The following is a 270,679-nucleotide window of genomic DNA, read 5'->3' as shown; positions in this document are numbered from 1 at the left end:
ACATGCCACTCAGGAAGAGGGTTCTCTTGAAGAACAAGAATTGGGCTCTAGCACTCCTAGACAGCGCGGCAGAGGTCACAATAATTCGCCGGAATCTTCTAGAGCATCTGGAGGTGAAAGCAACTGATGACTTCATACTAGTAGAAACAGCAGACATGCGTGTCTCCGAACCTGATAGGGTGTATAGAGTAACTCTACAATTGGAAGGAGACATTGAACCATACACGCGATCTTTTGGGTTAAAATATATGACATTTTGTTGGCCGAACAAGATTGGCCGCCTGATTTTGTCCGCACCTGCCCAGCTGGGGAGGAGGTTATTAAACCTTCCTTCTCGCCCCTTGTTCCAGAGGAACTCGCTGAGTCCTATTCTATAGAATGGGCTCTCGACACAGGCACCTGCGTTATAATGAAATCACGTAGGGTGGGATAGGGATTCTCCATACCATGTAATTCCCATTAAAGGTGAACCTCAGCCACAACCGCAGTATCTCATAAAACATGAAGCAAGGGCACCGGTGAGAGAAATACTTACACAATTAGAATACCAGGGGGTGATCGAACCCTGTGTCTCGCCAATGAATAATCCCTTATTCCCTGTAGCTAAACTGGACCATTCGCAATGTTGTAGGGTTTTCCGAAGTCGGCTACAAATTCAATTTCAAAAAATCAAAAATTGCCTTCCTCGGCGTCCTGTTCCTGGGATATGAGCTGCCAAATGAAGGAAAGAGCCTAGCGCCACCATTTTTAGAAAAGTGTGCACAATTGCAACCACCGAATACAATTAAGAAACTCCAATCATTGTTGGGCTTTCTAAATTTTGGCAGAACATACATTCCTGATTATGCTACACGCATAAAACCTTTATATGAATTAATACACAATGAAAAAGGGTAGTGGCGGTCAAGGTGCCGCACCTCCGTAACGTTACAGTTTGTATTGGACATCAAAGTCAAAGATACGAGAAACTGGTGCCATGTTGGTCGAGTGCCCAACTACCCAATGGGCACTGAAAGTTGTGTACCCAGATACACAATGATAAGTGCTACAAATTGACCAGGCACTCAGAGGAGTACAGTCCAGTAAGATAAATGGGAAAATGTATCCCTGGTAATGTAGGTCCAGAAGCGGAGAAGAAAGCACTGATTCCAAGTTGGTGTTGATCGAAAAGAACGCGTTTTCGAACAACAGACGAACCGAGCACTGACAACAAGGAACTCGGTTGGAGGCTTATCAGGGCTTCCTCGCCTCCTTCCTCGGCTACTGGATGAACATACTTTCAACTTGCCAGATCCAGCACATTCCTTCAACCTACCTACATACCATTTTACGGTCGTACTTTCCTTGGCCGGACTGGCCCAGCCTTGATAAAGTCACTTGTGTGACGAAACACGTGTTGGCTGTTTCTCTGCAAAAACGAAAACTCACCTATGACAAACGCTGTCTAAGAATTAAAGACTTTGATCAACACCAACTTGGAATCAGTGCTTTCTTCTCCGCTTCTGGACCTACATTACCAGGGATACATTTTCCCATTTATCTTACTGGACTGTACTCCTCTGAGTGCCTGGTCAATTTGTAGCCATATGAATTAATACGTCCTGATTTTTCAAGCAAATTCTGGACAGTTGAACATACAAATACTCTTCGGGAGTTACAAGCAGATATGCTAGCAGCAAAACATCTACACACACGGGACAATAAGACACATTTGGTCATCAGGGTGATAGCTGGGGCCATTGGGTTTACTTATTAATGAAGGTGAGACAGTCCCGATTGCATACAAGTCACACTTGTATTCCGCTGCTGAACCCAGTGGAAACGCATTAGAGTCGTTTCTCCTATTCCGGCCCTTGAAGCTGTTACAAAAGCTAGCGTCCCGAACGCAAAAGCACTCCACCCACGATGGATACAATGGGCTACGTCTTTAACAGCCACTGATGTAGACTACATTTTATATCCAGTTCCCGCTGACACGTTCCCTATTGATCAATATCAGGTAGTCATGTACACCGATGACTCTGCGCAACCAGCGATTGGAACGAAACATCAATATTCTGCTGCATGTGCGGTTGTGAGTGGCTATATGAAGGGGGAGAAATTCTGTCCCCAACATACCCATACACAGACCTTAGGGGATTGTACAGCACAATTGGCTGAGCTAAAAGCTCTACTAATGGCACTAGAACAGTGGCTCCCAACCTGTGGTCCGGGGACCCCTGGGGGTCCGCGAAGCATCCTCAGGGGGTCCGCGACTGCTTAGACAATTATATAATATCAACAGATTAGGTCCCCAGCTTTCAGTAATGACTCATTGGGGGGGTCCCCTGGATTCCAATAAGACGTCAGTGGGGGTCCCCGGGTTCCAGTAATGATAAAGTGGGGGTCCACAGAAGTCAAAAGGTTGGGAACCACTGCACTAGAACATACAGATCCGACACAGTTCACGCTGATTGTTTGTGATTCATATTATTGAGTCCAGGCCTTTAATGAATACCTGCATTACTGGCGCTTGAATGGGTTCAGAGATTCGAAAGGCAACACCATAAAACACAGACTACTGTGGGGGAAGGTAGCGGACCTGAAAGAGACGATACTCAAAGTCCATGTTGTGCATACACTTGGGCACCAGCGCGTTGGAATACACGTTGCTGGCAATACCTTGGCTGATGAAGCCGCAAAGTCGGCAGTGGCAGTTGCCACTGTAGCTGCAGTGACTCGTTCGAGTGCCAAACCAGACATAGACATTATGGCTGCCATAAAAGCTACGGTTGATGGCTCGCCTTATCCTAAAGGATTTCCTAATAAATACCAATACTTTATGGGAAGTATGCGGAACACTGAAGTTAAAATTCCAAGCGTAGGCGTACGCGACATCCCCAATAAAGATGTAAGGCCACAATTGATTAAAGCAGCGCATGAGGGAGTGGCATCTGCACATGCTGGCGTGGCAGCTACAATTTCGCTATTGCAGGCCCGTTATTGGTGGCCTGGTCTCTATAAAGAGACTAAACAGTATGTCCTTTGTTGCAACATTTGTCAGCAAATTAAAGTTTCAACAGCTAAGCGCCCGCCGCAGACACCCCTCTTAATATCAAACAGACCATTACAATGTGTGTACTTGGATCATTACAGTCCACTAACACCGGATAGTGTATAAAAATATATACTAGTCGCTGTAGATTCTTGCTCCAGATTTGTGTGGGTGTGGCCACAACGCTCGGCTGATGCTCGGACTGTTATTAAAGATTTGCAAGTCTTTGTCGGTCTCCATTTCATCCGGAGGGAAATTCTGTTGTGGAGCGATTAAACTGCGATTTAGAGCAATCCTTAACAGCCAGAGTCTTAGGTACGGGTCGTAGTTGGCTAACCCACCTGTATGGAGTTCAGAGAGCACTAAATAACCTGCCTCGAAGGTCCCTGGGGGGGTCGTACTTCATATGAGTGCCTGTTCGGAACACAAATGTTTGTTCCGGATCTTGATGGTCCTGGTGTGGAGGAGGCGGAGACACCTTTTAACATAAATGATCGTGTCACTGTTTTACAGGAATTACCGAAGTTCCGTGAAGATAACTCTTCTAAAAGTGCTGCCTCCACAGGAATAAAGGATGTGCCACTAACACCTACCAGCTGGATTCCCAGTGTTGGGGATCTTGTGCGTGAAAAGGTCGCAGTGAAAAAATAATTTGGCCCTTCTTATCGTGCCCCAGTCCCTGTGTTGGGGATACACGGAACCAGAACTGTTATCCTACCCCTGCTGCCAGGTGCCAAAGAAAATCGCTTTGTTTCTATTGACAATGTCAAGTTACAACATGTGGCCGATTCTACACAGCCGACCAAGAGGAACATCCAATAGTTCCCGAATCCCTCTCACTACTGGAGAAGAAGTTCCGCTTCAAGTTGTCTATACCAACACTGTTGACTCTCCGAGCTTGGGGAGGGTGGATGATGATCTCGCATTAGTTCCACTAACAACGACCAACTTAGAAACATTTGATCAAGTCACCATGACTACAAACGTGACAGATGGTGCTGTCTACAGTGTACCACCACGAGAAACACCAACTCCTCCATTGACAACTGCAACGCCTTTTGCACGAACTGCCTCTGGTTACTTTGCCAACAACAACGATGGTCTATCGGACTCGTTTGCCTCTTCGACTGCTGACCTGTCAAGTCCACGTAATCTGATACATTGGCTCAAAGATACGTATTTTGTTTTTCCATGGAACTATCTGTGGCTTTTATTGACTATGCTAGCATTTTTTCTTTGGATTGGGTTTGTCATTACCTTTTTTCTGTTAATACATGGTCATTTTCTTCCCGAGACATCAGTGGTTGAACAGGTGGAGGAGGTGTTGAAACCAAATTTTTCATCACATAAGGTTCGAAGAGACTTGTCCTTTGTGAACATTTCTGCAGTGTCAATTCCAGATGGGATTGTGTGGGATAAAGTAATGTTTGATATATACGGTCCCACTGAAATAATTCAAATACCGTATGTGCTAAAGTTATCTATGAATGATATAGTAATACCAGGCATTGTATCTGGTGATTGAGATGTGAAGACAGTTGACTCAATGATGACAGAATTGCAATATTATACTGTCTATGAAAATGAGGATGTTTACCAGTTTAAAGACAATTATGGTGACATGTTTTGCTATAATTATTATGGGCACCATTTCATACATAAAGCGAGTAGTCCAAAAAAGATATTTGACTATACGCAATGGGAACACTGCCCAACTCCCCCGCAAAGGAGTTCAAAAACTTATTTTGATAAATTTACCTATTTTTCTGGGCATCATCAAAAGAATGCTGAGTCATATTATTTTAAGATAACTCCGACTAGCAAACAAGGAGTAGAGAAACATTGTTTAGAGCATATCTCATTCACGTTCAAATTATTTTTTTAAACAAAACAGTGTAACAGACCAATTGCTTAGGCTTAGCTACAATCAGAGAATTAAACATGCCCAGTACACATGCCCCTGCAAAATGTAATAACTGGCAAAAGCACACAAATGCAACTTTTAGTGAGCTTAGTGAATGGGTCCAGAGTGGTACATTTAACACTTCACTGACACATCCAGGCGGGTGGTTATTGTGGCCAATAGATACCAACGGGTGTCATCAACGTTGTTTCACCTCCTCTTGGGGTTTCCGAACGAGTAGGTCAGACCCTCGCTATATATCACCAGAACATGCTGAAATAATTACAACATATAGTGTAGGAAAATTGTGCCAGCACGGCTAAAATCATCCTCGCTAGATGCAGTTAAGACACATCTCACTCTCCTGTCTAATAACACTGACTTACAAGATTTTTTGTCATGCCCGAAGATACCACATAGGAAGCGTTTCTTGTATGAAGTCTACAATGAAATATGGAAACTTTCTCAACAAGAGGCTGCAGCCCGGCTAAGGCAGATAGATCAGGAAAATATGAAAAAGGCATTAGCTGTTGTGGATAATGGAATTCACACCTTGTCCGACCAAATATATACAATTAACAACATTGTTTCTTCTGCTATAGACATTATACGATCTGATATGTCTTCTTTATATCATGGACAGAGTCAGACCAGGTCCATTATGCAGTTGGGTTGGACGGTTCAGACATTGAAGGCGGGTCGCATTCCGTGGCAGCACATCAATGCCAGGGAAATATTTTTTTCCTTTAATTTGACGCAACAACCACAACTAATGGCTAAGAAAGAAGCAACTTATGTCATGCTCAACACTGAAAAGTTAGAAAGATTGCCTTTTACCGTGACTGAGATTCCCTCAGCAGAGTGGTTGATACATGGGGTTATTAATCTGCCTATTTCAACATTACAGTTCACCTCTTGTTTGAAACATGTTCCGGTAGGCAGATATGAAAAGTTGGGAGATAGTTACATCCATGAGGTGTGGGAGCTTCCCTTCTCGTACAAATGCCTCAATGGCATGAAAGAGGTCTTTCTTAGCGGTAGTGAATGTGAGACTTCAGTCAACCATTCGATGATTTGTAAGCAGCTGTCCTTGCATGGGGCGTGTAATGCCTCGGTTGCGAACTTGGCTTGCTATCTGAAGGGAGCTCCAGTCCCCTTGATTAGACGCACGTTCCAGGTGCTTTCAAACGGCAGCTACGTCCTCCTCAGTAGTGAAGACTGTTGTGGCATGCGGGCCGGAATAGTTTACTTTGTTTCGGTCTCTAAGGTTGTTACATGCTGTGGGAACGTGTTGTTTCCCCCCACTAGAATTAGGGAGGTAGCAGATATTTGGCCTCACATTGCTACTTCCAAGGTGAATTTTGACAAGTTAAGTAGACTGAAGGCTTTATTGTTTCAGAAGCATGTGGCCCTTACATCAGCACACGGGACCTACGCACTTCAGGTGGCAAGGTCATCGGCAGAAATACAGTCCCTGTTAAATAAGAACTTTCTGAGACACTTTGGTGAACTTGTGGGACGTATATTTAATGCGTCCAGCACGGCTGGATTAGCATATTTTTTCAAAGCTGTTGGTATTGGTTTCATTCACACCTTTTCTTCCATATTCGGTTTAATACCTTTGGCTATTCATTCAATTTTCAGAAGCATTTTTGGGGGATTTCCGATAACTTTGGCTTTATTAGCCGGCATTTTGCTGTTGCTGTTGTTTTTCCGCAATGGCTGTCCCACCGCAACAAGGACGCATGTGGGTGCTCCCATCAGCGCAGCTGTGTCGTGAACGCATATTGCAGCACTTTGGAGCGACACTCCTGGAACATTTGGAGTGTGACTGGTCTCTGTCATTCAGACCGGTTTTGGATTGTGTGCAGCCCGTGTTTCGATGCCGTTGGTGCTCTTTTGAACATGCACTGGACGTTTGTCTCTCACAGCAACACCCCCCAGTGGTTGATGCTGATCTGTTGATGTTCTCGATGAGGGTTCATCACCAGACATGCGCGCTGTGTTTGCTTAGAGAAGCTGATTACGAGATACCCTTCCTGGAGGAAGTTGATATTAACTCATTCATAGGCACTGCACGGGATGCCGCCTTGGTTGGCACTGGGGCTCTAGAACACACCTGCTGAGTGATAGTATTTGGCATGGATTTTCCAGTTTTGTCATCTACCAAGGTGGAGAATCTCCTGCTTTCCATGACCGATGCTTGATTTGGACTTATTCTAAATTTACATTATCCTTTGAATTCGGCATTTGGCCGCATGCTCATTTTTAAATTGCAAATTACTATGCTTGTGTGTCCTCTTAACTTGTTAAAATTGAATAGGATGTTAATTATATTTTAGCTTAGGGCATTTTAGCTTCAGCTTAAACCACTTTCTACCGACAAGGGGAGGGTGTAGTGTAGCCATTTTTTATATAGCTTCATGCACGTCAGTTTAACATACTAGGCCACTGTGCACTTTGCCCTAGATACATTTTATTCAGCCTCACACTGTTATTTTACAATAACCAGTTTTACGGTCTTGTTTTTATTTCCTCCTATCACACTGTTTAGCTTAGTTCAGCACTGTGTTCTCAAACAATGCATTCTAGATCGCCCTGTGCTTCAGTCAAGGCTACAGTCTGGTACATTGCCGGTAAACGTGGTAGAAGTTTAGTCTCTAGTATTCGTAGAAAATACACATCCTTACGTAGGGACATTTTCTTAGAACATCTGCATGTTAGTTATAAAAACACTTTCTAGTCCTAATACACGTCAGCGGGAGATTCCGACCAGGAACCTACAACTAGATGCTGACTGCCCCGTTGCAGATGCTGATGCAGATTACAGGCCTTTGCTCAGGTATGAGGGTTGATGTCCTCCCGGGGAAACCTTAAAGGCAGGCTTAGAGCTTCACATGCTGTGCTCAGAATATAACTTAGAGAGAACATAATCTAGTTGCACTATGATAGCCTTATTCTTGTGCTTCACTCTCATCGTTACTATTTCAATCCTATTGTGTTGTGTAGTTCTGGTTATTGCAGCTCACGCTTTGCTATCTAAAATGCAGTTGTTTTATTAAACCAATCTTTAAAACTTAAGCTGCCTTTGTCATTTCTATATGAGACCATACTGTGTATGAGAGAACCGGTTGTGACCTGAGTGACCACGACTTCCCTGGGAAGTACTAAAGATATCATGCGCTCGGCTGCCCAATTGTCTCTTCCCTTTAGGAGAGATGAGGCGCTGCTAGATAGCCAGAGCAAAACCCGGATTTAGAGTGACAAGGGTCCTTCACCGTGGGTCGGACTTAGTCCCCCACACTGCGAACGATCTTGCCGCCCAAAATCCAGTAGTCTCATTAGGATAATGAGAGCCTACGCAACATGTGCATCAGCATCATCTGGCGAAGGAGAAGGGGCACTGGCGAGTGGGGAAGCTGCAGCCTACTCGACCCAGGAGGCTGATACCATAGGAGCCAAGGGGACCAATGGGACAGAGAGCGAGGAGAGTGCCATGGGGGAGACGGATCGACCACAACATTTTTGTATTCCTCCTCCGATTGTGGCTCCCTCGCAGTGGCCATCTGGGCCCATGCCTGCGTCATCCTTGTCCGCCACCCCCCTTACCAACACCGCGCCCTCCCTGTAGCTCCCCACCCATTTGCCCGTGCCCACTCACCCAGGAGGATGGGCATCTCTATCGCCGCAGGCACCTCTGCCCCTGCCCCAGTCAGCCCTGCTGCCCTCAATGAGGAGGCAATTACCTCCTGAAGTCCATCTTTGTGGGGCAGACAACCATCATGAATACCATCTAGAGACTGCCATCCCATTTGCAGCAGTCAAATGCCTACCTGAAAGGCATTCATGGTGCCCTGTCTGCCCTGCAGAGATCGTTTCAGGCTCTGGCCTCCACATTGACAGCAGTCAGTGTACCTTCTCCTTCCCTCCCCCCTCCAACCACCTAGTCCCACTCGCACACCCCTCTCCCATCACCCACCCAAGGCACACCTTCATACTACCATGCATCCACATCAGCAGAACCAGATCACAAGGACAAACACAAGCACCACAGAAGACACCACTGCCATGTACACACACAACAGATGCATGCAGACACAACAACATCCACTCCCTACACTGACTCTCCCCCCACCTTCCCCCTCACAGTCACATCACCACTCACACCTGCAGTCACCACCTCATCAGTCCCAGATTCTGCTCTCACTGCCACCATCACCACAATATCACACTCCCATACATGCACAACATACACCACATGCGCACGCACCACAAGAGTCAGCACAACCATATGCAACACATCCACCCTACCTGCAGACACCATCCCAACATTCACTCAGACATCCCCCGCCATCTCCCTGTGTTTCCTCCCCTCCTCCTCCCAGTACACCCACACTCACCCACCCAACAGTCACCCAGCACACAGGTCATCCACCCAAGCACTTGCACCCGAGGCACCACCACATACACACCTTTCAAACATTCCCGCTACCTCCACTCCCAAAAGCCTTTCCCATGACCTACCTTGTGCCCCTAAGAAATGTTTCCTTCAAGAGTTTTCCCTGTCTCCTCCCGCCCCCCCCCCCACTGGCCCAATCCCTGTTCCCCCCAAGCACCCTGTGTTACCCTTCCCAGACCCCTGCCTTCCACTTCCCAGTCCTCCTCTGGTCCCCACCATGCCCCTTCACCACCTGAGACCTCCACCCCTACAAAGTCTGCAGTTGCCCCTCCCAAATCCAAGCCAAAACCCACTCCCTCCACCTCGATGACTAAGTGAAGGCCCACCCCCCCTCCCACCTAAACCACCGCCTTCCAAAGGCAAGTCAAAGGAGCCCCCTCCAAATCCACCACCAAGGACCACCACTCCAAATTCAGAACAAAGGTACCCCCCTCCAAGACCACACAGCCCCCCCATCCCTGAGGTGCCTGCATGCCCCATTGATACCTAGGCCATGCGGAGATCAGCACATTGCAGTCAGGAGTCAAGTTGGGGCGTCATTCTGTGCCCAGTGTTCTTGGGGCACTAAGGGACATTTGGACTGGCTCTTGGGCCTATTGTACATAGTTTGATTTTTTTAACTTGTTCTACAATTACATCTGCACCACTGCAACGGTGGCAATGGTATCAACCTTGTCCTGGCTTTCCTTCTACATGTATGTGTGGGTGGATGTGTGATTTTGTGTGTGTGTTGTGTGTGTGCACTAATATCCTTCCCTCCAGCATGTGCTAGGGTGGTGTATTTATGGTTGGTGTCGGCGTCGCCGGTCCTGGAGGTCAATGGTCACCAGAAGCATTGGGATGAAGTGCAATTCCCGTGCCATGGCACCTACGGACGTGCCTGTGTTCCTGAAGGTGAGTGTTTCCTTTTATGTTGTTCGTTTCCGCCAGGCTTTTCGTGGTGGTGGGACCGCCCCGAAAATCCTGGCAGTGTGCAACCTCTTAATATGGTTGTGGGAAACAGCCTGACAGTCGGCCTGGAGATGCCTTCCGTCGGCCGCAGTGGTCCGTCCACAGTGGCGGTTCAGAAGGAAACTTGGTTGTGTTCTGCAAGTGCTTTCCCAGTACTCGTAATATGGCAGTCTTCACTGCCGGGCCCGCTGCGGTTCACCGGCTACCTCCAGTGGACTGCCAAACTCGTAATGAGGGCCTGAGTGCCACTCCTGCAGAATGCAGAGGGTCAGCATGCAGTAACTTACCTAGAAACATGGTCTTGCAGCATTGTCCTTTTCTCTGCACTTTCACTCTTCTTTTCCATTGAATGAGCACACTGAGTCCCAGTAGGGAGGCCCCGTCTTCCATCGATGCCACTCCCAGGACTCTTGCAGTCTACCTACTACACTGCAAGGATTGCAATTTCATCCAGAAGGAGGCACGAAAACTTGACAATCTGGTAGTGGACAACGCAAAAGTAATGATCTTTCCATATTACACACTAGGAGTGCAGCAACAAAGGATCTCTTTCCTTGCTGTCAAGCGCAGTTTCCAGGACTCTAACATCAAATATTCTCTCCTTGTTCTAGCAAGGCTCTAAGGCCTGACAGAGGGCACATTACAGTTCTTCACAGTCCTAAGAAGGCCTAGGGCTGGGCAGACTGATGTGGGCTCGGGGACTTCAGTTGGGGGCCAACGTTGGCAGCAGGGCCACCGGCTGATGCGGGCCTCACAGACGTTGCACTTGCCTGATCTGGACCAGGTTATCTGGGAGTGTCATCGGGTGCTGCAGGCGTCTGTGGCATTTCAGGTCCCTTCTCAGTCTTAGGACTTAGATGGAGACAGCACTAAATCCACAAGCGGAGAGGGCTCCTCAACATTTTGTCCTCTTTAGCTTGGCTCTGTCATGGTCGGTGGGCACCTCCCAAACAAGGCAACTGCAACCACGAGTCACCTATCCTCCTGTGATGTTCTCAGGATGATGCTTACATGATGCTCTTTGTGGGGTGACCCTTGCCTGGGCTTCAAACCTGCTGGGGACTGCCCAGACAGTTGACCCTTGGATTTATCTATCAGACCTGGCTATGATCCTGCCAGCGGCTTCCTACCTGAGGTTCTAAGTAATGCTATTTGGCCCCAGGCCTGACGTGATTTTCACTGAATGCAAACATGCCCACCTCCTGTTTGATTGAATGGGATGCCTTGAGAGTGGTGATCAGAGGACATTGCCAGGGTAGTGCCTTGAACATGGGCTGCCAGTTTGGTCAGGGCATCTCTCAGGTTGAGTAGGTGCTGTTGGGTATGAGATAAGGTGCGGTCCTCTGCGGAGGGCAGAAAGCACCTTGCTGAGGCGCACCATTAACACACTGCACTGTTGGAGAGACTGCAGCAGAACAGCCTGGTATACCCTGCCCTGGTGTCCCACAAAGCCCCCTTTAGGCTAAAACATTGTTAAATACTGCATTGGACTTCCCTCACCCCCAAATCAGATCAACCGCTACTTCCACCACAGATGCTTCCTGGCCTTACTGCCACTTGCCTGATGTTGACTTCATACGCATGTTCTGGGTATACCCCACCCTTGCCGAATACTGGCGGGGTGTCACTACCTATTTAGCAAGCTGCACAGGGAATTCCTCATTGCACACTGGGTGTGCCTGCTGGGAATGCTTCATCGGACCAAACAAAACAAGGTCACAACACAGTTCATCGACCTGGCTCTTCTGCTTGCCAAGAGCTTGATCACTCATAGATGAAAATCATTCACTCCCTCTGCAGTCTCTGCCTGGGCAAACCTCATGGGTGCCTGGGCCCAGGGTGAGAGCGTGGCCTTGCACAAAGAGGATATCATGGGCCTGCGTAAATACCCCATCTCTGCCGGATCGGACACTATGCTGGCTGAATTCCAGTCTGTTTTGTGGGATGATGACACCCCAACCACTGCCTAACTGTGGTCCTTCCCTCTGCTGACTAGCGCATTATACGCTGGACAAAGTTGCCTTTCCCTCTTCCAGACCACAGGATAAACATTTCCGTGCTCTTTTCCTGAGTTGTCTTTTTCTCGCATAATGTGTGGGTGCAGGCTAGTTCTATTGTTTCATGTTCTGTTTTGTGCACGTGTAATGGCATGCTGTTACATGCATAGTCACATTAACAAACGTATACCTACTTTTGGCTGATCAGCAAATCTCTGCCCTATTTGACCTGGCATCAAAGACAGTGATAAATGCGGTGACGCTGCCACCCGATTGATGTGTTCATTGACTGCAATTTACATTCTAAGTGGAAAAGTAAAATGTACAAAATTTTCAAAAACAAGATTTAAAAAACTGATACTACAACTGGTATGGTTCTGTCTTAAATCAAAATTAAGTAAAAAAATTGTGATTCAAAGCTTTTTTGTATTAAAAGATAGCAGACTACTAAAGCTTTGTAGTAACTTTATTTCTTCTAGTAGACTGCTACAGGACCACCAAGCGCCAACAAGGGCTTCCAGGAAAAACTGGCCAACCTAGAGTCTTCACCAAAACCACACCCCCACCTTCCATTCAACCATCTTAACACAATTCTATTTACCATATCTGGCTTTGTAGCTCTTCTGACATTTATCTCTTCCGATTGCACATTAGTGTTCTTCCACTTATCCCTCTTGGGCCTATCCAACTTCTGCATGACCAACCATACTGGATTAATTTCAGAACATGGAACTCTACCCTTCGACATCTGAAAATGTAATTTTATTGTGACTTAATTAGGGGTACTGCGATGTGCCCACAATGTTTCCCTCAACACTTCTCTAGCTGGAGTACTAATGCTCTCTGGGCACATGAATTGGCTATCATATTAATTTGCTCCTCAAGACAGGTGGCCGGTGCTAAAAAAAAGGGCTATGCTGTGATTTTGGATTGACATATTATCCAGAAATTCCCTCACTTCAGCTGAAGCAAACTGCACATCATTGTCTGTAACAATAACACCAGAAATACCTTCACACGCAAACTCATCTATAAGAAAATCAGTCGCCACTTGTGTATTCCCTGTGGTCACATACTTGGTTATCACTCACTTGGACCTTTAGTCACCCAACAATAACACATTTAGGTGGTCATTATGACCCTGGCGGTATTAGAACCGCAAGGCCAAAACAACGGGAGCACCGCCAACAGGCTGGCGGTGCCTCCTGGCGTATTTTGACCGCGGCGGTAGCGCCGCGGTCGCACCGCCGGGGCCGGAGGTTTACCGCCACAATGGCCCCGGCGGATGTAATCCGCCAGCCTGTTTCTGGCGGTTTGCAACGCCAGGAAGAGGCTGGCGGTAAGGGGTGTCCTGGGGCCCCTGCACTGCCCATGCATGGGCAGTGCAGGGCCCCCCTAACAGGGCCCCGGCCAGCTTTTCACTGTCTGCATAGCAGACAGTGAAAAGCGCGACGGGTGCAACTGCACCTGTCGCACGGCCGCAACACCGCCGGCTCCATTAGGAGCCGGCTCCTATGTTGCGGCCTCATTCCTGCTGGGCCAGCGGGCGCAAACTTGGTTTGCGCCTGCCGGCCCAGCGGGAATGTCATAAAGGGGGCGCGTGAGTGCGGCTGCATTGGCGGCCGCACAGCGGTTACCGCCTGGCGGGCGGCAGTAGCCGCCCACCAAGGTCGTAATGACCCCCAGAGTTCCTTACCGCGTTAACGGTGTTGTAAACTTTCTATTTTAGTTAGCATGATGAAGCAATTACACAATTAACAATTTATAATGTTTTTTTTAACAGGTCTCCAATTATAAAATGTAAATAAAATATTTTTTTTAATGATATTGTAAGAAATTGGATATTATTTGGGGTGGGTAACTACCCACTTCAATGAAAATTACAACCCTTCTCAATGTGAACTCTCAGAAGTCACTAAATAAACTTGAGCCCATCCCCCTGGTACCTACAGCACAGAGAAGACAGGCTTAACTTAGAGCAATGTGTAAAGCATTTATGCAGTACCAAAACAATAAAAATGCTGAAATGCAAAACAATAAAAAATCCCAAAACAAATTAGACTGAGTAAAATGAAGCTAACATAATCATACCAAAGTTGCACAAATCCAACAAAACAAACCAGAGATATGATTTTTTAAAGATTGTAGTGGGAATAGTGCCAAGAAGCTTGAAGTGCCAATGTTTGTCAGTGGTTGTCATAAATCGGGACATACGTGCAATAAGATGCTAACCGTAACGGATTGCTGGTCGGATACACCAAAAAGATTCATCCTGGTTAAAGATTTTACCTTCTGACTTTAATCCTTTAGGCTCCAATCCATTACAGCAGTACATTTTAAGGCCCTCTCAGACCTCAGAGGAAACACTTAAGGATTCACAGGGTGTCAGGCAGATGCCAAACAGCATGGACCAGACCAAGTTTTGTTCAAATGGTCAGCTGGACAGTTGCATGTAAAGTCCTGTGGTACCTTGTTGTGCCCATGTAGCTTTAACTGAAGAACATTCTTATGACCATTGGATTCTACTCCTTTGCCCTGAGTACAAGAAATATCAAGTCCAGTCCTTTTCAGGCTATTCTCAGGTCGCAGAGAGAAGGGTCAGCCCTTTCCTGATCTTCTACAGGGCCGGGGTATCCTGAAGTGGGTGTATGGAGATGCCACATTTATTCCTGGCACATGTTGGTGAGCCAGAATGGTTCCTGGGCATGCCCTAACCAATGGGGTAAAGCTTCTCAAGCCACCCATACCCATTTTGGGCATTTTCAAGACGGAATACGTTTTCTGCCACACTCAACTTGGGCTCTGAGGGTTGGGTGTGTGTGGGGGGAGTGTACTATGGTATGTCTAATGTCCTTCTATGTCTAATGCTAAAACGCAGTTTGGGGCAGTCACTGTACCCCTAGTACACCCAGAGATAAAAGTCTGGTAGAACAAAAAGCAGGATTTTGAGGAACCAGGGAGTAGATACACAAGAACTGCTTTGGTATTCTACCTTTGCCCTTTGAAGTGTTCCCCAGGTGTTACATATAAAACCCCAGGAGACCTGCCAAGCAGGATTTGACACTGTTATGTCAAAATGAGACCCATTGCAATTGAAGCCTGTCTGGCTGGGAGGATAAAGAAATTATATCTGCCCTGGTGTCAGCTATCATTTGCCTGTGACACAGGAAGCCTCTTTGAAGTGTGCCCCGCCTCCCCCCCCCCCAAGTGTTATATGTAAAACTGCAAAAGACCTGCATACTTCTTTGAAGAGTGCCCCGCCTCCCCCCCCCAAGTGTTATATGTAAAACTTCAAAAGACCTGCATACTAGGATTTGACATTCAAGCAGGATTTGACACGATAAGGTCAAAGAGGATGCACTCAGCCCTACCCTGAATAGTCTATCAGGTTCAAAGGGGTTATCTCAGCCCATTCATATCAGCCTATTGTTAGCTCCTGGGAGGCATTTCACATCCATTTGCACCTATAGGAATGCTAATTACTGCCTAGCAGAAATTAGAGAACAAGTGTAAATGGGCTGCTAGAGGCTCTAGGCAGGGAAAAGGTGACTTTCTAAAAGTACCCTTTCTTTAAACGTTATTAAAACTTGATTTCACCATTGAATTGGATTTTTATAAACTATTAAATATAGTTGTTTCATTATTTCACAGCTGTGTCCTAACCATAATAAATATTATTAAATGTAATAATGTAACTCAGCCAGTCACCAGTCTTGATACAGTGAAAATAGCTTTTGGGGCTTTTTCTCTGTAAGGATGTGTTTGACATTAAGGGCCAGATGTACAAAGCTTTTTTCTTGTCGCAAATGACCCGATTCGCAGAATCGGACGTTTGCTACAAGAAAAAAGTATTTCCCAATGTACAAACCCAATTCTGCGATTCAGTAATCTACTTACCGAATTGCCAAAAGGGTTTGCGAGTCTCAATTAGGAGCAGGCATGCCTTCCTAGTTGCGAGTCGCAGTGGTATGTTTGATTGTTTTTTTTTGTTGACCGTGAATGCAGTCCCAAAACAATCTCAGTGAACACCAATTTCAAAGTGGTGTTAACCCATTTGCAAATAGGAAGAGGTCCCAAAGGGACCGCTTTGTGAATGGAAGCAAAAATAATTTTTCACAGCAGGTAGTGGTCCCACAGGCCACTGCCTCCTCTGAAAAAATGAAAACCAAAGTTTTTTTTTGTTTGAAATGCATTCCGTTTTCCTTTATGGAAAATGGGCTGCATTAAAAAAAAAACTCCTTTATTTTAAAATCAGTCACAGGCATGGTGGTCTGCTGTCCCCAGCAGGCCACTCTCCCTGTGAGTGTGGCCATTCCCAATGGGGTCGCAAATTGCGACCTACCTTATGAATATTCATCTGGTAGGTAATTTGCGACCTCATTGGGAATCACAAACAGGGTACTTAACATTGTTGTACATTTTGTTTTGCGACTTGCAATTTGTGATTCCCAATCAGATCGCAAATTGCAAGTCGCACTGCAAAAGGTCGCACATCTGACCCTATATTCCTACACATTCTACTTTTAAATACCATGCACCCTGCCTTATAGGCAACAAGGCCTATATAGGGTGACTTATAAATATTTAAAAGAAAGTTTTACACCTGTCAAAAGAGTTTATTTTGACAGTTCGATTTAAACTTTTGTACCATATACTAGGACTTACATACAAGTTAAATACGCCAAGCATGGGTACGCCATTTTCACCAAGTTGATAAGGGGAACACAGTGACCTTATCACTGGTTAGCAGGGGTGAAGTATATAGAGTTCTACAGCCAGCAAAAATATAGGGTCCAGCTAAAGGTGAAAAATCCTGGATGATCCAGCAGAAAGGGCAAATTTCCAACATATATACTTGCTGTATTTCTACTCTGTATTATAAATTGAAACTAAGGGCCAGATGTATCATCCAGGCCCTTTGCGATTCGGAAATAGCGATTTTTAAGAAATCGCTATTTCCGACTCGCAAAGTGCCATGTATCACATTTGCGAATCGGTAATAGCGATTTCTTAAAAATCGCAAATGCTATTACCGAATCGCGGTCCCATTCGCAGCTATGGGCCTGTTGGCCCATATCTGCGAATTTTTTGCATTTCCAAAATTGCGATTTCTGAACCAGAAATCGCAATTTTGGAAATGCAAAACCCCAGGGTGCTGGGGGGCTAAGGCCCCCTCTTCTGCACCGCAAAAATGTTTTTGGGGACATGTAAGTTGCACACATACCAAAAGGGCATGTGTGCTTTACATGTACAATTTAAAAATGCATTTTAAATGCATTTTAAAATTTTGCACATGGTTACCACCAAGTTCATCTTGGTGGTAATTAGCGATTCCTGAATGCCAAAATCGCATTTAGGAATTGCTTCATACATGTGCTAAGGAATCGCAAATAAGGAATCCTTATTTGCGATTTCTTATTTAGAGAGTCGCAATTTGGACTCTCTAAACAGGGTCGCAATTTTAAGGAATCGCTATTTTAGCGATTCCTTAAAATTGCGTTCAGAATGTATTTAATACATTCTGAAATGGCATTTTGCATTCGCAAACGGGCATTCGCACCATTTGCGAATGCTAAATGCTTTCATACATCTGGCCCTAAATCTTTCTTCTGAGCTGCAATACAATTCAGGATGATATAGAACTGTGCATAAAAGTTTGGTTATAGTAGGTTTTTGCCAAAGAGAGCTACTGTCAGAAATCATTGGGGGCGATCCTTGAGAAAAGCAGAATAAAAAGACATTTTGATCTCCTGGGGTTAATGAATCAGTAAAAGAAAGCAGTGTGAGAAACACAATGAATGGACATTGTTGAAGGCAGAACAGTGGCAGTTGAGGCAGAGGAATTAGGCAATACTGCCACAGGTCCAATCAGAGCAATGTTTAGAGGGAAGGCGAGTACTTCTGGGGAAACATCAGTAGTGACAGTGGAAGTTTCTAGTTGCCTAACAAGTGCTTAGTTTTATGGTTCCTCAAGCTTTGGTTTGCCCACCATTTCTCTGTCCCTCACCTTTGTTTTTTCTTCTTTTCCTACAGTTACCACTGTGTTTGTGCTCTCCTATGCATTCTGAACTGAGCTGGTTCTTCGTGTACTATTTCCTGTAGCCTATATGTCTACTCGCACAACTTATTTGGTGTGCTTCTGCGTTGGCAATGTCCAACTCTACAGGGCCACGTTCTCAGAGTTGTGGGAGCGATTACCGTACTCTAGCACTTAACTCTAACTGTATACATTCCTTTACTGCTTTATTGAATCTTACCACAGTGCCATTACCTGCAGGATGGTACAAAGATAACTTCCCATGTCTTATCTCCTTTTTATCCAAACCCTCTTCCATTTCGCCTGGTAAAAACTGTGGTGTGTTTTCATGTCCAAAGCCACAGTCTCCCATGGTATGATAGGCATTTCTCTGCACTTCATAGGTGGTATTTCAACTTATAGACCTTCTCGCTTCTCACAGAATCTTGATATTCCCTGACCAATCTTTCAATCTGGACACCCATTCCAGGCCACCAGAAACTCAATCTAATCTTGGTCTTACTCATTTCTCGATGTCCTAGTTTCAGTATCTCCTCTCTGAGTTAGACAGGTCCAATCATCTGGTACCTCGTAACATTATGTCACAATCACAACTTGTATCATGTCTCACTTTCCAAAATAAATCTATTTCATAGGCTCCTTTTTCTGGACCTCATCCTTTCAGCAAAAAATCACTCACTTTTTGCAGCACTTTATCATCACAGAGAACAGACAACCACTCCTCCTGTGAAATTGGCCCTTCTGTTATGCTACAGACTTTATTTTGCTCATTATGGTCAAACTCTTTCTATTCCTCAACCATCAAACCAAGCCTGGAAAGACAAACAGCAACACTGTTGCTGGAACCAGGTACATAGCATTTACGTTCATGTATTCGTGTTGAACTACTATCCAACAAGTGCAACAGAATATAGATCATTTGTACTTAAAACTTCTAACTAAGGCTTATGGTCAGTAAAGACTGTGAACTTCCTTCCCCACAAAAGAGTTCTCAATTTCCTTATAGCACAGAAAACACTCAAAGCTTCCAGTTCAATAGTGGAGTAATTGATTGCTGCTCCATGTAGAGACTTAGAGATATGTGTTACAGTTCTATATTCTCCTTTTCCTTTCTGCAATAAAACAACACCTAGTCCCACACCACTAGCATCTCTCATTAAAACATATTGTCGCAAAGAATCAAACACTGCAAATTACCCACAGATTCTAGCTCTTTGTTACACTGGCAAACTTTTTTTTCCACACACATCAAATAAACTATTTTTTAAAGTAAACTTCTCCTACTGGTGGTTTTTGACACCGCATTATAAATTAATTTAGGATGAAACTCCAACATGCATAAGAACAACAATTGGTCTTCCTTCTTTGATGGATTTTCCACACAAATAACATTAGCAACTATGGGCCAGATGTAGCAAAGGGTTTTACCCATTCTGTGTCTATGTGAAAATGTGTTCGTACATATGGCCCTAAATCTCCCTTAGAACTAATCCTCACTCCAGCAATGCTATGTTCCAAATATTCAATTTCTTTTATTGCAAACATATATTAGCCAAGCTTGAGAGCTAAACCATTTCTCCTATGCACACCTAAAACTTGTCTCACTCTCAAATCAAGAACTTCTGGGATCTCCAAAAATGAAAATGTCATCCTGAAATTTTTTATTGCTTCCATTTTCTCAAACAGCTCAAACATTCTCTGGAATACTTCTGCAGCTAATACTGGAATAAAGGGCATGCTTGCAAAATGATAAGGACCCAAATGTGTAATAAAAGTGGTAAGATTTTCAGAGTAAAAAATATAGGGGGTCATTACGACCCTGGCGGCCGGCGGTAAGTTGGCGGTAACACCTCCAACAGGCTGGCGATGTTCTGCCAGCAATTATGACCGTGGGGGAAAAGCCACGGCCATACCGCCGGCCCCTCCACTTTCCCGCCAGGATTCCGCCTGGCGGTCATAATCCCCAGGGCAGCGGTGTATGCACCGCTGCCCTGGGGATTATGAGTCCCCGACCGCCAGCCTGTCCGTGGCGGTACACGCCGCCATTGAAAGGCTGGCGGTAAGGGGTCTTGGGGTGCACCTGGGGGCCCCTGCACTGCCCATGCACTTGGCATGGGCAATGCAGGGGCCCTCAGGCATAGCCCCGTCGCGCATTTCACTGCCCGAATTTCGCAGTGAAATGCGCGACAGGTGCTACTGCACCCGCTGCACATCAGCATTGCCGCCGGCTCTATTATGAGCCGGCAGCAATGTTGAAGTGACATTTCCGCTGGGCCTTTTGAAAAGACCACCAAGTTCGTAATGACCCCCATAGTGTTATTTGATGACACGCAGCTCTAAGAATAAGAATGGAAAATAGTTTTACCCCATGCAACATAGGAACTATTTTTGTAATGTTTGGTACAGGAAAATGATCAACTTCCACACATTTGTTTAAAGCTCTAAGATCCACACAGTTGAATTTCCCATTATTATTTGTGGGCCACAACAATCGGGACAACCCATTCAGAACGTTCAACAGTTTCAGTTATGCCATCCTCACACAACCAAGTTATCTCTTTTTCTACTGCCTCCGTCATCATGATGGAAATGGCTCTAACTTTACAAGCAACTGGTACACAATTATGTTTTAGTTTTATCTGGTGTACATCTCCTTTGAGACATCCCATTTTATCAACAAAAATTTATGGGAATTCATGCACAAGTTTACATTCCGTGCTGGTCTCAACCATTGGTAAATCTTGTACAATACTAACTTAGAGTTCATTGATATAGCCCTCCGTCAACCTGACAGGAGGGTTGGCATTAGGATCTAACAGAATTCCCAGATCCTTCTGGGGTGGTCAGATCAGGACGCTATCCAGTTTCACAGGGACATAAACTTTTTCATACGTCTTGTGTCCTCGAAACCTAATCTCATCTTAAAGAAACTCTGAATTTTATTGTTTTACTAGAACATTCACCCGGGATAACATGAGGATCTCTTCATTCTATTTTATCCTGAAATTCTTTATTAAAAAACTCATTGGAAATCTAAGTCAGCCATGCTGCAGACTCCTTCAAGCATCCATACACACGTCATTCATGAAAATAATATCTTTGGGAAATTTCTTCTTTCCAGTTTCTGTGGAAACTGATAAAATGCAATCTTCTACTACTGTGAAGCAACTTCACTAACCTTCATGTTGTTTTTACTTGAGCAGCAGCATTTAAGCAAATGTCCCTTTTTATTACACAACTTGCACACAATACTCAAAGCAGGACATTTCTTATAAGATGTCACATGTCCGATCACACCACACCCTTAACATGCCCCTTTAAACTTCAAAGCAAAAGATTTTGGTTTCTTGCTTTGAATTCTTAATCCTTCAGGTCAATCTTATTAACACAAGATTTGCTGTTCCTATCCAATTCCTCTACATAAGCAATTGAATGTTCAACATGCTTGGCAATGGTTAAGACTTCATTTTGTCATGGGAACCTCTTAGTTCCCACATTTTAGCTGCACTGCTTTTAGCAATCACATTTTACATGCATTTCTTGTATGATAATTTTCTAGGAATATGTGGCATGAGTTGCTTGTTGAGTTAGTCTTTGTACAACGTGTAATCAGTATGTTTTGTTTAAGGCTAGGAACACTTTACACAATATCCCAATTCTTGTGTTACCCATTCAGGAGGCAGCTTCTCCCACCTAGGCACGACATAGCATCAGTGTTGTGCTTCCAACACAGTATGGGTTTATTATATAAATAGTGCACTGACCCGGAAGGGGCAGAGGGCATTCCAGCCATGACCATTCTGGGACAAATGCTGTGTTCAACATGCAGCTCTGCAAGAACCACAGCGGACGTGGACTTGGTGGCTGAGGTGCTGGGCTGGGTTTTGGCCACCCTGGCCAGAGGGGAAGGGCGGGGGGGGGATGGGTAGGGAAGAGGTCTATGTTTGCCAGGAAAATCTTCTTAGGGACACTGGGGCGGGAAGAGGGAGAAGGTCTGGGAGTGGAAGAAGAGGGAGTGGTTGTAGGAGGTGTCTCTGCTGAGTTTGGGTGCAGGTGCATGGGCTGGAAGCTGTTGTGAGGTGGTTGGCTGTTGGGTGGGTGGGTGCTTGCATTTGTGTACTTTGGGAGGAGGGGTTGCAGACACAGTGGGAGAGGACACAGGGGACGTGTGCATGGATGTGGGGGTGGTGACTGCCAGTGAGGGGTGTGTAGTGATGGGCATGCTGGTGATAGAGGTAGTGGATGAGGATGTAGTGCATGCAGGTGTGAGTGGAGACGCTACTGGGAGGGAGGTGGACGACGAGGAGGAGGGAGCACAGTGGAGGCAGTGGATATCGGTGTGTCTGCATGGGGATGGTGCTTGTGTGAGTGCCTGTGAGATGACGTGTGGTGCTTGTGTTTGCCTGAGCCACTTCTGTGTGTTGATTTGGGTGAATGCTGGTCTGCAGGTGTGCTTGGGATAGGCTGGAGTTGAGGGGATTGGGACTGGGTAGAGGAAGTTGGAGGGGGAGGCTGGAGACAGGGACAATGCTGCCATCAGTGCGGAGGCCAGAGCCTGAAATGCTCTCTGTTGGGCTGCCACACCAGAGTGAATGCCCACTAGGTATGCATTTGTTTGTTGCAAATGCCTCTCGACACCCTGGATGGCATTCAGAATGGTTGACTGCCGAACAGTGAGGGATCTCAGGAGGACAATAGCCTCCTCACTGAGGGCAGCAGGGCTGACTGGGGCAGGGCCTGAGGTGCCTGGGGCGAAGGAGATGCCCACCCTCCTGGGTGAGCGGGCACGGGAAACACGCTGAGGGGCTGCTGGGAGGGCGGTGCTGGTAGGGGGGGTGGCAGCTGCACCTGTTGTTGGGGTGGGCACAGAGATGTCTGCCACTGCCAGGGAGCTTCCATCGGAGGAGGAGTTGCTGTCTGTGGTGTCCCCTCCTGTCCCCGTCGTGGTGCTCCCCTCGCCATCTGTCCCACTGGTGCCCTCACCGTTGGCGGATTCGGCCTCCAGGCCCTTGTGGGATGCAGCTCCCTCCGTCGCCGGTGCCTCTGCTCCTCCGTCAGATGATGCTAATGAGCACAAGGACAGGGTGACAAAGCAAAAGGGGGGGGCAGAGGATACGATTGGCCAATGCCAGCAACAACACTACCGTGGGCGTACACAACTCACAGGGAACAGCCCTATGCACTATTCCATGCACTACCAGTTACAACGCCAGTCACCATCCCATGGGGTAAAATGCCTAACACCATCAGCTGCACACCTGAAACAAACAGGGCCCTGACCAGTAGTAGATGCCCACTAACACTTGGGTTTGGAGTGCTTCAGAGCCTGCCCAACAAGGGACCTACCCTGCCGTGTTCGCCCTGGCCTAGGGGCACCCACAGTCCACATCCCCACCCAGGTAAAAGCTTAACATGCGCAAAGTACTGAATCCGAATTTGTACTCACCCCCTTGTGGCTGCTGTGATGCCCTCAAGCGCGCATCCAGCTCTGGATATGCCACTGCCAGGATGCAGAACATCAGGGGGGTCAGGGCACGACGGGCACCCATTCCTCGTTGGGAGGCCAGCCCCAGCTGGGCCTCTGCCGTCTTCCTTGCCCAGCAGGGCTGGTCCCCCCGCCGTTTGCGGCAGTGGGTGCACCACCTGTCAAAGACCCCCAGGGTCCACACCTCCTTGGCGATGGCATGCCAAATACCCTTTTTCTGATGGGCGCTGACCTGCAGGAAAAAGACAGCAGAAAAGGGAATTAGTTAACTGTCTGGACCGTCACACTCATGGCCCACCATATCCCTCCCATCCCCTGACGCACATTCATTGACCACCATACATGCAGCACTCTGGCCTGGACGCCTCAGCCCCCCCTATATGTGGCTTACATACACAGCACTCCATACATTCATGGCCCACGCATCATGCTCACAGTGTACTCACCTGTTTGTCTGGAGGACCATAGAGTAATGTGTACTGGGGTAGGACCCCATCTACCAGTCTCTCCAACTCTTCCGCATTGAAGGCAGGGGCCCTTTCCCCAGACACATGAGCCATTGTCGCTTCCAGACAGAGGTCACAGCAGCACTTGCAGTGTAGGTCCTCTCCTGTTGAAGGACAGGTAGCAAGAAAGTGAAGAGATAGAAAATGGCGGTCATGTCTGCGGCGGTGCGTACCGTCACCGCCGGCGTACATCGCCATTGGCTCCTGGAACCCATAGGGCCCAATGATAACCAATGCGAAGTTGTGCGGCGGTCATCGACCGCCTACCGCAACGGCGCACAACGCCAGCGGAATTACCTCATTTCCACTTGTCCCTCCTCACAGGGCAGGCAGCCACCATTTCATGGGGGCACAGGCCTTGGCACCTCACTGCGTCACAGCAGACACTGGCACAGCAACTGACTCTCGGATTCACATACGGGTTCTGTAAATGTAGAAATGCATCATTATTGCAATTGATGTGTGATGACCCTCTTCTCACCTTTTTCCTCCCTAGGCTTCAACCGCTGAGGATGAATATGAGATGGAGACATCCTCCTGTGTACAGACCCCTGGTGGACCTTGTGACAATGGAGGACAGACACATTATACTAACATACAGACTCGATCGGGCCACAACCCAAGAACTGTGTGCCCAATTGGAGCCAGACCTGATGTCAGCTATCTGCCAGCCCACAGGTATCCCCACTCTAGTGCAGGTCCTGTCAGTGCTCCGTTTTCTGGCAAGTGGTTCCTTCCAAACAACAGTGGCCATGGCATCAGGGATGTCTCAGCCAGTGTTCTCCAACGTGTTGACCAGAGTGTTGTCAGCCCTGCGTAAACAGAGGCGCAGCTACATTGTATTCCCCAAGGTGGAGGATCTGGCCACAGTGAAAGCTGACTTTTATGCCCTAGAACATATCCCCAACATCATTGGTACCATAGATGGTACACATGTAGCATTTGTCCCCCCCGGAGAAATGAACAAGTGTTCAGGAATAGAAAAAGCTATCGCTCTATGAATGTGCAGATGGTGTGTTTGGCGAACCAGTACATCTCCCATGTGAATGGCAAGTATCCTGGCTCTGTGCATGATGCCTTTATCTTGAGGAATAGCAGCATCCCGTATGTGATGGGCCAACTCCAGAGGCACCGGGTGTGGCTAATAGGTGAGCCCAAGGTCCCGACCCAGTATATGTTGGTGTCTGGGTATGGGGTTGTCCCTAAGGGTTAGTGTGTGTCTGACAGTTGTCCCTCGATATTTGCAGGTGACTCTGGTTACCCCAACCTCTCATGGCTACTGACCCCAGTGAGGAATGTCAGGACAAGGGCAGAGGAACGTTACAATGAGGCACATGGGCGAACAAGGAGGATAACTGAGAGGACCTTCGGCCTCCTGAAGGCCAGGTTCCAGTGCCTCCATCTGACAGGTGGATCCCTGTACTACTCACCCAAGAAGGTGTGCCAGATCATCATTGCATGTTGCATGTTGCACAACCTGGCCTTGAGACGCCAGGTGGCTTTTCTGCAGGAGGATGCGCCTGGAGATGGTCTTGTGGCAGCGGTGGAGCCTGTGGACATCGAGGAAGAGGAGGCAGAGGAATAAGATGTGGACAACAGAAGTAATATGATACTGCAGTACTTCCAGTGACACACAGGTAAGACACTGGCAGTTCAAGGTAGACAGGGTGACAGAGTGGGACAGAAGGGTGACAATCAGGAGAGTCCTATTTCCTGGTGGGGGTCTTGGCAATGTTCTATGGCTTCTGTCTGGATCGCACGGACCGTTTGCGGGGTGGTTCTCCTTCTGCAGGGGGTGGGATGTTGGTGGCCTGTTGGTCCTGTGGCAGGGCCTCCTGTCCACTAGCGCTGGCGGAGCTGGAGGGCTGTTCTTCGGTGTGGCTAATGTCAGGGGCCCGTTGTTGTGCCAATGCCTCCCTCATGGTGTTGTCCATGTCAGCCAGCACTCCTGCAATGGTGACCAGGATGGTGTAGATGTTTTGTAGGTCCTCCCTGATCCCCAGGTACTGTCCCTCCTGCAGCAGCTGGGTCTCCTGCAACTTGTACAGTCTCTGGCCCATCGTCTCCTGGGAATGGTGGTATGCTCCCAGGATGTTTGTGAGTGCCCCCTGGAGAGTCGGTTCCCTGGGCCTGTCCTCCCCTTATTGCACAGCAGTCCTCCCAGCTTCCCTGTTGTCCTGTGCCTTTGTCCCCTGAACTGTGTGCCCACTGCCAATGACCCCAGGTCCCTGATCGTCCTGTGTTTGTGGGATTGCCTGGGGTCCCTGTAGTGGTGGACACACTGCTGATTGATGTGTCCTGGGGACAGTGGCATGGGTCCGCTGGGTGGGTGCTGTGCTGGTGTTTCCTGAGGGGGGAGGGTCTGCGGTGGGTTGGGACTGTGGCAGGGTAACCGACTGTCCAGAGGTCCCTGATGGGCCAGGTTGGTCCTCGTAATCCAGGTGTGCAGAGCTGCTGTCATCACTGTGGGCCTCCTCTAGGGGGACTGGATGTTGCTGGCAACTCCTCTCTGGTGACGTTGTGTAGGGGTCCTGTGGGGATGAAAATACAGTGTTATTGTATCTGCATGTGCCATCTTGTGCATGGGTGTGTTTCCCTGTATGGTTGTGATTGCCCTGTCAGCTTTGTCTTGTGTGCGTGGTGATTTTGTGCGCTAGGTGACTCTCTCTAATAGGCATGCTGTGGTGATGGGTGTCCATGCAAGTCTGTAATTGGGGGTCCATGGATTGGTGTTACATGCAGAGCTTGGTATTGGGATGGGTGGGTTGTGATAGTGGGGTATATGTGTGGTGGTGGAGTGATGGGGGTGAGGGTAGGGGTAGGAGTTTGTGATGGCATGCAGGTACGGTGGGGGATATAGTAGTAAAGATATGACTTACCAGAGTCCAGTCCTCCTGCTACTCCTGCGAGGTCCTCATGATGCATTATTGCCAAGACTTGCTCCTCCCATGTTGTTAGTTGTGGGGGAGGAGGTAGGGGTCCACCGCCAGTCCTCTGTACAGCTACCTGGTGTCTTGCAGCCACGGAACGCACCTTCCCCTGTAGGTCGTTCCACCTCTTCCTGATGTCATCCCTTGTTCTGGGGTGCTGCCCCACTGCGTTGACCCTGTCCACGATTCTCCGCCATAGCTTCATCTTCCTGGCAATGGACGTCTGCTGCACCTGTGATCTGAATAGCTGTGGCTCTACCTGGATGATTTCCTCCACAATGACCCTAGCTCCTCCTTTGAAAACCTGGGTTGTCTTTAGGGTGCCAGGGATGTGGTGTGCGTGATATGTGTGGGGTGATGTGTTGTGGTGTGTGCTGTGAGGTGCGTGTATGGTGTATGGGTGTGTGGCTCAGATTGAGTGGGTGCACCTGGCTTGTGTCTCTCTCTGTTGGCAATCTTTTTTTCATTGAAAGGGTTGTGGGTAATGTGGGTGTGTTTTATAGTGGTCTGAGTGTGTGGTGTGTGTATGTGTGTCAGGTGTGTGTAGTTTGAATTGTCCAATGTGGTGGTGTTTTGTAAATGTGTGGGTATTTTGAGCGCGGCAGTGTGTACCGCCAATGGTTTACTGCGGTTGAAAGACCGCCATGGTGATTCGTGGGTCCTGAAACTGTGGCGGTATTCCTGTTGGCGTAACGGTGTGGGTTTTGGTAACGCCAATTTATCACTGACCTTTGGGCTGGCGGACTTGTGTTGGTGTCTGTATAGTGGTGGATTTCTCTGTGTCGGTCATAATACCCGTATCGGTATACCACCGCACTCACGGTATCTTGGTGGCCATCAGCGCGGCGGTAGGCGGCATTTACTGCCAGGGTTGTAATGAGGGCCTTAGTGCCTTATGTCAGTTATTTCCAGTAACCCCATTCAGTAGACAAATGGCCAGATGAGTCTACTACTACAGACTTTTATAATGGAATACCTTAATCAATTCATTCTTTCGGTAGAGGCACAACACAATCCAGAAGCACAGAGGTAGATAAGGACAAATAGTTACTTCCCATTGTACAGTAGAAAGTCCACAGAGATATGCGGAGCAGAACCTATAAAGATTGGTTCTGTAAGGAATCTCTTATCAGGAAAGAAAGAATAAAAATAAGAGAACGACTATGTTTGTATTGCGACAAGGAAGAGCATTTTGTATACAACTGTAGCTCATTACAGGGAAACTAGACTGCTTCACCATGACTGACAGACCCACCACAAGCTTACCTTCTTTTCAAGTGTTTGCCACCAATAGAGCTCATTTCAATATAAAAGTGATATTCAAACACTCCAAAGACCATTAATGACTTGGATAAACTGTGAAGCGCCTAGATGCTTTATTGATAAAAAAATCTGTAAAGAATATAACATCCTCCCTAGCGAAGAAGCCGCTGGTGGAGCCTATGTTGGGGATAGATGGAAACCTTTCTTATCAGGAGATGTATGAATTAGACTCACCCCCCTACTAGCAGCAAGGCAGACTGGGTACATTTATACTCTAAAATTGAATGTTATAATTTCTCCTACGTTTACTTTAACCTTTAGTATCATACGGTTACAAGCTCACAATCCATTGATCAATAGGAAAGACTAACACATTCTAATAGCATTTGAATATTTTTTAATGAAAATTCTGCTTGGGAACTCCTGTTCAGACCATATAACCTCTGTTTGTTTTGCCACTCAAATGCCACCAGAAGCATGCATCATGCAACCGGTCTTTAGAGAACTGGTAGATATATTTAGCAAAATAAAATTTGTTAAAGGGCTAGCATCTCATCATATTTAGAATTGTGCCCCTAAATTGAAACCACAGTTCGAGCTTCCTCTTGGTTGTTTATACACCCTAGAACTAAACGAGGATAAAGTTCTGAAAACATACTTGTAAGAAAGTGTGCTATTGATTGGGATGAATAGGGGGGGTTCACCACAATGAATAAGGCCACAAATTCTTAAGGAAAAACTCAGTTTCAATGTTTTAAATCTAGGCTCAAGCCCCTAGTAGCTATGGCACACTGCAGACAGTCTTAGCTTGAGAAAATCTGTAAATATTTAGCATTAACAAAACAGTTAAGACAAAACATAACACAAAAAAAGCTTCACAACCAATTTTGCAAAATGAAGAAAAATGTAATGATTAAAATGACACCACATTTCAGGCCAGTCGCAATGGAGGGCAGATTTGATACACCAAGCAGGCTCATTCCAGTCAAAAATGTTACCTTCTGACTTAGGACCTGATTTACATCTCAGCGCGTGGGTTATTCTGTCACAACAGTGACGGATATCCCGTTCACCAAAATCTAATTCCTATTCTATCCTATGGAATTTAGATTTCAGCGGACGGGATATCCGTCACTGTTATGTCCGAGTAACTCACCCATCAAGTTCCAAATCAGGCGCTCTGGGACAGATGTAGCAAACTTTTGCGAGTCGCAAATGGCCCGAATCGCTATTTGCGACCCCGCAAAATCGGAAATGGGATGCAAAAATCCAATTTCCGAATCGCAAAATGCGACGCGAGCCATTACCGACTCGCAAAAATAGCGACTCGCAAATAGGAAGATGCAATGTGCGAGTCGCAAACCATATGCAATAGCCACTCGCAAATTGCGACTAGTCGCAAAAAGCCCATTTTGCACTTCCTATTTACCATTAACTCAGAGCAGGTGGTAACCATAACCAAAGTATAAAAGGGGACACAGAAGGCACCTGGGTTACTCAAGATGGCGGAGATATATGTGATAGGAAGGAGGAGGAGAGCCCACGCCGCACAGCAGATGAGGAGGAGGAGCCAGAGACAGGAGAAGATATACAGAACCAGACAGACACTATTCCAACAAACTGAGGAGGAGATATATGATAAATACAGACTTAGCAGTGCAGCAATACTAGATTTAATAGATCTACTCAATCCGCAGCTTCAATGCCAGAATGTGCTCGGCAGCGCCATCCCCACACATGTGCAAGTGCTATGCTCACTGCACCTCTTGGCCTCGGGTGGCTATCAGGGGGTCATTGCCGTGGCAGGTGGGGTATCCCAAAGTGCACTCTCATGGTTCTTCAGAGCATTCCTAGATGCCATACTCACACACATGTCCAGATACATATACCTACCCAGGAATGAGGCAGAAATCAACAGCACCAAGTTGGAATTCTACAGTATTGCCAACTTCCCGCATGTAATAGGGTGTGTCGACGGGACACATATACAAATATGCCATCCTGCAAATCTGGAATATCTGTTCCGCAACCGGAAGTGTACCCACTCACTGAACATCCAGGTGGTATGTGACGCCCATTATGTTATCACTGACATGGTTGCCAAATTTCCAGGGAGTACACATGACTCCTACATTTTCAGGCACAGTGGGATACACCAACACCTAGAACGTGGGGAGTTTGGAGACGGATACCTCCTAGGTATAGCTGAATACACCTTGCAGACATACACACAGGTCAATGTGGAACCCATCTATGCCCAGCTAACATTGTACATTTTGTGCCAAACAGGTGACAGTGCATATGCACTACGACCATGGATACTTACCCCGTACTTAACACCCAGCAATGGGACAGAGAGGCGATACAACTGTGCACATAGGAGGACCCGAAATATTATAGAGAGGACCTTTGGACTGTTGATGGAAAGATTCAGATGCCTCCACAGAAGTGGAGGTGCCCTCCAGTATGCCCCAATAACAGCATTCAAGATCGTTGGCGCATGCGCTATACTGCACAACATTGCCACCAGACCTGGGCTACCTCTCACCCCAGAAGACCCAGATTCGGAGGATGAAGAGCAAGAGCTACCACATCGCCATCATGGGGATAGAAGCATTGCAAATCAAGGCAGACACAGACGGGACCACATTGCAAACCAATACTTTGGAAGGTACGTGCTAAATGTCACCACACACACAAATGTCACACACAAAGAGTCCAGGTGTGAAGTGGAACAAACAAGAACTTTAATGATGTGCACCAATAAACTATTTACTGAAACTACAGATCAGGGGCTGTAAAAGTCCACCTGCTATGAGGTCACATTAACCTCATGTGCCTCCAGTCTATGACAGTGTGTAGCTCACACCCTATGCCGTGCTCGTCCAGCATGGCTGGTTCCTGGTGTTTCTGCAGTGCCCTGCCGTGCGCTACCACTGCGCAACACCCTGGTGTCTGTGGCTGAGACACTGCTAATGGTAGAGCCCTCCTCACTGTCCTGCGGCGTGTCTGCCGCGCCCCTAGCCACCTGTCGTGCCTCCATCAGATCGACTGCGTGGCCAATGCATCCCAGCCCACATGCCACATTGCTGGCAAAGTGGCCCATGTCCACCTGGAGGCTGACTGTGCGCCGTGACAGCCCAGTGGTGTTAACAGCCAGCCGGACGATGGAGGCAGCCATACGGTCCAGGCGGTGGATGAGCTGCCGGTCACGGCGCCTTGCACCCTCTCTCTCGGTGACAAGTTCAGACACCAGTTGTCTTATTGAGAGCGCAAGGTCACCAACAGTGTTGTTGAGATGTTGCAGCTCAGTGTGGACCTGTTGCAGCCCTGTGGTCTGGTTGCGTTCCATACGCCGCATGGCCCCTGAAATAATTCATATTTCCCTTGTCTGCAGGCGCTGACCATGGAGGAGTGCAGCCTCGGCGGCGGACATGGAGGCGTCCCCTACTTCACCTTGTGGCACTTGAGGGACATTGAGACTTCGCCTCTGACACGGTGGTGGTTCCGTGTCCTGTACACTGGCACTGTGGGTGGGACCGGGTGCTGCCTCACTCTCCAGTATGGCCACTGGTGCATCAGGAGGGGACTGTGGTTGGGTGGTGCAGGTCCCTGTGGTGGCTGCTCCTGGGTCCTGTGCTGGCTTGTGGCTGACCTGTGGCCCCTGGACGCTGTGGCTGGAGGTGGTGTCGTGTGGGAGACCTGTGGGCCATAGGGAACACACTGTTAGTATCTACCATATGTTATCTGCTTCCTAATAAACTGTTGACTATCAGCTGCCTACTTGACTACATTGCCCATAATGCACCATGCAGGTGGTTGCTACTCTAAAATGGAACTATTTTGGTTGTGCATGCTGCTGTGTACTAGGTGTGTGGGGGTATGGCTGATATGGGTGTACATGCATGTCTCATGGTACTCACTGGTTGATGGTCCTGGCGCTGACATGTCCAGCTCTCCTATCCCGGACACTGCCACTGGCTCCAGGGTCTCCTCCACTCTTTCCTCCAAGGGTGTGGGTGGTGGTATCATGGATGGTCCCCCTCCAGTGCCCCTCATCTCCCGGAGCCGCTCTGCCACCCTCTCCTTGGTCCGCGAGTGCACGTCATACCACCGTTTCTTTAGTTCCTCAATACTCCGGTGGCTCACACCCATTGTGTTGACTTTGTCCGTGATTTCACTCCAAATCCGCCTTTTTTCCTGCTCTGACACTCTGAGGGCTGCTCTCCCAAAAAGTTGTTCGTGGTGCTGGCAGCATTCCTCCGTCAGCACCTCCAGTTCTTTCTCTGCAAATTTGAGCTTCCTCTTCCTGGGTGTTTCTGCCATTGTAGCTGCTGTTCCTCCTGTTGGCTGTTCAGCAGTTTAAAATGGGTGTGGTCCTCCCTCCTCCCAGGTGTATTAGTAAACTTCCTGGCTGTGATGTCATCATCAAGAGCCAGGAAGTGTTTTCCAGAGTGTTCTGCCGCACCTGCATTCAATTTGCGGCACAGTCGCAATTTGCGACACCCACTCGCAATTTGCGTGTTTGTTTTTAGCGTGGTCGCAAAAAGCGACCTCGCTAACAGCAGACTCGCAATCTGCGGTGCGACTTCATTTGCGAGTCGCAAAATGAAGTCGCTTTTTCTTCTTGGATACCATTTTGCGAGTCGGAAATTGCGAGTCGCAACGACTCGCAATTTCCAACTCGCGAATGTTTTGCTACCTACATCTGTCCCTAAGTCTTTTAAATGGAAATCTAAACCCACCAGTGGGGCAAGGTTGCAGCTTTATTTGCTGAAGTCCTTAGAAATCCGGATAGCCATCGGATGAGCTCCTGCTGAAGTTGATGGTTTTGGCAGGAAAAGCGCAGAGTGGGAAAATTCTATTTTGTTGGCCAACAAAGTGCTCACCTCAGCAAACACTTTTTGCTCCTTTGCCCAGTCAAGATTTCAAACTTCAGACTTAGGGCCAGATTTAGGCGGTCATTATGAACATGGCGGGAAAGACCGCCGACCGCCGTGGTGGCGGTGAACAGAATCCCACCGGCGGCGGCGAATGGAAACCCGCCATATAATGATAGAAAAACCCAACCCCGCCAAAAATTCCCACACTACCACTTCCGGCCAGGACCCTGTCGGTGGGAATCCCGGCCCACCCCACCCCACCACCGCCAAGCACACCCACATCCCGCCCTCCAAATAATGATGCACAAATCACCTCGGCGGACAGTGGAGGCCGGACGACCATTGGCGGGTGCGATCGCCACAGGCGGCAAGTGGGCCCAACAGCAACTAGTGCACACATTGGCTAGGCTTGGCACCCACACACCTGACATACATCCACAACACCATAAAACACCCCCAGACACACCCCACAATCCCTTGCAACGAAACCAGGACCAGAAGACGGAGAGCACCAGAGCCAGAGAGAGAGAGAACGCCAGCAGACATGACACGCATAGCGACCCACACAGGAGCACCCAAACCTTGTCCCCAGTCCCGACACCATCCACCACCCTCACCATGTCCCCCCAAAAATCCACACTTCACCAAAAGGGAGCTAAGGACCATGGTGGATGAGATCCTAAAGGTGGAGCCACAAACTTTCGGGTCTGAGGTACAGCACATACCCACTGCGCAGAAAATGGAGCTGTGGCAGACCATTGTTAACAGGGTGAATGCAGTGGGACACCATCCACGCACAAGGGACGACATCCGCAAGAGATGGAACGACCTGCGGGGGAAGGTCAGGACCATGGCATCCAGGCACCACATCGCAGTGCAGAAGACTGGGGGAGGACCGCCACCAACACCACCTGACTACACCGACAGGGAGGAGAAGGTACTCGCCATCCTGCACCCAGAGGGACTCACTGGACTCACTGGAGGAATGGACTCAGGTAAGTCATCTACAATTACCCCCTATACACCATACCTTAATGCATGCACCATCCCACCCCACCCAAACCCACCTAGACCCACACCCCACCCAGGCATTACCCACCAAATCTACCCCACCCTGCATCACCCACAACTCACTACCAGGCCCACATCACTCCCGCTGTGTACAGCCACCCACCCCTGCACGTACCCACAATGGAATAATAACCCCCACCATAATGTAACCCCACCACTGACACTAAATGCAATGACCACATCACAAAGGCACCCTGAAAGGCCACTGAAAGGCACACCAGCACTAAATTGCACAGGTCTGTACACCTCAAATCCTCATGCATATGTAACAGACATGTCTATGTCCCCCAACAGGCACCACCACTCATGCAACCCTAATGGAGGGGAAAAGGAGTGCCACAGCACTCCAGGGAGACAGAGGCACATCACAAGACATTGACGAAGGATCCCTGGACACTGATGAGCAGGCAGGCCCCTCATACAGCCCTAGATGCTCACCATGCAGCAGCCCCACCCAGGAAAACATTGTCACCCCTAACACCCAGTCAAGAACAGCAGGCCAGGGGAGGTGTACCCACACCAGTGGACCCAGGGCACAGACAGGTGGAACACAGCTACAGAGGCCACAGTCTCCCACTCCCAACATGCAGGAAGGCGAGGGCCCCAGTACAAGTGGCATGTCAAGACCTGCGCAGGGGACACAGGCACAGGGGGCCAGGGCAAGGTCAAGTGCCCCAGTGGGTCAGGGGGTAGGGCACCGGATGGATGCATCAGCCCAGGACGTCATTGCAGAGGTTTTGGGGGCCTACCAACATACCCAAGACAGGTTGGCACAGATTGTATCCACCTTGGAGCAAAGTCAGAGGATGCAGCTGGAACAACATCAACAGGCCATGGAGCAGTGGAAAGAACACAATGCCACAATGGCCATCATTGCTGGAGCACTGCTGCAGTTGGTCAACAAACAGTCAGACACACACACCGGACAAGAGGCACTCACAACAGCCCTGAACAACCAGCAACAGATGACCCAAGCATCACATACAGCACAGGAAATACCCTCCCAGGAATCACAAGGGCCAACCATGCTACCTCAAGGAGCTCCACATCAGGTGCCCAAATGTAGTCTTAGGCCAAGATATAGCACTGGAAACCCAGCTAAGAACAAGCCCCACTCCAACAATTGACACTGCCACTACTGCAAAGCAACCATCCTACAGATTCACCAACTACACTTAGCCGAGGGCCAAATAAAGTACTATACTACAAATAGGACCCACCTATGACATCCAACAGGGCTATCACCAAGTCTGTTTTGAGGACACCCAACCCTTACAACATCCATCACTGTACTCGACCAATAAACAACATTTCTCACCTGTAACACTGTCCCCTTTCTTCAATGTTGAACAAAGTGGAGTATGGATGCAACTGGCAGGGAACTACTTTATTGTCAATTTGTGCTTGGTGGTGGTAATGTGTGTTTCAAATTATGCAAGGAGGTAATGCATATATTGTCTGTCAGTACCATGCTGAAGAGGTCCATGTCTCGCCTATCATGACCAATTCCCCCTATATGACATGGCACACTTACAGTATCAGTCAGTAACCCCAATGACAGGCAGTTATTGGAAGTAGAGTTGTATCAGTTGGTTCCTGGAATTGACATCTTCCCCTTCCTCATCCTCACCATCACTATCCTCACTTCTCGGAGGTAACTGATCAGGACCTATAGCACCCTCCACCTCCAAAAGGGTAATCGAATGTCTCACAGCCACGTTGTGCAGCATGCAGCAGGCCACCACAATTCTACACACCTTATCAGGCCCATAGGCCAGGGAACCCCCAAAGATATGTAGGCACTGGAATCTAGCCTTCAGGAGACCTATGGTACACTCTATCACCCTCCTAGTACGTCCATGGCCCTCATAGTATTTCCTCTCTGTATCTGTCCTGGGATTCCTCACTGGTGTCAGGAGCCACCACAAGTTTGGATAGCCAGAATCACCTAGGGAAATGGTCAATACAGAACCATCATTGTAATGTCCTTAGTCAGACAGGCTGGTGTTCTGCAATGCGTCAGTTAGTGACATGCAAACTTACCTATGAGCCACCCTCTGTTCCTCTTGTAGTTGTTCCATCTTCTGTGGCACACTACTGTTCCTCAAAACAAATGAATCATGGACAGAACCCAGAAACATGGTATTCACATGGGAAATGTACTGATCTGCAGTACAGACCAATTGGATGTTCATGGAATGAAAGTTCTTCCTGTTTCTGTACACCTGTTCACTCACTCTTGGGGGGATGATGGCACCTATCAAATGGGGAATGTTTGCAAAGGCATAGAAGTCAGACTTGATGGCAGGGAGGTCAGCACTTTGGGGGAATCGCACATAGGATTGTAGATGTTGTACAAATGCATTCAGAAATCTTGTCAGTACCTGGCTGAACATTGGCTGTGTGAAACCAGCACCCATGCCCACTGTCACTTGAAATGAGCCTGTGGCCAGGAAATGGAGTGCGGAGAGCACCTGCACCTCAGTTGGAATGGCATGCTGATTATGGTTTCCTGGAGTCAGTGCAGGATCCAGTAATGCACATAGGTCCTGAATAGTTGCACGTGTGAGTCTGTAGGTGATTATGATCTGACGCTCCACCATGGTCCCCATATCCACAAGTGCGCTGTACACAGAGGGTGCCCTTCCTTGCCACAAGGGTCGGTACCTATGAGGGTTAAGAAAAAGGAGTGATGAGCACACATACACTGGCAGATATGCTAAATACATGCAGTGCATTGTTCATAGTGGTGTCTGTACAATAACTGCAACCTGACAGATGTACATGTACATCACTAGGAGGGAACGAAGTAAATCATGCGTGATTATATACTCAATGGATAGAGGCCTAGGTGCTTCATATGGCTAGTAGGCCCAGCATTGTGAGTATCATGAAATTCTAGACGCGTAGGTGATGGCAAAATGTCTGCCCACTGTAGTTCTGCCCCTTCGTTGTGGAAGTGACCTAATACTGCTAGCTGTTGACGTCACAGCGTACAGCGGTGTTGACCACTGTTTGCACCCTCATGGGCTAACATGGATGCCAATGGAGAATCCTGGCGTATCATGATCGCTGCCGGTGGTGACGGTGCATACTGCTGCGGAACGTACGCGCGTTCATCATCATTTGATCACTTGACTCCCTGATCTTGTGCGGACAGGTACTCCACTCTGTGTACTGCTGTGGCCTGCCTCTGGCTATGGATTTGCCACGTGGTGCAGGGAAAAGAATCCCAGCCTTCACCAAGGAAGAACTGGAGAAACTGGTGGAAGGGGTCCTGCCCCTGTAAGCAGACTCTATGGCCGGCCAGAGGTACAGGTGAGTCCGGGTTTGGGGGGGCACTGCGTGAGTAATGGATGGAGCGGATTGCGCAGATGTGTGCTCCTGTGAGCCATGATGGGCCTTGGTGCATGGAATGCTGCGTGCCACTGTCCTGCATGTCTGGGAGTACTGTGTGTCCTATGTCTGACATTCTGCCAGATGTTGCCATCGTGCAGGTGCCTGACCTCTGTGTTCCATTTCTGTGTCCCCTACTAGGTCAGTGCCCACCAGAAGAGGGCACATTGGCATGCCATCACCAAGGAGGTACGGACCCTGGGGGTCTACAACCGGCAGAGCACCCACTGTCGAAAGAGGTGGGAGGACCTGCGGCGCTGGGTGCGGAAAATCGCTGAAGCCCAGCTGGGGAAGTCCTCCCAACGTTGAAGGGGTGCCCGTCAGGCACTAACCCCCCTCATGCGAAGGATCCTCGTGGTGGCGTACCTAGACCTGGATGGGCGCTTGAAGGCTGCACAGCATTCACAAGGGAGTGAGTAATCACAGCCCATACCTCAGCCTGGAAGGATGAGTCTGTGTGCAATAGGGATAATGGTGCTTAGAGCAGGGAATTTGACTGGTGTCAAGCTACTGTCTGCTCCACAAAGGGTGTAGCGGTGTCCCTGTCAGGTTTCACCTACCTCAACTCAAATACAATTTCAGGGGATGGGTGTAGGTCAGTATTCTGCTCAGTAGTTAGGGCCATGGCCATGGGCATGGTGCACAGTGCTGCCTGTTGGGTGTGTCTGCTGGGTAGGTGTATGTCTGGCCATTGTGTATCAGCATTCACCTACTTACAAGTGTCTCTCCTGGTTTGTCTCTCCATCCCTGTTCTCTCATGTTTGTCTGGTACAGCATCTACATCAGGCGAAGGAGCTGAGGCACCGGCAAGTGGGGAGGCAGCGGCCCACGGATCCTCCGAGACAGAGACAACGGACACCCAGGGGACCAGTGGTTGGGAGGGCGAGGGAACTTCCACGGGGGAGGCTACTACCACAGGAGGTAGTGACTCAGAGACCTCCTCTGATGGGGGTCCTCTGGCGGTGGGGGACCCTAGTGCACACACCACTACCGTAACATCTTCCACCACCCCCCATACCATCAGCACCCTCCCTTCTGCTCCCCACCCAGTTGCCTGTGCCCGCCCACCCAGAAAGGTGGGCGTCTCCTTCGCCCCAGGCACCTCCTCCCCTGCCCCAGTCAGCCCTGCTGCCCTCACAGAGGAGGCTATTGACCTCCTGAGAACCATCTCTGTAGGGCAGACAACCATTGTCAATGCCATTCAGGGTCTGGCTTCTGAGGTGCGGCAGACCAGTGCCTATCTGGATGGCATTCATGGTGCCATGTCTGCCCTACAGAGATCTTTTCAGACTCTGGCCTCCTCTTGGACGGCAGCCAGTTTCCCTGGCCATTCCGTCACCCCTCCAACCTCCTCTACCCCTTCCAGCACCCCACTCCCTTCAGCCGTCCAAAGCACACAATCAGACCCGCTTACAGGCACTTCATCACACAAGAAGCACACTTCCAAACACAAGCACCACACCTCCCACCACAAGCATTCACACAGCCAACAGACACCTGCACACACAACAACGTCCACTTCCCCCAGTATGCCCACCTCTTCCACCTCCCTGTCTGTCCCCTCTACATCCACACCCTCATGCACTGCACCTTCACTCACTATTACTGCTCTTCTTCCTGCACTCACCATGATACCAGACAGCCATACATGCACCCCATACACCACACCTGCACTCACCACCTCCACTGTAGTTGACACATGCAGCACACTCAGCAGACTTGCAGACACCCACCCAACATACATCCACACTAGCTGTCTGTCTTCTCCAACTGTGTCCATCCCCCCACCTCCCAAAACACTCAAACGCAGCAAGACACCCACCCATCAGACATCCACCACATCACAGCATACTGAGCAGTCACCTGCACCAACTAAACGCACACCTACACCCCATACAGCCACTCCCTCTGCTTCCACTCCCACGCCCTCATCCACGCCCACCCCAATTGCTCCAAAGAAACTTTTCATCTCCCGTTCAGACCTCTTCGAACCCACTGGCCCACCCCGTCTTGTCCCGAAACGTGCCCACATCCTTGCCCTTTCCGCTCCTTCCACAGAACAGCCCACCCCGGTCCAGCCTTCCCATTCCTGTGCCCCTTCTCCGGTGAAGAAGAAGGCCTGCTCGGATTCTAAGCCATCCAGCTCCACCCGAGCCAAACAGCCCCCACCCCCTTCAAAGGAGAAGCCCATCCCCCTTCCAACCTCCTCACGCAAGTCTAAGTCCCACCTCTGTCGTAAATGCCCCCCCACCTCCCTTCCGTGAGGTGCCTGGATCCCTATATGGTGCCCCGTTCAGTGGAGTACACAGCACTTGTGGGAGTCAGGTGTGGCCAGTTATGGCCAAGACTAAGGACTTTTTATGGACTGGCCATTGGCCCTGTTGGCACTGTTTTGCTCAGTGAGCTACATATTAAAGGTTCTGTGTGGCCCGTGTTTGGGCTGCATGCAGTTCCACCCTGGTGTTTGTTTTAATTATTTATGGGTGTGGGGCTATTGTATGTACTATGGCCAAGTTGCAGTGGCCTTCGGTCGGGTACGTCCCTCTTGGTGTGGGGTATCTGACTTGTGCTGCTGGGAAGGGTTGGGGGGCGTTGCAGAGTGGGTGGGTATGTGACTTTGCCCTTTCCTCCTTTGTGTCGTAGGTTGCGGTACTTACCGTCGTCGTCTTCGTCTGCGGTCTCAGTCGTGTAGAAATATGGCAAGGAGCAATGCTGGCATGATCTGCAGCTCTCTGTCCATGGCTACCTCTGCACGTTTTGTGGAACTCCGGTGAGTGTTTCCTTCTATGTGTTTCTTTTCCGCCTGGCTTTGTGTGGCGGTGGTTCCCGCCCTGGAACTGGCGGCGGAATGGTGGTTCATAATTTGATGGGCGGGTTGGGCCTTTCCGACGGCCTGTGGGCAGACTCTGCCGTCGTGAGTGGGACTCCTTTCCTGGCGGTGGGTGGTGCACGGGATGCGTGTGTCTCGTTTGCTTCATTATTTTGGTGGTCCGGACCGCTCCTCTGTTGGCGGTTTCTACCGCCAGCGGAGCGGTACGGACTGCCATGTTCATAACGAGGGCCTTAGATCTTCATGGTAATACTGCCATCCCTCTGCGGTGGCAGTTCTGACCGCCGTACTTAGATCTATGGTGGTTCAACTGCTGTCTGCATTGACAGAGTGTACTCTGTCTCGCTTGCTGTATTCTGCAGCAGACTCAAATGCTGGTAATTATTACTCTGTTACCGTCAGGACGGTGGCATTTTACCAACCATATTTAGATAGCACAGTTGTGCTTGCAGTGCATCAGCGACGGTCCCATGATGGCGGTAGTCTGTTGTGGGACCCATTCAGCATTGTACTATGGCTGTGGCTATTAGGTGGATGCTAGCAGCCCACACCTGATGTATATTGGACACTTGTGAACCCCTGCAAAACATGCTATAAAACGCTTATTTCCGAGTCTCAATTGGCCATGTAACAAAATTGCGATTCGGAATTAGCGATTTCTTAAAAATCGCTATTTGTGGTTTGCGAGGCCCATTTACCGAATCGCAATTTGCATTTTCGCAAATTGCGATTTTTTTGCGATTCGGTAAAAAATCGCAAATTGCGAGAAAGTTCGAGAAAGCACACCTGGAGGAGCCTGATGACATCACCAGCAGGAAATGAGCCATCCCAGGCAGTTTCAGGTGCCACACCCAAACCAGCATCCTGAGAAAGAGCAGCCCAGCCACACAGAGCAGCACTCAGAAGGAGCCAGCACACCTGAGCAAGGATGGACACCCCAGGCCAAGCACAGGAGAAGGGAGAAAGAAAGCGCAAGCTAAAATTCAGCGAGCAGGAACTTGAGGTGCTGACTGAGGAGGTGGTCAGGAGCCATGACCACCTTTTTGGAAAAAGCTCACTCCAGGTGCTTGAGAGTGAGAAGAGGAGACTATGGGCGGATATACAATCAAAAATCTGCGCCTGTCACAGCGCTCCGTTGAAGAAATCAAGAAGAGGTGGTATGACTTGCGGTCCCGTGCGAAGGAGAGGGTGGCAAGGAGACTACAGGAGGCGAGGGGCACAGGAGGCGGTCCACCCACAGAGGCACCATCCACAACATTGGAGGACCTAGTTGAGTCCACACTCCTCCCTGAAGCTGTGACAGGGGTCACAGAGATCGACACCTCCAGCACACCAAGTACCAGCCAAGTTAAGTGCAATATTGATTTGTAACTCCATATGTGTATGCACAAAGCCCCTTAGGAATTAGCAAGTAATGTAAAACATTGTGAGAAGTAGTCCAGTCCACATCTTAGAAGCAGCACAACAATGCATTATGGGAGTGGCGGTCCACAACCAAGAGCTAAAAGTAGCACATACAATGTATTTAAGTAGAGTGACACCCAGAGGAACACAACACCCACAACACAGTGTAGAGAAGTACCTGTACCTTTATTACCATTGTCTGACCGTAATTGTAACATACATAACTGACATGCTGCATATTGTCGTTGCAGGTGGGCCGGGCCCAGCAGCCACAGCATCAGCACGGGTAGGCGACACTGACACCCATCTGGCCTCCGATTCAAACACCAGTGGGTCCCTCAACATTGCGACTGTCCGATGCAGGCCCAGGGCACTGCCACTGCCAGAGCTCAGCAACGACTCAGATGAGCAGCAGGAAGGGCCAATTTCCCCATCAGCAACAGGCAGGCGCAGCCAGATGCAGGAGGTCAGGTGTCATCAGACCACAGCACCACGCAGGATGGCGACAGATTCCGGGGCACAGCAGAATGAGGCAGGTGAGGGTCCCTCCTTCTTTGGTGGGCTGGAAGCTGCTATGTTGCAGCAGCAGCGCCTACAAAATAAGAGGATCCTCGGATTAGACAAAAACGTGCGCAAACATAACCACAACATAGTGGGCCTGCATCGCCAACTTGACTCCCTCAATAACAACATTGTACAGCTGCGTGAGGGACAGGTGCAGGCATCACAGGACACCAGAGACCTCACAAGTGCTGTCCTTGAACTTTGCCAGGAGCTGCGCCATGAGAGAGTGAGCCAGCGCAGACAGGAGCGCAGATTTCGGAACATGTTTGGCAGCTTCTGCTGTTCGTCTAACAGGGTGGCAAATTCAACTGCACTGATTGCCCGTCGTGCAGTGGCTGCGCAAGTGGAGGCAGCACACAGCAGCAGGGACGTTGTGAATGGACTGGTGCAGATCACCAATGTGATTGAACACATTATGGGACCAAGGTCAGCCACTCCGAGTGAGCTTGCACTGGGGGACACTGAGGACAGTTCCAGCCTCAGCAGTGTAGCTGTACCAGCATTGGACACCAGACGGCGCAGTGCCAGGCACAGCACTGCCACTGAGGCTGACATTAGAGGTGCCAGTGATGTAACTGGGCACCCAAGTGGTGTGCGTGGGCGCAAAAAATGACTCTAGCTGCAAGTGGACTTCTGTTTTCACTATGAAGTAATAGTGCATTACTCAGATCCTTCATTGTTTTGTGTTTCTCACTTCACCTTTTTTTGTTATTCCTCACACGAACATTACCTGACTTAAGGTAATAAATTTATTTCACTACAGGTACAGTTGTCAGAGGATTAGTGTCATTTATACTCACGTCTGAAATGGTTGTGTGTGATGTCGGCATGCCTTTGCCTTCCCTCTGCTGCACTGGTCCTGTCTGCTGGCTGTAGGGGTGGTATGGGATCATCATCATCCTCATCAGATTCAGATTCACATATTTCTACAGGTATGCCCCTGGTGGTAGCTATACTGTGCAAGATAGCACAAGTAGCCACTATTCTACATGTCGTCTCTGGACTGTACTGTAGTGCCCCTCCACTTTTGTGGAGGCACCGGAAGCGACTCTTCAGCAGTCCAAATGTGCGCTCCACCACATTGCGGGTTGCCCTGTGTGCTGCATTGTATCTCCATTCAGCTGGTATTGCAGGATTGAGGTAGAGTGTCATCATGTAGGTGCGCACTGCGTATGCACTTTCTCCTGGAAGGGACAGAGGGTATGATAAGAAGTGGGCCATCTGACATCAGCACGCCATCAATGCGCCTTTGTATAGAGGGACAATACCTAGTAGATATCCTTCACCAAACTCCCCAGCTAGCAGTCATGTGTGAATCCCGCTGTGGCGAAAGATGCACGAATCATGTGTGCTCCCTGGGTACCTGGCCACGAGATCAGTAATGATGTAGGAGGCATTGCATATCACCTGTATATTCATTGAATGTTGGTATTTCCTGTTGCGGTACACATACTCTGTGGAGGATGGTGGACAGATTGCCACATGTGTCCCATCTATGGCACCTAGGACGTGGGGGAACTTTCCTATCTGGTAAAATTAAATTTTTGCCTGCTGTATTTCCTGTGGGGCGGGGGGAATCTGATGTACTGGTGTAGTTTGCTGAGCATGGCGTTGATAAATGCATTGAAAAATCTGGAGAGGGTACTCTGTGAGACACCTCCAGCTGCTGCTATGACCTCTTGATAGCTCCCTGAGGCGAGTAGGTGGAGGGAGCATAATACCTGCACATGGGTGGGTATGCTGTGAGTCCTTAGTGTTCTGCGCTGCAGTATGGGTTATAGCTCAGCTATCAGATGAAGTATCATGGCTGAGTTCAACCTATACCTCTCATATATTTGCTCCTCTGTCAGGTTAAAAAGTGTAATGCGCACTCTGAAAATGCGCTCCTGTCTCCTCCTCCCTCTCCTCAAACCTGCCAAGATCCTCATCCTCCTCACCATGACGTAGAGTGCAGCCATTGTGGAAAAGACTGAGGCATTCTGGGCCTCTTTATATAGGTTGCACCTGGTTACCACTTGGTTTCAGTTAGTGTTATTTTGCATGTGCGAAATGCCATTCTGCCAAAAATCGCAATTTGCGATTTTTTGATGCATCTCTTTGTGACTTGGATTTTGCGAGTCGCAATTTGCGCCTCACAATTTCCTACTGGAAATACCGGATCGCAAATTGCGACTCGCAAAACCAGGTCGCAACGAAAAAAATCGCAATTTTAGCGATTTCTTATTGTTGGTCTGCGAATGCCTTTCACGCATCGCAGACCACTTTTTTGCACTCGCAAACGGCAGAATTTTGCGATTCGCACCATTTGTGAGTGCAAAAAGTTTCATACATCTGGCCCCTTGATCCTTTGCCATTCCGCTACAGCAGAGCATTTTGATGCCGAATTTGCTGCATAAAAGTCAGATTATGTTAATTTATTTTTCTCCCTCAGATTTATTTTTTTACTTTTCTCACATTTGTTTTATTTTTCATTAACTTTTCGGGCACTAATTATTTTTTTTTAGACATTCACTAAGGCAGGGAGGGTGAATCCATGTTTTACAGAGGGAGACTTGTCAGTCATGGTGGATGAAATTATTAGAGCAGAGCCACAATTGTTTGGAGCACAAGTACAAAATACAACCATATCTCAGAAAAGGGAAATGTGGACCAGCATAGTGAACAGAGTGAATGCTATAGCTAACAATCTGCACACACAGGAGGAAATTACAAAGAGGTGTAATGACCCGTGAGGGAGAGTTTGCTCACTGGCTTCCAAGCATCCCCTGGAGTCCCAGAGGATTTGTGGTGGTTCTCCCAGCCCCCTATAACACCTCTTTCCCTGGAAGGAGAAGTTATTGCAGATCCTACATCCTTAAGGCTTGACAGAAGTTCCTGGGAGAGTGGGGACTGGTATGTTGAACTTTGTAATGGCTCACTGATTACAAATTAAATTTTTGCGCTTAAGTTAGCTGTTCAGAAGAACGAGTTACTTACCTTCGGTAACGACTTTTCTGGTGGATACATAAGCTACCTGTGGATTCCTCACCTAATGAATACTCCCATGGCGCCAGCATTCGACGGAAATCTTCTTCCTAGTCTCTGCACGTCGACGAGGACGTCACTCTAGCCCACGCGACGCCGTCTGATGTCATACAGGCAATAAGAGGTCCTCGCCGACGTCAGTACCAACATTTTTTACGTGCATGAGAACAACAACCCAATGCAATGAAAGAGCAAGGCAACATCCCATAACATTGTAAAATACACAACATTGCAGTAAAATGGCTGTAGATTTAATATAACTCTCTTTTTTTTTTTTTAAACCAACAAATATATGCAAATCATGTATATACACAAAGATATATACATATATATATACATATAAATATATACAAGTATCCATATATACAACATCTATTGCAACCTTGAAGACCAATAGGAGCGCACTCAAGGATTACTTGGTAAGACCAAAAAGGCAACGGGGAGGCGGGTGGGACCGTGAGGAATCCACAGGTAGCTAATGTATCCACCAGAAAAGTCGTTACCAAAGGTAAGTAACTCGTTCTTCTGATGGATACAACTACCTGTGGATTCCTCACCTAATGAATAGAGTCCCAAAGCAGTACCACTCCCGGTGGTGGGTGCCGAAATGGTCAAACCAAGAAATCCTGCAGCACTGACCGTGCAAAATGGCCGTCCCTTCTGACCTCAGAGTCCAAACAGTAATGTTTCGCAAAAGTGTGAAGGGACGACCAAGTTGCGGCCTTGCAGATGTCGACCACAGGAACACCCCTGGCCAAGGCCGAAGTGGCCGACTTAGCTCTGGTGGAATGAGCTCTAATGCCATCAGGAAGATCCTTCTTTGCCAAAGAGTAACAGATTTTAATGCAAAGAACAACCCACCTGGAGAGTGTTCTCTTGTGGACTGCCTTTCCTCTCCTCTTGCCCACGTATCCGATGAACAGCTGATCCTCCAGCCTGAAGTCCTTCGTTCTATCAATTTAGAAGCTTAACGCCCTCTTTGGGTCCAAGCGATGTAGTCTCTCTTCCTCCTTTGAAGGATGAGGCAGAGGATAGAACGTGGACAAAGTAATTGTCTGGGACAAATGGAAGGGTGAAACAACCTTCGGGAGGAAAGCAGCCTTGGTCCTCAACACCACCTTATCCCCATAAAAAGTTGTATAAGGGGGTTTTACTGATAAGGCCTGCAACTCACTTACTCTCCTTGCAGATGTTATAGCCACCAGGAAGACTGTTTTAATAACCAAATACCTTAAGGGGCAAGAATGCATAGGCTCAAAAGGGGACCCCATAAGGAAAGTGAGGACCAAGGACAAATCCCATTGAGGCATAACGAATGGTTTTGGAGGATATTTATTTAGAAGACCTTTCAAGAATCTGAGAACAATAGGGGATTTAAATAACGATGGTTGATCTGGAAGACAAATGAAGGCTGACAAAGCCGACAAATAACCCTTAATGGTAGCCACTGCACAACCCTTCTGCGCTAGAGACATAGCAAAAGACAAAACGTCCGACAGATGAGCATGTAAGGGATCAATCTGTCTCTCCCCACACCACATAACAAATTTAGACCACCTATTAGCGTAGATAGATTTAGTGGAGTGTCGCCTGGCCGCTAATATAACATCCACTACATCAGGCGGGAGAGAGAAGGAACTCAGGTTGCCCCGTTCAATCTCCAGGCATGTAGGTGTAGAATCTGGAGGTTGGGGTGTAAAACCTGCCCCTGCGACTGCGAGAGGAGGTCTGCCCTGAGAGGGAGACGGAGCGGAGGGCACAGTGAGAGTTGGAGAAGGTCGGAGTACCACACCCTCCTTGGCCAATCCGGAGCTATTAAGATGACTTGGGCCCGGTCTTGGCGAATCTTCCTCAACACTCGAGGAATCAAGGGTATGGGGGGAAACGCGTAAAGCAACTGGTCGCACCAGGTTATCAGAAACACGTCCCCCAATGCTCCCTGCACCGGATACTGGAGGCTGCAGAATAACAGACAATGCGCGTTCTCCCAAATGGCAAACAGATCTATCCGAGGAAACCCCCACATCTGGAAGATTAAACGGACTTGATCTGGATGGAGACGCCACTCGTGGTCGGCCGAGAATTGGTGACTGAGACTGTCCGCACGTACATTCAAGACCCCGGCCAAATGATTTGCTACCAAGCAAATCTGATGGTCCTTTGCCCAGGACCATAGTCAAAGAGCTTCTCTGCAGAGAAGGTACGACCCTACTCCTCCCTTTTTGTTTATGTACCACATCGTGGTAGTATTGTCCGTCAGGACCTGTACCGACTGACCACGAAGGGAAGGGAGGAAGGCCTTGAGAGCCAGACGTACAGCCCGTAACTCTAACAGATTGATATGAAACATCTGTTCCTCTGGAGACCAAAGTCCTTTGATCTCCAGATCCCCCAGATGAGCTCCCCACCCTAGAGTGGAAGCATCCGTTATGACCGTGGCCACTGGTGGCGACTGCGCGAACGGCTTTCCTTGCGAAAGATTGTTGCTCGCAATCCACCACTTCAAGTCCACAGCAGCATCTCTGGAGATCTTGACCGCACCTTCTAGATCTCCCTTGTGTTGAGACCACTGCCTTCGGAGGCACCACTGAAGAGCCCTCATGTGCCAGCGAGCATGCGTGACCAACAGTATGCAGGAGGCAAACAGACCGAGCAGACAAAGGACCTTGAGGACTGGAACTACCGCTCCATTTCGAAACATTGGAACCAATTCCTGAATATCTTGAACCCGCTGAGGCGGAGGAAAGGCTCGATTCAATGTTGTATCCAGTACTGCCCCTATGAACAGGAGGCGCTGAGAGGGCTCCAGGTGAGATTTGGGCACGTTCACCGAAAAGCCCAGGTCGAACAACAACTGGGTTGTTGACTGCAGATGATATGACACAAGCTCCGGGGACTTGGCTTTGATCAACCAGTCGTCCAAGTAAGGGAATACTGCTATCCCCTTCCTTCTGAGCTCTGCCGCAACCACTGACATCACCTTCGTGAAGACTCGAGGTGCTGAAGTAAGACCAAACGGAAGGACGCAAACTGATAGTGCTGCGACCCTACCACAAACCGGAGATACTTCCTGTGTGACTTGAGTATCAGAATATGAAAATAAGCATCCTGCAAGTCGACAGACACCATCCAATCTTCTTTGTTCAACGCCAAAAGCACCTGTGCTAGGGTCAGCATCTTGAACTTTTCCTGATTGAGGAACCAATTCAAGATCCTCAGATCCAGGATCGGTCTCAACCAACCATCCTTCTTGGGAATCAGGAAGTACCTTGAGTAACAACCTCGACCCCTTTCCTGCTCTGGAACCAACTCCACCGCGCCCTTTGAAAGGAGGACTTGAACCTCCTGTTCTAGCAACAGGAGGTGTTCTTCTGAACAATAAGATGGGCGGGGCGGGGCGGGAGGGGGGGCGGAAACTCCCGAAAGGGAAGGGTGTAGCCTTTTTCCACAATACTGATAACCCAAGTGTCCGTTGTAATAGTCTCCCACTTGTGGAGAAAATGCCGTAATCTTCCCCCTACAGGAGAGGAGTGAGTGGGAAATGGTGGAAGCCTAAGGCTGCTTTCCCTGCTGCACCCCTCCAGAGGACGAGGAAGAGGCAGAGTGCTGTTGAGAGGCTCGTCTGGTGCGGGCCCTACCTCTCCCTCTAAATGATCTATAGGGGTGAGAAGAGGCGGGTTGCTGGAACCTCCCCCGAAAGGAAGAGGAGGAAGAGCCACGCCCAAATCCACGAAACCTCCTGAAAAACCTGGAAGAGGCAGAGGAAGAAGGAGCTTGCAGCCCTAACGATTTGGCTGTGGCCCTGCTCTCTTTAAATTGCTCCAAGGCCGAATCTGCCTTTGCTCCAAACAGTTTGTCCCCATCAAACGGGAGGTCTAATAGGGTCGACTGCACGTCCGCAGAAAACCCTGAATTACGGAGCCAGGCCTGTCTCCTCGCCACCACAGCCGTGCCCATCGCCCTAGCCACCGAGTCGGTCGTGTCCAGCCCAGACTGGATAAACTGGGTTGCGGCAGCCTGGGCGTCCGAGACAACATCCAAGAGTCCCTGGGGAAGCTCCGTAAAAGAAGATGAAATATCATCCATAAGAGCATGGATATATCTCCCCAGAATGCAAGTTGCGTTGGTGGCCTTCAACGCCAAACTGCAAGTAGAAAATATTTTCTTGGATTGCGCATCCAGTTTTTTGGAGTCCCTGTCTCCAGGTACCGTCGGGAAAGATCCAGGCGCTGATTTCGATGAACAGGAGGCTTGCACCACCAAGCTCTCCGGCGTAGGGTGTCTTGAAAGAAAACCAGGGTCAGATGGTGCAGCCCGATATCTTCTGGCCACAGCCCTATGAACTGCCGAGGAAGATACAGGCTTCTTCCACACCTCCAACACCGGATCAAGCAAAGCCTCATTAAACGGCAAGAGAGGCTCCGCTGCAGCAGAGGCCGGATGCAGCACCTCCGTCAATACATTCTGCTTCGCCTCTGCCACCGGCAAAGGCAGGTCCAGAAAGTTAGCCGCCTTCCTCACCACCGCGTGAAAGGTAGCAGCCTCCTCCGTATACTCCCCTGGAGATGAAAGGTCCCACTCCGGGGAAGTATCCAGCCCACTGGCCGTATCCAGACCATGCAGTCCATCACCAGAGTCCTCAACCTCTCCTTCCTCCAGGACTCGCTGGTACTCCTGCTCTTCCAAAAGACGGAGAGCACGCCTCCTTGAATGTAGTCTCTGCTCAATACGCGGAGTCGACATGGCCTCTGCCGAAGTCGAAGATCGGCGCCGATCTCCAGAAGCATCCGACGCCGCATCCGGCGCCACAGGCAGCTTCGGCGCCGATGAAGGAGCAGGACGAAGAGAACTTGGAGCCGATGGACCCACCGGAGTCACAGGACGAAATCCCGACGTCGACGGGATGGAAACCTCTGGAGCCAATCCCTCTGAAGCCACCGGAGTGGCCACCGGCGCCTAGCCCACATTCCCAAAAGGGAGAAAGGGCATAAAGAGTGCCGGCCGAAGAGGCGCAGGATCACCCAATGAAAAGGCCAAAGGCCCCGAAGGACCAGCCGGAGCACCTCCTGGAGCCATCTGCTGAAAGATGGTATACATCGCATTCAGAAATGCGGTACTATCGGCTCCAGGGGCGGGAAAAGCTGGATACTGAGGTGCCTGGATCGAAGGCGACCCCGACGCCGGCCTCGACGTCCGCGACGCCGGAGACATCACAAGAGGCTGCATCACCTCAACCACAGACGCTTGTCCAGGCGAAGTCGGTGACGCCGGAGAGGGCAACGGCGTCGATGGATGCGGCGTGCCCGTGGGACTGACCTCCCAAGTCCTCCGACGCCGAGCCGAAGGCGACCTCGAACGAGTCTCCTTGCTGGAATGACGCCATGAATCTCTACGGCGCCGGGAGTCTCGATGACGCCGATGAGACCTTGGCGAGGAAGACTTTTTGTGATGTTTTTCCTTTCTCTTCGACTTCGCCAGCAATAGTTTAGCCTCACGTTCTTTGAGGGCCTTCGGATTCATGTGCTGACATGAATCGCAAGTCACGACGTCGTGGTCGGAGCTCAAACACCAGAGACAGTAGGAGTGAGGATCTGTAACAGACATCTTGCCCCCACACTCTCGACAGGGCTTGAAACCCGACTTTCTCTGAGACATTGTTACCGCAGAGAAGAACTACGCAGCAGAAAATACACTGTAACTACTAAAGTAACAGTAGCTCCCTCGAAGATAACCGTTTCGAATGCACAGAAAAAAGGGAACTGACGTCGGCACGTCGGCGAGGACCTCTTATTGCCTGTATGACGTCAGACGGCGTCGCGTGGGCTAGAGTGACGTCCTCGTCGACGTGCAGAGACTAGGAAGAAGATTTCCGTCGAATGCTGGCGCCATGGGAGTATTAATTAGGTGAGGAATCCACAGGTAGTTGTATCCATCAGAATGTGTCAATACCCTTATCAAAATATATGTATGTAAACTTCTCCAAAATAGCTTTTTTCATCTAAATTCCAAAATACATGGTTGTATCTCTCTCTCTCTCTCTTTAATAATGAGCAATGTGTTTTATCAGATGTGTGTTGTTTTCCATGTACCATCCCTTTGTATTTGCCTAGTCCCTTACTTTATCTCAATGTAGGTTGCTGTGCTCCGAAAAACAGGTCACAAACTCTATCTATTTGCACATGAAGGTATAGTGCTCGTAAGTGGTATTTTCACCTATTCACATTACACCCATATGTATGTGTAACCCACTTTTTACAAGTATTGTCAATGGTGTTACCAAATGACCACAACTATCATGATGTCTTGTTTTTGTCTCTGGAAAACAATAGTGCAATGTGATGTTGCTCAACCTCCCTTTTCTTCCATATATGCACTATGCACAAATGTCAAAATTTTATGTATTTATCATTCACCATTTCATGGTATGTATGAACATTTTATCTGCTGAATCGATCCAGTATGCTGTCACCTTCTTGTTACTCCAACTTGCTTGCATACATCATAGTTTGTTGATTCAAAGGTTTCCAATAATTTTTGTGGCATGCTGAATATACATAGTAGTGATACACAATTTACTTTGCAGTATTCATATGATGACCAATGCCATTAATGCTAATAAATTGTATCATAGTTTGTTTTTGAGGCTGCTAGGCCTTCAAATGGCTCAAATCTCCTTTCTACTGTGTTGAGTTGCATGTCTGGTACATGTAATATACACTTTCTAAATAACATTTTACATTTCAGGACAGCTCTCCATCATTATTAATGAAGATTTGCAACTGTGTAAATTAACCTGCATGTGTAAAAAGTTCAAAATCACACAAAGGCTTGATCATTCCATTAATTATAGCTTTCTTTTTAGTAGGCTGCTTCATTAATAGCTGAAGACACATTTAAGGTACAATACAGACCATTAATTAAATTTTGTCTGTAATTCCTCTTGGGTCCAACACCCAGGGCCAGTGGACCACTGTCTGCAACAGAAGACACCTCCACTCCAGACCAGGATCAAGCTTTCAGTGAGGACACCACTCCTGCAAGTCCGGAAATGTGGACATGCCTGGTCCAGCTGGTCTGTCTGAGCAGACAGCTCCAGGGAATCACACTCTGTCAACATCTACACCCCCGCCCCAGCTGCTGCAACAGCTCAGCTTCAGGATACCCCCACTTCCTATGTTCAAAGGAATATAACACCCATCTTGTGCCCCCCCAGTCCTGGCTACTCTTCAGCAACTATCATAACCACCTCCAGTTGGGCCAGGACCCAGTGGGATGGGCCACACTGCCTCAAGGGCACAGAGTAGTGGGGGTAGGGGTTATTAGAGGGAATATGTAGGCCAGCAAAGTGAGGCCACTGGGATAACTGTCACCCAGACCGCCATTAACTGAGTCTTGAGAGCACTACAGCAGTCCCAAAACCTGATGGACCAGGCCATAACAGAGATCAGGGAGATGAAGGAGGTGCAGAGGGAGCAGAGTGTAGAGATGCCAAATCTCAACTCTAATTTGTGCTCCCTAACTCGGGTGATGTATGATACGTACCACCACATTTGTATGGCTTTTCCCTACCATATACCCCATCTCTGGTCATTCATCATCTGGACAAGCTACACCAGCCACAGTCTGGGAGGCCCTGCCACAACAGGACACTGCTTCACCCACACCAGTCCCTGCAGCTGTGGATATCCTCACCCTCCCATCCCCCTCTCTGGGAGGGGACGTTCCTCCGTACCACCAGGAGAGGATGGCAAGACCTCCATCACCACCTCCAAGAGACGCTGAACCTAATTTCCTCCAGGGTGTGTCTATCATTCACTCCATTGACTATTTCATGAACACAATTACCTTTTTTGAGGATAGCTGTATTTTTTACATTGGACTCCAACCAAATTGTGCTCAACAAAATTAGTTTCATCCTCCATGATGGACTTTATTTATTTTTTCTTGTTCCTTTTATTCTGGTTTCAAAGGTATTTCACTCATTTTTGTTATCAAAATAAATGCACATAACACAAAGTCAAAGACTGGTGTAGTATTTATTGTGGTATTTCCTTTCGTAGGTCTTCCTTACACCATCATTTTTTAAACCTGTCAATCAATGGGATTTAAAAACAAATAAGAGATAACAACTTGGTCATGTGTTTCCCATTTTAAAAAGCTAGAATATGAAACCAAGAAATCTCAGTGTATTATACATACATTTGTAGCTAACAAGTCTTTGATAAAATCATAGATGATTTTCACAAACCAGTCTATGCCTTCTAGACGTTGACACTCCACGAACCTGACCCCCTGGAAGAAAGTGAAACATTCATAATACCAAATTAAATAGGCAAACTATTATTGATTCATGACCTCAGCTGAAGCCAGACATCCTGCCCTCACAATAGGATTTCTACATCAATAGCACCAATAGTCTTCATCATGGCAGTAACAAAGTTGGAGGCCACATGCCTATTCCAGTACACCATGAGGCATGTTACAAAAAGTTCTTTCAGCTATGAGGAAGCACATCAACAGCTTTATACATGGAACACAAATTGAAGATTTAGCCAATGTGAAGGGAGATCATTATGCTGTGGCTTGAGACATGCATGTGGTTAGAGCATGTTGAGCAGCACATATTGCCTTGGTGGCAACATCCAACAGAAAACAGGTCTGATACAATCTCAAGAACTTCCATTCAATCAAAGTGCAAGTTGTCCATGTACAAGATCTGTACCTCTAAAGTGGGTGTCTGTCCCAAGATCAACCCAAGTTCCCTTTCCAAAACCAACATATCACAGCAAATGTCACAACTTTGAAATGTCCAAACCAAGATGACACCGTAAAGGATCCTAAAACAGATTAACAAGGGAAAATGTATGATTTCACACAAGAAATTAGACTGAAATGATAAGTTAGGAGGACACATATACTTCGCACAAGCAAAGATAGTCTATGTCAATAAACACATTAGTCAATGTGTGGAAACTTGGATCAACAAACATCTTTGCCTTGGAATTTCCTGAACTGACCATTCCTACTAAATTACCATCACAGACTGATATGTTCAGTATGTCAGAAGTTGTTCTGACATTGGAGGTTAATATATGTAAAGGTACACTTACACCAAGGTGAAGAAGTGGACTATAACATCTTGACATACCTCAATTCCTTCCTCTTCACTACTGTCATCTTCATTAGGCATTTCAGTATCCTCACCCGGTGGCTCTTCACGGTCTCCATCCTCTGCAATGACTGGGATGCAGCAAGCAACCGGGATTTGGCACACCTTATTGGGTGAGTTGAGGAGGGCTCCACTGGTCTTGTCCAGACAGCGAAATTATGTCTTTAGGATCTAAAAAGTCTGCTCCAGTGGGCTCTCTGTTCTTCCATGGGCTTCAGTGACACGGAATTCCCCTGGCGTTGTTGGATTCCTCAGCGGTGGTAACAACCATGATCTGTTAGGATAAGCGGAGTCTCCTACATGGAAGCAATAAATAAATATATTTAAATCATATCAAGCTATTGTACATTCCTAAACTATGATTAAAGCAAATGATCCTCAAGTCATGTTGTACTTATCAACAAGCCAGGCCCTCTCAGGTCCAAACTGTGACATTTGTGAGGGTATGGTGCTGCTCCATAGTACAAGGGAATCATGTGTTGACCCTGGAAAGCAGGCACACACTTGAGATGTACAAATCAGTAAAGCAGACAACTTTCACATTGATGGAATGGAAGTTCTTCCATTTGTGGTAGAACGGTTCCCTGGCATGTGGAGGCACCAAGGCAATATGTGTGCCATCAATTGCTCCAACCACATGTGGTAGGCCACCCAAAACATAACTGGCCAAATCCTGATGTCTTTGAAACTGGATGAAGCTGATGATGTGTCTCATCATTCAAGCAAGGACTTCTTGTAGCACACCACTGAAAGTTAATTGTAACATGCCTCCAGATACTGTCACCATGTACTGGAAATGTCTTGTGTCCACAAAATGAAGTACTGCCACTACTGGTGTTATTGCTGTTGTACTCCTATTGTGAGACAGGAGATCTGGCTCCAGCTGGTGACTAAATCCAGTATAGTTTGCCTATTTAATCTGAATTTCTTTAAGGTGTCCCTTTCCTCCGGGCTGTCAAGGTCTGGAAATGGTCTGAAGACTTGAGGATGTCGTCTTCTACTCCTCTCTGAGTTCATATGTCTGCATTTAAAGGAAAACAATGACTTAAAATAGTCACACAATACATTGATAATTAACACACATCTTATATCTTAACTAGTAATCTTCTGGTGTCATATATGTACACATAATTTGTGCATAATGTTGCAACTTGAAACCTCAATTTTTAACATGTTTGACATTTGTAACAAATACTGTGTAAATAATATTTGCACAGTATTTATTTATTTATTTTTAAAATTATCGTCAATGGAAGTATAACATCCGCAGCGGCACTATTGGTGTTAAACACAGTAACAGTTCAGTTTTTAATGTGTCATATTTTTGCAAAAACAGTGCTGTATATATCTGACATTGTTAAACAAACTAGCTACCATTTTGAGTGGAGGTGATGCACAAACAATTTAAAAATACATTGCTTCGCATAAAATGGCGGCCACCTCACCTTGACTTCAGGACATTGGTTATCCAACGATCATCGGTGGAAGTTGACCGCATAGTAGGTGTAACACTCTTTAATGGACACATCCATAGGTTAACATGTGTGACGGTTAGGCATGAAAGCCAATGCCTGTGTCCATCTCTGTCGCAGATCACATACGATGTGTACTTGTATGCAGTGTCTGGAAAGAAGCTCACTTGCCTCCTAACACTGCAGCCAACAACACCTCCTCGACTTTTGCTGCTATTGCCGTCCTCTGGGAGTCAGGAGGCCTTGGAAAGCAGGCCTTCTCCCCTGAGGAGTTAGAATTCCTCACCAGAGAGGTCTTGTCTCTGTACAGCCAGCTGTATGGGAACTCAGAGAGAGGAACAGGTACATATTTGAGTGGGAAATGTATTGCTAAGTAACTTGTTCCTTCTTTATACACAGGATAATTTGTCTATTTTTAGTCACGAGGGATGTGGTGTGATTGGAGTGTAGTGAAATGAATAATTTAGCTGGGTACAGAATGTTGTTTGACAATGTTAGAAATGTCTGTACATGGAAATGAAAAGCCACCTGAAAGAATAATCTGAATTTTTGGTTCATGTTACTCACAACTACAGATTTCATTAGACAAACTGCAAGCCCCTTACTTCCAGTGGCCAGTAGACACTGTACTACTAGTATAAGTGAGAACATACCGAGATATGTAAAATGCATGAAGAAACGTTTAAGTTATGGAATTGTCTGATGCTCTTCTTTTAAGTTAAACTACAGCCAATATTTTGGAAGAAGAGTATCTGTATGCTTTCAACATGTCATGGTGCCACATATGGGGAAAGGTATTTCCTGTGCTGCAAGTCTAAATGACACAGGTTCTCAATCACCCATACTAGTATGTCCCATTACTACATACACTTGTTCATACATAACCAAAAAACGTGGTCTCACTGACACATGACAGTCCTTCCATACTGCCCTTATTTACTGTATGTGGCTCAAACCGTAGTATCAGACTCTTATAAGATTAGGTGTAAAGCCAATGTAGCTGTGCATGTGGGTATATGCAAATAATGTACAGGTTGTTTAACCTTGGTACCTCACAATAACTTCAACTAATCAAGAGTGGTTCTCACTACAGGAAAGGTTTCATAGCCCAGGCCTAGATGATGTTTGTAGCCTAGATTGGTAAAATGAGGAGATAGAAAGTTACAGACAAGCAAAATCACTCAAACATCTTTTGTTTTTATGTTTTCTCAACTATACAGGTCAACGCCATCAAAAGCACGAAATTTGGGAGGCCATCGCCAAGAAGGTGCAGACCCTGGGGGTCCAAAACTAGCACAGCCTGCATTGCGGAAAGAGGTTGGAGGACAAACAACGCTGGACCAGAAAGTCAGACGAAGTCCAGCTCAGCCTGTACTCCCAATGAGGCAAGGGCGTGTGCCGCAGCCTGGCCCCCCTAATGGTCTGCATCCTTGAAGGGGCCTAACTGGAACTTTATGGGCATTTAAGGGCCCAACAGCAGCATCAAGGGGGCAAGTTATTGTTTGTAGCTATTCTTGTTATTTAACCTTTTTATTTACAGCAATGATGTATGACATCATTATGACGGTTTACACACATCAAACATGCACACAAGGATTTCTGGAAGTGTAAGTGTTTCAGAAAGTGTCTGGTACTGTGTTTGGTGTATTTATTCGTGCTAAAGGTTGCCAGTAGATTCCTCATCACAGGCCAAGTACTGTTTTGAGCAGACACATGGCTGCATAAGAAAAAAGAGGTACCTGCATTTTTTAGATGTTATGATGGACAGTTGAACAAAACATGCCTAATTTGAGGATTGGGTCAGGTGTGATGCTCCATCAAAAATGTAAGTAGGTAATATAGACCCTATCACAGGTGGCATGGCATACTGATCACTTACGATACAGCTGATGTTTCAGACTTTACATTGGTAAGTTGGTACAATGAACAAATGATAATAGACATCTAGTCTAAAAGGTCTGGAAACCTGAGTACAATGGCATCATTCCTTATCAAAAACATAATATATTATATCCAAAACAAAGGTTCTTATCTGTAATACCTGAATAATAATAATAATAGAGAGCACATAATAGCTCTAATTAGTTTCGCAACAGGATGCACAGGTAGACGGGCATCTCTCTCGTTCAGATGCAAGAAATAATCTTAACACTTTGAAGAAAATGTGAACCCATATGTTCATGTAAGGTGCATGTAAGGAAATGCCTCCTTGGCATGGTTACCCCCTGACTTTTTGCCTTTGCTGATGCTATGTTTTGATCTGAAAGTGTGCTGAGGCCTGCTAACCAGGCCCCAGCACCAGTGTTCTTTCCCTAACCTGTACTTTTGTTTTACACAATTGACACACCCTGGCATCCAGGTAAGTCCCTTGTAACTGGTACCCCTGGTACCAAGGGCCCTGATGCCAGGGAAGGTCTCTAAGGGCTGCAGCATAACTTATGCCACCCTGGGGACCCCTCACTCAGCACAGACACACTGCTTGCCAGCTTGTGTGTGCTGGTGAGAACAAAACGAGTAAGTCGACATGGCACTCCCCTCAGGGTGCCATGCCAACCTCACACTGCCTATGCAGTATAGATAAGTCACCCCTCTAGCAGGCCTTACAGCCCTAAGGCAGGGTGCACTATACCATAGGTGAGGGCACCAGTGCATGAGCACTGTGCCCCTACAGTGTCAAAGCAAAATTTTAGACATTGTAAGTGCAGGGTAGCCATAAGAGTATATGGTCTGGGAGTCTGTCAAACACGAACTCCACAGCACCATAATGGCTACACTGAAAACTGGGAAGTTTGGTATCAAACTTCTCAGCACAATAAATGCACACTGATGCCAGTGTACATTTTATTGTAAAATACACCCCAGAGGGCACCTTAGAGGTGCCCCCTGAAACCTTAACCAACTACCCGTGTAGGCTGACTGCTTCTAGCAGCCTGCCACACTCGAGACATGTTGCTGGCCACATGGGGAGAGTGCCTTTGTCACTCTGTAGCCTGTAACAAAGCCTGCACTGGGTGGAGATGCTATCACCTCCCCCAGGCAGGAGCTGTAACACCTGGCGGTGAGCCTCAAAGGCTTACCCCCTTTGTTCCAGCACCGCAGGGCACTCCAGCTAGTGGAGTTGCCCGCCCCTTCTGGCCACGGCCCCACTTTTGGCGGCAAGGCCGGAGGAGATAATGAGAATAACAAGGAGGAGTCACTGGCCAGTTAGGACAGCCCCTAAGGTGTCCTGAGCTGAAGTGACTCTAACTTTTAGAAATCCTCCATCTTGCAGATGGAGGATTCCCCCAATAGGGATAGGAATGTGACCCCCTCCCCTTGGGAGGAGGCACAAAGAGGGTGTACCCACCCTCAGGGCTAGTAGCCATTGGCTACTAACCCCCCAGACCTAAACACGCCCTTAAATTTAGTATTTAAGGGCTCCCCTGAACCTAAGAATTTAGATTCCTGCAACTTACCGAAGAAGAAGACTGCTGAGCTGAAAACCCCTGCAGAAGAAGAAAGAAGACACCAACTGCTTTGGCCCCAGTCCTACCGGCCTGTCTCCTGCCTTCTAAAGAAACCTGCTCCAGCAACGCTTTCTCAAGGACCAGCGACCTCTGAATCCTCAGAGGACTGCCCTGCTTCAAGAGGAACAAGAAACTCCAGAGGACAGCGGACCTGCTCCAAAAAGACTGCAACTTTGTTACAAAGGAGCAGATTTAAAGACCCCTGCAATCCCCGCAAGAAGCGTGAGACTTGCAACACTGCACCCGGCGACCCCGACTCGACTGGTGGAGAACCAACACCTCAGGGAGGACCCTCCGGCGACTCTGAGACTGTGAGTAACCAAAGTTGTCCCCCCTGAGCCCCCACAGCGACGCCTGCAGAGGGAATCCCCAGGCTCCCCCTGACCGCGACTGCCTGACTCTAAAATCCCGACGGCTGGAAAAGACCCTGCACCCGCAGCCCCCAGCACCTGAAGGATCGGAACTTCAGTGCAGGAGTGACCCGCAGGAGGCCCTCTCCCCTGCCCAGGTGGTGGCTACCCGAGGAGCCCCCCCCTTGCCTGCCTGCATCGCTGAAGAGACCCCTTGGTCTCCCATTGATTTACATTGGAAACCCGACGCTTGTTTCTACACTGCACCCGGCCGCCCCAGTGCCGCTGAGGGTGTACTTTTTGTGTGAACTTGTGTCCCCCCCGGTGCCCTACAAAACCCCCCTGGTCTGCCCTCCGAAGACGCGGGTACTTACCTGCTGGCAGACTGGAACCGGGGCACCCCCTTCTCTCCATTGAAGCCTATGCGTTTTGGGCACCGCTTTGAACTCTGCACCTGACCGGCCCTGAGCTGCTGGTGTGGTAACTTTGGGGTTGCTCTGAACCCCCAACGGTGGGCTACCTTGGACCCCAATCTTAACCCCGTAGGTAGTTTACTTACCTGCAAAACCTAACAATACTTTACCTCCCCCAGGAACTGTGAAAATTGCACTGTGTCCACTTTTAAAACAGCTATTTGTGTTTTATGTGAAAAGTATATATGCTACTGTAATTATTCAAAGTTCCTAAAGTATTTACCTGCAATACCTTTCAAATGAGATATTACATGTAGAATTTGAACCTATGATTCTTAAAATAAACTAAGAAAATATATTTTTCTATAACAAAACCTATTGGCCTGGAATTGTTTCTGAGTGTGTGTTCCTCATTTATTGCCTGTGTGTATGTACAACAAATGCTTAACACTACTCCTTTGATAAGCCTACTGCTCGACCACACTACCACAAAATAGAGCATTAGTATTATCTCTTTTTGCCACTATCTTACCTCTAAGGGGAACCCTTGGACTCTGTGCATACTATTCCTTACTTTGAAATAGTGCATACAGAGCCAACTTCCTACAGTGCATATACAAACACAAATTTAAATACAACCCAACACAATACTTGTCCTCTAAGGTATCTCAAAAAGATCCCACACCTCTGAACCTGTAGCATATAATGACATCCATATAAAATGAAAGACAGGTTTCAAATAATTGGCCTTACACGACTCATCATAAAGTATTGTCCATTTTTTGCCATAAATCACAAGGCAAATTTTTGACTTTGTTACGGCTTAGTCGGCGACGTTTCAACCCTCTAAGCAATGTGAAGTCTCATAAGGGCAAAGTAGATGTAAAAGGGCATCTTTCAAAAGTGTAAACCAATATTCACAAAGAGTATATCCAAAAGTGTCGAAAAATTCAAAATTAAAAATACAATTACTCACAAAGGGGAGCTATACACTGCTTCCCCCTTGAAATAATCTGAGTGGGCAATCATTGAGAATTAAGAATCTTGAAAAACTCCAAATATGCGCTCTTTCCATCAAAAAGCCTCCAAAATATTAGCAGGGTGTTGTATAACCCACAAACAAAAACTGGCCCGCTAAACAATAATCGCAAATTTTAACTCCACTGTATAAAGCATCTCACACCCAGCCACTTAGACCTGTGTCTCCCATCCCTGGTCAGTCAGGAGGAAAACTAGGGCCATCACGGCTGCATCGTCAATCTTCCTCCTGAAGTGGGCCCATAGGATCAGACGACAGTGCAGGTGGGAACCTCCACTCTTCAGCCCCACCTGCCAGCAACAGGGAGGGGACCTGCACATGCCCCAGAGTCCAGGCTCCTCACTGTGTCTCCCTCGCACCCTGATCAAGCCTCCATGGATCCTCCAGTCCTTTCCACGGCCCACCAATGTCTGGCCCAACGAGCTCTTCACCAGCTTTGGTGTGGGCGCCAGCAATCACCTTCCTTTGGGGGTGTGGGCTGCATTGACCTCGCCGTTACGTAGAGGTGAAACAGTGCAGGTATCAACATGGATTTTGGGGAATTAAATGGGCCGACCCATAAAGCTCGATTACCTTGCATCCGCCATCTTGGGTGGTTGGCTGTGCCCCCTCTGGATGCCACTACTTAAAGTGCTCCGAATTCCCAAATACAATTTGGATGGACCACAAGAATGTATGTTTTTTAGAGCAATCAAATGTGGTAATGCTAGCCATGCACTTTGGTCTTTCCTTTAACATTTTTACTACAACATCTCTTACCGACTTTAATGTAAACAGGAAAAAAACAGATGTGTTGTATCAGAAGAGAAAAAAGGAACTACCGACCATAATAACAACCCCTCAACTCTCCCCCAATAGTTTATGGATGGAAGTGCTACCCAAGCTATCTCAAGACAGTTTAAATAAGATCAGGACTAAGCAAGATCAGGACAAAGAAGATCAGGAGAACTGGTTAAAGACAGTCCCTCAACAACGGAAGGGATATGATGCACAAGATAGGTCATGGGGTTGTCTTCCTTTGTACATGTTCCTGGTATGATAAAAGAGTTCCATGCATGATTTCCACACAAACTGTCCTGTATGTTGGGGAGGGAGGGTTTTGACCCAGGGTGGAAAATTATTAGGAGAGATCCTTCAGAAAAGTAAGTTTAAAAGACACTTTGCTCTCCTGGGGTTTGAGATGCAGTAAAAAAACAACGAGAAGCACAGTGAATGGAAATGGTGAAAGGCAGACGCTGGCACCTGAGACAGAGGGGGATTAGGCAACACTTCTGTGTCAGATCAGCCTCAGGTCCAGTCAGAGCAAGGTGTACAGGGAAGGTGGGTGCTTCCGGAGAAACATAAGAAGTGACAGGGGAGGTTGCCATTTATCTCCCAAATGCTAAGTTGTTTGGTTCCTTGAACATTAGCCTGCCCCTTTGTTGTGTTTTCCCTTCCTTCCCTCTTTCCTTCCTTCCAGCAGTTATTGCTGCGTTCATGCTTAACTATGCACTCTGAAATGAGCTGGTTCTTCCTGTACTCTTTTCTGGTGCTTGAATGACTATTTTCAATACTCACTTGGCATGCTCTTGCTTTGGTGCCCTCCAACTCCATGTGGTCATCTCCTCAAGTCTTCCAGGTTCTCTGAGTTGCAGAAGGGATTCTGAATACTCATTCACCATATTATTTGCATTCCAGTATAAGTCCTGTCCTGGTAAATCCTGGACAGGAGTGTCCTGTATGACAGGTCATAGCTATTTATGTATTTTAATCATTCTTGTTTATCCTTTAGTAGGACTTCCATGCCATGTTTGGAGTGTGTAAATCCTGGGTTCATGAGATTTACAGGTTACTCCCACCTGTGTGAGATGCCTTAGCCACCCCAGAGAAAAAACGCTTCTTTTCTCTTTCAATCCCACATCCTATTTTCCCCTGTACAGAGCACTGATTTGAGTCTAATTTCAAACTTCTCGTCAATATCTTTTATTGGTATGGAATCTTGCAGATAACCATCAGGATCCTACACCTTCTTTCTTATAAACGAGCATGGTCCACACAGTTACCGTCAATATTTGGAAATTGCTCTTCACCTTTTTTTACATTCAAGTGATAGGTGGAGATCTGAAGCATGAAAGACATTCATTATTATTACATGTTTTGTTTATTCCTTGTTCATCAATATAAATATACTTGTATTGATATCAACATACCATATAACAATAGTTCTGTATCAATATAATTGCAATGGAGTTTATAACGAGAAATAGTTCTTAACCCACAGGCATAACTTCTTGTGGAATAACAAGTGCAATAGAGAACATAATCTCAATCTTCTAACAGATGACTCCTTATGAAATAAACAAGTGCAAATGTGTCTGTTTCTCAAATGGATGAGTCCTGATGAAAACAGATAAGTATTATAGGCTTTGTAATCCTAATAGGTGAATCCTTATGAAAAAACTATTACAAGTATATATCCAAGTGAGGCAATACACTTCTTTTGTTCGAAGATGTAATTTTTTGACTCAACAGATGTAAAGGATTCTGAAAAGAAAATCGCCACAGCAGCAACTATTTATCACAAATGCCTAGTGGGGCTCTATAGACCATGATGATTTAATAGTCTAGACATTCAAGGTGACCACTATCAGAGCAAGGTCTTCAGTTTCTTGCTGAATTCTAAATCTGAGGAGGAGGCTCCGATGTGCGGAGACAAGTTGTTCCAAGTCTTAGCAGAAAGGTATGAGAAGATACGACCACTGGATCTGGTCCTGCATATGTGGGGGAAGTGTGCGTAGGAAGTATCTCTTAGGGTTGTGGAAGTTTATGCTGTTTTTGAGGTACTTTAGGTCAATATTGTGTAAGGCTTTGTATATGTGCTTGAGGTGTTTGAAAAGTGCTTCTTTGTGGATTGGGGGCAAGTGGAACTTTTTGAAGTGCAAGTGAAATGACCGTGAGGTGGGAGATAGAGGGTGAGCCTGGCCTCCGAGTTTTGATTGGTCTGGAGCATTCTGGTCAGTTGAGCGTTGATTTCACCAGGAAAAGTCCATCTTACTGGTGATGAGGGCTTGGTGGGGAGCATCTTGAGTGCGTGAAATCAGGAAATGTAGACTGCGTTCACCTAGCCAGTCATGAAGAGTTGGTTGTTGATTATTATTGAACGGTTCTTTTCATGGGTTGCTGGGTTGGTTGTAGGTCCGAGTGTGGCTGGCCACCACGTAGAGTCCCAGGGCGGGGTGTCTTTGCCAAAGAATATTTCTTCTGTTTTGTCTGTTTTGAGCTTGAAGGGGTTGGTTTTCATCCATCTGGGCCTTTCGCTCACACTGGCTGGAGAGACAGGTTCGTATGTTTGATGTCTTGTCAGACAGTGAGAGTATGAGCTGGGTATCATCAATCCAGGATATCATGTTGATTCCAGAAGCGAGGATGATGCTGGGGAGTGGGGTCATATAGACGTTGAGCAGAGTGGGGCTGAGTGAGGATCCTTGAGAGACTCTCCAGGCGAGGTTGACAGCTTCTGAGGTGAAGGGGGTCAGGCAAGCCAAATGGGTGAGACCTGTTAGGAAGGAGCAAATCCAGTGAAATGAGGGACCTTGGATGCTGGCTTTGTGCACTCGTTGGATACTGATGGGGTGGGCGATGGTGTTGAAGGCTGCATAAAGGCCCAGTAGAATGAGGACAGCAATGTCACCTCTGCCCATGATCATCTGAAGTTCATGACGGTGATAAGGACGGACTTTATACTGTTGTATGAATCCAGATTGAGTGGTGCAGAGGAGGTAGTTGTCAGTAAGGTGGGTGGGTAGGTGTTTGGTTATCATCTTTTCATGATTTTGCCAGGTGATACACTGGTAGTTGGCTAGGCCTTTAAGTCAGCTGAGGGTTTCTTGAGGTGTGGGACACTGTAGTGTGTTTCCAGGTGCGTGGATAGGTGGCTGTGATGATTGACTTTTTCAGGATCGAGGTGGGCCTACGCTGATGGGGTCCAGTCCTTTGATGAAGACATTGAGAGGTCAGGGGTCTGAGGATGCTCTAGAGCATATGGACTGCATGGTTGTTGCAGTTTCCTGAGTGGTGATGGTATGATAGGTAGTCAGGGTGGTCCTCTGGGTTTTGGTAGCTATCTGCAGGAGGGCTGTGAAGGTGAAAGGGTCCAGTTGGGGCTTGAAGTTTTTTGTAGATGCTGGTGATCTTAATGCAGAAGAACAGGGACAGCTGGGTGCAGAGGTACAGAGAGGAGGTTATGCTGGTGGAGCTTGCTGCTGGAGATGTGAAATCTTTCACTACGGCAAAGATTTCCTTGGCGTAGCTGGTGCTGTTTTCGATACGGTTGGTGAGTATGGAGTAATTAGTGGCTTTGATTGCTGATTGTATCAACTGAAAAGGTGCTTTTGTTTTTGTTGTTCTAACTTTGTCTCCATCTGCATCCAAGTTGTTTGCAATGGCGTTTAATGAGCTTGAGCTCTTCTGTGTACCAGCTTGCTTGCGGTCTGGTTCTCGTGGCTTTGTTGACTATGAGAGGAGCCAGGGTATCTGTGCAGGCAGTGATCCAGGCATTGAAGTTGGATATAGACTCGGGAGGTTGTTTTGTTGAGGCCAGTTGTGTAGCAGTTCAGAAGACCATGATGCTTCTGAGATCTTTCTCCTGTCCCGTTCTGAAGATCTGGCGGTGGTGTGAGATAGGTTTGCTGAAGTGGATGAGGGTGTGGTCAGACAAGGTAATCGGTGTGGGCTTATCTACTGTGATGTTGACGAATCTGCTGAAGATGGGCTCCAGTAGGTAATGTCTGTGGGGCCTTCCACTCGCTGGATGAGTCCGAGGTTGGACAAGTCCTCCAGGAAGTTGGTTGTGTTGGGATCAGTGAGGTCCTCCAGGTAGTACTTGAGGTTGCTCAGCAGGATGACAGTACTGGATCCGAGGATCAGGGGTAACGAAGTACTCAATGATGCTGCCGACGTTGGTGTATGCTCCAGGAGGGCGGCAAACAAGGGTGTAGCTCAGGGTGTAGTTAGCAGTGTTCCATGTTGCAGATGAAGAATTGGATGGATTCTTTGAAGATGATAGTGATTCTGCCTCCAAGTCTGTTTGTCTTGTACTGTCTTGCAATCTTTTATCTGGGGGGATTGCTATGGCAATGATGGGGGCAAACAGGAGTCAGCCAGGATTTGGTCAGGGAGAACAGGTCCTTGAGCATTGTGTGGCAGAACCCTGGATTTCGTGGTGTTTTTCCTACAGGCTTGCCCACTATCTCTACTGATATAAGATTTTAACTCTTGCTGTTCACATTTTTATATTTATATTGATGGGTGCATTGATTATTAGCAGGAAAAATCTAACCACCACACCTTTCTTAAGTAAATAATAAGCACGAGCAACAGAGCATGCATTCAGGCTGACATACAGACAATAGACCATATGCAAATACCCAGCAACAAAGTGCTCATTCAAGCTTGTATACAGACTAGAGACCATAGCATTATATTCTCTATATTAACCAAAACACGTGTCTGGCCAGAGCATCATGGAATATTCAAGAAAAGTAATTCACTCTTATGCACAATCACGCAAGGTGTGTTTTTTGCGATGGTTATTGTATTACAGATGTAATGTATCCATATCATATGCACATCCTTGATGATCGTTTGTCTTCCCATCTACTGGCTATGCACGTCTTTGATGATTGTCTATCTCCTTGTCACTGCAAGTGTCAAGAACCACATTTCGTTTAGAATATTCAGAAAACTGACCAATGCTTCTTGAGAAAAAATAATAATATAAACCATGGGGAACTACCGTATGGAGTAATAATCCTGAAACATTGATCAACCATCCTCTAAACTGCACAGCTGTACCATTCAATAGAGTCTATTTTTTAAGTAAGTTTATTTTATTAATTACTTATTTTGCAAAGCGACAATAGTGGCTACCTTAATTATATTAGTTCTTTATTTTAAATAAGGACTTTTAGGTGGTATTAGTATACCTGGAAGGTAATTGTGATCAGAATTACCTACCAGGTCACAAATGTCTCCACCTCCACCAACATGTTTACTTAGTCCCAGAGAACCAGAAAGACCATGGGAGGTGTGGGTGGTTGTAGCTAAGGTTTACATGCTAGCATCGAGTGGGGGAGGGTATTAACTGATGACACAAAACAGGCTACTTTGTTACAATGTTTAGGTAAAGAAGGTCTTAGGGCTTCCCACACATTGCCACCCTTATAAAAACAAAGAGGAGGCTGTCTTTCATTCTATCCTAAAACACTGGAACAATTTTAAATGTATTTTGGTGCCAGGACCAACATTCTTTTTGGACGGTATAAATTATTTTCAGGATTACAGAGGGATAATGAGGTAATTGACTGTTATGTCACCAGTCTCAGGGCCCTTTTGGTAAAAGTTGATTTACAGTGAATCATTATGACTAAATAAGTGATCACTTAATGATGCACCCTTTCCCTAAAAGTATACAACAGAAATTAATAAATGCATGTAACCCGACACTGAGGGCCTCATTATGAGTTTGGCGGTCTTTTGGGAAGACCGTAGTGGTGACGCCTGCCAAAAGACCACCATGTTGGCAGTAATCTGACCGCCGTATTAAGAGTCACTCTGTGAAGACCGCCAAAAGTCAGCCAAAAATCCGAAACTGGAGGGCAGGAAAGAGGCACTCCCACCACCAGCCCGACAGAAATCTACCCACCAGATTGCAAGCCACAAATCACCCCAGCGGCTATTCCATGGCGGAAAGCCATTGGCGGTGTAAACTGCTGCAGTCAAAACTCACATCATTCAGAACACCACACTACTTTGGATAGTTTGAATACCCCACACCTGACACACATCCACACACCCAACACACCTTCTCACTGCACTATATAACACACCCCTACACAACCCAGAATCCTTTGCAACAAAAACGCTATTCATATAACTATAGAGGCACACATACACATCACAGTCAGCACACACCCACATCAGCACAACTAACTCAATATACACATAATCAATATACACATCACTAGCACACACAATTCGCAACAAACGTCTCACCTTCACAAAACAGCACGCACACCTCACCAATTACCCAACACCTCACCCTTACGCTCACAACACTTCACACGCCGTCACCACAACCACTACCATGTCCCCTCAAAAACACCCATGTTTCACTGATGAGGAGTTGAGGGTCATGGTGGATGAAATTGGAAATTGTCAGGGTAGAGCCACAACTGTTTGGAGCATAGGTCCAACAAACATCGATTGCCAGGAAAATGGAGTTAGTCGACAGGGTCAACTCAATAGGCAGCCATCCACACACAAGGGAGGACAGCAGGAGGAGGTGGAACGCTGCAGGGGAAGGTGCGTTACATGGCATCATGCCACCAAATAGCTGTGCAGAAGACTGGCGGTGGGCCCCCACCTCCTCCCCCACAGTTCACATCATGGGATGAGAAGGTCATACACATACTGCATCCTGAGGGCCTGACTGGAATACCTGGGGGACTGGAGTCTGGTAAGTACCTACAACAGTCATGTCACACATCTGTATTGGTCTGTATGCTTCCTCACCACCCAAATACTACCTAATTAACTAAATGTCCCACCACACCTCCCACCTAATCACCTAATGCCCCTCTCCTGCATGCCACCACTTCACTCAGCCCAACTGCCCTCACAGCTCTTGGCAATAGCACGTTAACTGCTGGCTAATCATATCACTACAACTCCCAGAATGCACTAACCCATTATTTAGAAAACCTGGAATGTGTGCAACACATCACATTTCATGCATGTACAACTAAAGTACTAGCTACAAAATCTAGATTGTTCTTGCTCAGTGGTTCCCAACCTGTGGGCCGGGGACCCCTGGGGGTCCGTGAAGCCTCCTCAGGGGGTCCGCGACTGCTTAGAAAATGTAATATTATTAGGTTCCAACTATCAGTAATGACTCAGTGGGGGTCCCCGGATTCCAATAATGATGCAGTGGGGGTCCCCGGGCTCCAGTATTGATAAAATGGGGGTCCACAGAAGTCAAAAGGTTAGGAACCACTGTTCTAGCTGGGCCAGTACATGGCAATAACAGCAATGCAATGGAACACTCACAATAGCAAACAAAACAAAATACAGCTTCAGCTGAGTGATCATTCCTAATGGCCACAAATCAAATATCCCAAGCCAGAAATAGACTGACCTGGGTTGGAAAGTAAGATGCACATGCACAACATCTAGATACAGGACTACTACCCTTGCATACTCACATACTGTGTTCCGACTAGGATATCGCTGTACATTGTGCAGCTTTAATGTGTGACATCTAGCAAGCCTGACCGTTCACTAGGTAACCGAGGTGAACAGTCATGTCAAATATCAGACAAAAACAGAACCCATCTGCAGTGCAATCTGTCCAACACTCCCAACATGGAGTATAGTAATCAAGTAACAGAGTAGTATGTACAACAAAGGTATGCTATGCAGCATCTGTCAATGTCATTGCAGGGAATCATGTAAAGCCACTGTCTGCATCTCACAAAGAGCTCTGTGTCTCACTCCCTCCACAGGTAACCCTGCCATTGCCACCATGGAGAGGATACTTGAGACTGCCAGTCCCCCTGAGGATGAAGGCCCAAGTGAGGACAACATGGCTGGATGTCTGGGCAACGACGAACAACATGGCCCATCTGGGACACCTGGTCAGTCAACTAATCCCTGCCTCACCCCACCCCTGGTGCATCCACATCACAAGCAACCATTTGCCCCAAACCTGTGTTCGAAGGACTGTTCAATCAATTGTGTGCCCCACAGCACAGGGACCTGAATCGAACCTTGACATCCCTGACGATGAAGACCCTGCTCCCACTGGGAGTGGGCACGCCATGCCGGGGCAGAGGCACATGGGGCTAGGGTGTGTGGGATGAATGCTGTAGGCCAGAGGAAGGTGCCTCAAAGGGACTCCGCTGACCAGGAAACCATCTCCCAAGCCCTGGGAGCATACCAAAGTTCCAAGGACAGGATGGACCAAATAATCACCATGTTGGGGGAGAATCAAAGGCTGCAAAGGGAATACCACCAGGATGTCATGCAGCAGTGGCAGGCTCATAATGCCACCATGGCTACCATTGTAGCTCGTCTTGTGCTGGATATTCCTTGGATGGCATCAAGTGAGAACCTCAGGCAGCTGTAGGGAAGTGTATTGCTATTAAAGCTCTCTGCCTCTCTTATAAGGTGTTACATTCCCAGGGCTGCAAATATCTTAGCTCCACTTTAAGGCTGTTTAAGATCAGCCAGCTTATACCTGGCCGTGGTCCCCGCTGCAGGAAATCTAAATGGGGTGACAAGGCCTTTTCGGTGGCAGCTGCTAAGCTGTGGAATACTCTTCTGATACATATCTGGAAATTAGAAGCCTTCCTGCCTTTTTTTCGGAAACAGCTCAAAATCTGGCTTTTTGCCCTATAATCTGCCCTGTCTTTTGAGGTGAAGCTGTTTTTTTTCTTTCTGCATTCTCACTTCATTTGTCTGCTCATCTTTCTGGCAGTGCTTCGGTGCTACGGCCAGAATGTGCTTTATAAATAAATGCAAATACAAATGGCTACCATTGCAGGGGTGCTGAGGGATATCAATACCACCCTCATTGGTTCCTCAACACACAATCAGGCCCCTTCCAATAGCAACGTAACATTTTCCCCATCTACATCTGTGGCAGCTAGTGGAATGGAGGCCCTGCCGGGGGAACCTCATGCCAAAGACACCCCTCCCTCTGCCGCTAAAGAACCCCCCCCCCACCACCACAAAAATGGACGTCCACCAACAGATCTGGCTGGAGCCGATGCCAAGACCAAACCCACTGCCAGTAAGTGAACCTCCCCTGATATGTCACCCTTGTGTGCCACTGAGACACCCTGTAGACTGTTCTAAGACATAACTCCATTTTCCCATGGTACAAGGACACTTTACCTGTGTATCCAACTGGTGTAGCTGCTACTCTGATGAATCCATCTACCATGACCTAACTCATCACCCTATTTTTCATTTAAGCACTTTGATTTTGACCTTTTGTATCCTGATATGCACAATACATCATCATTAAACACAGCTACTGTATATGTGTCTTTTATAATACATTAACAATTACCATGCTTGCCAACTGTGGTCTTGTCATGCCCCCCTGCATTGAACAGCCAATGTAATGGTCATCAGGCGGAGGCTCCCTCCGCAGGAGACACATGACAACAAAAATGTCACAAGACACATGTCAGAGAGGTTGAAATACAGGCCAACACCATAGTATAGTCAGTATTTCAATCTGCAAATAGACCATGATAGAGTACTATCAGGATGGAAGGCATGGTGGCATACAATGCACAAATACAGGTAATAGAAGTCATGCCCATGGTAACCCGCCTACAAAGCAGGGGCACCCGGATTGGAACTACATATCACCAGGTACAGATTCTTCACATATGAATACCATAGCTACATGATCACATATCCCATGAAACACACATAGAACACCACTGAGGTGTCCTGACAGTGTCCTTTCCTCGGGATCTGCACGTTGCTGAACAAAAGGCCCACCTCCCAGCGTCACCAACTCAGAAAGCTATTATAGCACAGAGTTATGATGAAGCCAGGCGGAGGGAAGGGAATTAGGGTAGGGAACTGCAGGGAGAGAGATCTGAAAAGAAAAGGTTAGAATAAATATGCATATACTCATTCATAGCAGTATAACTCACCAATAGACTCATGACTAAAGGTGCCTCAGTGATATCAAATTGCGACCTGTTTTGAAGTGAGGCCGAAGCCCCTTCTTTGAATCATGGAACAAGAACATACTGCAACCTCAGAACCAAGAGCTGGCAAGAGCTTTGGACTATGGTCATACTCTGAATATCAATCCTGTAACAACTATGCATTCATAACATAAACGTTTGATCACAGCCTAGAAATTCTCAAAAGACTTAAATATGCTTTTCACATATTATGCTTTCCAAAAAACAATGAAACTATAATTTGCTTAACTCCAAAAATGCTTTCACATTTACAACTATAGGCCTGTAAGTTTTACTCATTGAACTTGAAGCGCCTTATTCATTGGGCAGAAGCGCCTTATTTATTGTTGATGAAGCGCTTTGATTATTGTACATGAAGCGCTTTGTTCCTTATGCCAGAAAGCACTTTCACTTGTCTTATCTGAAGCGCTACGCTCGTTAAGCTAAGGAGCGCTTTACTCATGTGGCCTGAATCACTTCGATTGTTGTGCCAAGGGCTTTTTACGCATGTGGACTGAAGCGCTTTGATTGCTGTGCCAAGGGCGCTTTCCTCATGTGAACTGAAGCGCTTTGATTGCTGTCCCAAGGGCGCTTTCCTCATGTGGACTGAAGCGCTTTGATTGCCACGCCAAGGGCGCTTTACTCATGTGGACTGAAGCGCTTTGATTTCCGAGTAAGGGTGCTTTCCTCATGTGGACTGAAGCGTTGTGATTGTCGGGCCAAGGGCCCTTTACTTATGTGGACTGAAGCGCTTTGTTTGCCGTGCAAGGGCGCTTCACTCATGCGGACTGAAGCGCTTTCATTGCCGTGCCAAGGGCGCTTTCCTCATGTGGACTGAAGCGCTGTGATTGTCGTGCCGAGGGTGCTTTACTTATGTGGACTGAAGCGCTTTGATTGCCGTGCCAAGGGCGCTTTACTCATGTGGACTGAAGCGCTTAGATTTTTGTGCCAAAGGCGCTTTACATGTGTGCTCCGAAGCACTTTGATCGTCGCGCCAAGGCTGCTTTACTCTGAAAACTGAAAACGCTTTGCTTGTTGTGCTAAGGGGTGCTTTTCCTTTTGGAAGTAACAACTCCTTTCAAGATTGGGCTCATCAAGAACTGACCGCTACGAGCACGACCTACTCATCTCTGAATTCACCATGGAAACCAGGATACTCCGATTTGCCGTCAATCTGCCATGCAGGAAATCTGCTCATCTTCAGAGGAACCCCCACGCGGTCTGACTGCATCGAAGTCTTCAAAATAGTGAACAACGTACGTGGGTGTGGTTGGGCTTTATAGGCCTGCCACACCCCAAGATGGCTGCTGCCTCTAAAAACATTGGAATTGTAGTCCCTTCATAGAATAGCATTGATAAATGCATCTTGTCCACCAATGTCCTGACCCTGAGCTTTACCACAGGGCAGACGACGGTGATGGCCACTTTTGGAACAAGAGGGGATGACAAGTGGTGCGCATAAAGTGCCACAAATCCGCGCAGCGGAGTTTCGGGCGGGACCTGGACCGCACATAGCCTTATTCCTGACAGGAACCCAGTACCTTAACAATATGCTAACATAGGGCTAACCTGTAGGATTGTTACTCACCCTTGTCACAATACAGTTACAAGCACCTTGGACAGCAAGATCAGAATAATAACACAACTAGGTCCCATGGTCATCACAAAGTACCCCACCCATTGTGTAGCCAGAGGCCATGATCCAATCATCACACATGGGCCACAAACTTCAACTGACACGTAATACAACATTTCCCATCCCCACTGTTCATAGGAAAGGACTAAGCAGTCACAACCCCACTTGTATGAAGATAGTACAAGCAAGTTTCCATCCCACTGTAACTATATCCATTTTACTAGCTATCTGTCATGTACACCTCTCATGTCTGTCAGCAATTACCATTGGCTACTGACAAAGAATACCTCAAGCCATGGGTTGCAGAGCCAAACATAAAATAGCAATTCCAGTGAGTGGAAGGAAGAGAGGATAGGAGAATGCAAGAAACATACCTCAATACTGAGTTGTCCATTACAGAAATGTATGTTAGGATCAGATGTAACAATACATGTTAGAGCAGACCATTTTTTACTGTACATATTACAATTTATCAGTCTTCTTCCACAACTCACACATAAGAATTGGAGCTCATTATTCCCCCACTGGTGATTCAAGTCAGGAGGTGTTATGGCAGCCATCTACTTCAAATTGTGCACATTCAACACTTCTAAAGGTCCACTTCACATACCTGTATGTCAGTGGAAGGACTGATTGATGAGATCTGCCCAGAGTCACCTGCTCCTTTTTCCTCTGGCTCGTCATCACTTGCCATATCAGCATTTCCAGCCAATGGTCCAGCTGCCTCACCCTCGTCTGCTATCAATGGTATCTGACGTCTCAGGGCTCGTTTGTGGATCATGCAGCAGGCAACAATTATTTGGCATACCTCATGGGGCGAGTAGAGGAGGGCTCCTCCAGGAAGGTCCAGGCACCTGAATCTTGCCTTCAGGAGCCCAATTGTTCCTTTAATTACACGTCTTGTCCTCCTGTGGGCCTCATTGTATCGGAGTTCCCCTGGCACAGATGGGTACCTCACTGGTGTCAACAGCCAAGGAAGGTTTGGATAGCCTGAGTCACCTGTGAACACAATGGTAGAACAACTCATAAATAGGTCCTGCAACTGGCTATATTGTGATGACAGGTGAAATAACATGGAAGCACACACTACAATGCAAACTTACCAAGCAGCCAGGCCTTCTTTGTTTATAGTCGTGCCATCAGATGTGGGGTATTGCTGTTACACATTATGTAGGAATCATGCGCAGATCCAGGAAACTTGGCTGTGACTTGTAAGATGTACTGGCCAACCAGACACACTGAGTGGTAGTTCTTCCTGTTTCTATAAACCTGTTCACTGGCACAGGAAGGGGCCAGGGCTACATGGGTGCTTCAATGGCTCCTACCACATGAGGAATGCGTCCCATCTCATAAAAAAGTCTGCCTTCAGATAGGCCAAATCCGCTCAATGGGGAAACCTGATGTAGCTGTCCAGGTGTTTCAACAATGCACATAGTGCATCCTTCAACACCAGACTGAACATGGACTAAGACATCCCTGTTGTTAAGGCAACGGTATTCTGAAAAGACCCTGTGGCCAGGAAGTGTAGCACCGACAGGACTTGAACAATGGGAGGTAAGCCATAGGGATTGCGAATGGCTGGCATCAGATCTGGCTCCATCTGTGTACAAAGATCCATGATGTTATGTCGATTCAGACGATATGTCTGGATGACATGCCTTTCCTCCACGGTTTCCAGGTCTACTAGTGGATGGTACACTGGTGGTTGTTTCACTCTCCTCATGGCAGGATAGCTATGTTGAGAGGAGAGAATATACGAGTTATGCAGTATGCACACATCAACACATTATATGTTACCTGACACCTAACATCTGTAGAGGATGGTTGGCACTTTTGACATATACAGTACAGACCATAGATATGCACCTAATTCAGTCTCATTGCTACACATTGGCTAACATGTAAATTGGACTGTACATCTGAAACAAATGTTATTGTACATGTGTGTGAGACTTAGCTGTCCTGCACTAATCACACATATGTTTTGGATTATATCGATAGCTACCCGGTCCTAAGTCCCTCAGAGTAGCTTTACATAGTTCTCACCATATATACTCCCTCAATACATCATTGGGTAAAAATTGGCACAATATGTTGCACAACCATGATGGCAGTACATGCAGTTACACAGATTTTTGGGGGAGTAAGTGACATACGCAGATAATTATGCACACCCATTGATTACATGAGCCCAAAATGGCGGACGTCTGACCTACTGTAGTGGAGAGTTAGAAGTACCCTAAGTCCGCTGGCAGAAGTCATCATGGCGGCAGATGGTCGCAACTGCTGTGCAACTTGCCATTGGTTAACAGTGCTGCATTTGGCGGACTGGGGCCAATAGGCATGACCGCCGGCGGTGATAGTCCTGTACATGGTGGCTGTGACCGCCAGTTTCTGAGGTATTGCTCACTTGACTCTTAACACTGTTTCCAGCAAGACCTCCACGGTGTGAGCTGCTGTGTACTGCCTCTGGGAGGCATCATGCCATGTCCTGCAGGTGATAGGGCCCCTGCCTTCAACCTGGACGAGCTGAAGAAGCTAGTGGAGGAGGTCCTACCCCCTGTATGTACACTTATATGATGACCAGAGGAGCAGGTGAGTCCAATGCCCTAGCCACGTGTGATAGGTGTTGTGTTTGACGTTGCATCTGCCATGTGGACTTGTGAGGGTGTAGATGCATGTAGATGGCATATTGGGAAGGCGTGTGAGGAGAGATGATGGGTATGTGTGCCTACTTGCTGTGACTGATGTGTACTGACCACTCCTATTGATATGATGCATGTGTACATGACTTGTTCCTTTTGTCTGTGTCATCCATGCAGGTCGAAGGGGATCTGGCGTGCCATCGCCAAGCAAGTGCAAACCCTGGGGGTCCACAGCAGGCAGAGCACCCATTGTCAAAAGCGGTGGGAGTACCTGAGATGCTGGGCTTGGAAGACCGCTGAGGCCCAGCTATGGAGGTCCTCTCAACGAGGGAGGGGTGCCGTTCAGACCTCGACTCCCCCCCCCCCATGGGCTGCATTTCGGCAGTGACCTACCGTGAGGTGGATGGGCGTTTGAGGGCAGCACAGCAGTCACAAGGGGGTAAGTACTGACTGTATCCTTGTACTTGGCTCTGGTAGTATGGTGTTTGCTGTCACACTTTAGCAGCTGTGACAATGAAGTAGGTGCAACATGTATGCAGACTAGTGGGAATAGGTAGTACATTTCCTATTAGGTGGAGATCTGGAATTAGGGTTGGCATGTGTACATTGAGATCACCTGTGTCAAGGTATATCTATGACTGCATGTGGAGATGCACAAATGACAATGCTAAATGTATGACTCCACCCAGTCATATATAAGTATGTAAGCTGCTGTATCATTCTACCCATAGACTATTTCCAGGTCCATACATCAGCATATGTGATTATGTAGCTCTAAGGTGTCAGACCACTGCCATCTGTGTAGAGCGCCTGTCTTTGCTACTGAGTGTCTGACGGATTTGGTACAGGGGGCTAGTTAACTTTTGTCCTAGTTCAGGAATTGACTCCATGTGAGGCTGGCATCTCAATCAGTCAAAAGATATAGCCAGTATAGGACTGTACATATGGGTTTGTAGATGTATTCCCATTGTACCGTCATATTCATTCTATGGAGAATGTAAAGGTTGTAATGGAAGGAGATTCAACTTTGGGTGTCTGATTTTGTCTATTTGCCCTTACCATGTATTTCCATGCCATGGACATGTGAGCAAATCACGTTCATCCCAATTGCTTTGTTGTAGAGGAGATAAGTTGTTAGGCTGAGCTACCCTTTGACAATATGCTATGTCCATGCTATATGTGCCAATGCCCTACCAGTAAGAGTGCAACATATGGTATTGCCTGCCTACATCATGTCTCAATGGTTAGTTGAGAGGCACATCTTATAGAGTGGGACAAACATTGCCACCCTTGGCCCAGCTGATGTGGGCAGTTTGGACAGGAATTGGTACTGACTCACTTCATAATTCAAGATGTAATGGGATAGCTGTACTACTATTTCTAATACAGGTGTTGTTGTGGGATATGTTGTCAGTGCAATGGCAGTCGTGTAGGCCCATGTGCACATCATGTCTACATGTCTTTTCAGTGGGATATGTGTGTTATCTGGACTTAGGTACAGGTAATAGGCATGTCAAGAATGGTGTGAGTGTTCTTGGTTTATTCATGTGGTCATGTCATGGATCTGTATCTGCATGTCAGGAGGAATGTTTTGTGCCCTATAATGTATATGTTGGCTGGCGTTGTTTTAGTTGTTCCTATATTGCCCTCTGTGATTGTCAGTGGATGTCTCATGTGTGCTATGTAGTCCACATACCTGTACATGCAGGTATAATGTGATGTGGTGTATCTGTGTATAGTATCTGCAGATATTCCTCTAGGACTTGGTACATGTAGTGACATGGTTGTTTTCCAGACATGACTTCTAAACATCAGTTGTCACCTCTAAGCGAGTGCCTCTTGTTGTGGCTTCATCAGAGATTGTATCCATTATGCCATATATGTACAGAGGGTTCAGCTAGGCATGTGATTGGAATGGCAGGTGCTGTGTGGTCTGTGAATAGAGTTGTCTTACCTTGCATGGGACATTACTTATGGACATGGACTGGTCAGGTATTGAATCAGAACATGCATGATATGGTTTGATCAGTCAACTGCTTTTCCTAAAGGTGATAGGACTATAGAGAGTTATGATCAGGATTAGGACAGAATTTCAGCTTTAGCCAGGGCATGATGAGCATGCTGACATATCTTTACAGGTGACTTGTTGGAATAGTGCAGTTGTGCTACCTTACTTGGATTATGATGTCGGTGGGAGATAGCATAAAGGAGTGGAAAGAAGTAACATGTTGTGACATCATGTAGTATATGTGGTTTTCTATATGGGATTGCCTAGCCAGGAGATGTATTCCTACAGTTGTCCATGTTTTAATGTGTGTATGTGAAGAATGTGATGACACTCTCTCTCCCTTTCTATCTCTCTCTCCCACCCTCTCTCTCTTTTTGTGTGCATCAGCATTGGCAGGCAAAGGAGACGGAGCATAGGCGAGTGGGGCTGCTGCTGGCCACAGGATCTGAAGTGCTGATACTACCCACAGCAACGGACCCAGTGGCCAGGAGGGCGAGGGAAGTGCCACGGGGGAGACAGGATCATCATCATGATCCTCCTCCTCCTCCAGTGGACACTCCCTGGCAGTGGCCGACCCTTCTGGGACCACCCCAGCACCATCTTTGTCCACCACCCCCTTTACTACCACCGCCCTCCCATAGATCCCCATCTAGTTGGTCATGCACGCTCACCCAGGAGGGTGGGTGTCTCCTTTGCTGCAGGCACCTCTGCCCCTGTCAGCCCTGCTGCCCTCAGTGAGGAGGCTGTTGGACTTCTGTGGTTGATCTCTTAGGTTCAGTCAACCATTGTGAATGCCATCCAGGGACTCGCAACTCAAGTCCAACAGAGCAATGCGTTCCTGGAGGGCTTTCACGGTGCACTGGCTGGCCTACAGAGATCCTTTCAGGCTCGAGCCTCCAAACTGATGGAGGCCAGTCACCCTTTGTCTTCCGCACCCCTCCACCTTCCTCTTCCTCTTCCCAATCCCAAACCCCTCTTCCCCTACCCAATCAAAGCACACAGACAGACAAGCATGCATCCAACTCAGCATCCAAGGGTACTGCTGACAAACACAAGCACCACAAGACCCACCACTCACACAAACGACACCCACCTGCAAATACACCAACAGCCACTACCTGCACTGACTCCCCCTCCACCCCCAGCTTCACAGACACAACACCGGACACACCTGCACACCACACCAACATTCATCGATCCAGCCACAACTCCTATCCTACCCACAGTCAGCACAATAGCAGACCCTCAGACATCCATCCCAGTCACCACATCCACAGACACCACAACCAAAGACACACCTACATGCAGCACATCCACCATGCCTGTAGTCACCACTCCAACTAATAGTCACCCATCCACCACGGCATCTCCCATCACCTGTACCCCCCTCCTCCCAAGACACATAAACGCATACACTCACCCACCCAACAGACATCCAGCACACACAAGCATTCCTTGCACACACATGCACCCCACGACATCCACCAAAACTCTTCTTACAACCACTCCCTCTCCCTACATTCCCAAACCCTTTTGCCATGAACGTCCCCGTGTGTCGAAGACATTTTTCCTCTTGGAGTTGTACTTTTTCCACACTCCTCTCCCACCCTGTGTGACCCCTAAATGATCTGTGTCCCTCCCCAAATCCAGCCATTCCATCTCCAAGTCCTTCCCTGGCTCCCCTGCAAGTAGCCATGCCCCTCCCCCGCCAAGCAGTCAACCCCTCCCAAGAGTTCCCAGCCCTCCCATAATCCTCAACCTAAGCCCCTCCTCTCCCAAGCATCCCCCTCCCAAACCTATGCCCAAACCCCCTCCTTTTCCCCCCAAATCCCTGAGGTGCCTGTCTGCCCCCTTGATGTCCCTACCCGTGAAGGTTATATGGCAGTCAGGAGTCAAGTTGGGGCACTTGTAAGTGCCATATGTGCATGATGCACATATGTGTTTGGACTGTCCCATGGCCTTCATGTTTGTGCATAGTTCAAACAATTGTTGTTTCGAAGGTTACATCTTTGCTTTGCCTTTTTTTTCTTAGGGCTGTTTTGGTCTTGGCTGCTTTTGTTTGTGTGTGAGTTCGTTTTGTGTGTGTGTGGTGGTTGTGCTACCGGTTGTGTCTGGGCAGCACGTGTGTGTGTGTGCATTGCATTTGTCCCAAAGTGATGGATGTGTATTGTGTGATGGGCATGTATGAGTAGGGGACCTGTATTTGTGTTGGTATTGTGTGTTGTGATTGTGTTGACATGTGTTATTTGGAGTGTTGTGTGCTCTTGTGTGGTTGTGCTGTGTGCATGAGTGTGTGTGGTGATTGGTATGTCAGATCCGTTGTGAAGCGTGTTCGCGGGGTATGACGGATGCCTAGGTGCATGGATGTGTGATTGTGTGTGTTCATTCTCTGGTGTTGTTACGTTGTGTTGTATGTGTGATTTGTCAAGTGGAGGTGTGTATTGTGGATGCTTAATGGGTCTTTTGAGGTGTTGCAGTTGTGGTGTAGTTGTGTCATTTGGTAGAGTTGTCTGTTGTTGTGTTTGACTGTGTCAGTGCTGTGTATATGGGGGTTGATGTGTGTTTTTGACGTGTGTGTGTGTGTTTTGGCCGTAGTGTGTGTACTATTTATGTGCGTGTGTGTATGTGGCTGTGTGTGAGTGTGCATGTCAGTATGAGGGTATGTGTATGCGTTGCCTTCGCCACCCGTTCATACACTGGCGTACATACATTGGCATTGTGCAACAGTGACAAGTAAATCTGTGTGTACTCATGGCTGCTGTCATTGTTGCTGGTTCTGGAGTCGTTGAGCAAGCTGGAGCATCGGAAAGACGTGTAGCTCAGGTTCCATGGCGGCTCCAGACGGGTATGTGTCCCTGAAGGTGAGTGTCTCCTTTTATAGAGTTGGTTTCCACCAGGGTTTCTGTGGTGGTGCGACGGCAGCGGAAACCTTGGCGGTGTGCAACCTCGTAATCTGCCCACTGGGAAGATGGTCTCCGCCAGCCTGCAGGTGCCTACTGTCGCCCGTGGTGACCTGACCGCACTGGTGGTGCTGGCGGTGGTTTGGCTGTAGTCTGTTGTGAATACCGCCATGGTCATAATTTGGTGGTCTTCTCTGCCAGCCTGTTGGTGGTATGACCACCACCACCAACATGGTGGTCATGACACACGCCAAACTAGTAATGATCCCCCCCCCCCAAGTGAAGTGTTAGTTGTACCTAGAGAGGAGGACTGCCATCCATATGTGTCAAAACTATGATCGGAAAAATATGATTGCTATTGGATTGGTTAGAGCAGAAAAATATAATAATGTGGGAAAGGGATTTATTTGTTCTGTACTACCAGTGACCAATGAGCAGAGTGATAAGGAAGGGTGTCAACAGAAAAGAGTAAAAAAATATTCTATGAATGCATTTTTGAGATGTGTTAGTATGAGGCTGGTGGTAAATCATATCCAGTGGTAAATATGACATGTATAAAGTGTAAAAAAAATTGGTCGTTATGGTACGTCGCGCAGAAGTAGAACTCAATATAGATATCTGATGGTTAAATCAGTTAACACATATGATGAATATAAGCACATTATTAATACAAATAGGGATGAATGTTACTTATGTGTGTAGGAAGAACCAAGTACGTTGGAGCAAGATGGTGGAATGACAGCAGAAAATGGCATGGAAGACAGTGATGTAGAAAGGGAAATGAAAGCCAAGAACCCTAGATCCATGACTGAAATAGATGCCATTCCTTTTTATATTCTTGCAGCATCCAGTGCAAGATATACAATTGTATCACAACAGAATTGTCAAGAATGCTTAAACTTTGGTAATAAGAACATATTCTCTACAAATATCAAATTAAAAGGGTACACGAGTTAAAGAATCGATTTGTCAAGGTATTTTATCACTGAAAAGCCTTTTATGGTTTAAATCTTTTTGATTGAAGAATGTTAGTACAAACTTTAACAAATTACAAATGTATGAAAGACAGGCCACATAACTGAACTATAAAAAGAATATATTTACCCCCCCACCTCATCCACTCCCACCTCCGAGGGACAAAAGGGGGGATGTAGGTAAAATATAGGTTGAGTCTATGCGGGCAGCGACTTGCTCGTGGGGCTGGGATCGAGAAGACATGTCAGTCTTAAATATTTAGGGCATGTAAGTTCTCGGAATTTGTGGGATAAAAGTGAAATGACTGGTTTCCATATCTCCTAATAAGAGTCGCTCTGTAATGTCAGGACCGAAGAGAGTCTTTCCATCCCCAAGATGTTCCAGATTCAATGGAGCCGGGCCAGGTATGTGGGTACTGTTGTTTTGGCCCAGTGTGCCAGGATTGTCTCATGGGCCGCTCCCAAAGCTAAGCCTGTGCATCTGCCACTGTGGGATTTAAGCAGGTATGTCAGCTGGGTTGGGGGACCCAAAATGGTGTAAGCAGGGAACTGAGGCAGCTGAGTCTCAAAGTGAGTGACAATATTTTATAACACTTGGTTCCAGAAATGGGCAATCTTATGACAATTCCACAAAATGTGTAGCAGTCTTCTGACTTGGTCTCCAGCATTCTGCTGAGGGCACAGGGTACCTTTTTTGTAAGCGCTGTCGGTGTGATACCAATAGGCAATAATTTTAACAGTTGTTTCCATGCTTGCCACCTTACAGACTGTGTATCGTACTCTGTAATGTATGTCAATCGAGTTCTTGGGGCTTAATTCCCTACCCAGTTCCTTTCCCATCTCGCTTGCCCAGGGAGTTTCAACTGTGGGAGAGCCCGAAGTAGGAAACGATAGAGATCCGAAATCATCTCTTTGTCAGTATGCTTCTTAAGGAGCCATTGTTCAAATGCGGTTAGGGCCTCTCGGCACCTAGTTTTATCGTTGGGTGTGTCACTCATTGCCTGACCTGGAGGTAGTGTAGAAGGTCATCCTCCAGCACCCTGAAGTCGTCTTGAAGCTGCACAAAAGAGAGGACCCTGTTGTCTCCGTAGAGATGGCCAATCTCGTTACACCCATTTCCAGCCACCTGTGGAATGCCCTGTTGTCCAGCCTGGGAGTAAAGTCTGAATTGTCAAGTATGGGCGTATGGAGCAGGGGAAGGTAGTAAGGCCTGAGGTTGTCGCAATTGCACCTCATAAACCCAGTAACTGTTTGGTAACCGGGGGAGGAGTACAGGCTCCAGGGTCTCTGTGCTTTGTGTAGAAAAGGCACTTACCACAGGTGAATGCCAGCTATCGCTCTGTCCATAAAATTCCAGGGCTTTTCAGACTTCGCCCGCGACCATTCCACCAGATGCCGGACCTGAGTAGCTTGAAAGTATAGCTTAGAGTTTGGAATACCCAGGCCTCCCTCCCCCGGTGGCCGTGCACTCTGGATGTGCTGTAAGCGTGGCCGTTTATCTAACCAGACAAAGCATATCATAGACTGTTGGAGAGCTTTGAGAGCTCCTGACAGGGGATCCATGGTCAGCGTCTGGAAAACAAAAAGGATCCACTGGAGAGCAGTCACCTTAAATGCTGCTATCTGACCGAGCCACGAAAGCTAGCAAGGTCCTGTGTAATATGTATGTGGAAAGAGCGGTAGTTTAATTTAGCAGTGAGAGCCACTGTTGTAGCTAGTTTGACTCCAAGGTAAGGGATTGCAGTTATACTCCATTAAATTGGGAGACTGGCCGCAAGTAGTGCTACAGTTTGTGGGGAGGCCAACAGGTACAGAGCCTGAGATTTTCAGATATTTATCCAATATCCTGCTGCGACACTAAATTGTTCTGCCTCCATCAGGAATGCTGGGACCGAGGACTGTGGACTGTCAAGGGCCAGTATGACGTTGTCTGCGTAGAGACAGATGGTATGTTCCCCCCCCCCAAAGCGGACTCCTGTGATGGTCAGGTCATCCCGAACTCCCTACGCAAATAGCTCCTTGTAGAGTGCAAATAGAAGAAGAGATATTGGCCAACTCTATCAGGTCCCCCTGCCAATAAGGAAGGGAGCAGAGGTCATCCCGTTCACCCTGACTGTCGCTTGCGAGAGTACGTAACTGCATAAAACCCAGTTGCAGAACCGAGGCCTAAAGCCGTAGTGTATCAGTGCGGCAGCCAAGTAGGGCCAGTGCACCCGATCAGATGCCTTTTTGCCATCAACTACCAGGAGGACTACCTCGCAGTTTGAACAGCCTGACTTGTCGAGGATATGGAGGATGCGCTTGGTGTTATCACAGCACTGACTCGAAGGGATGAACCCCGCCTGGTCTGGGCTCATTAGTCCAGGCATCAACGGGTTCAGTCATGCCGCCAAAATACCCAATAGCAATTTGGCATCAACACTGAGGAGAAAAATCGGTCTATAGCAGCGGTCTCCAAACTTGTTTATGCTGCGCCCCCCAGTTGAAAAATAAAAATCGCTGGGCCCCCCCTTTAGAATTTTTTCAAAATTATTTTATAAAGTTGTCAATGTTTAAATATGTCTAGACCTATTTAAACATTGCAGGTAAGTACCGCTACCTTTTTAAAAATGCAATGACATGCTTGTGCTTAAAACAATGGCCTGTTATCTGTAGAATGCTTCTTTTGGCCAGAGTCTGGCGCCCCCCCTGGGACCACTTGAGGCCCCCCCAGGCGGGCCCACCCCCCAGTTTGAAGACCTGTGGTCTATAGGATGCACAATTCTGCGGATCCTTGCCGGGTTTGGGGATTACGACAATGGAAGCCTCTCTCATACATGGAGGCAACATTAGCGGGCCCTCTATACAGTTTAAGACCCTAGTCAGAATGGGCACCAATGCATGATAGAAGGTCTTATAAAAACCAGCCGGGAAGCTGTCTGGTCCCGGCGATTTATGGAGCTTTAGGCGTGCTGTACCAGCAACTACCTCCTCAATGCGGATGGACCTATCCAATTCTTCTGCCTGTCACCCGGAGAGATGAGTGATGTTAGCAGCTTGGAGGTAACACTCCACCACTTCCCTGTTTGTAGGTTGCGCAGAATATAGGTCACAGTAAAAGTCCTGGAACTGTGCTGTGATTTTGTCATCTCTATGTATCTTGGAGCCATCTTTCATTGTGAGTCGCTTGACGCCTGAGGCTAAGCGTTGGGCCTGTAATCTATTGGCCAGGAGCTTCCCGCCCCTGTTGCCTCCTACATAGAAAGTGTGTTTAAGGCAGGGAAGGGAGTATTCTGCTCTACCAGGTCTAAATAGGCAAGCTGTTTCCGCCTCCATATCCTAGGGTGCCTGTGCTTTGGTGTATGCATTCAAGTTGTTTGACTTGTTGCTGCAGTAGGGCTCTTTTCTCCCGGCGAAGGCTATTATCACCAGCAGAAATTATGATGAAGGTGCCCCGGACCACTGCCTTGAAAGCATTCCCACAGTACTGATACTGACGTACCAGCTATGTTGTTGGTCAATAAGTAGGAGTGGATAGACTGCTCAACCTGTTTGACCAACTCAGGTCTACGGAGGAGGGTCTCCCCTAGGCACTATGGGGGTCATGTTGGAGGGAGCACCGCCAACAGGCTGGCGGTGCCCCGCAGGGCATTCTGACCGCGGCGGTTTGGCCGCGGTCAGAACAGGAAAACCGGCGGTGTCCCGCCGGTTTTCCGATGCCCTGAGGAATCCCCCATGGCGGCGCAGCTTGCTGCGCCGCCATGGGGGATTCCGACCCCCTCACCGCCATCCTGTTCCTGGCGGTTCCGACCGCCAGGAACAGGATGGCGGTGAGGGGTGTCGTGCAGTGCCCATGCCAGTGGCATGGGCACTGCAGGGGCCCCCGTAAGCGGGCCCCACATAGAATTTCAGTGTCTGCATTGCAGACACTGAAATTCGCGACGGGTGCAACTGCACCCGTCGCACCCTTCCCACTACGCCGGCTCCATTCGGAGCCGGCGTCCTCGTGGGAAGGGGTTTCCCGCTGGGCTGGCGGGCGGCCTTCTGGCGGTCGGCCACCAGCCCAGCGGGAAACACAGAATGGCTGCTGCGGTCTTTTGACTGCGGTGCGGTCATTCGACGGTTCCCGCCAGGCGGGCGGCTCCCGCCGCCCGCCGGGGTCTGAATGACCCCCTATGTCCGGTGTGCTCGGGCTGTCGGAGGAGGTTAAGGTCAAGCAGTACTGCTGAATGTTCAGATGGGGAGCTGGATTAAATCTAGATATTAACAAGGAGATTCTGTATTTCCCAGGTTCCCAGAAAATGCTCAAGTCTGGCGTAGGTATTATGTGCATGGGTAGAGAAGGTGTAACCCCTGCTCCCAGGATCGGCCTCCCTCCAGAGATCGTGCAGTCCCAGTTCAGCATTCCACCTGCCATCCCACTTCTTTTGGAAGACCGTATTAAGATCACCCCCTAACAGTTCCAATTTCTCTTCACTATTCATCATTATGGTGATGGCCTTGCGGATAAATGTCTCCTGTGCGTCATTGGGTGTATATATAGAGCTTACTATCAGGGCTTGCTCCCCAAGATAGATGCAAAACACCAGAAGGCGTCCCTTGATCTCTGCAATCTTGTCCCCCACTCGCCCCTTGAAAGATCTGGAGATGAGGATTGCCACTCCTGCTGTTTTAGTAATGGCAGAGAAATAAAATTGTTGCAGAAAGGCCCTAGACTTCATGCAGTGCCAGACTTTTACCAGAAAGATTGTCTCCTGCAAGAGACATGTGTCTGCCCAAAACTGCGCCAGGTAGGAGAGTATTGCTCTTCTCTTGACAGGATTATTAAGACCTTTCACATTAAGGGTCACTATTCTTGAAGGAGTATGTGTAGTTGTGGAATTGTGCAAGCTTTGCAGCGTGCCCTCTCCTGTGTGTACTGAAGGCTTGTAAGAAGTGTGACAGTCACTTGAAGTGCCCCCTTCTCCCTATGGATTCCCTCCAAGGAGGTTTATTCAGTCCCTGAGTGTGCCCTGTGTGATAGTCCCTGTAAACAAACAAACTCTGTGACAATAACAATGTCTCATGAAAAAATAGTTTTACCATGGAGATAATGAGTAACACGTAGTTTGGGTGGGTAGCTGGTTGATGAGGACGCGTGAGTTCCACAAAAGCCGTGGGTCGACGATAGTGCAGGTATGTCCTTTCAATAGAAGATTTCCTTCTTCGCACCCACCGCTTTGAGCCCATCTCACAGAAGGCAAGAGCCGAACCGAGGCTCAGGGTCAGGTGAGTTATCTTTTGCCAGTGTCCCCTGTTAGAGTGTCTCAGACAGCCTGTCTCTCTAGCGCCATCGCTGTTAGATCCGGGGGGACCACTTTCGCGGTGTATTTAGGGCGGTGTCATCAAGGCTGAGTTAGCAACATCCGACCCCCGGGGCCATCCGCGTTGCACTCTGTGGGAGAGTCCCGGATGGCCAGCAGTCAACAAGCCTACTGGAGGGAGCGGAGCTGATGCAATTTCCCATCAAGTTGGAGGGGGTGACCTCCGGAGTAGGAGACCCCTAGGAATTGCAGGTGGGCCATTACGGGACGGAAAGTGCGTCACTTCTGTGGCACAGTGACTGCCAGATCCTGAAAGAGCTGAGGAGTATGACCTCTGAATTGAAGAGGGTGCAAAGTCCGCGCCTTATGCAGGATAGCTTATTTCTGCTGGAAGTCATGTACGCAGACCATGATGTCGGGAGGCAGGGCTTTTGCCAGTCACAGTGGACCCATACAGAGTACTCTGTCCAGCTTTATTCCCGTTTCAGGAGGGTGCCCAGTACTTGATGGGAAAGGGTCATCACGTATTCATGCAGGTCTGTCCACTCTGCATCAGTCGGGGTACCCCTGGTGCGAATATTGTTCCGCCAGAGGCGGTTCGCTAGGTCCTCCGTTTGCACCTGTAAATCCAGCTGTTGATCCTGTAGCCGATAGATTTCTAGCTGAAGCCTTTCTCGCTCCTCACTGCGGGCGTCGTCCCTGTCCTCCCGTGAGATGACTCTCTCGCCGACATCATCCAGGTCACGGCATATGTGACACACGTCAGCCGAGAGGTCTTTCTTGACCGCCTGCATGTCATCGCGAAGAGAGAAGAACAGGGACTCCAGGAAGGCTTGCGCCACTGGGCTCTCCATGGCCGGTAGACTTTCAGGTTCGCTGATAATAGGGCCATCCCCTGTAGGCCCCTCCAGTAGGTCTTGTCAGCATCTTCCAGAGTGTATGATCTTTCTTGCCTTGGGCTGCAGCCATAGTGGCGGCCTGTCGCTGCATTGGCTAGGTGGCCTCCGTTCCAGGGAGTAGTAAGACCCCTGTATTCCATTTCCCTCGACATTCACAGATGAGGGGACTCCGTGGCCGTGCCTTGCATGGGCCCCAGCGGGGGAAGCTCCCGGCACCCAGGGAGGTGGTACGCTCTAACCCCTCAATCCCAGTGAGACCAGTGTCTGATTCATCCACTAGCGCCCAAAAGGTCCCAACTATGGAATCCTAGTGCCGACTGCTTGCACTCTTCCAGAGAGCTGTGAGAAATCAAGTGTATTGTCTAAACGGGAGTCCGGGAGACAAGGATATAGTACAAGTGGGCATTACAAGACAGGTATGGATGGAGGCTATATGTACAGGAAGCATTGCAGAGATATTCAGCATGCGTCTCCAATGTCGTAGGGGCCCACCCCCAACCTAGAACCTTCATGCGACAGTCGGGAGAATTGGGAGAGGGATGAATTGGTCGTCCTTCCGTGTTGCCAGGCTGTAAAGGAGCTGTGGCTTTCCTAGGCAGATGCTGTCTGTGCTGGCTGTCTCTGTGTGTGCTGGGCCCTTATTTCATGCTTGCTCCATGTGGGTGTCTGTAATCAGCTATGCCCAAAAAAATGTTAGGGATACAAACCAGGGAGAAATATGTAGTCCAGTGCATAAATCTCCCTACATGAACCTGTAACTGAAATAAGATGCACTGTTCCAAAAGAACAGACTCCATTCCACCAGTTAGGGTAGGGGGTCTTTTCAGTCACCACATGAATTAGTCTTACAAGAACAGTAGCCCTCACTCCCCATTGGGTGACATGCTTCATTACTGGGACATGCTCCTGGTCAGGTTGGTACTGCAATGCGTGATGAGCCCTACTAGAAGGCACTTTGCCGGAGATCTTTTTGAGAAAGAATGCTGGTCGTGAGTGGATGTGAGAGGGACTAGGAAAACTGCTAAAATTGGCTAAAGGTGGCAAAAAAAACTGTCTTTAATACAACCTGGCACCCCTGCCAAGGTTAAAAACAAAAAAAAGGGGAAGTACAGAAATCAATGACCTGGTTCCCTACCATCAACTAAATGTATGTCTACCACTCTAATTAGGGATTTAGATATTATGGAACTGTGTGTGGGTATTCCCTATACTACAGAACTGCTAGTCATGGCCAACATGTTTCACGCCTAATACAGTCACAAGGATCAGGTGGAGATTCTTCAGGACCTGTTACTGTGCCTAACCCTCACTAAGAGAGTAAAAAACACTACTCCTATTGCCTATGTAAGAAATAACTGAAATCTTACGTTAGAATCATAAACTTCTGAATGTAGAGACCCTCCTAGGTCAGATACATGGGTCCCTTAGGGATCGCATGGATGCTGGCCGCTCTCCTATCAAGACAATTTAACTAAAGAGTGCCATGGTTAGTCTGACCTAACCCGTCGTCCAAGCTCCCTGGGGAGCATGGACCAATGATGAAGCACGTCACCCAATGGTGAGTGGAGGTTCTGGTTCCTGTAAGACTAATGCATGTGGTCACTAAGAAGATCCCCTACCCTAATTTGTGGAATGGAGTCTGTTCTTTTGGAACACTGCATCTTATTTCAGTTACAGGTGTCTGTAATCAGCCACTGCAGCGCAGTCACAGCTTGCAAATCAAGAGTCTTTGGAGCACACGGTTATTAGTACCTAGTGCATGGGGCCCGGGACCTCAGTGGTGAGAATGGAGTTGGGTGCCGCCGAGCATGGGCACCCACAGCTCTCCCCCGACACAAGGCTGCCTCGAGGTGCTTACCCTGCTACTGTGTGCTAGGGCTGGTATCGCAGCGAGGCAGGTCAGGTGGCCTAAGGAGGGGGGCACTAACCACTGTGGCCCGATTCGAAGCAGGTACATGTCTCCCTTCCTGATGGTTCCAATCTGGGCAGAACAAACCCCCAGGTTGTTAGTGCCTGTTGTGTGATACCTGGGGCCTTGGTTGCGAAGATGGGGGTCACGCGCCATTGAGTGCTGGTGCCCGCATCTTGCCCTCCGTGACAGGAGGCGCCTCCAGATGCTCTGCCCTGCTTGTGTGCCCCGGGCTGGAGTTGCAGTGAAGGCAGGTCAGGTGGCCGCGGGGGACTCACTTGCCACGGCCTGGTTCCAAGCAGGAGGCAAGGTTGCTCTTCCTAATGGTATTGCTCTGGGCGGCACAGACCCCCCTGTTCAGGGACGTGCGCTTCAGTCACCATTGCCCTGCCACCATCTTGCTGTGATCTGAAATTTCACGGAAGGCATCCGTAGACTGTGACTTCTCCCGGGGCAGGGGGGAGCGTTGGTGGGTCCAGTGAGTCTCTGCAGCGTCCCAACAGTCAGGGAGTTGCCTCACTGAGCGGCAACAACTGGAGGAAAGGCGCTATGTGTTGCTGTGGTCGGCGGGAGTCAGAGAGACGGGGAAGCGCATCTTATTCGTCCACCATCTATGCCAAGTCCCCCCTGAAGTGTCTTTTGAAGACAGGTGCACAAGTTGCAAGGAAGGAAACATCTCTTTTAGGTTGGATTTGTTAGACAACTTTAGGCATACTTATAAGACCAGATGCAAATTACGTTGGTGTATTCTGTGAAATAGATATATCAATGGGTAGAAGTTCCCTAGTGTGTTTTACAAACATGTAGGTAAATTAGAAGTATTCAAACATAAAATTATATTGTGCAAAGGTGCTCAGCCTAAAATACATAAAGTTAAGAGTATCCCATTGACAATTAGAGATAGAGTAAAGAAAGAAGTAAGAAATCTTAAGAACAATGGTATAATTGAGAAAATTGAGTCCTCTGACTGGCTGGCACCTATAGTGATGGTACGCAAATCGGACAACTCAACTACCTGATTTGGGTGGACAGACACCCGGCCCCTAGTATAGGAGAAATGCTCAGCACGATAGATAAAACACAATGGTTTTCTGTGATTGATCTATTGTCTGTGTACCATCAGATTGAAGTACATCCATCTTCTTGTCATCTGACCTACTTCGTCACACAGCTTAGGGCTTACCAATATAAATGCTTGCCCATCTGGAGTTGTGTCAGTTGTGGCAGTCTTTCAAAGGTTAAGGCTGGCTTTGATTGGGAATACAGAGAGTGTCTGTTACTTTCAGGATGACATTTTAGTGTATGCGGACCCAGAGAGTGGACATGATGATTGATTAGGTCAAGTTTTGAGCAGTTTGGAAAAGAAAAGTTTAATGATTAAAATTCAAATATGTAAATTCAAAGTAAACAGATTCACATACTTTGAATAACAATTTCAATGAGAATTGTACTAAACCTAAAGATACAGTATTTGACACAATTACAAATGCCACCATACCATACCAGAAAGTAAAGATGATTTGCAATCATTTTTTGGAATAATAGAGTTTTAAGACAAGTTCATAAATAACTGGATAATAGAAAAACCATGAGAGGGTTATTAAATGAAAATAAGAAATGTGATTGGTGTGGTATGTATCAGGAAGAAATCATGAGAATAAAAAAATTGAAATTAAACAAGCCCAACCACTGTGAAGATTTGTTTCACGTGTAAAAGTATAGTTACTACAGACACTAACATGTATGTTCTGCTAGCAGTTTTAAGACTAATACAGAAAAAATAGGTGGTAATAGCATATGCCCCATGTACCTTTGGGGAAACAGAGAAATTAAAATCTGTGATTTTAAAGAGCATTGGCTGGCAATTGGGCAGCCAGGCATTTTCATACATTTCTGTGGTGTGTGCCCTACACTGTATGCATGAATCATAAATCATTGATACATATATTATACATGAAAGGTTGAGGACTAGCATCCCCTGGGATTGTAAAATGGCTGTCTAATTTGGAGGACTACAAATCTATTATAGAATATTTTTCTGGGAAAATCAATGAGTTTGCTGATAGTCTGTCAATGATTATACCTAGGAAAGGATGTGAAACTGAGCTAATGTTGGCTAAAAAAAGATGAAAAATTATGAGTAGTATTCCTCGGAATAGCAAAGGTAGAAGCAATGCAGGAAAAATGTGGACAGAGGTACTAATAATGAAGAAGTACACACTTTGAGTGTGTGGATCTGGGAAGGGTGGCTCAAACAGCTAAATGGATTAGAGAAGTTTGGCTGTGTAAGGGATGACTAAATATGAAGATGTGTAGGGTATAAGAAGAGGCAGTAAATTAATCCTGCCTATGAGTTTAAGGAGTAAGATTAAGGTCATTTAGGATGGAACAAAACTAAAATAAGAATCAGAGGTGCATTCTGGTGGCTGGGTATGAACAGAGACATTGGACTGAGACAGTGAATTGGCTGGTAGAGATTGCTGTTTGCGTGCTAAAAGGGACCCTGTGTAAAATGATAGTACAGTATATGCAACTAGTAGAATTTTCCATGAGACCATGGGCTAAAATGGCTACTGATATAATATGTCCATTAGGTCAGTGAATTTTACCCAGACAAATTAGTATCTGTCAATGCTCTACCATTTATAGCTACTGATTTGGGTGAAAATTGTTCAGAATGGGACATTAAACATTGCAGAACTGCAGCATACAATCCCAGAGCCAATAGGCCTTTAGAATTAGTAAATTAAGTTAAAATAAATCTGTCCAATTAGCAGTAATGAACAACAAACGGATTACTGAGTGTGTTAACCAGATGGTGTGGGGTCACTGAACCACCAGAAACTAATGTAGAGGGTCTCTATCCTTTGAATTGCTAAAGGGCAGGAGACCTAGAACAGTGTTGTCCATTGGAGTTCTGGTGGAATTTGATGGACTAAACCAGGGACAAATTGAAAATATGATATAGGAAACAACTGTAGGAATATAAAAAGTACTATGGTCAGGGTTGACAAGTGAAAGAACTGGATGTGAGAGACGGTGAAATAGTGAAGACAAAATGTCCATGGTGCATTTGTAAAGGTCAACGAGGTTATTCAGGAAAATTGTTACAAGTGATAAAAAGATATATTGAAGTAAATGACGGAATGACGCAGAATAAAAAAAGGGTAGCGAATGTGCATGCTTTCATGGTTGGAAATGGTAAAAAACAATACGAATGAAAGAGGTTAGAATAAGTTGTAACTAGGGAAATCAAACAATCAAAAACAAATTAGAGGAACCAGGTAGCAGTTTTAAGGCAGGCAGTAGAAAAAGGACAAGACAAAGAGGAGAGATAAAAGTACCACATAGATTTAATTTAAATTGGATTAAATGTATATGTTTCCTATGAGGAAATTGATTTTGTTTAATGTAGCCTGGCCAAGATCTGTGATACACACTGAAATTGACTGTAAGGTGTGTACATGTTTCTACACTTTTTGTTTCTATTGCCTGGGTGGACATCATATGACCTCCTATTATTCCTCCCCACCTGAGCTGAGTAATATTCTTATATGCATCCTGTAAATTATCTGGCTGATTGCTTTGTTGTAATGTTCTATGACTCCTTCAGTTACTAAATAAAAATAAAAAAGGTTTACAAAAAGTTTCCTAGAAGGGGGTTCCTCAATCAACATGTTAATGTGTACATAATTATTCCCACACATATCAATTGCCACATATATTTCATTATTTCAACCTCTGTAATCAACACATATTAGCACATATTTCTATTTCTTTATGTATTATTGTTATTCATTAGATTAAGGGAGAGGGGAATGTTATGCATGTAATAGTTATGAAAATGGCCTTTACTTGAATGCATAATAGTATTAACATGATATAAATAACTTGTAGTTGAGAGAAAGGCAATGTTTACTCTAACAATGGTCAATGTAGGCTTCAATTCCAAAATACTCAGTGCTGCTTGCAGCCATCTTTCAGCATGTAGTCATAATTTTGCCTTCGTCTCACCCTGTGCACAGATGATTCATGCACAAGCAACTTTGTAAGCTATTTTTGAGATGTAATGTAAATTTCATGTGTACAGAATAATTATTTTTTCCTTTTAAATTTCTTTAGCGGGCTGCTCCACTGAGAGTGAATGTTCCAATGCCTCATCTTTTGGCACCGGTAAGAGCCTTCATTGTGAACACTTGTGAATTAAGTAACAACATTTGTATCACCAACTGAAGTGTCCGGAGGGCACCAGGGATGGGAGAGACAGACGCTATATTATATGAATTCTGTGGAAGCTCGAAAACGGTATTATTCTCTCTTTACTGTAATTAGTTCAAACTGTGTGACCCTTGCACTAAATGTATGATTTCCATTGTACAAGAAGCCCCTTCTTGGGGGTGGTGGGCTCATTTTTAGGTCAAGTGCAAGTGTATGACCTTTTGTATACTTTTAAGTATGCTTCTGTGGGCTCCCAGCTATTTCATTTGTTAGTTTCAGTGTAATTTAAAAGTCCTTGCTTGCTAGAGGTCAGTGATGCCCCTTTGTCCCTCCTTCTTCTGTGTGTGAGCAGGGACCAACTACTTTATAATTACACTTTGTCCTGTTTATCTAGTCTGCAGGGGACTTTTTTTTAAACTTTGTTTTATGCTCCTGTCCATGGAAGCTTCTCTTTTGATTTACAGAGCATTCTTGCTCTGAGCTTAGCTGTAAACAATGATATAAATCAGGCTGTTATCTTGGTCACATTTGGTCTTTGTGGGCTTTCTGCACCCTCTCTCAGATGCATGGCTCCCACCCTTCCTTGGCTTGGATTTTCTTTACCAACTCTACCAGAGCTCCTCAATCCTTAGAGACAGTGCCCACTTCTGCTCCATATTGGGATCCCACTCTCAGCTGCATCAGTGCACCTCATTTTACACACTCCAAGCCCTCAGCCATGCCAGTGCCAGAAGCCCGCACACGCTGTCTGCCAGATCACCTTAGTTCTTGCAGTCAGTACACTCTGCTGCTTCAGTGCTGGGACCTCAGGCGCAGCTCCATCAGTGTACCTCAGTTCATACACTCCAAGCCCTCAGCTGTGCCAGGAACCCCACACACGCTGTCTGCCAGAGCACCTCAGTTCTTCCAGTCAGTACACTCTGCTGCTCCAGTGCTGGGACCTCAGGCGCAGCTCCATCAGTGTACCTCAGTTCATACACTCCAAGCCCTCAGCTGTGCCAGGAACCCCACACACGCTGTCTGCCAGAGCACCTCAGTTCTTCCAGTCAGTACACTCTGCTGCTCCAGTACTGGCACCTTGGGCGCAGCTCCATCAGTGTACCACAGTTCACATACTTGAAGCCCTCAGCTCTGACAGTGCCAGGAACCCCAAACCCGCTGTCTGCCAGAGAACCTCAGTTCTTGCAGTCAGTGCACTATGCTGCTCCAGTACTGGGACCTCTGGCGCAGCTCCATTAGTGCACCTCAGTTCTACGACGGCGACGTCACTTCCTTTGCGATACTGCGACCCGCTCATATACAGTTCCATTACAGCAGCTCAATTCTATTAGTCCGCCCTACTACCAAGCCAATACTGGACCAAAAAGAGCAAAACACAGCTCAGCCAGTGCACCTCAAGTCTAACATCCAACGCCTCTCTTGATGGGAACCACCACAGCTCCACCAGCATCCATCAATTCTAACATTTAGTGCACTTTTCGTCTCAGTACTAAGGCTCACACACACGCCCTACAGGACTCCTCACTTCTGTGGTTCAGAGGCTATGCCACTTCCACGCTGGGCCCCACTTGCAGCTTCACCAGGGCACCTCCAGGCTAACTCTGGCTTGCCAATACAAGTTTCCACATATAGCTCCATTAAGATACCTCATTTCTGACCTTGTGTGCCTGTTACTATTCCAGTAATTCAGCCCACATACGACTAGTGTCAGTGCACCTCAACCATAATCTGCATCGCCCCATTATTCCAATATCAGGAATTACACTGCACTCTGTTTCTCACTCCTCACCCGCTGCCTTTCTATTTTTGCAACACTGGGCAGGGACCCAGTTCTCTCTATATCCCAATCCTGATCTGAAGCTCCCCAACATTGGTGTTTTGGGGTTCACATGCAACTCTGCTAATGCACCACCTGTTGTTCTGCAGTGCCCCGTGCTGTTCCACACTTCTGTTTGAGGATGTGGGGGAGCCAATTAAATCTATTCTTAGCAGCCATCTTTATTTGAGAGGGTCTGTTCCACCTATCTCGCTCCGTTCCTTCCATTACTCTGTTTACTCTATGTGTTTTCTTCCTACCCCACTCTTCTTTTTCCAGTTCTTAAAATCCACAAATTAACAATTGCGATCTTTTTTTCAACTGTTTATTTTTACTTATTTTCCTTTTTTTATTTCCCTTTTCCTCTTGCTACCTCCTCTTTCATACTTGCAAAAACGTGGTTATTTCTTTCCTTGTTTCGTTCCTCTATTTTTTCTTCATCAGGCGTTCATTCTTTCACTTTTTTCTCTCTCCCCTTCATTCTTTTACGTTTTTTTCTCTCCCCTTCATTCTTTCTTTGTCTTTTATTTGCTATTTCCTTTGACTCGGTATGCGTTGTTTCACTTTTTTTTTTTTTTAGACCTTTCTTCCTTCCTTTCTCTGGTGTTTTATCTGTCAATTCACGTTTCACTATAAATCCCTCTTTTTCCCATCTGTATGTGGAAGCCACAAGTTACTTGTCGAGACCCGAAGTGTCAAAGTGGTTTTCCAGTTCTATTTCTCTGGAAAATGTGTGAGCACATACATGCCCTGGTTCTTTCGAAGCTTATTTCTCTCACCATCTCTCTTTTTTTCTCTAATGTTCATGTAACGGAAGCCCCGTTACAGATGCAGAAAGGGGCCTAGACGCAACCGAAGAGGAGTCCTCTGTATTGTACCCCAGGGGCACGACACAGAGAAACCTATATCCTAGGGGCATGTCAAAGAGAAACCCGCACCCAGGGGGCACGACACAGAGGAACCCGCACCAAGAAGCGGAGAGATTCTGGGATGGGACCCCAGAAGAGGCGACCCCGGAAGAGGGTAAAAGAGAGGAGAAGGACGCGGAAGGCGCCGCGGAGCTGCAAGAGCGACAAGAGGGAAAAAGAAGACGAAACGAGGAGAACACCAGAGGAGGAAGCGCGCCATTTATTGAGGAAAAACCGGAGCCATCACAACGGCTGGACACAGAGCAAAGCAGAGAAACAAAGCTGGACAGCAACGCTAACCAACAAAGAGAGAGAGACACCACAGTACAGCCAAGCCACGTTCTTGGAGGAAAGTGGCTAAACCAGGTATGGCTGTATTGGGAGAGAAAGAGGCCATTGTTTATGCTTAATAGGGGAGGGAGAGGGAGGATAAGGGGTCAGTTGGGGGAAAAGCAACATAGAATTATTGGCACTGTTGGTGGCAGAGCAGCTATAGAGAGCACTTTTTTTTTGCATGATAATTCACCCCCTGAAATATAAAAACTATTTTTTAAGTTCATACCTCACTTACCTCCACTAACACCTCCCCGGAGACCTAAACCCCTTACTTAAACAATTAGAACAACTTACCTGAGACCAGTCCATGTTTCTTTCTTCCGAGGGAGACCAGACCAGACCTGGACCAGGAGCGAAATATCCCTCATCACGAAAGCCTATCAGGAAGGGTGAAGAAAGAGGATACGACCTAAAAGTGACAGAAGGGAGGAAAACAGTGTATGAACTTTCGATTCCCTTCGCAGAGAAGTTAAATAAAGACAAATCATCTATCAAATTTCCAAGTGTACCTGCATTATTGCCTTATAGCCCACTACAGTTCATGTTTCTCTTTCTTTTCACACTTCATTATTTTTTCCTCTTTATTTTTCGTTCACTAGTTTCCTTACCTTTTTTCTTTTGCCTCACACATTTGCCCTATTTCTTCTCTTAGTTGTGCTTTCATTCTCTTGTTCTTTTTCTTTCCCTTCTTACTGTTATTTCTTTGTGACCCCTTCTCCTTCTTCCTTTTGTCTGTTGTATTCCTTTCACTTCTCTTTTTCTGCCCCATCCGGTTTCTTTCCTGAGGCCTTGTAATCAATGGAGCAACAGGTGCAGTGGCATCGGGGCCAGAGACCTAAGGACCTCACTCAACTCTAATTACTGCTCTGTTTTCCTACCAAAATTCTAGTCAACCATTTTCCTTTCTTAATCTAAGGCCCATGACACCGTTACTAGGACACTTACCCTCTCCATCTTTACTCCTGACTCCCTCTTTCCTTTCACCATTCAATCCATCCCAAAAGATATTTTTTGTAATGGTTTTTTTAGCATTACACTCTAATGCCAAAGGTTTATTTCTGATAAAGGTTTATATAGTAATTGTATATGTTTTAAGATAGAGGAAGAAGGTAAAGAGAAGTTATTTAGGTAAATGCTGGGCCACTGGAATTATATGGGATGAAAAGATGAAATTATGAGGCAGTGTTGATCAATTTATGTGACCATAAAAGTCCAAGTATGAATTTACAATGCCAATAGCTCGAACTCAAGAAAATGTGACACCTATTGCATTGCAAATGCTTGAGTTACTTGACGTTTAGGAAGCAACACTGCGCCGGTGTTACCTCTGATTTGTAATTTCGATATATTCATTAGAGTGGAACTGTATCTTATTCTGCCTAATTATTTACTGCACTTTGTGCGACGTTGCATGCTACTTCCTGATATAAATATCTGCTGCTTGACTTTTAACTATTTATCTTGCATACTTGTAATGAATTTGTCCCATAAACCGTTATGTTTTCTTATAGAATGTATTCCATTTTTATTATAAAGTCTAATGTGCTTTATGGTTTGCATTATAATGTAAAATTTCCTAGCTAACGTGAAGGAAAGTTTCAATTCTATTAAGGACACGGAGGCGAGGATTATGCAGATCGTTCTTCACTTTTTATTATACAGCAAGTTCAAAGTACAGTAACAAAAAACATTAAACTACAAGTCCCATGAATCTGTAGTCATGGCAACCATAAGCCAATGAACAACAATAGTGTCAACAGTATAAATGCCTCCAAGTAACGTCATCCTCCCTCGACTTCACTGCGAAGGGACATCAGAACATCAAGTAGCCGCTGTCTCAGAACCTAAGAGAGAATGTAAAACAGCATCAGCCAACCCGATAGGTGATTGCAATAAAACAGCTAAAACCGGAAGAAGCATAAGTATACGATGCAACAAAGCATATAGAAACCAACAACCTGGTATTCATACCCAAGTCACATATCCCCCTTAAGCAAAGTCCAACACGTAGACAGAAAACCAATAGAAGCGGAGACTGCCCTCCTAACCAAAATAAGTATACCATCCTTGCACTTGATCCAACTGTCCATTCCGGGTGGGAAGGAACTTATCATGTGACGGGTGGGATAATCCTCGCCTCAGTGTCCTTAATAGAATTAAAACTTTCCTTCACGTTAGCTAGGAAATTTTACATTCTATAGCAGGACCGGAGGCGTGGATTATGCAAGTTCAAAGCTTACTCACCACTAAAGAGGCCGCCTCATGGATCGGTTTAAAATAAAATTTCTTGAAAACCGACTCCGAGGACCAATCAGCTGCACTCATGATGTCCTCCAGCCTACCACCAACTTGGACTGCTTTAGAGGCCATGGCACCCCTAGTCGAATGAGCGCCGAAAACCTGAATGTACACCCCAGCTTCGGATAAGATCCACCTGACCCACCTAGCAATGGTAGGCAAAGAAATCGCCTTGAACGGTTTCTTCAAGGAAATCAATAGCTGGTTCTCACCAGGAGGACGAAGGGTGGCCGTTACTTCTTCGTACGCTTTCAGACAGCGAACCACACATAATTTCGGGGCAAAAGGAAACGCCGGATAAGACACTGATCTAGTATTACATTTCATCCTACGGGTGATCAAGAAGGTAACCCTTTCATGAGAAAAAACCTGAGACGGCACGTCAAGAGCTCGCACATCCGAGACTCTCTTGCAGGATATGAGGCACAGCAACATCGCCAATTTAGCCGATAACTCTTTCCTCAAGAGGGAAGTATTATCCTGCCAAGAGGATAGTAAACGCAAAACTAGGTTAACATCCCACAACTCAGTGTATCTGGGCTGAGGAGGGCGGGACAGGCGAACACCCTTGAGTAGCCTGCACACCCACGGATGGTTCCCCACTGGGTAGCCCTCCAGAGGAGGGTGTCCGGCCGAAATAGCGGAACGAAAAGAATTTACCGTGCAATAAGATAAACATGACGATGCCAATTCCGCCGGGAAATTCAGCACATTTGTAACGTGGGCCCCCAAGGGATCTGTATGTCTGTCCAAACACCAGCGAGACCATCGAGACCAAGCTGACTTGTATCTTTTGCCCATCCCTGGGGCCCAGGCCTGAGAAATGAAGGTTTGAGCCTCCTGTGAAAGTCGGCAATCGTGCCAGCGGCTCCGGAAATCCTCCAGGTTACCAGTTGCTGGTGAACCTGGAGCACTGGCGGATGGCACTGGCCCGAGGAGTCCCGAAGGATTGATGGATAAGATAGGAGGCGAAGAGGGAAGTCGCACGACAGTTCCAAAAGGGTTGGAAACCACGCCTGAGAGCGCCACAGAGGAGTCACCAGGATAATCGTGGCTTGTTGACGACGTACTAGAGACAGAACCCTCGGAATCATCAAAAATGGGGGAAAGGCATATCCCAGAAATGGGCCCCAGATCTGTTGAAATGCATCCACCGCCTCCGCTCCCGGGTCGGGATGCCAACTGAAATAGCGGGGAAGATGCGCATTCCACTGTGAGGCAAACAGGTCCACAGTGCAAGGACCCCAATGGGCCATGATCGCCCGAAAAATCGACGGATCCAGCTGGAATCCGTCAGATGCCTGGAGTTCCAGTCCGCCATGGCGTTCTGGCTGCCCGGTAGGTATTCCGCTGTGACTGATATCTGGTGCGCCAGACAGAAATGCCAAAAATCCTTCGCCAATTCGGCTAATGTTCTGGACAGGGTGCCCCCCAGGCGGTTGATATACTGAACCGCCAATATATTATCCATCCGAAGAAGTACCACACAAGACACCCTGTCCCGGGTCATGGAATTGATTGCAAACGAACCCGCCAGGAGTTCTAGACAATTGACATGAAGGTCGAGTTCCTGGGTCGTCCAACGACCCCCGAAGGAGAGGTCCCCGCAACGGGCTCCCCAACCGTGTCGGCTGGCATCCGACTCTATGATCAGATTGGGAGAAGAACCGTATATGGCCCTCCCGTTCCAGGCCTCCATGTGGTCCAACCACCACAGCAACTTCGTCCTGGCCTCCGAATTGAAAGAGATCCGTTCGGAGTAAGTCAGCCCCTGGCGTAAGTGATGTGCCTTGAGGCGCTGGAGAGCCCTGTAATGAAGAGGGCCTGGAAAAATAGCCTGAATCGATGAGGATAGTAAACCCACCACTCTGGCTAACTGGCGAAGCTAGATCTTGTCCCGTCTCAGTACGATCCTCAGCTCCTTCTTGATTTTCACAATCTTCTGGGGCGGAAGACTCAGAGAAGCCGATTGGGAGTCTATCAGGAAACCCAAGAAAGTCATCGATTGCGATGGGGTCAGATCGGACTTCTGGAAGTTGATCACAAACCCCAGGTCCTGCAACAGCGCAATAGTCATGTTCACATGGGAAAGAAGAAGGGTTTTGTACTGATCCATCAAGAGAATATCGTCCAGGTAAATAATGAGACGAATTCCCCTCGAACAAAGGAATTACACTACCGGCTTGAGGAGCTTGGTGAAGCACCAAGGGGCTGATGAAAGGCCGAAGGCGAGAGAGGTGAACTCGAACACCTGTTGCTGCCACCGAAATTGCAGAAACCTGCAATGTGGAGGGAAAATGGGGACCGCGAGGTACGCGTCTTTGAGGTCTAGACGGACCATCCAATCCCCTTGGGGTAAAATGTCCCTCCGGAGGTGAATATCCTCCATCTTGAAGCGGCGATAAACCACCCAATTGTTGAAGGCCCGCAAATTGATTACCGGACGAAAACCCTTGTCCTTCTTCTCAACAAGGAAAAGGTTGCTGACAAAACCTCTTGGATGAAGCGACGTGGGGCAAATAGCGTCTTTGCGCAGTAACTCCTGCACCTCTGCATCTATAAGGTGGGAGTCCGCGTCCGAAAAAATCATAGGTTTGGGGATCGAATCCTGAATTGGGGTCCCCCAGAACTCTATGTGAAAACCTGACACTGTCTACAAGACCCATGCGTCTGAAGTGAGGAGTTCCCAGCTGTGTCTGAACCAACGGAGTCGCCCTCCCAGATTTTGAGGGAAAGAAGGGGTAATCCTTACCCGAGGGTCCTCCTGGGGCATTGGCTGCACCACGGGCTCCTCTACCCGCTCTTCTTCGTCCTTTCCCCCTGTTGGGGAAGAAAGTTTCCTGGCGACCGTCTTGCCAGCCGAACTGTCGGGAAGTACCAGGGCCTTGCTGGAATTGGCGGCCGGAAGAGCGACCCCTTCCTCGTCCGGCCCCTCCAAAAACCTTCCCAGGAAAAATCTTCTTTATGGAAGATTGTGCCTTATCCAAGGCCGAAAAAGTGGCCACGAACTTCCCAAGTTCTTTGACGAAGGGGTCACCAAACAGGTTCCCCTGCGCCACCGCCCCTGCTTCTGAAGCTGACAATCCTCCCAGCTTGGGATCAATTTTTATTAGCAAGGAACGGTGCCTCTCCGCTGAAATAGCGCAGTTGGCATTCCCAAGAAGGCATAAAGCCTTCTGGGCCCAACCCGCAACGACTTCAGTCTAAAGCGGTGTACCTGACAATTTGGCCCGCTCAGCCAACTGGATAATTTGCGTGAGGGGTCCAACCACGTCCAGGAGCTTATCCTGGCACGCTCGCCAAGACCTATCGATTAGCTTTTTTGGATCCTTAACATATTTCCTGAAGAAAGTACAAAGTTTTGGGTGCAAATCCGGGGTGGCAGCCACTCTATCTGAGAGAGTGGGACTGGGGCATTCGGCCCTGAGCCGTGCTCGCACGTCCTTATCTAAAGGTTGGCGAAGTTTACCCGCCACGTAGTCCGCCACCTTAGGATCCGCGTGCCACTCAGAGGAGCGGGGGTGGTATATGCCCTCCAGCTCAAACATGTTGGAATCCGACTCCCCTGGATCCTGGGCTTCCGGGAGAGAGGCTCCCGGACGCCACGGACGACCCATTTCCACCTCCTCCACTGAGGAAGAATCCCCCTCAGAGTTGCCAACCATGCCCAATGAAGACCCCAAGATGAGATCTGATTTGGGGTGACCCTTGTCACCAATAACCCCGGGCGCAGAACCCTCCTGGGAGGGTAAACGCTGTTGCGTGTGCGCACTCTTATCGGAGAGAGAAGGAAAAACCTCAGTTTCCCTGAGGTGCCCCGCATCACGCTTGCGTGGTTTCCTGGGAGAAGCCCCATGGGCAACCCCCGTCACGCCAGGACCCCTAGATACCTGTGCGGCCAATTGCGCCATACTCTCCTTAAAAGGAGCAAGAGCCTGCGCAATGGCCTGCGACAAAACCACCTCCATCCCAGAAGGAAGGGCGCGGAGGGAAGGGGCCTCAGGGGACGTGAGGGGAAAAGAATCCTGATCCTGGGCAGGTTGCATAGCGCTCATGAGGGAAAGAAGACAGGAGACAATACCAAATTGCGCCCCAAAACCTCGTGGGGTAACCCCTTCCTACTCCTGTCCAGACAATTTTTTTCCCAGAAAAATCACCAGCCGAGCACCACGCTCGCCAAGGAAACAACCAAAAATGGTGTCACAGGAGGGGGCACAGCACAGGGCGGAAAAACCAGCCCTAACGTGTTAAGAAAAAGCAACACCGAGCGTTGAAAAACGCATGCGTTGCAACGCGAGTGCTGGAACCATGAGGCGCGCCCTCTAGAGGGCCCGACGCGTCACTGCAGTCGGAACGCGCTCGGGCTCGAAAGCCTACCGCGCGCGTGTAGCAACAGCGTTGCTACAACAAAGAAAACCTGAAAAGGAAAGCGAAAATGCCCCGCTTGACGCGCGCGAGCCAAAATTATCAGTACACGCCTAGACCAGTTCAAAATACTAGCGTAGAGGCAGAAAGTCACTTATCTGTCACCGCGAGCAGTGAAGAAAGAGGGAGGATGACGTTACTTGGAGGCATTTATACTGTTGACACTATTGTTGTTCATTGGCTTATGGTTGCCATGACTACGGATTCATGGGACTTGTAGTTTCATGTTTTTTGTTACTGTACTTTGAACTTGCTGTATAATAAAAAGTGAAGAAAGATCAGCATAATCCTTGCCTCCCGTCCTGCTATAGAATTTTGTTGACACGTCCAGGGTGTCAGAGGCACTTTAATTTGATATAATCAGACAGGAATAAAGCGCCAACAGAGTAACGACACTAAAGTTATGAAATGTGTGTAATTCTGTTGGCATGCTGAAGGTGACTGTATAGGTTTAGTTTTGAAGTGTACCTGTACATAGCAATAAACCCGATTCAGGCGGGAGAGTCACGATTTTTAAGCGGAAAATAGGTTTATCGACCTCTTTCCTGTTAAAAATTTTTGACATGGTCAATGATGTAAAATCTCTTCCAAGATAGGTTGCTTCAATGGTTGCTCTGGGACGTTACTGGAATGAATATTTACATGATTTTACCTTAACTTACTTTACTTCGTTTTGAATCCCGCGTTGAATCTTTGCGTGCATCTGTAACTGGAGAATGTGAAATCAATCAATCAATGTATTTGGAGAGCGCACTACCCACCCCTAAGGTGGATATAAACATTATGTATAGGGTATTTCTCACGTGTGCGTTATGTGATCACTGTTGAAAAACTGCCAAGAGGCCTCAAGCGAGTCCTGCAATTCGGTAAATTACATAGTTTTATTTGGACAGCTGTATTGGCTTAAATTCTAGAATTCATGGTTGGATAGCAAGGACTTACTAAAGTCGCCACGGGTGACACAGTGCCTGTCACTTGAGACTTAACTAACAAGAACAACAGAAGTCTTCGTCTCCAAACAATACAGTAAACATTCTGGTGAGGCAACTACCGTGAATTTGGCGAGCGGAAACGCCAGCGCATACCCATCCAAGATGGCGAATGTTGTGGGCGATTTTCTATCCGATTTCTGTCCCTTTTCTATGTCATCACCTCGACCAGAAGGTTCCATTTTGGATTGTGACGTCGGCGGGCGGGCATGCCCAAACAACAAACCGACAGACCGGGTGGAAAGCTTCCGTCGATCCGGAGATAAACAATAGCGGTGCGGTACCTCGCGCCACACCAGCCCCGACGCTTAGCGTCCGAGCCACGGGGGCGCATTTGGGACCGCGAGGACAGGGCGGCGGGGTAGGGAAGCGGCGCTCGCCGCTGCCTTCTGGGGGTATGGAGGCCGCCGTCCCGTACTCGTTGTCGGTCAGCGTCTCCAGCGACCAGGGCGGCCGTCGGTACATGGAGGACTTCACCCGGGTGGTAGTGGAACCCGAACCTCCGCCGGCTGCCGCGTCCGTGGCCTTTTTTGCCGTGTGTGACGGACACGGAGGGCGGGAGGCCGCAGCGTTTGCTCGCAGTCATCTCTGGTCCTTAATCCGCGAGCAGCGGGGCTTCGGCTCCGACGAACCAGCAGAAGTGTGCGCTGCTATCCGCCGGGGCTTTTTGGACTGCCACCGAGCCATGTGGAAGAAGCTGCGTGAGTACCACAGGCGTGACCCCCAAACCTACTCCGGTTGTCTTTGGTTGACTATATCTCTTTCATTGATTTAGTATTGTTTTCAGTCTGCAAATTACAGTGGGGCATTTTGCAAGAACCTTACGTAGTTCCGGAGGCACAACCCGTGCAATTAATATCCATACCAAAAAGCGTATACATTAATCTGTTCATATTGAAAAGTAAAAGAGAACTATCCTCGCGCACAAGAACATATCCTTATTTTCTAAACCTCCCTTACAACAATTCTTATAAATTGAAAGAATTACGACATAAGATTATAAAATATGGACGAGTTATTTTTGAAATTGAGGAAGTTGTTTTCTTTTTATTTTAATTACAATGAATTGTATCCCTGTGCTTAAGAGAAATAAAGTAAAGTTGTATAGTCGCAGCTGTAGAAGGGGATAATAGTAAATCTTTTAGAGGGTATTTCTTGCGCTGGGTCATATACTCATGCCCCCATAAAATATGTTAGTTATTTAAAACGTATTTAGTCGTGAATGATGTGTTTTTGGGGTTGTGGTCTTTCTTTCACAATACATGCTCCAACTTTTCACGTAAGGACGTCCCCGACAAATCTCAGTTTAAAAAGAACTCAAAGGTTGCAGACTAGGTCTGAGTTGGGGTGGATAGAGAATTCGCGGCCTAATTTAAGTCTTCGAGGGACTGCGGTCGGGAAAGCGAGGGGGAGGCATTTGTGGTAAAACGCCTACTACTACATATTATTATACAATCCGTTTAGGCCAAAAACATGTCTGTCCCTGAGCCAGGACACCGACCCCGAACTACCCCCCCCCCCCCCCCCCTATGCTCGGGAGTTTTACTACTGAAAGGCGACGCGATCATAATTACTTAATTGAAAGCCACACTTAAATTATTACGTTATGTGCATATATTTCTTTAAACTACAATGGAAAACATCGATCGCTCCTTTCCCACTGCTTGCTTTACTGTGCGATCGCTTTACATGCCTGACGAGACGTATTCCCCAAATGATCAGAAAACATTCTAACCACAGAATGACACTGATTTTTATTTTTTATAACAACACATCAGAACTAAAACTACGGCATTGTTTATAAATCAATAATGTAAACATAACCATCCACCCTCAGTAGTGGTTTCTAACGTCGGGTGAGCAACTGTATTGGTTGCTTGAATATATTATGTCAACGTGTTGACAGCGCCAATAGGTTTGCCTTTAAAACAGTTCTTTTGCCTATTACGTCTCCTTTATAGGCCATCAACCAAAACTCTTAGGTCATCTAGCTCTGTACTGGGCTTTTCTGTTAGCCTGCCTCCAGGCGTAACCCATCTCCTTGTAGTCCGCCTCAAGTCAAGTGTTTCTTGGCCTTTTTCTTTTCCTTGGAGTTCAGGTTAGAGCTTGCCTGGTGTTTGGTGCGGGCCTGCAGAGTGTGTGACCTATCCAACCCCAGTGTCTTTTCATGATTTCTTTGTGAGCAGAGAGATGGAAAGCCTGGTGCCATATGTTGGTGTTGCTGATGGTGTTTGGCCAGTGGATTTGTAAGGATTTTCCTCAGACAGTTATTGATTAAGGTTTGGACTTTGTTGGTGGTGAGCACTGTTGTCCTCCAAGTTTCTGCTCGATACAGAAGGACTGATTTTGATGTTATTTAAAAAGCATGATCTTGGTTGGCTTGTAGGCGTTTCAGATCTTCTTTAGCAGAAAGAAGACAACTCCTTCTTTGCCAAATCTTGCCTTGACGGTGGCACTGCCCTGCTTGTTTGGCACTCCCTGTGTTGGTGTAGGCCTCAGTGTCTTCCAGTGCATTGCCTGAAAAGAGTGACTGCAGTTGTATGGAGTAGTAGGGGCAGGTCGCCTGCAAATTCCATGTCATCATGCTGTGTCCACGGAATCTAATTTTTTATCCTTGCTGTGAGTGTTGAGATGATCCATTTTATGGTCAGCGGGAAGAGAAAAGACAAGAGCAAGCAACCCTGTCGAACTCCAGTCTTCATTAGGAAGACTTAAATCAGTTGTCCTCCATGGATTATCTTGCAGGTCATCTTTGTAAGAGTTCCCAATGATTCTTACAAGTTTATCTGGCATACAATAGTGGCAAAGGAGATACTAAAGGATCTCTTTGGCCACATTGTCAAATGCCTTTTCTTAGTCGGTGAAGTGGACATAGAGGGGTTAGTTCCATTTCATAAACTGCACAATGATGATGCAGTGTTGTAATCTGGTCTGTGCAAGATATCTTTGCAGAAACTAGCTTTTTGTTCTCGCAACTGAGTGTCTACTTGTTCATTCTACGCAGGATGAGACTTTTGAACCCTTTGCCTGGGGTCAATAGAAGACATCCTCTGTAATTTACTCAGTTACTCGGGTCGCCTGTTTTTGAGGATCTTGATGAGATATCAGTCCTAAAAGTCTAATGGTTCCTTTTCCTCTTCCTAGATCCGTCCAAACATGGGGTAGGACACGTCTACTGATGTTTCAGTGTCTCTGCAGGAATGTTGTCTGGTTCTGCTGCGTTCGCATTCCTCACATGTTTGGTTTGAGGTATTTCTTCCTTGATTGGACTGCTGCTGTTGATTTGCAGTTCCTTGTCAGATGGTTATATGTCTGGTGGAGACTGGCCTGTGCTGATTCTGTAGTTCTTCAAAGTGTTCCACCCATCTTTGTTGTTGGCCATCGTTACCCATGATTGTCTACCCAGCTTTGTCTTAAATGGGTCTTGCTGGCTTGCTGTGTCTGCCAGAAAGTTTAATTGTTATATCATAGACTCCTTTAAAATGTACATGGGATGCTGTGGCAGGACAATCACTGAATCGTTGCTTGGCTGCTTTGAGCTTCTCTTTGCTTCTTTGTTGGTTTTGGTGTATTTGCCTTGACCTTTCAACTTTTCTGCTTGTTCAACTGGTGTTGACTGCAGCTTTCTTTTCCTGTCTCTTGGATTGTGCTGAGAGTCTCAGTGGAGATAAATTACTTATGCAGGTGATTCTTCGGACCCAGGATCTCCTTAAAATATTGATGTCACTGAATCTTTGTTATTCTCTCACTGACTTTCTACAGGGTCTCTGTCGTCCTCTAATTCTTACAGAACTTGAAACTTGTTACTGGGTGTGACAGAGTATTTCTCTGCTTCTGTGTCTCTTTGAGGGGAGTGATGTTATATCGCTGGTATTCGTTCGTCAAGTCCATCCATGCTTTAGCCTCTCCACAACAAGTGGATGGTCTGGCAACACATCCGCTCACCATTTTCACATCCTGCAGGGACTTCTTGGCAATGCAGACATGGGCTATCTGATTCTCTGTTGAATGATCTGGTGACACCCATGTTGCATTCTATGCTCTTTTGTGTGGTAATACAGTACCACCTGCCTATCACCAAACTGTTCAGACCCCAGAGGTCTGCAAGCCTTTCACCATTCTCGTACCTGTCACCAAGGGCATGGTTGCCCATGAATTCGTACCCCGTGTTGTCACACCCAGGCTTGGCATTGATGTCCACAGTCCGTTTGGCAATGTCTCTATCAAGGCATTTCTCCAGGATAGGCTGGAGTCTATTGTGAAACATACTTTTCCTCTTCTTTGCTCTTATTTGTAGGTGCACAACACTGGATAACATTCATGGTGGTCATCTTATTCTTTGTCCAGAAGGTCAATGTGATGATTCTGGTACCTTGGGCTATCCATCCAATCAGAGCTCTCATGGCGGCTGGTGTTAGCATCAGTGCTACTCCTGGAGTATGTGAGGCATTCTTTCTCCATGCCCAGAATACAGCACAATTCTTTTCTGTCTGGACTGTTGCTGTCTGGTCCCGCTGATGCCACACAGGGTAAGGTTGTATTTATTTCATCTCTGCTGCCACTTGGGCTGTGTTCCTGTTTCGTACATGATCCCTGTTCCATGTCCAGTTGGTGAAGGTCTTGGTGGAAAGCAGATTGATCAGCTTTGTGGCTTCCATGGATCTCTGGCTTTCACCACAAAGTGTTATAGTTATTTGTGAAGGAGATTTCTCTGTCCACAAGGCTGGGATGTCTTGGATGATTTTTCTGTAGCGAGGAGTTTTTGGGTCGAAGCATACTAGACAGCACAGCTATCTGGTTTGTTAAAGACATCTTGGGGACATATGGAAAGCTTATTTGGGAATGCATTCCGCTCGTTGCTTACTATTGGCTTTGTAGTTTGTAACTCACATTTGCTTTCTTTGTATGTGCTGGCTTTGTTTGTTTTAGGCCGCCCAGCTTGATGTTGTCTATTCTCTCCCGTAGCCCATTCTCTATATACTGTATCCTTCCACCAGTGCTCAATTTCTGTAAACACGCCTTTAATGTTGTTCTTGTTAAATTTACTGTGCATTCAGAGTCCCCAGAGATCAAAAAGTCAGGGTCTGTCTTCTGAGGGAGCTTCATGTTTTTTTTTTGTGACTGGAAGTGAGAGGATTTATGTGACTATCTTGCCGTGAAAGGCATATATTCTAGCACAGGACAAAGTTTAAATGTCTGTAATGTACTGTACTGACAATATATCACCGTTTTAAAAAAGCACAAAGCAAGCTTTTTTCTGGTAATGCTGAACTTTATGCAAACACATTTTAATAGGATCAGAACAAATCAATACACAAGGTGTTGACATCTAAATGCATTATCTCTTATGTGCTGCATACTTTTTTTTTCTGTAAAACTGCGTGTGCAAATGTAACGGTTATTTCAATTGAAAATGTATTCTCTGTAATGGCAGTGCACTACCGCCCAGTGTGTGCTCCACTTTCTGCCCCTAAAGTCTTCTCTGCACCACTCCAATCTACTCTGCATCACGCCTCTACTGTACTGTGCACTACTCTACTTTGTCGATGTACTCTACGCCACTCCTGGCTAAGCACTGCTGTCTACTTTGAACCACTCCATTCTGCACTTAACGGCAATCTATGCCACACTGTTCTGCAACACTCTCTGTACCATTACACCCTACTCTGAAACAATTCACTCTGTCAGTACACTTTACTCTGAAACAATTCACTCTTCTACTGTCTTCTACAGCAATTCACTTTACACAACTGTGCTCTACACCATTCTACTCTGTGCCACCTCACTCCATGTTACTGTACTCTAAATCGTAGCACACTACACCAATGCACGCTATGCTAATTTATGCTGCACCACCACCCTTTGTGTTGCTATACTCAGCGACACTGCAACTCTTTGCCACTCTACTCTGCAAGCTCTACACCACAGGAATCTATGCCACATTACTCTGCAGCACTCTACACCACTACGTCACTCTGCGCCGCGCCACTCTACACCTCTTACCACTCTCTGCCACTGTAATATACTCTGCAACACTCTACTCTATACCACTGCATTCTTCAACGCTATGGACATTCGACTCTGACACTCGGTACCACTGTGTTATTCACACACACACTCCTCTATGCCACAAACTTTTAGCCATGCTGAACAGCAGCTATATTAGTGTATAGCATGGCTAAAAACTGGCAAAGCCAAAAGCTCTTGCATAGGTGAGGTCTACTGACTTTGTTCATGCTTGTTTTACATGGTGGGGTAGCTAACCCCAGGCATAACTCCCCTCTTTTTGCAGCTGGGCTTTGGACTGGCCTTGGTGAAGCTATTAAAAAATAATGTTAATAATATGGTAGTGTGAAGTATTATAAGTAAATAGCATAGGAATAAATGAGTTCGTGTAGAACCAAAGAGCTATAGGTTATTATTGGTGAAGGTTGAAAGTTCAGGAGACAGTTGCACTGGGAAGCCCTCCTGTGCTGCTTACAGAAAAACAAAATAAATTATCCAGGTATCTAAAACTATTTGATAGTATTCTAATGTTGTGTGTGTGTGTGTGTGCCCCTGAAACTTCAAGCCCAGGCAGTTGGATAAGTAAAAAAAATACCCAGAGATGTGTGGAGGGCAAGCAGTGGTTTGTGGAAGCACACAACTAATGCCCAATCAGAATAAATACTCATTGCTCCCGGTATGAGAGCAGAGCCAAATCCCTTCTCCAGTAATGCTCACATCTTTTTCCGGTGACAGCTACGGTGTCAAGCCAGGGCATAACAAGCATTTACAATGCAACGGGTCTCTTGTTTGCTCATGTTAGAGCTGATCATGTTGTAAGCTCCTAACCCGACTTTTCACCTGTCTGGCAAAAGTGCATTTATGTACGCAACCCGAAACAGTGAAATTAACTATGTAAATCGCTCGACTTCTGCCAAGCGAGATCGCGCTCGTAAATAAGAGAAAAAGAAGTCCACGAGCCCGATGGAAAACAGCGAGCCTTCAATGTTTTCTGTACTTGGTCGCTGTGCTCGAGGAGGGCTAGCCACCGGAAAAATGACGTATGCTTGCCTCCGACTAATGAAAGCAAGCAGATTTTATTAGGCAAGCCCACGAACCAATAAAAAACACTGACGTGAAGTTGACAGGGCTCAGAGCCCTTTTCTAAATACAAAAGCGTCTTGCAACGATACGCGAGCGCATGCAACACAGGCTCGACCCTAAAAAGAAAGCAGCAGTACCTGTTTTCCAACTAAACAACTGAGGGGAAAAAAAAAGCATCCCTTAATCGACGAATGGCCTTGGACCGAATTGCTTGCAGTGTCCATTGTCAAGGGGCGTTCTGAGTAGACCACAGAAGTAGAGTTGGCAAACTTATCGCCCATGTGTGTATATATAGACTACATTTCAGTTTTGGGGTATCCCAAATACTGACAACGTTCTTGTACTTTGTCGAGGTGGACAAACCATTTTCTTTACTGCAGATTTCGCTTTGTAGGTTGTGCATACACAGTGTTTAGTTGCTTTTAGCTAATGAACAACACAATATGGGAAGTTGCCTGGAGGGTGGGGAAGGGGAATGTTGAATTCTGGTTATTTTCAGATACCTTCTGCGTCTAGTGCTGATGGCCTGTGGTGCGTTCTGGTTTGAGAGAGGCCCGTGATGTTTGCAACCTTACAAAGCTGGACTCTGAATTGTTTGTTTGCTTTGGGTCAATTTTCAGTAATATATGGGAACGCACATCCTACAAGACTGGATGTAGGTGTGACTAATTCAGCTGTTTAACCACCCAAAGTCAATCAGAATGTATCTTGGAGAGTGGGATTATGTTAAGTGCACCTCTCCACCCTTCTCCCTAAGTAGGTTAGCTAATAATCAATTTTACTCTTAATTATGAAAGGGAGTGTGGCGACAGATTGAGGCGAACTGCTTTAACGCTTTCAACATCATGGCACTCAAAACGCCGCGATCCACTTTTTGTTCGCGTTCCTAGCCTTCAGATAAATGAGGCAGTTTGCGTTGCTTAGATGACCCCAATAAACCCGGTTCAGTCTGCAGGGCTTCGGCTTGTGACAGGCCTGTTTGAACGGCAGTTGTGTAACTTGAAACAGAGCGCAGCGCATGTATTAGGCCCCTAGTTGAGATTCTTGAATAATTCTGTGCAACTGACCATCAAAGCAGACTAAACTAAGACAGTGTAACAGAATATAAACGGTCAAGTGACGTACTTGATTCTGAAGTTTATGAATCACTTTAACTTAACCTGTGAGTATAGAAAGTCACACTATTCCTCTACAAAGGCCTATTTAATGGATACATTTGTTTTGCGCAAAGTTCTTTATGAATTCAATCTGTTATATTTTCCTGCACGTACACATGTCCAGGCCGAAAGTGCATACCCTAATTCTGAGAAATTTAACATTCCAGTGGCAAAGGTCTTCAGGCAAGATTTAAATCTCAGCTAGCCAACCTAATTGAATTGCAGCACGATTTGTCTGAGAGAGGGCACGCACAAGTCGTTACCACTATATTTACACCGTGCACTTGATCTTATGAAGTTTAACTTGCTTACAGGATGCGTTTAGCGCATGCTTGCCTCGACTGCCCTAATTGACTCCTAGTTTTACGCCCCCTAAAAAAAACAATTAAACACTAGCAAAACTGCAACCAATAACCGGTTAGTGTCTTCTAGACGGCATGCGTTAACTCCTACAGTATCTATGTGGAGCTGTGAGGAAAAGCGATCAGTGCTTGGCTTTGGCTTCCTTAATATAATGGCCCTTGTTTCTTCTGTCCACTTCAAGGGACTCTCACGACGGTAGCAGCAAGTGATGGATTGAAAGTGCTTCAGTAAATCTGCATCATTGAATGCTTTGTGTACACAGCTAAAAAATAAAACAATCACAGAACACCAACTATATGAAAGTGGGTCTGCCCCAAAAGGATATCCCCGCCTCCCCTTTAACAGAAACACAAGCGCTGTCAGATGTTAGGTTTACTGGGCTTTGTCAGTTAAATGCAGGTCTTATCCTATGTCTAAATCAATTCGGCACTAGTCTGCCTGTCTGCTTAAAGGTGATTGATACTTGAATAAGTTGCTGTGGTCACATTCCATAGTGTTTTACATTTTGTACCAATACGACGACCGTCCATAGGTAAATCTGTCTAACCCACCTCAAAACAAAGAGCGCCACAGCAGATTTGCATTTGTTGCCAGTGTTACCATTCAGAGGTCATAGGATCAGAAGTAGGGGCGGGGAAGTGCCTTTATTTTTTTTCATTTTTTTTTTCAATTCTTTATTAAACTTTTATAAGTGAACAAATAATTATAGATTGTACAAAAAGATAAAGAAAGAACTTAGATTCACATTAAAGAGATTCCAGTGTACAGTGAGATGTTAAGATATTTTCCATAAATAAAACATTGTTAATTATATTATATCTGATATTCCTGACAGAGAAATAATAAGCAAATATATATTATGTCAAAATGATAAAATATATTATTACAAAGTTACACTTATCTACAACCTAACTAGAGAAGAAATAGAAAAAAATTATTGTCAATAATGTTGAAAATATAATAATGGCATGAGATATTGTTTGTGAATTATTGAACATTTAAAGAAATACACAAGAGAAGTGAAAATATTACCTAGTCAAGAATACATTCCATATTTGGTCAAATTGTTGTAAGTTATCGTTTAATTTATATAGCATTCTTTCAAACTGGGCAATATCAAACATATCCTTTAACCACATTTGAGTAGATGGTAAAACATTAGATTTCCAAAAACGCAATATATTAACTTTGGCTACACTAATTGCAGTAGAAAGCCATCTATATAGATGTGAGGAAAGTGTACCTAGACCTTGGGTATCATGTAGTAAAAATAGGCGAGGTGATTGTGGGGAGATATTGGGCAATACTTTCCTTAAATATTGTGATATTTGTATCCAGAATGATTGGAGTGCAGTACAGTCCCATAGGATGTGAACGATATCACAATTGGTTTGGTCACATCTCCAGCAATTTGAATCATTACTAAGTTTAGCAGAGTAGAGTTTCGAAGGTGACCAATGCCATCTATGTAAAATTTTGAAGTAATTAAGTTTCATCCTTGCATCACGAATCCCTTTATTATAATTCTCTAAAAGTTTAGCCCAATCTTTATCTGTATAGGTAATGTTAAGTCGTGTAGACCACCAAGATTGTAGATCTTTGGATGTATTATCTGAAAAAGATTTATCAATTAGTAAAGAATACAGGCCAGATACCGTGCCTTTAAAATTTCTCCATATATAAATATGGCGTGCAATGGATGAGTGAGTCAAAAGGTCTGAATTCAAGGATGTTATAGTGTTTAAAATCGATGTTAGTAGTATATAGTTATGAAGTTGTGAGGTCGGGAGTCGATGTGTTTCTTGAAGTTGTGTAAATGATTTCAAAGAATTGTTTTGATTATATAAGTCTGATATGTTGTTGACTTTACATTTTTTCCAGATAAACCAATTTAGCTCTTTTCCTTAATGTATAATCGCTGAGTTATTCCATAACGGAGCATTTAAATGTATATGGACATTACAGTTTATAATTTTATGTGCTTTTTGCCATGCTAATTGGGATGAATATATAATTGGATTGGAGGATGGGGAGAATTTAGGACTTTTAGTATAATAAATCGCCAAAGAAGTGGTAGTTTTCAATAAATGTTGTTCCAATTTGACCCATATAGGTATCTTATCTTTCTCAGATATCATGGAGGTCGAGTGAGATAATTGTTGTGCTATCCAGTAAGTTTCCAGGTGTGGGAGTCTAAGGCCACCTTTTAGGGAGGATGAGTGTAATTTCGCACCACTTATACAGGGGGTTTTCCCTCCCCAAATGAAACGGCTTATTAGAGAGGTTGTATTCTTTAAAAAAAATCAAAGTAAGGGGGAGTGATAGCATGTTAAAAACATAATTAAATTTCGGAATTGTGTTCATTTTAATAATCTGCACTCTTCCCCATAATGACAGATTCAGTTGAGACCATCTAAAAAAGTCTCTTTTAAGTTTGTCTATAATGGGGTTCAAATTATCCATCGCAATATTTTTTAGTCCTGTATTGAGAAGGATCCCAAGATATTTCAGTTGAGATGATTTCCAATTGAAAGGTAGATCCCCTAAAGTTGTTGAAGTGGTACAGGTGTTCATTGGCAAAGCTTCACATTTAGACCAGTTGATCTTATATCCAGAGAATGCCGAGAAGTGTGTTAATAAATCAATCAGAGCGTTAATTGAGGTATTTGGGTTGGATAATGTGAGTAGAATATCATCAGCATAATAAAAAGCTTTTATCTCACCGGATAAAGTAGCGATACCGTGTATATTGATATTTTGCCTGATTGCAATAGCTAAGGGTTCTAATGCTATGAGGAATAACAAGGGAGAGAGAGGACATCCTTGACGGGTTCCACGTGAGATTTTAAAGTAGGGGGAAGTGAAGCCATTGCAAGTAATTGCAGCTGTAGGGGAGTTATACATTCCTTTAGCAAGCGTAATAAAATCTGGACCTATACCCATTCTATCCATGGTACGGAATAAATATCCCCATTCTACTCTATCAAATGCCTTTTCAGCGTCTAAGGATAAAAGGATATTTTTGTCTAGTTTATTACGTTGTTGCCATAACAGGTGCAGGATGGTTCGTAGATGGTTAGAGGAGGAACGCGATGGAACAAATCCTACTTGTGAGGGATGTATGAGAGACGTGATGACTGAATTTAATCTTGTTGCTATTATTTTGGCCAAGATTTTAATATCAGAATTTATTAAAGATATGGGTCTATAGCTGGAGCATTCCAAAGAGTCTTTATCGGGTTTAAGAAGTACTATAATGCGCGCTCTTAGAAATTCAGGTGGGAAGTGGCCTTTGATTAGAGATTCATTAAAGAAAGGAGTGCAGAATTGGAATAATTTGAGTTTTTGTGATTTTATAGAATTCTATGGGGAAGCCCTCTTCTCCCGGGGCTTTATTTGTAGCTAGACATTCAATAGCTTTAGCTATCTCTTCTATTGATATATGTTCTTCTAATCTTTGCTTCTGTTCTTGAGACAATCTTGGGATTTTTAATTTTTTAAAGAATTCATCTTCCACTAATGTATCTTCACAGTTCAAGGAGGTATAGAGTGTTTCATAGTATTGTTGAAATTGGGTTATTATATCCGTAGGTAGGGTAAGTAAGTCATTTGAAGAGTTCCTAATAGCAGAAATCGTTCTAGACGATTCTTGTTGGCGTAATTGATAAGCTAAAAGACGTCCTGCTTTCTCCCCCCTTTCATAATGACGTTGTCGTATCGGGAATAAGCATTTTTCAGCTTGAGAGGTATATAAATTATTAAGTCTAAACTTAACTGATAATTTTTTTAGAAGGATAGGTGTTTCTGATTTATTATAATCTTTCGTAAGCGATTGAGCTTCTTGTTCCAATGAAATCCTCTCTGCGTTCAATTTTTTTTTAAGTAGATAAGAATCCCTCATAATCATTCCTCTAATGACAGCCTTGCCTGCACCCCATAATACGCTTGCATCTGTGACGGAATCTTTATTCTCATCTAGAAACTGATCCACGTGTTGACATAGATCTAGTTTAGCTTGTGGTGTTTTATACATTGAAGTATTAAATCTCCAATGAGTTCTAGGTGATTGAGTAAGTCCAATATTGATGTGCAGATCTATTAAATCATGATCAGATATACTACAAGGAGTAATTCCTGCATGTGAAATTGACTGTATCAATGTTGGTGATGTTAAAAAATAATCTATTCTAGAACGAATGGAGTGTGGACTGGATGTAAAAGTATAGTCTCTGTCATGCGGATGCAGTAAACGCCAAGGTTCTTGTAGAGCAAAGTCATCCATAAGGTCTTTCAGGATATATCTGTCGGTGGAATGATGGGTATCTGGTTTACCAGATTTGTCAATAAATGGGTCTATTGTAACATTCCAGTCTCCACCAATCAGTACTTTGGTGGGTCCAAAAGATGAAAGTAATCTAGTAATTTTTGAAATAAATATCGTTTTGGAATCAGTAGGTGCATATATTGACCCTATAATCATATGGCAGTTTCTGACACGTATTTTAACGAATGCATATCTGCCTTCATCATCTGTCCAGGTTTGTAAGATTTTATATGGTAGGTTTTTATTGAAAAGGATAGCCACTCCACATTTCCGGATGGGTGTGGCGGTATCCATAGGATTTTTATGAGTTATATTGGCGTGTATTACTTGACCTATCCATTCTCTCTGCAGTTTCTCACTTTCTGATTCAGTAAGATGTGTTTCTTGTAATAAAGCAATATCTGTTTTTTGTTGGCCAAGGTAACTAATTATTTTTTTTCTCTTAATAAAGTGCGTCAAACCGTTAACAATTAAAGATACAACATTCAGAGGTTTTAACTTGTTAGAAGACCTATTATAGCGATATCAAAAAATATAAAAAAAAACAACCCAAAAATGGAAATATATAATGCCAATCTATGAAAGTGGATAAAAGAAGTAGAAAAGTTGAGAGAACAGAATATGAGGAGAGAAGAAAAAAAAATTACGATATTAGGATTATAGTTATGTAATTATATGAGATTTGAATCTTTAACCCAATATGGATTCGTTGAAAATGTAGTAACAGGAAAGTATCACTTATCAGAAGAGTTGTTTATTACTGAACTGTCCAACTTAATAGATAAGACAGTATGTACACTGAGTGATTGAACTTTAGTCAGGGGATAGAAGCCTGGAAGCTGTGAAAGGAAGATAGAGAAGAGGAAAAAAGGAGAGGGAACACTATTGTTAGGACTCAGAGTATATTTTCCTACGTCATAGATATAGCAAATCACCCCTCTAGGATTAATATACTGAACTTTACTCATGGTTTGATGGGAGATCTGGATTTGTCTCTTGGGTGATTTTTCTTTTTTCCATGCCTTAAATTTACCACCATGTGTCCACTGTCGCTGCACAGGTATCCATTCACCTTGATCTGTATCCTCTGCAGAGATAGAAGGTGTAGGTTCTATAATGTCTGTATTTGAGGTAGATTTGTGTTCCATTTCAGTGTCTTTATCATCAAGGTCATTCAAAAAGGATTCTAGATCGTGAGGGTCAAAATATTCTTTAGTTTTCCCTTAAAGTCACAATCATGGTGGCAGGTTCCAAAAGGCCATATTTGATCTCTCTTTTCTTTAACCTAGTACGTAAATTTAGAAATTGTTTCCTTTTGAAATTTGTAGGTGCAGAAAAATCTGCTGTAATTATTATCTGGGATGAGTCCTATTCATAAGGACCATGTTTTTTGGTGGCCATTATGATTTGACGAGCCTGTTGATAATGTAAACAGCATGCCAAAACATGTCTAGGTCTCGTAGATGATGTGATTCCACGTGAACGTACACGGTGCGCTCTTTGAAAGTCAAGTGGCTGTGAAAAGGTAATTTTCGTTAAGGTCGGAAGAAAAGTGGTCAAGAAGTCCAAAATATTGTCCTTTTCTATTTGTTCCGGAAGACCAATGATACGTAGATTATTCCTTCTGCTTCGGTCTTCTAACTCAATCACTTTTTGTTGCAGGTATCCAATATCTTGACTATTGTCAGGTATCTTGTCGATGAGGTTTTCAACAGTCGAGAGGCGAGCATCCGTTGATTGCATATTAATCTGGAATTTTACAACTTCATTCCTCAGTCCTTGGACTTCCATGGTATTAGTGGATACTGTGTGTTCCAAAGAGGAAATGGACGATCTTATGGCTAGAAGTTCTTTCAGGATAGCATCCATATTCGTTGTAGATGCAGCAGCGGATTCAGCCATTATGTGCTGTGAGTTTGCAATCTCTGGTACAGCTTGTAAGGCTGCGCTATATGATAGTTAAAGCACAACTTTAGGATCTGACATGTATGATAACTATTACGTTCCAGAAACTTATTTATGATTGGTATCAAAGTTGCCTTGAAAAGGTAAAGCCCACTGTGTAGTGTCTTCAATGAGAAAGGCGAGCAAGATTTTTCCAGATTTAGTTTGTAAGTTCAATATGAGTTGTACTTTTGATGTGTAGCCCCATATATTTGACGGAGCATTACTGTTGGGAAGAGAGAGAAAAAAAATACGAGGTTGCTTGGGCAACGCTTTGTGTCACGTTTGAATAAAGAACCAATATATCATTTGTTGATAACGAGTCTGGAGTGGATTTTATTTTTGCAAAGTTTAATCGTCATGTAGATTTTATGATTTACTACACTACAGTAGTATTGTTTAAGTTGTAGAAACTGAACAAGCAACTTTGTTGATTTTTAATGCAGTCTTAGTACACTTTTTCTCTGGAGAAGAGATCAATGAAGGAAAAAAAAAAAAATGGGAAAAACTGAATCCTTTATACAATCACCCAAGTAGATGTCGACTGCAGATGCTGCAATTAGGAATAGCACTTATATTCAATGTCCGAACATTTTAGTAACCTTCCAGGGTGAGAGAGAAAGTCTCAGGCATATAAGTCCACGTCATTCGTTTCGTTTTTCTAAGCTTTAAATTATATCTTTTCCCCTTGTTCCTTCGTTTCTATCTTCATCTCCTTGTTTTTTTTTTTTTTCCTTCTCCTTCCTTTTTAAAAAAAAAAAAATAAAAAAAGTGAAGTAGTATTGTCATACAAATAAACAAGTTCAGAGTGTGTGCTTCTTACTTATTTAACGATATCTGGTGCATCGTGGTTGCATTATCCAAAAGTTATGGCTCGGAAAGTTACATTGCATGTCTGAATTTCCTTTCGTGACTTTCGATTTGAAGGGAGCGTCGTTCAAGTCCACATTTCCCCCTATTGTATACTGTGCACTGTATATTTTAAGATTTTTTGCATTATGGGGTTAGCGTGGAGTGCACAACCGATGATAGCTAGATGGCAAGCATTATTGTTATTGAAGAATGCAAAGAAAGAAATACCGTTTTGTCTTGGTGCTCCTGTCTTGGTGCTCCGATTTCCTTATCTTTGTTTCCAAGGGAGCGTCAATAAATTCCACAGCAGTAAAGGCTGTGCATGCAGACTTCGATCAAAGTGAAGATAAGGCGAGTCTTATTTAAATTTTCCAGTTTCAGTAGTTTCCTGTGGGGTTCCGATGATCTATTTTTGGCTTTTTTATGTAGTTTGACGGGGAAAAAGCATGTTTAGTCCCCTTCCTTCTCTCCGTTCTGTCCGGCTCTAGAATTGAGCCGCCATCTTCCTCAGCACTAGGCTCCGCCCCCCGGGGAAGTGCCTTTAGCCGTGGAACATTCATCTTCCACTGAGCGTTCTGTTACGGAATGTGAGTGCATCACAGAATCTGCGCTCATAGCCGAGGACACTGTTAGGCTATCAGCCGCTATTAAAGGAGAGTAATACTTTCTTAACTGCAGGCCCTACACTGCTCTCTGCCTGTTCCAACGGATTCTCACAGTTACTGCTTAGTCGTCATTTCAAAGTAGAGCCCACTAAAACATGGTTATTCCTGTGCGCTAGTAATTTAAATCATTTCACTTGCTATTGCATCCACTCGGCTTCTCCATTATTTACAAATTGATATCTGACCTTTACGTTTATTGGCTAATATTCTTGTTAGGATCGCATAACTGGGGCAAAGTCAAATTAATTGATACTAAATTGCTTTTCCAGCCTCTTAGTGCTGCTTTAGCTCTGTCAATAAAGTTCTTTCTTTTTTTTTTTTTTCTTCCTTCCTAATCCAAACCTTGGGCCAGATGTATCAAAGGGTTTTACCCATTCTGTGTCTATGGGAAAATGTGTTCGTACATATAGCCCCTTGTTTTCATACAACCCGGGAGACCTTTGTGCTTGTTTCGCAAGGTTTTGGTGGGCACAGAGTTGAAGGGTTTGGACCCAACGCATGCATACACTGCAGTGCTGAACTCCACCTCCAAGCCTCAACTGCTGCATTGACTCCAGGTCCGAAAACAGTCTCCGAGCTGAAAACTAGTTTGGTGCTGCATGTTCTTTGATAACAGTACGCTGAGGAAAAGAAAAGAAAAAACAGCATCTGCTCCTGCCTCCTGCACTGCCTTCAGTGACTTTGAACTTCCGATTCTCCAGCACCTCCATGAGGTGCTCAACACCAGGCAGCGGCGTATCCACATTCAACCTGGCATCAGTGGAATTTTCTCTCAAGAGGAAATGGACTTTTGAAGAGACCTTAACCTGCCTTCTGAGCTGATGCCCAGGAAGCATCGGCACCACAACCAGGGCACCTCTCTACTTCTCCATTACTTTCCTCATCTCTTCCTCCCCCTCCTTTGCCTCCTGTTCTCCAGCTCTAGGGTCGCCTATCCGTTACCACCTGTGGACACTATGCTACACTCCCTCTAGGATCCCTTCTTTCAGGTTGGGGGTAGGCCCCCCCCCCCCCCCCCCCCCCCCCCATGATACCCTCTCCCATGGGGACCCCTGGTATCGCTATGATGTAGAGCCCCCTGCTAACACTGAACTGTATAAGCCTTCACCCTCAGATGACTCCACTTAATATCATGAAGATCTTCAGCATGCAATCACCTTCCACCAGGTGCAAATGTTACCTGAGGAAGAGGAGTACTTCCTTGTGGAAACCCTATTCTCCACACATAGGGCGATGCAATATCTGCCTGTGCACAAGGGTGTGCTGCGATCTGTGCACAATATCTTTGAGGAGCCATCAAATGTGTTTTCACCCTCACCAGGGGTGGATAAAAAATATAAGGCATCACCTGATTTCATACTCTATTCCTGAATAAGAAAGGAATTTCCCAGGTTAGCAAGAGTGCAAGCATTCCATACATTGCCAACCCTCCCTCATCCAGATTTTCAGGTTATGATCCGAAAGATCATGCGCATTCTAGCCAGGATGGCCTATTGTATTTTCATAGCCCTGCATGCTGGATTACACATTTCTGTTGCAGGAGTGCCTAGCAGCACAGTGGTCATAAGTGGAGGGTCAGTTGGAGAATCTAGTGTTGATTTGGGGATATACTATTTGCTCTTTGAAGTGGTGTAATGCCAGCAATCTGTTGCAGTTAGCCCTCAGGGCTTTCATCCCAGACAAGCTAATACTTGCCATGTTTTACCCACAGAAATAGGGTGACATATACTCTCCCCAGTTGTTAGCCCTAGCCCAGGGCATTTGGCAGTGGTTGATTCATCACCGAATCCATCTCCTCATTCAGTATATACCTGGGGTGGACAATAACTTTGCAGACCTGCTCAACCAGTGGAACTACCCCCTCAAGTCCTACTCCTATACTTCTGCTGTTGGGTGTTCCCCTACATAGACCAGTTTGCCGAAAATGCAAAAAGCCCAAACTTCGCCTCCAGGTTCCCACACCCATAGTCTATGGGCAGTACACTATGGATAAACTGTCCATGATTATTTGCCTACACATTTCTGCCTCTCCCACTTGTTTCATTCGTGGTCTGGAGGCTCCGGCAAACATCCCTCACTTTAGAAGCCCCTTCATGGGTCAGGCAGCTATGGTTCACCACACTTCTTGACGTCCCTCTAGTGCCTCACAAGAAGCTGCCTTACTAACTAGATCTTCTCTTCCAAAATCATGACCCTCTCAGACATCCCAACCCCAAAACAATTCAGTCTTGTGATTTGGCTCCTGAAGTTGTAGAATCTGGGTATGTTAATCTGCCAGCAAAATGCATGACTGTTCAGAAAGAGGCCTGCAGGCCCAATACCAGAGAATGCGGTACAGCCAAGCAATAACGGTTTGTATACTACTGTCGTCCTAAAAACATTGATCCTCTCGAAGCATTCAAAGCCATTGTTTGCTACCTACTACATTTGCAGAAGTCATACCTTGCTTGTACCTCTGTTTGACTGTACTAAGGTGCTGTCACTTCTTACCCCAAAGATCAACAGCGCACTACACTTTTCAGAGCACCTGTTATGAAAGCCTTCATGGAAGGACTCAAAAGGATTATCCCACAATGGGTTCCGTGGGCTCCTGTGTGGAACCACAACATTGTTCTGACTAAACTAATGGGCTCTCCTTTTGCACCACTTCACTCCTGTCCTTTGCAGTCCCTTTCATGGAAAGTGTTTTTTCTGGTAGCCGTCATTTCCCCTTAGGGGTGTTAGTGAGAAACAGGCGCTTAAACTAAACTGGAAGAGCCTTTCTTCCAAATGCCCCTCAGGACAAACCCCATATTCTTACCTAATGTAGTCTTTAGTCTAGTCATCCACTCATTCAAACCATAGAACGTCCAGTGTTCTCCTACATCCAGAAATGGAAGCAGAATTAGTTCTTCAGACATTAGATGTCGAGACAGTGTCCATTTATTGCATTGATGAGCAAATCCCTTCCATAAGATGGAGCAACTCTGTCTCCTTCACCAGGCCACACAAAGGGTATGCTAAAGCAGGAGTAGCATACTGGCTGGCTGGCCGGCCGGCCAAATACATCCAGACCTGTTATGCTAAAGCCAAATGGTCTTTACTGATCAATCTCATACCCCACTCAACCTGCAAAAAAGTGCTTTTATGTCTTTCTTGCGTAAAATGTGTTTACTGGACATTTGCAAAGGATCCACCTTGTCTTTTCCACCAGATATTTACAAAACCTTAATGTTTGAAAGTATTAGCATGTCACTGTCCAGCGATTGTCAGGCCATCCTTCGTAAACTCCCTAGTTTCTGCAACATCCTCAGGCTAATCACCACTTTGGAAGGGGGGGCTGCATTATGGTCTATTATCAGCATGTGTATCTACAGTTACACATACCACAAGCTAAAAATATTACTTAACCCGTAAACATCTGTTTGTGACATGTAGTGTTGTTGATTCACATGTGCCCATCCACCTCCCCGGACGCCTTCAGATGTTGCAGGAGTTTAACTTTCATCCTTAATCCCTCCTTCGCATGGTCATATTTCTGTGCTCTATCTGTGTCCTTACTCTTCAAGCGGAAAATACAGTCTAACAAAGGAGCTGATGCCCGTGCACATCACCAGCGATAGCTGGGGTCATAGTACCTTGTTACTTGAAGACTTCACAGAATCAATACTGCTTGCATATCTATAAGCCCAACAGTAGATGACAGGGGTGTGGAATTTAACATATCTACTTGTCAGTGGGACAGCCTGCGTCATAAATCTACTTGTCCTGTTAACAAAATCCACTTGTCCTTTTGTTGCCAATTAGTGCAGCGACAAATTATGGCAGCAATTTAATTATATAGGAGCACAGATTATGCCATGGCTCATACTATATTACAGTTTGAATACTAGCAATTTCTGTCGTTTGCCACCTCTACAGACTACATACTGGGGATAGAAGCAGAGGTGACCAGTAATCTCGGGGATGGAATGCTCTTTTCAATCTGTGCAAACCTTCTAACTTGCATGTTAGTTTTAGGGGTTTTCACCAGATCTTCTACCACTTAGAAAGGTTGGAAATTCACACCTGACAAGAGCAGAAGAAAGTTATTCAAGGGTTGGGGGAGGGTGGTACTGGTTGGAGGAAAGCAGACTTGTGAACGCTCAACAGATATTTGCATGAGCATATCTGCATATGCATATTTACTTTTGCTAAAATGCAGTTTAAAAACATTTTCCAGGAGTTCTGGCCTACTTCTCTAAATTCCTGTGAATTCACGAAAGCCATAACTCTGCACTAAAGCAAGGACACATCCTATGGATGCACTTTTGTGACTTTCTCTAAGAAGTGGACGCCTAAGTAGGTCTGACGTTGACTAAGACTTTTTATTTCTATTGAAAGATAATTAGATAGTCTATTGGCTGGCTTCATTGAGAGTTGCAGCATTCTGCTTTTTCACAAGGAGCATATCTGCACATAAAGTAGTTTTGTTCAGTGCCAGGGACTACTGAGCAATGTGTGCTTTTTGAGACCAAAAAATCTTTATTCTTCTTTCCAATATTTGTTGGTATGGCATGGACCCAGCAACTCCCTCAACAATTATGGTTTACTAAAACTGTCAAAACAAAACATGCCTTGACTATCCAAATGCTCACCATCAGTGTCGGACCTAATGCCTTTGCTAGTGCTTGTTTATTTTCATGTGCCCCATAAGCTTGTTAAAATGATTACACCGAGTCTCCATTATGAATATTTTAGCATGCATCAATACATTTTACTAAATGATGCTTCAAAGCAATGGTACCTAAAGTTTCAGAGTAGTCTAGCAATACTGTTTTTTTCTTAGTTTCCTTTTTTTGTGGAACTTTTATTTTGAAAGCAAATAATCAAACTTGCTTTCAAGTTTGATCTTAAAATATTTTCTTCCGGCCGCAGCACGTTCTGGGTGCATTATACATAGCTTCATATTGTTAAACTTTGCAAACATCTGTACACTTTGTAATAAAACTACTCTCAGTAGTGCAATCTAAGCTCTAATTTTCTCAGAGTGCTCATTCTAATAATCTAGGCTTTGCAATAATGAACCATAAATGCAAGGTTGAACAGCATTAACATTAGGACTTAATTCCTTAACTGCAGACAGTGACCCTCCCTGATCCATAATGTGGTACTGTAAACTGGCGGCCAAAGGCGTTGTGCTGCAGGGGGATGAGTCTGCTTACTCTAAGGACAAAATAAACATGAAAACCTGTTGTCCTTGACCCCAAACAATAGGTCCTGGACATGGGGCTATAGGAATTCCAAACCCCTGCAGGAGCATGCACAGTATCTGAATCTACAGGACTACATGCCACAAACATGCTTATAGAGTAACTTTTTTCTTGTGTCTATCTTAGATCATTGATAAATTGTGCAAAATAATGGCACCTTGTTACCCTTTGGTGTTGATGCTGAGCTCGTATACCTTTTAAAATAAATGTCTTGCGGTGTGTTAAAGTAACATAATTACATGCTGTGTGGCTTACCTCGGTTGGGGACAGGAAGGACCAAAGTAGAACAGTTTTCAGTATTGTTGGTTGCTTGTATCTTGCCTGTGACATCTCATGTTTGCTTTTTCTTTTTTGATATATAACAAGTTCCATAGGAGAATTACAGTCTAATAATTATTTGACCTTCTTTCTGTATTCTTAATGGGCCAGAGGGTTAAAAAGAAAAGCTCTGTTATTGTGACAAGCCAAATCTCTATGATCAACCCCCTTTTTTTGGGTGGGGGGGGGGGGGGGGAGGAGACAGGACCTCACCATGGTAGATTGGTTTGTGAGTTTACCTTTGTCACTAGATCTAATGCAACATCGGTAAACCAGATCATCCCTGTCATGCAGCACAATAGGTCCAATTTTATCCAGTGAGAAATTCCAACTTCTAACCCTGCAGCTTATGGCGAGAGCACTGTAGCAAATCCTTGTTAGCTAGAGAATTGCAAATGCTGCCTTGGCATGTGACAACATTTCTGTAAGGGCTTGTGTCAGGAGAGAAGTGTGGGCCAGGGGAAGTGCCATGGCGAAGGGAAGATGGGTCTTCAGGTCTTCGTAAACTGTCTAAGCCTGACCATAAACTTTGAGGGCGGTGGATTTCCCTTCCAAACATGTTGCTTATCTGTTTTAAGCAGATTGTTTCGGACTGTGATCAATAAAAGAAAATGACATAACAGGACACACTTTTTTAGCAGTTAAAATTGTAATACCACGTGTACTTTGAGAAAGTTAAAGTAAAATTATCTTTATTTTTGCTAAATTATCTGCAGGAAATATCAATTTTTGGCAAAGCTTGTATGTCTCATCTTTGTGATCCATTGGCTTCGCTAATGGTTTTTAGTCAAATTGCACAGCTTCTTTGGTGCCATGCTGCCTGTCTAAAGCAAAAAAAGAAAAGCCTCTAACATGGTGCTGGTGTCATTTTGTAGGCATGTGCACATACAAAATGCTAGTCGTTTTTTTTTTTTTTAAATAAAGCATGGGTGTGGGGAAGTGGAAGCAACATGGGGGGTGGGGAAACAGTGAATCAACACAGGAGAGTACACAAGTGTAGGGGCAACTGGTGAAGCAAATTGGGAAGGTACATGAAAGCAGCGGGGGCTGGAGGAGACACAAAGGCAACAGAAGGGGAAGTGGCACATAGGGTGCAAGTGGGTGAACCAGTGTCCAGAAGCACATTGATAAGTGCAAGAGGGGTGTGGAAAAAGGGTCCGGCAGCACAGACTGCAGAAAGAGAAGTACACGTGGGAGATGGATCAAATACAAGCCCTGATGAAGTGCTTCACAGAAAAGAAAGAAGCGCTGACAAAGCCAATATGTCTCGCTTATAGACGAGCTGTTTATTGTCATTGGCACCCCGTTGGGCGTAGTGAATGGGAGGGCAGTTGCGGGCAGATAACAGGGCTCTGCTCCCTCCGTACCTACAAAAAAGTCAGGTTTTTCTTGGCCCTGTAACATGCACTGTACTTTGCAGATGTATTACACTCTGCTGTCTGACTTTGTTCTTCATGATTGTCTGAGAAGCAGATGGGGGAAGGGACTGTGCGCCGGTTGATCCATTTGAATTCCCTGCACCAACTCATTGGGCTAGCAACAAGAAGAAGCTGGAAAGTGGCCTCTAGCATAATTGGTTCTAATATGGCAGGGAGATGCAATTACCAGACATCAAACAGCCTTAGCACGGATGACGCGTTATGTTGTTACTTGTGCCCGCACATGAACATGAGTGTGCTCTTCTTCTCTCTCACCCCCCCCCCCCCCCACCCCCCCCCCCCCCATTGTGGGCCTGTGTCTGGAATGGTGTGCATGTATGTCTGTGCATTGTATCTTAGGAGTGTGAGCTGCCTGTGCATTCCAGTTTGTATGTGTGTGTGTATCTGTAGGAAGGGGTAGTGTTTTCCAGCATTCAGCTGTAAGCGCACACTGTCCTTTGAAGGTCCACATAGACACACACGCAATATTGACTGAAAGGTGAGCTTGGAGAACATGCCTTTGCCCCTACGTACCCTGGTGTGGTTGAACGCGCATCCAGACTTATGCTGACAGACCTGGTTCTGGGTCCCAATGCGCCCCCACTGCCTGAACACATCTGCTTTACCATCCAGGCTTTAAAAATAAGGACAGCCAGTAGCAGTGGAAGTTGGGGGTTGACACAAAAAAAAAAAGTCAAATTAGTCTAAGCAAAAAGGAAAGTTTTCTGGAGAGATTAGAGTGAGCTGGGGGTGTGGAAGGGGAATAATAAAGATGCCCTACTTTCAGGACATTCTGTAGGTTTGCACACAGCAGCTGCACATCAGGTCCTGTGGAAGAAGGGGTAGTGGGTGAGATTTGGAGAAAAAAACAGATAAAATAATGGGTAAGGTTAAACTTGGTTTAGTGCATGCATTGCATGATAAGACAAGGGAGAAAACTGGTAAAACGAGAATAAATCCACTAACCATGCTTGGGATGAAGTTCCCCCATTTCTCTGCAGCAGTCCATTTGGCATCCCTTTGTTCCATTTCCCTGTAAGCAAAACTACAAAATCATGCCCAAAGAGACACAATTAATAGAGGAAAGGCAGTTTCAAGGGATCCACTTAAGAGGCAATGTAGTTGTGTCCTAGTGGGGCCCAGAACTGCCGCCGCAGTGCTTTGGGGAACATTATTGTGCATTTTTCCCCCCCTTATGCATGCAAAATATTTGGCGAAAAAAACGGAGTTGCATTTGAGGTGTTTTTAAGTGGAGGCTCATGGGATCAGCTTGCATAACTCTGGTACTTTTTGATTCAAATACGTACAAGAGAACCTGCACTCACTGAGCAGCAGAGCACCCCCTTCACAGCAGCTCAGAGCACATCACCTGGGCTTTTTCCGACTAAAGCCGGAGCTGACGAGGAAATTGAAGGGAGCAGAGTTAAAGCCACAACAATTAATTGCTACCCATTCTAAGCCAAGCCTGGGAGCTGCCTTCGGAGTGAATGTAAAAGAATGTCGGCGACATGGGGGGAGGTGGGAGGGACAAATGCTACAATAAAATGCAAGCGGCTATGGCCCTGAAGCCAAACACACATTCACAGTTTAACACAAACAGGAGGTTAAAAAAAAAAAAAAAAATAGATTAACAACCAAAGCGTAAATATACAGTACTTGGGCCCTGCTCTGTGGGAGGAAATGAAAGGCAAGAAGGAGGGACACAGAGAAAGGATTGACCCATAGCAAGCAAGGACTTTTAAAGGACACTGAAACAAACAAATAAAAAGTAGTGGGCGGGTTGTAAGCCCACAAAGAATATACATCAGGTATCAAAGAGGCATTGCTCCCTGGGGGTACAAGCACAAAAATTATAAGCTGGGACTGAAATAGGAAGCAGGCAAATGTGTGAGATGGAAATTTAACCAGTGGTAAACAATGGGCTCCAAGCCCTTCTGTGTTCTTGATAAGCCACAATACGCCTCATGACCTACTGCAAATGTGCTGCCTCGTAGGCTTGATTGGGGGGGGGGGGTGAATAGGGGGCTTTGTATAGCACTAACATTAATGGAAAGAGTAAAGATAGTTCTGATGGCTGAAAATGACTTCAAGCAGCTAGTTTTGATTAATAAAATGCGTGTACCGTCTAATTGTCCTCTTCAAAATTACATTACCTAAACTTTGAGGATTAATAACTTTTAAGGGCTTAAAGAATGTAATTAGAAATATTTGTGGCAACTTAAAAACAAAACTTTCTTTCCATCTATTTATATAAGGTTTAGAGTTGAGGAGCATTACTTTATCATCTTTCTGTAAAATTAACACATACCAGTGACTACTCATTTATCAGAACCCTTTGAAATTGTCTAGATCTGCATCTTTGCAAATAGTGTTTTTCTGTTTTTGGTTACAAAAAGCAATGGATGTAGACCAGCGGTCAGAGCAGCCGCCTTGGGAGCTGGAGATCCGTGTTCGATCCTTGGTAGCACGCAATGTCCTGTGATTCTGGCCAAATTACTTAATTTCCCTGTGCCCATTGACAGCGCCCTGAGACCCTCGCGGGTGATGAGCTGAGCTATATAAATCTACATTTCATTTTATTCACTTCATTTCTGTCCTGGTTCTATTCATGTGCTGCTTGTGTTGAATGGGCAGTGTAAGTATCAAGAATAAACCTTTATCGCAGCATGACCTATTAAGAATTGTTGCCTAATTATGAGATGCCCCCCTCATCCTGTCCAGAGATACTGTTGCAGTATACGAGGAGGAACAGAGTAGAGGAACATCACAGTTCTTCAGTTACCAGGAACAGCAGCTTCTTTACTTAACAACAATTACTGTTTGGAGTTCATTGTGCCATAGTAAACTGAGGGACAAAACCTACACTCACCAGATTGTTCAGGAAAATAAACTACCTCTTCTCATCTTATGGATGATACCTCCCAACTTTTAGGTCTGACGTGCTAGCCCAAATATACATAATGGGCCTTGCACCCACCCAGGGGAGAATGATTCCCTCAGTATTAGTACTGAGGGCAAACATATTGTCATGGTAGGGTATAATGCCTATTGCGTTAATAAACTCCCTATTGTGTGTGGGTTTTTTTAACTCTAGGTTTTAGGTCTGGCTTGTGAGTGCAGATGTCGTAAGATATAATATGATGCACATAATAGCTTTTCAGGAGTACTGCCGAGAGGGGCTTGGTTCTTCATATGTTGATAGCCAGGAGTACATGTGTTTATTGGGCAGAAGGTGTGGTGTCCCACAGAAGAAAAGTGTTTTCCCTCTACCTGGCTGTGATTCTTATTTATCCAACTGTGTGAGCCAGCAGAAGTATTGCTTTCTGTGCTTTAATTTTCAGTGTTATCCACTGTAGGAGGCTGGCCTGGCTTGTAGTGGGTACCAGAGGTACTTACACCTTGTGCCAGGTCCAATTATCCCTTATTAGTGTAGAAGAGGTGTTTTTAGCAGCTTAGACTGATAGAAGGTAGCTATGGCAAAGCAGCTTAGGCTGAACTAGGAGACATGTAAAACTCCTACTATACCACTGGTGTCATATGCACAATACCATAAGAAAACACAATACACAGAAGTACTAAAAAATAAAGGTACTTTATTTTTATGACAATATGCCAAAGGTATCTCAGTGAGTACCCTCAGTATGAGGATAAGTTATGTACGCAAGATATATGTACACAAACCAAAATTAGGTAAGTAATAGCAAGAAAAATAATGCACTGCAGGAAGGAGTGTTGGGGACCCAGGCTTGGCTTTGCACGAAGGAAATCCTGGAAGAATGCACAGGAGCCGGAGCAGCTGCAAATCACGCGGTACACAGCTTTGCAGTCTAGTGTGGGGAGGCAAGGACTTACCTCCACCGAACTTGGACTGAAGAGTCACTGGACTGTGGGAGTCACCTGGACAGAGTTGCTGTGTTTCAGGGACCACGCTCGTCAGGATGAGAGGGGACCCAGAGGACCAGTGTTGCAGTCTTTTGGTGCCTGCGTTAGCAGGGGGAAGATTCCGTTGACCCATAGGAGATTTCTTCGGAGCTTCTGGTGCAGGGTGAAGGCAGGCTACCCCCAGAGCATGCACCACCTGGAAACAGTCGAGAAAGCAGACAGGATGAGGCGCTACAATGTTGCTGGTAGTTGTCTTCCTACTTTGTTCCGGTTTTGCAGGCGTCCTGAGCAGTCAGCAGTCGATCCTTTGGTAGAAGGTGAAGAGGGAGATGCAGAGGAACTCTGATGAGCTCTTGCATTCGTTATCTAAAGAATTTCCCAAAGCAGAGACCCTAAATAGCCAGAAAAGCATGTTTGGCTACCAAGGAAGGAGGATTGGCTACCAAGAGAGGTAAGAACCTATCAGAAGGAGCCTCTGATGTCACCTGCTGGCACTGGCCACTCAGAGCAGTCCAGTGTGCCCCCAACACATCTGTTTTCAAGATGGCAGAGGTCTGGGACTCACTGGAGGTGCTCTGGGCACCTCCCCTGGGAGGTACTGGTCAGGGGAGTAGTCACTCCCCTTCCCTTTGTCCAGTTTTGCACCAGAGCAGGGCTGGGGGATCCCTGAACCGGCGTAGACTGGCTTATGCAGAGATGGGCACCATCTGTGCCCATCAAAGCATTTCCAGAGGCTGGGGGAGGCTACTCCTCCCCAGCCTTTCACACCTATTTTCAGAGGGAGAGGGTGTAACACCCTCTCTCAGAGGAAATCCTTTGTTCTGCCTTCCTGGGCCAGGGCTGCCTGGACCCCAGGAGGGCAGAAAGCTGTCTGAGGGGTTGGCAGCAGCTGCAATGGTAATGGTGTCCCCGCACTCACAAAGTCCGGGGAATTTGCCCTGAACGATGTGGGGACACCTTGGCTAGTGCCCACACACTAAATAACTTTGCACCCAACCTTCACCAGGTGAAGGTTAGGCATATAGGTGACTATAAGTTACTTAAGTGCAGTGGTAAATGGCTGTGAAATAACGTGGATGTTACTTCACTCCGGCTGCACTGGCAGGCCCGTGTAAGAATTGTCAGAACTCCCTATGGGTGGCAAAAGAAATGCTGCAGCCCATAGGGATCTCCTGGAACCCCAATACCCTGGGTACCTCAGTACCATATACAAGGGAATTATATGGGTGTACCAGTATGCCAATGTGAATTGGTAAATTTAGTCACTAGCCTGTTAGTGACAAATTTGGAAAGCAGAGAGAGCATAACCACTGAGGTTCCGGTTAGCAGAGCCTCAGTGAGACAGTTGGGCACCACACAGGGAACACATATAGGCCACAAACTTATGAGCACTGGGGTCCTGGCTAGCAGGATCCCAGTGACACATAACAAACATACTGACAACATAGGGTCTTCACTATGAGCACTGGGCCCTGGCTAGCAGGATCCCATTGATACATTGAAAACACCCTGACATATACTCACAAACGGGCCAAAAGTGGGGGTAACAAGGCTAGAAAGAGGCTACTTTCTTACACCCACACCATTGTAATGCTGTTAGTGTCTTAGATAACTGGATAGTTTGCAGTGTGTTCTCTGCAGCAGCACAGATGGGAGGAGGGCAGTTACAAGGAATGCATTGCAGTCCAAGCACCCTCCCCTTCTGTCATTAACTTTAGACTTTGAGTGCAGTATTGTGTTTGAGAGCAGTGTAGAATGCCTTGGACTATACTAAAACACATGGATTTTTAAGCCTGACTTGACAGTTCAACTGTGGTCTGATCAATAGTAAAGCACTTTTAGATTACTATCGAGAGGCGGGTTTGGGCTCCAACCATGTGTTGGTTTTCCTGAGGGCAGGATTTGATTGTGTTAAATTTGATGTGGCAAAGCTAATGCTTGCATGGCTGAGTTGATTACGAGGGCAATCCAATGATCATGGCTATAGACCTCGTTTGTTTATTATGACAATTTATTTCTTTTTTTTTTTTTTTTAAACAGGCATTGGGCCTGACATATTTATTGTGAAAAGCTTATATTTTAACGTCGGTGGACATTTAAGCGTGGATTACTACTCTTTAATAAAGTCCACAGATAGGTATTTTTTTATGTAGAATCTCACAGATTACCGTAATAGACATTGGTTTTGGTGTTTATCCTGTGCATCCCCTGTAACAACCATTTACTATAGCAGGTTTACTCTCCGAATCAGTCTCGGGCCTTTTTAGGGGATAATATTTTCCTTAGCTAACTGTAATTTTAAACACCTTTCTAATTTTGGCTCTGCATGATTTCCTTGTAGAAAAGTGCATGCTCAAAACTGGAGGCTTTTGTTGGTTGTGGTGACAAGCTATAGCCGTGATTAGTGCACTGAAAAATGTTATGTCGGATACCATAGTTCTGGGCTGTTTATGGAAAGTTATGCTAAAGGCAGTTGGTCTAGCTCATTAATTGTGAAAAACAGTTAATATGAGCGAAGATTAGCCTCGCTATAATACTTGGTACTCTTTCTTAGGAGAGACTATTTTGCTTTCGAAAACGATAGCAGTGGATAAGAATAACCGCACATCTGATAACTATGAAAGCCGTTATAACCAATGTATACGTTTATGTGATCACATTGAAAATTTAGCAAAAGGGTACATCATTTGAACTGTATCCTTGCTACCGTGGGGATACCAAATAGGGAGTGGTGGAAAACTACCCTGAACAAGATGTCAGCAGTGATTCAGAGCACACCAGAGAAAGTTAGCAAACCCTATGATTGTGGTATGAGTCAAGTTCCTTCAATTATAATCAGAGGAAGTTAATATTTAACAATAATTCTGTAGGTCCCTTCATTGTATAAAATATTCCTTATTGCCATACAGAATCATCTCATTATGACCTGGACTACGGCCAGATTGCTGCTGTATTTCTTTTGGACCTTTCTGCTGCTTTAGAAGATGTCTAGTGCAGTTTTTACTTTGCAGCTATGTGGGGCTAGGGCCAGAGGTCCTGGGTTGGCTTCCTTTCTTCCAGCAGGAAAAGTCACAAGCTACCACCGTGGTCAATTTTGTCATCTTTAAGGTCCTGTCTTGCAAATTCCTCAGGAGTCAAATAAGGCTTGCATTATTAAATCTGCACGCATCACTGCTTCAGCTTTCTAAGTTCCTCATATCCTTTGGGCTGTACTACTTGTACTGTGCTGAAGAGAAGCAGCTTATCCTTCACCTAGATGGGCGTAATGGAAACGCAAGAAGCCTTATTTTTTTTATGCCAACTAGCTTATCAGCATTAAATAGCTGGATCAATAGCGATTCCCTGAAGCTTAAGTGCTAGTTCCGCTTAGATCTGAATATTCTGTCCTGTCTGCCCAACCATTGAATATATTTTAGGTCTACCTTGACAGCATTGCTGTCACCAGACAGTGATCAGCTGAAAAACAGCATTCAAATGTACTACTAAGAGTTGACTTTCCATCTGCATGTTGGCTATCTTAAGAGCATTTTACTTGGCAGACATTGTAGGTTTTCACTGAAAGAGTGCTTGTATTGCACATATTCTTTTCTGCTCTGGATTATTATTAACCTGTATTAAAGCCTACAGAAAGGTCTATTCTTCATTGAAATCTCACATGTTACATTAGTGGGCAAGGGTTTTGGTGTTGATTAGCCAGCCCCTCTGACAATTCGTGGGATAAATATTTGAACTGTGATAGGCCTTGTTCAGATCAGATTGTGTTGTGCTTTTCCAAAAGTAGTTTTTGTATGCATTTCTATTTTTGATTGTCTGCTTGGTGTTTGCCTTGTGGGAAAGCTTATGCGTAATAAGTAAATTTGGAGTTGGTTACGGTAACAAGCCACTGCTAAGTATAGGCCTTGTAATTTCTCTGGGAAAAGGTATGTTATATGCCATGAGTTCGATCAGTTTATTTTCTTTTTAATGAAAAGTTATGACGGCAGCAGTACGCCTGACATCTTACCTTTTTATGTAAAGTATTTAAGCCATTAGGCCTTTAATGGTGGGTTGTTACCTGACTTTACAGGTTACAAACTAGTATTTTGTTCACTGATTGCCTTCATAGGCAACAGTTTTTTGTGTTCCCAAGCCCAACCATAACACCACCCAACCTTTGAGAGGGCTCGCATTTTGTGCTGACTTCAGCTTTTTACATACTTATTTTTTTCTATCTGTGCAAGCACACTTCAGCAGGTCTGTGTTGGTTATGGTGTTAGTCTGTAAAAAGTTATGATGTTTAATCTGAAGTTTAATTCGACAAAGCTAGTAAGCCTGACTAGGTTGCTATCCCAGTGTGCTGAAGCCTGTAGGTGGGAGATTTTTTGCGTGGAGTCTTTCAGATTACTGTAGAACACAAGGATTTTGGACTAGATGACTGACTCAAAATGTGGAGTTAAAAGATTTGTTCTAAAAAAATCCTTAATACGCTCTTGTAGGAGGGATTTTATATTGTTTTGCTAGCTGTAATTGTGTACATATTCTGATGGCTTCCTTGGGGTGAAGTTTCTCCTCAATACAGTAAGTTTGAGTTGGTTATGACAGTCCAGTGAAATAGGCTATGTGCCTGATTAGTTCTTTGGAAAAAGTTGCAATAGGTCTTTTTTTTTTTTCTTCTTTTAATTGCTGTAAAAAGCTACAACATATGTTAGTCAAAGTCCTTTAAAGGCTTTTTTTTTGCCATGTAGTAAAGCCTGCAAAGACGTGCCCTGAGTTTACCTTTTTAATAGATTACCTTTAATAGACAAGGATTTTGGTGTTAATTACATCCTTTGACAATCTACATGTAGAAGGTTGCAGTACAATAATTCTTGCTGAAATGTCTTTGGATGGCCTGACCAGCTTGGCTGTCTGTCAGGATTTTGTCATTAAAAATACTTAAAAAATAAATATTTACATGTTTACATACATAGGTTGTTTTGAGTATTTTGTCATTAGTCTAGCATTTACACGCTGTTTCAATCCATGACAGCATACAGCCTAACTCAGTGGTTCATCTTATTTCAGCCACTGGCTGCTTTGCCTTTGTCTGGTCATGCCGGAAAATGAGTGTGCTCCAGTGCTGGGGCTGGTGTGCCAGCCGTTTTAGTTTTCACTTGTTTTCCATTCATAGTTAACTTTCTGTTTCTTTCCTGCTTTATTTTCATTTTTAGAGGACACCACAGCTTCCCAGGCTTCGTTAAGGGCTTGCTTCCTTGCATCTCCCTTTACCTGCAGTGAGCCACATTCTACGTGGCCACTTCCTCAACCAGTCAAACATTATAGATTGGTATTGTCCATAATGTAACATTATTTTATCATTACAAGATGGCCAATTACATTGTTTCTAACCGTAGTGGTATACTATGTAGATTACCATTGCAAGATGGCCAGCCACGACTATGTTTAATTTTATTTATTGCAGTAAATGGCTGCAATATTTTGAGGGCAGCTTCTTTTTTTCTACTTTTTAATTTATTTTGTATTTTGTTTGAATGCGAGAATGAGTCAATGGGCGAAAGGATGAATGACCGTAGGTGTGACCTATTGGGTGCCTAAATGCACTTTGATTTATAAGCCAGACCTGCTAGCATTTTCGTTTGTTCATAAAACTACTTAAATTGTGCAGTTCCTTATTTTAATATTGTGACAATTTTTCACATCACTGTTGTATTCAGTTATTCTATTTAGAATTTATTTTATCAAACGGAACACAGATTAGCTTTTGCTACTCCTATCCAAAAAGTACTCCCCTCCTCCCCCAAATGAAACACAAGATTTTTTTTTTTAACTCTGTGGCAGTGTCCGTTAAAAAAATATTAATAATAACTTACAGCAAGTTTTTAAGCTGTTGATTTGTTTCAAATCTGTTTAAAATTCTAAAGGTGTTTGTCAGATCAAGACCATTGTACTCAATTATGCACAATTTAGGCCACTACCTTGTCAGTGTTGGGTTATCTAATGTCTTATTTTTTTGTTCTTTTCAGCTGAATGGTCAAAAACCATGACTGGACTTCCTAGTACTTCGGGTACGACTGCCAGTGTGGTAATCATCCGTGGCAATAAAATATATGTGGCACATGTAGGAGATTCTGGTGTGGTTCTAGGTGTTAAGGACAATCCAAAAGCTGATTTTATCAGAGCGGTGGAAGTAACTCAAGATCACAAGCCTGAACTTCCAAAGGAGAAGGAGAGGATTGAAGGCCTTGGTGGCAGGTAGCAATCCATTTTGACTTTGCGTTGTTTATTAATAATGTATTTGAACTAGTATGCAAGGTAGAATGATTGAATTAAATACATTTATTTTAAATATTGGAAGATAGGCAGAATGATACCCCTGCAACATACTCTTTGTACAGAAGAACTGGATTTTTTTTTTACTCTTCCAACAAATCAGCCCCATAAGCCATTTCCCTCGAATTTAAGATCTAGCATTAAAAAAGACTATGTACAGCAGGCAGCATAAAAATGACGTGTAGTCTCCCAGGTGAAACTCTTCAATAGCTCTTTATCCTCTGTAAGGGATGCGGTCTGTGCATCGGCAATGCCACCATCATGACACCACTAGAGCCAAAATCTTAAATTGCAAAAGAAGTTAAACACAGATTGGAAAGGCAAAGTAAAAAGACAGCAAAATGGTCTCAAACAGAAAGTGGGAACCTGCGAGAAAAGGGAGAAGGGAGTTTTTTTGCATGTGACTAAAGCCAATCCCCCCCTCCCAGTGCCTTGAGACCCTACCAGATGAGCAGCGCGCTTAACAAATAACTGATTGATTGATCCTTCGTATTCTGCATGCCCATGTTTAATTACTCCGGCTGCTGGCTTTGGAAAAGAGCTTCGGGCACCAGCAGACTCTTTCACCAATTAGGCACTGCCCTACGGAGTCATGAGGGCAGGTCCGTCATCCCCGTTAGCCTCTAGCCCCATGGCTGCAACACCAGTGGCTGTGCAGACACTGGCCATCTTTTTGACATAAGTCTACGGCAGCATACACTGCCTACCCGGCACAACCTCACAGGTCCCAGGTGCAGATTACTGCACTGTGAACACTGGACCCAGTGCCTCTCTTCATTTGGGGTTATAAGGGTGTAAGGAAATGCCTCCTTGGCATGGTTGCCCCCCTGACTTTTTGCCTTTGCTGATGCTATGTTTACAATTGAAAGTGTGCTGAGGCCTGCTAACCAGGCCCCAGCACCAGTGTTCTTTCCCTAACCTGTACTTTTGTATCCACAATTGGCAGACCCTGGCATCCAGATAAGTCCCTTGTAACTGGTACTTCTAGTACCAAGGGCCCTGATGCCAAGGAAGGTCTCTAAGGGCTGCAGCATGTCTTATGCCACCCTGGAGACCTCTCACTCAGCACAGACACACTGCTTGCCAGCTTGTGTGTGCTAGTGAGAACAAAACGAGTAAGTCGACGTGGCACTCCCCTCAGGCTGCCATGCCAGCCTCTCACTGCCTATGCAAGTATAGGTCAGTCACCCCTCTAGCAGGCCTTACAGCCCTAAGGCAGGGTGCACTATACCATAGGTGAGGGTACCAGTGCATGAGCATGGTGCCCCTACAGTGTCTAAACAAAACCTTAGACATTGTAAGTGCAGGGTAGCCATAAGAGTATATGGTCTGGGAGTTTGTCAAACACGAACTCCACAGCACCATAATGGCTACACTGAAAACTGGGAAGTTTGGTATCAAACTTCTCAGCACAATAAATGCACACTGATGCCAGTGTACATTTTATTGCAAAATACACCCCAGAGGGCACCTTAGAGGTGCCCCCTGAAACTTAACCGACTGTCTGTGTAGGCTGACTAGTTCCAGCAGCCTGCCACACTAGAGACATGTTGCTGGCCCCATGGGGAGAGTGCCTTTGTCACTCTGAGGCCAGTAACAAAGCCTGCACTGGGTGGAGATGCTAACACCTCCCCCAGGCAGGAGCTGTGACACCTGGCGGTGAGCCTCAAAGGCTCACCCCTTTGTCACAGCCCAGCAGGGCACTCCAGCTTAGTGGAGTTGCCCGCCCCCTCCGGCCACGGCCCCCACTTTTGGCGGCAAGGCTGGAGGGAACAAAGAAAGCAACAAGGAGGAGTCACTGGCCAGTCAGGACAGCCCCTAAGGTGTCCTGAGCTGAGGTGACTCTGACTTTTAGAAATCCTCCATCTTGCAGATGGAGGATTCCCCCAATAGGGTTAGGATTGTGACCCCCTCCCCTTGGGAGGAGGCACAAAGAGGGTGTACCCACCCTCAGGGCTAGTAGCCATTGGCTACTAACCCCCCAGACCTAAACACGCCCTTAAATTTAGTATTTAAGGGCTACCCTGAACCCTAGAAAATTAGATTCCTGCAACTACAAGAAGAAGGACTGCCTAGCTGAAAACCCCTGCAGAGGAAGACCAGAAGACAACAACTGCCTTGGCTCCAGAAACTCACCGGCCTGTCTCCTGCCTTCCAAAGAACTCTGCTCCAGCGACGCCTTCCAAAGGGACCAGCGACCTCTGAATCCTCTGAGGACTGCCCTGCTTCGACGACGACAAGAAACTCCCGAGGACAGCGGACCTGCTCCAAAAAGACTGCAACTTTGTTTCCAGAAGCAGCTTTAAAGAACCCTGCAACTCCCCGCAAGAAGCGTGAGACTTGCAACACTGCACCCGGCGACCCCGACTCGGCTGGTGGAGAACCAACACCTCAGGGAGGACCCCCGGACTACTCTCCGACTGTGAGTACCAAAACCTGTCCCCCCTGAGCCCCCACAGCGCCGCCTGCAGAGGGAATCCCGAGGCTTCCCCTGACCACGACTCTCTGAAACCTAAGTCCCGACGCCTGGAAAAGACCCTGCACCCGCAGCCCCCAGGACCTGAAGGACCGGACTTTCACTGCAGAAGTGACCCCCAGGAGTCCCTCTCCCTTGCCCAAGTGGAGGTTTCCCCGAGGAAGCCCCCCCTTGCCTGCCTGCAGCGCTGAAGAGATCCCTTGATCTCTCATTGACTTCCATTGCGAACCCGACGCTTGTTCTAACACTGCACCCGGCCGCCCCCGCGCCGCTGAGGGTGAAATTTCTGTGTGGGCTTGTGTCCCCCCCCCCCGGTGCCCTACAAAACCCCCCTGGTCTGCCCTCCGAAGACGCGGGTACTTACCTGCAAGCAGACCGGAACCGGGGCACCCCCTTCTCTCCATTATAGCCTATGCGTTTTGGGCACCACTTTGAACTCTGCACCTGACCGGCCCTGAGCTGCTGGTGTGGTAACTTTGGGGTTGCTCTGAACCCCCAACGGTGGGCTACCTTGGACCAAGAACTGAACCCTGTAAGTGTCTTACTTACCTGGTAAAACTAACAAAAACTTACCTCCCCCAGGAACTGTGAAAATTGCACTAAGTGTCCACTTTTGAAATAGCTATTTGTGAATAACTTGAAAAGTATACATGCAATTGAAACGATTCAAAGTTCCTAATGTACTTACCTGCAATACCTTTCAAACAAGATATTACATGTTAAATTTGAACCTGTGGTTCTTAAAATAAACTAAGAAAATATATTTTTCTATAACAAAACCTATTGGCTGGATTTGTCTCTGAGTGTGTGTACCTCATTTATTGTCTGTGTATGTACAACAAATGCTTAACACTACTCCTTGGATAAGCCTACTGCTCGACCACACTACCACAAAATAGAGCATTAGTATTATCTATTTTTACCACTATTTTACCTCTAAGGGGAACCCTTGGACTCTGTGCATGCTATTCCTTACTTTGAAATAGCACATACAGAGCCAACTTCCTACAAAGGGCATCAACCTCACACACATAAATAATAACGGTACTGGCATGCCATAGAGGACCTCTTTAGGTTAAGACTCTGATCCTCTGGACATGCCTGTTGGGTTTCACTGGTTCAGCCTTTTCCACTCCCTTTTTTAATATCTTATTCCACCCCAAAAAAGGAATTATCTTATTGAGCCAATAGAGATGGGTACGCTTCCTGTACCTAAGCCAGGTGCTAAAAAGACCAGAATTCTTAATCGATCAATATCTTTTGTTTAAACCACAAATTGGTGATGTGCTCTGAAAATGTGTTTTTATCCTCCAGATGACTAAAAACCTTAAAGAATTTCACATCGGTCTCTGAAGCAAGGCTGGATTAGGCTAGCAGCATATCTCTTGGTCTTCCCAGGTGTGATACCACTAGACTACATCTGTGCCAGAACCCATCGGCTTGATTGGTTGTTCATGCCTGCCACAGGAGGAATACCACACACCTCTTGAAATGGTTACATTAGTTACTAATAGGGGTGGGCGGTGAACTCTGTTCAACTCTCTGCGTTTTTTCCTCGTCTGCACTCTCAAACATTAAGTTGGCGAGTAAGGAAAAGCTTACTCTAGACCACCTCCTAGCGAGATTTCTCAGCACGGGCAGTTGCAGGTGGTCGCTCCTGCTCATATTGAGAAACCTTCTGTTGGTGTTGAGAAAGCTGCCGCTAGAGTAGAAAATCTACTCGAGTGTCAGAAAAGAAGCGGCGCCCTCTTGCACTGCACGTGGTGCTGTTCGCGCTGATTTTCAGTGTGGGTCAAACACCTAGCACTGTAAGTCAGCCCGATCTATTGCACTCCGCCGCTTGCGAAACTCTGCATAACGCAGCAGTTTTTGGGTCACTTCACAGAGTTCTGCAAACTTCGCCCAGGCCTTGTTACTAACAAAACAGCGTATACAATTCCAAACTTGCTGTCTAGTTTTTAAAGCTTTACGTAGTGTGGCTCTAAGCACAAAATATGCTACAAAGGGAAGGAAAGCACTAAGTGGTACAGACCTTAACTGGTCACAACTAAAACTAAGGTATCCTCTGAAGAAATACAATCTAATGGTTCACTGATGATCTTGTGTTTCTATAACTTTCTTTTTTTAAGGACTGTAGCCCTCATCCACCATAAGTGCACTGTCTGCACTTGTTTGCTGCAACATTCTGAAAGGGGAATGGGTTCCTTAGAGATTTTGCAAATCTGACCTTTTGTGAAGGCAAAATCCTCAACACATGTTCAAAAATGCCCTATTGCGTTGTTGCCCAGTGTCTGTTTCACCTTTTGTGCCGCATAATTTATTACCTAAAGCAAAATGTAGTCAACTTAATTTTGTTCATGAGGCAGGTGATGAACCCAGTATGTGGTATCTGGGGCAAGGAGATAAAGCATTTTTTCTGATCCATTTTCCCCAACAACTGTTGTGGCTTGTTGAAGCTTTTCACGGGTAATTTGGGTCGAAAGCTCTGACCCATTACTAAGGTGTCAGACAGCTGTTCTCTGCACTGGAGTAGTTGTATGCAGTTCTCTGTGCCATAAGCATAAATAAAATTAACATGGTTTAATGTCTCATTGAATATTTGGCAGTCCTGGAAGGTCATACCATAAAATAAGACTCATGAAATTCAATACAAATTCTTCATTTTTGACTGGTGAACTTTAGGGGGTCCTTGATGGAAATATTTGATCTTCAGATATAATGTAAATCAGCATTCATACACCACAGATTTAATCAAGAACACAGGTTCTTTAATGATACCAGAGTTAGATTTTGTAAAGAAATGGCTCCCTGTTGCAGTTACCCCCCACTTTTTGCCTGATACTGATGCTGACTTGACTGAGAAGTGTGCTGGGACCCTGCTAACCAGGCCCCAGCACCAGTGTTCTTTCACCTAAAATGTACCATTGTTTCCACAATTGGCACAACCCTGGCACCTAGGTAAGTCCCTTGTAACTGGTACCCCTGGTACCAAGGGCCCTGATGCCAGGGAAGGTCTCTAAGGGCTGCAGCATGTCTTATGCCACCCTAGGGACCCCTCACTCAGCACAGACACACTGCTTGCCAGCTTGTGTGTGCTGATGGGGAGAAAATGACTAAGTCGACATGGCACTCCCCTCAGGGTGCCATGCCAACCTCCCACTGCCTGTGGCATAGGTAAGTCACCCCTCTAGTAGGCCTTACAGCCCTAAGGCAGGGTGCACTATACCACAGGTGAGGGCATATGTGCATGAGCACTATGCCCCTACAGTGTCTAAGCAAAACCTTAGACATTGTAAGTGCAGGGTAGCCATAAGAGTATATGGGCTGGGAGTCTGTCAAAAACGAACTCCACAGCTCCATAATGGCTACACTGAATACTGGGAAGTTTAGTATCAAACTTCTCAGAATAATAAACCCACACTGATGCCAGTGTTGGATTTATTAAAAAATGCACACCGAGGGCATCTTAGAGATACCCCCGTATTTTACCCAATTGTTCAGTGCAGGACTGACTGGTCTGTGCCAGCCTGCTGCTGAGAGACGAGTGTCTGACCTCATGCGGTGAGAGCCTTTGTGCTCTCTGAGGACAGAAACAAAGCCTGCTCTGGGTGGAGGTGCTTCACACCTCCCCCCTGCAGGAACTGTAACACCTAGCAGTGAGCTTCAAAGGCTCAAGCTTCGTGTTACAATGCCCCAGGGCACTCCAGCTAGTGGAGATGCCCGCCTCCTGGACCCAGCCCCCACTTTTGGCGGCAAGTCCAGGAGAGATAATGAGAAAAACAAGGAGGAGTCACTGGCCAGTCAGGACAGCCCCTAAGGTGTCCTGAGCTGAGGTGACTTTGACTTTTAGAAATCCTCCATCTTGTAGAAGGAGGATTCCCCCAATAGGGATAGGAATGTGACCCCCTCCCCTTGGGAGGAGGCACAAAGAGGGTGTACCCACCCTCAGGGCTAGTAGCCATTGGCTACTAACCCCCCAGACCTAAACACGCCCTTAAATTTAGTATTTAAGGGCTACCCTGAACCCTAGAAAATTAGATTCCTGCAACAACAAGAAGGCTGCCTAGCTGAAAACCCCTGCAGAGGAAGACCAGAAGACAACAACTGCCTTGGCTCCAGAAACTCACCGGCCTGTCTCCTGCCTTCCAAAGAACTCTGCTCCAGCGACGCCTTCCAAAGGGACCAGCGACCTCTGAATCCTCTGAGGACTGCCCTGCTTCGACGACAAGAGACTCCCGAGGACAGCGGACCTGCTCCAAAAAGACTGCAACTTTATCCAAAGGAGCAGCTTTAAAGAACCCTGCAATCTCCCCGCAAGAAGCGTGAGACTTGCAACACTGCACCCGGCGACCCCGACTCGGCTGGTGGAGAACCAACACCTCAGGGAGGACCCTCGGACTACTCTACGACTGTGAGTACCAAAACCTGTCCCCCCTGAGCCCCCACAGCGCCGCCTGCAGAGGGAATCCCGAGGCTTCCCCTGACCGCGACTCTCTGAAACCTAAGTCCCGACGCCTGGAAAAGACCCTGCACCCGCAGCCCCCAGGACCTGAAGGACCGGACTTTCACTGCAGAAGTGACCCCCAGGAGTCCCTCTCCCTTGCCCAAGTGGAGGTTTCCCCGAGGAAGCCCCCCCTTGCCTGCCTGCAGCGCTGAAGAGATCCCTTGATCTCTCATTGACTTCCATTGCGAACCCGACGCTTGTTCTAACACTGCACCCGGCCGCCCCCGCGCCGCTGAGGGTGAAATTTCTGTGTGGGCTTGTGTCCCCCCCCGGTGCCCTACAAAACCCCCCTGGTCTGCCCTCCGAAGACACGGGTACTTACCTGCAAGCAGACCGGAACCGGGGCACCCCCTTCTCTCCATTGAAGCCTATGCGTTTTGGGCACCACTTTGAACTCTGCACCTGACCGGCCCTGAGCTGCTGGTGTGGTAACCTTGTGGTTGCTCTGAACCCCCAACGGTGGGCTACCTTGGACCAAGAACTGAACCCTGTAAGTGTCTTACTTACCTGGTAAAACTAACAAAAACTTACCTCCCCCAGGAACTGTGAAAATTGCACTAAGTGTCCACTTTTAAAATAGCTATTTGTGAATAACTTGAAAAGTATACATGCAATTGAAATGATTCAAAGTTCCTAATGTACTTACCTGCAATACCTTTCAAACAAGATATTACATGTTAAATTTGAACCTGTGGTTCTTAAAATAAACTAAGAAAATATATTTTTCTATAACAAAACCTATTGGCTGGATTTGTCTCTGAGTGTGTGTACCTCATTTATTGTCTATGTGTATGTACAACCAATGCTTAACACTACTCCTTGGATAAGCCTACTGCTCGACCACACTACCACAAAATAGAGCATTAGTATTATCTCTTTTTACCACTATTTTACCTCTAAGGGGAACCCTTGGACTCTGTGCATGCTATTCCTTACTTTGAAATAGCACATACAGAGCCAACTTCCTACATTGGTGGATCAGCGGTGGGGTACAAGACTTTGCATTTGCTGGACTACTCAGCCAATACCTGATCACACGACAAATTCCAAAATTGTCATTAGAAATTGATTTTTGCAATTTGAAAAGTTTTCTAAATTCTTAAAAGTCCTGCTAGGGCCTTGTGTTAGTCCCTGTTAGCATTTCTTTTAGAGTTTAAAAGTTTGTTAAAAGTTTGAATTAGATTCTAGAACCAGTTTAGTTTCTTAAAAAGTATTCCAACTTTTAGAAGCATAATGTCTAGTACAGATGTGAATGTGGTGGAACTCGACACCACACCTTACCTCCATCTTAAGATGAGGGAGCTAAGGTCACTCTGTAAAATAAAGAAAATAACAATGGGCCCCAGACCTTCCAAACTACAGCTCCAGGAGCTGTTGGCAGAGTTTGCTAAGGCCAACCCCTCTGAGGATGGCAACACAGAGGATGAAGATAGTGACTTGGAGGGTGATTCCCCCCCACCAGTCCTATCTAGGGAGAACAGGGCTTCTCAAGCCCTGACTCCAAAAATAATAGTCAGAGATGCTGGTTCCCTCACAGGAGAGACCAACACCTCTGAAATCACTGAGGATAACTCCAGTGAAGAGGACATCCAGTTAGCCAGGATGGCCAAAAGATTGGCTTTGGAAAGACAGATCCTAGCCATAGAAAGGGAAAGACAAGAGATGGGCCTAGGACCCATCAATGGTGGCAGCAACATAAATAGGGTCAGAGATTCTCCTGACATGTTGAAAATCCCTAAAGGGATTGTAACTAAATATGAAGATGGTGATGACATCACCAAATGGTTCACAGCTTTTGAGAGGGCTTGTGCAACCAGAAAAGTAAACAGATCTCACTGGGGTGCTCTCCTTTGGGAAATGTTCACTGGAAAGTGTAGGGATAGACTCCTCACACTCTCTGGAAAAGATGCAGAATCCTATGACCTCATGAAGGGTACCCTGATTGAGGGCTTGGATTCTCCACTGAGGAGTATAGAATTAGATTCGGGGGGGCTCAAAAATCCTCGAGCCAGACCTGGGTTGATTATGTTGACTACTCAGTGAAAACACTGGATGGTTGGGTAACTGGAAATGAAGTGTATGACTATGTTGGGCTTTATAATTTGTTTATGAAAGAACACATTTTAAGTAACTGCTTCAATGAAAAGTTGCATCAGTATCTGGTAGACCTAGGTCCAATTTCTCCCCAAGAATTGGGAAAGAAGGCAGACCACTGGGTCAAGACTAGGGTAACCAAAACTTCCACTGGGGGTGACCAAAAGAAAGGGGTTACAAAGCCTCCCCAGGAGAAAGTGGGTGACACTAGAAACCAAGAAAAAGAGTCCCCTGTAGGCCCCCAAAAACCAGACCAGGTGGGTGGGCCCAGAGACACAACCCAAAACAAAGGTGGGTACCAGGGTAAGAGCTGGGATGCCACTAAGGCATGGTGCCATAACTGTAAACAGACAGGGCACCACACCAAGGACACTTCTTGTCCCAAAAACAAACCCCCTAGCAAAATCCCAGGGGTGACCAGTGTAGCCATTGGGGATGACTCCTCAGATGAGGAGGTCTTCATAGCCTTCAACTGGAAAAAGGGCCCAACAGGTGAGTTGGAGATTCCAGAGGGAAGTAGACACTTCCACCACCTACTGGTGAATGGAATCCCAGCCACTGCCCTGAGAGACACTTGTGCCAGTCACACTATTGTGCATGACAGGCTGGTGTTCTCAAACCAGTACATCCCAGGTGAGATGGCCAGAGTAAGAGTTAGCCCAGACAGGGTCACTGATAGGCCTGTGGCTTTGGTGCCCATAGAAGTGGGTGGGACTTTTAGCTGGAGAAGGGTGGTAGTCAGTACAGACCTCCCCCTTGATTGTCTCCTTGGAAATGACTACCCAGAGGTTAGTCAGAGCCCAAGAGAGGAACTGGTCCAGTGCCAGTCCTCTCCCAAGGATTCTGGAGTGCCTGCCTCTGCAGTAAATGCAAGTAGGCCCCAGAAGAAAAAGAAAAGGAAACAGAGTAGGAAAGGTGGACAACCTTTAGCCAAGGTTCCAGCAAGCCAAGGAGATTCTGCTCCAGTAGGGGAGAACTCCAAAAGTGGCTCTGATAAAGTCCAACCTGACCCACAAGAAGTCCTGGCTAGTCAGGCAACTGTTAAGCCTGAGTGGGTGGCTCCTCAGCTAACAGAAGAAAGAGTGGAAGAAGGGTGTTTACTACAAGATGTGGTAACCCCCCACTCTAATACAGCAGACAGGCACCCTGAACCCAAAGAAGCCTGTAACTAAGCCCCTTCCCTTGTAGGTGAAGAGCTAAAGGTGTGGTTCTGGGCACTGATAGCTGTCAGTGGCCTCTGCTGGGTGTTAGCCTTTATGGCTGCACTATCCTTGGCATGGTGGTCTGACCCCATGCCAAATAGCAAGTTAGGCCCCCTGACCCTGTTGGTCATGGTGGGGTTACTCCAGCTCTGGGTAACCTCTTTGGGTAAGCTAGGGGTGACCCTGGCTAAGATAAGATTAGCAGAGGTGGATACCTCTAACCCCAAAATAGAGAGAATGGGTGAAGACATAAAAAGCACAGACAAGAGGCAGTTCAGACTAGGTCCTATCACTGTGGAAGTGGGTCAGTTCCCCAGAGGGAATGACCTGAACAGGAGGATGTAAGGCAGAGTAGGCCCTGCAACAAACCAGCCTATTTCCTCTACTCTTACTCGCCTGACAGACTAGGAAGACTCTCCCAGCTTTGGCTGAGTCTCCTGGCCTGTGGGCTGGGGGGGGCTTGTGTAAAGAAATGGCTCCCTGTTGCAGTTACCCCCCACTTTTTGCCTGATACTGATGCTGACTTGACTGAGAAGTGTGCTGGGACCCTGCTAACCAGGCCCCAGCACCAGTGTTCTTTCACCTAAAATGTACCATTGTTTCCACAATTGGCACAACCCTGGCACCTAGGTAAGTCCCTTGTAACTGGTACCCCTGGTACCAAGGGCCCTGATGCCAGGGAAGGTCTCTAAGGGCTGCAGCATGTCTTATGCCACCATAGGGACCCCTCACTCAGCACAGACACACTGCTTGCCAGCTTGTGTGTGCTGATGGGGAGAAAATGACTAAGTCGACATGGCACTCCCCTCAGGGTGCCATGCCAACCTCCCACTCCCTGTGGCATAGGTAAGTCACCCCTCTAGTAGGCCTTACAGCCCTAAGGCAGGGTGCACTATACCACAGGTGAGGGCATATGTGCATGAGCACTATGCCCCTACAGTGTCTAAGCAAAACCTTAGACATTGTAAGTGCAGGGTAGCCATAAGAGTATATGGGCTGGGAGTCTGTCAAAAACGAACTCCACAGCTCCATAATGGCTACACTGAATACTGGGAAGTTTAGTATCAAACTTCTCAGAATAATAAACCCACACTGATGCCAGTGTTGGATTTATTAAAAGATGCACACAGAGGGCATCTTAGAGATACCCCCTGTATTTTACCCAATTGTTCAGTGCAGGACTGACTGGTCTGTGCCAGCCTGCTGCTGAGAGACGAGTGTCTGACCTCATGCGGTGAGAGCCTTTGTGCTCTCTGAGGACAGAAACAAAGCCTGCTCTGGGTGGAGGTGCTTCACACCTCCCCCCTGCAGGAACTGTAACACCTAGCAGTGAGCTTCAAAGGCTCAAGCTTCGTGTTACAATGCCCCAGGGCACTCCAGCTAGTGGAGATGCCCGCCTCCTGGACCCAGCCCCCACTTTTGGCGGCAAGTCCAGGAGAGATAATGAGAAAAACAAGGAGGAGTCACTGGCCAGTCAGGACAGCCCCTAAGGTGTCCTGAGCTGAGGTGACTCTGACTTTTAGAAATCCTCCATCTTGTAGAAGGAGTATTCCCCCAATAGGGATAGGAATGTGACCCCCTCCCCTTGGGAGGAGGCACAAAGAGGGTGTACTCACCCTCAGGGCTAGTAACCATTGGCTACTAACCCCCCAGACCTAAACACGCCCTTAAATTTAGTATTTAAGGGCTCTCCCTGAACCTAGAAATTAGATTCCTGCAACTACAAGAAGAAGGACTGCCTAGCTGAAAACCCCTGCAGAGGAAGACCAGAAGACAACAACTGCCTTGGCTCCAGAAACTCACCGGCCTGTCTCCTGCCTTCCAAAGAACTCTGCTCCAGCGACGCCTTCCAAAGGGACCAGCGACCTCTGAATCCTCTGAGGACTGCCCTGCTTCGACGACGACAAGAGACTCCCGAGGACAGCGGACCTGCTCCAAAAAGACTGCAACTTTATCCAAAGGAGCAGCTTTAAAGAACCCTGCAATCTCCCCGCAAGAAGCGTGAGACTTGCAACACTGCACCCGGCGACCCCGACTCGGCTGGTGGAGAACCAACACCTCAGGGAGGACCCCCGGACTACTCTACGACTGTGAGTACCAAAACCTGTCCCCCCTGAGCCCCCACAGCGCCGCCTGCAGAGGGAATCCCGAGGCTTCCCCTGACCGTGACTCTCTGAAACCTAAGTCCCGACGCCTGGAAAAGACCCTGCACCCGCAGTCCCCAGGACCTGAAGGACCGAAATTTCACTGCAGAAGTGACCCCCAGGAGTCCCTCTCCCCTGCCCAAGTGGAGGTTTCACCGAGGAAGCCCCCCCTTGCCTGCCTGCAGCGCTGAAGAGATCCCTTGATCTCTCATTGACTTCCATTGCGAACCCGACGCTTGTTCTAACACTGCACCCGGCCGCCCCCGCGCCGCTGAGGGTGAAATTTCTGTGTGGGCTTGTCCCCCCCCCCGGTGCCCTACAAAACCCCCCTGGTCTGCCCTCCGAAGACGCGGGTACGTACCTGCTGGCACACTGGAACCGGGGCTCCCCCTTCTCTCCATTGAAGCCTATGCGTTTGGGGCACCACTTTGAACTCTGCACCTGACCGGCCCTGAGCTGCTGGTGTGGTAACTTTGGGGTTGCTCTGAACCCCCAACGGTGGGCTACCTTGGACCAAGAACTGAACCCTGTAAGTGTCGTACTTACCTGGTAAAACTAACAAAAACTTACCTCCCCCAGGAACTGTGAAAATTGCACTAAGTGTCCACTTTTAAAATAGCTATTTGTGAATAACTTGAAAAGTATACATGCAATTGAAATGATTCAAAGTTCCTAATGTACTTACCTGCAATACCTTTCAAACAAGATATTACATGTTACATTTGAACCTGTGGTTCTTAAAATAAACTAAGAAAAGATATTTTTCTATAACAAAACCTATTGGCTGGATTTGTCTCTGAGTGTGTGTACCTCATTTATTGTCTATGTGTATTTACAACAAATGCTTAACACTACTCCTTGGATAAGCCTACTGCTCGACCACACTACCACAAAATAGAGCATTAGTATTATCTATTTTTACCACTATTTAACCTCTAAGGGGAACCCTTGGACTCTGTGCATGCTATTCCTTACTTTGAAATAGCACATACAGAGCCAACTTCCTACATTGGTGGCAGCGGTGGGATACAAGACTTTGCATTTGCTGGACTACTCAGCCAATACCTGATCACACGACACATTCCAAAATTGTCATTAGAAATTGATTTTTGCAATTTGAAAAGTTTTCTAAATTCTTAAAAGACCTGCTAGGGCCTTGTGTTAGATCCTGTTTAGCATTTCTTTTAGAGTTTAAAAGTTTGTTAAAAGTTTGAATTAGATTTTAGAACCAGTTTAGTTTCTTAAAAAGAATTCCAACTTTTAGAAGCATAATGTCTAGCACAGATGTGAATGTGGTGGAACTCGACACCACACCTTACCTCCATCTACAGATGAGAGAGCTAAGGTCACTCTGTAAACTAAAGAAAATAGCAATGGGCTCCAAACCTACCAAAGTACAGCTCCAGGAGCTTTTGGCAGAGTTTGAAAAAGCCAACCCCTCTGAGGATGGCAACACAGAGGATGAAGATAGTGACTTGGAGGGAAATTCCCCCCCTCCAGTCCTACTTAGGGAGAACAGGGCTTCTCAAGCCCTGACTCCACAAATAATAGTCAGAGATGCTGGTTCCCTCACAGGAGGGACCAACAACTCTGAAATCACTGAGGATAACTCCAGTGAAGAGGACATCCAGTTAGCCAGGATGGCCAAAAGATTGGCTTTGGAAAGACAGATCCTAGCCATAGAAAGGGAAAGACAAGAGATGGGCCTAGGACCCATCAATGGTGGCAGCAACATAAATAGGGTCAGAGATTCTCCTGACATGTTGAAAATCCCCAAAGGGATTGTAACTAAATATGAAGATGGTGATGACATCACCAAATGGTTCACAGCTTTTGAGAGGGCTTGTGTAACCAGAAAAGTGAACAAATCTCACTGGGGTGCTCTCCTTTGGGAAATGTTCACAGGAAAGTGTAGGGATAGACTCCTCACACTCTCTGGAAAAGAGGCAGAATCTTATGATCTCATGAAGGGTACCCTGATTGAGGGCTTTGGATTCTCCACTGAGGAGTATAGGATTAGATTCAGGGGGGCTCAAAAATCCTCGAGCCAGACCTGGGTTGACTTTGTAGACTACTCAGTAAAAACACTAGATGGTTGGATTCAAGGCAGTGGTGTAAGTAATTATGATGGGCTGTACAATTTATTTGTGAAAGAACACCTGTTAAGTAATTGTTTCAATGACAAACTGCATCAGCATCTGGTGGACCTAGGACCAATTTCTCCCCAGAATTGGGAAAGAAGGCGGACCATTGGGTCAAGACTAGGGTGTCCAAAACTTCCACAGGGGGTGACCAAAAGAAAGGGGTCACAAAACCTCCCCAGGGGAAAGGTGGTGAGACAGCCAAAAATAAAAATAGTAAAGAGTCTTCTACAGGCCCCCAAAAACCTGCACAGGAGGGTGGGCCCAGAGCCTCTTCACAAAACAATCCTGGGTACAAGGGTAAAAACTTTGATCCCAAAAAGGCCTTAGTGTCGAAACTGTAGTCAGTCTGGACACCAAACTGGAGACAAGGCCTGTCCCAAGAAAAGTTCCACTCCAAACTCCAATCCAGGTAACACTGGAATGGCTAGTCTCCAAGTGGGATCAACAGTGTGCCCAGAGCAAATCAGGGTCCACACTGAAGCTACTCTAGTCTCTGAGGGTGGGGTGGATTTAGCCACACTAGCTGCCTGGCCGCCTAACATGCAAAAATACCGGCAGCAGCTCTTTATTAATGGGACAAGTGTAGAGGGCCTGAGGGATACAGGTGCCAGTGTCACCATGGTGACGGAGAAACTGGTTTCCCCTGGCCAATACCTGACTGGAAAAACCTATACAGTCACCAACGCTGACAATCAGACTAAAGCACATCCCATGGCAATGGTAACTTTAGAATGGGGAGGGGTCAATGGCCTGAAACAGGTGGTGGTCTCCTCAAACATCCCAGTAGACTGTCTGCTTGGATATTACCTGGAGTCCTCAGCATGGGCTGAGGTAGAACTAAAAACCCATGCAGCCATGCTGGGTATCCCTGAACTGGTGTGTGTAAAAACAAGAGCACAGTGCAAGGCACAGGGTGAAAAAGTAGAGCTGGAGTCTGGAAGAAAGGCCCAGCCTACCAAGAGAAAAGGAAAGTCAGTTGGGAAACCAACTGCAACACAGTCAGAAAAAGAGAACCTCTCTTCTCAGGAAGAAGTTCTGCCCTCTGAGGGAACTGAGCCTTTGGAGCTTGAACCTTATCAGGTTGAGCTCTTAGGCCCAGGGGGACCCTCAAGGGAGGAGCTGTGTAAGGGACAAGAAACCTGTCCCTCTCTTGAAGGCCTTAGGCAGCAAGCTGCTGAAGAGTCCAAGGGCAAGAAAAATGGAACACATAGGGTCTATTGAGAAGATGGACTCCTGTACACTGAGGCCAGAGACCCCAAACCTGGTGCCACTAAGAGAGTGGTAGTGCCTCAGTCGTTCAGAGAGTTTATTCTGACCTTAGCCCATGATATTCCCCTTGCCGGGCATTTGGGACAAACCAAGACGTGGGAGAGGTTAGTCAACCACTTCTACTGGCCCAATATGTCCCACAAGGTTAAGGAGTTTTGCCTCTCCTGCCCCACCTGTCAAGCCAGTGGTAAGACAGGTGGGCATCCAAAGGCCCCCCTCATTCCACTTCCAGTGGTGGGGGTCCCCTTTGAAAGAGTGGGTGTGGACATAGTTGGTCCACTAGAACCTCCCACAGCCTCAGGAAATATGTATATCCTAGTAGTAGTGGATCATGCTACTAGGTATCCTGAAGCTATTCCCCTTAGGTCAACTACTGCCCCTGCAGTAGCCAAGGCCCTCATTGGTATCTTTACCAGAGTGGGTTTCCCTAAGGAGGTGGTGTCTGACAGAGGTACCAACTTCATGTCAGCATACCTAAAACACATGTGGAATGAGTGTGGAGTGACTTACAAATTCACTACACCATACCATCCACAAACTAATGGCTTAGTTGAGAGATTCAACAAGACATTAAAAGGCATGATCATGGGGCTCCCAGAAAAGCTCAAAAGGAGATGGGATGTCCTCTTGCCATGTCTGCTTTTCGCTTACAGAGAAGTGCCACAGAAGGGAGTAGGATTCTCACCCTTTGAACTTCTGTTTGGCCACCCTGTAAGGGGACCACTTGCTCTTGTTAAAGAAGGCTGGGAGAGACCTCTTCATGAGCCTAAACAGGACATAGTGGACTATGTACTTGGCCTTCGCTCTAGAATGGCAGAGTACATGGAAAAGGCAAGCAAAAACCTTGAGGCCAGCCAACAGCTCCAGAAGTTTTGGGATGACCAAAAGGCTGCAATGGTTGAGTTCCAACCAGGGCAGAAAGTCTGGGTTCTGGAGCCTGTGGCTCCCAGGGCACTTCAGGACAAATGGAGTGGCCCTTACCCAGTGCTAGAAAGGAAGAGTCAGGTCACCTACCTGGTGGACCTGGGCACAAGCAGGAGCCCCAAGATGGTGATCCATGTGAACCGCCTTAAGCTCTTCCATGACAGGGCTGATGTAAATCTGTTGATGGTAACAGATGAGGATCAGGAGGCAGAGAGTGAACCTCTCCCTGATCTTCTGTCATCAGACCCAAAAGATGGCTCAGTAGATGGAGTGATCTACTCAGGCACCCTCTCTGGCCAACAGCAAGCTGATTGTAGGAGAGTCCTACAACAGTTTCCTGAACTCTTCTCCCTAACCCCTGGTCAGACACACCTGTGTACCCATGATGTGGACACAGGAGACAGCATGCCTGTCAAAAACAAATTTTTTAGACATTCTGACCATGTTAAGGAAAGCATCAAGGTGGAAGTCCACAAGATGCTGGAATTGGGAGTAATTGAGCGCTCTGACAGCCCCTGGGCTAGCCCAGTGGTCTTAGTCCCCAAACCTCACACCAAAGATGGAAAGAAAGAGATGAGGTTTTGTGTGGACTACAGGGGGCTCAACTCTGTCACCAAGACAGACGCCCATCCAATTCCTAGAGCTGATGAGCTCATAGACAAATTAGGTGCTGCCAAATTCTTAAGTACCTTTGACTTGACAGCAGGGTACTGGCAAAGAAAAATGGCACCTGGAGCAAAAGAGAAAACAGCATTCTCCACACCTGATGGGCATTATCAGTTTACTGTTATGCCCTTTGGTTTAAAGAATGCCCCTGCCACCTTCCAAAGGTTGGTGAATCAAGTCCTTGCTGGTTTGGAGTCCTTTAGCACAGCTTATCTTGATGATATTGCTGTCTTTAGCTCCACCTGGCCGGATCACCTGGTCCACCTGAAGAAGGTTTTGAAGGCTCTGCAATCTGCAGGCCTCTCTATCAAGGCATCCAAATGCCAGATAGGGCAGGGAACTGTGGTTTACTTGGGCCACCTTGTAGGTGGAGGCCAAGTTCAGCCACTCCAACCCAAGATCCAGACTATTCTGGACTGGGTAGCTCCAAAAACCCAGACTCAAGTCAGGGCATTCCTTGGCTTGACTGGGTATTACAGGAGGTTTGTGAAGGGATATGGATCCATTGTGACAGCCCTCACTGAACTCACCTCCAAGAAAATGCCCAAGAAAGTGAACTGGACTGTGGAATGCCAACAGGCCTTTGACACCCTGAAACAAGCAATGTGCTCAGCACCAGTTCTAAAAGCTCCAGATTATTCTAAGCAGTTCATTGTGCAGACAGATGCCTCTGAACATGGGATAGGGGCAGTTTTGTCCCAAACAAATGATGATGGCCTTGACCAGCCTGTTGCTTTCATTAGCAGGAGGTTACTCCCCAGGGAGCAGCGTTGGAGTGCCATTGAGAGGGAGGCCTTTGCTGTGGTTTGGTCCCTGAAGAAGCTGAGACCATACCTCTTTGGTACTCACTTCCTAGTTCAGACTGACCACAGACCTCTCAGATGGCTGATGCAAATGAAAGGTGAAAATCCAAAACTGTTGAGGTGGTCCATCTCCCTACAGGGAATGGACTTTATAGTGGAACACAGACCTGGGACTGCCCATGCCAATGCAGATGGCCTTTCCAGGTTCTTCCACTTAGAAAATGAAGACTCTCTTGGGAAAGGTTAGTCTCATCCTCTTTCGTTTGGGGGGGGGGGGGGGGTTGTGTAAGGAAATGCCTCCTTGGCATGGTTACCCCCTGACTTTTTGCCTTTGCTGATGCTATGTTTTGAATTGAAAGTGTGCTGAGGCCTGCTAACCAGGCCCCAGCACCAGTGTTCTTTCCCTAACCTGTACTTTTGATTCCACAATTGGCACACCCTGGCATCCAGATAAGTCCCTTGTAAGTGGTACCACTGATGCCAAGGAAGGTCTCTAAGGGCTGCAGCATGTATTATGCCACCCTAGAGACCCCTCACTCAGCACAGACACACTGCTTACCAGCTTGTGTGTGCTAGTGAGAACAAAATGAGTAAGTCGACATGGCACTCCCCTCAGGGTGCCATGCCAGCCTCACTGCCTATGCAGTATAGGTAAGACACCCCTCTAGCAGGCCTTACAGCCCTAAGGCAGGGTGCACTATACCATAGGTGAGGGTACCAGTGCATGAGCACTGTACCCCTACAGTGTCTAAGCAAAACCTTAGACATTGTAAGTGCAGGGTAGCCATAAGGGTATATGGTCTGGGAGTCTGTTTTACACGAAGTCCACAGCACCATAATGGCTACACTGAAAACTGGGAAGTTTGGTATCAAACTTCTCAGCACAATAAATGCACACTGATGCCAGTGTACATTTTATTGTAAAATACACCACAGAGGGCACCTTAGAGGTGCCCCCTGAAACTTAACCGACTATCTGTGTAGGCTGACTGGTTCCAGCAGCCTGCCACACTAGAGACATGTTGCTGGCCCCATGGGGAGAGTGCCTTTGACACTCTGAGGCCAGTAACAAAGCCTGCACTGGGTGGAGATGCTAACACCTCCCCCAGGCAGGAGCTGTAACACCTGGTGGTGAGCCTCAAAGGCTCACCCCTTTGTCACAGCACCGCAGGACACTCCAGCTAGTGGAGTTGCCCCCCCCCTCCGGCCCCGGCCCCCACTTTTGGCGGCAAGGCCGGAGAAAATAATGAGAATAACAAGGAGGAGTCAATGGCCAGTCAGGACAGCCCCTAAGGTGTCCTGAGCTGAGGTGACTCTAACTTTTAGAAATCCTCCATCTTGCAGATGGAGGATTCCCCCAATAGGATTAGGGATGTGCCCCCCTCTCCTTGGGAGGAGGCACAAAGAGGGTGTACTCACCCTCAGGGCTAGTAGCCATTGGCTACTAACCCCCCCAGACCTAAACACGCCCTTAAATTTAGTATTTAAGGGCTCTCCCTGAACCTAGAAATTAGATTCCTGCAACTACAAGAAGGACTGCCTAGCTGAAAACCCCTGCAGAGGAAGACCAGAAGACAACAACTGCCTTGGCTCCAGAAACTCACCGGCCTGTCTCCTGCCTTCCAAAGAACTCTGCTCCAGCGACACCTTCCAAAGGGACCAGCGACCTCTGAATCCTCTGAGGACTGCCCTGCTTCGACGACGACAAGAAACTCCCGAGGACAGCGGACCTGCTCCAAAAAGACTGCAACTTTATCCAAAGGAGCAGCTTTAAAGAACCCTGCAATCTCCCCGCAAGAAGCGTGAGACTTGCAACACTGCACCCGGCGACCCCGACTCGGCTGGTGGAGAACCAACACCTCAGGGAGGACCCCCGGACTACGCTACGACTGTGAGTACCAAAACCTGTCCCCCCCTGAACCCCCACAGCGCCGCCTGCAGAGGGAATCCCGAGGCTTCCCCTGACCGCGACTCTCTGAAACCTAAGTCCCGACGCCTGGAAAAGACCCTGCACCCGCAGTCCCCAGGACCTGAAGGACCGGACTTTCACTGCAGAAGTGACCCCCAGGAGTCTCTCTCCCCTGCCCAAGTGGAGGTTTCCCCGAGGAAGCCCCCCCTTGCCTGCCTGCAGCGCTGAAGAGATCCCTTGATCTCTCATTGACTTCCATTGCGAACCCGACGCTTGTTCTAACACTGCACCCGGCCGCCCCCGCGCCGCTGAGGGTGAAATTTCTGTGTGGGCTTGTGTCCCCCCCCCCCCCCGGTGCCCTACAAAACCCCCCTGGTCTGCCCTCCGAAGACGCGGGTACTTACCTGCTGGCAGACTGGAACCGGGGCACCCCCTTCTCTCCATTGAAGCCTATGCGTTTTGGGCACCACTTTGAACTCTGCACCTGACCGGCCCTGAGCTGCTGGTGTGGTAACTTTGGGGTTGCTCTGAACCCCCAACGGTGGGCTACCTTGGACCAAGAACTGAACCCTGTAAGTGTCGTACTTACCTGGTAAAACTAACAAAAACTTACCTCCCCCAGGCACATACAGAGCCAACTTCCTACACCCCCACAAACTCCGATCCATTTTTCCAGCTACATAATGGTAACTCCGAACCTGGGCATTGTTGGTATCAAACATGTCAGAATCATACCCCAATACTGTTTTAAGTATTGGAAGTATGATTCCATGCAATCTGGGGGCTCCTTAGAGGACCCCCACCATTGGAACCACCAGTCTTACAGGGTCCTCCCGGGCAGCCCAAGCTGTTGCCACCCCTCAGACAGGATTCTGCCCTCCTGCTGCTTGACCTGACCAAGCAAAGGAAGATGGAACAAAGGATTTCCTTTGGGAGATGCAGTTAACACCCTCTCCCTTTGGAAATAGGTGTGACTGGCTTAGGAGGGTTTGCCTCCCAAGCCACTGGTATGCTTTGAAGGGCACATCTGGTGCCCTCCGAGCATAAACCAGTCCACCCCTGTCCATCACCACCCCAGAGGTAGTGCTAAGAGCTCCTCCAGAGGGTCACTGGGTACTGCCATCTTGTTTCCAAGGTTGGCACGGAACCCTGGGAGCATCTGAGTGGCCAGGCAGGTAATGTCTGAGCCCCCTCCTGATACGTGCCTACCTGGCTAGGTGACCAATCCCCCTTTCAGGACTGTTTAGGGTCTCTCTCTTGGGTGGTTCCTCAGATTCGGCTTGCAAGACTTCAGCAGGATTCGTCTGCAAACTCCACTTCGACTTCTGGCCTCCAGAACTGCGACTGGATCCTCATGCAATATTGTTTCCAGGGCTCCTGCCAGCAATTGCAACATTTCCACCGGCTGTGCATTCACTGTGGGCGGTGGTCTTCATTCTGTACTAGAAGAAAGAAGGAAATCCCCCTTTGAGTGAAGGAGTCACTCCCCTGCATCCACAGGCACCTGCTGCAACGACGACCGGCTGCATGGATCCTGCATCATGGGTGATGGTCCGGAGTAGTCCTCGTGGTCCTCTCTGCCAGCTGTCCACCTTTGGTGGAGGTAAGCCTTTGCCTTTCCATGCGTGACAGTACCCCTGTGCACTGCGTCTCTTGCAAACAAGCCTTGGCAGCCGCATCTCCTCCAAGGGATCCTCAGGCGACATGTACCTCCAGTCCCCAGCACTCCTTCCTACGACGCACACCCCTCTGCATGGTTCTCCTATGGCGTGGGATCCTTTTCTTTAGTGCTGCTGCCTCTGCTCCTGTGGGTCTTCTGCGTCACTGAGGGTCCCCTGTGAATTCTCCTGGGCCTTGCTGGTCCCCGGCAGCTCCACTTTTCCAGTAACCGCAAAATTGCCTTTGCCAAGGCTTGTTTGTGGAATTTCTACACCAACACCCATCTGCAATCTTCACTCTGTTGTGGGACATCTGTATCTATCAGGAACTCTTCTATGATTCCAGGGCTGCAGTGCTGACCTGTTGTTCCTCACCGTCGACCAACTCCTGCAAGTACAGCTTGGTTGGGTAGTAGCTCCTACTCCTCCTGGACTCCACTGACACTTTTGGACTTGGTCTTCTCTCTCCACAGGTCGTCTTCTGCAGGAATCTACCGCTGGTTTCTTGCAGTCTTGTCAAGGTGTCTTTTCTTTTTCTTCCTTTTGGGTGGTTTGGGAAAATTTCAGTGATTTACTCCTGCTTTCCTGGTTGCTTGGAGGGTATTATGTTACTTCCCTCTGGTTTTCTGGTACCCCCAGCTCCCCTCTACACATTCCACTTACCTAGGTGTGGGGGTCCTGTGTTCGCATTACATTTTTTTTAATACATGGTTTGGGCTTCCCCAAGGGTCACTATTGGTTATCTACATTTGCGCTGTTTTCTAACCTTTTCTATGCCTATTTTTGATTACAAGTGTACATATTTAGTGTCTTTACTTACCTCCAAAGGGTTCCTTCCAAGGGTTTTTAGTAATTTTGCTATTGGCACTAAAACAAAATACCTTTTTATTTTTGTAACACTGATTTCTTTCATGTGTGTAAGTGCTGTGTGACTACAGTGGTATTGCATGCGCTTTGCATGTCTTCTAGATACGTTTTGGCTGCTCATCCACAGCTACCCCTAGAGAGCCTGGCTTCTAGACACTGCCTACACTACACTACCAGGGGATACCTCAACCTGGTATACAGTGTAGATACCTTGGGTACCCACCACACACCAGGCCAGCTTCCTACAATAGCCGTTGGCTACTGACCCTTGTAACACCCATAAATTTAGTACTTAGGGGCACCTCTGAACCTTACCAGATTCCTGGCAACCTCAAGAAGAAGAAAGGACTGCTAAGCTGACCCCGGCATTGAAGACTCCAGATGACACCAGCCCTATTGGCCTGTCTGCAGGTTCAAAGACCCCTGCTCCGAGAAGGCAGTGCATCCTGCAGGACCAGTGAGTGACCTCTACAAGCCTCCAGAGGACTGCCTACCCAGCAGAGGACCAAGAACTCCTGAGGACACAGGACATGTGTAGCACAAACACCATCAAAAACATTGTGTGATGAAAATATGTATTAACGAAAAAAAAAAAACAGATGTCCCCTCAGAAGGATCCTAGCGTTTTCTTTTCCGTCGTATCCTCCCATAAACTGTTGTTCTCACATCATTCCATCAGGCACGTTCCAACCAAACATTCCCTCCTTCTGCAGTTCATTCTACATTTGCCTAACTATTACAATAAGATACTTCATTGATTTTTTTTTTTTTTTTAACTAACTAAACAACAAACCCAACTGTAAACAAGTAGAAGGAATAAACAAAATGAAAACAAAAATCAACCCACCAGTATAGATACTACAATTAGCTAACAAATTTACAGAACCATTTTGAAAATCCTATTTAATTATAGGATGTATGAAATCTCCAAGGCATCTTTGGTGCTCTAAACAGGGACCGAAACGTTTGGAGCACCTTTCTTAACATATGTTGGTAACTTTACACACACCCAATCTCCCTTACTTATAGAACTCTGCTTCACACCTCTTTTTGTCAAAATATGCTTTTTGTTTGCTCTGCATTTTATTTACATTAAATCTGATTGTGCCATCACAATTTCCACCATGTTTGTTTAAAAAAATCTGGATATACAAACTGGTTTAAACTGTGTAACAGCTTTTCTTCCTCTAAGAGCCTCAAACGGGGGCACACCTGTGGTAGAATGAGGTGTGGTCCTCCCAAAACACAAATAAAACGTTCCACTAATCCATTCGTTTGAGGTTGATAGAACATTTTAAATGTTCAGTAGAATACTCTGTTAAAAAAAAAAAAAAAAATTCAAACTCCCCTGAAACAAACTACTCCATTGTCAGAGAGCAACTCCTCAGGAAAACCTTAAATATCTAACTCAAAAATGCTATTTGCTGATTTGAAATTTGGTTCACGTACAAACCTCTCATGAGGCCACTTTGAATAATAATATGCCTGAACATATGCATAACGTTGATCATGGTTGAGAGAGTGAAATAGCTCGTTCGGTGGCATGTGTAGCTGCAGATACACCTGCTGTGCATAGTCCGCCGCCTGGTGTTGGGTCGGAGTGTTACAAGTTGTTTTTCTTCGAAGAAGTCTTTTCGAGTCACGAGACCGAGGGACTCCTACTTTGGTTCCATTGCGCATGGGCGTCAACTCCATGTTAGATTGTTTTTTTTTTCCGCCATCGGGTTCGGACGTGTTCCTTTTTGCTCCGTGTTTCGGGTCGGAAAGTTAGTCAGAATCAACGGAAAATTCGTCGGTATTGTTTTGTTCGGTATCGGGTTAGATTGGAATCGACACCGAATCTTGAAGAGCTCCTGTAGCCCTTCGGGGTAATTTCGATCCCCCGTCGGTCAGCCCGACCGCGTGCAACATCGAGACTGATGGAACGGACCCCGTTCCGATTCTGTCCTAAATGCCACAGTAAATATCCCTATACAGACCAACATTTGGTCTGTAACTTGTGCCTGTCACCCGAGCACAAAGAAGAAACTAGTGAGGCCTGTCGAGCGTTTCGGTCGAGAAAAACGCTCTGAGACCGAAGAGCCAGAAGGTTGCAGATGGCGTCCACGCCGACAGGACAACAACGGTTCGAGGGAGAAGAAGAAACATTCTCCATCCACGAATCCGATTCCGAAGAATTCGACGTCGAAGAAACCGTGAGTAAGACGTCGAAACAAGCATCACACAGAAAAACAGACAAAGCCCAGGGGACGCCACTGCCGACAGGCCATGGCTCAACCCATAAAGTAGGTGACCGCCCATCGGCACCGAAAAAGGGCGAGCTGGTGCCGAGATCGTCCGACTCAGGTCGAGACACAGGCAAGCAGCAATCTCGGGACCGAGATACTGCCGCAGAAAAGGGTCGACACCGAGACAGCGGCACCGAAGCTGCTCGGCACAGGGATAGCGGCACCGAAGATGGTCGACGCCAAGAAGGTACGACACCGAAAAAGAGGAAAATCTCTTCGGAGCCGAAAACAACAAAAGACACGGTTTCTGTGCCAAAACGCCCAGCAACCGAACCGAAAGCCAGTTCCTACTCAGAGGAACAATCACTGTCCTCCCAACTTCAAAAACACAGGTTTGAGGAGGAATTACAAACAACAGCTGTAGATCACACGCAAAAGCGGATCTTTATACAAAGTGGTACAGGGAAGATCAGCACCCTTCCCCCAATCAGAAGAAAAAGGAAACTAGATTTCCAACAACAAGAAAAAACACCACAAGCAAAAGTGGTGAAGAAGGTAACTCCACCACCCTCTCCACCACCGGCAACTCCTATATCACCGGCACAGACTCCGTCACAATCACCAGCTCATACCACCATGAGCCAAGATGACCAGGACGCATGGGATCTCTATGACGCCCCAGTATCGGACAATAGCCCTGAGTCGTACCCACTAAGCCCTCACCACCTGAGGACAGTACAGCGTATGCTCAGGTGGTAGCTAGGGCAGCAGAGTTTCATAACGTATCGCTACATTCAGAGCCTATCGAGGATGACTTCCTTTTTAACACCCTGTCCTCCACCCATAGCAATTATCAAAGCCTTCCTATGCTCCCTGGAATGCTAAGGCACGCTAAACAAATCTTTAAGGAGCCAGTTAAAAGCAGAGCAATAACCCCAAGGGTGGAGAAGAAATACAAGGCACCACCCAAAGACCCTGCTTTTATTACATCACAACTGACACCAGATTCAGTTGTCGTAGGAGCAGCTCGTAAAAGAGCCAACTCGCACACATCAGGCGACGCACAACCTCCAGACAAGGAGAGCCGAAAGTTTGATGCAGCCGGGAAAAGGGTTGCAGTACAAGCTGCAAATCAGTGGCGCATCGCCAACTCGCAGGCACTCCTAGCGCGATATGACAGAGCCCATTGGGACGAGATGCAGCATCTCATCGAGCACCTCCCCAAAGAATTCCAAAAACGGGCAAAACAAGTGGTTGAAGAGGGACAAAACATATCCAACAACCAAATCCGTTCTTCTATGGATGCAGAAGATACAGCTGCAAGAACTATAAATACTGCTGTAACGATAAAGAGGCACGCATGGCTGCGCACATCCGGCTTCAAACCTGAGATACAACAGGCAGTGCTCAATATGCCGTTCAATGAACAACAATTGTTTGGACCAGAAGTGGACACTGCAATTGAAAAATTAAAGAAAGACACTGACACAGCTAAAGCCATGGGTGCACTCTATTCCCCGCAGGGCAGAGGCACATTTGGCACATTTCGCAAAACTACTTTCAGAGGAGGGTTTCGAGGTCAAGCCACACAAGCCAGCACCTCACAAACAACACCGTCTACCTACCAGGGACAGTATCAAAGGGGAGGCTTTCGGGGCCAATACAGAGGGGGCCAATTCCCAAGAAACCGGGGAAAATTTCAAGGGCCCAAAACCCCTCAAAACAAGCAGTGACTCACAAGTCACTCAACCCCTTCACACAACACCAGTGGGGGGAAGACTAAGCCAGTTCTACAAATCTTGGGAGGAGGTAACAACACACACTTGGGTCTTAGCAATTATCCAACATGTTTATTGCATAGAATTTCTCCAACTCCCTCCAAACGTCCCACCGAAAAAACACAAGATGTCCAAACAGCATATAGACCTTCTAGGACTAGAAGTTCAAGCATTACTGCAAAAAGACGCAATAGAATTAGTACCAAAAACACAAAAGAACACAGGAGTTAACTCACTGTACTTTCTAATACCCAAAAAAGACAAAACTCTAAGACCAATATTAGATCTCAGAACACTAAACACCTACATCAAATCAGACCACTTTCACATGGTGACATTACAAGACGTAATCCCACTGCTGAAACAGCAAGACTACATGACAACATTAGATCTAAAGGATGCGTATTTCCATATACCGATACATCCCTCGCACAGGAAATACCTAAGGTTCGTATTCAAAGGAATACACTACCAATTCAAAGTGTTGCCATTCGGAATAACAACAGCGCCAAGAGCCTTTACAAAGTGTCTAGCAGTAGTAGCTGCACACATCAGAAGGCAGCAAATACACGTGTTCCCGTACCTAGACGATTGGCTAATCAAGACCAACTCGCTAACAAAGTGTTCACACCACACAGATTATGTTATACAAACCCTTTACAAGCTGGGTTTCTCCATCAACTATGCAAAGTCACACCTTTTGCCGTGTCAAACACAGCAATACTTAGGAGCGACAATCAACACAACAAAAGGGATAGCCACTCCAAGTCCACCAAGGGTTCAAAATTTTCACAAGGTGATACAAGCCATGTATCCAAATCAAAAGATACATGCAAAAATGGTATTAAAACTCCTAGGCATGATGTCCTCATGCATAGCCATTGTCCCAAACGCAAGATTGCACATGCGGCCCTTACAACAGTGCCTAGCATCACAATGGTCACATGCACAGGGTCAACTTCTAGATCTGGTGTTGATAGACCGCCAAACATACATCTCGCTTCTATGGTGGAACAGTACAAATTTAAACAAAGGGCGGCCTTTCCAAGACCCAGTGCCACAATACGTGATAACATGACAGGGTGGGGAGCACACCTCAATCAACACAGCATCCAAGGACAATGGGACGTACATCAAAGAAAGTTTCATATAAATCACCTAGAACTGTTAACAGTATTTCTAGCATTGAAAGCATTCCAACCCATGATATCCCACAAATACATTCTTGTCAAAACAGACAACATGACGACAATGTATTATTTAAACAAACAGGGGGGGACACACTCGACACAGTTGTGTCTCCTAACACAAAAAATATGGCATTGGGCAATTCACAACCACATTCGACTAGTAGCACAATTTATTCCAGGGATCCAGAACCAGCTAGCAGACAATCTCTCTCGGGATCACCAACAGGTCCACGAATGGGAAATTCACCCCCAAATCCTGAACAATTACTTCCAAATTTGGGGAACACCTCAAATAGATCTATTTGCAACAAAAGAAAACGCAAAATGCCAAAACTTCGCATCCAGGTACCCACACCGGCAATCCCAAGGCTCTATGGATGAATTGGTCAGGGATATTTGCGTACGCTTTTCCCCCTCTCCCTCTCCTTCCATATCTGGTAAACAGATTGAGTCAAAACAAACTCAAACTCATACTGATAGCACCAACATGGGCAAGACAACCTTGGTATACCACACTACTAGACCTGTCAGTAGTACCTCATGTCAAACTACCCAACAGGCCAGATCTGTTAACACAACACAAACAGATCAGGCATCCAAACCCTGCATCGCTGAATCTAGCAATTTGGCTCCTGAAATCCTAGAATTTGGACACTTGAACCTCACACAAGAATGTATGGAGGTCATAAAACAAGCTAGAAGGCCATCCACTAGACACTGCTATGCAAGTAAATGGAAAAGATTTGTTTGTTACTGCCATAATAATCAAGTCCAACCATTGCATGCATCTCCAAAAGATGTAGTAGCATATTTACTACATCTACAAAAAGCAAATCTAGCTTTTAATTCCATAAAAATACATCTCGCAGCAATATCTGCTTACCTGCAGATTTCTCATTCAACTTCCCTATTCAGAATACCGGTCATGAAAGCGTTTATGGAGGGCCTAAAGAGAATAATACCACCAAGGATTCCACCTGTTCCTTCATGGAACCTCAACATTGTCTTGACAAGGCTCATGGGTCCACCTTTCGAACCCATGCATTCTTGTGAAATGCAATACTTAACGTGGAAAGTTGCATTTCTCATTGCCATTACATCTCTAAGAAGAGTGAGTGAAATTCAGGCATTTACTATACAAGAACCATTTATTCAAATACACAAAAATAAAGTAGTTCTAAGAACCAACCCAAAATTCTTACCAAAAGTCATCTCACCGTTCCACTTAAATCAATCAGTAGAATTGCCAGTGTTCTTTCCACAGCCAGACTCAATAGCTGAAAGAGCACTACATACATTAGACATCAAAAGAGCACTAATGTACTACATTGACAGAACAAAACTAATTAGGAAAACAAAACAACTATTTATTGCATTTCAAAAACCTCATACAGGAAATCCAATATCAAAACAAGGTATAGCTAGATGGATAGTTAGGTGCATCCAAACCTGCTATCTTAAAGCAAAGAGACAGCTGCCTATTACACCAAAGGCACACACAACCAGAAAGAAAGGTGCTACCATGGCCTTTCTAGGAAATATTCCAATGAACGAAATATGTAAGGCAGCAACATGGTCTACGCCTCACACATTTACTAAGCACTACTGTGTAGACGTGCTATCCGCACAACAAGCCACAGTAGGTCAAGCTGTACTAAGAACTTTATTTCAAACTACTTCCACTCCTACAGGCTGAACCACCGCTTTTTGGGGAGATAACTGCTTACTAGTCTATGCACCGCATGTGTATCTGCAGCTACACATGCCACCGAACGGAAAATGTCACTTACCCAGTGTACATCTGTTCGTGGCATTAGTCGCTGCAGATTCACATGCGCCCACCCGCCTCCCCGGGAGCCTGTAGCCGTTTGGAAGTTATCTTCAACATTTGTACATTTGTAAATATATTACTTTAACATTCATTTTGTACATACTTAGTCATTCCATTGCATGGGCACTATTACTAACATACACAACTCCAACCTCACCCTCTGCGGGGGGAAAACAATCTAACATGGAGTCGACGCCCATGCGCAATGGAACCAAAGTAGAAGTCCCTCGGTCTCGTGACTCGAAAAGACTTCTTCGAAGAAAAACAACTTGTAACACTCCGACTCAACACCAGACGGCGGACTATGCACAGCATGTGAATCTGCAGCGACTAATGCCACGAACAGATGTACACTGGGTAAGTGACATTTTCCTTATGTAGCGTGGTCATGATTTTCTTGAAGACCAAAGCCGCAGACGCATGCCCAAACGGCATGTGGCAAAATTAGAATGTTCCTTATGGTGATACAAACACCGTCAAGTGTCTACATTCTTGTGTCAATTCTACCTGATGATATGCTGATGCCAATTCCAGTTTACTGAAAACTTTTGCATCTTTTATGGTAGACAGCATTTCAGTTATTTTTGGCAAAGGATGTGAGTCCACCCAAATCTCTCTATTTAATGACACCCCCTCTCCCCCCCCTTTTTTTTTCTTCACCACCACCAATGGAGAAAGCCATAAAGAAGAATCTATGGCTTAAATAATATCTTTGCTGCTTAAACTCCTAAGTTCTTTCTCTAATTCATCTCTGATACTGGATGGAACACCTCTCAACCGTAGCTTACACCCCCCATCCTATGAAAAATTGCACTGTCAACTATTGAAATAGAAAAGTGTTTCTTACTTGTAAACTGCTTTATCCACAAAAAACAAACAAAGTACATTTGATACCCATTGATAACTGTACTTACCTGCAACAAAGTTGTTCTGGTTCTAGTAATAAAATAACAAAATATATTTTTGCAATATAAAACAATTAGCATGAAGTTAGTCATTGAGTTTGTGCCTCATTTCTTGACTGTGTGTGTACAAGACATGCTTTGCATTACCCTCTGATAAGCCTAACTGCTCGACCACATTACCACAAAAGAGCATTACTATTATCTACTTTAGCCTCTGCTAAGCCTCTGAGGATCTCCTGGACTCCGAACACTATACCTCATTTTGGTATTGTATATACAGAGCCAGCCTTCTGCACTGGACATCTATCAGGCAGCAACCTGGGCATCTCTGCACACGGTTGCCAAACACTACTCCCTGGACAGTCTGGTCCGCAGGGACAGGCGTTTCGCTAGTTTGGTCCTGCAGGACTCATTTACTAGGGTCAGAATGATCTCTTTCAGGCAGTAGATTGGGGACACAATTGTTAGTTAATTTCATGGCTTTGTGCTCTTGGCATGGAAAAAGTAACTGACGTCCACACACCTGGGTGGCGCTTATATAGCTGCCAGCGACATCACATCTGGTGCCAACAACGCCACACAGAACTGAACGGAGCCACCCAATGGCACGCACAGGGGTATTGCTTAAGCAAAAGTTTGCGGATCCAGCCTGACACCGTGGACTTTCAAAGGTAAGGAATCTGCAGCTAGATATAGTCTCTACCACACGATGTGTTACCAAAGGTAAGTAAGTTGTTCTTCCTGCAGGGACAATTCTAAGAACTGACAACGTCTTTCTAGAATATATGTTTATATAATACCCAGACATAACCATAATCTGAATTAGTTTATTTATTTATTAAATCATATCTTGATCATAAAAGGCTGGGGTGGATGGGTAACTAACACACACAGATGATGTACCATTGTGGAAAAATTACTGATCCCAGAGTTTACCCTCATGGTTGTTCAGTTCAGTCTGGGGAATAGTTTGTTTTGAAGATTTCCCGACTTATGGAACACTTTCTTTGGGTCTTTTCATAAAATTGTTTTTTTTGATTTCATAAATATTTTCCTTTTTTTTTTTTTTTTTGTACGTACGGACTTGCTTGATGTGGAAACCTCTTCTTACAAAGCTACATTTAAGCGTGAGATATGCATTTCTTTTTTTTGTTTTTTTTGTTGCAGACCTGCTTATAGAACAACATGTAATTTGTTTTTGCTTTTTTAAAATATAGCATTTATTAGGGTCGAGCTTGTGAGTACATGGGGAAGCGCATGTGTCTTGCTTGCAAGGCTTTGTTGTGTACATTAAAAGGTTGGGAGCCCACTTGTCGCTTACCATTTGCTGGCTTGCATGGCACTCTTCTTTACAGCCTCATGATTTGTCAAGGCATGCCTGGCATTAGTTTTTTTCCTTTCTGTGGAGCAGGGACCATGCACAGATTTATTTAACTTAATTAGTGCCCTCTTGCTACTCCCAATGTGATACGAGATACTATTTTGTTCTTTTTAGGTTGAGCATAGCAGCACGTCAGTGCTGCTTTTCTGACGTGCTGTTATGTATCTGAGCTTTTAACCACGCTCACTGCACGCCCATCACTATCACTCGTTCATGGGCTTGCCTTTCAAAAATCCTTTCTTTTCGATGGTAAATGCTTTACATTTGTCCTTTCTTAGGGCGGTTTTGTTACCGCCTTGGCTATTACCCCTGTTACGTGGCTAACTGCTCACAGTCAAACATATTGGCAAATGTGCAAAATTTTTGCCTTTTGTGTCTCTTCACGCTGATGCTGGCCGTCGGCTCGCTTAGGTTAAACAGTATTACTTTTATTTTTTTTATCAGTTGTTTACTGATCATGTCTCTGGTGTACTTATTTCACTTTTATGCCCTTGCTTCCTCTCACAACAGCCTCGGTTTTAAGGGCACAGGCAGATTAGCCTGTGTTTTCGGAATCTTTCATTCTGAGCCGCTCATGTTTTTGTTTTTCACTATGGGAGCACTACGGTATTGCTTAGAAATGGTGCACAAACCAAAATCCTCCTCCGCTTTCAGGAGCGAAGGGGCTGAGCCGGCCCCTTTTTTCAATCACTTTCAGAAACTCTTCCGAAGGGGAAAAGAGCTTTAACAAAAACAATCCCCATATGTCCTTCCAGTGAAGTTTCCACTGCTTGCAAGCAGCCCATAAATATCGCCTTGTTACATTAGTTTCTAGTTCTGATCTGCCTAGCTCATTTCCCCGCAGCAAGGACATTAACCTTTTGCGCTACCTTATATTTAGTCCAAACTTCCACCAGAGAAAAGTAAGTTCTCTCTCCAGAAATAACAATAATCACCAGAGTTATTTTAACATTTGAAGATTGAATGCAGTCTGTGATCTCCCTACAACTCATTCTTTGCAATAACTACATTAACCCTCTGCACTGCCGTGTAATAATTCCAAGCTTCATCTCTTGCTTATAACGCTGCATTTATTTTGACCAAAAGAGACACTTGGGGAAAGTCATAAAACCAAAATGAAAGCGCAACACAACAGAAAATTTGCTTCTTTGCAATTTGAAATCAGCCTGCTTTATTATTCAGTACTTGTAAAAGTATATGCAGCAGGTATTAGCGTGCGGTGTGAAGTGACAGCTGAACCTACGAAAAAATATATTTTTCGTGTAGGCTAACTACGCAGTTGTGGGTCTTGTAAGCTTAAAACAAAGCTTATGGCTTTGCTATCAAGGGAAAAATAAATCAACCTTCTTTGTAGAGTAACGGCTGGATAAAAATAAGGCACGCTTATTATGTTCGCAGTGCTTAATTTAATCCGGTGTGTTCCGATGCAGGACACAAACAATTTTTGTTACAGGGCCATCACTTATTTTTCTGTCTCACTGATTTACTGTGGGCAAAATAAAGAATAATTTTAACATGTGAAAATGTCCTGCTCCAAACTATAAACAAGCTGCCAGACTGGAAGTTTAAACAGCAAGGTGTTATGTTGTAGAAAACATTTTGAACACAAAGACATGAATCACTCTTTACTCGTAAACACTGTAAAATACAGCAAATTAACGTAAAAAAGACTGTTGGGGAGACTAACGTTTTTAACATGAAAACAAACCTAGAGCAGAAACATTAGCATGTGTTAGTGAAAGGGCAGCATCACCCAGATGAGAGTGTAAATTACTGTCTGGCTTGCTCTGTAGACAACAGCGATGTTATCAGATGCTATATAACTTTGTACAGTGAATCACACCTAAACAGTGTAAATTGCAGCCAAACACCATTTGGGACACACCAGTAAACATAAATATTAAAAGACACAATTATATTAATATGAAGGCATTAGCTTTTTAAAAAAAAAAAAAAAAATGCATGTGACAAATGTGGTCCGTGGTTCGACTATAGTCTTTAAGTGGTAATCGTTGATTTTGTAAGCGCATATTTGCTTTCAGTAAATACATTAGCATGCTTCAGTTAAGCGTTGCCCAATTAAATGCTAAGTAGCAACATTTTCATTTTTTGCTGCAAATAGAGGAAGCAGGTGCGCGGAAGTGCTTTAGTTTTATGCAGGTCTACTGGAATGATATGGCAGGAAATGAATTTGAGGCAGGGTTGACCAATTAATGTGGCAAGAAAAGTCTGGTTATGAATTTAGAATGCCAGTAGATCCAACTCAAGAAAATGCGAGACCTATTGCATTGCAAGTGCTTGTTTTTCTAGTCCTGTCCCTGCCATACAGTCTTCATTACAAGAATCCCACTATGCTGGAAGTCCCTAGTTAGAGAACTACGTGATACATAGATTTGGTATCCTGACTGTAGTAGATCACGTCTCTTCTACAAAGAATTATCATCTAAAGAATCTCTTCGCGTAATCAGTGAGTAAAACGTTTTTGGGTGTTGTTGCTTCTCTTGAAAGCCACTAGTCATCTCATGAGAGCTACATGCCTTTAGATTAGCTCCATAGCTCAAATGTTCTCACACTCTACTCTCTGTGATGATCATTGGGCCATGCAATATAGTTTAGAAGATATTGTAGCAGGTAGGTGGCAAAATAATCTTGAACGAGTCAGAATAGAAGGAATCATTTGTAATGGTCCTTCCCCCACACTTAAAAAGGAGGCTGCTACAACGTGGAGGAGTAAAGTCTGCAATGGTGACCTTGGAAGCAGAGCACACATGCATAAAGAACCTATATTGGTTTAGGTGGTATTGCATATTTTAATTGTTGAATGATACTCAGCAGTGAAAAACTCTTTGATTTGATAAGGAGAATTATGGACCGAAGGGTAGGACAGTTTTTTCTAAATGCTCTGCAGCTGATTTGTGTGCAGTGTAAAATGTAATGCATCTAGGTTGTTCTGGCTCTTAAGGGATGTCAAAGTATCAATTCAAGGAGTATACCTCGGATTGACTTACAAGTAGGCATGGCTGTTGGAACTAATTTTTTTTTATTGATTTTTTTATTTAAAAAAAATAATTTATTTTTATTTTACTTATTTTTTTAAAATAACTATGTTGCAGAGGCCAATCCATAACCTGGATTTTGTAAGTTTTTAGGACATCAGTCACTATAAACATTTGTACTGTTGACCCAACCATAAAACTCAGAGGCAGGTGGGGGGGGGGTGAGGGGGGGCATGTACACTCTGTCATTATTACATATATTTAGTTTGAAGTATGTAGTTATGTACCTATTTCTGATGTGTTAAGTATTTTGCAGGTAACAAATAGTATTGCAGTTTCCTGTCTATATTAAGTTTTTACTAGGAAGGGCAGTAACGATCATGTAAGTGCTCAGAAGAGGAGTAAGAGGCAAAGGGTTTCCTCCCTTCCCTCCTGAAGCTTGTCTCCATTACTCATGAAAAACATGCTAGCCATTTCAGTAGCCCAAGGAGATAAAACAGAGGAGGTGGTAAAGTTGTATCCTTCCCATCCAATAATGGAAAAAAGAAAAAAACGATTTTGGCCCAACATTAAACTTGCCAAACTAGAAGTTCAGTATTTGCAGCGCATGTTGTTATCCAGGAAGCAGCCACGTTTTGCTCTCTTAGCCTGCTGTATTCGCCCCTGTTGTCCATCTAACACCTTGCAGAAATTGACTCCTAAAAATTGATTTCATATACAACAAGCACATGAAAGCTTATGCTTCTCATCATTTTAGAGTACAGGAGCAGGGTGAACAACTAGCTCATCACATCTTATTGTTAGCAGAAAACACATTGTTAGGGCTTTATAGGGAGTACCACTGCTTCAAATGAATTTGGATTCTTTCCACAAGCTCGCCTTTCATAGGACACAAATGTATTTTTAAGAGCGAATACGTGCTTCTTATCTCTTTGTACTTAATCCCTTCGCTGTCGGGCCTTTTCACCCCTCGGGTGCCAAGCCTTTTTTTTTTTTTTTTGGCTATTTGGGGGAGTTTGCGTGTAGGTCCTCATAACCTTTTGTCCACATACGCTACCCATGCCAAATTGCCAAATGTGCATCCTTTTTTCCCCCAACATTCTAGGGATTCTAGAGGTACCCAAACTTTGTGGGTTCACCTGAAGGAGATCAAGAAATTAGCCAAAATACACTGAATTTCGTTCCCCCCACCTTTTCTTTTTCTTCTTTTAAAGGGCTGCAGAAGAAGGCTTGTGTTTTTTTTTTTTCCCCTGAAAATGGCAAACAACAAAGGGTTTGCAGTGCTAAAATCACCAGCTTCCCAGGTTTCAGGAACAGGCAGATTTGAATGAGAACCCAATTTTTCAACACAATTTTGGCATTTTACTGGGATATACCCCATTTTTACTATTGCTTGTGCTTTCACACACACACATAATCCCTGGTGTCTAGTGGATTCTGCCCTAAAAGTGTTTGTCTCTTCTCCCCCCCCCCCCCCCCCAACCTTTTTGGGGGGGTGACCCTCGCTCAAGGGGCCGCACCCCCCACCCAACCCCCGCACAAAACACACACACACACACACACACACACACACACACATATACATATATACAACAAATTACCTGGTGCCTAGTGGGCATTCCTGCTGCCCGATCAATGCGATCGGGCAGCAGGAATGCTAAGGGAGTGTAGGAAGTTGGCTCTGTATGCACTATTTCAAAGTAAGGAATAGTATGCACAGAGTCCAAGGGTTCCCCTTAGAGGTAAGATAGTGGCAAAAAGAGATAATACTAATGCTCTATTTTGTGGTAGTGTGGTCGAGCAGTAGGCTTATCAAAGGAGTAGTGTTAAGCATTTGTTGTACATACACACAGGCAATAAATGAGGAACACACACTCAGAGACAAATCCAGCCAATAGGTTTTGTTATAGAAAAATATATTTTCTTAGTTTATTTTAAGAACCACAGGTTCAAATTCTACATGTAATATCTCATTTGAAAGGTATTGCAGGTAAGTACTTTAGGAACTTTGAATAATTACAGTAGCATATATACTTTTCACATAAAACACAAATAGCTGTTTTAAAAGTGGACACTGCAATTTTCAGAGTTCCTGGGGGAGGTAAGTTATCGTTTGTTTTAGCAGGTAAGTAAACCACCTACGGGGTTGAGATTGGGGTCCAAGGTAGCCCACCGTTGGGGGTTCAGAGCAACCCCAAAGTCACCACACCAGCAGCTCAGGGCCGGTCAGGTGCAGAGTTCAAAGTGGTGCCCAAAACACACAGGCTTCAATGGAGAGAAGGGGGTGCCCCGGTTCCGGTCTGCCAGCAGGTAAGTACCCGTGTCTTCGGAGGGCAGACCAGGGGGGTTTTGTAGGGCACCGGGGGGGACACAAGTTAGCACAAAAAGTACACCATCAGCAGCGCGGGGGCGGCCGGGTGCAGTGTGCAAACACGCGTCGGGTTTTCAATGGTTTTCAATGATAGACCAAGGGGTTTCTTCAGCGGTGCAGGCAGGCAAGGGGGGGGGGCTCCTCGGGGTAGCCACCACCTGGGCAAGGGAGAGGGCCTCCTGGGGGTCACTCCTGCACTGGAGTTCCGATCCTTCAGGTGCTGGGGGCTGCGGGTGCAGGGTCTTTTCCAGCCGTCAGGAAATTAGAGTTCAGGCAGTCGCGGTCAGGGGGAGCCTCGGGACTCCCTCTGCAGGCATCGCTGTGGGGGCTCAGGGGGGACAACTTTGGTTACTCGTGGTCTTTGAGTCGCTGGAGGGTCCTCCCTGAGGTGTTGGTTCTCCACCAGTCGAGTCGGGGTCGCCGGGTGCAGTGTTGCAAGTCTCACGTTTTCTTGCGTGGAGTTGCAGGGGTCTTTAAATCTGCTCCTTCGAAACAAAGTTGCAGTCTTTTTGGAGCAGGGCCGCTGTCCTCGGGAGTTTCTTGTCTTTCTTGAAGCAGAGCAGTCCTCTAAGGATTCAGAGGTCGCTGGTCCTTTGGAAAGCGTCGCTGGAGCAGGTTTCTTTGGAAGGCAGGAGACAGGCCGGTAGGACTGGGGCCAAAGCAGTTGGTGTCTTCTGTTCTTCCTCTGCAGGGGTTTTTCAGCTCAGCAGTCCTCTTCTTGTAGTTTCAGGAATCTAAATTCTTAGGTTCAGGGAAGCCCTTAAATACTAAATTTAAGGGCGTGTTTAGGTCTGGGGGGTTAGTAGCCAATGGCTACTAGCCCTGAGGGTGGGTACACCCTCTTTGTGCCTCCTCCCAAGGGGAGGGGGGTCACATCCCTAATCCTATTGGGGAATCCTCCATCTGCAAGATGGAGGATTTCTAAAAGTTAGTCACTTCAGCTCAGGACACCTTAGGGGCTGTCCTGACTGGCCAGTGACTCCTCCTTGTTGTTCTCATTATCTCCCCCGGCCTTGCCGCCAAAAGTGGGGCCGTGGCCGGAGGGGGCGGGCAACTCCACTAGCTGGAGTGCCCTGCGGTGCTGGAATAAAGGGGGTAAGCCTTTGAGGCTCACCGCCAGGTGTTGCAGCTCCTGCCTGGGGGAGGTGATAGCATCTCCACCCAGTGCAGGCTTTGTTACTGGCCTCAGAGTGACAAAGGCACTCTCCCCATGGGGCCAGCAACATGTCTCGGTTGTGGCAGGCTGCTGGAACCAGTCAGCCTACACAGATAGTCGGTTAAGGTTTCAGGGGGCACCTCTAAGGTGCCCTCTGGGGTGTATTTTACAACAAAATGTACACTGGCATCAGTGTGCATTTATTGTGCTGAGAAGTTTGATACCAAACTTCCCAGTTTTCAGTGTAGCCATTATGGTGCTGTGGAGTCCGTGTTTGACAGACTCCCAGACCATATACTCTTATGGCTACCCTGCACTTACAATGTCTAAGGTTTGGCTTAGACACTGTAGGGGCACAGTGCTCATGCACTGGTGCCCTCACCTATGGTATAGTGCACCCTGCCTTAGGGCTGTAAGGCCTACTAGAGGGGTGACTTATCTATACTGCATAGGCAGTGTGAGGTTGGCATGGCACCCTGAGGGGAGTGCCATGTCGACTTCCTCGTTTTGTTCTCCCTAGCACACACAAGCTGATAAGCAGTGTGTCTGTGTTGAGTGAGGGGTCCCCAGGGTGGCATAAGATATGCTGCAGCCCTTCGAGACCTTCCCTGGCATCAGGGCCCTTGGTACCAGGGGTACCAGTTACAAGGGACTTACCTGGATGCCAGGGTGTGCCAATTGTGGAATTAAAAGTACAGAATTAGGGAAAGAACACTGGTGCTGGGGCCTGGTTAGCAGGCCTCAGCACACTTTCAATTCAAAACATAGCATCAGCAAAGGCAAAAAGTCAGGGGGTAACCATGCCAAGGAGGCATTTCCTTACAGGGAGGCATTGAGGGACGTCATTAAATGGGGGTGGAAGAGGTAGAGATTCCCCTGCCAGCCCTGCCGCGGTGGGAGGGAGGCCCTTGGGGGGAAGAGCACCAGCGCTACCCCCAAGGGCTGGGTGCAGGACTTAACGGTTACGTCCTGGACACACGAGCCGTGCTGCCACAGGACGTTACGTCCCAGGCACCCTAGGGGTTAAGATGTTTGCCGAGATTGATGGCATAATCTCATCAAGTTCGTCATGTGCATGACTAGCAGGAACGGCCCTTGAATTCATTTGGTGCAGATGTATACAATTTGCACCCACCTCAAACTTTTTTCTTTGACAAGGTAGCTTTGATACAGTCTCACATAATGTAAGGTATCATAAATGTCTAGATTAATTGGATGTTCAATCACTTGATGCATGATGGAGCACCATTTATCATTTGTTTACATTAGGAGTCTTTGTGTTTTCTTGTAGTGTGATCAATAAATCTGGCGTAAACCGTGTGGTCTGGAAGAGGCCTCGTCTTACTCATAATGGCCCAGTTCGAAGGAGCACTGTGATTGACCAGATTCCATTCTTGGCCGTGGCACGAGCACTTGGTAAGATAAACTGGTCAAAATGTTGTTTCTCTGTTAATTCATGTTCTGTGCTCTGGTATTTAACCTCCCCGTTTTGAAGAACACCCTATGCAGTGTCGCTCTTTATTTTCTGCCCACGTTCTCCAAGCCTTAGAAATGAGTTTCCATTGAAAACGTAGTTTATCTTGAATGAAGCTAATTATAAATTAGAAGAAAGGACCAGAAACTCTTCACCTGCGGCGTAAAACCTCAGTTTAGTCTTCTCCTTGACAACAGCATTATTTTAAAGTATGTTATTCTTAGTCCATGTCGGAGGAATACATTATCTTTTTGTAGTTAATCTTTCATAAGAATTTTGTGGACCTGCTTTACAATATTTTCAGTGCTGATGCCGGTGGAATATTAATCAGAAGCATAAATCGTGGTTCAATCAGTTATGCAATATGTCTATATCGGTTTAGCTGGATGTTTCCTATTTTGGTAGCCTGTACTTTTGTTAGGGCTCTTACTTTGGGGTAAGAATGCGTAGTTTAAGGTGGCAGCACCACCAAAAGTGTGTGACAGAGTTGGCCCTACACCATCTATAAACAGTTGACATGACTTCGACTAGCTCGCAGCGCCTCACCCAAACCTAGAAAGTAAAGGTGATTTGTGGCAACCTAGACCATGACACTGAATCCTCAGGGAAGTTGTGGTGAACAGAACATACATAGCCTTTATTTCAGGTATACAAAATCTCACACATGCTGATTAGAGGTTGCAGATAACTTCTATACATTTATTGAAGCTATTTCATCTGATTTTTTTTTTTTGATTTTTTAAATGAAAGAAAGAAATACATTTAAACTGCGATGATTAGGCAGATGAAGCATAATGCAGGAAAGAACAATACGGTGATTATGGTGACTGTCAGCTGGAGCAGCAATTGTTGTTTGAATATCATGTACCGATTATGACAGCCTTGAACAGGGCATAGTGTGACATGCGTACGAAGGTGCTGATAAAATGCAGGCAGTTGCTTAAAATGTAAAAACAAGTATCTGAAAGCTAGCTGTGCTAAAACAATTTTTAAGGGAATAAAACTTGTATGTGCATTTAACCCCTTCACTGCCAGCCACCCCCCCCCCCCCCCCCCCCTCCTCCCTCTTCAGGTGCTAGGCCTCTCCCCCCTCAGGTGCCAGGCCTTCCCCCTTCTCTCTCTCAGGTGCCAGCCCCCCCCCCCCCCCCCCCAACCCAAATTTGCATCCTTTTTTTTCCCCAACATTCTAGGGATTCTAGAGGTACCCAGACTTGAGTTCCCCTGAAGGAGGCTGTAAGGAAATGCCTCCTTGGCATGGTTGCCCCCTGACTTTTTGCCTTTGCTGATGCTATGTTTACAATTGAAAGTGTGCTGAGGCCTGCTAACCAGGCCCCAGCACCAGTGTTCTTTCCCTAACCTGTACTTTTGTATCCACAATTGGCAGACCCTGGCATCCAGATAAGTCCCTTGTAACTGGTACTTCTAGTACCAAGGGCCCTGATGCCAAGGAAGGTCTCTAAGGGCTGCAGCATGTCTTATGCCACCCTGGAGACCTCTCACTCAGCACAGACACACTGCTTGCCAGCTTGTGTGTGCTAGTGAGGACAAAACGAGTAAGTCGACATGGCACTCCCCTCAGGGTGCCATGCCAGCCTCTCACTGCCTATGCAGTATAGGTAAGACACCCCTCTAGCAGGCCTTACAGCCCTAAGGCAGGGTGCACTATACCATAGGTGAGGGTACCAGTGCATGAGCATGGTACCCCTACAGTGTCTAAACAAAACCTTAGACATTGTAAGTGCAGGGTAGCCATAAGAGTATATGGTCTGAGAGTTTGTCAAACACGAACTCCACAGCACCATAATGGCTACACTGAAGACTGGGAAGTTTGGTATCAAACTTCTCAGCACAATAAATGCACACTGATGCCAGTGTACATTTTATTGCAAAATACACCCCAGAGGGCACCTTAGAGGTGCCCCCTGAAACTTAACCGACTATCTGTGTAGGCTGACTAGTTCCAGCAGCCTGCCACACTAGAGACATGTTGCTGGCCCCATGGGGAGAGTGCCTTTGTCACTCTGAGGCCAGTAACAAAGCCTGCACTGGGTGGAGATGCTAACACCTCCCCCAGGCAGGAGCTGTAACACCTGGCGGTGAGCCTCAAAGGCTCACCCCTTTGTCACAGCACCGCAGGACACTCCAGCTAGTGGAGTTGCCCGCCCCCTCCGGCCCGGCCCCCACTTTTGGCGGCAAGGCCGGAGAAAATAATGAGAATAACAAGGAGGAGTCACTGGCCAGTCAGGACAGCCCCTAAGGTGTCCTGAGCTGAGGTGACTCTAACTTTTAGAAATCCTCCATCTTGCAGATGGAGGATTCCCCCAATAGGGTTAGGATTGTGACCCCCTCCCCTTGGGAGGAGGCACAAAGAGGGTGTACCCACCCTCAGGGCTAGTAGCCATTGGCTACTAACCCCCCAGACCTAAACACGCCCTTAAATTTAGTATTTAAGGGCTACCCTGAACCCTAGAAAATTAGATTCCTGCAAACTACAAGAAGAAGGACTGCCTAGCTGAAAACCCCTGCAGAGGAAGACCAGAAGACGACAACTGCCTTGGCTCCAGAAACTCACCGGCCTGTCTCCTGCCTTCCAAAGATCCTGCTCCAGCGACGCCTTCCAAAGGGACCAGCGACCTCGACCTCCTCTGAGGACTGCCCCTGCTTCGAAAAGACAAGAAACTCCCGAGGACAGCGGACCTGCTCCAAGAAAGGCTGCAACTTTGTTTCCAGCAGCCTTGAAAGAACCCTGCAAGCTCCCCCGCAAGAAGCGTGAGACTTGCAACACTGCACCCGGCGACCCCGACTCGGCTGGTGGAGATCCAACACCTCAGGAGGGACCCCAGGACTACTCTGATACTGCGAGTACAAAAACCTGTCCCCCCTGAGCCCCCACAGCGCCGCCTGCAGAGGGAATCCCGAGGCTTCCCCTGACCGCGACTCTCTGAAACCTAAGTCCCGACGCCTGGAACAGACCCTGCACCCGCAGCCCCCAGGACCTGAAGGACTGAACTTTCACTGGAGAAGTGACCCCCAGGAGTCCCTCTCCCTTGCCCAGGTGGAGGTTTCCCCGAGGAACCCCCCCCTTGCCTGCCTGCAGCGCTGAAGAGATCCCGTGATCTCTCATTGACTAACATTGCGAACCCGACGCTTGTTTCTACACTGCACCCGGCGGCCCCGCACCGCTGAGGGTGAAATTTCTGTGTGGGCTTGTGTCCCCCCCGGTGCCCTACAAAACCCCCCTGGTCTGCCCTCCGAAGACGCGGGTACTTACCTGCAAGCAGACCGGAACCGGGGCACCCCCTTCTCTCCATTCTAGCCTATGCGTTTTGGGCACCGCTTTGAACTCTGCACCTGACCGGCCCTGAGCTGCTGGTGTGGTGACTTTGGGGTTGCTCTGAACCCCCAACGGTGGGCTACCTTGGACCAAGAACTGAACCCTGTAAGTGTCTTACTTACCTGGTAAAACTAACAAAAACTTACCTCCCCCAGGAACTGTGAAAATTGCACTAAGTGTCCACTTTTAAAGTAGCTATTTGTCAATAACTTGAAAAGTATACATGCAATTGAAATGATTCAAAGTTCCTAATGTACTTACCTGCAATACCTTTCAAACAAGATATTACATGTTAAATTTGAACCTGTGGTTCTTAAAATAAACTAAGAAAAGATAGTTTTCTATACAAAACCTATTGGCTGGATTTGTCTCTGAGTGTGTGTACCTCATTTATTGTCTATGTGTATGTACAACAAATGCTTAACACTACTCCTTGGATAAGCCTACTGCTCGACCACACTACCACAAAATAGAGCATTAGTATTATCTATTTTTACCACTATTCTACCTCTAAGGGGAACCCTTGGACTCTGTGCATGCTATTCCTTACTTTGAAATAGCACATACAGAGCCAACTTCCTACAGAGGCCAAGAAAATATTGTTTTTTTTTTTTTTTTTAAATGGGGAAAAAGGGCTGCAGAAGAAGGCTTGTGGATTTTTCCCTGAAAATTGCATCAACAAAGGGTTTGCGGTGCTAAAGATTACCAGCTTTTAGGAACAGGCAGACTTGAATCAGAAAAACACATTTTTCAACACACTTTTGGCATTTTACTGGGACATACCCCATTTTTATGATTTTTTTTTTGTGCTTTCAGCCTCCTTCCAGTTAGTGACAGAAATGGGTGTGAAACCAATGCTGGATCCCAGCAACCCAAAAAATTCTGAAAAGTAGACAAAATTCTGAATTCAGCAATGGGTAATTTGTGTAGATCCTACAAGGGTTTGCTACAGAAAATAACTGAAATAAAAAAAATATTGAAATTGAGGTGAAAAAAAGCCATTTTTCTCTACGTTTACTCTAACTTTTTCCTGCAATGTCAGATTTTTTAAAGCAATATACTGTTACGTCTGCTGGACTCTTCTGGTTGCGGGGATATATAGGGGCTTGTAGGTTCATCAAGAATCCTAGGTACCCAGAGCCAATAAATGAGCCCCACCTTGCAGTGGGGTTTTCATTCTATGCCGGGTATACAGCAATTCATTTGCTGAAATATAAAGAGTGAAAAATAGGTATCAAGAAAACCTTTGTATTTCCAAAATGGACACAAGATAAGGTGTGGAGGAGCAGTGATTATTTGCACATCTCTGAATTCCGAGGTGCCTATACTAGAATGTGAATTACAGGGCATTTCTCAAATAGACGCCTTTTTTTACACACTGCCTTACATTTGGAAGAAATTTTTTAGAGAAAGACAAGGGGTATTAACACTAGTTTTGCTATTCTGTGTCCTCCTCCCCCACCCCCCAAAGTCTCCTGATAAAAATGATACCTCACTTGTGTGGGTAGGCCTAGCGTCTGCGACAAGAAATGCCCCAAAACACAACGTGGACACGTCCCATTTTCCCAAAGAAAACCGAGCTGTTTTTTGCAAAGTGCGTAGCTGTGGATTTTGGCCTCTAGCTCAGCCGGCACCTAGGGAAACCTACCAAACCTGCACATTTTTGAAACCTAGACACCTAGGGGAATCCAAGATGGGGTGACTTGTGGGGCTTTCAACAGAATCCTTTGCAAACCTCAATGTGGCCAAAAAAACACTTTTTCCTCACATTTCGGTGACAAAGTTCTGGAATGTGAGAGGAGCCACAAATTTCCTTCCACCCAGCGTTCCCCCAAGTCAGCCGATTTAAAAAAAACAAAAAAAAAAAAAAAACAAAAAAAAAAAACAAATTTGTACCTCACTTGTGTGGGTAGGCCTAGAGCCCGGGACAGGAAATGCCCCAAAACACAACATGGACACATCACATTTTGGTCCTAGGCTCAGCAGCCATACAGGGAAACCTACCAAACCCATTTCTGAAAACTAGACACCCAAGGGAGTCCAGGGAGGTGTGACTTGCGTGGATACCTCAGTGTTTTCTTACCCAGAATCCTCAGCAAACCTTGAATTTAGATAAAAAAATCAAATTTCACACATTTCTGTGCGGGATCACCGCACTGGGACAAATTTCCTACCACCCAACGTTGCCCTCCGTCTCCTGGTAAAAATGATACCTCACTTGTGTAGGTGGGCCAAGTGCCTGTAACAGGAAAGAGCCAAGAACATGTCAAAATTGAGGGGGAACCAAAGCGGGTCCAGAAGGGCAGTTTGGAAAAAAAAAAAATTAGGTTGACTAGTGGGGCAGAATTTCTATCTGTATAGATGTGACAATGCTGGGTGGTAGGAATTTTGTGGATTCCTGCAGATTCCGGTAGGTTCCATCACAAAAATGTGTGATTTCCAGCAAAGTTGGAGGTTTTCAGGGCATTGTGGGTAAGAAAATGGTGCGGGGTGCATGTGAAGCACACTACCATGGACTCACCCAGATGTTTAGTTTTCAGATGTGTCTAGGTCTTGTGGATTTTTCAACATGGCAGTGTCAGTCCAAAAAGTGCATCCCTCACCATTCCAAGTGGGACGATTTTGAGAGTTAGCCAAGCTCTCATGGCCCAAATGTAAAACCAAAACCCCAAATAATAAAATGTCCACTTGCTTGCCGTGGGATAAGATGTTTTAGTGTGCGGGGGAGAGCTGAAAGACTGTTACCCCCTTCAGTTGGGGTAGGGGCATAACCATACCCATACTGGTTGGTAGCCACCACCCCACTATTTTTTTTTTCTTTTTCATTTCCTGGCATTTAGTAGACTTCCTGCCCCCGGGGTGTGAATAGGGGGTAATTGCCCCATCTGCCCACTGGTGGGAAGAACAACTTTGGCCCCATTTATTTGCGGTGGGGGTATGGCCATACCCCCACCCTCTTAATTTGAAAAACATTCTTCCCTGGTCTCTGGTGGGCTTTCTACCCCCCCCTTCGGTGCAGATGGGCCTTCCAAAAATAAGCCGATCTGCCCCCAAGAGGGGGGGGGGGGCAGATATGGCCAACAGTAATGTGCCCCCATGGGGAGCGAACCTTGCCCAAGGGGGTGCCCTAAACCCACCCCCCCCCCACAAACAAAACACTCACACACATCAATCCCTGGTGTCTAGTGGTTTCTGCCCCCCCCCGGGGGCAGATTGGCCTAATAGAAATAGGCAGCTCTGCCCCTGGGGGGGGGGGGGGGGTCGTCAGACAGCCAAAAAACAAATTGCCTGGAGAGCGGCCCTTGCCCAAGGGGCCGCTCTCCTTATCATGTAAACAAAAAACAAAAAAATTCCCTGGTGTCTAGTAGAAATGCTCAGAGAAGCCTGAAAGGCCTTTTCTCTCCTTTCGGGCTTCTCTGCCCCATCCACATGATCGGAGGAGAAATGCTTTCGCATTTCTCATCCGATCAGCGCTGAAAGCTGAACTTCCTGCACCAAGGGGAAGGCCCCACAGGGGAAGGGGCAGGGTGGAAGGGGAAGCAATTCCCCTTCCTCCCCTGCCCAGGGGAGGGGGTGCCTGGCCATCGGGGGGAGCGCTAGCAGCCCAGCCTAGGTACTAAAGTACCACACAAAATTACGGCATTTGGAACTAATTTTTCTTGTCCAGTAGATACTCATAAATATTTATAAGCCTAAAATGTCTTGCAACATGCGGGATACCGGAGCACTTGGCAAAATAAAAATGTTTATATGTGTATATGCGTGTGTCTGTCTATATGTATGCATTTGTGTGTGTACATATATTACTTAGTGGCGGTCACCACTAGGTAATTATAGTTAGGATCTACGTGCTATAGAAAACTTTATTTTTTTTTTTTTTATTTGCCTAGATTTTTGGCGCAGCTTGACAAATCTTCGGAAAATTTCTTAAACTTTGGCACTCACATTAGCTGCTGTCTGGAAAATTTCAAGGTGATCCCTCAAGTGGGTACCTAGAAAAAGGGGTGGGGGCAGAGAGCGTGTTTTCTCCATGTTAATTTCCACAGGGATTTTGAACAGGATTAGCAGCCAAACCACTGGATGGATTGACACCATATTTAGCAAAAAAAAACTCGCTCTTGGTCCAGAAAGTGACCTTTTTGTGATTTGGTGTAAATCAGTTTAGTAGTTTTTGACACAATAAAGAAAAAAAATAATTGTATATGTAAGGATGCAAAGGCTCCGAACCCTCCAGATTTCATGCTGATATCTGATTGTCTGCTAACACTTCAACAAGGAAGTGTTGACAGCCATCTTGGGACTCTGCTTCAGCCGAGTCCCAGTAAAAAAGATGACAGGATCGTATGCAATAGGTCTCGCATTTGCTTGAGTTAGCGCTTTTGGCATTGTAAATTCATAACTGGACTTTTCTTGCCACATAAATTGGTCAACCCTGACCCATAATTGTCTCTTTCTGCCATACAATTCCAGTGGCCCTGCATATAACTAAAGCACTTCAGTGTACCTTCTTTCTCTATCTGCAGCACAAAATAAAAAGGTTGCCATTTAGCATCCTAATTTAAATCTGCCATGCTAATTCCCATAGAATACAACTTCCACCACCCCAACATCAGAGTTGCTGGCTGGCTAACACAATTCCTCAAAAATGACACGACTGCCACAAAGCAGAACTAAACTAGAAGGTTCACTCAAACATATCAAGTGTTCAAACAGTCTTTGTGTAGTAAGAATGTTAAGTTGGCCTGAATCAGTCATAATTGTAATAAGGCAAGATTATTAAAACATTTACAGTTATCACATAAACTTTTGTCAGAAACAAAATTTTGGCATTAGACTTTAATGCTCAAAGCAGCCCCTAGAGGGTACCATATCAAAAATATCATTTGTAAGAAACATGGTCAGGTACCTATATTATTAGCCCCTAGAGTGCATAACCCCTTAAAAAAAAAAAAAAAAAAAAAAAAAAAAAAAAACCTGGAGAAAGTAATGCAGTGAATAGGGTTAGCAGGCCTACTACAATTATATTACGAACAAGACCTTTAAAACAAAACTTCTCCCAGCTGTAAAACAAAAGTTCTAGCCATGAGAACATTTAAGACACTAAATGGGGGGAGGGGTTATTATTTTAGGGCCCCCATTAACCTCGTGTTGGGACCCAGAGGTGATGTAGATAGGCTGTTTGGAAGTGATCTCATTGGCCTAGGACCACCACAGGCTGAGTTATGTTTTGTGAAAGTAATGCCCTGCAAAGCATTATGGGGGCAAGTTCTTGTTCCACAAATATTATAGTGTGTTGACTGCAATGCCTAGAGCAGCCCCTAGAGATCAACACAATAAAAATAGCATTTCGTAGAAACCTAGTTACATACCCATACACTCAGCTCTTAGAGAGCATAACCACATGAAAAAAAGGGAAAATGTAATGCAGTGCTACAATATATTTAGCTCCTAGAGGGCATAGTGCATTACATAATTTCAAGGCTAGTAAGTGTACTGCAATGATATTACAAACAGGGCCCATGAAACATAACTTCTGCTAGCTGTAAACAAATGTCCCAGCTATGAGACAACTTAAAAAGATAATGAATGGTGTTAAAGGTTATTATTTTGGAGTCCCCACTATCATAATGTTGGGGACCCAGAGATGATGTAGACAGAGCATATAGTTGCCAATGTGCAGAAGGTGGTCCCATTGTCCTAGGACCACCACTTGCTGAGTTAGGAGCAATAATGGTTTGTAAAAGTAATGCCCTGCAAAGTATTATGAGACCAGTTTCTGTGCCACAAATATTTTAATATGTTGATCTGATTGTAATGCTTGGAACAGCCCCTAGTGGACACCACAATGAAAATAGCATCTGTAAGAAACCTGTTCATGTAACCCTATAGTTAGCCCCTAGAGGGCATACCAACACAAAAAGAAAATGGCAATAAATAATGCAGTGTAACCATATATCTAACCCCTAGAAGGCGCAGTGCATTGCACATTTTCAGGGATAACAGGCTTATAGCAATATTACAAACAGGGGGGCTTGTGGGGAGGGGGCGCGGTCCTCCTGTAGGAGCCCAAAAAAAAGTGGGGGGGGGGGCTCGCAAAATGTTACATTTCCATGCATTCGCCACAGGCTTCGTTAAGACCGGTTTTAACAAAAACCGCTGAGCAGAATTACACCAGTAGGAAGCTAGAACTTGGTCTTCACATTGTGCTTTTTGTGTAAATCAGTTAAGTAGTTTTTGAGAAATGAAGGCTCAAAATAATTGTATATTTAGGCAGTTAGGGTCACAGTGGCACAAAAAGAAAAATTAAGTCCTGGGAGTGATCAAGAGGTCTGTTTTTCTCGTTCACGCTCTTGCAGGAGTGAGCGCTGTAATTGGCTGGCTGTTGGCATGTTAGAAATGAAATGGCAGCCATTACTGTTTACTGTGGAAAAATTTGAGCTGTCGTGGGAATAAATAAATTAAAAAAAGCTATATAAGCGAGTGGCAGAAGGGCAAACAATCCCCCCCCATCCCCTTTTTGACTTGGAAAGGAGCTGGGAAGGGGGGGTGGGGGGGAAGGGGGAAGAGGGGGGGGGGGAGCCAGTCCATTCGCACACTTTAATACACACATCTGCCTACCCTGAGAGGAAAGGGCAGTCCCTCTCGATTCACTACTATGCACACCTGACATGAGAGGCCAGTTCGTATACACCATAATAAGCACGAGAGGTCTGAGAGGAAACTGCAGTTCCTCTCCACAAGGCACACCTGTCATCTCAGGGAGAGGTGTTAATGGAGACAATAAAAAAAATAAAAAAATCTGTTCTTTGTATTTGCTGTATAACAGTACACATTTTGTTCTACCTTAAACATGTGTAATGTTATATTTTGTTCATTTTAAATGTACGATCTTTCAAGTGGTGAGCAAAAGCAGTACAGGAAGTACAGCCCCTTCAATGTCCAGTGCACGTCTGACGAGAGCTTTCACGTTGGATCCTGCTGCCTGAGCCGGGAGTGGGGCGGTTGCCGCGTGACACCTGTGCGGATTCCCTGGGTCCTCCCCGAGGCCTCTCTAGCCACGGTAGCGGGGACACCCAGACCTCTTCGCTGTGGCCGGCTCCGCCGGGGGAGGTGTGCCGCTGCCCAGCTGCTCCCCGGCTGATGGGCCTGAGGGCCGGAAGAAAGGAGGGAGGTGAGAGCGAGGAGCTGCCTCCTTGGTCCTAAGGCCGGAGCGGCTCCTTCCCTGGTGGGGGCCGCGCAGGGCCTTCCTGCTGGGTGTGCCTGTCCCCGTGCCCCCCTTGGTCGGGTGCCACTTGCGCCGGGGCTTGGGCCGGGTGCGCGGATCTACGTGCGGTAGCCGGCCTCCTGCGCGGCGGTGGATTCGGCCCAGCTGACCACAGCACTTAAAGGACAGATGGCGTGGCACTTCGAGCTGGGGCTGGCCGCGGAAAAGCAAGGGTGGAAAAAAAAAAGAAAGAAAAAGAAATAAACCAATTAACAAAAAATAAAGAAAAACTGCCTATGGGGGAAAGCTGACGACTGCAACAGAAGGAATGCAGTAGGATGTAAAATGAAAAGGATGAAACGTACATAATGAAACAAAGACCCAGGAAAGGATGAAAATGGACAACAGGAAGCAAGGTGAGCTGGGCGAGGAGAGCGGTCACGCATAGGGTGCGACACAGGCAACGAGCTCTGAGGAGGGGCGGAACGCAACACATGTGCTGCTGGCGAAGTTAACTGTGTACAAACTATTGCACAGGGATAAACCACTCAAGGGCGTAAGCAGTCACGATTTCAAACAACCCCTCTGGGGCACTACATTTGGACTAATAGCACTATACCGCGTGGCCAGAGATCATTCGTACCACATATTGGGTGCTCCCCCTCCAGCGGTGCACTGCATGGGATATACTAGACCTTCCTGAACACTCCCCCACCAGAAGTGGCGACAAACTGCTGAGGAAATCAGAAGAAAGCCGAACTAACGCACAAACGACTTAATCGGTCTCCACCAGACCCCCTTGTGACTTCACTCAGATAAATTACCCTCTCAACAGTTGTAGATGCCCAGTCGGTGCGCTTCATAGTAATTACCCACTGGGCTCTAGGCCAAACTTGCCCGTAGGATATCCCATCCCTCCATCGCCAAGTTTGGCACACATCAATACACCACAGCGGAATAAGTCTCTCCCCGGGACATCCATTACTCGCCAAGTAAAATGTCTGTACCCACAATTAACAAGATCCTGATTGCCCCTAAGTGGGTACAATCTCCGTAGTACACTCTGGTCCCCTGACAACTCTCAATCGCCCGCCGCTTGGACTAGGGCTCCCTCGGCCAACCTGCCTGTGTCCTCCGGCGACCTCACCCAAACCAATCTCGGTATGCAGCCCGGGACGCTATGGTCACGCCAAAACACCCCAAACCGGGGACCCACATGGATGGCGACTCCCAACCCCCCCCCCCCCAAAGTCACCCAAATTTGCAATCAGCAACACTTCTCCAATTGAGCGAAACACTGCGCACACATTCTCTACAGTTTGACAAAATCATGCAAGCAGTAATGGATGGACACCAAATCTTCATTGGAAGGGAAAATCGATGCTGCGGTCCTGGAAGTCTCATTACTCCGCGCTGACCATCGCAAACTAACAGACAGGGTACACAACACAGAATCGTCGCTAAAAACTGTCCAACCTGAGGTGACCGGCATGAGAACCAAAATCCAACAAATGGAAACGGAACTAGCGCAATTGCAACGCAGAGCCGAGGACGGTCGCTCAAGAAGTAACATCAGATTCCTCGGCATCCCTGAACACATAGTCACCTAAAGCTGAGGAATTCATAGAGAACTGGCTGAAAGACATAATGAAAATACAGGACTTCACCAAAGCTCTAGTGATAGAGAGAGCTCACAGAATCCCTGGCAGACCCCCGCGGGCCGGAGCACCACCTCGTCCTCTGATAGCGCAGTTCCTAAATTATAGAGACAGAGACTCAGTCCTCTAACACTTCAGAGCCTCAAACCCAATCAGCCTGGAAAACAGCAATGTAACAGCCTATCCAGACTACACAATGGAGGTGCAGCGTTAAAGAGCATCATATGTCAAGATCAAACAACTACTGCGTGAACACAGTATCACCTATTCACTCATGTTCCCAGCCCGCCTTTGAATAATTATAGACGAAAAAAATCTGTTTCCCACACCCGAAGACGCATGGACATGGATTCATGCCAAGGGCCTAGTCGATTCATCCAAAGAAGATGCAGCAAACGAAGAATGGATCACCTCCAGCTCCAGAAGGAAGAAAAAGTCAAAAGCAACGACATGACCAACAAAGTCACAGATGACAGCGGATCAAGCACAAATCCTAAAGGAAACCAGCACATTTACCCGATCATTACCAGACACCATGAGCGAAGCAGACATTAATGACGTCGGCTCACCAGGAAGTGAGACCAGCCTATCCCTCTCCCCACTGTTGGTTGGCCCCGGCCTCACTCCGCGCCTGGCAGACGAACCCTAAGCGCCCGGGGTTGGCGCCCCTCGCGAGCCCCCAGATGCTGCAGTATTTGGTGCTGGGTTCCCCCCCTCTCCGTAGTCCCATACGGCAGATCGAGACTGCTCCGCGTTGGGGACCGCTCAGTTGTTCTGGAAAACCCCAGCTTACTGCTGCTGGGTAGCACGTCCACACACAGGACCACGGAGGGAAAGAAACATCCTGGAGGTGGGCCAACTAGGTGCCCGGCCTCAATCAATCCACGTCCCCCACCACCTGTACGGTACCCAAATGGAACTGAATAGCTCGGACTCTAGTTTAGGCACCGGTTGTGCCACCTTGTTTAAAATCGGGCTCTGCCCATAATATCCTTTTGTTGATTCTTTTCCCTTTTCTTTCTTCTCTATCTTGGGGACTATCCCCCTTCCTCAGGGTCGATATTGACTCGTGGGGGGTCTCGGGCGTCCGGGTGGGTCGGGCGGGGTGCGTGCGCGGCGGGCAGCAGAGGGTGGCAGTCGTATTTGGAGCGTGGATCTTTGGTTTGAGTCACATGGATCTTCACAATGCCACTCAATACAACACATAAGGAACCAATACACAATATAATAACCTGGAATGTGAAGGGTATGACGGGAATAACTAAACGCAATAGGATATATGCATATCTAAAACGCCATCACATTCACATAGCCATTCTACAAGAAACACATCACTCCAGACCATATTACACGATTCGAAAGGAGATCGGCGGGATTGGTTTATGGCTCTGGAATTTCGTCTTTCGCCAGAGGTGTATTGATCTGGATTGCATTAGGGGTCCCCTACACAGTACAACGCAGCATAACAGATAAAGAAGGCAGGGTCATACAATTAGTCGGCTTGCTTGATGGGGAAATGTTAGTGATTAATGGGCTATACGTCCCGGATGTTAGACAGGGCGAATTCCTACAAAAAACGATCTCACACTTATCAAATGACTTAACTATACCCAGCATTTGAAGCGGGGACATGAATTGCGTCCCGCAAATAGATATGGATAGATTAACACCCCCCGCCCCCCCCAATGGTGGGTGCCCCAATAGCGAAAAATTCACAGATGCTACAATCATGGATGACAGACCGTCGCCTGATGCATACATGGAGACACCTACACCCACACAACAGGGAATACTCCTATCATTCCCCAGTGCATCCATTACATACCCGGATTGACCCAATACTAACTTCAAAAGACTTAATACATAGAATCACGGGTGCGGAATACACAGCTAGAGTAATTTTGGATCACTGTCCACTCATTGTTCATATTAGATGGGGTAGACCGCGGGCTTGTATCCCAACCTGGCGTCTTCAAACCCAGCTATTACAAGACACCCCCGTTCAGAAAAGATATAGCCACACACATCTCTTCTTACTTTACCCAGAATGTTGGGACAACGAGCTCCAGAGCAAACGAGTGGGATGCACACAAGGTAGTCATAAGGGCGGCATGCATATCGAGGACAGTGGGAGTACGACAAACACTGACACGAGAGCTCCGCAAGTTAGAACAAGAGGTTCACACCTCAGAGTGCAATTTTGCAGAGGGCACAATTACACATGCGGAGCTCTCTAGTATACGTACTCAATGGAACGAGGCAGATAGTCGACTCAGGCACTTTGATTATCGCCATTACATGGCCCGTACACATGTGGAAGGGGATAGATCAGGTAAGCTTCTGGCATGGCTATTAAGAAACGACCGCCGAAATTCCCCCATAGGAGCCATCTGCCTTGACACAGGTTTAATAGTAAACACCCAAGTAGAAATAAATAGGGCCTTCAGAGAGTATTATTGCACACTATACAAGGATCCACCCCCTCCTCGCAGAACAACTAAGCGAGTTCTTTAACAGTATTAGTTTAAGCCACTTAACTGCCACACAGGTGGCGGACCTAGATAGACCAATAGACCTCGCAGAAATACAACTGGTCCTATAACAATTAACACACGGCAAAGCACCCGGTAGTGATGGCATACCCATTGAATATTACAGCACATTCCCGGCTCAAATATTAACCCCATATCTAGCAATGTTAACGGAGGCCCTAAAACGTGGTCAACTACCCGATACTTGCCGCGAGGCGCTGATAGCAGTACTGCCTAAAACTGGTCGCGATCCATTAGATGTTCGCTCATATAGACCATTATCGCTGCTGACTACAGACTGTAAATTACTCGGTAAAATCTTAGCCAACTGCTTGCTCCCATGGGTATCGGAACTGGTCCATCAAGACCAGTTCGGCTTCATACCTGGCCGCAACACCTTCAGTAACATACGGAATTTATTACGCCTAATGACAAACTCCCCAGAGTGCGACCATCAGGTAGCAGTGTCACTAGATATAGAAAAAGCGTTTGACACCCTAGGATGGCCATTCCTGACAGAAACTCTCTGCCGCATGGGCTTCGGGCGGACATATATTGACAGGGTAAAGGTGCTTTATGCTAGCCCAACGGCGAGGGCCAAGACAGGCGACATGATTTCAGAGTCGTTCAATATAGAGAGAGGAACTAGGCAGGGATGTCCATTATCCCCACTCTTATTCGCTCTAGCCATTGAGCCATTAGCCGCTCAACTCCGTACACTGGCCCCGTTGTGGGGCGTCCGTGATGGACACACACACACACCGGATAGTGTCCCTGTAGGCAGACGATGCACTAATTTTTCTCTGTAATCACACACTGTCCCTGCCCGACTTGCTGAGGCTGTTGCATCGATTCGGCTTGGTGGCCGGGCTGAGGGTGAACTGGTCAAAATCATGCATATTCCCTATGCGTCCGGTTCCTGAAACACACCAGTTAACCTCCAATCCGGGCGACCTGAAGTGGTGTTACACATTTATTCCCAAGTATTTAAAAGTGGTGTATCACGATGCCCGGGACCTCAGGGACGGCAACCTCGGTCAAGTGATCAGATCCATCAGGGGCTCTTTGCCCTTTTGGTGCTCGCTCCCACTCTCACCCATGGGCAGAGTAGCCATATGTAGGAAGTTGGCTCTGTATGTGCTATTTCAAAGTAAGGAATAGCATGCACAGAGTCCAAGGGTTCCCCTTCGAGGTAAGATAGTGGCAAAAAGAGATAATACTAATGCTCTATTTTGTGGTAGTGTGGTCGAGCAGTAGGCTTATCAAAGGAGTAGTGTTAAGCATTTGTTGTACATACACACAGGCAATAAATGAGGAACACACACTCCGACAAATCCAGCCAATAGGTTTTGTTATAGAAAAATATCTTTTCTTAGTTTATTTTAAGAACCACAGGTTCAAATTCTACATGTAATATCTCATTTGAAAGGTATTGCTGGTAAGTACTTTAGGAACTTTGAATCATTACATTAGCATGTATACTTTTTACATAAAACACCATAAGCTGTTTTAAAAGTGGACACTTAGTGCAATTTTCACAGTTCCTGGGGGAGGTAAGTTTTTTAGTTTTGTCAGGTAAGTAAATCACTTACAAGTCTCAGGTTTGGGTCCAAGGTAGCCCACCGTTGGGGGTTCAGAGCAACCCCAAAGTTATCACACCAGCAGCTCATGGCCGGTCAGGTGCAGAGGTCAAAGAGGTGCCCAAAACACACAGGCTTCAATGGAGAGAAGGGGGTGCCCCGTTTCCGGTCTGCCAGCAGGTAAGTACCCGCGTCTTCGGAGGGCAGACCAGGGGGGTTTTGTAGGGCACCGGGGGGGGACACAAGTCAGCACAAAAAGTACACCCTCAGTAGCGCGGGGGCGGCCGGGTGCAGTGTGCAAACACGCGTCAGGTTTTCAATGGTTTCCTATGAGAGATCAAGGGATCTCTTCAGCGTTGCAGGCAGGCAAGGGGGGGGCTCCTCGGGGTAGCCACCACCTGGACAAGGGAGCGGGCCTCCTGGGGGTCACTCCTGCACAGGAGTTCCGTTCCTTTAGGTGCTGGGGGCTGTGGGTGCAGGGTCTTTCCAAGCCGTCGGGAAATGGAGTTCAGGCAGTCGCGGTCAGGGTGAGCCTCGGGATTCCCTCTGCAGGCGTCGCTGTGGGGGCTCAGAGGGGACAACTTTGGTTACTCACGGTCTCGGAGTCGCCGGAGGGTCCTCCCTGAGGTGTTGGTTCTCCACCAGTCGAGTCGGGGTCGCCGGGTGCAGTGTTGCAAGTCTCACGCTTCTTGCGGGGAGTTGCAGGGGTCTTTAAATCTGCTCCTTGAAACAAAGTTGCAGTTCTTTTGGAGCAGTGCCGCTGTCCTCGGGAGTTTCTTGTCTTTCTTGAAGCAGGGCAGTCCTCAGAGGATTCAGAGGTCGCTGGTCCCTTGGAAAGCGTCGCTGGAGCAGGTTTCTTTGGAAGGCAGGAGACAGGCCGGTAGGACTGGGGCCAAAGCAGTTGGTGTCTTCTGTTCTTCCTCTGCAGGGGTTTTTCAGCTCAGCAGTCGTCGTCTTCTTGTAGTTTCAGGAATCTAAATTCTTAGGTTCAGGGAAGCCCTTAAATACTAAATTTAAGGGCGTGTTTAGGTCAGGGGGGTTAGTAGCCAATGGCTACTAGCCCTGAGGGTGGGTACACCCTCTTTGTGCTTCCTCCCAAGGGGAGGGGGTCACATCCCTAATCCTATTGGGGAATCCTCCATCTGCAAGATGGAGGATTTCTAAAAGTTAGTCACTTCAGCTCAGGACACCTTAGGGGCTGTCCTGACTGGCCAGTGACTCCTCCTTGTTATTCTCATTATTTTCTCCGGCCTTGCCTCCAAAAGTGGGGGCTGTGGCCGGAGGGGGCGGGCAACTCCACTAGCTGGAGTGTCCTGCTGGGCTGGCACAAAGGGGTGAGCCTTTGAGGCTCACCGCCAGGTGTGACAGCTCCTGCCTGGGGGAGGTGTTAGCATCTCCACCCAGTGCAGGCTTTGTTACTGGCCTCAGAGTGACAAAGGCACTCTCCCCATGGGGCCAGCAACATGTCTCGGTTGTGGCAGGCTGCTGGAACCAGTCAGCCTACACAGATAGTCGGTTAAGGTTTCAGGGGGCATCTCTAAGGTGCCCTCTGGGGTGTAGTTTACAATAAAATGTACACTGGCATCAGTGTGCATTTATTGTGCTGAGAAGTTTGATACCAAACTTCCCAGTTTTCAGTGTAGCCATTATGGTGTTGTGGAGTTCGTGTAAACCAGACTCCCAGACCATATACTCTTATGGCTACCCTGCACTTACAATGTCTAAGGTATTGCTTAGACACTGTAGGGGCACAGTGCTCATGCACTGGTGCCCTCACCTATGGTATAGTGCGCCCTGCCTTAGGGCTGTAAGGCCTACTAGAGGGGTGACTTACCTATACCTGCATAGGCAGTGAGAGGCTGGCATGGCACCCTGAGGGGAGTGCCATGTCGACTTACTTGTTTTGTTCTCACTAGCACAGACAAGCTGGCAAGCAGTGTGTCTGTGCTGAGTGAGGGGTCTCCAGGGTGGCATAAGACATGCTGCAGCCCTTAGAGACCTTCCTTGGCATCAGGGGTACCACTTACAAGGGACTTATCTGGATGCCAGGGTGTGCCAATTGTGGAATCAAAAGTACAGGTTAGGGAAAGAACATTGGTGCTGGGGCCTGGTTAGCAGGCCTCAGCACACTTTCAATTCAAAACATAGCATCAGCAAAGGCAAAAAGTCAGGGGGTAACCATGCCAAGGAGGCATTTCCTTACACAACCCCCCCCCCCCCCCCCCCAAACGAAAGAGGATGAGACTAACCTTTCCCAAGAGAGTCTTCATTTTCTAAGTGGAAGAACCTGGAAAGGCCATCTGCATTGGCATGGGCAGTCCCAGGTCTGTGTTCCACTATAAAGTCCATTCCCTGTAGGGAGATGGACCACCTCAACAGTTTTGGATTTTCACCTTTCATTTGCATCAGCCATCTGAGAGGTCTGTGGTCAGTCTGAACTAGGAAGTGAGTACCAAAGAGGTATGGTCTCAGCTTCTTCAGGGACCAAACCACAGCAAAGGCCTCCCTCTCAATGGCACTCCAACGCTGCTCCCTGGGGAGTAACCTCCTGCTAATGAAAGCAACAGGCTGGTCAAGGCCATCATCATTTGTTTGGGACAAAATTGCCCCTATCCCATGTTCAGAGGCATCTGTTTGCACAATTAATTGCTTGGAGTAATCTGGAGTTTTTAGAACTGGTGCTGTGCACATAGCTTGTTTCAGGGTGTCAAAGGCCTGTTGGCATTCCACAGTCCAGTTCACTTTCTTGGGCATTTTCTTGGAGGTGAGTTCAGTGAGGGCTGTCACAATGGATCCATATCCCTTCACAAACCTCCTGTAATACCCAGTCAAGCCAAGGAATGCCCTGACTTGAGTCTGGGTTTTTGGAGCTACCCAGTCCAGAATAGTCTGGATCTTGGGTTGGAGTGGCTGAACTTGGCCTCCACCTACAAGGTGGCCCAAGTAAACCACAGTTCCCTGCCCTATCTGGCATTTGGATGCCTTGATAGAGAGGCCTGCAGATTGCAGAGCCTTCAAAACCTTCTTCAGGTGGACCAGGTGATCCGGCCAGGTGGAGCTAAAGACAGCAATATCATCAAGATAAGCTGTGCTAAAGGACTCCAAACCAGCAAGGACTTGATTCACCAACCTTTGGAAGGTGGCAGGGGCATTCTTTAAACCAAAGGGCATAACAGTGAACTGATAATGCCCATCAGGTGTGGAGAATGCTGTATTTTCTTTTGCTCCAGGGGCCATTTTGATTTGCCAGTACCCTGCTGTTAAGTCAAAGGTACTTAAGAATTTGGCAGCCCCTAATTTGTCTATCAGCTCATGAGCTCTAGGAATGGGATGGGCATCTGTCTTGGTGACAGAATTAAGACCTCTGTAGTCCACACAAAACCTCATCTCTCTCTTTCCTTCTTTGGTGTGAGGTTTGGGGACTAAGACCACTGGGCTAGCCCAGGGGCTGTCAGAGTGCTCAATTACTCCCAATTCCAGCATCTTGTGGACTTCCACCTTGATGCTTTCCTTAACTTGGTCAGACTGTCTGAATATTTTGTTTTTGACAGGCATGCTGTCTCCTGTGTCCACATCATGGGTACACAGGTGTGTCTGACCAGGTGTTAGGGAAAAGAGTTCAGCAAACTGCTGCAGGACCTTCCTACAGTCAGACTGCTGTTGGCTAGAGAGGGTGTCTGAGTAGATCACTCCATCCACTGAGCCATCTTTAGGGTCTGATGAGAGGAGATCAGGGAGAGGTTCACTCTCCGCTTCCTGGTCCTCATCTGTTACCATCAACAGATTTACATCAGCCCTGTCATGGAAGAGCTTAAGGCGGTTCACATGGATCACCCTCTTGGGACTCCTGCTGGTGCCCAGGTCCACCAGGTAGGTGACCTGACTTTTCCTCTCTAGTACTGGGTAAGGGCCACTCCATTTGTCCCGAAGTGCCCTGGGAGCCACAGGCTCCAGAACCCAGACTTTCTGCCCTGGTTGAAATTCAACCAGTGCAGCCTTTTGGTCATACCACAACTTCTGGAGTTGTTGGCTGGCCTCAAGGTTTTTACTTGCCTTTTCCATGTACTCTGCCATCCTTGAGCGAAGGCCAAGTACATAGTCCACTATGTCTTGTTTAGGCTCATGAAGAGGTCTCTCCCAGCCTTCTTTAACAAGAGCAAGTGGTCCCCTTACAGGGTGGCCAAACAGAAGTTCAAAGGGTGAGAACCCTACTCCCTTCTGAGGCACCTCTCTGTAAGCGAAAAGCAGACATGGCAGGAGGACATCCCATCTCCTTTTGAGTTTCTCTGGGAGCCCCATGATCATGCCCTTTAATGTCTTGTTGAATCTCTCAACCAGGCCATTAGTTTGTGGATGATATGGTGTAGTGAACTTATAAGTCACTCCACACTCATTCCACATGTGTTTTAGGTATGCTGACATGAAGTTGGTACCTCTGTCAGACACCACCTCCTTAGGGAAGCCCACTCTGGTAAAGATACCAATGAGGGCCTTGGCTACTGCAGGGGCAGTAGTCGACCTAAGGGGAATAGCTTCAGGATACCTAGTAGCATGATCCACTACTACTAGGATGTACATATTTCCTGAGGCTGTGGGAGGTTCTAGTGGACCAACTTTGTCCACACCCACTCTTTCAAAGGGGACCCCCACCACTGGAAGTGGAATGAGGGGGGCCTTTGGATGCCCACCTGTCTTACCACTGGCTTGACAGGTGGGGCAGGAGAGGCAAAACTCCTTAACCTTCTGGGACATATTGGGCCAGTAGAAGTGGTTGACTAACCTCTCCCACGTCTTGGTTTGTCCCAAATGCCCAGCAAGGGGAATATCATGGGCTAAGGTCAGAATAAACTCTCTGAAACCCTGAGGCACTACCACTCTCCTAGTGGCACCAGGTTTGGGATCTCTTGCCTCAGTGTACAGGAGTCCATCTTCCCAATAGACCCTATGTGTTCCATTTTTCTTGCCTTTGGACTCTTCAGCAGCTTGCTGCCTAAGGCCTTCAAGAGAGGGACAGGTTTCTTGTCCCTTACACTCTTCCCTTGAGGGTCCCCCTGGGCCTAAGAGCTCAACCTGATAAGGTTCAAGGTCCATAGGCTCAGTTCCCTCAGAGGGCAGAACTTCTTCCTGAGAAGAGAGGTTCTCTTTTTCTTGGTGTGTTGCAGCTGGTGTCCCAGCTGACTTTCCTATTCTCTTGGTAGGCTGGGCCTTTCTTCCAGACTCCAGCTCTACTTTTTCACCCTGTGCCTTGCACTGTGCCCTTGTCTTGACACACACCAGTTCAGGGATACCCAGCATGGCTGCATGGGTTTTCAGTTCTACCTCAGCCCATGCTGAGGACTCCAGGTCATTTCCAAGCAAACCGTCTACTGGGATATTTGAGGAGACCACCACCTGTTTCAGGCCATTGACCCCTCCCCACTCTAAAGTTACCATAGCCATAGGATGTACTTTAGTCTGATTGTCAGCGTTGGTGTAAGGAAATGCCTCCTTGGCATGGTTGCCCCCTGACTTTTTGCCTTTGCTGATGCTATGTTTACAATTGAAAGTGTGCTGAGGCCTGCTAACCAGGCCCCAGCACCAGTGTTCTTTCCCTAACCTGTACTTTTGTATCCACAATTGGCAGACCCTGGCATCCAGATAAGTCCCTTGTAACTGGTACTTCTAGTGCCAAGGGCCCTGATGCCAAGGAAGGTCTCTAAGGGCTGCAGCATGTCTTATGCCACCCTGGAGACCTCTCACTCAGCACAGACACACTGCTTGCCAGCTTGTGTGTGCTAGTGAGAACAAAACGAGTAAGTCGACATGGCACTCCCCTCAGGGTGCCATGCCAGCCTCTCACTGCCTATGCAAGTATAGGTCAGTCACCCCTCTAGCAGGCCTTACAGCCCTAAGGCAGGGTGCACTATACCATAGGTGAGGGTACCAGTGCATGAGCATGGTGCCCCTACAGTGTCTAAACAAAACCTTAGACATTGTAAGTGCAGGGTAGCCATAAGAGTATATGGTCTGGGAGTTTGTCAAACACGAACTCCACAGCACCATAATGGCTACACTGAAAACTGGGAAGTTTGGTATCAAACTTCTCAGCACAATAAATGCACACTGATGCCAGTGTACATTTTATTGCAAAATACACCCCAGAGGGCACCTTAGAGGTGCCCCCTGAAACTTAACCGACTGTCTGTGTAGGCTGACTAGTTCCAGCAGCCTGCCACACTAGAGACATGTTGCTGGCCCCATGGGGAGAGTGCCTTTGTCACTCTGAGGCCAGTAACAAAGCCTGCACTGGGTGGAGATGCTAACACCTCCCCCAGGCAGGAGCTGTGACACCTGGCGGTGAGCCTCAAAGGCTCACCCCTTTGTCACAGCCCAGCAGGGCACTCCAGCTTAGTGGAGTTGCCCGCCCCCTCCGGCCACGGCCCCCACTTTTGGCGGCAAGGCTGGAGGGAACAAAGAAAGCAACAAGGAGTCGTCACTGGCCAGTCAGGACAGCCCCTAAGGTGTCCTGAGCTGAGGTGACTCTGACTTTTAGAAATCCTCCATCTTGCAGATGGAGGATTCCCCCAATAGGGTTAGGATTGTGACCCCCTCCCCTTGGGAGGAGGCACAAAGAGGGTGTACCCACCCTCAGGGCTAGTAGCCATTGGCTACTAACCCCCCAGACCTAAACACGCCCTTAAATTTATTATTTAAGGGCTACCCTGAACCCTAGAAAATTAGATTCCTGCAACTACAAGAAGGACTGCCTAGCTGAAAACCCCTGCAGAGGAAGACCAGAAGACAACAACTTCCTTGGCTCCAGAAACTCACCGGCCTGTCTCCTGCCTTCCAAAGAACTCTGCTCCAGCGACGCCTTCCAAAGGGACCAGCGACCTCTGAATCCTCTGAGGACTGCCATGCTTCGACGACGACAAGAAACTCCCGAGGACAGCGGACCTGCTCCAAAAAGACTGCAACTTTGTTTCCAGAAGCAGCTTTAAAGAACCCTGCAACTCCCCGCAAGAAGCGTGATGTAAGGAAATGCCTCCTTGGCATGGTTGCCCCCTGACTTTTTGCCTTTGCTGATGCTATGTTTACAATTGAAAGTGTGCTGAGGCCTGCTAACCAGGCCCCAGCACCAGTGTTCTTTCCCTAACCTGTACTTTTGTATCCACAATTGGCAGACCCTGGCATCCAGATAAGTCCCTTGTAACTGGTACTTCTAGTACCCAGGGCCCTGATGCCAAGGAAGGTCTCTAAGGGCTGCAGCATGTCTTATGCCACCCTGGAGACCTCTCACTCAGCACAGACACACTGCTTGCCAGCTTGTGTGTGCTAGTGAGGACAAAACGAGTAAGTCGACATGGCACTCCCCTCAGGGTGCCATGCCAGCCTCTCACTGCCTATGCAGTATAGGTAAGACACCCCTCTAGCAGGCCTTACAGCCCTAAGGCAGGGTGCACTATACCATAGGTGAGGGTACCAGTGCATGGTACCCCTACAGTGTCTAAACAAAACCTTAGACATTGTAAGTGCAGGGTAGCCATAAGAGTATATGGTCTGGGAGTCTGTCAAACACGAACTCCACAGCACCATAATGGCTACACTGAAAACTGGGACGTTTGGTATCAAACTTCTCAGCACAATAAATGCACACTGATGCCAGTGTACATTTTATTGTAAAATACACCACAGAGGGCACCTTAGAGGTGCCCCCTGAAACTTAACCGACTGTCTGTGTAGGCTGACTAGTTCCAGCAGCCTGCCACACCAGAGACATGTTGCTGGCCCCATGGGGAGAGTGCCTTTGTCACTCTGAGGCCAGTAACAAAGCCTGCACTGGGTGGAGATGCTAACACCTCCCCCAGGCAGGAGCTGTAACACCTGGCGGTGAGCCTCAAAGGCTCACCCCTTTGTCACAGCCCAGCAGGGCACTCCAGCTTAGTGGAGTTGCCCGCCCCCTCCGGCCACGGCCCCCACTTTTGGCGGCAAGGCTGGAGGGAACAAAGAAAGCAACAAGGAGGAGTCACTGGCCAGTCAGGACAGCCCCTAAGGTGTCCTGAGCTGAAGTGACTAACTTTTAGAAATCCTCCATCTTGCAGATGGAGGATTCCCCCAATAGGGTTAGGATTGTGACCCCCTCCCCTTGGGAGGAGGCACAAAGAGGGTGTACCCACCCTCAGGGCTAGTAGCCATTGGCTACTAACCCCCCAGACCTAAACACGCCCTTAAATTTATTATTTAAGGGCTACCCTGAACCCTAGAAAATTAGATTCCTGCAACTACAAGAAGAAGGACTGCCTAGCTGAAAACCCCTGCAGAGGAAGACCAGAAGACGACAACTGCCTTGGCTCCAGAAACTCACCGGCCTGTCTCCTGCCTTCCAAAGATCCTGCTCCAGCGACGCCTTCCAAAGGGACCAGCGACCTCGACATCCTCTGAGGACTGCCCCTGCTTCGAAAAGACAAGAAACTCCCGAGGACAGCGGACCTGCTCCAAGAAAAGCTGCAACTTTGTTTCCAGCAGCTTTAAAGAACCCTGCAAGCTCCCCGCAAGAAGCGTGAGACTTGCAACAGTGCACCCGGCGACCCCGACTCGACTGGTGGCGATCCAACACCTCAGGAGGGACCCCAGGACTACTCTAAGACTGTGAGTACAAAAACCTGTCCCCCCTGAGCCCCCACAGCGCCGCCTGCAGAGGGAATCCCGAGGCTTCCCCTGACCGCGACTCTTTGAATCCTAAGTCCCGACACCTGGGAGAGACCCTGCACCCGCAGCCCCCAGGACCTGAAGGACCGGACTTTCACTGGAGGAGTGACCCCCAGGAGTCCCTCTCCCTGGACCAAGTGGAGGTTTCCCCGAGGAACCCCCCCCTTGCCTGCCTGCAGCGCTGAAGAGATCCCTAGATCTCCCATTGACTTCCATTACAAACCCGACGCTTGTCTCTACACTGCACCCGGCCGCCCCCGCGCCGCTGAGGGTGAAATTTCTGTGTGGGCTTGTGTCCCCCCCGGTGCCCTACAAAACCCCCCTGGTCTGCCCTCCGAAGACGCGGGTACTTACCTGCAAGCAGACCGGAACCGGGGCACCCCCTTCTCTCCATTCTAGCCTAGGTGTTTTGGGCACCACTTTGAACTCTGCACCTGACCTGCCCTGAGCTGCTGGTGTGGTGACTTTGGGGTTGCTCTGAACCCCCAACGGTGGGCTACCTTGGACCAAGAACTAAGCCCTGTAAGTGTCTTACTTACCTGGTTAACCTAACAAATACTTACCTCGCCTAGGAACTGTGAAAATTGCACTAAGTGTCCACTTTTAAAACAGCTATTTGTGAATAACTTGAAAAGTATACATGCAATTTTGATGATTTGAAGTTCCTAAAGTACTTACCTGCAATACCTTTCGAATGAGATATTACATGTAGAATTTGAACCTGTGGTTCTTAAAATAAACTAAGAAAAGATATTTTTCTATATAAAAACCTATTGGCTGGATTTGTCTCTGAGTGTGTGTACCTCATTTATTGTCTATGTGTATGTACAACAAATGCTTAACACTACTCCTTGGATAAGCCTACTGCTCGACCACACTACCACAAAATAGAGCATTAGTATTATCTATTTTTACCACTATTTTACCTCTAAGGGGAACCCTTGGACTCTGTGCATGCTATTCCTTACTTTGAAATAGCACATACAGAGCCAACTTCCTACACGTGAGACTTGCAACACTGCACCCGGCGACCCCGACTCGGCTGGTGGAGAACCAACACCTCAGGGAGGACCCCCGGACTACTCTCCGACTGTGAGTACCAAAACCTGTCCCCCCTGAGCCCCCACAGCGCCGCCTGCAGAGGGAATCCCGAGGCTTCCCCTGACCGCGACTCTCTGAAACCTAAGTCCCGACGCCTGGAAAAGACCCTGCACCTGCAGCCCCCAGGACCTGAAGGACCGGACTTTCACTGCAGAAGTGACCCCCAGGAGTCCCTCTCCCTTGCCCAAGTGGAGGTTTCCCCGAGGAAGCCCCCCCTTGCCTGCCTGCAGCGCTGAAGAGATCCCTTGATCTCTCATTGACTTACATTGCGAACCCGACGCTTGTTCTAACACTGCACCCGGCCGCCCCCGCGCCGCTGAGGGTGAAATTTCTGTGTGGGCTTGTGTCCCCCCCGGTGCCCTACAAAACCCCCCTGGTCTGCCCTCCGAAGACGCGGGTACTTACCTGCAAGCAGACCGGAACCGGGGCACCCCCTTCTCTCCATTATAGCCTATGCGTTTTGGGCACCACTTTGAACCCTGCACCTGACCGGCCCTGAGCTGCTGGTGTGGTAACTTTGGGGTTGCTCTGAACCCCCAACGGTGGGCTACCTTGGACCAAGAACTGAACCCTGTAAGTGTCTTACTTACCTGGTAAAACTAACAAAAACTTACCTCCCCCAGGAACTGTGAAAATTGCACTGTGTCCACTTTTGAAATAGCTATTTGTGAATAACTTGAAAAGTATACATGCAATTGAAATGATTCAAAGTTCCTAATGTACTTACCTGCAATACCTTTCAAACAAGATATTACATGTTAAATTTGAACCTGTGGTTCTTAAAATAAACTAAGAAAATATATTTTTCTATAACAAAACCTATTGGCTGGATTTGTCTCTGTGTGTGTACCTCATTTATTGTCTGTGTATGTACAACAAATGCTTAACACTACTCCTTGGATAAGCCTACTGCTCGACCACACTAGCACAAAATAGAGCATTAGTATTATCTATTTTTACCACTATTTTACCTCTAAGGGGAACCCTTGGACTCTGTGCATGCTATTCCTTACTTTGAAATAGCACATACAGAGCCAACTTCCTACAGTTGGTGACTGGATAAGTTTGTCCAGCCAGGTATTGGCCAGGGGAAACCAGTTTCTCTGTCACCATAGTGACACTGGCACCTGTATCCCTCAGGCCCTCTACACTTGTCCCATTAATTAAGAGCTGCTGCCTGTATTTTTGCATGTTAGGGGGCCAGGCAGCCAGTGTGGCTAAATCCACCCCACCCTCAGAGACTTATGTAGCTTCAGTGTGACACCTGATTTGCTCTGGGCACACTGTTGATCCCACTTGGAGACTGGCCATTCCAGTTTTAGCTGGATGGGAGTTAGAAGTGGTATCTTTCTTGGGACAGGCCTTGTCTCCAGTTTGGTGTCCAGACTGACTACAGGTACGACACCAGGCCTTTTTGGGATCAAAGTTTTTACCCTTGTACCCAGAATTGTTTTGTGAAGAGGCTCTGGGCCCACCCTCCTGTGCAGGTTTTTGGGGGCATGTAGAAGACTCTTTACTATTTTTGTTTTTGGCTGTCTCACCACCCTTCCCCTGGGGAGGTTTTGTGACCCCTTTCTTTTGGTCACCCCCTGTGGAAGTTTTGGACACCCTAGTCTTGACCCAATGGTCCGCCTTCTTTCCCAATTCTTGGGGAGAAATTGGTCCTAGGTCTACCAGATGCTGATGCAGTTTGTCATTGAAACAATTACTTAACAGGTGTTCTTTCACAAATAAATTGTACAGCCCATCATAATTACTTACACCACTGCCTTGAATCCAACCATCTAGTGTTTTTACTGAGTAGTCTACAAAGTCAACCCAGGTCTGGTTCGAGGATTTTTGAGCCCCCCTGAATCTAATCCTATACTCCTCAGTGGAGAATCCAAAGCCCTCAATCAGGGTACCCTTCATGAGGTCATAAGATTCTGCATCTTTTCCAGAGTGTGAGGAGTCTATCCCTACACTTTCCTGTGAACATTTCCCAAAGGAGAACACCCCAGTGAGATTTGTTCACTTTTCTGGTTACATAAGCCCTCTCAAAAGCTGTGAACCATTTGGTGATGTCATCACCATCTTCATATTTAGTTACAATCCCTTTAGGGATTTTCAACATGTCAGGAGAATCTCTGACCCTATTTATGTTGCTGCCACCATTGATTGGTCCTAGGCCCATCTCTTGTCTTTCCCTTTCTATGGCTATGATCTGTTTTTCCAAAGCCAATCTTTTGGCCATCCTGGCTAACTGGATGTCCTCTTCACTGGAGTTATCCTCAGTGATTTCAGAGGTGTTGGTCCCTTCAGAGGTGTTGGAACCAGCATCTCTGACTATTTTTGGAGTCCGGGCTTGAGAGGCCCTGTCCTCCCTAGATAAGACTGGTAGGGGGGAATCACCCTCCAAGTCACTATACTCATCCTCTGAGTTGCCATCCTCAGAGGGGTTGGCTCTTTCAAACTCTCAACAGCTCCTGGAGCTGTAGTTTGGAAGGTCTGGAGCCCATTGCTATTTTCTTTAGTTTACAGAGTGACCTTAGCGCTCTCATCTGTAGTTGGAGGTAAGGTGTGGTGTCGAGTTCCACCACATTCACATCTGTATTAGACATTATGCTTCTAAAAGTTGGAATACTTTTTAAGAAACTAAAACTAGTTCGAGAATCTAATTCAAACTTTTACCGAACTTTTAAACTCTAAAAGGAATGCTAACAGGGACTAACACAAGGCCCTAGCAGGTCTTTTAAGAATTTAGAAAACTTTTCAAATTGCAAAAATCAATTTCTAATGACAATTTTGGAATTTGTCGTGTGATCAGGTATTGGCTGAGTAGTCCAGCAAATGCAAAGTCTTGTACCCCACCGCTGATCCACCAATGTAGGAAGTTGGCTCTGTATGTGCTATTTCAAAGTAAGGAATAGCATGCACAGAGTCCAAGGGTTCCCCTTAGAGGGAAGATAGTGGCAAAAAGAGATAATACTAATGCTCTATTTTGTGATAGTGTGGTCGAGCAGTAGGCTTATCAAAGGAGTAGTGTTAAGCATTTGTTGTACATACACACAGGCAATAAATAAGGAACACACACTCGGAGACAAATCCAGCCAATAGGTTTTGTTATAGAAAAATATATTTTCTTAGTTTATTTTAAGAACCTCAGGTTCAAATTCTACATGTAATATCTCATTTGAAAGGTATTGCAGGTAAGTACTTTAGGAACTTTGAATCATTACATTAGCATGTATACTTTTTACATATAACACACATAAGCTGTTTTAAAAGTGGACACAGTGCAATTTTCACAGTTCCTGGGGGAGGTAAAGTAATGTTAGTTCTTGCAGGTAAGTAAACCACCTACGGGGTTCAAATTGGGGTCCAAGGTAGCCCACTGTTGGGGGTTCAGAGCAACCCTAAAGTCACCACACCAGCAGCTCAGGGCCGGTCAGGTGCAGAGTTCAAAGTGGTGCCCAAAACACATAGGCTTCAATGGAGAAGGGGGTGCCCCAGTTCCAGTCTGCCAGCAGGTAAGTACCCGCGTCTTCGGAGGGCAGACCAGGGGGGTTTTGTAGGGCACCCGGGGGGGGGGGGGCAACAAGTCAGCACAGAAAGTACACCCTCAGCGGCTCTGGGGCGGCCGGGTGTAGTGTGCAAACATGCATCGGGTTTTCAATAGGTTTCAATGGGAGACCAAGGGGTCTCTCTAGCGATGCAGGCAAGGGAGGGGCTCCTCTGGGTAACCACCACCTGGGACAACTTTGGTTACTCACAGTCTCGGAGTCGCCGGGGGTCCTCCCTGTAGCGTTGTTTCTCCACCAGTCGAGTCTGTGTCGCCGGGTGCAGTGTTGCAAGTCTCACGCTTCTTTCGGCGGTTGCAGGGGTCTTTAAATCTGCTCCTTTGGAAACAAAGTTGCAGTCTTTGTTGAACAGGGCCGCTGTTCTCTGGAGTTTCTTAGTCTTTTGGAAGCAGGGCAGTCCTCTGAGGATTCAGAGGTCGCTGGTCCTGGGGAAAGAGTAGCTGGAGCAGTTTTCTTCTGAAGGAGGGAGACAGGCCGGTAGGGCTGGGGCCAAAGCAGTTGGTGTCTCCGTCTTCTCTGCAGGGGTTTTTCAGCTCAGCAGTCCTCTTCTTCGTAAGTTGCAGGAATCTGATTTCCTAGGTTCAGGGGAGCCCCTAAATACAAGATTTAGGGGTGTGTTTAGGTCAGGGAGGGCAGTAGCCAATGGCTACTAGCCCTGAGGGTGGCTACACCCCCTTTGTGCCTCCTCCCAAGGGGAGGGGGTTACATTCCTATCCCTATTGGGGGGATCCTCCATCTGCAAGATGGAGGATTCCTAAAAGTCAGTCACTTCAGCTCAGGTTGCCTTAGGGGCTGTCCTGACTGGCCAGTGACGACTCCTTGTTATTCTCATTATCTCCTCCGGCCTTGCCGCCAAGAGTGGGGCCGTGGCCAGAGGGGGCGGGCAACTCCACTAGCTGGAATGCCCTGTGGCGCTGGAACAAAGGGGGTGAGCCTTTGAGGCTCACCGCCAGGTGTTACAGCTCCTGCAAGGGGGAGGTGATAGCATCTCCACCCAGTGCAGGCTTTGTTACTAGCCACAGAGTGACAAAGGCACTCTCCCCATGTGGCCAGCAACATGTCTCGAGTGTGGCAGGCTGCTAAAACCAGTCAGCCTACACAGGTAGTTGGTTAAGGTTTCAGGGGCACCTCTAAGGTGCCCTCTGGGGTGTATTTCACAATAAAATGTACACTGGCATCAGTGTGCATTTATTGTGCTGAGAAGTTTGATACCAAACTTCCCAGTTTTCAGTGTAGCCATTATGGTGCTGTGGAGTTCGTGTTGGACAGACTCCCAGACCATATACTCTTATGGCTACCCTGCACTTACAATGTCTAAGGTTTTGCTTAGACACTGTAGGGGCACAGTGCTCATGCACTGGTGCCCTCGCCTATGGTATAGTGCACCCTGCCTTAGGGCTGTAAGGCCTGTTAGAGGGGTGACTTATCTATACTGCATAGGCAGTGTGAGGTTGGCATGGCACCCTGAGGAGAGTACCATGTCGACTTACTCGTTTTGTCCTCACTAGCACATACAAGCTGGCAAGCAGTGTGTGTGTGCTGAGTGAGGGATCCCCAGGGTGGCATAAGATATGCTGCAGCCCTTCGAGACCTTCCCTGGCATCAGGGCCCTTGGTACCAGGGGTACCAGTTACAAGGGACTTACCTGGATGCCAGGGTGTGCCAATTGTGTAAACAAAAGTACAGGTTAGAGAAAGAACACTGGTGCTGGGGCCTGGTTAGCAGGCCTCAGCACACTTTCAAATCAAAACATAGCATCAGCAAAGGCAAAACGTCAGGGGGTAACCATGCCAAGGAGGCATTTCCTTACACCTTATCGTGCATGTGCTTAGGCCTACCTTTGTTGCTATTTTAGCAAGTTTCGGAACGGCCAGTAGTGGGGATCTTTGGGGGGAATACTGCGGATTTGTATCACCAGTTAGTGCAAATCGGTCCCAGACCCAGTACGCAGTGTTCAATAGCATGTTCTGTGAATGTTTAGGGCAATCGCGATTCATGAGGAAGTGCAATACCTCGGTATTACCAAGATCCGAGAGAATCGTCTGTGTTTCTGTGCTGATGGGGTTTCCGAGCCAGTTAGATATCCATTGCAATTGGGCAACTGCATAATATAATTCAAACCTGGAGCACCTAGTCCACCCAGTGTAAGTGGTTGATATATTTCAGATAACGCCACGCACCGCCGTCCACTGCCCCATATTAGGGCTGTTAGTAAGCTATTCAGGGGGTTTGAAGGAGGAGACGGGTAGTACCAACGGAAGGGCCATAAAGAAGTACAAAAGGCGTGGTAATATTATCATCTTTGCTATGGTGTAAGGAAATGCCTCCTTGGCATGGTTACCCCCTGACTTTTTGCCTTTGCTGATGCTATGTTTTGAATTGAAAGTGTGCTGAGGCCTGCTAACCAGGCCCAAGCACCAGTGTTCTTTCACTAACCTGTACTTTTGATTCCACAATTGGCACACCCTGGCATCCAGATAAGTCCCTTGTAAGTGGTACCCCTGGTACCAAGGGCCCTGATGCCAAGGAAGGTCTCTAAGGGCTGCAGCATGTCTTATGCCACCCTGGAGACCCCTCACTCAGCACAGACACACTGCTTGCCAGCTTGTGTGTGCTGGTGAGAACAAAACGAGTAAGTCGACATGGCACTCCCCTTAGGGTGCCATGCCAGCCTCTCACTGCCTATGCAGGTATAGATAAGTCACCCCTCTAGTAGGCCTTACAGCCCTAAGGCAGGGTGCACTGTACCATAGGTGAGGGCACCAGTGCATGAGCACTGTGCCCCTACAGTGTCTAAGCAATACCTTAGACATTGTAAGTGCAGGGTAGCCATAAGAGTATATGGTCTGGGAGTCTGGTTTACACGAACTCCACAACACCATAATGGCTACACTGAAAACTGGGAAGTTTGGTATCAAACTTCTCAGCACAATAAATGCACACTGATGCCAGTGTACATTTTATTGTAAACTTCACCCCAGAGGGCACCTTAGAGATGCCCCCTGAAACCTTAACCGACTATCTGTGTAGGCTGACTGGCTAACTTTTAGAAATCCTCCATCTGCAAGATGGAGGATTTCTAAAAGTTAGTCACTTCAGCTCAGGACACCTGGGACAAGGTAGTTTTATAGCTTTTGGAGCAGTACGAAAAGTAGTACGATCACGTTGGAAATGCGGAAACTGAACCAAATGTGTCCCCCCACACTCAATGACTTGTTAGAAAATATAGTTGCCCCAATAAATGTATCAAGAACATATAAAATCCTAACCTCTGACATCGAACACAGACAGGAACAAGCTAAAAATAGATGGGATTATGTTCTATCAGAACCACTCTCGCAAAACTCATGGAGCCAAGCTATGAAAATGATTCACGAAGTATCACGTAACCCTAGTTTCTGCTATACCCAGTTCAATTATGTACACCAAACATATCTATCAACCCACCGCATAGCACGTACGTTCCCTCAATCACCACAGTCGTGCCCCAGATGCGGAACCACAGAGGCCACCTTCTTCCACATGACATGGGACTGCCCCCAATCCGATACGCTTGGAATGACATAATAACCTTACTAGTCGAGTGGACAGATATCCCACTGTCTCCCACACCCGAATTATGCTTACTGGGAATATGTGCGAGTCCCAAAAAACTGAAACGCACAGATGTATAGCCCTAGCGCTGGTGATGTATAGACGTCTCATAGCTATGCACTGGAAAGCTCCTTGTGCCCCGGGTACTGATCAATGGCGAGCGGAGCTGTTGGGCTTGGCCAGGGCTGAGGCGCAGACGCTGCGGCTCCTCTTGGAAAAAGGGATCCTGGTCAAGGGCCTGGACACCTGGAATTCCTTTGTGATAGCTATAGAAAGTAAAGATGACAAGCGACCTCCCTGAATATTTCACTTACCAGGCTATGCCTGGCGTGTAAAAGCTGCATGTAACACACCATCACACTCTGATATCCCCACAAATACAATAAAGCTGTAAACCATAATAAATAATTGTGACACGGTCACTGGGGGGTGCTTAGTCATTTCTCACAAAAAAATCACTGAGGTTTATCAGTAGTGAGCTAATTAAAGGAGGGAAAGTACATGGACACATTGTTCACCTTGGTTAGACCCACTGCCGTGGCCTTCCCCTCTACCGGGTGGTTGCCCCTCTCTCGGCCCCTCCCCACTCAGGGGCTGGATCCCTAGGCTCGCCCCGACTCACTTCCTGGCTGTAGTCGTGGGTTGCATGGCTTGGGGTCAGAGGTGGGTTCAATAGACTATGGGTGGCTTGCTGCAGCCTCCTCTCCCCCCTTTCCTGCACGCTCTCGGCCCGACCTTGATCCTATTTTAGTTTTCTTCCTCATGACTCAATTTCTCGTTTATTATTTTGCATGATATGCTAATATTGTGCTCCCAATGTACACCATCTCCTCAACTTCTCCGCTCATGTGCGCGGGAGCTCCCACATAGCTGCGCATGAGCGGGAGGGGAGGATCCTGCACGGGAATAGCAAATGTAGCAAAACAAAGGAAATTTTTATTTTCCATCACCCTGGAGCACAATTGCAACCATCTGTATCTTTCTTCTGCCTTGCTTGTTGGTTGAGATAACAATAAAAATATATTCAAAACAAAAAAAAGTAATGCTATAGTTAGGTGACAATGGTAAAAGTTCAAACTAAAAAAAACTGAATTTCAGCAGATAAAGGTAGCGGCACTACCTGTTGTTGCCACGCCATGCACTGCTAATGTCCTCACATGATATCACTCATGATATCTTCAATGACCTCATGTATGACCTCATTTGACATCACTGACAACATCCAGCGAGTGTTAGTTTGTTCTATAGTTTACAAAGTGGTGAGTAACTTACATATTACTCTTCTACCTAATGTGGTACCGCGTGAGAGTTCTAGTTACCATAGGGCAAGAGTTATACTTTCTTGAGATAAGTATATTTATACCAAGAATTTCTGTAGCCTTTGGGGGTTTTGTGAATTTCTAAGGTTTTTAAATTCTATTTCCCAACTATAACGTCCCTGTAACCTTTGGTTTTTTCATAGTGAAAAATACCTATGTATGATAATACTTATGACATTGAGGATTTCCCTGGAGTAAAACCAGACTTACAGGTAAACGTCTCCTTTCTCATCTTTTCTTTGTCAGTTACAAACTGCCAGCTTCAGCAAAAGGACAGAGGAGTTCTCCGTTCATATGTTCAAGGAATCAAGTTTCTGTATATTGATAGGAGTGTTGCGAATGTTTGAGCATGCAACAAATATCTCTTGATATATATATATATATATATATATATATATATATATATATATATATATATATATATATATTTAAATTTTAGTGTTCCAGTTGATTCATTTTGCCTCTTTTCTCTGCTTTTCTCCCAGGTGATTTCTGGAGTTATGACTTCTACAGTGGTGAGTTTGTAGTATCTCCAGAACCTGACACAAGTGTGCACACCATTGATCCCAATAAGCACAAATACATAATTATAGGCAGTGATGGGCTGTGGAACATGATACCGCCTCAAGACGCAGTTTCAATGTGCCAAGATGAAGAGGAAAGAAAGTGTTTCATGGTGAGGTTTAGTAGAATACATTGCTATAAAACAAATGAGCATTTGCCAAGATCGCTTAACAAAAAAGTTATGGTGTTAAAGGAGCTTTGAATTATAGTTGAAAACCAGCACCATCATTGAAAACTTTATCAAAAGCCGCAAGTGAAATTAACTTTAGCTACATTCTTGCCTAGAGTACCTGTATTTGCTTATAAGTAATTATTCCAAAAATGTCACCTTTTATATTGGCCTTGTTGATAGAATTTGCAGAGTGTTTTAGTGCAACATCAATGTCATAATAAAAAATAAACTCTTGTCTCATTAAGAGCCATAAAGAGGTATGTTGAACCAGATTAGAAGGCTTTTATTGGAAGTTATTATGTTTCCTTCTGCTTGCCTAATCTCTTTGAAGTTGATGGAACACTATAATCCCATCAAACCTCTTACAAGTTAGAGAAAGTTGCCCTTTGTTGAATCTCATATCCTTTTGCTGGCAGTTCTGTTTTTTTTTTTTGTTCTAGCTCAGCCAAAGGGGATTATTCAACATCACAAGGGAATGTGTATCGAGCCCTTTCAACTTTAAGACTTCAGACCTGAAGCATATGCTACTAGAATAATGTCTTCATGATGCTGTACATGCTGTGGTCCAGACGCATCTTTTTAAAAAATTTGTGCTCACTGTTAGTGACATTATCTTTGGGAGTACTGTTATGGCTTTTTTTTTTGTTTTTTTTTTTAAACTTTGACCATACTCCACGCAGTGAACCTATGAAACATTCTTGTTCTGACCAGGAGTGTTGCATTTCTGAAGCACATGTAAGCAGCGTAACTGTCAGTGTTGCTGTCGGACCCCTTTTGGGGTGCTGAGGATGCCGCAGGGCTGCAGACCATGAGATCCTCAATCATGATGGTTGGGGTTGTTTGCCACTAGTTTTCTGGGACTTTCCTACCGTGGCTTTACAAAATGGGCCAAGTACAACCTTTTTCACACTTTATACTGTCATTGTAGTGAGGGTATAGGCTCTTCAGGGAGGTAGCGTGGGTGGCACAAGCTCACAGCGCAACAATCATTCAACAGACCAATTAACTTCAGTGTCCAGCATAGTGCTTTTTAAAAAATATTTTTGTTTTAAAGAAAAGTACTTCTTAATATCACAGCAGTATTCAGTGGTATATCATTCAATGCAGTATATGGACTATGCTAGTGATCCTCTTAACTCTTGTAGCTCTACATCTCTCATCTTCCTCTGTGCTGTTTCTCCTTCTTTGTGATTCTAGATGAAACTGTCCCCCAGCAATCTATGGTAGAAGCATGACTAAGGCTCAGGTGACGTTTTTTGTGTCCTCTGGTTCAAATGCGCAGTCAGTTCACTAGTTTGCTCTCATTCCTAACTCTGCGGAAAAAACACGCACCGAAGAAAACAGGACGTCAAAAGGAGGCTCAAAAAGGTAGAGAGACTATTGAAAGCCTCAGGTGAAAAACATGTCTCACAAGCCAGCCCGATTTCCAAGAAAATGTTGTTTGAGGGCCAGCCACAAGCAAGCAAGGGCCATGGATCCCAGACCAGGGATACCGAAGAAGGGCAAACACCTAAATGGGCAAAAACCTCCACAGGGAAAGAAACTGTCGGAGAAAAAACAGCCAATGTCGAAAAAGAGGTCATCAACACAGGATGTGAAAAAGGCACTAGAGGTGGAAAAGACGAGGCGTGAACTAGAGCCTGAAATGGCAGCACTTCTACAATGCAAAAAAGAGGTTGAAGCGTTGAAGCAATTCAAGATCCCACCAAAACTCTCAACAAGCACAGACCTCGAGGAGGAAGAGACCACCGTCAAGACACTGGCATTCCTTAGCCCCACATAGAGGAGGCGGAAGAGGATTTCTATGACCCTGAGGGGAAAGAAGCAACGGGGAGACAGAGCTCAGAAGAGGAGTTTGTCAGCTACCCCTCATGCCCATCACACCCCAATCAATCGACATCACAGTTTACAGCAGCCTAATTAGGAGGGCAGTAGAAACATATGGCATACCCTTTAGGAAGAGAAGAGAGACTCCTGCCATTAAGCAAGGGAAAGCTGCATCTCCCTACGCTACCCAGCAGACTGGACCAGGGCAAGGAGGCCTTCAAAGAACCGGATGGAGCAAAGGGTGACACCAAGAGTGGAGAAAAAATATGAACCTTCCCCGAAGGACCCCAAATAAATCTGGAGAAATGCGGTGGCGGACTGTATCATCTTGATGGCAGCAAGGAGAAGGAGCAATGCACAAACCTCCACAGGGTTCCCTCCTGAAAGGGAAAGCAAGAGGCTGGACATGCGAGGGAGAAAGGTGGAGAGGGAGGCAGCAACACAATGGCGTATGGCGAAGGTAGACAAGTCCTTGCAGCAAATTTAGGACAATCGAACGGCGAAGGCAATGGGAAGGGGATCTTTTACATCACAGCAGCGATGACAGCCCCAGGGGAGTACACAACAAACTGGCCACCAAACCGGATAACAGCAATGGCAACACACTGCAAGACAGCCCTTTCATGGTAGAGGGAGAGCAAGGGGCCAACCTCCAGAGGGGAAGGAATGTCCAAGTGATTCAAATACCCCCACTTAGAACACCGGTAAGGGACAGAATAGCACAATACCCACAAGAATGGGAAAAGATTACCACAGACAATTGGGTTTTAAACGTGGACACCATGACTACTGTATAGAACTCCCAAGCCTACCAACACCAAACCCAGAAAAGAAGAAAAAATTTCAGAGCACTGAACTAGTGCAACTAAGGAAGGAAGTAAAAACTCTTGGAAAAACATGCACTCGAAAGAGGAGTCAAACAAGGGAAACTATTCACCATACTTCCTGGTACCAAAACAAGATGTTAAACTATGGCCGATCTTGGACCTCAGGTATGTAAGCAAATTCATCTGCACTCAACATTTCAAGATGACAACCCCACAGGATGTAATCCCATTCCTGCAAAAGGGAGACTAAATATCAACCATAGACCTACAGGACATATTTGCACATATCGATGAATAAAGCACGCAAAAAATACTCCGGGTTCATACTTTGACGTTCACTGTCAATTCAAGGTTTTACCCTTCAGAATAAAGTCTGCACCAAGGGTTTTTCCTAAGGAGGAAGGGGATTCACATGGATCCCTACCTCATAAACCATGCAAGACTCTACATGCAAGCATTCCAAGAATGGCTAGGCAACAACTGGTCACAAACCACCAGGAGTTCGGAGGATCTAGAGGTTGTAACAGAGATAATACAGAAGGAGATGCACTGGTGGGCATCCAAAGACATGACATAAAGGGGAGACCTTTCAAGATGACAACTCTGGTGACCATCACAACAGACGTGTCTCAAAAGGGATTGGGTGCACATACGACTTGAGAATTCGGGCCAATGGAGCAAGACAGATGATAGGAAACACCCCAGTTTCTTCGAGATGAAGACAGTGTTACTATCCCTGATTTCAATCGCACGTATCCGGGAAAACCGTACTATTCTAGACAAATACAACAACGTTCTACCTGAAAAAACAAGAGGGCACAAAGTATTTTACCCTAAGCAAACTAGCCCAAGAAAAATGGAAATGGGCAATATCACAAGGGATGAACTTACAAACAGTCCACCTACTGGGGAAGGACAGACTAAGCAGACAGGAAAACAGCACTCAGAAGTGGGAGATAAAACAAAAGAGCCTAGAAACAAATCTTCAGGATTTGGCGCACGCCAACAATCGACTTGTTCGCATCAGCAGCGAACAAGAAATACCAACTCTTCGTCTTGATGTTTCCTCATCTCCAATCAGAGGGGACTGCTCTTCACTAAAATCGCCAAGGAGATTTTGCCTACCCCTTTCCTCTAATTCCCCGAATACCAAAAGTGCTGGAGAAGGCCAGGCAACCAGGAACGAATCTCATTCTAACAGCCCCACTATTCAGACTTACTCGCTGTCCAATGGACAAATGATCAAGATCAAAGTGGAGCGGGACCTGCTCACAATGTAAAGGGAACAAGTGTTCTACCTGGAACTGGCAACACTCAACCTAACAGCATGGCGCCTAAAGACATAGAATTCGATACCTAAGCCTACCACCTAGGACCATGAAAAGATTAAAGGAGGCTAGAAAGCCAACAACAAAATTCCTAGAGGGGAAACAGTAATAATCTATCTTACACACTTGCTGCATATTGGAAGCAACTACTTTTCTCTCAAGGTTCATTTGGCAGCAGTCGTGGCCTACACCCGGGGAGCTTAATGTAAAAGTTACTTCACAGCACCTGTTAAAAAGAGGTTCATGGAGGAATCCAAAAGAATTGTGCCCCCCTGCCCACCAAGGAAGGCACCAGCCCTAATGTGGAGCTTAAACACGGTATTAACCCAGTTGATGGCAAAACCATTTGAACCTATGCACAAAGTAGACCTTTGGTTCACCGTTTAAAAACGACCTTTCTAGTAGCTTACGAAGAGTAAGCTAGTTTGAAGTGCTTACAATACAGGAACCATAATTGCAAATATACAAAGACAATGTAGTCCTTAATTCCTACCTTAGGTGGTGAGCAAATTCCTTGTCAACCAAACCATCCAGTTGCCGGTATTCTTTATGAATCCACATAAACAATTGGAAAGGACAATACATACCCTTGATGTGAGAAGAGCACTGCTATATTGCCTAGAGGAGACCAAACAGTTCCGTAAGGGGAATCAACTGTTTGTTTCAAATGCCAAATCCAGTAGGTAGGGGGGGGGGAGGAGAGTCGTCACCCGTTACAAAGGGAACTATCGCATGATGGATTATGGAAACAATCCAAACATGCTACACATCTGCTGGAAAACACCTACCTCACTACCGTAAAGCACACTAAACAAGGAAAAAAGAGTGCAACACTAGCATTCATGGCAAACGTGGCCATAGATTCCTTCTGCACAGCAGCAGCAACGTGGGCATCCCCATACACATTCACAAAGCTTTATTTTGTGGACATCCAAAGGCATAAAGAAGCGCAAGTGGGACGGAAAGTACTGCAGCACCTGTTTGCAAGCTCATTTCACCCCAAGGAATGGGAAACTGCTACATATTCTAATGCACAGCACGTGAATCCAGAAAAGGATTCATGTTACAAAACGAAATGGTTACTTAACAGTATGAATAGTTTTGCAGCCTGAGGAGTTTTCTGGATTCACATGCGACCCACTCACCTCCCTGGAAATGGAAACAGGATAAACGGTTGGGAAAGAGGTCCTGTAAACATAAAAGCAAGCAAAAAAAAAAAAAAGGAAAAAAAATCTCAAGATGACTACCACGCACAGGAACTTACAGGGTGCCGTCTGATGTCACACAGGGGACAGACCAAGCACCAAATGGTGATTGGCGCCCAAAAAGAAAAAAAAAAAAAGAAATGACATGACACAATCCCGAACCCAACCACTGCATTGTGGAATAATGCACAGCATGTGGATCCAGTAAACTCTTCAGACTGAAAAACCTCTCCCACTGGTAAGTAACCACATAGTTACACAGAAGCGCAGGCCTGACCAAGAAAATTACCCTCCCCTATCCCCTCCCCCTTGGAACAAGAAAAACTGCCGTCCTAGCCTTACCATCCATGGTTTCAGTGGAATTTCTAAACAAAGCCCTATCTCCATATGCCTCACTTCAGTGTCTGAGGACGCTGGCCTTGTCCTTAATCTTGTCATGCTAAGCCAGTGGCATTCTAAATTATTCCACTTGCAGCAATACACACACACAGTTCTACTACTGCACATGAGCCACAGGCACACTACATACACAATCACTAGACCTTCATACATGGTGTCAGCTCAGGGTTTAGCCAAACCTTACACGAGAGGGACAGTTGTTTGCGCCCACCCCAGTCCGCAATAAAGGTCTGTTCATACTATCAATCTCACAGTTCGGTATGCTTCCACCACCGCTTTATGTCCTCATGATGGATGGAGGACTATAGTCCCTGTCCTGCATGTAGGACGTGCTTGATGTGCCCCTCAGCATCATTTAACACACTAAATTAATGTGAAGCCAGAACCAAAATAAGTCTGAATACCTAATCGATGTTCAGTCTAGCACTTGTGGCTGGAGAAATGCGAAATCACCACATAATAGAACATTCCTGTCTCAGAGCCTGCATTTCTATCTTTCATGGTTTGTTTTAATGCATTGCTTTGTGCTCTTAAGCAGCTTTCACTTTGTTTGGAGTTACCTTAAGGGAGGCAGTACTGGTTGAGACAAATAGTGATCAGTGGTATGCTAGTCCAGTCTGTGAATTAGCCGTTTATAATGAGCCATGAAATGTCTTGAATGATTTTGATCGTAAAGCCTTGGCTGTAGACAAGCACTGCACTTACTTACTCAACACCGCTCTCCTCTCCAACCACATCTGCATAGTGGTTACTTTTATTAAGTGCGAGATGTTGGTCTATGACTTGCTTGTGGAGGTGGCAGAGCCAAGCCGTAGCGCAGAATTTGTAGGTTGATCAGTGGCAGCCCATCTATCTTCCCAGCAGCTAACATTTTTACTGAAGTAAGCAAGTGTGACTTTCAGCCTTTGCAAACAGGGCAGTCAAATATTTACCAATTTAGTTTGTTTGTTAATGCCAGCCTTGTATAGCTGTAGTGATTGGAATGACATAGTTCCAGCAGATGCATGGTGCTTTGGTTATCTGGACCATAGGGTAGCACCTCCTGGTGGGTGCTGTTTCCACTCACACTAATTGGAGCTGATGAGAGCCTGAAGACTCTGAGAACCCCTACCCTAAAATCATCTGACCCTGTCGTAAAGGCACTTACATCTGGGGTGATTAAACTTCCAAAAAAGGTTAGAAGTTCAAAGGCCTTACAGTGTACCAGTTCCATCCATGAGCCTGTAAGACTGTCCTTGAAAAAGCACAAGGATTATGATGACTTATTGGTGGTGTCATTGCACAAGCATTGCTTACCCCCTGCAGAGCCTTCAAAAAAGTCTGATTGGCTGCAACAGAAAACAACTGAACAGCCACTATTTTGCCAACCATGTGACCACTGCATCCATTCACTCGAAGACCCCACCTACCATTGTGTCTCCTTTGACAACCCCATTGGCAATTAATTCCTCAATGACTACCGCTTAATGGTTACATGGAGCCCTTTAGCCTCCAGTACATCTTTTCATGCCAAATGTCTCACCAGTCAGAATAAAATGAGTGCTACCACCTCAAATTCTAAACCTGTGTCCTTGAGGGTGACAGTAGTTGAAGACTACATAGTAACTCCTATTCAAGGTAATGTGCATTGTCATCTGCCCCATCTTCAGATTTTGTTTTTCTCCGCCATTTAGGCTTGTATGTGGTCATCGAAGCTTGTTCTTGACGTCCTTTCTTGAGGCCTTAGAAACCTGGAGAAGCACATGTTGTACAGGATTCATCTGCGATGGAGACGGAGCATCGTTGATGAGTCCCCGAAGATCTGACTCGTCGACTACTCATCGCTTTTCGCATGGAAAATGCTCCATAAGAGGTAATGGAGAGGACCATGTTTCAAAGGTGCCCTCAGTACAACACAAAATACCGGCATAACTGTCAACACCTGGTCTGTAGCTTGTGCCTCGCCCCAGAACACAGTGACCAGGACTGTGTGGCAGGCCAGCAGTTAAAATCTAAAAAGACTTTGATACTGTTGTGCACGGCGACCTGCTCACAGTAGGGGAAGACTACCACTGAACTTGCAGTATTGGAGGGAAAGGAGATTGCACTGATTAGGAGAGAGAGTATGAAGTAACTGCGCTATCTCATCCAGAGACACTGACACCAGAAGCAGCAATGACGACTGTAAGGAAATGCCTCCTTGGCATGGTTGCCCCCTGACTTTTTGCCTTTGCTGATGCTATGTTTACAATTGAAAGTGTGCTGAGGCCTGCTAACCAGGCCCCAGCACCAGTGTTCTTTCCCTAACCTGTACTTTTGTATCCACAATTGGCAGACCCTGGCATCCAGATAAGTCCCTTGTAACTGGTACTTCTAGTACCAAGGGCCCTGATGCCAAGGAAGGTCTCTAAGGGCTGCAGCATGTCTTATGCCACCCTGGAGACCTCTCACTCAGCACAGACACACTGCTTGCCAGCTTGTGTGTGCTAGTGAGGACAAAACGAGTAAGTCGACATGGCACTCCCCTCAGGGTGCCATGCCAGCCTCTCACTGCCTATGCAGTATAGGTAAGACACCCCTCTAGCAGGCCTTACAGCCCTAAGGCAGGGTGCACTATACCATAGGTGAGGGTACCAGTGCATGAGCATGGTACCCCTACAGTGTCTAAACAAAACCTTAGACATTGTAAGTGCAGGGTAGCCATAAGAGTATATGGTCTGGGAGTCTGTCAAACACGAACTCCACAGCACCATAATGGCTACACTGAAAACTGGGAAGTTTGGTATCAAACTTCTCAGCACAATAAATGCACACTGATGCCAGTGTACATTTTATTGTAAAATACACCCCAGAGGGCACCTTAGAGGTGCCCCCTGAAACTTAACCGACTATCTGTGTAGGCTGACTAGTTTTAGCAGCCTGCCACAAACCGAGACATGTTGCTGGCCCCATGGGGAGAGTGCCTTTGTCACTCTGAGGCCAGTAACAAAGCCTGCACTGGGTGGAGATGCTAACACCTCCCCCAGGCAGGAATTGTCACACCTGGCGGTGAGCCTCAAAGGCTCACCTCCTTTGTGCCAACCCAGCAGGACACTCCAGCTAGTGGAGTTGCCCGCCCCCTCCGGCCAGGCCCCACTTTTGGCGGCAAGGCCGGAGAAAATAATGAGAAAAACAAGGAGGAGTCACTGGCCAGTCAGGACAGCCCCTAAGGTGTCCTGAGCTGAAGTGACTCTAACTTTTAGAAATCCTCCATCTTGCAGATGGAGGATTCCCCCAATAGGGTTAGGATTGTGACCCCCTCCCCTTGGGAGGAGGCACAAAGAGGGTGTACCCACCCTCAGGGCTAGTAGCCATTGGCTACTAACCCCCCAGACCTAAACACGCCCTTAAATTTAGTATTTAAGGGCTACCCTGAACCCTAGAAAATCAGATTCCTGCAACTACAAGAAGAAGGACTGCCTAGCTGAAAACCCCTGCAGAGGAAGACCAGAAGACGACAACTGCCTTGGCTCCAGAAACTCACCGGCCTGTCTCCTGCCTTCCAAAGATCCTGCTCCAGCGACGCCTTCCAAAGGGACCAGCGACCTCGACATCCTCTGAGGACTGCCCCTGCTTCGAAAAGACAAGAAACTCCCGAGGACAGCGGACCTGCTCCAAGAAAAGCTGCAACTTTGTTGCCAGCAGCTTTAAAGAACCCTGCAAGCTCCCCGCAAGAAGCGTGAGACTTGCAACACTGCACCCGGCGACCCCGACTCGGCTGGTGGAGAACCAACACCTCAGGAGGGACCCCAGGACTACTCTGATACTGTGAGTACCAAAACCTGCCCCCCCCTGAGCCCCCACAGCGCCGCCTGCAGAGGGAATCCCGAGGCTTCCCCTGACCGCGACTCTTTGAACCTAAAGTCCCGACGCCTGGGAGAGACCCTGCACCCGCAGCCCCCAGGACCTGAAGGACCGGACTTTCACTGGAGAAGTGACCCCCAGGAGTCCCTCTCCCTTGCCCAAGTGGAGGTTTCCCCGAGGAATCCCCCCCTTGCCTGCCTGCAGCGCTGAAGAGATCCCTAGACCTCCCATTGACTTCCATTACAAACCCGACGCTTGTTTCTACACTGCACCCGGCCGCCCCCGCGCTGCTGAGGGTGAAATTTCTGTGTGGGCTTGTGTCCCCCCCGGTGCCCTACAAAACCCCCCTGGTCTGCCCTCCGAAGACGCGGGTACTTACCTGCAAGCAGACCGGAACCGGGGCACCCCCTTCTCTCCATTCTAGCCTATGTGTTTTGGGCACCACTTTGAACTCTGCACCTGACCGGCCCTGAGCTGCTGGTGTGGTGACTTTGGGGTTGCTCTGAACCCCCAACGGTGGGCTACCTTGGACCAAGAACTAAGCCCTGTAAGTGCCTTACTTACCTGGTTAACCTAACAAATACTTACCTCCCCTAGGAACTGTGAAAATTGCACTAAGTGTCCACTTTTAAAACAGCTATTTGTGAATAACTTGAAAAGTATACATGCAATTTTGATGATTTGAAGTTCCTAAAGTACTTACCTGCAATACCTTTCGAATGAGTTATTACATGTAGAATTTGAACCTGTGGTTCTTAAAATAAACTAAGAAAAGATATTTTTCTATATAAAAACCTATTGGCTGGATTTGTCTCTGAGTGTGTGTACCTCATTTATTGTCTATGTGTATGTACAACAAATGCTTAACACTACTCCTTGGATAAGCCTACTGCTCGACCACACTACCACAAAATAGAGCATTAGTATTATCTATTTTTACCACTATTTTACCTCTAAGGGGAACCCTTGGACTCTGTGCATGCTATTCCTTACTTTGAAATAGCACATACAGAGCCAACTTCCTACATTGGTGGATCAGCGGTGGGGTACAAGACTTTGCATTTGCTGGACTACTCAGCCAATACCTGATCACACGACAAATTCCAAAATTGTCATTAGAAATTGATTTTTGCAATTTGAAAAGTTTTCTAAATTCTTAAAAGACCTGCTAGGGCCTTGTGTTAGATCCTGTTTAGCATTTCTTTTAGAGTTTAAAAGTTTGTAAAAGTTTGAATTAGATTCGAGAACCAGTTTTAGATTCTTAAAAAGTATTCCAACTTTTAGAAGCAAAATGTCTAGCACAGATGTGACTGTGGTGGAACTCGACACCACACCTTACCTCCATCTACAGATGAGAGAGCTAAGGTCACTCTGTAAACTAAAGAAAATAACCATAGGCCCCAAACCTACCAAAATACAGCTCCAGGAGCTTTTGGCAGAGTTTGAAAAGGCCAACCCCTCTGAGGGTGGCAACTCAGAGGAAGATGATAGTGAATTGGAGGAAGATTCCCCCCTACCAGTCCTATCTAGGGAGGACAGGGCCTCTCAAGCCCTGACTCCAAAAATACTAGTCAGAGATACTGGCTCCCTCACAGGAGGGACCAGCACCTCTGAAATCACTGAGGATAACCCCAGTGAAGAGGACATCCAGTTAGCCAGGATGGCCAAAAGATTGGCTTTGGAAAGACAGATCCTAGCCATAGAGAGGGAAAGACAAGAGATGGGCCTAGGACCCATCAATGGTGGCAGCAACATAAATAGGGTCAGAGATTCTCCTGACATGTTGAAAATCCCTAAAGGGATTGTAACTAAATATGAAGATGGTGATGACATCACCAAATGGTTCACAGCTTTTGAGAGGGCTTGTGTAACCAGAAAAGTGAACAGATCTCACTGGGGTGCTCTCCTTTGGGAAATGTTCACAGGAAAGTGTAGGGATAGACTCCTCACACTCTCTGGACAAGATGCAGAATCTTATGACCTCATGAAGGGTACCCTGATTGAGGGCTTTGGATTCTCCACTGAGGAGTATAGGATTAGATTCAGGGGGGCTCAAAAATCCTCGAGCCAGACCTGGGTTGACTTTGTAGACTACTCAGTGAAAACACTAGATGGTTGGATTCAAGGCAGTGGTGTAAGTAATTATGATGGGCTGTACAATTTATTTGTGAAAGAACACCTGTTAAGTAATTGTTTCAATGATAAACTGCATCAGCATCTGGTAGACCTAGGACCAATTTCTCCCCAAGAATTGGGAAAGAAGGCGGACCATTGGGTCAAGACAAGGGTGTCCAAGACTTCAACAGGGGGTGACCAAAAGAAAGGGGTCACAAAGACTCCCCAGGGGAAGGGTGATGAGACAACCAAAACTAAAAATAGTAAAGAGTCTTCTACAGGCCCCCAAAAACCTGCACAGGAGGGTGGGCCCAGAGCCTCTTCACAAAACAATGGGTACAAGGGTAAAAACTTTGATCCCAAAAAGGCCTGGTGTCATAGCTGTAAACAGCATGGACACCAAACTGGAGACAAGGCCTGTCCCAAGAAAGGTTCCACTCCAAACTCCCATCCAGGTAACACTGGTATGGCTAGTCTCCAAGTGGGATCAACAGTGTGCCCAGAGCAAATCAGGGTCCACACTGAAGCTACTCTAGTTTCTGAGGGTGGGGTGGATTTAGCCACACTAGCTGTCTGGCCGCCTAACATGCAAAAATACAGACAGCAACTCTTAATTAATGGGACTAGAATAGAGGGCCTGAGGGATACAGGTGCCAGTGTCACCATGGTGACAGAGAAACTGGTTTCCCTTGGCCAATACCTGACTGGAAAAACTTACACAGTCACCAACGCTGACAATCAGAGAAAAGTACATCCCATGGCAATGGTTACTTTAGAATGGGGAGGGGTCAATGGCCTGAAACAGGTGGTGGTCTCCTCAAATATCCCAGTGGACTGTCTGCTTGGAAATGACCTGGAGTCCTCAGCATGGGCTGAGGTAGAACTAAAAACCCATGCAGCAATGCTGGGTATCCCTGAACTGGTGTGTGTGAAAACAAGAGCACAATGCAAGGCACAGGGTGAAAAAGTAGAGCTGGAGTCTGGAAAAATGGCCCAGCCTACCAAGAGAACAGGAAAGTCAGTTGGGAAACCAACTGCAACACAGCAAAAGAAAGGGAACCTCTCTTCTCAGGAAGAAGTTCTGCCCTCTGAGGGAACTGAGCCTTTGGAGCTTGAACCTTATCAGGTTGAGCTCTTAGGCCCAGGGGGACCCTCAAGGGAGGAGCTGTGTAAGGGACAAGAAACCTGTCCCTCTCTTGAAGGCCTTAGGCAGCAAGCTGCTGAAGAGTCCAAAGGCAAGAAAAATGGAACGCATAGGGTCTATTGGGAAGATGGACTCCTGTACACTGAGGCCAGAGACCCCAAACCTGGTGCCACTAGGAGAGTGGTAGTGCCTCAGCTGTTCAGAGAGTTCATCCTAACATTGGCCCATGACATTCCCCTTGCTGGGCATTTGGGACAAACCAAGACGTGGGAGAGGTTAGTCAACCACTTCTACTGGCCCAATATGTCCACCATGGTTAAGGAGTTTTGCCTCTCCTGCCCCACCTGTCAAGCCAGTGGTAAGACAGGTGGGCATCCAAAGGCCCCCCTCATTCCACTTCCAGTGGTGGGGGTGCCCTTTGAAAGAGTGGGTGTGGACATAGTTGGTCCACTAGAACCTCCCACAGCCTCAGGAAATATGTATATCCTGGTAGTAGTGGATCATGCTACCAGGTATCCTGAAGCTATTCCCCTTAGGTCGACTACTGCCCCTGCAGTAGCCAAGGCCCTCATTGGTATCTTTACCAGAGTGGGTTTCCCTAAGGAGGTGGTGTCTGACAGAGGTACCAACTTCATGTCAGCATACCTAAAGCACATGTGGAATGAGTGTGGAGTGACTTATAAATTCACTACACCTTACCATCCACAAACTAATGGCTTAGTTGAGAGATTCAACAAGACATTAAAGGGCATGATCATGGGGCTCCCAGAAAAACTCAAAAGGAGATGGGATGTCCTCCTGCCATGTCTGCTTTTCGCTTACAGGGAGGTACCACAGAAGGGAGTAGGGTTCTCACCCTTTGAACTTCTGTTTGGTCATCCTGTAAGGGGACCACTTGCCCTTGTTAAAGAAGGCTGGGAGAGACCTCTCCATGAGCCTAAACAGGACATAGTGGACTATGTACTTGGCCTTCGCTCTAGAATGGCAGAGTACATGGAAAAGGCAACCAAAAACCTTGAGGCCAGCCAACAACTCCAGAAGTTTTGGTATGACCAAAAGGCTGCACTGGTTGAGTTCCAACCAGGGCAGAAAGTCTGGGTTCTGGAGCCTGTGGCTCCCAGGGCACTCCAGGACAAATGGAGTGGCCCTTACCCAGTACTAGAAAGGAAGAGTCAGGTCACCTACCTGGTGGACCTGGGCACAAGCAGGAGCCCCAAGAGGGTGATCCATGTGAACCGCCTTAAGCTCTTCCATGACAGGGCTGATGTGAATCTGTTGATGGTAACAGATGAGGATCAGGAGGCAGAGAGTGAACCTCTCCCTGATCTTCTGTCATCAGACCCAAAAGATGGCACAGTAGATGGAGTGATCTACTCAGACACCCTCTCTGGCCAACAGCAGGCTGATTGTAGGAGAGTCCTACAACAGTTTCCTGAGCTTTTCTCCCTAACCCCTGGTCAGACACACCTGTGTACCCATGATGTGGACACAGGAGACAGCATGCCTGTCAAGAACAAAATCTTCAGACAGTCTGACCAGGTTAAGGAAAGCATCAAGGTGGAAGTCCACAAGATGCTGGAATTGGGAGTAATTGAGCGCTCTGACAGCCCCTGGGCTAGCCCAGTGGTCTTAGTCCCCAAACCTCACACCAAAGATGGGAAGAAAGAGATGAGGTTTTGTGTGGACTACAGAGGGCTCAATTCTGTCACCAAGACAGATGCTCATCCAATTCCAAGAGCTGATGAGCTCATAGATAAATTAGGTGCTGCCAAATTCTTAAGTACCTTTGACTTGACAGCAGGGTACTGGCAAATAAAAATGGCACCTGGAGCAAAAGAGAAAACAGCATTCTCCACACCTGATGGGCATTATCAGTTTACTGTTATGCCCTTTGGTTTAAAGAATGCCCCTGCCACCTTCCAAAGGTTGGTGAATCAAGTCCTTGCTGGCTTGGAGTCCTTTAGCACAGCTTATCTTGATGATATTGCTGTCTTTAGCTCCACCTGGCAGGATCACCTGGTCCACCTGAGGAAGGTTTTGAAGGCTCTGCAATCTGCAGGCCTCTCTATCAAGGCATCCAAATGCCAGATAGGGCAGGGAACTGTGGTTTACTTGGGCCACCTTGTAGGTGGAGGCCAAGTTCAGCCACTCCAACCCAAGATCCAGACTATTCTGGACTGGGTAGCTCCAAAAACCCAGACTCAAGTCAGGGCATTCCTTGGCTTGACTGGGTATTACAGGAGGTTTGTGAAGGGATATGGATCCATTGTGACAGCCCTCACTGAACTAACCTCCAAGAAAATGCCCAAGAAAGTGAACTGGACTGTGGAATGCCAACAGGCCTTTGACACCCTGAAACAAGCAATGTGCTCAGCACCAGTTCTCAAAGCTCCAGATTATTCTAAGCAGTTCATTGTGCAGACTGATGCCTCTGAACATGGGATAGGGGCAGTTTTGTCCCAAACAAATGATGATGGCCTTGACCAGCCTGTTGCTTTCATTAGCAGGAGGTTACTCCCCAGGGAGCAGCGTTGGAGTGCCATTGAGAGGGAGGCCTTTGCTGTGGTTTGGTCCCTGAAGAAGCTGAGACCATACCTCTTTGGGACTCACTTCCTAGTTCAAACTGACCACAGACCTCTCAAATGGCTGATGCAAATGAAAGGTGAAAATCCTAAACTGTTGAGGTGGTCCATCTCCCTACAGGGAATGGACTTTATAGTGGAACACAGACCTGGGACTGCCCATGCCAATGCAGATGGCCTTTCCAGGTTCTTCCACTTAGAAAATGAAGACTCTCTTGGGAAAGGTTAGTCTCATCCTCTTTCGTTTGGGGGGGGGTTGTGTAAGGAAATGCCTCCTTGGCATGGTTGCCCCCTGACTTTTTGCCTTTGCTGATGCTATGTTTACAATTGAAAGTGTGCTGAGGCCTGCTAACCAGGCCCCAGCACCAGTGTTCTTTCCCTAACCTGTACTTTTGTATCCACAATTGGCAGACCCTGGCATCCAGATAAGTCCCTTGTAACTGGTACTTCTAGTACCAAGGGCCCTGATGCCAAGGAAGGTCTCTAAGGGCTGCAGCATGTCTTATGCCACCCTGGAGACCTCTCACTCAGCACAGACACACTGCTTGCCAGCTTGTGTGTGCTAGTGAGGACAAAACGAGTAAGTCGACATGGCACTCCCCTCAGGGTGCCATGCCAGCCTCTCACTGCCTATGCAGTATAGGTAAGACACCCCTCTAGCAGGCCTTACAGCCCTAAGGCAGGGTGCACTATACCATAGGTGAGGGTACCAGTGCATGAGCATGGTACCCCTACAGTGTCTAAACAAAACCTTAGACATTGTAAGTGCAGGGTAGCCATAAGAGTATATGGTCTGGGAGTCTGTCAAACACGAACTCCACAGCACCATAATGGCTACACTGAAAACTGGGAAGTTTGGTATCAAACTTCTCAGCACAATAAATGCACACTGATGCCAGTGTACATTTTATTGTAAAATACACCCCAGAGGGCACCTTAGAGGTGCCCCCTGAAACTTAACCGACTATCTGTGTAGGCTGACTAGTTTTAGCAGCCTGCCACAAACCGAGACATGTTGCTGGCCCCATGGGGAGAGTGCCTTTGTCACTCTGAGGCCAGTAACAAAGCCTGCACTGGGTGGAGATGCTAACACCTCCCCCAGGCAGGAATTGTCACACCTGGCGGTGAGCCTCAAAGGCTCACCTCCTTTGTGCCAACCCAGCAGGACACTCCAGCTAGTGGAGTTGCCCGCCCCCTCCGGCCAGGCCCCACTTTTGGCGGCAAGGCCGGAGAAAATAATGAGAAAAACAAGGAGGAGTCACTGGCCAGTCAGGACAGCCCCTAAGGTGTCCTGAGCTGAAGTGACTCTAACTTTTAGAAATCCTCCATCTTGCAGATGGAGGATTCCCCCAATAGGGTTAGGATTGTGACCCCCTCCCCTTGGGAGGAGGCACAAAGAGGGTGTACCCACCCTCAGGGCTAGTAGCCATTGGCTACTAACCCCCCAGACCTAAACACGCCCTTAAATTTAGTATTTAAGGGCTACCCTGAACCCTAGAAAATCAGATTCCTGCAACTACAAGAAGAAGGACTGCCTAGCTGAAAACCCCTGCAGAGGAAGACCAGAAGACGACAACTGCCTTGGCTCCAGAAACTCACCGGCCTGTCTCCTGCCTTCCAAAGATCCTGCTCCAGCGACGCCTTCCAAAGGGACCAGCGACCTCGACATCCTCTGAGGACTGCCCCTGCTTCGAAAAGACAAGAAACTCCCGAGGACAGCGGACCTGCTCCAAGAAAAGCTGCAACTTTGTTGCCAGCAGCTTTAAAGAACCCTGCAAGCTCCCCGCAAGAAGCGTGAGACTTGCAACACTGCACCCGGCGACCCCGACTCGGCTGGTGGAGAACCAACACCTCAGGAGGGACCCCAGGACTACTCTGATACTGTGAGTACCAAAACCTGCCCCCCCCTGAGCCCCCACAGCGCCGCCTGCAGAGGGAATCCCGAGGCTTCCCCTGACCGCGACTCTTTGAACCTAAAGTCCCGACGCCTGGGAGAGACCCTGCACCCGCAGCCCCCAGGACCTGAAGGACCGGACTTTCACTGGAGAAGTGACCCCCAGGAGTCCCTCTCCCTTGCCCAAGTGGAGGTTTCCCCGAGGAATCCCCCCCTTGCCTGCCTGCAGCGCTGAAGAGATCCCTAGACCTCCCATTGACTTCCATTACAAACCCGACGCTTGTTTCTACACTGCACCCGGCCGCCCCCGCGCTGCTGAGGGTGAAATTTCTGTGTGGGCTTGTGTCCCCCCCGGTGCCCTACAAAACCCCCCTGGTCTGCCCTCCGAAGACGCGGGTACTTACCTGCAAGCAGACCGGAACCGGGGCACCCCCTTCTCTCCATTCTAGCCTATGTGTTTTGGGCACCACTTTGAACTCTGCACCTGACCGGCCCTGAGCTGCTGGTGTGGTGACTTTGGGGTTGCTCTGAACCCCCAACGGTGGGCTACCTTGGACCAAGAACTAAGCCCTGTAAGTGCCTTACTTACCTGGTTAACCTAACAAATACTTACCTCCCCTAGGAACTGTGAAAATTGCACTAAGTGTCCACTTTTAAAACAGCTATTTGTGAATAACTTGAAAAGTATACATGCAATTTTGATGATTTGAAGTTCCTAAAGTACTTACCTGCAATACCTTTCGAATGAGTTATTACATGTAGAATTTGAACCTGTGGTTCTTAAAATAAACTAAGAAAAGATATTTTTCTATATAAAAACCTATTGGCTGGATTTGTCTCTGAGTGTGTGTACCTCATTTATTGTCTATGTGTATGTACAACAAATGCTTAACACTACTCCTTGGATAAGCCTACTGCTCGACCACACTACCACAAAATAGAGCATTAGTATTATCTATTTTTACCACTATTTTACCTCTAAGGGGAACCCTTGGACTCTGTGCATGCTATTCCTTACTTTGAAATAGCACATACAGAGCCAACTTCCTACAACGACAGACCGCTATCTCATTCTGTGAGGGTCCTGACATCGATCCAGAGACAGCCTTGGGGCAGAAGGCTATGCCAAGGGATGTGAGTACTGGTGTATCTTTAGGATCGACACAAACCACAGATGCCATGCCTTAGAGCAAACCAGTCCATCACACAAGTCTTAGTGCACAGTGACCAAGCTTTAGAGCTGAAAAAGTACAAGAGTCACCTTGATCTAGATCGTGCTTCTAACCACAAGCCATGCCTGTCCAACACCACTGGCATTGAGGACCTTGGCGTCTAAGCCTTTGGAACTAAAAGACCTGTCACCAAAGCCCTCACAAGGAGAGATCAGTACAGAAAACAAAGTTGGATCCACAACACCAAACTGCAGAGGAAGAAGAGGGTCCATGTTTACAGTCTATGGACATTTTTAAGGACCCCGTAAAGTACTTGCTCCTAGGGTAGAAAGGAAATATAAGCTATCACCCTCAAACCTTCTGTACACTGGGGGGACACTGGACCCCCAATTGCTTAGTGTCTCTACCACACGGAAACAAGCAGCAGCAGAAACACGAACAAAGAGTAAGGAAAAGTTGAGGCTGCGGTAAGTGGGTGGCTATAGGCAGTGTGAATCACTTGCATTTTGCAAACTTGTTGGAGCTCCTCTCTAGATAAAACAGAGCACAGTGGAATGAGATGGAGGATTTCCTTAAATATCTTCCCGATAAGAATAAATGTTGAGAATCTGGTCAGTGAAGGGAAGCATATCTTAAATGTGACAACCAATAGGTGTGCACTTGGTGCAGCAGACACTCTGTAAGCTGCACCAGCTCTGCAGTTCTTGTTTGCATACGTGGGTGGTTACTCATCTCTGGTTTGAAACCAGATGTGAAGCAGCACCTTCTGATTGTACCTTTTGATGGGGCACATTTGTTCAGTCCTGGGGACAATAAAATGTTAGAAAAAGTTAAAAAGGAAACAAAGTGCAAAGGCTGTAGGGGCACTACAAACAACCTTCCCACCACCTCAGTCCATGGGCCGTCTTATCAAAGATCACAACACCTTACCATCAGCAAGGAGGAAAAGATTTTGGCAATATAGAGGCAGTGGAGGCAGTGGAGCCAGAGGGGACAGTAGAGGCACGAGGCACTCTAGCCAAGGGTGCCTCTACCACTAAGCAGTGACTTCCCTTGCATGCCCCCTTGCTGTTTGGGGCAGGCTACTAGGTTAATTCACGACACATTGGACAGGCATCACCACCAAACAGTGGTTCCTTTCAGTAGTATAGCACAGATATTGTCTTGAACTCTTTATCAACCCCACCAAACATACATCCATGCAGACACATCCTCAGTCTGCAACATTTACACTTTGAGGGAAGAAGTGCAGTCACTTCTATTAAAAGTGGTTTCTGGGCAGCAGAGTATATTCCTTTTACTTTTTAATTCCAAAAAAGATGGGGATGGAACATTCGGGCCTACACTAGACCTCAGGCCTCTCGATCGGTACGTAACATTTTCCTATGGTCACTGTAAAGAAATGGCTCCCTGTTGCAGTTACCCCCCACTTTTTGCCTGATACTGATGCTGACTTGACTGAGAAGTGTGCTGGGACCCTGCTAACCAGGCCCCAGCACCAGTGTTCTTTCACCTAAAATGTACCATTGATCCCACAATTGGCACACCCTGGCATCCAGATAAGTCCCTTGTAACTGGTACCTCTGGTACCAAGGGCCCTGATGCCAGGGAAGGTCTCTAAGGGCTGCAGCATGCATTATGCCACCCTAGAGACCCCTCACTCAGCACAGCCACACTGCTTACAAGCCTGTGTGTGCTAGTGAGAACAAAATGAGTAAGTCGACATGGCACTCCCCTCAGGGTGCCATGCCAGCCTCTCACTGCCTATGCAGTATAGATAAGACACCCCTCTAGCAGGCCTTACAGCCCTAAGGCAGGGTGCACTATACCATAGGTGAGGGTACCAGTGCATGAGCATGGTACCCCTACAGTGTCTAAACAAAACCTTAGACATTGTAAGTGCAGGGTAGCCATAAGAGTATATGGTCTGGGAGTTTGTCAAACACGAACTCCACAGCACCATAATGGCTACACTGAAAACTGGGAAGTTTGGTGTCAAACTTCTCAGCACAATAAATGCACACTGATGCCAGTGTACATTTTATTGTAAAATACACCACAGAGGGCACCTTAGAGGTGCCCCCTGAAACTTAACCGACTGTCTGTGTAGGCTGACTAGTTCCAGCAGCCTGCCACACCAGAGACATGTTGCTGGCCCCATGGGGAGAGTGCCTTTGTCACTCTGAGGCCAGTAACAAAGCCTGCACTGGGTGGAGATGCTAACACCTCCCCCAGGCAGGAGCTGTAACACCTGGCGGTGAGCCTCAAAGGCTCACCCCTTTGTCACAGCCCAGCAGGACACTCCAGCTTAGTGGAGTTGCCCGCCCCCTCCGGCCACGGCCCCCACTTTTGGCGGCAAGGCTGGAGGGAACAAAGAAAGCAACAAGGAGGAGTCACTGGTCAGTCAGGACAGCCCCTAAGGTGTCCTGAGCTGAGGTGACTCTGACTTTTAGAAATCCTCCATCTTGCAGATGGAGGATTCCCCCAATAGGGTTAGGATTGTGACCCCCTCCCCTTGGGAGGAGGCACAAAGAGGGTGTACCCACCCTCAGGGCTAGTAGCCATTGGCTACTAACCCCCCAGACCTAAACACGCCCTTAAATTTCGTATTTAAGGGCTACCCTGAACCCTAGAAAATCAGATTCCTGCAACCACAAGAAGAAGGACTGCCCAGCTGAAAACCCCTGCAGAGGAAGACCAGAAGACAACAACTGCCTTGGCTCCAGAAACTCACCGGCCTGTCTCCTGCCTTCCAAGGAACTCTGCTCCAGCGACGCCTTCCAAAGGGACCAGCGACCTCTGAATCCTCTGAGGACTGCCCTGCTTCGACGACGACAAGAAACTCCCGAGGACAGCGGACCTGCTCCAAAAAGACTGCAACTTTGTCTCAAGAAGAGGCTTTAAAGAACCCTGCAACTCCCCGCAAGAAGCGTGAGACTTGCAACACTGCACCCGGCGACCCCGACTCGGCTGGTGGAGAACCAACACCTCAGGGAGGACCCCCGGACTACTCTACGACTGTGAGTACCAAAACCTGTCCCCCCTGAGTCCCCACAGCGCCGCCTGCAGAGGGAATCCCGAGGCTTCCCCTGACCGCGACTCTCTGAAACCTAAGTCCCGACGCCTGGAAAAGACCCTGCACCCGCAGCCCCCAGGACCTGAAGGACCGGACTTTCACTGGAGAAGTGACCCCCAGGAGTCCCTCTCCCGTGCCCAAGTGGAGGTTTCCCCGAGGAAGCCCCCCCTTGCCTGCCTGCAGCGCTGAAGAGATCCCTTGATCTCTCGTTGACTAACATTGCAAACCCGACGCTGGTTTCTACACTGCACCCGGCCGCCCACGCGCTGCTGAGGGTGAAATTTCTGTGTGGGCTTGTGTCCCCCCCGGTGCCCTACAAAACCCCCCTGGTCTGCCCTCCGAAGACGCGGGTACTTACCTGCAAGCAGACCGGAACCGGGGCACCCCCTTCTCTCCATTATAGCCTATGCGTTTTGGGCACCACTTTGAACTCTGCACCTGACCGGCCCTGAGCTGCTGGTGTGGTAACTTTGGGGTTGCTCTGAACCCCCAACGGTGGGCTACCTTGGACCAAGAACTGAACCCTGTAAGTGTCTTACTTACCTGGTAAAACTAACAAAAACTTACCTCCCCCAGGAACTGTGAAAATTGCACTGTGTCCACTTTTAAAGTAGCTATTTGTGAATAACTTGAAAAGTATACATGCAATTGAAATGATTCAAAGTTCCTAATGTACTTACCTGCAATACCTTTCAAACAAGATATTACATGTTAAATTTGAACCTGTGGTTCTTAAAATAAACTAAGAAAAGATATTTTTCTATAACAAAACCTATTGGCTGGATTTGTCTCTGAGTGTGTGTACCTCATTTATTGTCTATGTGTATGTACAACAAATGCTTAACACTACTCCTTGGATAAGCCTACTGCTCGACCACACTACCACAAAATAGAGCATTAGGATTATCTATTTTTACCACTATTTTACCTCTAAGGGGAACCCTTGGACTCTGTGCATGCTATTCCTTACTTTGAAATAGCACATACAGAGCCAACTTCCTACATTGGTGGATCAGCGGTGGGGTACAAGACTTTGCATTTGCTGGACTACTCAGCCAATACCTGATCACACGACAAATTCCAAAATTGTCATTAGAAATTGATTTTTGCAATTTGAAAAGTTTTCTAAATTCTTAAAAGTCCTGCTAGGGCCTTGTGTGTTAAGTCCCTGTTTAGCATTTCTTTTAGAGTTTAAAAGTTTGTAAAAGTTTGAATTAGATTCTAGAACCAGTTGTAGATTCTTAAAAAGTATTCCAACTTTTAGAAGCAAAATGTCTAGCACAGATGTGACTGTGGTGGAACTCGACACCACACCTTACCTCCATCTTAAGATGAGGGAGCTAAGGTCACTCTGTAAAATAAAGAAAATAACAATGGGCCCCAAACCTACCAAAATACAGCTCCAGGAGCTTTTGGCAGAGTTTGAAAAGGCCAACCCCTCTGAGGGTGGCAACTCAGAGGAAGAGGATAGTGACTTGGAGGACAATTCCCCCCTACCAGTCCTATCTAAGGAGAACAGGGTCCCTCAAACCCTGACTCCAAAAATAATAGTCAGAGATGCTGGTTCCCTCACAGGAGAGACCAACACCTCTGAAATCACTGAGGATAGCCCCAGTGAAGAGGACATCCAGTTAGCCAGGATGGCCAAAAGATTGGCTTTGGAAAGACAGATCCTAGCCATAGAGAGGGAAAGACAAGAGATGGGCCTAGGTCCCATCGATGGTGGCAGCAACTTAAATAGGGTCAGAGATTCTCCTGACATCCTAAAAATCCCCAAAGGGATTGTAACAAAATATGAAGATGGTGATGACATCACCAAATGGTTCACAGCTTTTGAGAGGGCTTGTGTAACCAGAAAAGTAAACAGATCTCACTGGGGTGCTCTCCTTTGGGAAATGTTCACTGGAAAGTGTAGGGATAGACTCCTCACACTCTCTGGAAAAGATGCAGAATCTTATGACCTCATGAAGGGTACCCTGATTGAGGGCTTTGGATTCTCCACTGAGGAGTATAGAATTAGATTCAGGGGGGCTCAAAAATCCTCGAGCCAGACCTGGGTTGATTTTGTAGACTACTCAGTAAAAACACTAGATGGTTGGTTAACTGGAAATGAAGTGTGTGACTATGTTGGGCTTTATAATTTGTTTATGAAAGAACACATTTTAAGTAACTGCTTCAATGAAAAGTTGCATCAGTATCTGGTAGACCTAGGTCCAATTTCTCCCCAAGAATTGGGAAAGAAGGCAGACCACTGGGTCAAGACTAGGGTAACCAAAACTTCCACTGGGGGTGACCAAAAGAAAGGGGTTACACAAACTCCCCAGGAAAAAGTGGGTGACACTAGAAACAAAGAAAAAGAGTCCTCTGTAGGCCCCCAAAAACCAGAACAGGTGGGTGGGCCCCAAGACACAACCCAAAACAAAGGTGGGTACCAGGGTAAGAACTGGGATGCCACTAAGGCATGGTGCCACAACTGTAAACAGTCTGGGCACCACACCAAGGACACTTCTTGTCCCAAAAACAAACCCCAGAACAAAATTCCAGGGGTAACCAGTGTAGCCATGGGAGATGACTCCTCAGATGAGGAGGTCTTCATAGCCTTCAACTGGAAACAGGGCCCAACAGGTGAGTTGGAGATTCCAGAGGGAAGTAGACACTTCCACCACCTACTGGTGAATGGAATCCCAACCACTGCCCTGAGAGACACTTGTGCCAGTCACACTATTGTGCATGACAGGCTGGTGCTCTCAAACCAGTACATCCCAGGTGAGATGGCCAGAGTAAGAGTTAGCCCAGACAGGGTCACTAATAGGCCTGTGGCTCTTGTGCCCATAGAAGTGGGTGGAACTTTTAGCTGGAGAAGGGTGGTAGTCAGTACAGACCTCCCCCTTGATTGTCTCCTTGGAAATGACTACCCAGAGGTTAGTCAGAGCCTAAGAGAAGAACTGGTCCAGGGCCAGTCCTCTCCCAAGGATTCTGGAGTGCCTGCCTCTGCAGTAAATGCAAGTAGGCCCCAGAAGAAAAAGAAAAGGAAACAGAGTAGGAAAGGTGGACAACCTTTAGCCAAGGTTCCAGCAAGCCAAGGAGATTCTGCTCCAGTAGGGGGGAACTCCAAAAATGGCTCTGATAAAGTCCAACCTGACCCACAAGAAGTCCTGGCTAGTCAGGCAACTGTTAAGCCTGAGTGGGTGGCCCCTCAGCTAACAGAAGAAAGAGTGGAAGAAGGGTGTTTACTACAAGATGTGGTAACCCCCCACTCTAATACAGCAGACAGGCACCCTGAACCCAAAGAAGCCTGTAACTTAGCCCCTTCCCTTGTAGGTGAAGAGCTAAAGGTGTGGTTCTGGGCACTGACAGCTGTCAGTGGCCTCTGCTGGGTGTTAGCCTTTATGGCTGCACTATCCTTGGCATGGTGGTCTGACCCCATGCCAAATAACAAGTTAGGCCCCCTGACCCTGTTGGTCATGGTGGGGTTACTCCAGCTCTGGGTAACCTCTTTGGGTAAGCTAGGGGTGACCCTGGCTAAGATAAGATTAGCAGAGGTGGATACCTCTGACCTCAAAATAAAGAGAATGGGTAAAGACATACAAAGCACAGACAAGAGGCAGTTCAGACTAGGTCCTATCACTGTGGAAGTGGGTCAGTTCCCCAGAGGGAATGACCTGAACAGGAGGATGTAAGGCAGAGTAGGCCCTGCAACAAACCAGCCATTTCCTCTACTCTTCCTCGCCTGACAGACTAGGAAGACTCTTCCAGCGTTGGCTGAGTCTCCTGGCCTGTGGGCTGGGGGGGGGCTTGTGTAAAGAAATGGCTCCCTGTTGCAGTTACCCCCCACTTTTTGCCTGATACTGATGCTGACTTGACTGAGAAGTGTGCTGGGACCCTGCTAACCAGGCCCCAGCACCAGTGTTCTTTCACCTAAAATGTACCATTGATCCCACAATTGGCACACCCTGGCATCCAGATAAGTCCCTTGTAACTGGTACCTCTGGTACCAAGGGCCCTGATGCCAGGGAAGGTCTCTAAGGGCTGCAGCATGCATTATGCCACCCTAGAGACCCCTCACTCAGCACAGCCACACTGCTTACAAGCCTGTGTGTGCTAGTGAGAACAAAATGAGTAAGTCGACATGGCACTCCCCTCAGGGTGCCATGCCAGCCTCTCACTGCCTATGCAGTATAGATAAGACACCCCTCTAGCAGGCCTTACAGCCCTAAGGCAGGGTGCACTATACCATAGGTGAGGGTACCAGTGCATGAGCATGGTACCCCTACAGTGTCTAAACAAAACCTTAGACATTGTAAGTGCAGGGTAGCCATAAGAGTATATGGTCTGGGAGTTTGTCAAACACGAACTCCACAGCACCATAATGGCTACACTGAAAACTGGGAAGTTTGGTGTCAAACTTCTCAGCACAATAAATGCACACTGATGCCAGTGTACATTTTATTGTAAAATACACCACAGAGGGCACCTTAGAGGTGCCCCCTGAAACTTAACCGACTGTCTGTGTAGGCTGACTAGTTCCAGCAGCCTGCCACACCAGAGACATGTTGCTGGCCCCATGGGGAGAGTGCCTTTGTCACTCTGAGGCCAGTAACAAAGCCTGCACTGGGTGGAGATGCTAACACCTCCCCCAGGCAGGAGCTGTAACACCTGGCGGTGAGCCTCAAAGGCTCACCCCTTTGTCACAGCCCAGCAGGACACTCCAGCTTAGTGGAGTTGCCCGCCCCCTCCGGCCACGGCCCCCACTTTTGGCGGCAAGGCTGGAGGGAACAAAGAAAGCAACAAGGAGGAGTCACTGGTCAGTCAGGACAGCCCCTAAGGTGTCCTGAGCTGAGGTGACTCTGACTTTTAGAAATCCTCCATCTTGCAGATGGAGGATTCCCCCAATAGGGTTAGGATTGTGACCCCCTCCCCTTGGGAGGAGGCACAAAGAGGGTGTACCCACCCTCAGGGCTAGTAGCCATTGGCTACTAACCCCCCAGACCTAAACACGCCCTTAAATTTCGTATTTAAGGGCTACCCTGAACCCTAGAAAATCAGATTCCTGCAACCACAAGAAGAAGGACTGCCCAGCTGAAAACCCCTGCAGAGGAAGACCAGAAGACAACAACTGCCTTGGCTCCAGAAACTCACCGGCCTGTCTCCTGCCTTCCAAGGAACTCTGCTCCAGCGACGCCTTCCAAAGGGACCAGCGACCTCTGAATCCTCTGAGGACTGCCCTGCTTCGACGACGACAAGAAACTCCCGAGGACAGCGGACCTGCTCCAAAAAGACTGCAACTTTGTCTCAAGAAGAGGCTTTAAAGAACCCTGCAACTCCCCGCAAGAAGCGTGAGACTTGCAACACTGCACCCGGCGACCCCGACTCGGCTGGTGGAGAACCAACACCTCAGGGAGGACCCCCGGACTACTCTACGACTGTGAGTACCAAAACCTGTCCCCCCTGAGTCCCCACAGCGCCGCCTGCAGAGGGAATCCCGAGGCTTCCCCTGACCGCGACTCTCTGAAACCTAAGTCCCGACGCCTGGAAAAGACCCTGCACCCGCAGCCCCCAGGACCTGAAGGACCGGACTTTCACTGGAGAAGTGACCCCCAGGAGTCCCTCTCCCGTGCCCAAGTGGAGGTTTCCCCGAGGAAGCCCCCCCTTGCCTGCCTGCAGCGCTGAAGAGATCCCTTGATCTCTCGTTGACTAACATTGCAAACCCGACGCTGGTTTCTACACTGCACCCGGCCGCCCACGCGCTGCTGAGGGTGAAATTTCTGTGTGGGCTTGTGTCCCCCCCGGTGCCCTACAAAACCCCCCTGGTCTGCCCTCCGAAGACGCGGGTACTTACCTGCAAGCAGACCGGAACCGGGGCACCCCCTTCTCTCCATTATAGCCTATGCGTTTTGGGCACCACTTTGAACTCTGCACCTGACCGGCCCTGAGCTGCTGGTGTGGTAACTTTGGGGTTGCTCTGAACCCCCAACGGTGGGCTACCTTGGACCAAGAACTGAACCCTGTAAGTGTCTTACTTACCTGGTAAAACTAACAAAAACTTACCTCCCCCAGGAACTGTGAAAATTGCACTGTGTCCACTTTTAAAGTAGCTATTTGTGAATAACTTGAAAAGTATACATGCAATTGAAATGATTCAAAGTTCCTAATGTACTTACCTGCAATACCTTTCAAACAAGATATTACATGTTAAATTTGAACCTGTGGTTCTTAAAATAAACTAAGAAAAGATATTTTTCTATAACAAAACCTATTGGCTGGATTTGTCTCTGAGTGTGTGTACCTCATTTATTGTCTATGTGTATGTACAACAAATGCTTAACACTACTCCTTGGATAAGCCTACTGCTCGACCACACTACCACAAAATAGAGCATTAGGATTATCTATTTTTACCACTATTTTACCTCTAAGGGGAACCCTTGGACTCTGTGCATGCTATTCCTTACTTTGAAATAGCACATACAGAGCCAACGTCCTACAGTCACCCAACAAGACATCCTTCCACTTTTACAGAAAGAGTTGAGGCTGTCCTGAACTATAAAAATATATACATAATTATTTCCATCACCGCAGATAGTTGAGGTTCGTGGTAAGTGACCGTTAATTCAAAGTACCGCCATTAATGTGACAACAGCACTGAGGGTATTCACAAAAAGTCTTCTGAATACTGAAAAACAGAGTATTCATGTCTTTCTCTGTCTGCACTCTATCAGCCTTTTGTCTAGATAGTGCCAAATATATAAAAGGATACACAATGCACTATCACCCTGTTCCATAGATGGATATTAACAATAAATGCCACAAAATCACATTTGAAACCACTCCAGATGTAAAAAAAACATTTGTGCGATTCTCGACTCATAGCAAATTCCTACCCTAGTCCTGAGAGGGTTTTCAATCCCTATAACCAGTTGTCTTTTTCAGCCACATTGTCACTTGCCAGTCAGGTTGGTAGTGCGTCTCCTAGGCATGGAGGCCGATATCATAGCCATTGTACCCCATGCAAGGCTACACATGCGGCCTCTACAGGAGTGCTTGTTTTCACAGTGCCCACAGGGAGAGAGGGCAGTCTGAAGGGTCAGGTGTTGATTAAGCCACAGTTCATTGACCCCTGCAGTGGTAGAAATGCAACAATCCGCTGCAGGGAGTGGCTTTCATGGGCTCACTTGCGTAAGTGACTATTACCTCTGACGTATCACTCAAGGGATGTGGTGCACACTAGTTGGAAATGACAGTTCAAGGGGTGTAGACTCCTCACCAAAGGTCCCATCACATAATTGTTTTTAAGCTAGTGTTTCAGGTGTCGTTCAGAGCTTTACTCCTGCACACCCAACACAAATGAGTCCTCTTAATGATGGACAACACAGCAGTGATATTTTACTTACAAAAACAGGGAGCATGTGTGCTCTTCTGATGTCCCAACTAGCACTGATGGGCAGTACAACATCGCATTCAACTCCTGACAATATCTCCAGGAAGTAGACGATGACTTTGCGTATTTCTTAAGCAAGACAAAGCAACAAGTCCACGATTGGGAAGTCCACCCACAAGTTCTTTGGCAATACTTCGAAGGTAGGGGGAACACCAAACATAGATCCCTTTGTAACAGCAAAAAATGCAAAATATTAACACTTCACTTCCAGGTTCATCTTCCACAGTCACAGGGCAATGCATAATGTATGAATTGGTAGAATTGGTAAGGGATATTTGGCTACGTTTTTCTTCCTTTTCAACATGTGAGGAAGCTTAGACAAATCCTTCACCTTAATTATAGTGGAACCCCTCACCCTTATTCTAGTGGCTCCTTTATGGGTTTGACAACCATGGTACATCATGCTACTTGAGTTAGCAGTAGTGTCTAATGAGAAGTTCCCCAACAGGCAGGACCTTCTCACGCAAAACCGTGGGACAGTCTGGCCCCCAGATCACAAACAAATCAATCTAGCAACCTAGCTCTTGAAGTCCTAGAGTTTGGCTACCTGAACCTGCCCTCAGAACATATGGATATCCTTAGAGCAGCTAGGCGTCCTACCACTAGTACCTGCTATGCAGCTAAGTGGAAAAGATTTGTTTACTATCTTAGTACACAAAACGTTGACATTATTAACCCTACAATACAAAACTAATTAGGTTACTTACTATATCTTCAAAGGTCAAGTCTCGCTTACACCTTGCAGCCATTTGACCTTCGTACAGAACAGGAAACAACCACCACTGTATAGAATCCCAGTTGTGAAAGCATTCATGGAAGGTCCTAAAAGGGTAATACCTCCAAGAACACCACCTTGCTCCAGTGTGGAATCTCAGCATGCTACTGACTAGAATCATGGGTCCACCTTTTGAGTCCCTGCATTGCTGCCCACTTCAATACCAAAGCATCAAGTTAAGACAAAACCTTTAAATTCTCCTACACAAATTGGAGGTAAATTGTCTCTACCTTGACACTTCGTTGAATGTCTATATTCATTTCTGGCAAATGGTGATAGTGTAAATTGTTATGGAAAGAATTGTTAGGGGGGACTACTTTCGGTTTGAGAGTACAGTTTAAAGTTCTAGATCTGTCTGTTGTTCAACAGCTTTTTGAAAAGCATTTGGATGAAGCACTCGTGGCAACGAAAGTAGACAGTCCGGTTACATGGCTTCCTGTAGTGCAAATGGCTTCCCACCTAAAAGGCAGTTTTACGACTTTTCTTCTCACCCTATTGCTACTCAGGATATTTCAACCTAACACCTCTTAGCAGTAAGGCGTCCGACTCACGAGTCCAACCCCGTGCGGGGGGGTTTTCTGTGCAAGTAAAGGTTTCTCATAATGCAAATTAAATGGCTGCAGTGGCAGGGCTATACCTCTTTGGCCACCTATCCCTAGAAACATGCAAGGCAGTAGGAGGGACAATGATGGCATGTTTTCTGCTTGGTGTATTTCAGATTTGGACCTTTAGTTATCGGTTATTATCTGCCATGAAATTCATTTCCGTACTGCATGTAACACCACCAAAAAGAGTGTATGTGTTTCTGGAGACTTTGAAGATTCAAGTCACAAAACATAGTCAGAAAATGGAGACAGGGCTGATATTCAAGTGCCACTGATATCTGGGATTTTAGTCAACGTTTTTTTGGGTACAAGGAGACCGGGGTAATGTTTCATTTTAGACCTGAAGATCCTGAACAAGTTTCTTAAACTTCACTCTAGTCTCTGTCCATGACTTTCTGTAGTTGATCAACAAAGGAGAGTTCCTGCATTCTCTAACCAGAAGGATGCCTATGTTTATATTCATGCCAGCCACAGAAAGTTCATCTGGTGTCGTAGTCGCTTGCTTTTTTTTTTATATATATATATATTTTTTTATATTGGGCTTCAGGACTTTTGTCAGATGTCTAACACCAGAGACCTCAGGGTCACTGGCAAGGTTTTGCGGGTGCTTGACTGGCTCATAAGTCATCCCTTTTTTTTGTGTGTATACGTGTATTTATATATGTATATGTATATATGTGTATGTATATATATGTATATATATGTATGTATATATATGTGTGTATATATATATATATATATATATATGTTCGATGGCATGTGTAGCTGCAGATACACATACTGTGCATACGTCTGCCATCTAGTGTTAGGCTCGGAGTGTTACAAGTTTTTCTTCGAAGAAGTGTTTTCGAGTCACGGGATCGGGTGACTCCTCCTCTTCGGCTCCATTGCGCATGGGCATCGACTCCATGTTAGATTGTTTTCTTTCTGCTATCGGGTTCGGACTGGTTTCCTTATAGTTAGATTCGGAAAACTTTGAAAACGCTTCTTTTTTCGACAGTATTGTATTGATCGCGTTACATCTTCTATCGACACGTCGAAACAGACATCTCTACTCGCCCTTCGGGGCGTGCACACCAAACTTGGGCCTCGTCTGGCCGACCGTGTGGAAACCTCATGGATCGGACTCCATTCCGATTCTGTCCGTGGTGCCACGCTAAATTCCCTTATACAGACCAACAATCTCTGCCTTTCTCCCGACCATCGAGAGAAAATTGTGAGGCCTGCAGCTCCTTCCGGTTGAAAAAGACCCTCCGAGACAGAAGAGCAGAGAGACTGGAGATGGCATCAAAAAGCACCGAACATCTTGACATCGAAGAGGAGGAAATCATGCAGACCGCAGCCTCCGTTCGAGGATCCGACTCCGACCAGGATTCCGTGGAGGACAGACTGGTCACGGCAAGACAGCACGTGAGTATGCCTGCCTCTGTGTCATCTAAGCCCAAACATACGGCCTTGGGAATGCCATTGCTGGAAGGCCATGGCTCGACCCGAAAGAAAACGCTCGGTGACCAACCCACCAGCTCGGCACCGAAAAAGGCCACCCCTCTGAAGCCATCCGACTCGAGCTGAAGCTCCTTCTCCGAACTGAGCAAACACTGCTCTTTAGAGTAGAAATCTCAAAAATCATTTTCGGAGCCAAGACCATCTTCAACCTCAACTTTTTCGATGCTGAAAAAGCCTATTCATACTGAGGAGCATGGACTTTCACAAGCACTTAAAGAAAGCCACAAAACTACTGAGGAGGGCTCACAAATACAGGCAATGGATGAAAGGCAAGCCAGGATTCATGTCCATAATGAGACTAGCAGAATTTTAACCGCACCTCCTCCAAAACCAAAGAGGAAATTAGCCTTTCAGGAGGAATTGGACACTACACAGCCTCCAGCTAAAGTGCCAAGAACAAAGGAGAGATCCACCTCCTCAATTTTCTCCTCCTCAGTCTCCTCCTCACTCTCCACATTTACATATCTCTCCTCCTACCAGTCCTACACCTCTGCAGTCACCATCGCACTCATTTGATTTGCAGCAGGACAATGTGGATCCATGGGATCTTTGATCCAGACCCCATTCCAGACAATAACCCAGATTGCGATCCCTCTAAGCCTTCACCACCAGAGGATAGTACAGGCCACACTCAAGTGATAGCTAGGGCGGCAACATATCACAATGTCACCATGCATACTGAGCCATTAGAGGATGAGGTCTTATTTAATACACTCTCCTCCACGCATGCAACATATCAGTCTCTTCCTATGTTCCCCGGCATGCTAAAGCATGCTGACCAGATATTTAAAGAGCCAGTAAAAGCAAGGATAATTACTCCTAGAGTGGAGAAACAAATATAAGCCACCTCTGATCCTGTCTATATTACCCAACAGCTACCTCCAGACTCAGTAGTTGTAAGCGCTGCCAGGAAGAGAGCAAGTTCGCAGTCGTCGGGTGATGCAGCCCCACCAGACAAAGAGTAGGAAGTTTGATGCTGCAGGAAAAAGGGTAGCATGTCAGCCAGTGAAAAATAGCCAACTCTCAGGCATTGTTGGCTAGATATGACAGGGCCCACTGAGACGAGGGAAACGTTGTAATCCCATATCTCCCCAAGGAACAGCAAAAAAGGGCACAACAGATAGTAGAGGAAGGGCAAGCCATCACAAATAATCAGATCAGGTCAGCCCTACACTCTGCATACACAGCAGCCAGAACCATCAACACTGCTGTAACCATAAGGAGACATGCATGGCTTAGGTCTTCAGGATTCAAGGCTGAAATCCAACAGGTAGTGCTCAGTATGCCATTCAACCAAAAACAACTTTTTTGCCCAGAGGTGCACACTGTAGTTGAGAAGATGAAAAAGGATTCAGACACCGCAAAAGCCATGGGTTCACTGTATACCACACAATACAGGGGATCCTTTCGTAAACCCCAATTTAGAGGTGGATTTAGAGCCCAAACTGCCGAGGCATCCACCTCACAGCCAAAGTCAGCCTACCAACCTCAATATCAAAGAGGTGGTTTCAAAAGTACTTATAGAGGCCAGTACCCCAGAGGCAGGGGAAAACATCAGACATCAAAACAAGCCTCACAACAAAGTAAGCAGTGACTTGTGCCATTCCTTCCCAATTCACACCTCCCCTGTGGGGGGGGGGAAGACTCCAAAAGTTCCACAACAATTGGCTAAACATAACCACAGGCAGCTAGGTATTATCAATTATCCCCAATGGCTATTGCCTAGAATTGACACACTCCACTAAACATTCCACAAAAAACAAACAGGCTATTAACACACCATATCACTCTTTTGCAGGAAGAAGTCAAATCTCTATTACTCAAACAAGCAATGGAAGCTGTGCCATCAAATAGGTACAGGAGTTTACTCACTGTATTTCCTCATTCCCAAAAAGGACGGAACATTAAACCAGTATTAGATCTCAGGACCCTCAATCTTTACATCCTGTCAGAACACTTTCACATGGTCACACTATAGGATGTCATCCCACTACTTCAGCAACATGATTTCATGGCAACATTAGACCTCAAAAATTAGTATTTTCACATACCCATCCATCCTGCTCACAGAAAATATCTCAGGTTTGTCATTCAAGGAAAGCATTATCAGTTCAAAGTGTTACCCTTCAGAATAACAACAGCTCCGAGGGTATTCACAAAATGTGTGGCGGTAGTCGCAGCCTACCTAAGAAGACCACACATTCATGTCTTTCCATATCTAGACGATTGGCTAATGAAATCAACAGTCATAAACTGTGTCAAAACCATGCGCATTATGTAATACAAACCCTACACACCCTAGGGTTCTCCATAAACTACCAAAAATCACAACTCCAACCTGCGCAAACTCAACAGTATTTAGGGGCAATACTAAATACTCAAAAAGCACTTGCAAGGCCAAATATGCAAAGAATACAAGCATTTCACAATATATTTCCACAAATACATACAGGTCAACAGTACACTGTCAAATTTGTGATGAAAATATTGGACATGATGGCATCCTGTATTGCAATTGTTCCACATGCAAGACTAAATATGCGGCCCTTGCAACAGTGCCTTGCACAACAATGGTTCCAAGCACAGGGTCAACTTCAAATCTAGTGTTGATAGACCGCCAAAAATACATGTCCCTTCAGTGGTGGAATTCCACAAATCTAAACAAAGGGCACCCATTTCAAGACCCTGTGCCTCAGACCATACTTACAACAGATGCATCAATGATTGGCTGGGGAGCTGACCTCAACAATCACACCATTCAAGGACAATGGGATGCCCAACACAAACGGCTACATAAAATCACTTAGAGCTGTTAGCTGTCTTCCTAGAACTCAAAAGCTTTTCAGCCTCTCCTTATTCACAAAAATGTATTGATCAAAACAGACAACATGACCACCATGTATTATCTAAACAAACAATGAGGGACATATTCGTCCCAACTCTCCCTCCTAACTCAAAGAATTTGGAAATTGGCAATACACAACCAAATTCACCTGGTAGCACAGTACATTCCAGGGATACACAATCAATTAGCAGATGCTCTCAGCAGAAATCAACAGACACACGAGTGGGAGATTCACCCTCAAGTGCTTCAAAAATACTTTCATCAATGGGGAACACCAGACAGGTATATTTGCTTACGCTTTTTCCCCCCTTTCCCGCTCATTCCATTTCTAGTCAACAAACTACGTCAAAACACGCTCAATCTGATACTCATAGCACCAACGTGGGCACATCTGCTGTGGTACACAACACTATTAGACCTGTCAGTAGTAGTACCACACTCCAAACTCCTAAACAGACCAGATCTGTTGACACAAAACAAAGGGCACATCAGGCACCCAAATCCCAACACACTCAATCTAGCGATTTGGCTCCTGAGGTCATAGAATTTGGGTATCTACAACTACCAACTGAATGTATGGAAGTAATTAAGCAAACAAGAAAACCCACTACCAGACAGATTTGTATATTACTGTCAATCTAAACAAATGGTCCCTCTTTCAGCATCAATACAAGATATTGTATGCTGTTTGCTTCATTTGCAAAAATCAAATTTAGCTTTTTCTTCCATAAAAATAAATCTCACTGCAATTTCCACATCTTTGCAGAATATACAGCACAGCTCTTTATTTAGAGTTCCTGTTATCAAAGCCTTCATGGAAGGTTTAAAAAGTATCATCCCACCTAGAACACCTCCAGTGCCTTTGGAATCTAAACAGTCCTTACGCGTCTTATGGGACCACCATTTGAACCTATGCACTCATGTCAAATGCAATTCTTAATATGGAAAGTTGCCTTCCTAGTCGCAATTACATCATTGCGAAGTTAGTGAAATTCAAGCTTTTACAATTGAAGAACCGTTCATACAAATACATAAAGTTGTACTACAAACTAACCCTAAATTTCTTCCTAAAGTAGTATCATCTTTTCAAATCAAACAGTGGAACTGCCAGTCTTCTTCCCACAGCCAGATTTTGTGGCAGAAAGAGCTCTACATCAAATAGACATTAAAAGAGCTCTAATGTACTACAAAGATAGAACAAAACCATTCTGAAAAACTAAACAGCTATTTGTAGCTTTTCAAAAACCTCATACTGGTAACTCCATTTCAAAACAAGGTTTAACATGATGGATAGTAAAACGCATCCAAACATGTTATCTTAAAGCTAAAAGACAGCTCTTAGTTGTACCTAAAGCACATTCCACGAGGAAAAAAGGGGCTACAATGGGTTTCTTAGGAAATATTCCAATGGCTGAAATATGTAAAGCAGCTACTTGGTCAACACCACATACATTTACTAAACATTATTGTGTAGATGTTTTAGCAGCGCAGCAAGCCACAGTTGGTCAAGCTGTACTAAGAACATTATTTCAAACCACTTCAACTCCTACAGGCTAACCCTTGCCTTTATGGGAGGAATAACTGCTTTCTAGTCTGCACAGCATGTGTATCTGCAGCTACACATTCCGTCGAACGGAAAATGTCACTTACCCAGTGTACATCTGTTCGTGGCATGTTCCGCTGCAGATATATATATTCCATTTACCTTACCCTCTGCGGGAAAATAATGTATCATGGACTCGATGCCCATGCGCAATGGAGCTGAAGAGGAGTCACTTGATCCCGTGACTCAAACACTTCTTCGAAGAAAAACAATTTGTAACACTCCGAGCGCCACACTAGATGGCAGACGTATGCACAGCATGTGAATCTGCAGCGGAACATGCCACGAACAGATGCACACTGGATAAGTGACATTTTCTATATATATATATATATATATATATATATATATATATATATATATATATATATATATATATAGAAAATATGTATGTATGTATCGCATGTGTAGCTGCAGATACACATGCTGTGCATTATCCTGCCATCTAGCGTTGGGCTCGGAGTGTAACAAGTTGCTTTTCTTCAAAGAAGTCTTTTCGAGTCACAAGACCGAGGGACTCTTCCCTTTCTGCTCCATTGCGCATGGGCGTCGACTCCATCTTAGATTGTTTTCTTTACGCCATCGGGTTCAGACGTGTTCCTCTTCTCTCCGTATTTCGAATCTGGAAAGTTAGCTAAAATATCAAAAATTCAATGGTATTATCGTTCGGTACTGGGTTAGTGTTATTGTATCGGCACCGACAGCAAGAGCGCTCCGGCGGCCCTTCGGGGCTTCCGTTCTTCAGTGGGGCCTGGTCGGCCCGACCACATCCATTGTCGAAGACTAATGGACCGGACCCCCTTCCGCTTCTGTCCGAAGTGCCACTCGAAGTATCCCTATACAGACCAACACCTGGTCTGTAATCTGTGTTTATCACCAGAACACAGGGAGGATACTTGCGAGGCTTGTCGAGCGGTTCGATCTAAAAAAAAAAAAAGACCCTACGAGATCATCGAGCAAGAAGACTGCAAATGTCGACGACACCGAGAGAGCAACTAGACGTCGGAGAGGAGGAAAGACTCGAACGAATCTGAAAGTGACTGAACCTCGACGGTGCAGCGAACAGTGAGTAAACCTGCCCCTTCCAAAACTCACACAAAGATCTTTAAGGCCAAGGGGACGCCACCGCCAGCAGGCCATGGCTTAACCCATCGAAAAGAAGGTGACCAAACATCGGCACTGAAAAAGGCCAGGGATTTGCCGAAGACTTCTGACTCCGGTCGAGATTCCGGCACCGAACACTCTCGACACAGAGTTCGACTCTCCCAAAGTGAGAAAAATATCATCGGAACCGAAAAAGACAATATCTGAAACCTCGGTACTGAAAAAAAGCAGCTTCGGAGCTGAAAAGAAGCTCTTACACAGAAGAGCAAGGACTTTCCAGCCAAATGAAGGAAAGACATAGGTTTGAGCAGGAATTAAGTATGGACGAACCAGACCATACACAAAGGAGGTTGCATATCCAGAAAGAGAGTGGAAAAATACAAACTCTCCCTCCAATCAAATCTAAAAGAAAACTGGCATTTCAGGAGGCGGAAATGCAGCCTAAGGCGAAGATGGCTAGAGAAAGATCCACACCACCAAGGTTTTCACCACAACCGTCCCCACCACACTCACCACAACTGTCTCCAGTGGGAACACCTCCAATGTAGTCACCCACACATACAGGGATGACACAGGATGATACACCAGTATCGGATAACAGTCCGGATTGTTATCCAACAAAGCCGTCCCCTCCAGAGGACAGTACTGCATATACGCAAGTACTATCCAGGGCAGCTACGTTCCACAACGTAGCAATGCATTCAAAGCCAATAGAGGATGATTTCCTGTTCAACACCTCTGCATCCACCCACGCTTCCTATCAGTCTGCCAATGCTCCCGGGTATGCTCAAACACGCAAAACAAGTATTCCAAGAGCCAGTTAAAGGAAGGGCTATCACGCCTAGGGTGGAGAAGTAGTAGAAGCCTCCCCCAACGTATCCGGTGTTCATAACACAACAACTTACACCGGACTCAGTGGTTGTAGGAGCAGCAAGAAAGAGAGCAAACTCTCAATCGTCAGGAGATGCTCCACCGCCTGACAAAGAGAGCAGGAAGTTTGACGCAGCGGGCAAACGAGTGGCAGCACAAGCAGCCAATCAATGGCGGATTGCTAATTCGCAAGCCCTACTTGCTCGCTACGACAGGGCACGCTGGGACGAGATGCAACACATTATACAACACTTGCCCAAGAAACGCCAGAAACGTGCCCAGCAGGTTGTGGAAGGACAGGCCATATCCAACAACCAAATAAGGTCCGCACTAGACTCTGCAGACCCTGCAGCACGAACGGTCAACACGGCGGTAACCATTCGCAGGCATGCATGGTTAAGAAGCTTTGGATTCAAGCTAGAAATCCAACAAGCGGTGTTGAACATGCCTTTTAACCAAGAACAATTGTTTGGGCCAGAAGTGGACACAGCAATTGAAACGTTTAAAAAAGACATTGACACGTCCAAAGCCATGGGTGCGCTCTACTCCCCACAAGTCAGAGGCACCTTTAGAAAACCACAATTCAGAGGAGGTTTTCGTCCGCAAACACCAGAGCCTTCCACCTCTCAAACCAGACCCACCTATCAGGCACAATATCAAAGGGGAGGGTTTCGTGGTTCCTACAGAGGACAATTCCCGAGAGGCAGGGGAAAGTTCCAGGCAACCAAAACAAGCCAGACCAAACAGTGACTTCAATGTCACAAAACCCCAACACTTATCACCAGTGGGGGGAAGACTAACCGCATATTATCAAAACTGGACACATATTACCACAGACGCATGGGTCCTATCAATTATCCAACATGGTTATTGCATAGAATTCAGAAAATTCCCACCAAGGGCACACAATCTGTCCAAACAACACTTAGAACTATTACAAATAGAAGTGCAAGCACTATTACAAAAACAAGCAATAGAGCTAGTACCCAACCATCAGAAGGGAACAGGCGTCCACTCACTATATTTACTAATTCTAAAAAAGGACAAAAAGTTAAGACCTATCTTAGATCTCAGAACACTGAATCTCTTCATCAAATCAGACCACTTCCACATGGTAACACTTCAAGACGTGGTTCCCTTACTAAAAAAGGACTTCATGTCAACATTGGATCTCAAGGATGCGTATTTCCACATACCCATCCATCCGTCTCACAGAAAATACTTAAGGTTTGTAATGCACGGCGTACACTATCAATTCAAAGTGCTACCGTTCGGGATAACAACGGCCCCAAGGGTATTCACAAAATGCCTAGCAGTAGTAGCCGCTCACATAAGGCGACAGCACATGCACGTATTCCCATATTTAGACGACTGCCCAATAAAAACCAACACTCAACAACAGTGTCTTCTTCACACGCAATACGTTATAGAAACTCTACACAAACTAGGGTTCTCTATAAATTACCAGAAATCACATCTGCAACCATCCCAAATACAACAGTACTTGGGATCAACGCTCAACACACAAAAGGCAATTGCCACTCCAAGCCCACAAAGGGTCCAAGCGTTCCAAAATATAATATCAAGCATACAGTCAAACCAACACTACCCAGTAAGGTTTGTAATTAAACTTCTAGGCATGATGTTTTCATGCATAGCCATTGTAGGAAGTTGGCTCTGTATGCACTATTTCAAAGTAAGGAATAGTATGCACAGAGTCCAAGGGTTCCCCTTAGAGGTAAGATAGTGGCAAAAAGAGATAATACTAATGCTTTATTTTGTGGTAGTGTGGTCGAGCAGTAGGCTTATCAAAGGAGTAGTATTAAGCATTTGTTGTACATACACAGACAATAAATGAGGAACACACACTCAGAGACAATTCCAGGCCAATAGGTTTTTGTATAGAAAAATATATGTTCGGTGGCATGTGTAGCTGCAGATACACATGCTGTGCATAGTCCGCCGTCTGGTGTTGGGTCGGAGTGTTACAAGTTGTTTTTCTTCGAAGAAGTCTTTTCGAGTCACGAGACCGAGGGACTCCTCCTCCTTTGTTTCCATTGCGCATGGGCGTCGACTCCATCTTAGATAGTTTTTTTCCACCATCGGGTTCAGACGTGTTCCTTTTCGCTCCGGGTTTCGGGACGGAAAGATAGTCAAAACTTCGGAAAACTACGTCGGTATTGTTTCGTTCGGTATCAGGTTAGACAGAATCGACACCGAATCGTGAAGAGCTCCGGTAGCCCTTCGGGGTAACTTCGACCCCCCCGTCGGAGCCTGGTCGGCCCGACCGCGTGTAACATCGACACCGATGGAACGGACCCCGTTCCGATTCTGTCCTAAATGCCACAGCAAATATCCATATACAGACCAACATTTGGTCTGTAACTTGTGCATGTCGCCCGAGCACAAGGAAGAAACGTGTGAGGCCTGTCGTGCGTTTCGGTCCTGAAAGACGCTCTGTGACCGAAGAGCCAGAAGGTTGCAAATGGCGTCCACGCCGACAGGACAACGAGGGTTCGAGGAACAAGGAGAAGAGGAAGCCTTCTCCATCCATGAATCTGACTCGGAGGAGTTCGACGTCGAAGAAACCGTGAGTAAGACGTCGAAACAAGCACCACACGGGAAAACAGACAAGGCCCAGGGGACGCCACTGCCAACAGGCCATGGCTCAACCCATAAAATAGGTGACCGTCCATCGGCACCGAAAAAGGGCGAACCGGTGCCGAGATCGTCCGACTCGGGTCGAGACACAGGCACGCAGCAATCTCGGGACCGAGAAAGTGCTGCCGAAAAGGGTCGACGCCGAGACAGCGGAACCGAAGCTGCTCGACGCAGAGACAGCGGCACCGAGGATGATCGACGCCGAGAAGGCTCGACTACAAAAAAGAGAAAATTCTCCTCGGAGCTGAAAACAAGCAAAGACACAGTTTCGGTGCCAAAACGCCCAGCAACCGAACCGACTGCCAGCTCGTATTCAGAGGAACAATCACTGTCCTCTCAAATGCGCAAACACAGATTTGAAGAAGAGTTACAAACCACTGATGTAGACCACACCCAGAAGCGGATCTTCATACAGAGTGGGACAGGGAAGATCAGCACTCTTCCCCCAATCAGGAGGAAAAGGAGACTCGAGTTCCAAACACAAGAACAAACACCACAAGCAAAAGTGGTGAAGAAAGTAACTCCACCACCCTCTCCTCCACCTGTAACTCATACATCACCGGCACAAACTCCGTCACATTCACCAGCTCATACCACCATGAGCCAAGATGACCAGGACGCTTGGGACCTATACGATGCCCCAGTATCAGACAATAGTCCTGAGTCGTACCCTACCAAGCCCTCACCACCTGAGGACAGCACAGCGTATGCACAGGTGGTAGCTAGGGCAGCAGAGTTCCATAACGTGTCGTTACACTCAGAACCTGTCGAGGATGACTTCCTTTTCAACACCCTCTCCTCCACCCATAGCACCTATCAAAGCCTGCCTATGCTCCTGGGAATGCTAAGGCACGCAAAACAGATCTTTAAAGAACCTGTCAAAAGCAGGGCGATAACTCCACGGGTGGAGAAAAAATATAAAGCACCGCCCACGGACCCTGCTTTTATCACATCACAACTGCCACCAGATTCAGTTGTAGTAGGGGCAGCTCGCAAAAGAGCCAACTCGCACACATCAGGCGACGCCCCACCTCCGGACAAAAAGAGCCGCAAGTTCGACGCAGCTGGAAAAAGGGTTGCTGTACAAGCTGCAAACCAGTGGCGCATCGCGAACTCTCAGGCGCTCCTAGCGCGATATGACAGAGCCCATTGGGATGAGATGCAGCATCTCATCGAGCATCTGCCCAAAGAATTACAGAAACTGGCAAAACAAGTAGTTGAGGAGGGACAAAATATCTCTAATAACCAAATACGCTCCTCTATGGATGCAGCGGATACAGCTGCAAGAACAATAAATACCGCGGTAACCATAAGAAGGCACGCATGGTTGCGCACATCCAGGTTTAAACCCGAGATCCAACAGGCAGTGCTCAATATGCCGTTCAACGAGCAACAATTGTTTGGACCCGATGTGGACACGGCAATTGAGAAATTGAAAAAGGACACTGACATAGCCAAGGCCATGGGCGCACTCTATTCCCCGCAGGGCAGAGGCACTTTTGGCACATTTCGCAGAACACCCTTCAGAGGGGGGTTTCGGGGTCAAGCCACACAAGCCAGCACCTCACAATCAACACCGTCTACCTACCAGGGACAGTACCAAAGGGGAGGCTTTCGGGGCCAGTACAGAGGGGGACAATTCCCTAGAAACCGGGGAAAATTTCAAGGTCCCAAAACCCCTACAACCAAACAGTGACTCACAAGTCACTCAACCTTCACACAACACCAGTGGGGGGAAGACTAAGCCAATTTTACAAAGCTTGGGAGGAGATAACAACAGACACTTGGGTCTTAGCAATTATCCAACATGGTTATTGCATAGAATTTCTCCAAATCCCTCCAAATGTCCCACCAAAAACACAAAACATGTCAAAACAGCATTTAGACCTTCTGGAATTAGAAGTTCAGGCATTACTGCAAAAGGACGCAATAGAACTTGTACCACGTACACAAAGGAACACAGGAGTTTACTCACTGTACTTTCTAATACCAAAAAAAGACAAAACACTGAGACCAATCTTAAATCTCAGAACACTAAACATCTACATCAAATCGGAACACTTTCACATGGTCACGCTACAAGACGTATTACCACTGCTAAAACAACAAGACTATATGACAACCTAAGATCTAAAGGACGCGTATTTCCATATACCGATACATCCCTCGCACAGGAAATACCTAAGGTTCGTATTCAAGGGAATACACTACCAATTCAAAGTGTTGCCGTTCGGTATAACAACCGCACCAAGAGTATTTACAAAATGCCTAGCAGTAGTAGCTGCACATATCAGAAGGCAGCAAATACACGTGTTCCCCTACCTAGACGATTGGCTAATCAAAACCAACTCCCTAACAAAGTGTTCACACCACACAGATTATGTCATACAAACCCTCTACAAACTCGGTTTCTCCATCAACTATGCAAAATCACACATTCTGCCGTGCAAAACACAGCAATACTTAGGAGCGACAATCAACACAACAAAGGGGATAGCCACTCCAAGTCCACAAAGGGTTCAAAATTTTTACAAGGTTATACAAGCCATGTATCCGACACAAAAAATACATGCAAAGATGGTATTAAAACTCCTAGGCATGATGTCTTCACGCATAGCCATTGTCCCAAACGCAAGACTGCACATGAGGCCCTTACAACAGTGCCTAGCATCGCAATGGTCACAGGCACAGGGTCACCTTCTAGATCTGGTGTTGATAGACCGCCAAACATGCATCTCGCTTCTATGGTGGAACAGTATAAATTTAAACAAAGGGCGGCCTTTCCAAGACCCAGTGCCACAATACGTGATAACAACAGATGCTTCCATGACAGGGTGGGGAGCACACCTCAATCAACACAGCATCCAAGGACAATGGGACGTACATCAAACAAAGTTGGATATAAATCACCTCGAATTGTTAGCAGTATTCCTAGCGTTGAAAGCATTTCAACCCATCATAACCCACAAATACATTCTTGTCAAAACAGACAACATGACAACAATGTATTATCTAAACAAACAGGGGGGAACACACTCGACACAGCTGTGCCTCCTGGCACAAAAGATATGGCAATGGGCGATTCACAACCACATTCGCCTAATAGCACAGTTTATTCCAGGGATCCAGAATCAACTAGCAGACAACCTCTCTCGATCACCAACAAGTCCACGAATGGGAGATTTACCCCCAAATTCTAAACACTTACTTCCACATTTGGGGAACACCTCAAATAGACCTATTTGCAACAAAGGAGAACGCAAAATGCCAAAACTTCGCATCCAGGTACCCACACAGGCAGTCTTAAGGCAATGCTCTATGGATGAATTGGTCAGGGATATTTGCATACGCTTTTCCCCCTCTCCCTCTCCTTCCATATCTAGTAAACAAATTGAGTCAAAACAAACTCAAACTCATACTAATAGCACCAACATGGGCAAGACAACCCTGGTACACAACACTACTAGACATGTCAGTAGTACCCCATGTCAAGCTACCCAACAGGCCAGATCTGCTAACACAACACAAACAACAGATCAGGCATCCAAACCCAGCATCGCTGAATCTAGCAATCTGGCTCCTGAAATCCTAGAATTCGGACATTTAAACCTCACCCAAGAATGTATGGAGGTCATAAAACAGGCTAGAAGGCCATCCACTAGACACTGCTATGCAAGTAAATGGAAAAGGTTTGTTTGCTACTGCCATAGTAATCAAGTTCAACCATTACATGCATCTCCAAAGGATGTAGTAGGATACTTACTACATCTGCAGAAATCAAATCTGGCCTTCTCTTCCATAAAGATACACCTCGCGGCAATTTCTGCATACCTGCAGATTACCCATTCAACTTCACTATTTAGGATACCTGTCATTAAAGCGTTTATGGAAGGCCTAAACAGAATTATACCACCAAGAACACCACCTGTTCCTTCATGGAACCTCAACATCGTCTTACCAAGACTCATGAGTCCACCTTTCGAACCCATGCATTCTTGCGAAATGCAATTCTTAACGTGGAAGTTTCCATTTCTCATTGCCATTACATCTCTAAGAAGAGTAAGCGAAATTCAAGCGTTTACTATACAGGAACCTTTTATTCAAATACACAAAAATAAGGTAGTTGTAAGAACTAATCCTAAATTTTTACCAAAAGTTATTTCACCGTTGTAAGGAAATGCCTCCTTGGCATGGTTGCCCCCTGACTTTTTGCCTTTGCTGATGCTATGTTTACAATTGAAAGTGTGCTGAGGCCTGCTAACCCGGCCCCAGCACCAGTGTTCTTTCCCTAACCTGTACTTTTGTATCCACAATTGGCAGACCCTGGCATCCAGATAAGTCCCTTGTAACTGGTACTTCTAGTACCAAGGGCCCTGATGCCAAGGAAGGTCTCTAAGGGCTGCAGCATGTCTTATGCCACCCTGGAGACCTCTCACTCAGCACAGACACACTGCTTGCCAGCTTGTCTGTGCTAGTGAGAACAAAACAAGTAAGTCGACATGGCACTCTCCTCAGGGTGCCATGCCAGCCTCTCACTGCCTATGCAAGTATAGGTCAGTCACCCCTCTAGCAGGCCTTACAGCCCTAAGGCAGGGTGCACTAAACCATAGGTGAGGGTACCAGTGCATGAGCATGGTACCCCTACAGTGTCTAAACAAAACCTTAGACATTGTAAGTGCAGAGTAGCCATAAGAGTATATGGTCTGGGAGTCTGTCAAACACGAACTCCACAGCACCATAATGGCTACACTGAAAACTGGGAAGTTTGGTATCAAACTTCTCAGCACAATAAATGCACACTGATGCCAGTGTACATTTTATTGCAAAATACACCCCAGTGGGCACCTTAGAGGTGCCCCCCTGAAACTTAACCGACTGTCTGTGTAGGCTGACTAGTTCCAGCAGCCTGCCACACTAGAGACATGTTGCTGGCCCCATGGGGAGAGTGCCTTTGTCACTCTGAGGCCAGTAACAAAGCCTGCACTGGGTGGAGATGCTAACACCTCCCCCAGGCAGGAGCTGTGACACCTGGCGGTGAGCCTCAAAGGCTCACCCCTTTGTCACAGCCCAGCAGGGCACTCCAGCTTAGTGGAGTTGCCCGCCCCCTCCGGCCACGGCCCCCACTTTTGGCGGCAAGGCTGGAGGGAACAAAGAAAGCAACAAGGAGGAGTCACTGGCCAGTCAGGACAGCCCCTAAGGTGTCCTGAGCTGAGGTGACTCTAACTTTTAGAAATCCTCCATCTTGCAGATGGAGGATTCCCCCAATAGGGTTAGGATTATGACCCCCTCCCCTTGGGAGGAGGCACAAAGAGGGTGTACCCACCCTCAGGGCTAGTAGCCATTGGCTACTAACCCCCCAGACCTAAACACGCCCTTAAATTTAGTATTTAAGGGCTACCCTGAACCCTAGAAAATTAGATTCCTGCAACAACAAGAAGGACTGCCTAGCTGAAAACCCCTGCAGAGGAAGACCAGAAGACAACAACTGCCTTGGCTCCAGAAACTCACCGGCCTGTCTCCTGCCTTCCAAAGAACTCTGCTCCAGCGACGCCTTCCAAAGGGACCAGCGACCTCTGCATCCTCTGAGGACTGCCCTGCTTCGACGACGACAAGAAACTCCCGAGGACAGCGGACCTGCTCCAAAAAGACTGCAACTTTGTTTCAAGAAGCAGCTTTAAAGAACCCTGCAACTCCCCGCAAGAAGCGTGAGACTTGCAACACTGCACCCGGCGACCCCGACTGGGCTGGTGGAGAACCAACACCTCAGGGAGGACCCCCGGACTACTCTACGACTGTGAGTACCAAAACCTGTCCCCCCTGAGCCCCCACAGCACCGCCTGCAGAGGGAATCCCGAGGCTTCCCCTGACCGCGACTCTCTGAAACCTAAGTCCCGACGCCTGGAAAAGACCCTGCACCCGCAGCCCCCAGGACCTGAAGGACCGGACTTTCACTGCAGAAGTGACCCCCAGGAGTCCCTCTCCCTTGCCCAAGTGGAGGGTTCCCTGAGGAAGCCCCCCCTTGCCTGCAGCGCTGAAGAGATCCCTTGATCTCTCATTGACTTCCATTGCGAACCCGACGCTTGTTCTAACACTGCACCCGGCCGCCCCCGCGCCGCTGAGGGTGAAATTTCTGTGTGGGCTTGTGTCCCCCCCGGTGCCCTACAAAACCCCCCTGGTCTGCCCTCCGAAGACGCGGGTACTTACCTGCAAGCAGACCGGAACCGGGGCACCCCCTTCTCTCCATTCTAGCCTGTGTTTTGGGCACCACTTTGAACTCTGCACCTGACCGGCCCTGAGCTGCTGGTGTGGTGACTTTGGGGTTGCTCTGAACCCCTAACGGTGGGCTACCTTGGACCAAGAACTGAACCCTGTAAGTGTCTTACTTACCTGGTAAAACTAACAAAAACTTACCTCCCCCAGGAACTGTGAAAATTGCACTAAGTGTCCACTTTTGAAATAGTTATTTGTGAATAGCTTGAAAAGTATACATGCAATTGAAATGATTCAAAGTTCCTAATGTACTTACCTGCAATACCTTTCAAACAAGATATTACATGTTAAAATTTGAACCTGTGGTTCTTAAAATAAACTAAGAAAAGATATTTTTCTATAACAAAACCTATTGGCTGGATTTGTCTCTGAGTGTGTGTACCTCATTTATTGTCTGTGTATGTACAACAAATGCTTAACACTACTCCTTGGATAAGCCTACTGCTCGACCACACTACCACAAAATAGAGCATTAGTATTATCTCTTTTTACCACTATTTTACCTCTAAGGGGAACCCTTGGACTCTGTGCATGCTATTCCTTACTTTGAAATAGCACATACAGAGCCAACTTCCTACATTGGTGGATCAGCGGTGGGGTACAAGACTTTGCATTTGCTGGACTACTCAGCCAATACCTGATCACACGACAAATTCCAAAATTGTCATTAGAAATTGATTTTTGCAATTTGAAAAGTTTTCTAAATTCTTAAAAGACCTGCTAGGGCCTTGTGTTAGATCCTGTTTAGCATTTCTTTTAGAGTTTAAAAGTTTGTAAAAGTTTGAATTAGATTCTAGAACCAGTTTTAGATTCTTAAAAAGTATTCCAACTTTTAGAAGCAAAATGTCTAGCACAGATGTGGCTGTGGTGGAACTCGACACCACACCTTACCTCCATCTACAGATGAGAGAGCTAAGGTCACTCTGTAAACTAAAGAAAATAGCAATGGGCCCCAAACCTACCAAAGTACAGCTCCAGGAGATTTTGGCAGAGTTTGAAAAGGCCAACCCCTCTGAGGGTGGCAAATCAGAGGATGAAGATAGTGACTTGGAGGGAAATTCCCCCCCTCCAGTCCTACTTAGGGAGAGCAGGGCTACTCAAGCCCTGACTCCACAAATAATAGTCAGAGATGCTGGTTCCCTCACAGGAGGGACCAACAACTCTGAAATCAATGAGGATAACTCCAGTGAAGAGGACATCCAGTTAGCCAGGATGGCCAAAAGATTGGCTTTGGAAAGACAGATCCTAGCCGTAGAGAGGGAAAGACAAGAGATGGGCCTAGGACCCATCAATGGTGGCAGCAACATAACTAGGGTCAGAGATTCTCCTGACATGTTGAAAATCCCCAAAGGGATTGTAACTAAATATGAAGATGGTGATGACATCACCAAATGGTTCACAGCTTTTGAGAGGGCTTGTGTAACCAGAAAAGTGAACAAATCTCACTGGGGTGCTCTCCTTTGGGAAATGTTCACAGGAAAGTGTAGGGATAGACTCCTCACACTCTCTGGAAAAGATGCAGAATCTTATGACCTCATGAAGGGTACCCTGATTGAGGGCTTTGGATTCTCCACTGAGGAGTATAGGATTAGATTCAGGGGGGCTCAAAAATCCTCCAGCCAGACCTGGGTTGACTTTGTAGACTACTCAGTAAAAACACTAGATGGTTGGATTCAAGGCAGTGGTGTAAGTAATTATGATGGGCTGTACAATTTATTTGTGAAAGAACACCTGTTAAGTAATTGTTTCAATGATAAACTGCATCAGCATCTGGTAGACCTAGGACCAATTTCTCCCCAAGAATTGGGAAAGAAGGCGGACCATTGGGTCAAGACTAGGGTGTCCAAAACTTCCACAGGGGGTGACCAAAAGAAAGGGGTCACAAAACCTCCCCAGGGGAAAGGTGGTGAGACAGCCAAAAATAAAAATAGTAAAGAGTCTTCTACAGGCCCCCAAAAACCTGCACAGGAGGGTGGGCCCAGAGCCTCTTCACAAAACAATCCTGGGTACAAGGGTAAAAACTTTGATCCCAAAAAGGCCTGGTGTCGAAACTGTAGTCAGTCTGGACACCAAACTGGAGACAAGGCCTGTCCCAAGAAAAGTTCCACTCCAAACTCCAATCCAGGTAACACTGGAATGGCTAGTCTCCAAGTGGGATCAACAGTGTTCCCAGAGCAAATCAGGGTCCACACTGAAGCTACTCTAGTCTCTGAGGGTGGGGTGGATTTAGCCACACTAGCTGCCTGGCCGCCTAACATGCAAAAATACAGGCAGCAGCTCTTTATTAATGGGACAAGTGTAGAGGGCCTGAGGGATACAGGTGCCAGTGTCACCATGGTGACAGAGAAACTGGTTTCCCCTGGCCAATACCTGACTGGAAAAACTTAGTCACCAATGCTGACAATCAGACTAAAGCACATCCCATGGCAATGGTAACTTTAGAATGGGGAGGGGTCAATGGCCTGAAACAGGTGGTGGTCTCCTCAAACATCCCAGTAGACTGTCTGCTTGGAAATGACCTGGAGTCCTCAGCATGGGCTGAGGTAGAACTAAAAACCCATGCAGCCATGCTGGGTATCCCTGAACTGGTGTGTGTAAAAACAAGAGCACAATGCAAGGCACAGGGTGAAAAAGTAGAGCTGGAGTCTGGAAAAATGGCCCAGCCTACCAAGAGAAAAGGAAAGTCAGTTGGGAAACCAACTGCAACACAGTCAGAAAAAGAGAACCTCTCTTCTCAGGAAGAAGTTCTGCCCTCTGAGGGAACTGAGCCTTTGGAGCTTGAACCTTATCAGGTTGAGCTCTTAGGCCCAGGGGGACCCTCAAGGGAAGAGCTGTGTAAGGGACAAGAAACCTGTCCCTCTCTTGAAGGCCTTAGGCAGCAAGCTGCTGAAGAGTCCAAGGGCAAGAAAAATGGAACACATAGGGTCTATTGGGAAGATGGACTCCTGTACACTGAGGCTAGAGACCCCAAACCTGGTGCCACTAGGAGAGTGGTAGTGCCTCAGTCGTTCAGAGAGTTTATTCTGACCTTAGCCCATGATATTCCCCTTGCTGGGCATTTGGGACAAACCAAGACGTGGGAGAGGTTAGTCAACCACTTCTACTGGCCCAATATGTCCCACAAGGTTAAGGAGTTTTGCCTCTCCTGCCCCACCTGTCAATCCAGTGGTAAGACAGGTGGGCATCCAAAGGCCCCCCTCATTCCACTTCCAGTGGTGGGGGTCCCCTTTGAAAGAGTGGGTGTGGACATAGTTGGTCCACTAGAACCTCCCACAGCCTCAGGAAATATGTACATCCTAGTAGTAGTGGATCATGCTACTAGGTATCCTGAAGCTATTCCCCTTAGGTCGACTACTGCCCCTGCAGTAGCCAAGGCCCTCATTGGTATCTTTACCAGAGTGGGTTTCCCTAAGGAGGTGGTGTCTGACAGAGGTACCAACTTCATGTCAGCATACCTAAAACACATGTGGAATGAGTGTGGAGTGACTTACAAATTCACTACACCATACCATCCACAAACTAATGGCTTAGTTGAGAGATTCAACAAGACATTAAAAGGCATGATCATGGGGCTCCCAGAAAAACTCAAAAGGAGATGGGATGTCCTCTTGCCATGTCTGCTTTTTGCTTACAGAGAGGTGCCACAGAAGGGAGTAGGATTCTCACCCTTTGAACTTCCGTTTGGTCACCCTGTAAGGGGACCACTTGCTCTTGTTAAAGAAGGCTGGGAGAGACCTCTTCATGAGCCTAATCAAGACATAGTGGACTATGTACTTGGCCTTCGCTCTAGAATGGCAGAGTACATGGAAAAGGCAACCAAAAACCTTGAGGCCAGCCAACAGCTCCAGAAGTTTTGGTATGACCAAAAGGCTGCACTGGTTGAGTTCCAACCAGGGCAGAAAGTCTGGGTTCTGGAGCCTGTGGCTCCCAGGGCACTCCAGGACAAATGGAGTGGCCCTTACCCAGTGCTAGAAAGGAAGAGTCAGGTCACCTACCTGGTGGACCTGGGCACAAGCAGGAGCCCCAAGAGGGTGATCCATGTGAACCGCCTTAAGCTCTTCCATGACAGGGCTGATGTGAATCTGTTGATGGTAACAGATGAGGATCAGGAGGCAGAGAGTGAACCTCTCCCTGATCTTCTGTCATCAGACCCAAAAGATGGCTCAGTAGATGGAGTGATCTACTCAGACACCCTCTCTGGCCAACAGCAAGCTGATTGTAGGAGAGTCCTACAACGGTTTCCTGAACTCTTCTCCCTAACCCCTGGTCAGACACACCTGTGTACCCATGATGTGGACACAGGAGACAGCATGCCTGTCAAAAACAAAATGTTTAGACAGTCTGACCATGTTAAGTAAAGCATCAAGGTGGAAGTCCACAAGATGCTGGAATTGGGAGTAATTGAGCGCTCTGACAGCCCCTGGGCTAGCCCAGTGGTCTTAGTCCCCAAACCTCACACCAAAGATGGAAAGAAAGAGATGAGGTTTTGTGTGGATTACAGAGGGCTCAACTCTGTCACCAAGACAGATGCTCATCCAATTCCTAGAGCTGATGAGCTCATAGATAAATTAGGTGCTGCCAAATTCTTAAGTACCTTTGACTTGACAGCAGGGTACTGGCAAATAAAAATGGCACCTGGAGCAAAAGAGAAAACCGCATTCTCCACACCTGATGGGCATTATCAGTTTACTGTTATGCCCTTTGGTTTAAAGAATGCCCCTGCCACCTTCCAAAGGTTGGTGAATCAAGTCCTTGCTGGTTTGGAGTCCTTTAGCACAGCTTATCTTGATGATATTGCTGTCTTTAGCTCCACCTGGCAGGATCACCTGGTCCACCTGAAGAAGGTTTTGAAGGCTCTGCAATCTGCAGGCCTCTCTATCAAGGCATCCAAATGCCAGATAGGGCAGGGAACTGTGGTTTACTTGGGCCACCTTGTAGGTGGAGGCCAAGTTCAGCCACTCCAACCCAAGATCCAGACTATTCTGGACTGGGTAGCTCCAAAAACCCAGACTCAAGTCAGGGCATTCCTTGGCTTGACTGGGTATTACAGGAGGTTTGTGAAGGGATATGGATCCATTGTGACAGCCCTCACTGAACTCACCTCCAAGAAAATGCCCAAGAAAGTGAACTGGACTGTGGAATGCCAACAGGCCTTTGACACCCTGAAACAAGCAATGTGCTCAGCACCAGTTCTAAAAGCTCCAGATTATTCTAAGCAGTTCATTGTGCAGACAGATGCCTCTGAACATGGGATAGGGGAAGTTTTGTCCCAAACAAATGATGATGGCCTTGACCAGCCTGTTGCTTTCATTAGCAGGAGGTTACTCCCCAGGGAGCAGCGTTGGAGTGCCATTGAGAGGGAGGCCTTTGCTGTGGTTTGGTCCCTGAAGAAGCTGAGACCATACCTCTTTGGGACTCACTTCCTAGTTCAAACTGACCACAGACCTCTCAAATGGCTGATGCAAATGAAAGGTGAAAATCCTAAACTGTTGAGGTGGTCCATCTCCCTACAGGGAATGGACTTTATAGTGGAACACAGACCTGGGACTGCCCATGCCAATGCAGATGGCCTTTCCAGGTTCTTCCACTTAGAAAATGAAGACTCTCTTGGGAAAGGTTAGTCTCATCCTCTTTCGTTTGGGGGGGGGGGGGGTTGTGTAAGGAAATGCCTCCTTGGCATGGTTGCCCCCTGACTTTTTGCCTTTGCTGATGCTATGTTTACAATTGAAAGTGTGCTGAGGCCTGCTAACCCGGCCCCAGCACCAGTGTTGTTTCCCTACCTGTACTTTTGTATCCACAATTGGCAGACCCTGGCATCCAGATAAGTCCCTTGTAACTGGTACTTCTAGTACCAAGGGCCCTGATGCCAAGGAAGGTCTCTAAGGGCTGCAGCATGTCTTATGCCACCCTGGAGACCTCTCACTCAGCACAGACACACTGCTTGCCAGCTTGTGTGTGCTAGTGAGAACAAAACGAGTAAGTCGACATGGCACTCCCCTCAGGGTGCCATGCCAGCCTCTCTCTGCCTATGCAAGTATAGGTCAGTCACCCCTCTAGCAGGCCTTACAGCCCTAAGGCAGGGTGCACTATACCATAGGTGAGGGTACCAGTGCATGAGCATGGTGCCCCTACAGTGTCTAAACAAAACCTTAGACATTGTAAGTGCAGGGTAGCCATAAGAGTATATGGTCTGGGAGTTTGTCAAACACGAACTCCACAGCACCATAATGGCTACACTGAAAACTGGGAAGTTTGGTATCAAACTTCTCAGCACAATAAATGCACACTGATGCCAGTGTACATTTTATTGCAAAATACACCCCAGTGGGCACCGTCTGTGTAGGCTGACTAGTTCCAGCAGCCTGCCACACTAGAGACATGTTGCTGGCCCCATGGGGAGAGTGCCTTTGTCACTCTGAGGCCAGTAACAAAGCCTGCACTGGGTGGAGATGCTAACACCTCCCCCAGGCAGGAGCTGTGACACCTGGCGGTGAGCCTCAAAGGCTCACCCCTTTGTCACAGCCCAGCAGGGCACTCCAGCTTAGTGGAGTTGCCCGCCCCCTCCGGCCACGGCCCCCACTTTTGGCGGCAAGGCTGGAGGGAACAAAGAAAGCAACAAGGAGGAGTCACTGGCCAGTCAGGACAGCCCCTAAGGTGTCCTGAGGTGACTCTAACTTTTAGAAATCCTCCATCTTGCAGATGGAGGATTCCCCCAATAGGGTTAGGATTGTGACACCCTCCCCTTGGGAGGAGGCACAAAGAGGGTGTACCCACCCTCAGGGCTAGTAGCCATTGGCTACTAACCCCCCAGACCTAAACACGCCCTTAAATTTAGTATTTAAGGGCTACCCTGAACCCTAGACAATTAGATTCCTGCAACAACAAGAAGGACTGCCTAGCTGAAAACCCCTGCAGAGGAAGACCAGAAGACAACAACTGCCTTGGCTCCAGAAACTCACCGGCCTGTCTCCTGCCTTCCAAAGAACTCTGCTCCAGCGACGCCTTCCAAAGGGACCAGCGACCTCTGCATCCTCTGAGGACTGCCCTGCTTCGACGACGACAAGAAACTCCCGAGGACAGCGGACCTGCTCCAAAAAGACTGCAACTTTGTTTCAAGAAGCAGCTTTAAAGAACCCTGCAACTCCCCCGCAAGAAGCGTGAGACTTGCAACACTGCACCCGGCGACCCCGACTCGGCTGGTGGAGAACCAACACCTCAGGGAGGACCCCCGGACTACTCTACGACTGTGAGTACCAAAACCTGTCCCCCCTGAGCCCCCACAGCGCCGCCTGCAGAGGGAATCCCGAGGCTTCCCCTGACCGCGACTCTCTGAAACCTAAGTCCCGACGCCTGGAAAAGACCCTGCACCTGCACCCGCAGCCCCCAGGACCTGAAGGACCGGACTTTCACTGCAGAAGTGACCCCCAGGAGTCCCTCTCCCTTGCCCAAGTGGAGGGTTCCCCGAGGAAGCCCCCCCTTGCCTGCCTGCAGCGCTGAAGAGATCCCTTGATCTCTCATTGACTTACATTGCGAACCCGACGCTTGTTCTAACACTGCACCCGGCCGCCCCCGCGCCGCTGAGGGTGAAATTTCTGTGTGGGCTTGTGTCCCCCCCGGTGCCCTACAAAACCCCCCTGGTCTGCCCTCCGAAGACGCGGGTACTTACCTGCAAGCAGACCGGAACCGGGGCACCCCCTTCTCTCCATTCTAGCCTATGTGTTTTGGGCACCACTTTGAACTCTGCACCTGACCGGCCCTGAGCTGCTGGTGTGGTGACTTTGGGGTTGCTCTGAACCCCCAACGGTGGGCTACCTTGGACCAAGAACTGAACCCTGTAAGTGTCTTACTTACCTGGTAAAACTAACAAAAACTTACCTCCCCCAGGAACTGTGAAAATTGCACTAAGTGTCCACTTTTGATATAGTTATTTGTGAATAGCTTGAAAAGTATACATGCAATTGAAATGATTCAAAGTTCCTAATGTACTTACCTGCAATACCTTTCAAACAAGATATTACATGTTAAAATTTGAACCTGTGGTTCTTAAAATAAACTAAGAAAAGAGATTTTTCTATAACAAAACCTATTGGCTGGATTTGTCTCTGAGTGTGTGTACCTCATTTATTGTCTATGTGTATGTTCAACAAATGCTTAACACTACTCCTTGGATAAGCCTACTGCTCGACCACACTACCACAAAATAGAGCATTAGTATTATCTCTTTTTACCACTATTTTACCTCAAAGGGGAACCCTTGGACTCTGTGCATGCTATTCCTTACTTTGAAATAGCACATACAGAGCCAACTTCCTACAACCGTTCCACTTAAATTAAACAGTAGAACTACCAGTGTTCTTTCCACAGCCAGACTCAGTAGCTGAAAGGGCATTACATACATTAGACATCAGAAGAGCACTAATGTACTACATTGACGGAACAAAACTAATTAGGAAAACAAAACAACTGTTTATTGCATTTCAAAAACCTCATACAGGAAACCCAATATCAAAACAGGGTATAGCCCGATGGATAGTTAAGTGTATCCAAACCTGTTACCTTAAAGCAAAGAGAGAGCTGCCCATTACACCAAAGGCACACTCAACCAGAAAGAAAGGCGCTACCATGGCCTTCCTAGGAAATATTCCAATGAACGAAATATGTAAGGCAGCCACATGGTCCACGCCTCACACATTTACTAAGCACTACTGTGTAGACGTGCTATCCGCACAACAAGCCACAGTAGGTCAAGCCGTACTAAGAACTTTATTTCAAACTACTTCCACTCCTACAGGCTGAGCCACCGCTTTTGGGGAGATAACTGCTTACTAGTCTATGCACAGCATGTGTATCTGCAGCTACACATGCCACCGAACTGAAAATGTCACTTACCCAGTGTTCATCTGTTCGTGGCATTAGTCGTGCAGATTCACATGCGCCCACCCGCCTCCCCGGGAGCCTGTAGCCGTTTGGAAGTAATCTTCAACATTTGTACATTTGTAAATATATTACTTAAACTTTATTTTGTACATACTTATTCATTCCATTGCATGGGCACTATTACTAACATACACAACTCCTACCTCACCCTCTGCGGGAAAAACAATCTAA

At 46.8% G+C, this 270,679-nt stretch overlaps 1 protein-coding gene and 1 long non-coding RNA gene across 2 annotated transcripts; one reads left to right on the top strand and one right to left on the bottom strand.

Moving 5' to 3' along the window:
* Positions 1 to 42,436: 42,436 nt before the first annotated feature.
* On the bottom strand, positions 42,437 to 105,856 carry LOC138286376 (uncharacterized). Its single transcript, XR_011201977.1, has 4 exons — positions 105,774 to 105,856; positions 105,341 to 105,397; positions 98,260 to 98,374; positions 42,437 to 42,741 (listed from the first exon to the last, which is right to left on the bottom strand). It is a non-coding gene; the product is annotated as an uncharacterized lncRNA (long non-coding RNA).
* On the top strand, positions 105,851 to 217,153 carry LOC138286375 (protein phosphatase 1D-like). The gene is made up of 4 exons (XM_069226535.1): positions 105,851 to 106,378; positions 138,923 to 139,151; positions 179,017 to 179,141; positions 214,254 to 217,153. The coding sequence occupies exons 1-4, from the start codon at positions 106,075 to 106,077 to the stop codon at positions 214,532 to 214,534; spliced, it is 939 nt and encodes a 312-aa protein (XP_069082636.1). The 5' UTR covers positions 105,851 to 106,074; the 3' UTR covers positions 214,535 to 217,153.
* Positions 217,154 to 270,679: the final 53,526 nt, after the last annotated feature.

Source organism: Pleurodeles waltl, chromosome 3_2 (genome assembly GCF_031143425.1).
Source record: "Pleurodeles waltl isolate 20211129_DDA chromosome 3_2, aPleWal1.hap1.20221129, whole genome shotgun sequence".
NCBI lineage: Eukaryota > Metazoa > Chordata > Amphibia > Caudata > Salamandridae > Pleurodeles > Pleurodeles waltl.
The sequence above is the reverse complement of the archived record's forward strand: the minus strand, read 5'-3'. Positions and strand labels throughout refer to the sequence as shown.

What these genes read in the sequence shown, in the direction of transcription:
- LOC138286375 (XM_069226535.1), top strand. Translation starts at nt 106,075, where the DNA reads ATGGAGGCCGCCGTCCCGTACTCGTTGTCGGTCAGCGTCTCCAGCGAC. An exon ending in AGCCATGTGGAAGAAGCTGC is followed by an intron (nt 106,379 to 138,922) that starts GTGAGTACCACA and finishes TGTTCTTTTCAG; the next exon opens with CTGAATGGTCAAAAACCATG. An exon ending in ATTGAAGGCCTTGGTGGCAG is followed by an intron (nt 139,152 to 179,016) that starts GTAGCAATCCAT and finishes GTTTTCTTGTAG; the next exon opens with TGTGATCAATAAATCTGGCG.